Here is a 284,305-nt window from a genome sequence, read left to right on the forward strand (position 1 = left end):
TTTGGGTTGCTGGAGGTAGGCCAAGTTCTTGTGGTCTGTCCACACAAGAAACGGGTGTTTGGCCCCCTCCAGCCAATGCCGCCATTCTTCCAGGGCTAGCTTTACAGCCAAGAGTTCCTTATCACCCACATCGTAATTACGCTCGGCAGGAGACATACGGTGTGAGTAATAAGCACAAGGGTGGAGCTTAAGCGGCGTACCCGTTCTCTGGGAAAGGACGGCCCCAACCCCGTAGTCAGACGCATCGACTTCCACCACAAACGGTAGGTCGGGGTTAGGCATGCACAGAACAGGCGCCGAGGTAAACTGCTCCTTGAGCTTATCAAAAGACTTCTGGGCCGCAGGAGACCAGACAAAGGGACCCGGAGTTTTCTTGGTAAGCGCAATGAGGGGACCAGCCAGAGTGCTGTAGTTCTTTATAAAGCGACGGTAGAAATTAGCGAACCCCAAGAACCGTTGAACCAAACGAAGCGATGTGGGAATGGGCCATTCGGCGACTGCTCGGATCTTAGCAGGATCCATGGCAAGAGCGTTTTGGGCTATTCTGTAGCCCAAAAAGGCCACCTCCTGGACGTGAAACAGGGATTTTTCTAATTTAACGAACAGGTGGAGAACCCTCCTGACGTGTTTGACGTGCTCAGACCGTGAACTACTGTAAATGAGGATGTCGTCCAGATACACGAAGGCGTACCGGTCGAGAGCCTCACGCAACACCTCATTAATAAGTCTCTGGAAGACAGCCGGGGCGTTCATCAGACCAAACGGCATCACAAGGTACTCGTAGTGACCCGATGGTGTGATGAAGGCTGTCTTCCACTCATCCCCCTCTCTGACCCTCACTAGGTTGTAGGCACTCCGAAGGTCTAGCTTAGTGAAGATGGTGGCTTGTTGGAGTGCCTCAAAGGCCGTTGACATAAGTGGCAGAGGGTGACGGTCTTTGACTGTTATCTTATTGAGACCCCTGTAATCAATGCACGGCCTCAACCCACCATCTTTCTTGCCGACAAAGAAAAAGCCAGCACCGGCTGGAGACGTGGAGGGCCGTATGAACCCAGCGGCTAATGCCTCCTGGATGTACGTTTCCATGGCTCTTCGCTCGGGGGCGGCCAAAGAGAAGAGACGACCCCTAGGAGGACTAGACCCGGGAAGTAGGTCAATGGCGATGTCGTAAGACCTGTGAGGCGGAAGAAAACTGGCCTTCTTTTTGCTGAACACCGCTTGGAGGTTGTGGTACTCAGCAGGGACAGAGGACAGGTCAACGATCTCGACAGGCTTTTCAGCAGAAGAAGCAGGGAGGCTCTTACGACATGTGTTTTTGCACATAGCACCCCAAGACCCGATACTGCGCGAGAGCCAGTCTATGTCAGGGTTGTGTCGTTGTAGCCATGGAAACCCTAGTATGAGCGGCATGTGAGGGGCGCTGATGACATATAGGGTGACTAACTCAAAGTGCTCCCCGACGTGCATCTCCAGCGGTATGGTTTGGCGGTCGATACCGCCGGAGATAAGGGCGCGGCCGTCCACCGCGGCGACAGCGAGGGGTTTTTCAAGGCGAACCAGAGGGATTTGTAATTCCTGCGCTAAAGAGCTGTCGATAAAATTTGCCGCGGCACCAGAATCAACAAAAGCCATAAGGCGCTTCTCCTGTGATTTATGCCACGACAACGAAATGTGGATGGATAAACCGGTTGTGGGAGGACTTGTGTTACGACCCGCCAGAGCCTTCCCGTCTACTGGTCGGTCATGTCTTTTCCCTGCAGCTCGGGGCATTTGGTACGTTGGTGTCCCCCGCCCCCGCAGTACAGACACCGCCCCTCCTGTAAACGCGCCTGTCTTTCCTGCCGTGACAGGCGTGTATGACCGAGCTGCATGGGTTGCGGTTCACTACTGGGATTATTGGTTTCACCGGACTGCACAACGTCAGGCATGCGGGGTGTTTCGCGATGGTAATGCTTCTTGGTGTTTTTGCGCTCGCGCTGGTGGTTATCGAGCCGTACCGTCAGGCTGATCAGCGTTTCTAGATCAGACGGAGGGTCGCGGAGAGCTAGTTCGTCCTTCAACTCCTCCATTAGCCCTTCCAGAAACACGGACATGAGGGAGTCCGAACCCCAACCACTTTCGGCCGCCAACGTGCGAAACTCTATGGAGTACTCTGCTATGGACTGATTTCCCTGCTTGAGACGCAGAAGCCGCTGACCGACAACCCCGCCCGACGAGGGATGGTAGAAGGCTCCTTTCATGGCCCGGGAGAAGCTATCGTAAGTAGCACAAACTTCGTTCTGTTTTTCCCATACGGGGGTTGCCCAAGCCAGGGCTTTGTCTGTAAGTAAGGCTATCACGTATGCTATTTTTGCGCGCTCGGTAGGGAAGCGTAGAGGTTGCTGTTCGAATACAAGCGAACACTGTAGTAGAAAACCCCTACACCCTTCGGGATCCCCTGAATAGCGAGCCGGGGCGGGGAGAGTAGGCTCGAAGTGCCGCGGGGCTGCTGCGGGTTCGGCTGGGCTTGCGGGAGGCGGATCCCGATGAGCGGGAGACGGGTTACTTAAAGCCCAAATGGCAGTGGTCACGTTGTTGAGCTGATCCATGATCTGGCGGAGGACCTGGTCATGGCTGCCTAACAACTGACCCTGCTGGGAGAGGGCTGCCCTTAGTTCTGCTGCTTCGTTAGAAGCGGCTGGTTCCATGTCACGGGCTGATTCGTTCTGTAACGACGGTGGTAGGGACGCACACACCGTGTTAGAGAGAGCGAGAGAGAGGTGGAACCAAGTGCCACAATAAATAACAGAACTAAAAGGAGCGCCTGAATAAACGCGGACTGCTCAACGTGTAAAAAGAAATAAGGCAAAAACAAGGACGTCAGGGGAAGGAGCTGACTAATAGCAAAAAGGCTATTCAAACAAAAAACCCTTCCCATACAAACAGCAACGGGATAGGAAGGTAAACAGGTTGAGGAAAACTTGAGGGAGGTCAGTAAGGGACGCAGGAGAGGACTTGAAAAAAGACAGAGAAGAGAGATAAGAGAGATAGGTGGCGAGACACCTAAAGAGGCAAACGCTGCAAAACAGAGTAAGAGAGAGGCTGAGAGCGTAACGGCATAACCACAACGAATCAGCAATGATCCGTCTCCACTGGCTTCCTTAAGAAGCCATGGCAACAGGTGAGACAGATCATTGCTGATTGCGCTGCTGGAGTCTAGGACTGGCTCGGGTGCCCCTTGTGGATGTAGATGGCACGGCATCCGAGCCAGCCCTGACATACACTATATTGCCAAAAGTTTTTGCTCACCCATCCAAATTATCAGAATCAGGTGTTCCAATCATTTTCATGGCCACAGGTGTATAAAATAAAGCACCAAGCATACAGGCTGTTTTTACAAACATTTGTGAAAGAATGGGTCACTTTCAGAAGCTCAGTGAATTCCAGCGTGGAACTGGGATAGGATGCCACCTGTGCAATAAATTCAGTCGTGAAATTTCCTCGATCCTAAATCTTCCACAGTCAACTGTCAGCTGTATTATAAGATAATGGAAGTGTTTGGCAACTCAGCCACAAAGTGGTAGGCCACGTAAACTGACAGAGCAGGGTCAGCAAATGCTGAAGCTCATAGTGCGAAGAGGTTGCCAACTTTCTGCAGAGTCAATCACTACAGACATCCAAACTTTATGTGGCCTTCAGATTAGCTCAAGAACAGTGCACAGAGAGCTTCATGGAATGGGCTTCCATGGTCGAGCAGCTGCATTCAAGCTATACATCACCTAGTTCAATGCAAAAAGTCAGATACAATGGTGTAAAGCACGCACTGTGGGAGTGGTATACCTGTAGAATTGGTACACCTGTGGGAGTGGTACATCTGTGGGTTGGTACACCTATGGGAGTGGTTCACTTGTTGGAATGGTAAACCTGTGGGAGTGGTTCAGCTCCACAACTGAGATTATTTCCCATTTCTGCCATTAGGAAAGGTGTCCATTAGACAACATTTATATAGTATAGAAACTATGCATTCATTTTATTTCCATTTGCAGGGAACTTTCTGTCATGTACCATGTCATTCCCTTCATCTTTATATCTAATTAAGATACTCATCACACTTCAGCAATGGGGGGAAAACTCCGCTTCATTCCTGTAACTCTGCTCATAACTTCTTTGAGAGGACATCATCATGTGCACCACACCACTCCATTGTTCCTTGTGGGCACAAACCGGTTAGGTCTTGCTCCTGTTAAACCATCTTATCTATGGCCAGGCAGGCGTCCTGTAAGAAATTCAGCAGTGCGAAGCTGTGGGCCTTCCACCAACAGCAGTGCTTCTCTGCTGTGGCATCACCTGGTCATGTGACCCTGTCAGCATACTCCGTTCATAGCTGGGTGGGTGAAGGGAGGAAACGTACACACTGACTGCAGAAGTGTTGCTGTGGCCTTCATCCTGTGGCCTGGTTCTCCTTCCCTCTTTCTTGTTCTGCCTCCTGCCATGTTTAAATTGTCACTCTCATTCTGTTTCTCTTTGTCTTTCTGATTCGTTTTGCCTCACGTCTCTGAAGTTGCAGTTGTTCTTATTCAGGCTTCGCTGATATCTCTGAAAATTTTTGTAACGCTGTCTTTTCCCTACACCATACAGTTCTGTAATGTGTTCTCGGGTTCTCGGATGAAATCATGCTCGCTCTCTTTCCCTCTCTCATCTCTTTCAGGCTGAATTTTCAGCAGTTTGAGCAACTCAGTGTAAGATCCTCTGTACCCCCCGTTTAGTGTGGACACACAAGCGCACACACACTCCATATTTAATGTACCAATGTGTGGCAGGGCTGCTGCTGCAAGTTTAACCCCTTGGTTGATCCCCAAGCAATATCTCAGCATTAGTACTGATCTGTGTACGTTCATGTGCATCCATGAAGATCCGTGCACATCCATAAACATCTGTGTACATCAATGAACATCCATGTACACATCTCTGCACGTCTGTGTATCCAGCACCAGAGGAGCTTTTGACTATCCATTAATCATAAACAAGTATCTAATTAGGCTAACTTCATATTGCATTATGTATTATGTAGACAATTATGAACTGTTGTACACTGTGTCAAACCTTGTCATCCTGAATCAACACAGGATGTATAACACTGGCACAATTACAGTATTGGGCTTCCTAATAAGGTGCCATTATTCTTAGAATGAAAAACACCAGTAATGGGAAGTGTGTGATGTCTGTTCTGCAGAGCAGAATGACTACAGCAGCGTCTAAAGTTCCAACTTCACGCTTTTCAGTCTAAAGCCCTGAGAAAATTATCCCCAGATCATTCGAGGATAAGCCTGATCATACTTAGATAAGACTGTCTGGTGTCATGCCCAGGTTAATTAACCATGTCCTCTATGATAGAGATCCAGAAGATGATGAAGCTGTGTATTTCACCCAGGCTTCCTCCAGACATGTCTTCTCTGCGGCTGAATGGCGGGACACTTCATTCACATGTGGCATGGCTCTCGAACGTGTTGTAGCATGTATGTCACGTGGAAATGCAGTGCTTGCTTCATTTTATCTTGGGCAAGGGGGAGATTCACAGTGATTTACCAAACCAATGTCAACAGTTCTGTGTAACACATCTATGTGTGAATGTGTTCTGAAGGCTTGCATGTAGATAACCCCTAACCCTAACCCTTGTCTCTAGATAAACCCTAAATTGCTTTTAAAGCACTGAACTCTTCTGGTTCACTCTCCGTTGATAACAAACAAACACAAACATATTTACATATTCAGGAGATGTGAGGATACCCTTATGAGAATGAGAACACAGGAAGAAAGAAACAACAGAGAAAAACACACCTCCTCAACACACAAATGAAATGCTAAACGTAATAATCCTGTAGAGAGGTAGTTAGAACTATTAGCTGAAATGAATTATTAAAAGTGTTTAAACTGGTTGACCACAACTGATTAGACTGTATTAACTATTCTAAAGTTATTAGATTGTATGCACTATTCTACAGAAACCTTTTGCAGAACATTATTCACAATTTTAAAGCATCTAAAAAGGAATATATGTTATATTAATGATATTTATTTTGTTATATTTATAATATTTTTATATTAATTATTATATTTATGTAATATATTACCAATGTATTAGACAATTACAGTGTAGTAGAATAAGAAAATGGTTGTTTGTTAATTAATGAAGAATCCATAATTTACATTTATTTGAGATTAAAATGTCTAAAGATAAAATTACATGTATCTCTTTTATGGTTAGTTTATTTTCTAAAGGTTTATCAGCATAATAAAATCCCAGTGAAATACATATTATATAATACACAGGTATCTGGGCCAGAGTAGCACAAACATCCAAATTATATCAGTCATATGGTTAATGCTACACCAATTCCTTCATTCAACACTCAGTGTAGGAGCCAATCTCACATTTCCCTTGCACATATGTGGTAAAATCCTCTACTCATGCATTTCAGTCAGGGAGGCTCGGGTTCGTTTTTAGAACTGTCAGGGCCCACACACCCTACGTAGGCGACGGCAGTTGTGGGAAGGGAAGTGGAGGCCTAAACCATGTAATCTATAGTGGCTGTCATGAATTCCCTGTGAGTCAGCCTTCCTCCTGACAGCTTAACACAGCCTCCTCTCCATCCCTCTGTGACTCCTCCCCTCCACCCTCCATCTCTCCACTCCTCTATCCCTCTGTACCTCCACTCCTCCATCCTTCTATCTCTCCACTCCTCCATCCTTCCATCTCTTGACTCCTCCATTGTTCTATTCCACCACTCCTCCATCCCTCTATCTCTCCACTTCTCCATCCTTCTATCTCTCCACTCCTCTATCCCTCTATCCCTCTATTCCCCATCCCTTTATCCTTTTACTCCTCCATCCCACTATCCCTTCACTCATTCATCCCTCTATCTCTCCACTCCTCCATCCCTCTATCCCTCCACTCTTCCATCCTTCTATCTCTGCACTCCTCCTTCCTTGTATCTTTCCACTCCTCCATCCCTTATCCCACCACTCCTCCATCCCTTTATCCCTCCACTCCTCCTTCCCTTTATCCCACCACTCCTCCATCCCTCTATCTCTCCACTCCTCTCTCCCTCTATCCCTCCACTCATCCGTCCCTCTATCTCTCCACTCATCCATCCCTCTATCTATCCCCTCCTCCATCCTTTCAATCCTTCATACCCCTTCCTCCCCTCCACCCCTCCACTCCATCCATCCAGCCAGTGCAGGTGGGCATCGTGGTTTGATGGCACAAATCATAGCATTCGATGTTGAGCTGGAGACTGTTCATTTTGATTAATGAAGTGTTTTGGGACAGTGTGGATTAATGACCACACCTTCCAGAACATTCTGATTATCATTTGAATTAAAGTATTGTACTTTAGCCTGTCCAGGGAACTGCTGTCCTTCTCTAAGCTGTCACTGAATGTAAGCATTATGCAGGTAATTTGTGAGTAAAATTACTTTTACTTATACTTTTGAGTTGTTCTTCATTTATCAGAACATTACTTGATGCTACATTGTTACTCATCCTTTCTGAAATGTGTGTTTCCTGGAGGCAAGTGGCCAAAACTGATGATCTAGAGTTTAAGATGAATGTGTCAATGACTTCAAGATTATTACATAACTTATGGGGGAAATCCCTAAAGGATCCTCTTTGTTATTTTTAGATCCTTCTATTAAGATCCTGATACTACGTGATTATTAGCCTACTTTATCTTCTGTAAACTTTTACACAAACATGTTTCCTTGAAATGAAAGTTTTTATCATCCAAAATAAAGCTAATGACCAGCAAAAGATACAGTGTAAGTGTGAATATAATTAATTTTATCCATTTGCTATAACACTTTAGTAACTGTAGTTTTGGCTGAAATCATGCTGAATTCTACATGCACAGGTTTCCCACAGTGATCGCTTCCAAGAAGGGATTTATTTTCCAAGTTAATTGTAAACCCAAATAATTTGTCAGGTAATTCATGAGCAACCAGAGATAGGCTTTGTAGCATTAGAACCATAATTGCATTCTAAGAGATAAGCCAAGATTCGCATGTCTGATGGATCGGATTATGTCTAATGAATTTTTATTAAACCAGGATTCAAGCCTGCGATTCAGGTTTTATTCTGTTGCATACATCCAGCCTGGAACTTCAAAATGAGAGTGATTTTATTCTTTAAACTTGAGCATATACATACTGGATATGAAATATTTACTCCTTGTAGAGGAAATAAATCTCAGTTCTTTAACTCTGTTGGCCAAACTCACTACTGACATACTATTTTGATTCCTGCCTAGAAGATAATGCAGAATACTGAGCCTGTAATTTTCCAGGGTCACTCGTAGTTCATTACCACTGAAACAGGAATGAAACAGAGATCGAATAACTTTCTTTGTGGCCATTTTGAGCGTTCCTTTAACTGAACATTGTTTACTATATAGAAATAAAAAAACAAACCATTTTAAGGTACACTGAGTTTCAGTCCCTTATACTGCTGTGTGGAATGCACTATAAATCAGGTCAAGACCTTTACAAATCCCATTCTCCAATACTGAGGTGGTTAGATGTCTAACAATATCATTACTGAGCCAAAGTTTGGGATCACTACATTTTCAATATTTAATCATTTTTGCTGCAGTAACTGTAGTAAATATAGTAATAACTTGTATAACTTTATAACTTGCTGTTTATAGTGGTCACCTACAGCACCATAAGAATTGAACTACTAAAGAAAAGAATCTACTAAAACCCAAACAGTGTGAAATAATGACGGAGAAGGATTTCAGTGATGAGTCCAACCTCATGCTCACCTCATGTACATCATCTACATCTTTATAGAGACAGTCCGTGTATGTAGGATTGGGTGAGGGGGAAATTACCTCTGCTCTGCTCATGCACGAGCTGGTTTTGTTTCACTTCATTGTGACATTTCACTGGATGAAGCCTTGTGGTTCCAGTCAGGCACACATGTACATTATACAAGTTCTACAGCTGCTAGTATGAATAAGTTAGGGGTTAGGGGCAGGATCGTTGCAGCAAATTCTGGGCCCTGTACACTCTCAATGTCAGTGCGTCCCTATAAATGCCAGTAAACGAGGCACATGAGTAAAATAGGCCCCTATACTCAGGCCCTGAGTAGTCAGGTCCACTTTTCCCCCCACTACCAAACCCATGGTTAGGGGTTAGGGTTATGTTAGGATTAGGTTTATGGGTTAGCGTTAGGTTAGGGTTTGGTTAGGTTAGGTTTAGGTTTAGGGGTTAATGTTAGGGTTAGGTTTGGGCTTCTTCCGTTTATGACTCTCGCAAGTTCAAACACGTACGGACGCTAGCACAGATCTCAACATGGGCTCGTCTTGTTCTCACATGCTACACTCTGAGGGCTAAGAGAGTATCACCTCTTTTGTTCATCTTTTACACCTACGCAGTTCTCAGTACAATATCAGTTTGACAAGCAGCCAATAGCATCTGAGGAGGACCTACAAACTCAGGTCATTGGCTCCCTCTCTGTTACCTAACAGCAGCGAACAGAGATTAACGATGCGGCAGCCATGATAAGCTACTGCACTCAAAGCTTGAGCAGAGACTTTCTTGTTTGTTTGCCATTCAGAATGAGTGTTTAGGTTAGAAGGGTGGGATTGCCACAGCAAGTGTGTACCCCAGAGACCCCACCCACTGGTTACCCCCCCAGAGGCCCCGCCTACTGGTTATCCCCCCCAGAGGCCCACTAGTGACACCCCCCCCCCCCCCCCCCCCAGAGGCACCTCCCACTGGTGGCCCCCAGTTGCCCTTCCCACTGGTACACCACTGTTTCAGCTTCACAAGATCATGAGAACAAGAGCACTGTGTTGCTGTCAGAGAAAACCAGGTCAGCAGCAACAAGCACTCCCTGGGAGTCAGACACTAATTGCTCAATGGTTGGGTTAAAAATACTATATGAATGTTAGGATCTGTGTGTGTGTGTGGGTGTGTGTGTGTGCGCGCATGCGTGTGTGTGCGTGCGTGAGTGCGTGGCATACATCATGAGTCACTAGCTACACCTTACCTAACCGGATCTCTTTGTCCATATGCTGATTGACACAGGTTTGAGTGTGTCCTCACTTGTGTCCTCACCGTAGGTGTCTAGGTCAGTCTTTTGGGGTCTAGGTCAGTCTTTAGGTGTCTAAGTCATTCTTAATGTAGCGAGCAAAATGCTCATGTTTTTAGCTCATTCAAATTAGTTGTAATAGTGATTTAGCTATCAAATATCATCAAATTTCTCTTATCAGCTTCTATTCTTATGTATTTTTCATATTGAAATAAAATCTGACAAATATTGAAAATATTATCTCTGAAAATAACATTCCATAGAGAGTAAAGTAATTATATATTCCATAAAGAGTAGTAATCACATTGTAACGTGGCTCGCGCCACGGAGCGAGAGGACGGACACAAGTGCTGAGAAGAGCGAGATTTATTCAGGGGAATACCGTAATCATCGTCGGATAGCCAGGCAGGGTCGATAACAGGAGGGCAGTCCGTAAAACAGGCAAAGACAGGCATCACAAGACAGGGGGCACGGGAAACAGGAGAAACACGAAAACGGTCAGGCACAGAGAACAGCGGTGGGATAAACACGATCACAAATAAATTCAAAATACCGGACAAAGGACAAGGGAGACTCAGGGCTTAAATACATGGAAACTAACTACGAGCAGGTGTAGACAATGATACAGGGGCGTGGCAATAAACAAGGGAATTACGAGACAAACGAGCGGGGCGGGATGAACAGATACAGACACGAGGGGTTTGGAGTGACAGCTAACGGAGGGGGACACGGTCATATGTGACAGTACTCCCCCTCAAGGCGTGCCACTCCGGGGCACGCAAGGGTAGACAGGGCAGGGGACCACGGGACACAGGACAGACCGGAGGAACAGACCAGGACAAAACAGGACGAGGGACCTGGGGCATGGCAGGGACTGGAGACAGGGGAGCAGAGACTGGCCAGGAGCCGGGTAGGGACTGGGCAGGACAGGGGACACAATGAGACCCGACAGGGCCAGGGCGAGGAATAGGGGCAGGGCCAGACGAGACAGGACTGGGGACAGACACGGGAGCGGGGCCAGGGGACAGGGCGGAGGCAAACACAGAGGCAAAGACACCATGAACAACGGAGACAGGTACTGGCACAAGGTGGGTGACAACTTGGGGAACAGACATGGGGACAGGGACAGAGAGGACACCACGGGAAACCGACACGGGAACAGGAACACAGACCTTGGCAGACACAACCACGGGGACAGGGACCAAAACAAAACCAGGGATGGGACCAGGGAGCAAGGGGAACACTGGCAACGGAACATAGGAGGCACAGGGCGGAGCAGGGGGAACACAAAGTCCATGCCCAACAGGGGGCAGCACAGTCTCAAGGGGAACAGGCGGGGTTCGCTGGCGGGCAGCGGGGACAGGCGGGGTCCGCTGGCGGGCAGCGGGAACAGGAGCCGGCAGGCGGGCAGCGGGAACAGGAGCCGGCAGGCGGGCAGCGGGAACAGGAGCCGGCGCGGGCGACCTCTCCAGGGTCGCGGGGACAGCAGCCGGCGCGGGCGACCTCTCCAGGGTCGCGGGGACAGCAGCCGGCGCGGGCGACCTCTCCAGGGTCGCGGGGACAGCAGCCGGCGCGGGCGACCTCTCCAGGGTCGCGGGGACAGCAGCCGGTGTGGACTGCCGACGGGCAGCGGGAACGGGAACAGGCGTGGACTGCCGACGGGCAGCGGGAACGGGAACTGGCGTGGGTGACCTCCTCAGGATCGCGGGAACCGGCCGCAGAGGTGACATGACGTCCTCGGGGGGCGGAGTCGCCGCTCTGACGTCCTCGGGGGGCGGAGCCGCCGCTCTGACGTCCTCCCGGGTTTCAGCCTGCCACTCCTTAGCTGAGTGGCTTGTACGACCCCCCAAAAAATTCTTGGGGAGCCCTCGGGGTTTAGCTTCCGGGAGTAGCGGAGGGAGGTCCTCTTCCGGCAAGATGACGACCTCATGCGCTGTGGCGGCGGGGCTCTGTACTGGGGGCGTGGTCTTCCTCCTTCCCCGGTCCGGTCTGCGCCTGGAAGAACATACAGACACAACTGCTTCTCGGTGGCTTTCCTGATGACTCCGCCTCGCCGGAGGTATCGGGAGCTCACAATGACTTTTGAAAGCCAACCGAGAGCCAAGCCAACGCTCGTCTGCACATTCATTCCGTCTGCCCGACTCTCGCGCTACAGGCTGGAGTCGGGCAGACACATAGCGCTTACCAGGGAGCTCGTCGCTAAAGCTAGACGTGGGAAGTGTCTTCGCTTTGTTCTTGCAGCGACGAGACTCCCCTGTACCCACAGCGCAAGGGGATTTCCTGTCTCTGGTTCGTTCGTACTGCAATACCGGAGAGTCGAACCGGATTAATCCAGCCAACATCTCATTACAGTGTTCGAACTCACCAGAGTCTCGCTCTCTCGCTGTGTCCTTGGTTGGTCCGGTATTATGTAACGTGGCTCGCGCCACGGAGCGAGAGGACGGACACAAGTGCTGAGAAGAGCGAGATTTATTCAGGGGAATACCGTAATCATCGTCGGATAGCCAGGCAGGGTCGATAACAGGAGGGCAGTCCGTAAAACAGGCAAAGACAGGCATCACAAGACAGGGGGCACGGGAAACAGGAGAAACACGAAAACGGTCAGGCACAGAGAACAGCGGTGGGATAAACACGATCACAAATAAATTCAAAATACCGGACAAAGGACAAGGGAGACTCAGGGCTTAAATACATGGAAACTAACTACGAGCAGGTGTAGACAATGATACAGGGGCGTGGCAATAAACAAGGGAATTACGAGACAAACGAGCGGGGCGGGATGAACAGATACAGACACGAGGGGTTTGGAGTGACAGCTAACGGAGGGGGACACGGTCATATGTGACACACATATTCCAGAGAGATGATAGTTATTGCAAGATTTTCAGTCCCTATTGGCCACTTTCTTTCAAAACAGGAAGTAAATATAATCAAAATAGCGTGTGTATTTTCTGTCTGTCTATCACACACATCTCTCTCACATATTTAACTATTTAACTGTCTTGCACATTCAGTGTTACTGCGGCAGCATAGTGCAGTATAGGGGAAAGAGAGCAAGGCTGTACCTTCTAACGCCCGAATGAGTGTGTGAGTGTGTGTGCGTATATGAGTGTGTGTGTGTGTGTGTGTGTGTGTGTGTGTGTGTGTGTGTGTGTGTGTGTGTGTGTGTGTGTGTGTATGAGTGTGTGTGTGTGTGTGTGTGTATGAGTGTGTGTGTGTGTGTGTGTGTGTGTGTGTGTGTGTGTGTGTGTGTGTGTGTGTGTGTGTGTATGAGTGTGTGAGTGTATAAACGAGTGACTCACACACCTCGTGCTGGATTGCCAAGCTCAGTCCCAGCAGTGCCAGTCCCTGATGCACAGCAACAACTGTCTCTCATTCAAATCATCTGTCTTCATTCATCTCTTCTTTCAGCCAATCACTATGCTTTGTCTCACTCAACATCATAGCCACTCCCCCTTTCAGCTGCTCCACGGTCTTTTCCATTCTCGTAGGCTCGTAGTGAATGTCAAGCACTTCCAAACTGCCAAACCCACAACAGATCTCCCTCATAATACGCCATCCCCTCTTTCCCTCCCAGATGATTAGGGTGTGTATTAACATGTGTGTGTGTGCATGTGTGTGCATGTGTGTATGTGTGTGTGTGTGTGTGTGTGTGTGTGTGTGTGGGTGGGTGGGGGGGGGGGGGGGGGGTGTTGCGCTAATTAGATATGTGCTAAGTGGGTATGTGTTAACTGGGTATGCACTATGTCGGTATGCCCTAAGTGGGTATGTGTTAACTGGGTAGACACTCTGTGGGTATGCCCTAAGTGGGTATGTGTTAACTGGGTAGGCACTCTGTGGGTATGCCCTAAGTGGGTATGTGATAACTGGGTATGCACTACATGGGTATGCCCTAAGTGGGTATGTGATAAATTGGCATTTGTCGCCTTTACAAGGTTTTGAGAAGAAGTAAGTGGAAGGCTTGGGACACTGAGTACAGAAGCCTTTAATGGTTTTACAAGAGCTTTTAATGGTTTTACATGAGCTTTTAATGGTTTCCAAATGCCCATCTCACTCTAATTGTGGGTAATTGTACTGTGGCTGGGTAATTGTACTGAGCATGTATGTTACTACAGCTGAAGACCTGAGAGTAAAACAAGACTTGACAAGACTTTATGCACCTTCTCTACCACTGAATTATCATATAAAACAGTAGAAAAAATTTGAAAAATCTTGGTTTTATTTTACATTATCAAATTTTGGAAATAATGAAAGAATTTGTGTTTCAGTTTGCATGCTGATATTAATATGTCTTAGACAGCAGGCTATCAGGCTGGCTGATTCAGGCCATTATTCTAATTTTCAGAGATTATTATTCATTCATTATTATAATTGTCACGGTTCGGCGGGCCCCCTACTGGTTGCCCCTGTCCACAGCGGCAGTTGTCTTCTTGTTGTTGTGTTGTGTTCATCCCTCAGGGGGCGGGGCATATGATCCGTCTCACCTGATGGTTGTTTGTTTGTCTATATATGTCTGGTCTTTGTACCAGTTGACTGCTGGTCATTGTTTACTTAATTTGGATCGTGTCACGGGTTTTTGGTTTGCGTGCTTTCTTTATTAAAACCTCCTTTTTCTCTAAGATTGGAGTGATCGCTTACATTTTATTTAGCACGCCCTGCCCTGCACAATAATTCTCAGAGATTGTCAGAATAATGCCTGTAATCTTATGGGTGTTTGAAAACTATGGAGCCTGGCACGCACATATAAATGGACAAAAATGAAGAGATCACTGCAAAGATCAGTTTTCTAGTTTTACTATTTTCTGGTTTTAAACTCCAATCTACTGTCAACATTTCTCCCAAAGTCAAAGTAATAAATATTGTCATTTAGAGTTTTTATTTGCAGGAAATGACAAAAATAAATATGCAGAGTGTGTTCATACCTTGAATAATGCAAAGAAAACAAGCTAATATTAACTTTAAATGACACAATTCTAATATTTTAACTTTTTTTAACTATCCATCCTGTTGATCACATTCCAAGGGTTTTCAGCAGGGTTCAGGTCTGGAGTCTGGCCATGACAAGGTATTAAGATGGTGGTCCATCAGGTGATGGGCCCAGATGAACCCTGGGCTCATCAGAGATGATCAGCATACTCCACACCTCTGGGCTCCAATCCGTTTGTCCTTTTCCAAACCTCAGCATAACATTTGAATGGCAGAAGTGGTTGGGGCTGCCCTGAATGTGGCATTTGCTGTCCTCTGGCCCTCTGGACATGTTAACTATGTTATGTATGAGAGTATGTGAGTAACCTGATGCTCATTGTCTCTTTGTGCTAGCCGGAGTTAACCTTGTTTCCTTGTTTGTATTCTTTTGGACTGAGACTAATGACACCATTGCTGGGATCTGCTGGAGCCACTCCTCCAGCTTATGGGGTCACAGTCACAAGTTCCCCTGTCACCACGGGGACGACCTTGGAGTTAACCTCCACATAACCTCCACATTCTCTCTGCTTCCTCTTATAGTTCCTGCTGTTTTTTCTTCTTCTCGTATGCCTTCCTTTCCAAGCTTACATTACTTGGAATTGCCACATCATTAAGCACTTCTGTATTTTACATATACTTTTGTTTAGGATGAGGTGTATATACAACACACATACAAATGGAAATACCCCACAACGATAGCAATACAAAGTGTGTGTGTTTGTTTGTATGGGTGTGTATGTATGTGTGTGTATGGGAGTCAAGGCATATGTATTGTGTGTGTGTGTGTGTGTGTGTGTGTGTGTGTGTGTGTGTGTGTGTGTGTGTGTGTGTGTGAGAGAGAGAGAGAGAGAGAGAGACAGACAGACAGACAGACAGACAGACAGATCTGGTATGTGTGTTTGTGTGTGTGTGTGTGTGTGTGTGTGTGTGTGTGTGTGTATTGGAGGTCTGGTGTGTGTGTGTGTGTGTGTGTGTGTGTATTGGAGGTCTGGTGTGTGTGTGTGTGTGTGTGTGTGTGTGTGTGTGTGTGTGTGTGTGTGTGTGTGTGTGTGTGTGTGTGTGTATTGGAGGTCTGGTGTGTGTGTGTGTGTGTGTGTGTGTGAGTTCTGTCATATACACCATGTGAGGCTCCTACAGCCTGCGGCAGATGTTACGCAACATAGATGGTGCAATAGAGGGAAGTGGAGGAATGACTGAACCTGTAGTGGTTCCTCTCGACTAAACATCTTGATTAACAGAAATGTCACCTGAAAACTCACTTGTCACACTGCCAGAACTAAGCAGATTGTATTTTAAAGTCTTAAAGATTAAATGTACATAACGAACTGGCCACATGGCCACCTGCTTTTGCCAAGAGCTTAATATATCTCTAAAATATAATGTCCTTATAGCTGATGTGTATAATATTGTTGGTGTGCATATTATTCTGCTCTTTTCTTTTTGGCTGCTGTATTATATATAAAAAATTCTAAGATCATTCTGATGACTGATACACTATAGTTATATAGTATATAGTAGACACTATACTTGAGTCAGATCAGCATTCGTAAATGAGAACCTTCTAGAAGTCTCTAAATATTGTAACAAAGCAAAGCCAGCAAAGCAAACTAGAACTACACTAACTGGTTTTGTGTTGAAGGCTCTAAATATTGGATGGGAGGGGGAGGCTTGGGAGGGTTACGGTTTCAGAGGAGGGTTAGGGTTTCAGAGGATAGGGTAAGGGTTTCTGAGAAGTGTTAGGGTTTCAGAGGAGGGTTAGGGTTTCAGAGAAGTGTTAGGGTTTCAGAGAAGTGTTAGAGTTTCAGAGGAGGGTTAGCGTTTCAAAGAAGTGTTAGGGTTTCAGAGAAGTGTTAGGGTTTCAGAGAAGTGTTAGGGTTTCAGAGGAAGGTTAGCGTTTCAAAGAAGTGTTAGGGTTTCAGAGAAGTGTTAGGGTTTCAGAGGAGGGTTAGGGTTTCAGAGGAGGCCAAGTTTCATGTAAAGTTCCATCTGTATGATTCTGCAACTTTAGAGCAGAGCAAAGACACATGGGTCATATTCATTTCCTTTTTTAATATTACACAATAAAATGAGTCAAAATGAAACTGCTTCTGACTGCGTGGTGCAAATACTTAATGTGAGACACAATGTCAAAAGGCAGCAGTTGTAATTCACACATTTTTACAATACAAAAAATTCTTTTCACATTTTAAAGATTTTATGACATTTGAATTTGATAACTTTGCTCACACACTGGTCAGCAAATTTGTAATATTTGGAATTGACTCATGTTTTTTCACTATGCAAACATAAACCATCTGTATCACGCCAGGATTAATTATATTCCTTTGATAATTTCGTCCATCAAATCTGTCACCTATTTTGTCCAATAAAACCTATAAATTAAATTCTACCTCGTTTAAATGTACCATACATTTGTCAGGTTTTCAGGCACTTAGGACCTGAGATTACCAGCTGGAGTAACAGTGACATCTTCTGGACAATATTCAGACCATTCATTTATAAACAATGGTGCAAAATTAAAAAGTTATGTAGACATATCCTACATTTTTGTCTGTTACCTTAAAGTGTTTCAGATGGCGCACTATTAGGTGTCTTCAGAGGCATTCGTCTGGTCTGGAAGTAGTATATGCATAAAAAATGCAATGGGATTTATATTAATGTTTAATGTAGGCGTGAAGTAGGACTACTCATTTATTTAATGTAGTTATGTAGTGGGTCTACTCATTTTTAAATACTGGTATATAGTAGGACTACTCGTTTTTTTCAAGGCCTACACACACACACACACACACGTCTCCATTTCTGTAGGTGTTTTAATCACATTTAACAAACTTTACATTTGTACTTCTTACAGTAGGAGGAATCTATGATGAAAATATATACGAACACTATATAAATAACACAATATATTTCTCTAAAACATTTCTAAAAAATAGTTTCAAAGTAAAAGTTACATATCGCTGAATGTTGACCAGGATGCCGAGGGCATGTTGTGGTTTGCTTCACGTTTCATAGTGGTTCTAATTTCCCATAATTCCTTCGCCGCTTCCTTTCTTCCGGTTGTCGTGCTCTACGTGTAGCAGGTATCATATTCGCCTCTTCATTTTTGTTAAATCTAATGTCATCCTGTGTGTAAATAAAGTTCTTATAGAATTACTTTGTCTTGGTGCGTAGGGTAACATTTGATAAGTAACAATATTCCGGAATTAATATTTTTATGTTGTGCCATTGCTTAAGAAAAATATGTATTGTGCTGCTAGCTAGCTAGTATACTCGAACAGGTATAATTTGAGTGTAGATGAACCGTGTAGCGTATTAACGCCGTTGTTCCTCTACGGTTTATACTGCTCATGTTGTGTCACTACACGACCCTTTAGTATCATAACAGCATACGTTATTATTTTTTATTTTGTTAAACGCAAGTAACCTACACATTTGTTAGCTTTCTAGCTAGCAGTTAGATTCGTAAGCTAGTTAGCAGGTGTCCTTTATTTTGTTCACTGTTCATAATACTATGTGGCTAGATTGGAGCTATTTTAACGTGGTTTCCTGCAAAACCTCAATTAACAGACGTTGTGACTGAAAATGGCAAAGTCTAAGAACCACACCACGCACAATCAGTGTAAGTGGACGCGTCCAACAGCACAATTTTAAATGGTATAGCTAGCTTACTTATTCTGTGTTTCCTCACTGTTGTACTGTCTTGTGTGCCCATGCAGCCCGTAAATGGCACAGAAACGGCATTAAGAAACCTCGGTCCAACCGGTATGAGTCCCTGAAGGGGGTGAGTGACATGGATGTCTCTCTTAGCTCTACCTCATGTTCATTGTTAACGGTTTATCAGTTAAAGCTGTATTGATATTTAGCACTAAGCCATTGCCCTTGATTATATATCAGATACTCTTGCTTTGTAAATGTAAACCTGTGGACTTTGTCTTTACAGGTTGATCCAAAGTTCTTGAGGAATATGCGTTTTGCCAAGAAGCACAACAAAAAGGGGCTGAAGACTACTGCTGCAAAGCAGGTCGCCAAATAGTGATGAGCAGATATTTCAAAAAGACTTTATACCATCCACAATAAAGCCATGCTTTAAGTGAAAATGCGAATTTATTATTTATCATTGCTATGCATTGTTTTCCTAACTTCTGAGTTTTCTCTGAGGTGTATACAGATTTTCATTCCATCCATACACAGACCTCTTAATGCTCACCTAGGCTCCAGTTTGAAGTTAGTTTGTGAAATCTACAGTTGAATAGTACTGCACCAAAGGCCACTGGAATGGGATATGTTTTGTTCTGATGGGAATTTTGGTGCTTTCCGTGTGTTGGCCTCATGTTTCATAGCAGAGTATTCCCTTATTTGGCTGTCAAGTGGTTGTGGGGTATTACTGGATACGTTATCCATTAAGTGTGTTTGTACATAAATAATAACTGCATGGCAGAACTGTATCCCAGATGTGAGTTCTGTTTTTACAATCGGGTACCTACAGCCTCAGCTGAAACACTTGTGTTCCGGTTAGTCTGATTTATAGGATCAGTTAAATTACTTTTTTAGTGTTTTGTCTGCGTATATAAAACAGTTTGCATTAGTCGCCCTCTAATGTCTGATCATGAGGCCGTTGAGGTTCTGAGTAGTCATGGAGATACTCTGCTGAACTATGGAGAAGTGTTCAGTTGATACCATACAGTCTTGGTCTTCTTGACATGACTGTATTGGTGAATGTATTTTATCCAGTAAGGTTTATACTGTCATCATATTCTAGAAATAGCTGTAGCATGTTTTGACATCTGTTCTAATCCTACTGGTTAGAGGATGCAAGTGCATATTTTACCCAGTCTCCAGTGTGCTGGAATGCTAACCCTGGTTCACTGTTGGCGGTAAAAGGCTTTTAACTGGGGCTGTGTTACGGCCTGTCTAGGCGTGAGGACTGTAACAGTGGTGTAGGTGAACAGCAGTGTGAATGTAGGTGATGATGGGACAACAAGAATGGGTGGTTAAAGGTGTATTAAACAGAAATTGTATTTACAAGACATATACATACACGTAACTGGTCTTAGCTTCAGGAGTGGCCCAGGCCAACATAACAAACAGAACAGAACTATAAAATAAACCAAACTCTGAAAACAAACATACAATACTACCCTAACTCCCTAACAAAAACCATACAAACAAACCCAAAACAAAATGGCCACTCCCTACTTACCAGTACACCAACAACACAGAATATTTACAAAATTTGTCTGAGCCTCCTGTGGCTTATCAAAAGCTTAGAAATTCTGTTTCCAAAACTGAATGAAGTCATTTCAGATGTAAGACTTAGAAAATGAAAGTTGATCAAAACGTGTGCAAACTTGTGTAGATCAGTTTCTCAATAATAGTCATTACTCTACATCTTTCATGAATTCCAGGAACTCTGAAACACAAATACACACGTTAGTTTTTTTGCAGTTGTGGTTGATTAATGATGAATGATTAAAAATACTTGTGTATATTTTAGTTACATGCACACACAACCTGTCAGTAATGATTTAAACAGTATTACCATCATAATCTAATGTAGCAGCGATGATTTAAAAAGCATTACTATCATAATCTAATTAGTAATTATAGAAACAGTATTACCATCATAATCAAATTATCAGTAATTATTTAAGCAGTATTACCATCATAATCTATCTTCCCATCATTGTTCTTGTCTCCATCTTTCATAAGTTCTTCTACGTCCTCTTCAGTTATGATCTCTCCAGTAGCTGTGAGCATGGCACAAAGTTCTTCTGTGTCGATATATCCGTCTCTGTTTCTGTTAATATAATTTTGGCTTAACCGATTTTAAATACGTTATCTTTTAGTTTAGATTTTGAGCAGTGTCTCTGACAGTAAACTTGGAGGGTTTTTCAGAGTGCTTAAGTAAACACAAATAAGATGTGACAATATGTTCAACATAAACATTTGAACAGAAGGCCAGGTGACACTGCTATATTGGTAGCATAACTGAGTTGCACTCGGTGTGATATCTACTGCAGGAATGTTCTTTGTGTAAACACTCACTTATCGAACATTCTGAAGAGATCAGATAACTCCTCCTCACACTTCGCTTTGCTGTCGTCCTTCATACATCTCACCATCATCACCAAGAACTCATCAAAGTCCACTGTACCACTGCCTGTGAATAAATCACAAATCACACAGTTGGGAAAGTTTATTTGGCATAAGCAGGCTGGACCTCTATTCACCGTCCTCGTCGACTTCATCGATGATCTCCTGCAGCTCCTCGGGTGTTGGGTTCTGCCCCAGCATCCTCATCACCTTGCCCAGCTCCCTGGTGCTGATGCAGCCGTCCTCTGCGTCCTGCACAAACACTTCAAATGCGGCTTTGAACTCTGGAAGACACAAGAACCTTGACGTCACTGTTAGGATCAACACATGATACCAGCGGTGCAAAATGCTTTATTCTCAGATCACTTTGAGATCTAAACTTTTTACTTGTGTAATGGACCGAAAAATCCCTAATTATGCATTTACTTATGCATCCTAATTATGTAAATAAAGTTATTAAGTAAATATTAATATGAGAAGCCTAGATAAATAACAATTACATAGCAATACAGAATGAAACAACTCTTGAAGAGGTATATACTGTATGTGCCCTGTATCACAGCTTAGCTAAAGGAGTCATACATCCAAATTTAAGTTCCATATTTAATCATGGATACATACTGAGTCATGGAACCATACAGAGTCATATGGAATCATACAGAGTCATGTGGAATCATACAAAATCATGAAACCATACAGCATCTTATGGAAAGATACAGTCATATGGAGTCATAGGATTAATGTATGGGCTCTTAAGCCAGACAGATGTTGGTCTAGACATGGACATAATTAAATCATTGCCATGGAATATATTTATACATTTTCTTATATATTCCGATGCAGAATAAAATGAACAGGACAGTCTCCTAAGTTAGCAGCTAACTTATTTCCCCCACTCTGTGTTCCATGTAAGGAGTTTATATTTAGCTTCAGTAATGCTAATGGGTCATTCCAGTTTTCCCATTGGGAAACTTGGTGAACATATGATCAGATGATGAGTCTTGATTCAAATACAGATATAATGTGCTGTTATCTGTGCCTATAAACACCCGTATTGGAGTAAATCAAAGAAGTTTAAGGTTTTACCACTTCTTTGATCTTCAGTGAGCTGCTCCACCTGCAAACATAAAAAAATCTGTCATAAACTTTGTCAACTTTGACATTTTTAGCATGTAGGCTGCTATCTGAGCATGAGACGGCAATGTATATCAGTAAATAAACTCCATAAAAAAACTCCTTTTCAGTATGTAAACATCTCTGTTATATCTCTATAACTCTTAATCTGGCTATTCATACAGAGAGTCCAGATCCGCAGATTTGTCGATGCAGTATCACTACACATTAAAACCAACTACACTCATTCTCTCATGTCCTGGACCTTACCGCTGCCTTGTAGATGTTATCCATTTTAGGTTTCTGGGTTTGTAATGGGGTTCCCTATCTCGGTGTCCTACTGAGAGTTCTAGTCATAGCCAATGGTTTTATAGTCCTCCCTCCCAAGACAGTAATATGAATAATTCATGAACAACTGGCTCAGGCAGCAATTACATATTTAAACTTAGATCAGATATGATCCACAGAGTGTACATTGTTGCTCTTCTCTTAGATCAAATATGATCTACAGTGTGTACAGTGTTTCTCTTCTCTTAGATCAGATAAGATCTCTGATTTCTTCATTGACACAATTATTCAACCCCTTTACGACTACCACTCCTAAGAACAGAGGTTCATTCCAGTGTTTTCCATCAGGTATTGAAAACATCTGTGGATGTCAACGAGCAGCAATCAAGCATGATAAGCACCAATTAGGCAGATTTAAAAGGACTGTGATACTCAGCTCCTTCTAGACATCTACTGGTGTGTTTCCAAGCATGGCGAAGGCAAGAGAATGGTCCCAGAAGACAAGAGAAGAGGTTATTGCTCTTCACAAGAATGGCAATGGATATAAAAAGATTGCGAAGTTGTTAAATATTCCAAGAGACACTATCGGAAGTATCATTCGCAAGTTCAAGTTAAAGGGCACAGTGGAAACGTTACCTGGTCGTGGCAGAAAGAAGATCCTGACCGCGACTGCTGTGCGCTACCTGAAGTGTAATGTGGAGAAAAATCCCCGCGTGACTGCTAAGGAACTGAAAAAAGACCTGTCAGATGTGGGCACTGAAGTTTCAGCTCAGACAATAAGGCGCGCACTGCATAACGAAGACCTCCATGCCAGAACGCCCAGACGCACCCCCTTGCTGACTCCAAAGAACAAGAAAAGTCGACTGCAGTATGCCAAAAGTCATGTGGACAAGCCACAAAGGTTTTGGAACAGTGAACTGTGGTCAGATGAAACTAAATTAGAACTGTTTGGGACAATGGACCAGCGCTATGTTTGGAGAAGGAAGAACCAGGCTTATGAACAAAAGAACACCTTGCCTACTGTGAAGCATGGCGGGGGGTCAATTATGCTTTGGGGCTGTTTTGCTTCTAATGGTACAGGAAAGCTTCAACGTGTGCAGGGTACCATGAATTCCCTTCAGTACCAGGAGATCTTGGAGGAAAATGTGATGGAGTCAGTCACAAACCTGCGGCTTGGGAGACGTTGGACCTTCCAACAGGACAATGATCCGAAGCACACATCCAAGTCCACTAGAGCATGGTTGAACATGAAAGGCTGGAACATTCTAGAGTGGCCATCGCAATCACCAGACTTAAATCCAATTGAGAACCTCTGGTGGGACCTAAAGAAGGCAGTTGCAGTGCGCAAGCCTAAGAATGTGACTGAACTGGAGGCTTTTGCCCATGAAGAATGGGCTAAGATACCCATAGGTCGCTGCAAGACACTTGTGTCAAGCTATGCTTCACGCTTGAAAGCTGTCATAACTGGAAAAGGATGTTGTACTAAGTACTAAAAAATAATGTCACTAGGGGGTTGAATAAAACTGATAATGATGTGAGCACAGTAAAGACATTTGTGGTTATTCCATCATAAATATTATGTTATGTTTGTCTAATTTATAAGTGCCTCTTTGATATAATTGTAAATAAGATGACTGAAATGATCAAAATCAATGTCAAACTGGCCAAAACACTTTATTTCAGTGGGGGTTGAATAAATTTGATCACAACTGTACCTTATACTTACACTTACATTTACATTATACTTACACTTACATTTATAGTATACTTACATTTACATTTACATTTAGGGCATTTAGCAGACACTGTTATCCAGAGTAACTTACAAAGTGCTTTGCATCTGTTCCCAGAATATCCAGAATCCTAGTACCCTACTGTAGATAGATACTCTTGAACCAGACTACTACCAAACTACAGGAATCAATGTCATTACCAGTATTGCGAATTAACATAGACTCACTTAAAGAACAGGAATTAAAAACTTATACCTAGAAGTGCAAATAATCATAGACATAAATAAACGATGTAAAAAACAAGGACAACAAGAGCTGTCTGCTGAGTTAGTGCTCATTTAAGTACTCAACAAACAGGTGAATCTCCAGTCTATATTTGAAGATGGCAAGACACTCTGTAGTCTGAGCAGTTAATAGAAAATCGTTCCACCATCTCGGAGCCAGGACAGACAATAGTCTTGAGTTTTGAGCTAAATTTTAGGTCAAATGGAGCTTAAAGGAGTCCGAATATTTATAAATATTTTAGAATGTTGAAGAAGAAAATGTTTAATTTATTTCCTGGATGGCCTCCTTTACATCTTGATACTCTGCAGAGCTAGCCCATACGCTGGACCAGAGATCACACTGGGTCCGGTTTGTTTTCATGGTGAAGCTCTCAAACACGCTGCTCTGCAGCCTTCTCTTAAGCCACATGCTGTGCTGCTTTTGTCCACCAGGAGGAGACACATGCTAGCTTCAATGTAATCGAGCGACCAGCCACACTTGAACTCCTGTCTGCATAACACAGCAAAAGCGCTCAGGTACTTGGTCTTTGTTTGGTGACGTCTAGATGCTAGGCTGCTCATTTCAGCCAAGAACTGCCTCTTGGATCTCTAAAGCTTCATTTTCTCCCAACCCTCGATGTTCCTTTGTGGTTCTCTTTCTAGCATGAAAGACACTTTTAAAAGTGCATAAATACATTGTTTAAATAGTGAGTGACTCGGGTCCAGCTTGGTGTTGATTCTGCTTCTTTGGTTTATCGAGCTCCGAAACTGTTCTAAGCTTAGGTTCTAGTATCAGATTATGCTTGGTTGATCTGTGGTTTGGTTTGGCCTGGCCTGGTTGGTTTATCTGTGGTCTGGTCTGGTTTGGTTTGGCCTAGTTTGGTTTATCTGTGGTTTGGTTTGGCCTGGCCTGGTTTATCTGTGGTCTGGTCTGGTTTGGTTTGGCCTAGTTTGGTTTATCTGTGGTTTGGTTTGGCCTGGCCTGGTTTATCTGTGGTCTGGTCTGGTTTGGTTTGGCCTAGTTTGGTTTATCTGTGGTTTGGTTTGGCCTGGCCTGGTTTATCTGTGGTCTGGTCTGGTTTGGTTTGGCCTAGTTTGGTTTATCTGTGGTTTGGTTTGGCCTGGCCTGGTTTATCTGTGGTCTGTTTTTTTGCAGATCTTGGTGGCACTTTAGACTTTGCTTACCATGTCACAGCTTTTAATTTGGCTGTAGATTTGTTCCTGTTGTCATGACAGTAACATATTTTCTCATGTCCATTTGCAGCACTTTGCATGAACCCTGGTACTTGAAGATTGCTTCTGAGGAAATTTCACCAAACAAGCTTGTAGTCGTCGTCTTAAATGTGGGTTTTTTTCTGTGAAGTTGTAGTTTTGTTATAATTGTTTTAGATTTTGATATGCTTATATTCATGGAGGTACAATGTGCACTGTGTGTCAGTCAGTTTGAGTGGCACCACTGTATCAGTATTTCAATCTATTGTAAATATGTAGTAGTGAGACAACTGAAAAGCTTTCCTATCAGGTAAGATGTAATGAGACATGCAGGGACATGTACTACTTCAAAGAAATTGGGACCCATACACAGCTGTCCAAATTTGATTTATAATCAACAGATGCTGTAGCGCCGTCGAGGTACTCTCCAAATCTTGATCAAAGCTGGGACTTCTGATCAAGCGCCAGCAATTCTCTGAAAATACATAGATGCTAGTTTAATTCAGCCCTAGCATTGTAATATGATCTTTAATATAATCAGTATTAGAATATTCCCATCACTACAGCCTAGTGTACTACTGAGATACATGCATTTAATACAGATGTACCCTGAATACTTTTACTACACTATTGTAAACTGGATCCTTAATGCGTTTTCACAACTTTCAAACCATAACCAAAAACTTCCAACATCATCAAGAAAGAGTAGACAGAATGAAGACGGTATACATTTCAGTATACACTACCGGAATACTTGAGACATGCAACCAAACTGCAGCGATTTCATTATTGTCTGAAAAGATAAGACCACTGTGATGGACAAACACCTCAGTGTTCAAACTAAGACATCTGGCTTGAAATGTCTAATCATTCAACACTTTCAGTACGTCGTAAGGTTCCATGAGTCATGCTATCTGGAACAGGCTTTTCTTTCTTCACACAATTTTTGCTGCCTATCTAGGATAACCACCCCTGAACAAGGCAAAGAACAGGGTTGAAATACACTGAACTAACAAGGGAAACAACTAGAAACAGGTGGGAATCATAACCATGGGATGGGGTTACAAATGGCATGGGAGTGGCAGGAGAAACACATGGTGAACCAAAACATAGACACATGGCTAGAAAAACAAAAGGTACACTTGACAGTTGGGGGCGGGGCTAGACGTGACAGAAATCAGAATCAGAAATCACACAGATTAGTCATGCAAATCTTTTGCTGTGCATACTATGATTGTGACATGAATGTGCACCTTCTATAGCTGAGCCGTCTTTAATTAACTGATTTCAATGTAAATCTTAATTAAAAAACAGTTTACTCATTTGACTAAAGTAACATCCGTTTAATAACTCCTGTAGTGGATTAGGCTGGCAGAGTGGTCAGCCCTGCTCATTCTAACACTATATAAATAAATATATGTAAACATTTATATACATATAAATTGAGAGACTGTGTGTGTGCTTATAAGTGTGAAATACCAGCATCAGTCTAGACTGGCATCTGAACAGAGACTTAGCTTTTAGATCTTGGTCTGATTGTATTTTGTTTTATCTATTGGTCTTGTTGTGTTTTCTTGTACTGTTTATGTGTGGCCAAAAAAACCCAGCCATGCTGAAATCATTCAGTTCTAGACAGATGAATAGTGTTATCCTGAAAAAGAGAATAATGAAGACAGGTGGAATAGCTACTCCTACCACCATCAGGACACAGATGTGTTGGAGATCAAAGATCAAAATTGTGCCACCAATGAGACATGGTGATACCTGTTTTAGAGATGTCAGTGAGTGCAGCACCTGCTAAGAGAAGTGATAAGGTGACTACTCCTTACACTTGAGGCAGCCTTGTGCTTCTTTCACACACATGAAACCAGATATAAAGATTAAACTCCTGTGTTTCAGGGATGAGAGATGTTGAAGATCCCATCACATTGAAAGAAGAGTTGTAGAGTTTTTAACATCTTGCCATCTCAGAAATAAAGGCAACACTCTTCACAACATACTACCATGAAGATTGATACACCCTTCACACCATACTACCATGAAGATTGATACACCCTTCACACCATACTAACAGGAAGACTGATACACCCTTCACACCACACTACCATACCATGACTGATACACCCTTCACACCATACTACTATGCCATGACTGATACACCCTTCACACCACACTACCATACAGAAGAGGCATGTGCACGCTAACAAACGCTCAAACTACAACAAACTTTGGGAAGAATGACTTTGTCCAAAGTCCTGAATTGACCTACTTTCATTAAGCATAAAATTGATGCACTGCTGTCTTGGTGAGCTAGGTCTTGTAAGATATTTTTTGTTTACATTTCTGTGGTTGTACACAAGTCAATAAATGAAAATAAGCCATGAAAAATATTGCTTTTTCAGAGGGAAAAAATATTTTCAATATTTTCTGGACCTCATGTATATAGTGTCACCATAATAGCCAGCACGTTTTCATAAGGAATAATATACCCATTTAATGTCACGAAGATTTATGAAATATCTGTTGTTGTTGTTGTTGTTGTTATTATTACATTTTAAATGTTCTAAATAAGTATCAAACAGTAGACAATTTGAACATTTTTTTTTTACCAATTTAAGGTTTTTTTTTTATTATTATTCCATATAATCATAGTTAATGTTAGTGTATCACCTATAGGGAAGCTAATGTGAACCTCAGTATTTAATGTTAGTAGTGTGGCGAGTTTATTCAAATGGTGACATCACATTTCCTAAGGCGCGAGCAGGGTTCTGACCACGGAAACGATACTCCTAACGCACGAGCGCACGATACGGCGCTGCAAGAAAACATTTGTTAGCCGGAGCATTTAACAGCTGCGTATTTAAGCGCATGCTTTAGTTTCAGAAGCCACGCCAAATAGCCCGCTGCATTAGGTAAGCTGTTGTTTTATCTCTGTGTGAACGGCAGACTGCACAGTCTTGCAATTGCCGGATTGACTTTTTGTAATAACGGCGCTTTACATAGCATTAGCTTTTCATGAGGATGATGTGCGGGTTATTCCTTCGATATCACCGCATTACACTGTGACTTTAGGCCTGAGATTAAAGCAAATAGCCTGTATATTGCTGTAGCACTGGGCGTTTCGTTCTGAAACCCCATACTCTACAGTAGCCTATCAGAGCGAACCAAAAAGACAGCGCTTCCCTCGTTACAGGTCTTTTTCATGCTCTCGCTTGGCATTTTCGGGATGACGATTACAAAAGAACCGAACACACCTACTTGTGGTCGCTTTAATGAGCCAGCATCGTTATTGTGTGTAATAAAGCGAGGATTACTAAAAGCATTCATAACTCTCTCATGTCGAAAAAGCAGAACCTATTTTAAAACTGTTCTATTGAAACAAAAAAATGCCAAATTTAAGTGTAAACGAAATGGAATTTAGATTGGTTGCGGTTACCTTTGATCTGAGGTAGAACATCTGTGATGGACAGATGCCGATGGCACAGTCACATCTCAAACCTGACGCGCGATTTGAGTGTTTAGAGGAGACTGTATGTTGGTGGATTAAGGCGTCTGGTCTGGATTCATTGCCTGAATTGTTCGTTTTCCATTAACTGTCGTAGTGTTAATTAATTTAACACAATTTCTGAAAGCGTTGGATGTTGTAGAAGCTAAACGCACATCAGAAATCTGAGGAGACGTCGGTTCGTTTTGTGCATCAGTTGATTGGACATCGTGGAAAATGAACACATAATCCCTTCAGTGTTTGAACAATTCAGAGACCAGTTGTAGAGGGATGTTTTTGCATCCTGTCTGGTAAATAGAGTTATGCAACTTGATTACTGTCCAGTGTGGCTATTATCACTGTGTTGTAACTGGCTATTATCACTGTGTGATCCATGAACTGTCCTGCACCCAGACGCAGAATGTCTCTAAATTAGGTAGAATATACACATATGTGGGGGTACGTGATCCTGACACCATCCTATGCCAAAGGTAAAAGACCAAGCTGGGGAACAGCAAGGGTGTTGCGTCAAGTTTATATGCCATAACCTACTAGCTTTGGGAGAATAGTCACCATCATATTTTATTCAGATGCTTTAAATAATCATATTAAGAAAAAAATCTATATGGTTCTCTGTGGGGAACCTAAGCAGCGCAGTATTTTGGCAGCTGTAGCACACAAGTCCTGCAGATGTGATGATCAGCCCAGGAGCAGGAGAGACCTACCATCACAGTGAAAGCAGGAGAGACCTACCATCACAGTGGGAGCAGGAGAGACCTACCATCACAGTGGGAGCAGGAGAGACCTACCATCACAGTAGGAGCAGGAGAGACCTACCATCACAGTGGAAGCAGGAGAGACCTACCAGAACCGTTGAAATAGGAAAGACTTAACATCACAGTGGAAGTAGGAGAGACTTAACATCACAGTGGGAGCAGGAGAGACCTACCATCACAGTGTATAATGTCCTCTGCCCCGGCCAGTTATGTGTAGTGCACAGCCATTATAGCTTTGTTGTTTAGTCCAAAAATAAACTGAATTCAGCAAACTGAATTAGAATCAAATCCTCACCTGGCACCACTACCCTCCTGAACAGAGAAACGAGATCTGTCTGTTTCCAATATTGGATGTATTTATCACACAATTCTGATTATCTTGAGATGTTTAGACCATAAGTTGGAAGCTTTGTGGATATACAGAAGTTGGTCCGTTGTGCTAAAGCAGTGTAAGAGTTCCCAAAGCAGTGGTCAGGGATCTTATTATGCAATGAGGACACGGAGGTTCCACACTGAAGACAGAGGTCAACACTTCTCAAGATGATTAGAGTACAGTCTCCACATTGCAATCTCTTATAGTCAAGTTCAACATGGAGTACATGATTATTATAAATGTCCAACTACAACCCAGGACTCCTTTATCCCTTTTTGTTCACACATCTTTATATGTGTTATTATGTAAGACTGAACATCAGACTGGGGGCAGAGATGAAAGATGCTATTTATAGAAGCATTCAGTATTCAGTGAACCTTCAGTAGTATTCATCATGACCATAGTGCTGAATATGACAGCATTAGTATATTTTTTTAACATAAAAAATCTAGAGTGTTCCAGAGTGATGAAATATCAGCTTGTTTGTAGTCAGCACCAGCATCTTAATGACACTGAAAAATGACACCTCCATTTTTTCATGCCTGTACACACATCCTGTACATTGCATGTAATGTTATCAGTGCTTATTCAGTCAAAACATTCCCTTAGATTTCATTTGTCCATTATACAACAGACCTGTTCTTCCTAGGCCTGAGATCTGGAGTGTATGAAATACAAGAAGGAAGTAAAAGATGAAAAAGAGATATTTTGTCTGAGAATGGCTGTGAAATCAATGTTTTGACTGAATGATGTGTGAACCTTGACATTCCTTGACACCCTCATGATTGTGCAGTTCTGAGCTTCTACATGGGGTTGATCTTTTCCTTGCTGTAGTGAGGGTCTCATGTGTGATTGTGAGTATATATGTGGGTCTTGTGTGTGTGATTGTGTCTTTAGAATATTTGTGTGGATCTCATGTGTGATTGTGTCTAGAGAGTATATGTGTGGGTCTCATGTGTGTGTGTGTGTGTGTGTGTGTGTATGATTGTCTAGAGCAGTGGTTCCCAAAGTGGGGGGTGTGCCCCCTAGGGGGGGCGCGGAGCTTGGAAGTAAAATATGTGTCAATATGGCGGGTGTGTGTAGGGGGGGCACAAAAATATTGTCATCTACTAAAGGGGGGCACGGCAGAAAAAGTTTGGGAACCACTGGTCTAGAGTATATGTGATGGATTATTTATGGGATATGGGATAGAGGGATATGTGTGAGATTGTGTCTTTAGAGTATGGACAGGATTCAAATGTGAGTTTGTAGACACAGCAGTAGTGAAACATGTGAAATGCATCTACATGTTACACCAAAACATTTGCAACTGCTTTGTCTGGACACAATACTGAGTGGAGTGTAATGGTGTGAGTTCCAGACACAGCTCAAGTGAAGAGTGCACCACACGCTGATGAATTCAATATCCTTTATTTGAGTATTGGACAGTATCCTGTATTTGAGCATTGGACTGTAACTTGTTTTTGAGTATTGGACAGTATCCTGTATTTGAGAAGATAGTTGGCAAACAAACAAATACACACAGAAGCACAAATACATAGAGATGGTGTTTTGACGGATGTTGACGTGAATGGAAGATCGCAACACCTGGTAGGATCCACATCGTTCTCTCCTCCTGTCATCTTCTATCTTTTGTGATTCTCCATAATGTTCTCCATAATGAGACACTGATGATTCTGTGAAATACGTAAAAAAAAAAAAACATTGGAATGCCTAGCTGTGGTATTACATCACAAAATTTATTGCAAATTCATTTTTTATTCAAAGTAATGGATATCACCATAGTGAAATTAAACCACATTACTGTGCCATTTACAGGACACTAAGCTATGAAATGTGCAATGAAATCTGTGGTTTTGAATAAAATATAACATTTTAACAGCTTTCCTGTTATTCCTGTCATGACTGCATTTACTGCATAAGATGTAGCAAATTACTCTAGCTCAGTACTTCAAGAGATATGTGCTTGTTTGCTGTCTTAACCAAATAAGGAAATTGCATGAGCAGGAAAGAAGATCACATTAGAAATGTGTTCAGTTTTACATTTTACACACACTCTTGTCCAGAGCAACTTACATTCTCAATCATGTTATTGAAGCAGGTGAGTGTAGTGTTAAGAATCTTGCTCAAGGACTCTTACTGGAGTCCTTGTCCTGATGGGGTTTGGACCCACAAGTCAGCATATACCCTCCTCACTACACACACCACTGCACCGTTTAGCTAGTTTTCTGGAGTGGAGTTCCAGTCTTTTAACATTAAACATCATCATTCCTTCTCCTTTCACATCTTGCTTATGTTTTTACTTTTTGTTATAATCTGAAAAGTCTGTGATCTTAAAGAGATCCTGGGAAGTCATGCACAGGATGCAGATATGGAACGAGTCTTTGGTCTGCTAGGAAATGACATCACATAGGACTGCATCTCACTCTGAAATATCTCTTCCTGTTCGCCCCCCCCTTGTAGCTATTCTCTGATCTTGGTGAGTGACCCTCTTGTGTGCCGGAGCTGATACAGAAGTGTCATTGTGTTTGCACACGTTTCCTCCACGTCCACATGGTCAATTATTCTCAATCATGTTAGTGTGCAGTGCCTGTACACTCCAGGGACGTTTTGTTTGTCTTATTGGGCAAGACTTGGAACGTGACACACACGGAAACATGCATGTGGAGACACACATGGAAACACACATGTAGAGAAACACTTAGGCTTGTCCTCAGATTACGAGATACAGGATAACATTGAGTGATATCACAGGATTGTTATTATTACATTAATGTCTCTGTTCAGATTTTGTGAGATTTTGAGCATACATTTCTTTAAGCCATGGCATGAAAACCACATTCTTGAATTACCGATAGTAGTATTTCCTTTTATGTGCTTTATGTTCAGTCTGAACGAATGGCTCATCTCACTGAAATGTTTTAATCACTGCCCGAGCCCTTGCGAGCATCATCACGGTCCCTGCCCAATCACGCATGCCCGTAATCCCACGGGCTCAGGTGTTCCACAGATTACTGTTCAGATTATTGTTACTGCGAGGTGTAGTAAGAGCTGCTGGTTGAAGACTGGATGCTCCCTCAGTCTCTAGTATAATGTTCTTTTCTCTAACACACTCAGTCACTCTCACTGCCTTAACTGGGGTTACTGTGTTTACGCTGTAATGTAAGAGGCACAATATTCTTTCCTTTCCCTTCTCAGTCTCTCTCTTCTACCCAATACTGTGTGTGTGTGTGTGTGTGTGTGTGTGTGTGTGTGTGTGTGTGTGTGTCTTTAGGAGATTACATGAGTTCATGCAGAGATGTTTAAGAACAATTTTCTCATAGGTGTATGCATGTATGTGCATGCTGCTGATTAAAGGCTGCAGGAACAGTGTAAACACACATGCGCGCACATAAACACACGTTCACATACACACACACATACACACACACACACACACACACACACACACACACACACACACACAGATGTCCGCTGTCTGCATCTCTTCATCTTGTTGACTCTCATTTTATAGCTTTTCTCTTTATTTCTTTCTTTCACATTTCATTTCATACCATGCAGTTTCCAGAAATGTTTCATACTTAAGATCTTAGCTGGGTTGAAAGTGGCAAGTCCATAATATTAGGATAGAAAAAGGCTTTCTGCCCTTTATGAGTTATTATATTACAGTAAAGTGATATTTCCTTCACAAATTTAAATGCTTACTATTACACCCCCCCCCCCCCCCCCCCCCAAAAAAAAAAAATCTTAACGCATCTAAAGGCATCAAGTGTGGTTGGTATAGTTGGTGTTATAGTTCTGCCTGGAGACTCTCACATGAGCCTTCAAAATGCACACTGTATTATTAAAATGCGAGATGGCAAAGTCTTGATGTGTGACAACTTGACACGTGTCCATAGTGTGGTAGCAGTGTAATATAGGTCAGGGGGGCAGCTGAGACACCCCAACCTGTTCCACTGAGAGAGAGGGAGAGGGGCATGTAGTCAACTCAGCCTATTCCACTGAAAGAGAGGGAGGGGGCATGTAGTCATCTCAGCCTGTTCCACTGAGAGAGAGGGAGGGGGCATGTAGTCATCTCAGCCTGTTCCACTGAGAGAGAGGGAGGGGGGCATGTAGTCAACTCAGCCTATTCCACTGAGAGAGAGGGAGGGGGGCATGTAGTCATCTCAGCCTGTTCCACTGAGAGGGAGGGGGGGCACATGGTCACGCTTCATTGATAAAAGAGTACAAGGATGTTCCTGAAAATAAACTTTATTCAATTATATGATCCTTGGGACAGAAAGCATTGAGTATGAAGGATGAGTTACCAGAGTATCATGTAGTGTACACCCAACAAGCTTTACAAAACACATAAACACACACAAATGTGTTGTAAAACAATAACAGGCAGTATAACTATTACTTAGTTATTCCAGATAGTCTAGAGGAAGAAGTCCAGATAGTCTAGATAGTCTGGTTAGTGCAGATAGTCGAGGAAGAAGAAAACAAGCAAATGTTTGGATTGAGTTTATTTATTTATCTGTTTATTTATTTTAATGGATTGAGTGCCTTTCTTCCTTCCCGTGTGTGTAGGATGCTGACCATCTCGTCCTCCTCTGTGGACCTTGTGATGTGTTCCTGTGTGTGCGGTGAGGAGGAGTCTCCAAGCCCTGGTTCTGTGCAATGATTTCACAGAGTTGGAATCAGCGTCTGGTGTCCAGGCTTGTAGTCTGCATCTCAACATATTACAGCGCTCAACCCACAACAGCCTGAGGTGATCACAGCTGAACACACAGCAAGGTTGGTCAGCTCCCCCCTTCTCTTCTAGGTTTGTCTCATATTTGCCTCTTTTTTCCCTTGGTTGGCCAGAATGATGTACAGTAAGTGGTAACTAAGTAAGTAAAATGTATTTGTATAGTGCTTTTTACAATGACTGTAGTCACAGAGCAGCGTTTACACATGTCGAAGTCCAAGTCTTCAATGAGCAAGAACAAACTCCCTAGAGCAGGGGGGGCCAACCCGTCAGAGACCAAGAGCCACATCATACACATGGGCACACTTGAGCATCACCCATCCCTTCCTCTCGCACACACACACACACACACACACACACACACACACACACACACACACACACACACACACACACACACACACACACACAGACCTCTGCTCTGCCAGATTTATTGTAAATGTCACACACAAACATAATAAAGTAATTTTCAACAATGAACAACACACCGAACAGCACATAAAAAAACATAAACACAAACTTTCATATAAATGTAAGGATCCGGAACGGCAGGGTTGGAATATGTGAATATTCTGAACTGCGTCCAGGCGTGATATGCTTCAGGACTTTGGCACGGCAGGAGGAGGTGGAGGAGGTGGGCCACGGCACGGCAAAGTTGCTCATGCATGCGCGCATGCACACTACGAGCTCTGTTATGTACGCAACTGTTGTTTTCTAGGTAAAAAGTGGATAAACTCCGTTATCAACACTTGTGACAACACCACTGACCTGCGTTCACCTTTAGGAAGAAGAGAACAGACAGTGTCAGTAGTTTTGAAGCCTCCCTCAGTCATCTGCGTTGCCTTTGCTGGACCTCGTATGTGGTTTATTCCAAACGTGTGACAGAAGACCAACGCTAATCTCACGTTTTCTACTACGTGGGTTTTAAAAGTGTTAACCACTCGCTAGGCTTGTAAACAAACCGCACACCATGAAGATTTCTGTCGCCCTCAGAGCTGATGAAGTAAGCGGGTCACGGCACAGATCGTTTCTGCAGGTGAAAGCGCGGGCCTTCTGGGCATTCAGCCCTCTCCCCAATCGGACCTGGACACAGCACAGTTCGAATGGCCCTAGTGTGAGTGCGCGCTAAGAGCCACATGAAACCAGGCAAAGAGCCGCAGGTTGGCCACTCCTGCCCTAGAGCATGAAGGAGAAACCTTGAGGGGAACTAGAACTGAAAGTGGAGACCCATCCTCTTCTGCTTGATAACAGTAAATAGTGAAATATGTAAACAAAAAATGAAGAATGTCCGTAATAGTTTTCTCTAAGTCCTGGTCGTGGTTCGCAGGGTGTTGGTGTGTCCAAAATCCATCTGGCACATGAAGGTCTGATCAGGGTGAAGGAGAGGGGCACAGGAGAAGGACATTGGGGATGTTGGGAGGTGCCATAGCAGCTGAGACATCAGGAGTAGGATTACTTCAGCAGAAAGAGAGAAAAGATTATTAGGCATGACAAAGTACAGAGAAGTGTAAATTAGTGGACTGTAGTGTGCAAGGATGGACTCCAGCAGATCTAGCTATGGCACAGCTGTATGGGCGGAGTCAGAGGATACATGGCTGTAAGGGCGGAGTCTGAAGGCACACGGCTGTAAGGGCGTAGTCTGAAGGCACACGGCTGTAAGGGCGTAGTCTGAAGGCACACGGCTGTAAGGGCGTAGTCTGAAGGTAGCATGGGCATGAGGCACCCTGGGGCATTGTGCCACTTCAGTCAACAAACTTGAGTGACAAAAAGCAGTGAAGTGAGCATCATAATATCACTAGTTTACCATAATGGGAATAAACCCGCAGATCTACACCTTTACCCAAGATAGGAAAAAAAAAATGCTTGACTATACAAATGGGTTTTCATGAGATATGGGTTTCCATTGAATGCCTTTTAATGGAACATTAAAGCACAAATCAATGTACATTTTGATAGTGATTTTGAACAGTTGAAATTTTACTTATAACCTTTGGTTTTTTGGACCGAATTACATTATACCATTTTTCTGCAAAAGCTCAAAACCTCTTCAGAAAGCAAATCATTTATTTTATTGTGGCAAGAGTGGAAAAATGGGCCATCACTGTCTGTCATCGTTGCCATGTGTTCAAAAATAACGATCAGACTTCTCGTTTAGCTTTGAAGAATCATGTGTGGACTATGCGTATATGACGACTTGAACATCTGCGTGTGTGGAGTAGCTGCTCACTTTGACTCCCCTTCTCCCTTTATGAGGCCCACATGCTGTCTGCTCTCGGGGCTTCACACTGCAGACAACACTCATTGTTTGGCTGGCGGATCAAAGCAACATTTACTTCCTCCTACTTCTTTCTCATATAGTAAATGTATTGGTTTCATTTATCACATTTTTCCCCTGCATTGGGGGAATGATATTGCAGTTATGGCATCAGTCCGAGTATGGGAGGAAATCTCTTTTGTAAGTGGAGTGTCTAATTCCAGGGGCTAGTGGAGAGTGTAATCTTAGGGGCTGGTGTAGCGTGTTATCCTAGGGGCTAGTGGAGTGTGTAATCCTAGGGGCTAGTGGAGTGTGTTATCCTAGGGGCTAGTGGAGTGTGTAATCCTAGGGGCTAGTGGAATGTGTAATCCTAGGGGCTAGTGGAATGTGTAATCCTAGGGGCTAGTGGAGTGTGTAATCCTAGGGGCTAGTGGAGTGTGTAATCTTAGGGGCTAGTGGAGTGTGTAATCCTAGGGGCTAGTGGAGGGTGTAATCTTAGGGGCTAGTGGAGTGTGTAACATCTGATATATATTTTTGTGCCACTTTCTAATTTATACTTTATATAAACTTCACTGATTCTAAAGCCCATATGTTTAAAAACGCACACACAACGTATACACAACACAATTATAGCTTATAAGTATTTGAAACATGACAGTTTTAGTGGAAAAGTGTGGAAAAGTGGAAAATGGATCATTGGACTAATACAAGTTCATGAGCTTTGCGTGAATTTGGATATAGACACAGGCTTTGGTGTTTTGTCTCTGTACTCCAGAACAGTAACTAAGAGGATGAATTTCTGAAGCCACGTCTTTGCTGTCATATTAGGGCATGCTGCATTAACAATGCCAGAACAACTGGCCTCTTTATACACAGGACCCTCTGTTCAGGGGATCACATTTAAAATTACTAGTTATATTTATTACTAGTTGGGACTAGTTATAAATCCTAAGGATTTGGATAACCCTTACCCAAATCCTTAATGATGCTCCACCATGTCTGCAATAAAACCATTTTCAGCTTCTGCTTGTTTTCCTCTGTTTTGGACTTCAGCAAGAATTGCATGCTCAGTTGGATTCAAATCATGCGACTGACAAATCATGTGACATTGCCAGTGAAGTACATTTACAGTTTTTGACGACTGCTAACGTGCGTTTGTCCAATCTGTAGTCACATTTTCAAAACTCCAAACACAGTGAACACAACATCAGTTTTCAGTAGGGCTGAACGATTAATTGCATTTGCGATAATCTCGCGATATTTTAAAACGCGATTCTCTGATCGCACAGGCTGCGATTTAAACTGGTCACGTGACTTGGGAGCGAGCCGAGCCGAGCACGAACGGAGCAAACCCGAGCAGGAGGCAGGGAGGTGGAGAAGTGAAGTTAACACAGCGCACTTTAACTTGTTGCACAATGGCTTCAGGCTCGACAGAAGCTGACACAACTGAAAGTCTAATACCAAAGAGGGGCAGCACATCAGTTGTGTGAAATTACTTTGGCTGCTCAACGTCAGGTACTGTGTAAAACGTGCCTTGCTACTGTTACTACGACGTGAGATAACACTACAAACCTTCAGCATAAAAAACAACACCACAAAGCCTCGTATGATATTTGTAAGGCTAAATTGCCAACGTCTTCAAATACGCCAAAGTGTTTCTCTGCGCTTAAACAGCCTTAAGCCTGGTTTATACTTGACACGCCGCGAGCGGCGCGAGGGTCCGCGCGACGAAAATGACGTAATCGCTGTGGCTCCGCCCGTGCGCGAGGGCCTCGCGCGCTGTCCGTTCGCGAGGTCGTGCACCTCTCGAATTTTGTAACTTCGCGCGCGCGCCGCGCTTCAGCGCGATGGACAAAGTCATGTTTGCCATAGGGCTGAACGATTAATTGCATTTGCGATAATCTCGCGATATTTTAAAACGCGATTCTCTAATCGCACAGGATGCGATTTAAATTGGTCACGTGACTTGGGAGCGAGCCGAGCCGAGCACGAACGGAGCAAACCCGAGCAGGAGGCAGGGAGGTGGAGAAGTGAAGTTAACACAGCGCACTTTAACTTGTTGCACAATGGCTTCAGGCTCGACAGAAGCTGACACAACTGAAAGTCTAATACCAAAGAGGGGCAGCACATCAGTTGTGTGAAATTACTTTGGCTGCTCAACATCAGGTACTGTGTAAAACGTGCCTTGCTACTGTTACTACGACGCGAGATAACACTACAAACCTTCAGCATAAAAAACAACACCACAAAGCCTCGTATGATATTTGTAAGGCTAAATTGCCAACGTCTTCAAATACGCCAAAGTGTTTCTCTGCGCTTATACAGCCTTAAGCCTGGTTTATACTTGACGCGCCGCGAGTAGCGCGAGGGTCCGCGCGACGAAAATGACGTAATCGCTGTGGCGCGAGCCACGTTACAGGCCCTATGACCAAATGTCCCTTCTGCATGCAATGGATCCCGGCTTCAGAGACATTTCAGCTGAAGACTGCCAGGGGTGAATAAGGCATACCAAGCTTTTCTACCCCAGGCCCATGGCAAGGGCCAACATCAGATGTGATGTGGATGAAAACATGTGGCCAACTGCTGAAGGCCGTTTAGATTAGACCTAACAAGACTGTTCAGTTTTGTATTCTGTTTTTTTCCCTTGTGTGGCTTTTTTTGTATATGTGTATTTTTACACATATGGGACCATGGCTAATTATGTTTACAATTACGAAAATTATTTTTTGGGTTAGGCCACAATTTACAGTAATGTCCCTAATACAGTAAAATATACCCTTTACTGCAAAACTGTTACTGACTCCTTTTTTGTCTAATCTACATTCCATATAGTACCTAACAGTAAATATCACTCATTGTGTAGACAGTATGTTGCCAAAAATGCACACATTTGAAAAAAAGGTCCAAATGAAGCGGATTACATTAAAAATGAACTGACTAAGAAAACAACAGATGTTACTGTAAAATGTCTGTTGTTTGCTGGGAGAGGGTAAAATATTACATGTAATACTGTTTCTGTATTGCCATCAAATGTTAGTTTTTTTACAGTGGTTGTGCAGTGATTGACTATGTTCATCTCGAAAAGAGAATATGTGCTAGTGTTTGAAAGAATGATTGGATACTGAACCAGGTTTGCTGTGTTTTAACAAAGTTGTTTGCATTGTGAAATGCAGAGTTGTTATTTAGTTAAGAAAATGCGCTTTTGAACACGATATTAACTATTTGGCTATTTGTGTGAGGTCAATGTGTTGCTGTGTTTAGAGTTTTGACAATGTATCACAAGTATTGGGAAATGCACGTTAGCAGTCGTCAAAAACTGTAATACAATTTTGCCTTGAGCAGTTGTGTTTGAGCCCACTGACCTCATACTGCTGTGCAGTCTATTGCAGTAGATTGCACTGTGAGTAAAGGTGTTTTAATCCTTCAGGTGTTATTTGGTTTCCAGCATCGGTCTGTCTCCTGGTGCCAGGGTCTGGGTTTGGTGGGTGCCATGGGCCCAGTTCTTTTAGTCAGCCACTTGTTATCTGCAGTCAGCCATCATCACACTGTTGCATGATATTTGACACACGCTCAGAGTCTGTCTGCAATGTGTGGCCAGCTATGAAAGCCCAGCTAATTGGATAGATAGTTAACTAACTTACCTAATGCTTTGTTCCTAGACAGGTGAGAGATCCCATTAAGACAATCAGATCCCATTAAATATTAGATTAGAGTTAGTTAGTTTGTTAGGTGCTCCTTGGATGCCTAAGAATAGAATTCTGATCACTGTGTGTGTGTGTGTGTGTGTGTGTGTGTGTGTGTGTGTGTGTGTGTGTGTGTGTGTGTGTGTGTGTGCGTGTGTGTGTGTGTGTGCTGATGGCACAACATTGCCATTGTTTCATTTTAGACAAAATTATTTTAGACCAGTTATCCCACAGACACACACATTATAAACCAGCTTGGCCTGAAGTGTTACTGTAGGTTGCCCAGTGATCTAGTACCTAGTATTCTAGTATGACTCTGCTCACTCACCACAGCCTGCTTTACCATGTGGAGATAAGTTGGCCAGTCACAACACATGTTTCAGTATACAGAGAAACATGAGACTGTTGCTCACAGCCTTGAACAGCCGTTTCGCCCCACGCCAGGTGCATGAGCTCTGCCCACTTCCTGGCAACCACTTGACAGGCAGCAGTGGTGGATGTTCAGGGTGGGGTCACTCTCTGTAGCAGTGGTGGATGTTCAGGGTGGGGTCACTCTGCAGCAGTGGTGGATGTTCAGGGTGGGGTCACTCTGCAGCAGTGATGGATGTTCAGGGTGGGGTCACTCTGCAGCAGTGGTGGATGTTCAGGGTGGGGTCACTCTGCAGCAGTGGTGGATGTTCAGGGTGGGGTCACTCTCTGCAGCAGTGGTGGATGTTCAGGGTGGGGTCACTCTCTGCAGCAGTGGTGGATGTTCAGGGTGGGGTCACTCTGCAGCAGTGGTGGATGTTCAGGGTGGGGTCACTCTGCAGCAGTGGTGGATGTTCAGGGTGGGGTCACTCTCTGCAGCAGTGGTGGATGTTCAGGGTGGGGTCACTCTCTGCAGCAGTGGTGGATGTTCAGGGTGGGGTCACTCTGCAGCAGTGGTGGATGTTCAGGGTGGGGTCACTCTCTGCAGCAGTGGTGGATGTTCAGGGTGGGGTCACTCTGCAGCAGTGGTGGATGTTCAGGGTGGGGTCACTCTCTGCAGCAGTGGTGGATGCTTTCTGGCTGATTGTGAGACGGCCATGTTGGCTCTGCTCTCTGGGTGGCCAGGAGTGTGGGACAGCCATGTTGGCTCTGGTCTCCAGGTGGGGAGGTTTAGTTCCTCACTGCTGTCACTGCCAGATGCTGATACTTCAGCTCCAGTGGGAAAAGAGGACACTGTGAACATCTGATTCATTCCTCTGGAATGACAAAACTGACATAACTAATGCTAACTGCCTGACAGCAGTCTGGTCTGGGAAGGACAATTTTGTGGAATATTATCAAAACACAAAACACATGCACATACAGCTGATAAAGCAAATTCTAGAAAGAGTCCACAAAATGGGTGCTGCCCGTAATCTTTGTGAGGTCTTTGTTTCATAGTTCATCCAAAAATATTTTGACTGAGTCTACAGGTTCATTAAATTAACCTCTTCAAAGCCATGTTAAGTCATTATTATATAAATGTTTATGGATTTAACTCTGTGTTTGAGACATATTACACACATAAAATATCTCAGCATCTTTGTTTTCATTAATCCAGAGCTTTCACTTTCAGAGCTTTCACTCAGAGTGTTTCCTGCTTTCAAACAGATCAAAAGTGTCTTTGCTTTGTGTGTATAGTACACGCAAATCCAGAAAAAAACAAAACCAGTATGAAAAACATCTCACTTTTTGCACCCTTTTAAACAACCCAGTGTGCACCCCAGTTCCCATGGTTACACCACACCACATTCAGATGTGACGTATGATGTCACTCCTCTGAAGCGGGAATGTCCTGCAGCTGATTGTCCTGTGAAGCAGGAATGTCCACACACACACACACACACACACACACAGACAAAGGACTCAACAAATATGAACCTAAACAGTGTGAACTGGTCAAACCATCAGCCAACTGTTGGAGGAGTGACATCATACCAGAGCCAACATGGCTGTCCCACACTCCTGGCCACCCAGAGAGCAGAGCCAACATGGCCGTCTCACATTCCTGGCCACCCAGAGGCAGAGCCAACATGGCCGTCCCACACTCCTGGCCACCCAGAGAGCAGAGCCAACCACTTACCAGTTGCGCTGCTCAGGGGAGAATGTTCCAATAGCTTACAAAAGTGTATTATTAGTATATGTTAGAGTGTAGTCAACTTGCATAAAATTTCCTTTTGATCAAATCAATGGCAGTATATGTGATAGAAGTGTCACTGAATATTCAAGGTGTCTGCTCAAGTTCTTGACTTATGCCTTACTTTTAAGGCCTGTAGATATGATGTGTCATAACGAGGCAGTACTAAGTCCTACTTTAAACCGTCTTCAGCATTCACCTTAGACTGTACTTAGAGAAATACCGCTATGTAGACCATCATGTTCTTCAGAAGGAATGATGTATTGTCCTGGTGTCCTACAGTATGTGTTCCCCGTAGGTGTGATTAATCCTCTAGTGTGCTTTTAGCTCATGTGGGCCAGACAGTATAAATAAGACAGCTGGATTACTATGTGCCTCACAATATATAAACAACACCTTGGTGAACTTTGATGTGCTATGTTTAGAGAGCCTGCAGTATTCTAACAAATATTACATTTGAAATAAATATCATAATCATGCCATCTCTTTTGAGAACTCATTGATCACGCCATGCAAGACGTCTTTATGGATGACCAGCTTTTTTCTCAGATCACAAACCTCAGATCGTGCAGGTCTGTCCTCTCACTCTTGACAGTCATACCGTATTGTCACGGTACGGCGGGCCCCCTACTGGTCGCCTCCGTCTACAGCGGCAGCTGTCCTGTTGTTGTTGTGTTGTGTTCATCCCTCAGGTGGGCGGAGCCCGCGATCCGTCTCACCTGAGGGTCGTTTGTTTGTCTGTATGTCTTGTCTTTGTACCAGTTGACCACTGGTAATTATATCCTTCATTTGGATCAAGTCACGGGTTTTGGTTTGTGCACTTTTTCTATTAAACCATCCTTTTTCTCTGAGACTTGGCGTGATTGCTTCCATTTTATTTCGCTCACCCTGCCCGTCACAGGTTTGTCCTCTCAAACCTGACAGTCGTGCAGGTCTTAGTTCTCAAACCTGACATATGTGCAGGACTGTCCTCTCAGGAATGAGGTATGAACTGTAAAATAGAGCTGTATGATGAGCAGATTCTGTCACCAGATTGTGCTGAATATTTTATTCATTCTGCATAACGATCTCTTTTCCAAGGTTTACAAAATTAGAACACAACAAATGAGAAGAACATAATCTTCTCCACTCTGGTCATCTTATCAAATTCCTCATCCGCTCCATTTGAGCCTCAAATTATTTTTCTTTTTATTCTTCTTCCACAGTGTGTGAGAAAGTATTAATTTGCTATAGTGATTGGTTCTATGTTCATAGGGGGCTCATTGTGTTTAATGTTTTGCTGGATGTCCTCTTAGAGGAGAACATGCACTGTTTTTGAGATATCTGTATTCTTTATTATGTTGTCTTGGATATTACCCTAAGACCTCTGACCCTTAACAAGCCATCATTCCCATGTTCCCATGTGACACTGTGTTTAGGGGCTTTCTAGACATCGGCTCCTCTGTTGGCGTGTAGGTTCCTGCTCCTGGCTACGTTAGGGCACTGTTCATTTATCCAGTGGTTCAAGAGTTAATTTCCAGCAGCAACTGAGAGAGGAGGGGACTAAAGAGGAGGGGATAGAGGGGCTGGTCCACAGCTGCTGTAATGAGCCCGCTGAGACGTCTACAGGGGAGCCTGACCCCCTTCCCCTCTCCCTCTATCTCTCTCCCTCTCTCTCCCTCTTGCATGCGGAACAATGGCATACGAGCAGGTCGCGTTCCGGCGTTCTCTGCTGCTGCCCCCACATGGGCTTCTCTGGATTCTGATTGGCCAGATCAGCTTCCGTACAGCCACACATACACAGTCGCACGCAGCGGTACGTCTGCAGGGAGCGTGCTCAGTACGCAGAGCGCACACAGCGCTGGTCCTGGATTACACACGCGTATAATCCACTCCTGAATGCACATTGGTTTACCCTACAAGCCTGTGGCTCGGGGCTGCAGGACTTGATGGTTTGGAATGTTGGGCCCCATTTGGAAGACATGACTGAGATTATTACAGTGACCACAATACAGGACGCACAGACAATCCGTTTTTAGTAACGGATTTAGTGGCTGTGGATGGGGCTGTGACAAGGTAGGATTGTGTGTGTGTGTGGTGTGTATGATGTGTGTTGTGTGTATGGTGTGTGTGGTGTTTGTGGTGTGTGTGTGATATATGTATGTTTTGTGTGTGTGAGTTTGTTTGATATATATGTTGTGTGTGTGTGTGTATGTGTGTGTGTGTGTGTGTGTGTGTGTGTGTGTGTGTGTGTGTGTTTGGTATGTATGTTATGTGTGCGTGAAAGAGGCGAAATTGTATTTAAAAAACAATTTCAGGGTGTTTGTGAGCACACAGCGGTCTATGATGTTGTATTTGTTGTTGTCTGGGATTGTATTCATAAACATTTGTGTGTGGATGAAGATTGTTGCACACACGTTTACTGTTGCAGACAGCTTTCTCTGCACAGAATGTGCTTTGTGGTGTGGTATATATGTTAAAATGCAATCTCCTAGTTTCTCCTCATTTCTGTTTAGGTTACTCTATTACAATTACAATTTTATATATATATATATATAAATTGCGTGCGACTGTATATATACATCAGTTTTTATGTATATGTATTTTATATAAACATATACGTATATGTGTGTGTGTGTGTGTGTGTGTGTGTGTGTGTGTGTGTGTGTGTGTGTGTGTGTGTGTGTGTGTGTGTGTGTGTGTGTGCGCATGCATGTGATGTTCTAAAGTTCAGTTTTGGACAGTACTTTCATCTATGTGGTCTGAAAAGGCTACCCAGTAACAGCTTGCTCACAAAGACAGCATCAGTTTACTTGTGTGGGTGCATTTGAGGTAGTGGTTAGGTGACAATGTTTTTTTGAAAGGTCTTGCAATTTTCTGGTTCTGGCATGTGATCTGGGTCCCTTGTCTAAACCTATTTCCTCACAGAATTCTGGAACACTAGATCTTGTTTCCTCACAGAGTTCTGGAACACTAGATCTGGTTTCCTCATAAAGTTCTGGAACACTACATCTGGTTTCCTTATAAAGTTCTAGAACACTAGATCTGGTTTTCTCATAGAGTTCTGGAACACTAGAACTCTTTTCCTCACAGTGCTCTGAAACACTAGAACCTGTTTCCTCACAGAACTCTGGAACACTAGAACTTTTTTCCTCACAGAGCTCTGGAACACTAGAACCCATTTCCTCACAGAGCTCTGGAACACTGGTGTAGCTGTTGGCTTCTGGTGAGCCACTGAGCTCCCAGCCTGAGGCGCTGATGGCAGGTGGTAGGGGAGTTGTGGAATGCACACCATGTGGTAAGGGTGTGGTAGGAGGGTCTGTCATTTCAACATGAATGTGTCTTTGATTAATGTCTATTTAACAACCTAAAACATTCCAGACATAACACGTATAGGTTCATGATCTGCTATGTTGTAAAAGGTTTGAAAAATAATTATCACTTTCACTTTTTTCATTGTTTTTTGAGAGATTTGATATTTATTCTTGGAGTGACCTAATCTTGGAGTGTTTATGAAAAAGATGCAGGGTCTTCACATCTCACAGCTGTTCAGCTGATTTTTTTGTTACATGGAGTCCATGGTGTGTCACATATCTAGTTTGTCTTCCTTAGACATAATCTCTAAATCCCATTCCTGAGTTAATCCCAACATTGTGTGAGTCATGAACATGACCACGACCATAATGAGCATCTCACCACACCTGCTAAAGTGTGTTTTATGTGGTTTTGTGATTGGTGCATGTGGTATGAACATTCTGCTGCCTCTGATATTGGACATAGAAGGTAACACATTGAAAAACTTCTTTAGATTACTTGAAGAAGTCAATATAGTAAAATAATATTAAAAAGCTAAATTTACATGTTAATATGCAGTTTTACTTAACACTTACCCAAGTTTAACGTCTAATCTCTCAATTTATAATTTTAAAATTTTACATCATAGGTGTTATAGGACCCCATAGTGTTTCAGAATGTTAGCCTCTTTGCAAATACTGGTTTTTACCCAAATGGTTGCTAGGTAACTAAGGGTAAAAGGAAAACAGGAAATGTTAGGAATGAATGTTAGAAATAGAACAAATTCTTCCTAATGTGCTTTTACACAAGCTTATTGAAATGCTACAGTCAGTCCAAAATTTTAACAGGTTTTTTAGATACCTCTTCTCTTCCAGTGACTTGACATGGTGCTATTGGGAAGAACATAAGGGCTAAATAATGTAAGGGTTAAAGAATGTAAGGGCTGAATATACATTCGCACTCAGGTGCTTAATGCTTGTTCATATTAAAGCAATGTAATCAACACAAAACCTTTGTCACGTTTGTCCTGTTTGTTAACTTTGTCATGTTTGAACGTTTGTCGTTGGGAAATTCCATAATGAACACATCATTCACAGTTATGTTCTGACATTATTTCACAGAGGGTGAAAATGAGTGGATCTACTGGATATGTAGAGGATGGTTAAAACCCCAGAACAGGGCTGCTGCGGCCACCACACACACGGTCTTAGTCAGCATGCTCAGCTGCTCTGGGGATGCTGGGTTATTGTGCACATTTAATAAAGTAGTATTTTTACCACATTTGCCCCACTATCAGTCACACTACAGTGGTTTTAGATTAAGTGTTTAAAGACGAAAGTGTCCCAGTAGTCTGCTAATATCCACTGCACAATACATGGCTCATCAGTTGTTGTAATCTGGGTCTTTGCAATATCAATATTGCAGAAGGCTGCAATATGCAAATGAGCCTTTTAACGAATTACTTTTTTGTAATGTGCTGTGAGCACCTTAACCAATCCGCATACCCAGATGAGTGATTTAAATGTAAAAAAAATAATATTTACGCATTAAGACTAATTAACACAATTAGACATATTAGCACAATAAGACATGTTAAGATGTGTTATTAAACAGAAGACAACTGCTCGAACTTGAATAATCTTGATGTCAGAATTCAGAGTCACAAAGGGTGTCACAGCTGAGTTAAGGCTTTGGCATTGTTTTGGTCTTGAAGTGTTACTGAGTTAACCAAACAGAGTGGTCCAAGACTTCCAGAAGCTAAACTAAATTTGTTTTAAGTAGATAAGGCAGCCCTGACAGATTGGAAAATCACAGTGGTTATTCAAAATCAGTTCTTCACAGGACCGGACACCATGCAAAATATTCCACTTTGTCAGCTGGGATACATAATCCTTACCAGGGCCTCCACACCAATATAGAGCTTTATTTAGTTGAAGCTGCTCCCTTTAATGTTGTTTACAAAAAGCTGCATCAAACACAATGACACAAATCCCATGAAATTCAGAAGCAACCCTGCAGAGGCCCTTTCATTTGCCCTACAGACGGATGGATATCATGTTTAAGGGGGGGGGGGGGGGGGGGGGGGTTGTCCATCTCCGTGGTTAAGAAGACTATTCCTGGAACCCTTTAAATTGATTTCTCTTGAACTTGAGTAGTGGTGGTCCATCAATTGACATGAACAATGCATTAGTTTGCTGAAAACTGCTTCATTAATGTAGTGCATTAGAAGATGTGAGAGAGTTCAGAAGGCCAATGCTTTATGTTATATGCCATTGCTATACATTACATGTTGGTGTTTTTAACCTAATAAGTGATCAGAGCTGTCCTGGGTGTTGCGTACAGTGCAGGGTTTGTGTTCATCTGTGATCAGAGCTGTCCTGGGTGTTGGGTACAGTGCAGGGTTTGTGTTCATCTGTGATCAGAGCTGTCCTGGGTGTTGGGTACAGTGCAGGGTTTGTGTTCATCTGTGATCAGAGCTGCCGTGGGCGTTGGGTACAGTGCAGGTGCTTTAGTCAGGGCTGAGAAGAGGCTATTTTTAGTGACGGGCCTTTGAGAAACCTTGGAGAAGATTGCTGTTTTATTACCCTGAAACGTTTAAAATCAGAATCTCACTCCCTCTACTGTTTGGTATGTGTCCAGCATTGATTCAGTGTCTCTTCAGTGTGTGTCTAACACTGAATTAGTGTCTCTGCCTAAGATAGATATACATTTTCCCGTTTTTGAAATAACTCTGTTCATATCTTAATCATTGAATTGTGTGTGTTCCATCAGCCTTCTGATTAATCCTGATGATGATCTTTTCACAGTGTCTTTTTATTCTTTTTTCATGTAATAAAGAAAGAAAAATCTCAGGGCCAAAAAGTTACAAGAAAAAATCTGTAGTATTTACAAGGCAAAAATCATACAGAAACTGAGATGCATGGCACCAGTAATACTTTAGCTGGCTAATCCACAGCTGTCAGGGAAAATGAGAAAATGAGCACAACAAATCACACAAAAACCGCGTTAACTAGAAATCAGGGTGCTATATACCTATATCTATGAAATAGGTATGACTAACATGACATCAAATGACAGTCAACATGACTAAAATACATCTGTCAGTGTATATTCCTTAATCCAGCGTTAATATGTTAGTCTATGTATTGATATAATGGATTATTACTGAATACTATATTTTATAACATTATTTAATTGTTGCTCAACCTACCTGTGGGATGAGGGGTTTCCAGATTTTCTGTATTTAGACACGGGCACACATTATTACACAAACACAAACAGTCATACCCTGTTTTGGAAGAACATTATAGTAATCCATAGTAAGACCCTCTCTTAGGTCCATGTTAATATGACTGATGGATGTAGTTGGATGGTTGTAGCTCACTCTGTGGAGGTTCTGCTCAGATGCATATACAGATCTGGGGACTGAGAAGAACGATGTCATGGAAACAGCATGACTCTGATGTGCTAACATGCTAACACGTGTTGGCCAGTAATCGCTCCAGGAGACGATCAACACCAGACTGTGGACCACACATGTTTCTCTGGAAACGATGTGTACTACAGACTACAATTAGTACTACTTCTACCTGTTTTACTACAGTGCAGAGAGAGAGAGAAATGAAGAATGAGGGAGAGCATGAGAGAGAGAAAAGGAGAAAGAGAGAGAGAGAGAGAAAGTGAATGTGAGAGAAAGAAAGAGGGAGAGAAAGAGAGAGAGAGATAGAGAGGCAGTAAACACATTGACACTTGATCAAAGAAGATCCCTTACTTAGAGTGACAGAAGCTCCACCATGATGCTGTAAATGGGAGGAGTTGGGGTGTTGAAACCTAACAGGATTAACCACACCCCTAACTGGGTTAACCACGCCCCTAACAGGATTATACATGCACCCTAACAAGATTAACCACGCCCCTGCCAAAGAGTGGAGGGAGACTCAGAAGCGGAGTAAGTGAGATAAGGATGCAGGATCATGATCTAACAGATCTAAAGGGATCTGTTGGTTTTAACTGACTGGATTCTGCATTGTTAATTTATTGCTTTATTCTGCTGTGTGGCTGGGTATATCAATATTATTAGTGATGATTTTCAGGCACATTGTAGAACAGGCCCTAATTGACATGTAGTAATATCTGTCCAGTACTAAGGTCATAGTCCATAGTCATTTACCCAACAGTGAATGAAGCCACCACTGCAGTTAATACATTATGTTGTGCTATGAGCAAGTACATTCCTGATGCACAGTGGCTTCCTCAGGGCCAAAATGTACAGGACTTATCCAGTACATACCCAAACCTGTCTCCACTCTGGAATCATTCAGCCTCCCATGTTAAAGCTCCCAAACTCCTATGGGAATGTTGTCAAATGTGTGAGCAGCTGTGTAGGCAGAGTGATAATGTGTGAGCAGCCTTGTAGGGAGAGTGATCAGTGCCATAGACCTGTGTGCATGTCAAAGTGCAGGCACGGTGTGTTTGATCAGTCTAGCATTCATTAGACAAGTAATTGCAATGCTGAACTGTGATTTTTGACTGAAATTGATTTTCTTTTCTCTTGCACCGTGTCTCTTGCTCAATGTGTCTGTTTGATTGTTTTTGTGTGTTTTAGACTAATTCTGGAGCAGGAGGTGCCTGAAGGGGAGCGTTGCTAAATCTGGACGTTTCAGTGCTGTGGAACATTGGATTATAAGGCAGGTCAAGTTTACTTCTAAAGTATTAGCAATTAAATTGGACAAACTGTCAGTAGGCACAGATACTATGTCTAATTAGTAGGGGTGTGACGATACACTCAGTTCACGAGACGAGACACGATATTGGGTTCACGAGGACGAGACGAGACTTTAAGAACACTAAAATGACAAATTATATGACTGGACAACAGACTTTTATTTAACTGAGTTACACATGCATTTTGAAATGTTTTATTATAACTCTTAACATGCATGATGTAAGCAAGAACTTTTAATAAACTTCTTCCTCTACAAATTGAAATTAAAATAAAATTTCATAAAAGTTAAAATAAATAAAAAATTTTAATATTTCTCCTTTTTTCAAGCGCAAAAAATATGTGCAAAACAAAAAGTTCTTCTCTGTCAATACAGAGAGCCTGACCAAGTATGTCACTGAATTTGCTGCAACTACACTGCCAGATTAGCATATTAGCATCCCCACACTGCTCCCGATATCCTATGCTGTCTCAACTTGCCAAAGCGCCTTTCTGTCCCTGCTACCTCTGTTCAAGTGAGATATGTTGATTTGAGTACTGAGCTGTGGTGGTGCTGTAAATGTCTCTGCATCCTGCTCGTATTAGTCGCGGTGTACAGCATTATTTTCATACAATGTTTGTATATGGTCCGTGTCTTATCAGTCACTCTCTTGCCATTTATCATTTCCGCCGGGTACCCAAAATGCTGCCAAACAAACGATTTGAAAGTGGCGGGGGCATCTTCAATAGTAATACCTGTATTTTCCGACGTCATTCTGGCTGCTTGCTGGATCACAAATCCCGCTGAATTACATTTCGCGAGATCTCGTCACACCCCTACTAATTAGACAATAAACGTTTTTTTTTTGTAATGAAGAATCAGTGAGGCATACAAAATACTGAGCAAAATGTCAAGACATTTTTTTAATTTATGATTTTAGAAATCAGTCAGTCATTTTTTGCTATTTTGATATTTCTGTATTTTTTGGTTTTGTCTGATCCTCTCTTGGTTCTTTTTGATGTCAATATCTAATTCTGTATATCTTGAATCTGTATATTCTTATTGCATGTATTTGTTTTAGTCTAGCCATCCAGAGTTCTGATTGGCTCTTCATTTGGGCATATGAAGAAATGCATTTTACCACCATGCAGTAAATAACTTTTACCATTTGCCAGTTGCTTCATCAAAGGGTGAAAGAGTGGTCCTTCTCACCATCTCACCATGACCTAATAATAAAGGATTTTTATAAAACCTTTTCATAAGACAAGCAAATAACAGCAACAAAGTTACAAAGGATATTACAAGTAACAAGTATTGTGGTTGCCACTGATACACCCAGTGGTCCTGTTTTAAGACCCACAGCAATCTACTCACCATCCATGGAGGTTGAAGTGACACCATGAAATGATGTGTGGAAGTAAGATAATGTAAAGTAAGATCGTTCTTTGGCATGGATTTTGAGGGAAAGGGAAAAATAATAAGCAATGGTACAAATAATTCAGTTAATATTGTATCTTTATTGTATCATTATCGTATATTGTAATATTGTATCTATATTGTATCACTATAATATAGTTGAAAGGCAATGCAATGTTAATGCATTGTAATATTCTATATATGAAATATATGAAACATTTATTATAGACTATATGGCACTTTTATAGTGTGATAGTGTGTGTGCGTGTGTATATATATATATATATATATATATATATATATATATATATATATATATATATATATATATATATATATACATACATATATATATATATATATATATATATATATATATATATATATATATATATATATATATATATATATATATATATATGGTGTGGTTTCACTATGATGCACTTTGCACTTGACACGAGTGAAGATGAGGGGTCCTTCCGTAGTGTGTGATGCCCTACACAGCATGCGTAGTGAGTGTATGAGGCTGGCTCTATGCTGTAGCAGTTAATAAAACTGTTGATAAACAGAGGTAAAGCAGCTTAGCTATGTAAGATTGGAACGGAAATAATAACCAGGCATTGGTTAAGTGAAACAGATAAAATATTAAATTTTATTAAATTGAATAAAAATGATAAACTGAAATGAACTTCCCATCACTGTTTGTATCTGACAGAATGAAAATACTGTGCATTTTATGTAGAGAATTTATTTGTGTTGTTATGCTAATGAAAAACTTTATATATGCTGATGCAAGGGATTTTTCACTATGTAACTACCTATTATTTATAAATATTGTTTAAAATGTGTTTCACTAGGTAACAATTTAACATGGATGAACAAACCATTATAAGCTACTACAGGTTAGTGGTAGTATAAACATTTATATAAACATTATTAATGTACAGTTTGTATTGAATGTTAATAAAAATACACCAGTGGAGGACCTAAAGCAATGAGGGACAAAATGAAAAAGTTCATAAAGTTCCTAAACAGTAATGAAGTTCATAAACAGTCATAAAGTTCATAAACATTCATGAAGTTCATAAAAAGTCATTCTTTTACAAATAGAATGACAAGTGCAGGTTATGTTGCACCTTTTTTCCAGCTGAATCTCTTAACAGTATTAATGTTTGTGTGTTAATTTGACTGTGTGAGTGTGTTACCCAGAAGTGTTAATAAAAACGATAGAACACAATGTTTATGTTTCCTAGGCAGAAGCACAGGCCTGAATTTCAAGAAGACATGACAGAAAAAAGAACACAAGTGTTATTTTTAACAACAAAGTGCTGTCAGCAGTTCCAAACGGGTTGGTGGTAGTGTTCCCTGGTATTTACTGGTATTCACTGAAGGACACTGGCTTGCCATCTATTAATGGACCTTAATGGTCTTGGGGAGCCAGTGTCTGACAGTGTAGTGTGATGAGGTTGACGGACCTGGGGATGCAGTCGAGGGACCTTGACTGTATTGACCAGAAGAAACATGTAAAGTACTCATTTGATAAAGTACTCATTTGATACTGGTACTCATTTGATAAAGTACTCATTTGATACTGGTACTCATTTGCTAAAGTATTCATTTGATACTGGTACTCATTTGATAAAGTACTCATTTGATACTGGTACTAGGGATTTCATGTCATAAATAAGGATGCATGGATGCACTCTCAACCCCTTCATCTCTTCTTATGCCAAAAGAATTATATGTGTATTGTATGGTCTTGCAATGCTAGTAATAACCATGACACACTGCACAGTTCTTACGCTGCATTGTTGCACATTGCAGATTTTGGTTTCACGTAAGGAAGACAGAGTTCATCATTGATGTCAGTAAAAGGTTTTTTAACACAAATTGGCATATGTAAAGAATGGTAGCTTGCACCAATCAGTCACTTTTGGACAACATATAATATAGCCATAATAGAACTAATGAAGGTAAACTCTTTCCTGCATCACAGGTGGTGATGTCAGAGCCCAGAGACTGCGATGAGGCCTTTGAGACAGAAGAGGGGGACGGTGAGCTGTTTCTGGAGGAGGAAGAGGAGGAAGATGAAACAGAAAGCAGTAAGGAGCTCTTGGAGAGGATAAGAGAGTTAGAGGTGAGACCATACAGAGGCTTCCTACAAACTGCACTCACATGGTCCCTTTTATTGTGTAACATTGTGAATCATCCCCCAAAAGCTTTGGTTTAAACTAGTGGTGGGCCGTTAACGGCGTTCGTTAATTTGATACTCTTATCGGGCGATATAAAAATTATCGCCGTTAATCTATTCTTAAAGTTGGGTTGGGAACTGGGTCAAAATGGGTAAGCAAACTATTGACAATTTTGTCAGACATTGACAAATTCTAGACATTCTACATTGTTCTGCTCATGTTTATATAAAACACCCCAGATCACCACTTGCCAGACGGTCCTCACAGAGCTGTGACAGGTCCAGTAGGCTGTTTGTGTTGTGGCGTGTTGTTAATAAGTTAACAACAGCTTGTGTCAAAAAGTGTAAGACAAAAAACTGCATCATGTTCACACACACAAGCACAACCACACACACAATGACAATGATGTAGAGGTACTGCAGCATGAAACTGAGCAAAATAGATATTTATTCTGCCATTGTATGGGTTGTCAAATAATGAGAAAGAAAAAAGTGAAATGTGGCATGGAGACAGATGACTTTCATCAGGAGGTAGAACTGGTACAGGTGACACTATCATCTGGAGGTAGAACTGTGGTACAGGTGACACTATCATCTAGAGTTAGAACTGTGGTACAGGTGACACTATCATCAGGAGGTAGAACTGTGGTACAGGTGACACTATCATCAGGAGGTAGAACTGTGGTACAGGTGACACTATCATCTGGAGTTAGAACTGTGGTACAGGTGGCACTATCATCAGGAGGTAGAACTGTGGTACAGGTGACACTATCATCTGGAGGTAGAACTGTGGTACAGGTGACACTATCATCAGGAGGTAGAACTGTGGTACAGGTGACACCATCATCAGGAGTTAGAACTGTGGTACAGGTGGCACTATCATCTGGAGTTAGAACTGTGGTGGTACAGGTGACACTATCATCTGGAGTTAGAACTGTGGTACAGGTGACACCATCATCAGGAGGTAGAACTGTGGTACAGGTGGCACTATCATCTGGAGGTAGAACTGTGGTACAGGTGATACTATCATCTGGAGTTAGAACTGTGGTACAGGTGACACTATCATCTGGAGTTGGAACTGTGGTACAGGTGACACCATCATCAGGAGGTAGAACTGTGGTACAGGTGACACTATCATCTGGAGGTAGAACTGTGGTACAGGTGACACCATCATCAGGAGGTAGAACTGTGGTACAGGTGACACCATCATCAGGAGTTAGAACTGTGGTACAGGTGACACTATCATCAGGAGGTAGAACTGTGGTACAGGTGACACTATCATCTGGAGTTGGAACTGTGGTACAGGTGACACTATCATCTGGAGTTAGAACTGTGGTACAGGTGACACCATCATCAGGAGGTAGAACTGTGGTACAGGTGACACCATCATCAGGAGGTAGAACTGTGGTACAGGTGACACTATCATCTGGAGGTAGAACTGTGGTACAGGTGACACTATCATCAGGAGGTAGAACTGTGGTACAGGTGACACTATCATCTGGAGTTAGAACTGTGGTACAGGTGACACCATCATCAGGAGGTAGAACTGTGGTACAGGTGACACCATCATCAGGAGGTAGAACTGTGGTACAGGTGACACTATCATCTGGAGTTAGAACTGTGGTACAGGTGACACCATCATCAGGAGGTAGAACTGTGGTACAGGTGACACTATCATCTGGAGTTAGAACTGTGGTACAGGTGACACTATCATCTGGAGTTAGAACTGTGGTACAGGTGACACTATCATCAGGAGGTAGAACTGTGGTACAGGTGACACTATCATCTGGAGTTAGAACTGTGGTACAGGTGACACTATCATCTGGAGTTAGAACTGTGGTACAGGTGACACTATCATCAGGAGGTAGAACTGTGGTACAGGTGACATTATCATCTGGAGTTAGAACTGTGGTACAGGTGACACTATCATCTGGAGTTAGAACTGTGGTACAGGTGACACTATCATCTGGAGTTAGAACTGTGGTACAGGTGGCACTATCATCAGGAGGTAGAACTGTGGTACAGGTGACACTATCATCTGGAGGTAGAACTGTGGTACAGGTGACACTATCATCTGGAGTTAGAACTGTGGTGGTACAGGTGACACTATCATCAGGAGGTAGAACTGTGGTACAGGTGACACTATCATCAGGAGGTAGAACTGTGGTACAGGTGACACTATCATCTGGAGGTAGAACTGTGGTACAGGGGAAGTTGAAGTGTGGTGATTCGAAGGTGTTGGCGAAGGAAAGTACTACAGCCCACAGCAACACAGACGTAGTGCAGATGGGGCGCACCTACCCCGCCCACCTCGCTGTCAATACGAGGTGAAAAACCATTGTGGCTATCATTGGTAAAACTGTCTTGAGAGGGTTTATCCTCGACAGCAACACAGAGAGTGTAGCACCAGCAACCAGGAAGGAGCCTGGTGCAGCATAAGGGAGAGAGCGAATTGTTTTATTTTTTCAGGTAATTTAACATCTGTGGACTAAACACAGCTTTATTTAAAACATGCTGAATAACAGCATGAGACAGAATCATTCCACTTTTTGTTCTGTTTTCGGGATGTAGGTCCAGGAAATGTGCTGTGTCCACTCAGACCTTTCACTCCTCTGTGGCTCCTCAGTGAAAAATAAGCAGTTTGTGCATTAGTGACATCAAGAAGGAACTTCAGCAGATTAATACTGATTTGGAAGTACTCAGTTCCATACTAAAGGAAGTAAAGAAATAAATACTAAAATACTAACTGTGTGAGTATTTGTTATGCAAATAACCCCAAAAGGCTGGATTAACCTAAATAATTAGCTTCTGGTACAGGGTTAGTCTCCCCTACAGGTCTGAGGTCAGGGACACAGACAAGTCTTCTGAAGGTAATGCCATTCTTAATAGAGTTGTGGAGCACACCACATGCTATCACAATACAGTGCACCTGCACAAGAGGTGTGTTCCAAAGGCATGTATCATGAAATAAACAACCCTGAGTAAGGCCAGAGCTCCTTGTGTAGGAAATCATCAGTCAGGGTTTCAGGGCATAACCTCCACTGCTTGGAGCAATATGGCAATCCACAACCATTTTATACACATCAGTAAGTGAGCCAAAAGGGTTGGATCCCACCAGGCCATGTGTGTCAAAAATGACCTGTGTTATCAGACTGGTGTTCATTTGTGTTCATATATGTGAATTCTTGAAAACTGGGTTTGTGTATGCAGTCTGTCACCCCAGTTACATTTCCAACTTGCAATGGAAATACCTCATTACTGCAGTCATTTGTGCAGGTGTATCTGGTGTTTGATATAAGTGCACGTAAGGTAAGTGGTGTTATTGTGCTCAGAGCTGACTGGGAGATGCCAGACCTTACAAACACTCCTTGCACACAGCTGCGTACGGTCCTTACAAACACTCCCTGCCCACAGCTGCGTCCGGTCCTTACAAACAATCCTTGCCCACAGCTGCGTATGGTCCTTACAAACACTCCCTGCCCACAGCTGCGTACGGTCCTTACAAACAATCCTTGCCCACAGCTGTGTCCGGTCCTTACAAACACTCCTTGTCCACAGCTGCGTCCGGTCCTTACAAACCCTCCCTGCCCACAGCTGCGTACGGTCCTTACAAACCCTCCCTGCCCACAGCTGCGTATGATCCTTACAAACATGCTTCCTATGTGAAGACGCATATGGTTTTTACAAACACACTGCCTGCCCACAGTTGCATATGGTCCTCATAAACATGCTCCCTGTGCACTGCATACAGTCCTTACAACTCACTTCTTGTGTGAAGCCACATGCGTTCATTACAAACATTCTCCCTACATAAAGTAAGAAATGTCCTTACAAACACACTGCCTGTCTACAGCTGCATATGGTTCTTACACCCTGTCTGCACACAAGTCCTTATAGCCTTTACAAACACACTGCACACAACTCTGTACAGTCCTTACAAACACACTTTGTTCATAGCTCCATGTAGTCCTTACAATGGTTCTACTACAGATGTTATTTTCTGTTCTGTATATACTATCTTTATATACTATACTAATTCGCACTGCTTATAGTTCAACCTTAATCTGCTTGCTTTTACACACATACACACACACTCACCGGCCACTTTTTTTAGGTACACCTGTCCACGGACGTAATTTGGGCGGAGACGGGGGGGGACATGTCCCCCCCCCACTTTTTCAAAAGCCGGTTTTGGTCCCCCCCCCCCAGTTTTTATGGTTAAAACCAAATATTTAAATAGCGACAAATCCATGCCCCCCCCCCCCCCCCCTTTTTCAAAAGCCAGTTTTGATCCCCTGCAGTTTTAACGGTAAAAAATAAATTTAAATAGCAACAAATGAAGCGCTAGGACCATGCAGAAAATGACTGCTCCGAGTTCTCTGGCGCCACACACCATCCCCCCCCCATGCCTCCCCGTTGACGATTGGCACACACACCCCGCACCCCAGTTCTCAAGCCATTGGTGTCCCCCCCACCTATGAAATCAAAATTACGTCCATGCACCTGTCCAACAACATGAAAGCATGGCACACTTTGGGCCCATTAGTACCAAGTGAGCATTGTTTCAACACCACAGACTATATGACTATTGTTGCTGACCATGTCCATCATTTGACCACAGTGTATCCATCTTCTGATGGCTACTTCCAGCAGGATAACGCAGCATGTGATAAAGTGTGAATCATCTCAGACTGGTTTCTTGAACTCGACCATGAGTTCACTGTACTCGAATGGTCCCCACAGTCACCAGTTCTCAATCCAATGGAGCACTTTTGGGATGTGGTGGAATGGGAGATTTGCATGTAAATAATACTCTATATTGCACTTCTGGGTAGATGCTAACTGCATTTTATTGGCTCTGTGCCTGTACATGCGCAATGACAATAAAGTTGAATCTAATCTAATCTACAAACACACTCTCTGCTCACAGCTCCATACCGTCCTTACAAACATACTCCCTGCTCACAGCACCGTACGGTCCTTACAAACATACTCCCTGCTCACAGCACCGTACGGTCCTTACAAACACACTCCCTGCTCACAGCTCTGTATGGTCCTTACAAACACTCTGCACACTGCTTCATACGGTCCTTACAAACATACCACCTGCTCACAGCACCGTACGGTCCTTACAAACACACTCCCTGCTCACAGCTCTGTATGGTCCTTACAAACACTCTGCACACTGCTTCATACGGTCCTTACAAACATACCACCTGCTCACGACTGCATATTCAAGCAATGCAAGGTCAGCTATCACCACACTTAACCTTCAGACATGCACTTTGTGTGTTCTTAATTTTCTCTTTATTTGTGTCATGTGTCTGTACCTTTATGGATTTGCCAGTTATTCTGGTGATTGACAATAAATGGGAATTGGAATGAATCATGATCAGTTTACTTGACTCTACATGTTTCCACCATGAGGGGGCCCTGTGAATGCGTGGTCAGGATCAGATATAAATACACACACATTCTGACAACATTTGAATGCATATTCTATGCATAAAAACAGAACAGGGAGTGTATTTGTAATGACTGTATGTAGTTTTACACAGGTAATGTGCTTGTGCACATGCATTGTACAAATACAATAGATGGACATGCTAAACCCCAGAGCTCTTGGATATATCTACCACATCAATAGAAAAATATATTAAATTGTAGCTCATAAACATTAAGAATAAAAATCAAGACATTTTCTACTTGATTTATTTCAAAGCTCTACTTTGGTCAGAACTGTGAAAACACTGAAGATTGTGTGTTTGTGTGTCTAATCTAGATAATGAACAGTGAAAAAACAAATAGCCGGTACATATCATTTTTAACTGTGACATTCATGTTAAAGTAAACCACCAGTTTTAAATGTTTTTTGACAAACAGTTTGAGTAGCTATATATCATTATTAGTTATGTAATTTGTGTCAAGTATTTGCTTGGTTAATGAAGGAGACTGAAAGTTTTGGTTACACACCACAAGAGGGCACCCTTCTCATGTACAGTGAGGAAATTACCTTGCCAGTTGAGATTTCCCATCAATTTGTATTGAATTCACCACAATAGTCCATAATAGCCATGTTTCTTACAGCTGCATATAGCTTTGTTGTATAAAACACTGTATATGCAACATACCATAAAAATGGTAGTAAACAAAAGATGAAAAGGAGACAAAAATGTCTATTACACACATACATACAGAATTAGATAGATAGATAGATAGATAGATAGATAGATAGATAGATAGATAGATAGATAGATAGATAGATAGATAGATAGATAGATAGATAGATAGATAGATAGATAGAATAATGGCACTTAAGTCTATAGTCCACATTTTAAATGAGTGCAAATTCCTGGAAAGATGTCTTTTGTCTAGGTACTCATAACAAATGTGTCGAGCGCTACTATCTGGTCCCTGGGCTCGAGACGTCCATGTCTTCAGTACCAGCGTCTGCCGCAGCCACACTGAGGTCTTTTCTGTTTGGAGGTTTTTGTCTTCTTCATTGGCGCTGTGCACATGTTGTGTGAGATGGTGGACACAACCACAGTACTGTTTTCCTTTGATTGTTTGCCGTACCATGGTAATATATGTGAGGTCATTAAGGTCATTGTTGTGCGTAGTTCTCCCAACTCTAAAATGCATCTCTGCACTATTTGCATATTGTGTCTTTTCTGGTACTGAGACTGTTTTGTTGGAGCAGTAAGATAAAGAGAAAATAACGCAGGACAGCAGGTTCCATGGACTGAGCCTGGAAGCCAATTATACAACCAGTGAAGAGTTGATGTAGTTGTAAACTCTTTAAATGTAAAGATGCCAGATGCCATATAAATGTGCCGTTTCAATCCTGGATATATATTTTGAAGTAAAACATTATACTAGTATATAAGGCATTAGAACATACCATTTCAAACCTGTAAATGAGTGAATCTCTAATTATTACCCAGTCACACTGTGGCAGCCTGGAAAAAAATTGCCAAATACAGTCAAAATATAGTTCTGCATTCCACCAGGCTCAGTCTTGTTCACTACAAAGGGGTGTGTTGCTGTTAAACCCAGGACAACTATCTGGCCATTTGATACATGGATGTTCTGGCATTATTTGCATATTTCCTTTGTGCTAGCTGTGTTGGGCCTGTGTTTATGCATGTTTATGTGGTGCAAGCTGTGTTGGCCCTGTGTTTGCGAATGTTTACACGGTGCTAGCTGTGTTGGACCTGTGTTTGTGTATGTTTATGTGGTGCTAGCTATGTTGTGCCTGTGTTTGTGCATGTTTACATTGTGCTAGCTGTGTTGGACCTGTGTTTGTGTATGTTTATGTGGTGCTAGCTATGTTGTGCCTGTGTTTGTGCATGTTTACATTGTGCTAGCTGTGTTGGACCTGTATTTGTGCATGTTTATGTTGTGCTAGCTGTGTTGGGCCTGTGTTTGTGCATGTTTACATGGTGCTATCTGTGTTGGGCCTGTGTTTTTGCATGCCAGTCTCATTAAGATGGTTCTCACGCCGAACCGAGGTGACTGCAGCCAGTTTCAGTCTGTTGTGCTTCTTCCTTCACACTTTCTTGTGCGTGAAAGCTGCCGCTCCTCACCCTTAAGTGCCTCTGTTAAGGCTGCAGAGATCTTCACTGGCCATCTTGCGCTGCTTTAAAAACTGTCCACCACATCTTTGGCTGTTGCAACGGCATCCTTCTCTGGCCAGGCGCCGGACTGAACGAGTGCTTTCAGCACACGGCCGCTCGCTGTCTTTGATATTCATGCTGGTGAAAATTCACAGTTGCGATATAAATTCTAATTAACGGCACAATCCTGCATTATCTGCAAACTCAGTCCACTTTGAGGACGACCAATGCATCACCAACTACTTCTGGACGTCTCCTTGTCTGTTGCAAGGACACAGACCAAACTCAGTTTGCCCAACCTCACTTGTTACCTATGATTTAAAAAGCTGAATAACAACACACACACACACACACACACACACACACACACACACACACACTAACAAACTTATTTTTTCTCACATCCCAACATGTACACACATAGGCAGTATTGACATCAGATCACTGTTGATCAGTGGCCAATAACTCTAATACACACACTAGTGATTAGCACTCTAATAAACACACTAGTGATTAGCGCTCTAATACATATACTAGTGATTAGGGTGAAGTACTGTAGAAAGTGTTTGCTCCTCTCAGACTATTAACTAGTGAACACCTGCCTAACTGTATGGATTCAGCACTGTGGTCTGAAGGTGTCGACACCCACGTGTAGCCACATCTGACCTGTGACATATTCCTTATTCCACTTTGAGTGCCTGTATGGCATTAAAATGCTACTGAGGTAAAAAGTGAAATATGGAACTAGCTCTATTGACCCCTTCCTCCTGTCAACACATTATCGGACGGTCAGAATCAATATTGCCTCCAAGTTTAAACTGTGTTGGTGAATCTTCTCAGGTTAGAGCACAGTGCATTTATAATTACAGTAAATTCTTCAGCTGTTGTACTTTAATGATCTGTAGAGGTCAAGAGGAGACAGCCTCTCCCATTCTGGACCTGAGCCCTTGTTCCTCATACAGTCCACTTGGGCAAGCTTGTCTTTCCACTGCTCAATTAAGACTCGATCGCAAAGGAGAAACAGCCAACGCTTCTTTTCTGCAGAAGCAGTGGATAGTTGAGGGTATAAAGTGACCACAGAAGCTCTTATAGTTAGGCTTTTATTTTTATGAGCTGTTAATCAGAACAAGAGTTTTGATTAAATGATGTGAGCAAACAGCAAAGTTAAAATCACTCTTTTGTGGTCGTCCATCTGTTTGCCCACTGTGGTTCTTTTATATGGAGGACACAGTGCTAGGATTGTTATAGTGCTTGGCACTCTTGAGGCAAGTAGAAGTGCTCTGTCTGGGCTTTAAAATACTGCCACAGCCAAAGGGCAATTTTTCATATCACTGCAGGATAAAAAAAATGGTGATCTAATTTCAGCATATGATGTAGTATGCCCTAAATCAGTCTCATTCACCACAGTCAAACATGCTAACAATGGGATTAGCATCACAAATAAGATTTGAAATTGCAAATAATATATATGAAAAAGGGCCTCAGCCACCTGCAACATATTTAGGGTATGTTATGTATGGTGAGATATTCTTTACAAATTACGATTTTTGCTTCACATACATCTTTAAGATCTCTTAAGACAAAACAAGACTTTTTAAAATGGTGTTGCTCATTTGTGTCAGTGTCTCAGGAAATTTCATCCAAGGTTAATTATGCTAAAAGAAATCCCCATCACTTGGTGTTTAACATGAAACAAGGGCTGAGGTCCTTCATGTGCATATGATGATGAGTGTTTGCTGTGTCTCACATGGACACCTCACATAGACACCTCACATAGATACCACTCATAGACACCACACATAGACACCACACATAGACACCACACATAGACACCACTCATAGACACCACTCATAGACACCACACATAGACACCACACATTGACCCCTCACTTAGACACCTCACATAGACACCAAACATTGACACCTCACATAGACACCTCACATAGACACCACTCATAGACACCACTCATAGACACCACACATAGACACCACACATAGACACCACACATTGACCCCTCACTTAGACACCTCACATAGACACCAAACATTGACACCTCACATAGACACCTCACATAGATACCACACATAGATACCACACATTAACTCCTCACAGCCACGTTTAATTGATACCACACTTTGACACCTCGTGTTGACACCACACATAGACACCACGCATAGACACCTCATATTGACACCTCATATTGACACCACACATTGACACCACATGTTGACACCTCACGTAGACACCACACATTGACACCACATGTTGACACCTCACGTAGACACCACATGTTGACACCTCACGTAGACACCACACGTTGACACCACATATTTGACACCATACATAGAAACCACACGTTGACACCACATATTTGACACCACACATAGAAACCACACATAGAAACCACACATAGAAACCACACGTTGACACCACATATTTGACACCACACATAGACACCACATGTTGACACCACATGTTAACACCACATACATACAGGTAGACAGACACGTCACAAATTCCATGGAATCAAAGCAAGCTGTGAGAACACCTCCTGCTTTCAAAGGGTACAGGTTAAAAGATTCCCGTCAAAGGGTTCGGGTCAAAAGGTTCAGGTCATGGGGGAACCTACTGTGTGGTGATAAGATGAGTTGACTTCTAAAGTTTGACTTGCTTTGTTTGTAAAATGTCACCTCCATGTTCTCTCTGCTCCTTGTGTAGGCAGAGAACACCGCCCTGGCACAGGCTAGTGAGCAGCAGAGGGAGGTGTATGAGCGATGTCTGGACGAGGTAGGCTCACCGCTCCTGCTAGACTGTACACTGCTCCATAAAGTGGTCAAACATGGACTAATATATTTTCCCCATTTCTATGCTCTGGGGGTATTTCAGTTGAGAAATATTGCCGTTTGAGTTCTGACAGCACACTCTCCAGTGCTTGCTTTTCAAACCTCTTTGCTGTGGGTTTTTGGAACTTGGCTCTTTGGGGGAAGAAGTGCTGAATATCAACTCTTCCTGTCTCTGTTCGGGTTGTAGGTGGCCAACCACGTGGTGCAGGCACTGCTGAACCAGAAGGTACAACAATCCATTTAGACTAATGACCACTGGTGGGGTTTGTCATCATGGCTTGGAACATCAAATGTTTTCTCACTTGAATAACTTACTTTCTATTTCCACTAAGCTGTTTTGCATTTGTTAGCTACAGTGACATTTTATCAGAGAGTGGCTGTGATTATAATATAATGTTTGTAATTATGTGAAGGACCTTCGAGAAGAGTGCATCAACCTGAAGATGCGTGTGTTCGACCTGGAGAGACACAACAGGACCTTGACTGAGCTCTTCACGCAGAAACTGCACTCTTCCCCAAATACATCACACCAGGTACAATAGAAACAATAACACAAAAGATTCCCCATGATCAAGTGGAACGTAATGACATACCTACATCTGGGTTTGTACTTGGTTATGTGTGTGCTGAGTGGTCTTCTCCTAGCCTGTGGGTCCTAGAGCAATGTTAAAGAGGTATGTCAAGCTGTGTTTAAAGTCATGGAGTTTAGCTCATGGGTTTCCGCAATCAGAATGTCTCTGATGTGTTCATGTTCCTGAAGGAGGAAAGTGTCCAGACTGCAAACTGTAAGTAGATCAGTATTCAGAAACACGCGGAGCAGGTTAGTGAGGGTTACGTGTGGAAGGGCTATGAATGCAGTGAGGGCACTGGGGCTGGTGAGGCACTGAACTGTTTCAGTACAGTTCATGTTATCAGATGCTTCTTTAATAATCTGTCACATTAGATGATCTTCATGCATTTCACAGGTTTTGTTATGTGTCAACATTCCACACATAGTAAATGTGAAATAGACCCATGTACTAAACAAATAAAGAAGCTATGCAGAAGCTAGTTCAGCACTAGTTCAGTAGGTCTGGCATAAAATGTTTTAAAATAACTAGAGCACACGGACATTTAATTACAAAAAATAGAAATTAGAAACAATATCTTTCAAAGATTAATTTATCCATTTAGGTTCTCTAGGCAATATTGGCAATTTCAACCATAGAGTGGACTACACTTCAAAATGTATAAATGTGTTTATACTTGTGGCCATCGTGCTTGCTTTGATAAGCTTCTGAATTTGGTCATGCCACATAAGTTTTGTGTGTATCTAGATGTGGCCAGTGGTCACACCTCCACAGGGAATCACAGCTTAATCTGTTTCACTGCCTGCAGGGAAATAAATAAAAAAATCAGGACAACAGATTTTTTTCATCCCTGTGCACTGACTCACCAGCAGCATGCCAGCGTGGTTCAGGACTCCGCCCACAAACCTCCACCCACACACCTCCCACATACAAACATGCCTCCACCCACATTATGGAGTGGGTATGGAGTATCTGATGAAGTGCAAATAATGCTTAATGTTTAAAAGACCCTCTACTGCCCAGTCTGAGATCTTGAAGGGGGAATGATTGACACAAAATGTCAATGAGTAGCATTTCTTTTTTGTACATTTTCAGATCACCTCAGATATCTATTCTCACTTTCCCTTTCTTTCTTTCTTTCTTTCTTTCTTTCTTTCTTTCTTTTCTCTTACCTGTCACCTCAGTGCTGCCAAGAGTCAGTTCGTGGCGAGATGCACGCAGGTGTCTTCTGTGTGAGGGTCATTTACCATTCAGGATGGGCCACCGAGATTTTCCTTCCTGTTTCAGGCGTCTGCTGTGCAGTTTTTCTTACGTGTATTCTGGATTTTTAAGCGCGTATTCTGGATTTCTCAAGACAAAATGTTTTCAGCCTTGTCTGGCAGTAGCAGTTGCTCTGTATTTGAACTCAACAAATACTTTTTAAGGGTGTTTTTTAGCTTATAAATGCGTGATGTTCAGTGCACAGCTGGGCAGTTGTGTTCGGGAAGCCCCTTCTCAGTGTGTGTATCTTGTACCCAACAGCCTGCGGCTTCCGAGCAACGTCTGTGGTCTCACTGTCAGACTAGGACATTGATTTGATTGGAGAAATGTTAGGACGGGCCTACTGCTTAAGGACACCTTTCTTACAATCAGAAACGTAACATACCAGTGTCAATATCTGCATGTTTGCGAAACATGACTATAATAGCAGCAGCTTTCACTATAGAAACACAGGCATGCATATATTCTAATTCTTGTAAGACTGCACTAGATAAATGATATTATTACAGCCCTTATTTCACTGAGCCATAAGCCATAGGAATTAATATTAATATTAAGCATGCATGCGTAACAAGAAGCAAGTAGCAGCCAAGTTCAGTATTTGTCCATCAGATGGCGCTGTATCTCAGATCTCAGACTTGGTCTTTTTTCACATAGCTCTGTAAGCATTTGAGGACATGTTATGACCTGTATGTGTACATGACAGCATGACATAAGAAGACAATTTTTTACATAAGACATAAGAAGAACAACATTTTTTTTGTTGTTGTTTTTTGTTAATTTTTGGGGTTTTTTTGTGAAAACTTCAAGCACACGGATGTGTTAAAAATGCCACACATCCATTGTTCTTTGCAGAAGCAGTAGACAGCCCTGAGTGCATGGACAGAGTTCTGCATTGATCACTCAACAACCCAACAATGATCCAAACACAGGCTTTGTTTAAAGAAGACCCAGAGGGTGTGGTGCATGTGTCCAACCCAGAGGGTGTGGTGTATGTGTCCAACCCAGAGGGTGTGGTGTTTGAGTCCAACCCAGAGGGTGTGGTGTTTGTGTCCAGCCCAGAGGTTGTGGTGTTTGTGTTCAGCCCAGAGGGTGTGGTGTATGTGTCCAGCCCAGAGGTTGTGGTGTTTGTGTCCAGCCCAGAGGGTGTGGTGTTTGAGTCCAACCCAGAGGTTGTGGTGTTTGTGTCCAACCCAGAGGGTGTGGTGTTTGAGTCCAACCCAGAGGTTGTGGTGTTTGTGTCCAGCCCAGAGGGTGTGGTGTTTGTGTCCACCCCAGAGGGTGTGGTGTATGTGTCCAGCCCAGAGGTTGTGGTGTTTGAGTCCAGCCCAGAGAGTGTGGTGTATGAGTCCACCCCAGAGGGTGTGGTGTTTGTGTCCACCCCAGAGGGTGTGGTGTATGTGTCCAGCCCAGAGGGTGTGGTGTATGTGTCCACCCCAGAGGGTGTGGTGTATGTGTCCACCCCAGAGGTTGTGGTGTATGTGTCCAACCCAGAGGTTGTGGTGTTTGAGTCCACCCCAGAGGGTGTGATGTTTGAGTCCACCCCAGAGGGTGTGGTGTTTGAGTCCACCCTAGAGGTTGTGGTGTATGTGTCCACCCCAGAGGGTGTGGTGTTTGTATCCAGCCCAGAGGGTGTGGTGTATATGTCCACCCCAGAGGGTGTGGTGTTTGTATCCAGCCCAGAGGGTGTGGTGTATGTGTCCACCCCAGAGGTTGTGGTGTATGTGTCCACCCCAGAGGGTGTGGTGTGTGTCCAAACAAAAAACATTTATTCTTCTTCGTCTGGTACTTCTTTTGTTCTTTTATGTTCTAGTTGTCTAGGAAAGGATAAGATGGTGCTTGTAAGAATCCCTGAAGTGTAGCCATAACTCTTATTTCTGATTCTTCATCTCAGTCATTGTTCTTGTTGTTTGTTCTAGAAGGGCACGTTCTAGGGACCATGGCTAACTTGTTCTTTAATCATAGGGGATATCTTAAACAGCTGATTTAATGGAATTTTTTATCTTGTGGTTGTTTTTTACCAGATATACCAATTTTACTAGTGAATATAGTTTTGCTGCTGGTAAATCAAAACATCTCATTAGTTGTCCTTTATAGAATTTTCAAATATCATTACAGGACATTTGTCGTATTGATAAGTCCATGTATAGATTTGTCCATGTGTTAATAAGAAACAGCTTGTAAAATTAAAAGCAAGTGAATAGGAATCTTTGTTTAACCAATCTTATGACATTTGTACCCCTAGATTTCTCATTCTGAGGTGAATGTGTGAGTCACCTGTGCAAAACCCTCAAAATAGACACTGTTTTATAATAGATTATTACAGCATGTGGGTCTTTGATATGGTCACAATGAACTGGGTCTCTGTGCTGACATCTTTGAAGTGGGTCTCCAGGGCACTACACCTCAACCCCCCTCCTGCTGTATGGCTCAGACGTCCCTGTTTCTCACCTCTCCCTCTCTGTATGTCTCAGACACCTCTATCTCTCCCCTCCCCCTCTCTATATGGCTCAGACATCCCTGTCTCTCCCCTCCCCCTCTGCTATATGGCACATACATCTCTGTCTCTCCCCTCTCCCTCTTTGTATGGCTCAGACACCTCTATCTCTCCCCTCCTCCTCCTGCTGTAAGACTCAGACACCTCTATCTCTCCCCTCCCCCTCTCTATATGGCTCAGACGTCCCTGTCTCTCCCCTCCCCCTCTGCTATATGGCACATACATCTCTGTCTCTCCCCTCTCCCTCTTTGTATGGCTCAGACACCTCTATCTCTCCCCTCCTCCTCCTGCTGTAAGACTCAGACACCTCTATCTCTCCCCTCCCCCTCTCTATATGGCTCAGACGTCCCTGTCTCTCCCCTCCCCCTCTGCTATACAGCTCAGACGCCCCTATCTCTCCCCTCCCCCTCTGCTGTATGGCTCAGACGCCCCTATCTCTCCCCTCCCCCTCCTGCTCATGCATTTTTATCCTCTTCAGACTGGCTCAGAATTTGACAAGGCACGGAGCCAATGAGCTTCTTTTCTTTTCTTTTTCCTTTACAACTTCCCATGTTCAGATTATTTTGCCTCTTTTTCACATAATTTTTCCTGTTGCATTTTGCAATTTTCTTGATACATTATTAAGGTTAGATGAGTAGTACAAAAAAGGAACAGAGAGAGAGAGACAGAAAGAGACATAGAGAGACCAAGAGAGAGCGAGAGAAAGAGAGACAAAGAGAGACAGATAGAGTGAGAGTGAGAGATAGAACTGAAGCTGGGATGGAGCAATGAATGGGAGGTGGAGCCGCTGGGCAGTGATGTCACAGGTTTTAATGTAAACAACTCTAGGCTGTAATTGCTGCAAGAAAATTCTATGGAGATTGAAACTGTCCCAAACTCCTGTATGACCACTCATCTCTGTCACTCGTTCACTTCTGAGGGCCCATTTAAAAACTCAGGATAAAAGACTCTTTCTCTCTGGGTGAGGCTCCCCCCCCCCCCCCCCCCCCCCCCCCATAAGCTCCATCATTATGGGAAATGTAATAAGCGTAAGGAAGTCTTATGCTATCTCCCAAACAGCAATCTAATTACTTTTAGTAGAGTTTGTACTGAAAAAGACTATCATATCAGTCTAATGTGATTTTTTTTGCAAGAATTTAAGGGAGTGGGTGAACAGAATATGTAATGAGTAGGTCTGATTTGTGTATGTGTGTGAGTTGGTTGAACGTGCAAATGTTTCATAACATCTGATTAACTTTACTGCAACCAGTAACTTGCAAAGATAAATGATAACAACTGAAACATAAGTGTAAAAATTTTAATTGAATAATTGAATCAATAAAAGTGTACAATTGTTAAAGATGGTTTAATCTGATTGTCTGTTTGGGTATATCAGATGTGATGTCTTTCCGCCTTTCTGGATATTTCTAAGGTGTGGTTAATTATTTCTCATTGTTTTGTACTCTGTAGCTGCCAGCGGTCCCGTGTGTGGAGTGCAGCTGTGAACCGGGGCTTCCTGACATGGCTGTCCTGACTGGCCTGTTCTCTGAGTGGAGGGTCGAGGTGAGACGCTCTGGAGAATGTTTGGTTATTTGTTCATCTGATGAATTCAGTTATGACCAAAGAATAACTGCAGTTATATTTCACAATGGCACTGTTGTGTAAGGACTTTCAAACACAATATGGAATGTTAACAGTGAAACTGCATTGATTCTACAGTTGTCTTTGTAGATGTAAGATGCTTGTTTGAGCATCAAAAGAATTGATATTTTCCTGTATTTTCACTGTTGCATTTCCTCACATTGTGATGTCATCTTGTTCAGCACAGAAATTGAAATGAACTGCAACCCTTTTGATTTATCTAGCAGTGATTGTTATTGCAAGTGTTTCACATGTAACAGATTCAATTTGATCTAATTTAATTAAATAAACTGTTATATTTCATTGTAAGACAAGCTAATTTATATGCCCTTAATCTGGCATATTAAAATCTATAATTTTATATAACATTTTTTCTTAACTTTTTACAGTTTATTTGATTCAGAGTACAAGTGATTCAGACCATTATTAGTGTTATTGTTACAGTCCAGACAATGACACTCTTGACAGTCTTATTATGATTGGTGTTACAGGTCAGACTTCATTCTTTGTGTTTAATCTTCTGTATTGTCTGCTTGTTACCCAGTTTGGCCGCCCAGTAAATAGACAAAATAGCCCTGTGTGACCAATGACTGTAAAAACAGCCCTATAGACCAGTGACTGTAAAAACAGCCCTGTATGACCAGTTACTGTAAACACAGTCCTGTATGGCCAATCTAGGTTCCTAGATGTAAATGTGAAAATGCATGGATTTGTTTGATTTGTGGATAGTGTTTGGTGTGGTTAAAGTTTGGTGTGGTTAGTGACTGCTTCTCTTGACAGATCTACAAGTTGTACAAAGGCACAAAGTTTCATGAAGTGTGGATGTGTGGTAGATCTGAATTATGTTCTGCTAACCATCTGTGCAGTAATGAAGCATAACTAAAACTGCACTGTGCAGGTCAGGGTCCATGTCCCCTGAAAACAAACCTTGGCCTTCTTAATAGAATTCTCTGGCAGTATAGGCATAGATCTCCTCTACTGAAGGGTAACAGCCACTCCTCCACTCCTCTACTCTATTCCTCCATTCCTCTATTCCTCCATTCCTCTATTCCTCCACTCCTCCCCTCCTCTACTCTATTCCTCCATTCCTCTATTCCTCCACTCCTCTACTCTATTCCTCCAGTTCTCTACTTCTCTACTCCTATACTCCACTCCTCTACTTTATTCCTCTACTCCTCCACTCCTCTACTCTATTCCTCCACTCCTCTATTCCTCCACTCATCTACTCCACTCCTCTATTCCTCCACTCATCTACTCCAGTCCTCTATTCCTCCTCTACTCTATTCCCTCACTCCTCTACTCCTCTACTCTACTCCTCTACTCTATTCCTCCACTCCTCTATTCCTCCTCTACTCTACTCCTCTACTCTATTCCTCCACTCCTCTATTCCTCCTCTACTCTACTCCTCTACTCCTCTACTCTATTCCTCCTCTCCTCTACTCCTCTACTCTACTCCTCCACTCCTCTACTCTATTCCTCCACTCCTCTACTCCACTACTCTACTCCCCCACTCCTCTATTCCTCCACTACTCTACTCCTCCACTCCTCTACTCTCTTCCTCCACTCCTCTACTCTACTCTTCCACTCTTCCACTCCTCTACTCCTCCAATCATCCACTCTGCTACTCTAGTCCTCCACTCTTCTAGTCCTCTACTCCTCCACTACTCTACTCCTCTACTAAACTGTGATTTAAGACTGAACTGTTGATAGTCAACAGCCACTTATATCTTAATCACTTGCCTTTCTCACAGTCTTTTTTCTGTGTTGAAATTGCACTGCTCTTCAGTACCTTAAGTGTCCCCTTTGGCTGTTTGGAAGGTTCTCTCTCTCTCTCTCTCTCTCTCTCTCTCTCTCTCTCTCTCTCCTCTGTCTCTCCCTCTCTCTCCCCCTCTGTCTCTCCCTCTTTCTCTCTGTCTCTCCCTCTCTCTCTCTCCCTCTCTCTCTCTCTCTCTCTCTCTCTCTTCCTCTCTCCCTCTCTCTGCTTGCTGTCTTGCCCTGATTCTTCCGTTGTCTTCTCTGTAAGTGACCATGCCTTGTGCAGCCCTAAGGAGGTACTGTGGTGTCCTGCTGACAAATGTCCTTTAAGAGAGAGAGGAAGACACTCACCCAATCATTCCAGCCCTTAAATCCACTGATTGCTTTTTCTTGGTGAGGAGCAGGGGACAGAGGTGTCAAATTGAATATAGATTTTTTTTTTGTTTCATTCTAAACACAGACACAATGCCTCAGTTGTTTCCTCTCCCTTTACTTTCACTTCCAGCTCCAGCTCTTTAGAGCATGTTTGTTGATTTCTTACACACTCCTCACTCTGCTAGACCCTCTAGTGTGTCTAATGTCTAGTGAAGCCTCACCCAGGTGCTCGGGAGCATTTTCTGTTGACATCTGAACTACTGTACTGTTTGTCTCCACATCGCTTCCTGGTCTGTCTGCTTATCTGTGTTTCAGGAAGTACTGGCTATGCAGTTTTTGCAAACAATATTACATAACCTGTATAGTATAATAAAACATGCATAGTATAATTCATATACCTATGAATGTACTACAGCATATTAATACATCTATATATAATGTATAATATATATAATGCCACTAATAAAAATGTTTATTATCCATCTCGATGTGTCAAGCTGCAGTAAACTGACTTGCAGTCTTCTGTGAAGTCTTCTGTAGTCTACAGTCTTTTGAACAGTCTTTTGTGAAGTCTTCTGTAGTCTACAGTCTTTTGAACAGTCTTCTGTGAAGTCTTCTGTAGTCTTCAGTCATCTATGCAGTCTTCTGTACCGTCTTCTGTGCAGTGTAGTTGTCCTGTCTTACACTATGTTGTCTGTAATTGCACTGAGTCCTAGCCTAAAAGTGTTTTGTTGTGCTGTACAACCCTGTTTCAGCATAATGACAATAAAGTTGAATTGAATAGTTGTCTACAGTCTTCTGTGCAGTCTTCAGTCTTCTAGTCTTTTGTGCAGTCTTCTAGAGTCTGCAGTTTTCTGTGAAGTCTTCTAGTCTTCTGTAGTCTACAATCTTTTGTCCAGTCTTCTGTAAAGTCTTCAGTCTTCTCTCCAGTCTTCTGTAGTCTACAATCTTTTGTCCAGTCTTCTGTCATTTGTACTCTAGTATTCTGTAGTCTATAGTCTTCTGTAGTATACAGTCTTACATTTTACATTTACATTTTATGGCATTTAGCAGACGCCCTTATCCAGAGCGACTTACATTTTATCTCATTTTTATACAAGTGAGCAATTGAGGGTTAAGGGCCTTGCTCAGGGGCACCTCAGTCATGGCCTCAGGTCTGGGAATCGAACCCACGACCATCCGGACACAAGACCAGTTCTCTAACCGCCAGGCCATGACTGCCCTACAGTCTTCAGAACAGTCTTCTGTACAGTGTAGTTGTCTACAGTCTTCTGTGCAGTGTTGTTGTCTACAGTCTTCTGTACAGTCTTCTGTACCGTCTTCTGTACAGTGTAGTTGTCTACAGTCTTCTACGCAGTCTTCTGTAGTCTACAGTCCTCAGTGCAGTATATTCTGTAGTCTACAGTTTTCTGTGAAGTCTTCTGCAGTCTAGTCTTCTGTAGTCTTGTGTACAGTTTTCTGTGAAGTCCTCTGTAGTCTACAGTCTTTTGAACAGTCTTCTGTGAAGTCTTCTGTAGTCTACAGTCTTCTGTGCAGTCGTCTGTAGTGTAGTCTTCTGTGAAGTCTTCTAAAGTGTACTGTCTGTCTTCTGTGCAGTCTTAAGTAATCTACGGTCTTCTGTGAAGTCTTCTAAAGTCTGCTGTCTTCTGTGCAGTCTTTTTCATATGACAGAATAGCAGTGTTCCAACCCACATCCTCAGTGCTGTCATTATTATTCATCAGCGCGAATGTTTGAAATGAGCCTCATTTCACATGTATGCTTCTCCGACTGCCTTAAATGGGTGAATCTATCTAGCACCTACACTCCCTGCACTGCCCCAGCTCCATCACTGGTTGCATAAACATGATGCATATATATGAGCTCATCGTCAGTCTCAGGTGTAGGAAAGTCCAACTGCATCAGGAGGTCAAATTGGATCTTCAGTAAGCACTAAATCATCCAAAACGGAATTTTCAACACAGCTTGAGTCCCTTCACTCTGTGACCTCAGAGTAAGTGTCAGTCTAGTGTATCATAAAGGTAATGCAGGTTTCATTCAAGCACAGCTACATAATACTGGATAGAGTAAAGAGCTTGAAGCGTTTCAGTTCACCAGAGTTTGCTGTTTGACCTCAACATTAGTCACTAAAATATCATGTTTTTTTGTTTTTCATTCTTTTATTGTCTTTCGTTCTCTCTTTCTTTATTTTCTGCTTAGTATCTTTCTTTTGTTTCCTTCCAGCTTCTCAGCATCTGTCTTTATTTAATAATCCCCAGAGGCACCAGCCGCTCGGGGCTGAATGTGCTTCAGATTGGCTCCTTCACTCCAACGAGAAGCAGAGTGCAGGCACACTTTCTCCAGCCGATTACAAAATTAATTGCTTCTTTAATTAAAGATAAAGCTGGTGGCTCGGGGTAGGCCAGTCGTGTGAAACTAAAGTAGTTCCCTGCACATTCCACCTTATCCTCTCTTTACTCAGTCATACATTTATTCTTTCTTAAGTAGAGACATGGCACGTCTAATCTTTGACATCACTGGTGACGGTGCCTGAGTGGAGAACAGATGATTAGTTGTCCATGGGCCTCGGCGGACAACTTTATCAGCCCGAGACTCATTTGAAATGCTCCGTCAGCTCAGGCTTTGCTATGCGCTAAGGCAATGATGCATATTTAATTCTTTGCTGAAGCCACATTTCTGAAGCAAATGATCGCATGCTTTAAGCTAATGTGATCTATGCTTTTTTCACTTGATTTTATTATTTTATTTAGAAATTAAAAAGCAACAGTGTTGATTATAGTAAACCTATAACCTATGTAGTAAACTATAGAAGACAGCAGGGCATCAGCAAACAGTTATTCAACAGTTATTCTTTAGGTCATGAAGCAAAGATCCCATAAACTAAACCAAACTGGTATACATCACACACCCATTTTCTCTTACTCTTAGGACTTAAGTGGTATTTATAAGTGTATGTATATGTATGTAAATGATAAGTATGTATATAAATGATACACACATATGCATGCCAACATCTACAAAACTGAGTGAAGATCCCCATCATTATAACCCAGTGTCAGACTCAGTGAGGTGATCGCTATGGTAATACAGGGTGTGTGTTCGTTCCTGGTTGTGCAGCGTGCCTCGGTGCTGGTGCGTGTCACCTGATTTCTGCAAGCTGTGGATTCTGCACATGCACTGCTTGTATTTTCCTGTGGATTTTATGGATTTATGAGGCATTCTGCTGGGATTCAAAATCAGCATCAGTTTTATTGGCCAAGAGACATTGAATACACAAGGAGTTTGTGTCAGGATGGCATTACGCAAAATAATGCTGCATTATTGTCATAACACAATAACATAACTTCATTTACATAAATTATGACAAATATCCATATTTTAGTACAATAAATATTTACACAAATTTGTTAAAAGAGTGTGAATATGTAACAACAAAGGTGGGTGCAACAGTACCTGAGCAAAGTGATTCCAGTACCTAAGCAAACTGAATCCAGTACTCGTCAAAATACTGAACGAAGACTGAAAGTATTGCAGAGAGTGTTGCATCATCTAAAGTGTGCCGCTAAACGGTCTTGCTGTAGAGAGTGTGGTGTTGGGTGCTGAATGCCACCTGTCTTATGCCTGTGTCTGACATCATATGTTTACCAATTATTCATGCTCAGAATAACCTCTGGGTGCTAGTAAACTGTAATTCAAAAAGAGCACGATATCATTGCCCCTGCTGCCGTGGTTACCCAGGGGAGGACGGGTTCCCCTGTTGAGTCGGCTCCACTGCTTTTGCTTACGCCATCTTGAGGAACTCGTCTGGCAGTTTGGAGAGTTTCTATAAAGTTGCTTTGTGGCAATGTCTTTGATTGTCATTGCAGTACAATGCAATGTGATTTAGAAATGTATCTGTGCACTTAGCTTGTAATTTAAGAATAAAGGAATTAGGCCTGTTGCTACGGTAATAGTGCTTCGTTGCTGAGATTTGTCTTCCCTTCCAGAATAATGATGAATCCACACAGACTGGCACAGGAAACCCAAACCAGGACTCAGGCTCCTCTACTGGCCCCATGTCCCCGTTCCTGAAGAAAAAGGCCCACATCCTAGAGGTCCTGCGTAAACTGGAGGAGACAGACCCACTTAGGTTTCATCCATCCACTTGCTACTACCATCATGGACAGGCATTGTTACCCGGAGAGATGACTACCATTGGAGCTGCTTCCCCACGTCAGCCGCATTGCCGGCACTCTAGTTCAGACTCTGACATTCATGAGTATGCTAACGAGGAGGGAGACAATCCTGCAGCTTTGAGATATGGTAGCTGCCCGTCTTGTCGTGTTCTGTCACAGAGAAACAGCCTGGACAGTCTACTTAAGTGTAACCAGCATCTCAGCATCACATCACATTCTGGCAGAGAAGATGATACAAGTAGCCGAATGTGCCCAGAACAATATGGGGCTTCAGGACAAAGTACAGACGCGCAGGCAAAGCTGCTGTGTGTGGTCAAAACAAACATTCCCAACGCACACTGCACAGTTTCTCAGAGTAGAGTGAATGTTACTCACCTTTCACAACCAGTTGCAAAGGCCATAGGGCCACATCTTTCACCAGTAGTTGCTAGTTGCCCTGAACCAAACACCAAGTTAGGTGAGAAGACAAAGCATGATCGCAGAGAAAGTGACTCTGAAGAAATATCGTCTACAAAGTCAAAGAGTGTTAATGAAGACAAGGAGGATTCTGGGAGGTCACTGACAGCAGGGCAGGCTGGGGACAGACTTGAGAACTTAGTCCAAGTTTGCAGTGGAGTCTTTTCCTCCAATCAGATGTCTGTTCCCAGGAAAGTAGTTGAGTCGTATTCCCAAGTCTCCATATCTGAAACAACTGCCTCAGCACTTACACAACAGCAGGCTGCAGCAAAAAGCAAGTTGGCACAAGGTTCTACATCTTCTCCCTCCTTGTGTAGTGAATCGAAGCCTTCTCCAGTCTCATCTTCATCCACACTTCTCAAGCTTCTCAAAATGCCTTTAATGGCTGAAAATTCGACAACAGCCAATGCCCTCCACTTAAGTCCTCAACTTACACACAACTCAAAAATCCCTTGTAGAAATCACTATGAGGTATACCACTCACCTACAGTGTCTCGTAAAGCTACCACAACAGAACGAGAGAAACCATCCACTGCATCTAAAACAGTCTCTCGCCCTGCCACGCACTCTGCCCCCAACTCCCCACCACAGCCTGAGGATCTCTGTTCGTCCCTTTCTTTGAAGGAATCAGGTTTTAATAGCCACTCAACCCCTAAGGTTTCTAAATCAGCAAATGAGTCCTCTTCACAGCCACTGAAAGGTGGTACAGTGGCTCACTATGAAAACCTTGTAGATCCGTCCCATTCCAGAAATGATCTGCCCCAGATTACCTCAGAGGAGACTGACTCTAAAGAAAAACAGAAAATTAGTTCAAGAGATGAGAGGGTCCTTAGTCACCTGTCCCTCACGAGCTCAGAGTCTTCTGGAACCACAGATGAATCTGCTTCTGATAGTTCAGACCAGGACACTGACCCAGAGAGTCCTGTTTGGCAAAGACCCCAGAACCACTTCAGCCTGCCAACCTCATCTTCTGCTGCAAACAAAGCACAACGGAGCAGTTACTCCAGTATGAAAGAGAAATACCACGAAAGAAAACCTCCAGATCCACTGTCGGCGCGACAGCATGGCACATCTGTTCCAACTCAAGCCGTGGCTAAAAGAAGTGACAAGCAGCCGTCACTACCAAAAAGGACGGTCTCAAGCAAACCTCAGACCGATTCAAGTTATCACCCATTCAAAGAACGTCTGGCAGCACTTGGCAAACTGAAGGGCACAGAGGATCTGCAGCAAACCACAGCGAAACAGGAAACACAGAGTGGCCCAGGTAAAAGCCCTGCGTCCATAGGATGTAGAGTCAGTGCCAAAACCGCAGAGAGACAAAGTGGACCAATCACAGTGGAGCAGCGCCGTTTAAAAGGTACAGAACCCCTTGATGCAAAATCCTACCCTAAAACTAGTTTTGGCAATTATGGTAAGGGCCCTGGTTCAGTGAATATAAACATTTCAACAGAGAAACATTATATAGCAAAGCCAGACAGTCAAAAGATCAAAATTGGAATGTCCTCTGCAACCCCTTGTGAGACTCCTGTAGTGATGTGGAGCTATGGAAGGAATCCCAATCCTCTTGCTCACCACAGCAGAACAGTGCCGAGTCCTCAGAGTAGCCCAGTTAGAGTCCAGTCCAAGTCCCCATCCAAGGCCAGCACTGCCTCATCTTATCCCAGAGGCATGAAGCTGATTCAAGATGAGCGCTCCCATCTCCAGAGGCAGCCATCGCGCACCGATGACAAACCAAAGCTCACAGCTGGGAAGAGAAAGACCTTTTCTCATGTTGGTAACATCCCTCCTCCTCTGTCGCCAAGACCTGGATCGTCTAATTCTGGGGCTTTTAAGGAAAAAAGACTTTCCTCAACTGCACCAGCCATCCAGTCAGCCATCGAGCAGAAGGTGATGCGAGGAATTGAAGAGAACATGCTGAAGCTTCAGGGCCAGGATGGAGGCCCTGCTGCAGAAACAAAACAAAGAACATCAAATGGAATCGCCAGTTGGTTTGGTCTCAAGAAGAGCAAGCTTCCAGCTCTTAATCGCAAATCTGAAATGTCCAAACTCAAACATGGTATGTCATCATCATCATCATCACCAGGAGCCAAGGATGCCTCCGGGGCTAAAGGAGCACCCAAGAAGGTGGTGGAGAGTTTAAACATCTCTAAGCTCATGGAGAAGGCAGAAGACTTGAGAAAGGCTTTGGAGGAAGAGAGGGTCTATGTGAATGGAGTAGGGATCGCTCTTGAGCGTCCTGGGAGAGGACACTCGTGTGAGGTGGTGATGGACCAAGCACAGGGTCAGTTATCACTGATGTACAGAGGAGTGACAGCTGACAACTTCATGCAACAGCTGCTGAACAGGTAAAGGTGATTTACAGGTAAAGCTTATTTACAGGGAAATGTACAAATATGTAGCATAATTCTGTGGAACTGCTAAATGTTTTGGATCATCCAATCAGTATTTTTCCAGTCTCCATATTGTAATGCTACGACAGATTTATTAATTTGAGTAAATTGTCCAATTTGCTTTTAGTATTGCAAACATACAAGAACAGAAGTGAAAAAATAGAAGTAATTGTGTTTATAATGCTTCATGTGTCTCAAGGGTGGATGAGAGAGGAGCTGTGCATCTCGGCGTGATGCACAGGAGACTGTCCTTCGACTCCAAGAGATCGCGTCCTGTTTACAGCCACCAGAGAAACAGCATCAGTCACACAAGGAGCAGGGAGGATATAGACAAAGTAAATATTCACGGAGCGTATTTTAAGCTGATAATTCACTGATACAGTGTGCAGACTGACAGTATAATCCACCATTCCCCCCTCTCTCAGCTTCAGGGTTCAGACATGGTGAGCCGTGATGAGATCACATCTGATGAGAGTCTGGCAGAGTCTATCAGCTCACAGCACTTCACAGGTGAAATCCAAATGAAGTATTTTTCGATACCAAACCTCTTTCTTTCTCTTGTTTTTCTGCCATGGTAGCATTGCAGGACTAGAAGCTTTGCCTTAGAACTTGTCACACATGGCATTCTCCGTTAGTTTCTGACATGAATTGTAATTGAGTCTTCATCTGATTGATCTGGTCCCTGAGGGTGTAAGCTTCTCTCAAGAGACTCAGTACAAAACGTGGTTGAGCATTCATGTCTGGTAGTGGTGGGGAGCTTTGCCACTTAACTGACACCTCGTGAGGTCTTGAAGTAAACATGTACACAAACCTTCTCAAGCAAATGAGTAATAATAATAATAGTAGTAATAATAGTAGTCATAATAATTGTAATAATAATATGTTTTCACTTATATTGAGCGAGTGGGCTGAGCAGGCATGACGCAAATGCAGGATTTTGTAAATTTATTAAAATAAACAAGACAGAAAGCCAAACAGGGGGAGAATACCATATAAAGGGGAAAACACTCAACTTGGAGACACACAAACATACACACGGCTAACAGACAACACACTGTAGGTAACAGAAACACAAACTTACAATGCTGAACACACACGACTACTGGATGTAAACACAATCAAAGGGTGTAACAGGGACTTGAGTAAATGAACAAGATTGACACTCAGAAGAGGGGAAAACCACATAACAGGGGCAACTACATACACTGGTACAAGGAATCAAAATAAACTCAACACAAGTGCAATAGAGGACACGGAAAAATAGGAAACACAGAACACACGTAAAGACTACACTCGAACGACCAAAGAGACACGAATGGGGAAGGCAGAGACAACAGACAAAGAGTACCAGGGAACGACGTGAAATAACTACGACAAACCGTGACGAACAAGGGAGGTACAAAGTGACACAAACATGGAGTTACAGGGAACAGACTTACAGCTGACATAACCAAACAGGAGGAGAAAGCAAAGCATGGAAGAGGTGGAGAGAGACAGGGGCTTCGAACATACGAAGCAAGTAAAGAGAAACCATGAACGACTTGCAGACAATGACAACAAGGGAAGAGACCGTGAGGTTTAAATACACTAAAACAGAGAATCGAATGAGACACAGGTGTAACAAATGATCACAGGGACAAGGACACAAGGGAGAGGGGCATGACAGACGACTGGGAAACTACAGAAACAAGAAACAAGGCGTGCAGATGATACAAGGGAGGGCAGAGCTCTACGTGACAGGGCCGTACTTATACTCAAGACCACAGGAGACACAGTTTTTATACATTAGCTTGTAAATGTGAAATATATTGTATAAAATCTATAAAAAAAAACAATTAAAATTAATAGATTAGTCAAATTTGTAATATTTCTGTTACACGTATCTTGCACAGAACCTCTGTCCAACGTGTCCTGTTTCTCTAGAAATCTTGTGTTCTTCTACTGGATTTTTCAATTACTCTCTGTGCGCACACACACACACACACACACACACACACACACACACACACACACACACACACACACACACACACACACACACAGTATGTGGTCTCCAAGTGTTTTGTTTGTGTTTAGGTTTGTGTTTGTTGGAATTCAGTCATGAGAGGATTTGTGTATTTGTCAGCCAGTTTGCAGTCGATATTCTGTATGTCTAAATATTGTGTAGTATTAATAGCGCCCCTCTCTGGAACCAAGAGGACTAGGCCGAACCTTGAAACAGCCCCAAACCCCAAACGTCCTCCATCCTCCGCCACGCCTGATTTCTGCATACAGCCACCGAGCTTCTCTATGAGACAAATAGTGAAGTGTGATTTATCACTGCAGAGAACATGCTTCCAGTGTCATGATTTACACCGGGCAGCCCACATGGTGTACAGTGATCTCAGACTGATGATTGTGGGCGTGAACATGCAAACCAACCACAACCAGCTCCTATCTCACTGTTCTGGTGCTGATGTTTGGGAGTGTGGCCATGCAAACCCACCACATCCAGCTCCTATCTCACTGTTCTGGTGCTGATGTTTGTGGGTGTGGCCATGCAAACCCACCATAACCAGCTCCTATCTCACTGTTCTGGTGCTGATGATTGTGGGTGTGGCCATGCAAACCCACCACATCCAGCTCCTATCTCATTGTTCTGGTGCTGATGTTTGGGAGTGTGGCCATGCAAACCCACCACATCCAGCTCCTATCTCACTGTTCTGGTGCTGATGTTTGGGAGTGTAGCCATGCAAACCCACCACATCCAGCTCCTATCTCACTGTTCTGGTGCTGATGTTTGGGGGACTAGATAATTCAAATGTATTACATTTGGAGGCAGGTGGATGCAGAAGGTGTGTTCAGCACTCCTCATGCTTTTCTAAGGACTTCACAGAATCTGGAATCTTCAGGGCCTTCAGGGCCTTGTCTGCTGCCTGAGTCTTCAAGGCCTTGTCTCAATGAAGATAATGATATGATGCAGACATTGACTAAGCTTTTATACACCACTGAACATTATATGATTCATATTCTAAACATATGATATGATACTCTAAACCTTTAAAAATAACACCTGCTTGTTAGCTTCCCTTGTGGCTGTCAGACAAAATCATCCAGAAACTGAAACGTAACTCTCATGTTAATGTGTCACTGGTGAGGCAAACTCCCTGCATTCTGGGTACCACTGCAGTACTTCACAGAAGAGCAGACGAGTGTACTGTGCTGCACATATGCACATTTCCTTTGAGCACTTTAAGGAATCCTTTTGACAACAGGACAAGAATTTGCGTGATTTTTGTGGTGAATTGTGACCTTGGTTGTTTGTCAAAAGCGCTATATAAATCTCGGAAGAATAGCCTATTTATTCATTTATTTATTGGTTTTCTCCAACTGCAGGGTAAAGTGAGCTTCACTTATTCATTAAGAAAACATTTAAAGAATTTCTGTGGCACTATCGTGACACTCCAAAGACAAAAAGGGCAAAGAAACTGTACAGAATTTCCATAGTTCAAGTTTGCAAGGTGATGCTAACTTTACTTCAGGAAAATGTTGGTACTGTCTCACTCCGGTGTCATGGCATTGCCTTGGGTATTCACAGAAATTTTATAAATGCCAAAATAAAAGTCACTTCACTTATTTCACATAGAGGAATACTCTATTGAATTTGTAATGGGTATTTACCATAAACAATACATCTGACATGCACCCCTGTACAAATTATATAAGGTATTATATGGAAAACCTGGTATTATAATGAACACCTTGGGACATTGTTGTAATAAACAATTATTTGTATTTATAAATTAAGTTTCATTCTTTCAAAGAGGGGACTCATTTTTCAGAGGGAAGAATGTATGGAAATCTGTTTATGCTAGCCTGCATCCTTCAATGTAAAAGTAGTTCTGCATACATGTACATGTACCATAAACAGTAGCAACCAAAACTGCTCCAGTATTCAAAAGTTTGGGCAAAAAAAACATCACCTCATCAAACGTTGGTCCTTTCTTGGTAGGACGAATACATTTTGAATTCAAATACATATTGACAGAATTCAGTGTATACTCTTATACTTTATTTTTATATATTTCTATGGGTTCTCCTCTCTTTACCTCTCTTTACTTAATTTACTAAGTATATGAAAATGGGCTGAAATTATTGTCTATGGTAAACAATAAGATGGAATGAGCCAAATGTATAAAACAACAGAAACAACATCTGAGAACCCCGTCTGGAAGAGTGCAGTCCTGGGAACAGCTGCAGGACCTTCAGTTAGGTTAACCCTAACCCTAGCATAACTAACCCTAACACTAGCATAACTCTAACCCTAACCCTAACACTAGCATAACTCTAACCCTAACCCTAGCATAACTAACCCTAACACTAGCATAACTAACCCTAACCCTAACACTAGCATAACTCTAACCCTAACCCTAGCATAACTAACCCTAACACTAGCATAACTAACCCTAACACTAGCATAACTCTAACCCTAACCCTAACACTAGCATAACTCTAACCCTAACCCTAACACTAGCATAACTCTAACCATAACCCTACTTTTATATATGTAATGTTTTTGTTTGTTTTTGCACTACTGGCCCATACCATAACCCATAAGACCCTAGTAACACCCTGTCACTGGGTTTCCACCATGGCCTCTAATTACTTCACTACTTGATACCTTGAACGAATTTAACCTAAACTGTCAGAAATTATTCTTATGCTCTTTTTGTTTTTGTTTCTTCACACCTGCAGGCTCGGGTTCTTCGATACGCACCCTGGACAGTGGTATAGGCACATTCCCACTACCAGACTGTGGCAGCAGTAGCGCAGGGAAAAGGCTTCCACAACCCCAGGAGGACCAAAGCTCCTTCACCTCTCAGGGAAAACACGGAGCCCTGATGAAGACCCCGCGCCAAGCGCGCACACTGGAGAGAGAGCCATCATCTTTAGATGAAGTGAAGCCTTCTGTTCTTCTCACTTCACCTCTGGAGGCTCAAGGCGCCACCAAGCATCTCTCTGACACTATTCATGAAGGTGTGGAACCTTTTCAACACATTGATGCTTTATTTATTTATATTAGGTTTAGGTTTGTAAACCAAAAAAACAATAGTGAACCATGTAATTCTAGATGATGAAGAATAATGTAACGCACGTGACACCACTGACTTCACTGACACAGGCTTCACTGACACAGGCTTCACTGACACTCATCACTAGCAAATGCCAACTATACATCAAACCCTTGTGTATATATCTCTCGTTTGAAAAAAATCGATGATTGCACACAATATTAAATCAATATAACTGTTCTGCCAATTCACAAGAGCAATGTGAGCCCTTTGAAAACACTTTGACAACTGATCATTAAAAGCTCCAGATCACAGATTATTATGTCATTGCCACTGGTGGTATATAATGTACCTTGCAAATAAAACATCTTGCTGTTCCTACTTTAACTAAAGTTACTGATGAGAATCATGTGGCTCATGGCAATATGTTCATTATGTTTTATTATCAACATGTTAATATCAACACGTTTTACATGGCACAAACTCTTTTGATTTCCAGACATGGATGCCTATGGAGTCCAACTGCAAGCAGCACCTACCCAGAACTGGACCTTCCCTAATCCAAGAGGATCAGCAGGTCCTACAAACATGTACCTACAAGACATGGAGTCAGCACACCCAGAAAGCCCATCCAGACCAGTGAGCGGACTCTTCCACCTTCTTCTGTGACATAACACGAGATCAACTATCATGCTGCATACAAACACTGTTTATTAAGCTTCATTGAGATTTAGAGTATCATCAATTCAGTTTAAGTCACTATTAAATTAAATGCAGTTTTCAGATACGGCACTATTGAGTAGTGAGTAGTCAATATTCACACCATTTTGAAAGGCTCACTACGCCCACACTACTGGCTGCTGCATTCAGTGAAGGTCACTCTTGAGAAAGTGTGCTCAGCACTTCTGGACACTTGTGCGTCTTGGTCGCGCTGGAGCAGATATGCACACTCCTTCATGCACACTGAGGCTGCTGAATGTCCTGCTCAGCATACATTATTTAAAGAAGCCTTACAGTAAAAGGACACAAGGACATCGATGACTCGTGGTGGAGGAGAGCACAAGCCACATTATGACTCCTGCTCGTCCACTTCAGGCTGCCTAGGGCTCCAGACGCAGAGTTTGTCAACTGATTTGAAATGATGTTGACTTGCACAATATCACGTTCACACATATACATCCTACATGCAGTGTCACATTCACATATACATACATCCTACATGCAGTGTCACATTCACATATACATACATCATACATGCAGTGTCACATTCACATATACATACATCATACATGCACAGTGTCACGTTCACATATACGTACATCATACATGCACAGGGTCACGTTCACATATACATACATCATACATGCACAGTGTCACGTTCACATATACATACATCATACATGCACAGGGTCACGTTCACATATACATACATCATACATGCACTGTGTCACATTCACACATACATACATCATACATGCACTGTGTCATGTTCACATATACATACATCATACATGCACTGTGTCATGTTCACATATATATACATCATACATGCACAGTGTCACATTCACACATACATACATCATACATGCACAGTGTCACATTCACTCATACATACATCATATATGCACAGTGTCACGTTCACATATACATACATCATACATGCACAGGGTCATGTTCACATATACATACATCCTACATGCAGTGTCACATTCAAATATACATACATCATACATGCACAGTGTCACGTTCACACATACATACATAATACATGTACAGTGTCACATTCACACATACATACATCATACATGCACAGTGTCACGTTCACATATACATACATCATACATGCACTGTGTCATGTTCACATATACATACATCATACATGCACAGGGTCACGTTCACATATACATACATCATACATGCACTGTGTCACGTTCACATATACATACATCATACATGCACAGTGTCACATTCACATATACATACATCATACATGCACAGTGTCACGTTCACATATACATACATCATACATGCACAGGGTCACGTTCACATATACATACATCATACATGCACTGTGTCACGATCACATATACATACATCATACATGCACAGTGTCACATTCACACATACATACATCATACATGCACAGTGTCACGTTCACATATACATACATCATACATGCACAGCGTTACGTTCACATATACATACATCATACATGCACAGGGTCACATTCACACACACACATCATACATGCACAGGGTCACATTCGCACACACACATCATACATGCACAGGGTCACATTCACACACACACATCATACATGCATTGGCTTTTGTCATTTATTTTTATTTTTTGCATGGTGGATTTTCTTAATGTCAAACTGGATCCTTGTGAAAATGTTTGACAGTGATGTCAGTATGTGAGTAGCTTTAGTGTCCTGCACACAGCTGATAACACACTCGCAAGATCCTGGAAAGGTTTATGAAAAATTTAGACTAATGCTGCACAGTTGCATTTGTTAGAGCAGGTCTAGTTAACCATTGGTTTATTTAACCATGGGTCAATTTAACCATGGGTCTAGTTAACCATTGGTCTAGTTAACCATTCGTCTATTTAAAGATTATTATTATACAAATAAAAATTATTATTTACAATGGGTCTATTTAACCATGGGTTTATTTAACCATGTGTCTATTTAACCATGGATCTATTTAACCATGGGTTTATTTAACCATGGGTCTATTTAACCATGGGTCTATTTAACCATGGGTTTATTTAACCATGGATCTATTTAACCATGGGTTTATTTAACCATGGATCTATTTAACCATGGGTTTATTTAACCATGGGTTTATTTAACCATGGGTCTATTTAACCATAGAACTGCCTCACTGACTCCACATCGTCTTCTATTCCCCTTCAGCTTAGTGAGAATATTAAACCCCCAAAATTTGAGAAAGATTAAAAATAAATAAATAATAGCAGTATAAAATAGTTTTTTTCTTTCAGGAGAAACTCAAAAAGATTACTCTAAATTTGCTCCTACCAAATACTGATCAAGTACAACAGTATAATTATACATTAAGACATTTACTTTAAATTATGTGCCAAACAAGAAAATGTCAAGTGCCTTCAGTACGATGATAACAGTGTGTTCAGTATGAAGGTTTATAATAGCTTTAACCTCTGTCACCCAGTTTATAAAAGCATGGACTGGAGGCTCAAACCGTCACGTTTCTTTCACAAAGGGGACAGCAGCTTTGCAAGAGCATTTAGTATTAATGGTCTCAATTCCTCTTTGCATCTCCAACGTATCCACTCCTGTCCTAAATATTACACAGCAGGCAGAGTGTCGTCTTCCTTAGACTCCACCAGATGAGCCAATGAAGTAAGATGATTAAAATGAGAGAGAGAGAGAGCATGAAAGAGAGAGGGATGGTGAGAGAGCTGAGAGAGAAAGAGAGTGGGGGAGATAGAGAAAGATGGAATGAGTGAGTGAGTGAGTGAGTGAGTGAGTGAGTGAGTGAGTGAGTGAGTGAGTGAGTGAGTGAGTGAGTGAGAAAGAGAGAGAGAGAGGGATGATGATAGAAGGTAGAGGGAGAAAGAGAGTGGGGGAGATAGAGAAAGAGGGAATGTGAGTGAGTGAGTGAGTGAGTGAGTGAGTGAGTGAGTGAGAGAGAGAAAGAGAGAGAGACACATAAAATGCACCACTGTGAGCCCCTGAGCCTAAATGCTCTTGATTAACCTGTGCTGTTTGACGCTGCTTCTTGAGCTGGTCAGTGGTTGCCATGGGAACTGTTAGAAAGCAGGCAGATAAACCTGATGGATCATCTATAGCATCAGATAGTACCAAGCAAATGGACTCTCTTACTTGCACAAGAGGTGAAAATTTTCAACCTCTCTTCAGAACACAGTGTGACAGCTTTTAAGCTTGCTATAAATACCCCGCCTTTGAATAAATAGACAGTTTTTTTCTTTGGCAATGGGATCTTTTTAGGAGGAAACATGTCTGACGATACACAAAAGACACTGCATCTGATAATACACAGAAGGCATTGCGTCTGATGATACACAAAAGGCACTGTGTCTGATGATAGACAGACGACACTGTGTCTGATAATACACAGAAGGCACTGAGTCTGATGATACACAGAAGGCATTGCATCTGATGATGGACAGAAGGCACTGCGTCTGATTATACACAGAAGGCACTGAGTCTGATGATACACAGAAGGCACTGCGTCTGATGATAGACAGAAGGCACTGCGTCTGATAATACACAGAAGGCACTGCGTCTGATGATGGACAGAAGGCACTGCATCTGATGATACACAGAATGCACTGCATCTGATGATAGACAGAAGGCATTGCATCTGATGATAGACAGAAGGCACTGCGTCTGATAATACATAGAAGGCACTGCGGCTGAAACACAGAAGGCACAGCGTCTGATGATACACAGAAGACTAGACTATTGCTGTATATGCTGTTCTGATTCAGTACCATAACAAATGCATTAAAATGGACATTAAAGCTACCAGTGAGTGATTTCACCAGTGAAGTAATGACCAAAACAAGACCAGTTGTTCAGTTGTTATACAGGACGTCGTCTGTTCTTTTTAATGCTATTTTCTACACTATTTTCCAAACGTCTTGTTCTCTCTGCTTTCCAGAGCAAACGCCTCCAACAGAGTTCCCATGAGGCTGACCCCAGAAGCCATCCGTTCCTTCCCCAGACAGGTGCCACCCGAAGGGGCAAAGCCAGGACTCACGCGGGCCCCGAGGTGCCCAAGGCAGGAGGCCTGGAGCTGGTGAAGGAATGTCCAGATGACGCTGTGTCCCCAAGTCGTCCTCAAGCCTTGGAGACACCAGAGTCCCTGAGTGACTCTCTCTATGATAGTCTCTCCTCCTGTGGCAGCCAGGGGTGAGAAGAAACCACTTCAACCAGCACCCTGCTGATTTCAAAGGTTTCGTTTATAAATGTTGAATATTCAAATGCAGGAGCTGATCTTTGCCCAGTGTGCCAAAGCCCGTTTGACCTACTGATATGCCATGAGTTTATATTTAACATAGTAAGTATGAACTCAAACAAGATCACTAGATCTTGAACAGATCATTAGATCAGATAGATAAGATAGATCTGCTAGAGTGTAGAAATAAATGAGGTCAGAGATGGTGCTGGGAGGAGAGAAGCCACCTACATTCTGGTTGCTCAGTTTTCAGTATATTTAACACATCTGGATATGATGTCCTCTAGCAAACGTATTCCATCATTATTTACCTTAAAACCTTAATCCCTAAATACCTCTCATGAGTTTATTCATTGATCCTGAACTTTATAAAACTGAATTTCCTAATGAAAGGACCCACTTTCATTGGTCCCTCAGGATAATGGATGGACAATGACCAAAACACACATACACACACACACACACACACACACACACACACACACACACACACACAAACATCACAGTTGTGCTTGATGAAAAGGCAACTTGTGTTCTTATGTTCATTTACTTCAACAAATCTGCAGATGGCCACAGTAATTAAAGATGCAGATTAATTAATAGTTTTATTTAAAAATTGTGTACAGAGATATCATTTTTGTCATTTTTACCATCCGAGGTAGCCTCCACAGCCCCCGCCTGCCATGAGCTCGGCACTAACTTCTGGATTCACTTTCACTGCACAACTGAAAACACACAGAAAAAGAGGCAGTAAATCCCAATTCAAACATGTATCACAAACACACTCTGGTGCTCTATATGTTGGGGCTGCTTCTTCTGTAAAGTGGATACTGAGGCACACTCTGAGAGCTGAAACACGTCTATGGGAGACACGTCTATGGGAGACGACTCCTTATATGACATCTTCTTTTTTTTCATTTTCTTTCATCTTTTTGTTCTGGTTCTAAACCAATTACAGATCACAGGTTTGAACTTAACATGTTTGGTGAAAGAAACCCTTCTAGAAACTGGTTGAGTGTTGCTTTTGTATCTGAACAGAGTGCCTCTAAAGTGCTTGTAGCTATCAATAACAGTACAGAAAAACTTTCCTCTGGATTACCTGTGAGGTATGTTTAATTACATGTTTAGGTATAACATTAAAACTTGGACTGTAAGAAACTAATATGCTAAAATAATGACTAATTCAGATTTTATAACATTTAGTTAGAAGCACACAATTCATCCAGATTTAATAACACATTTACTTAGAAGTGCATAATTAATCCAGATTTACAAGTGCAGTTAGAAGCATATGATTCGTTTGCCTCTACAAAACAGGTCTTGTGCACCCTGAAAAATCTGACAAAATGCTGTTATGAGATGTTTGATTCGTAGCTTTAATCTTACTCTCCCATCTCACAAACACATAAAAGAAACTTCCAATCCCCCAGAAAGTATCAGGATTGCCTTAGTGTTGAAAATGGTGTAGTCCATCTCCTTAGTGACAGAAGTGATCTTTTCAAATATGATGTACACATTGCTATAAACATCTAAGCACAACAAGCATTTCAGAGGTATTGAGAAATACCTGAGAAATATGCAAACACGTGCAGGCAGCGTTTCATCACTGTCACCAGGCTGACACTAATAAATGTGTCATTGTCATAGGTCATCAATATTGTTCATAACTTACACTGTGACTGATTAGGACAAAGCAAAAACTGTGACACACTACATACCAAACACCAGTTTATTACTTAACTATTTATTGACCACTCACACTAAACTTGTTTCAGGCTTTAACAGTGAGCGGGATCCTGTCAGATTGGGATCCTGTCAGCCTTATGGTGGATCATCAGATTATGCCATTTTTACTATGGCGTTTGTTTTCAGGATTGCCTGAATTTAATGGATTTACTGAGATGTTATTGAATTAATTTCAATATGAATTCAACACCTAAAGCACTGCTGTGCAGTACTGAGTTTGTATGAATGAACAGTAAGTTTGATGTACAGTTTAATTGGAGCACAAAGTTAATTTCACCTGGAATTAAAGTTCAAACAGAGCAAGCTCGCAACCCTCTGAACTGAAAACTCATGCTTCTTGTCTTTATGAGATCAATATGAGTGTGTTAAAATAAGATATCACTTCCTGAATATTTCAGTTTCTTCTAAACTGCTAAAAGGCTATCCTAATTTATAAGATTTATAATCCTAATTTATAAAAGAACTCATAGCTTCCAAATGGTTGGGCACATTCACTTTGAATCTTGTACCACAACACTTGAGTTTTAGACAAACATGGGAGATCTTACATACTGGTTTCACACTAGCATGGGAGGTCTTTCATAATAGAAAAATAGGAAATAGAGCATCCACCTTTTACAGAACTTTGGAATAAAAGATAATGTCAAGTCTTCCAGTAGACTGTCCCATAGATCACTGACCATTAAAACACAACATACATGATAGGAGCTACTCACTAGACAGGAGGTCCTAATACACAAGATTCACGCCCTGTGGTTTAAGGTTTGGGTCTTTTAGAAATGGAAGGGTTTTACTACTCACTGGGGTTTTAGTCTACGGATCCAAGCACATTTTCTTTGTATTGATTTCTCTATACCCTTCCTATCTTGTATCAACCTGTGTTTTTTCTTGTTGTGATTTGTTTCTTGTTGTGATCCCAGGCACCCTCACCGAGCTCTTCTTAGCAGTTCTCTCTCCACAAGTGCCATGTTCCCTTAAGAAGTGCTTGAAGTGTCCTGTGGAAAATGAGCTAACAACTACTAAAACGCTAGCAAAACCTGCTCCAGTGCCCGTTTACGTCCAGCTGGGCAGAAACGGATGCTGAGAGAGTTAAATCAGTGCTGGAGGGTTTCCACAGTATGTAGACTCCATGGTTCCTCCAAATAGGTGTCAAGCTGTTGGCACACATGGTGGTTTTTGCTGTAAACCACAAACTGTCAATTTAAAGACAAAATAATATGTTACCTTAATTATTTCACGTTGTCGAGCTGCCAGGACTTCACGCCTCTCTCATTCGTGCATGCTGTAGTAATGAGTTATTTTTCCTTCCAAATTTAACCTAACATGATGTAGGCCTACAAGGATCTGGTCATAAAAACATTTTACTTTAACTTATCTGTTAGTTTGTTTTTTCCCCCACTACGTTAAACTGTTTATTTTTGCTGCTGTTCTGTTGTTTAGGATCATGTTATTACTGGTTTCATTTGTTTCCCCAAGTTCTTCGTACTGAACATGAGGTCGTTTCTTCTGTCGTTTTGTGGATTTCAAACAGCTACATTTGATTTGCTCTGTAAATAATATTTCAAGGTGCTGTGTATATAAAGCATTTCCACCAGAACTCAAATGAAGCCATAAAAATGTATCCTACCGAGGCAGTAATTCAGTGATGGGTATCTTAATTTATGTTTGAGGAAAAAACAAGTAATAAATCCTTTTGTCCAGTTTGCTCTTTGTGGACTTTCCGTTAATAGACGCCAGTATCAGAGTGAACTGTGTGTGTTCCTCTCGCGCACACACTCACATACATGCGCACTAAATATATGCAGACTCACAGGTAAAGGAGGGTATGCTATATTGTGATTCAAAAATGAGGGATGCAGTGAGCCTAAACTTGTTATATAATTACAGAAACATCCCTGGCGAGACCCCACCCCCACCAAAAAGGCTTAAGCGAGTTGAAATGATCGCAGCTGCTCCAGTGGGCGCGGAGCTCTGTGAGGACAGTCGTGCTTTAGGACGTTATCTTCCGCTGCAGGATTGTCCATTGCCTCTGTCTTATGAACCAATAACAAGAAGCTGTTGATGGAGTTAAACGAAAATGCGAGGGTTCGTTCTCTTCGCTTCTCTGTGTGGATGCGTCTTCGGCTCAGGTAAAGCAGCTTCAATAAAACAGTGGAATAGTGTTTTCGAACATCACTATATCATTTAAAGTGCAGCTTAATTAAGATAAGAAACTTCGCTAACTTTAACATGCTGCCTATACGTTGAAAACCGGCCTAGATCCGATCAGATTTCAAATTCACTTTAACTCATTGTAAAAGAAAACGTGGCTTCTGCGTACTTTGTGTTATATAGTCCTCGTGGTGTTTCGTGCGTAAATACGCGTGCCGTTTTCACTGCATAGGGAAAACGACTCCATTTGTCCATACTTATGTTACTGTTACTCGTGTGGTCACAGTGAATCTTAGGGTCTCGGAACTTCACATATTCGTCTCGTGTAGACTTGTCAATCAGGCAACAAGAAAAATATGGATTTGTACCGCTAAATCACAGCTGAAACACACGGATAGTGCTCTATCAGGAAAAAAACTCGCGCAGTGTAGTCTAGGTTTTTTAAACCAGGTTCTAATTACATACTCTGTGCCAAATTCCTTGTGTGGATCAGCGTCTTTGTCCAATAATCCAGCGTGTTTGTCCAGTTCTGACAAACACGCTTTTTCGATAGGTGTTAAAAAGACAATCCCCTCCCTGAGGTGTTTGAGAATGAAATAAAGGAGCATGACTGAAACTGAACCACAGAAGGAAACAGAAATAAGAAAGTTTTTATTTACAATATAGCTAAATGCAGACACTCTATGTCCTCATGACACTACACTGGAATAACATCAATTATCACTGGTATTTTAATGGCGCACAGTTAAATGTATATTTAAGGATTTTCAATCTTCCCGTTAATATCAACCGTTACGAAGTTTGCATACAGTGTGAGAATATGTGACTAACCTGGGTAAAAAGCACAGGAATGTAAACAGTAAAGTCAGTATTATAAATATGAATGTGAACGGTAAAGTTATTATTATAAACCTGAATGTAAAAGGTAAAGTTTGTATTATAAATCTGAACGTGAACGGTAAAGTTAGTGTTATAAATCTGAATGTGAATGCTAAAAGTCAGTATTATAAATCTGAATGTGAATGGTAAATTCAGTATTATTGGACAACATGCTGAGGCTTAGGCGCGTTTTTTGTTACTGTGCATGGAAGTGGGAATTGATTCCCCCTTGTGGACAGTTGCTATTTCTACAAACCACATTTTATCTCAGATGTTGGTAATTGTATATTAACTTTTTTTATACAACATTTTCCTCTAATTTCCTAACCTACAGTACATACAAGTTTCTTGCTTATTTAGATCTTGTACTGACATGGCCCATACAGTGTATATCAAGTTCTAGATATCATTGTATTCATTACAGCAAGTTAAAGTGAAAGTGTAAACAGTTCACTATAAGGCACACGACAACACCAAATACTTGTTTACCCTTCTCGTTAAATCAAAACAATCTGGCCAAACATCACAAACAACAACGCGCTCATGAATAAAGTCTCATTTCATCATAGGCTCAGCAGGAATGAGAGGAAGAGTTGAATGTTAGGAAGAGTACGCCTGTGGAGCCAATTCACATGTGCTTGATTCACATGCGCTTGATTCACATGTGCTTGATTCACATGTGGATGATTCACATGTGGATGATTCACATGTGCTTGATTCACATGTGGATGATTCACATGTGGATGATTCACATGTGCTTGATTCACATGTGGATGATTCACATGTGGATGATTCATATGTGGATGATTCATCAGAGGTAACATGGCCGGCAGGTTTAAGTGATTCTCACACGTGAACTGTGAGAAGTGTGTGGGACTTTGTGCTGTGTAGCGTGAGGAAAGGCCCACCATTCTTCTCGGCGTCACGCATGTGTGTTGGTGCTTGTGTTTAAGTCTGGCCCTTGCAGATGCAGTGCTACCACTGTGAAGAAACGCTTCTCAACAACGATTGCTCGGCTGCAAAGTTCATCGTCAACTGCACAGCCAATATTCAGGATGCCTGTCAGAAAGAAGTGATGGTGGGGGCTCATGGTAAGAGGTCTGGTTTTTTTACACTCATTCTCAGATGACAATAACTCAATCAGTGGCGAAACCATCAACAACCTTAACTATGGATTCATATTCAGAACCCTCAGAATGATTGAGGTCAGAATATAAATCACTCATGAATATCATTTCCTTGAATCAGTCTAAAGATTGTTTCCTAGAATGTCTTTAACACTCTAGTACATTTTTTGAATAAAACAAATCACTGTTAAGTGTAAGAGGATGTTTCAGTGTCAGTGTTAAAAATTAGAAACTGAACCAGGAGCGAAAACAGAAATTTCTCCACAATTTAGGGTTTTAGCTATGAAAATTTATAATGGGCCAAATTCATAAAACAATGGCAATTATAATGTTAACAGCAAATCACACCACAGTTTCATGATTTGTCCCCATTCTTAAATGTGGATAGCACCTGCAATTTACCATTTGAGTGACACCATCTGCTCTGCTCTGATTTAGACTCACGCCATTCCCGTCTTGGTGAAATTACAGCTGCATTGCATTTTTATGCAATTGGCAGCTTTCAGCGTACCACTGGTCTCAACTGGAGTTATTCAGTCTTCAGGCTCTTGGCATGGCTCATTAATATTTATAGACTCATTTACATGTTGGTTTCAGTTGGCTTTCACCTTGGACACAGGTGAATGTACCACAGTTGTAAGTGGACACTGGTACACAAATTGTTTCCATGGTGACCTTATGAATAGGTATTAAACATCATGTCGCACATTTTACTTTGTGTAGCATGGTTACCCTCACATTTTCTGAAACAGGTCCAGTGTCCTCACCATGTGTCTAGTCGGTTATGGCTATCGATTGTGTTTCAAGACAATGTTCATGGTTTCAGAAAAAGCATTAGAGAGTTTAAGATTAAGTTCAGTTCAGGCTTCATTATTTGGATTTGAAGTGGGTTGGGCGCAGCTGTATCTTGAGTTGAAGAGCAGACGTGTTTTTCCCGTGTCCAGGTGTGTCGTACCGCAAAGCCTGTGCTTCCTACACCACCTGCCTGATTGCGGCCGCTGGCTACCAGCGCTTCTGCTCACCTGGGCGCGTGGGCTCCGTGTGCATCAGCTGCTGCAACACCCCCCTGTGCAACGGCCCACGCCCCCCACGCATCTCCACGGCACACACACTTAGCCCCCATCACCTCCAGGCCCTTGCTGTTACTATAGGAAGCTTGCTCACCATCTTGCTGTAAGTGACAGCAACGCGTCACTTGGACCAACGCGTGGAGGTACGGACGATGAATGACACTTTGTGTTTACAGAGCGTGAGGATGTTGTGGTAGAGTGATCGGTGTTAATGGAGCGCTTACCCAACTTACAGGTCTGACCACACAAGCTGATCAGTCAGTATAACCTTTGGACAACTGTGCAGTAAAAGAAAGTGCTCTTCGGAAATGTTTATGTCACTAATGTTCTTCCTTTAAAATTAATAAAGGCTAAGTAAAACAGGCACTGGAAATGATTTTCTTGCCAGCAAAAGTAGAGATTTTTAAGGCATTACAGGTAATACTACAATTTAAAAGGAATACAAATTGTTTACTGTAATCTACTCAACTCAGTAAATGTGTTTTATTATTTTGTTTAAATATTTGATAGCTTGTCAGTTTTTATTTTACTATACGATTTTATGTTATCAGAGAACGGATGTAGTGAATGTGTTCTGCTGGAACTTTGCTTTATGACATCAATACACCATGAAGGTTAAACCTAATTATTATGGTAATATTGCACTTTGGTAAGTGACTTACACTCTGTGACCTAAACAGGGTGTAGCTATCAGTAATTTGTGGCACAGTTGGTAAATGTTTTATTCTAGATTCATCATTGTTTGAGGTGTCAGAAATAAAGAGTTTGATCATGGTTCAGTCTCCGCAGGAAGATTCTGCAGGCCGTTAGGAAAACACATTTGTGCGTTTGTAAAATATTACAGTTTGCTGGAGACATTTACTTACGAGTCAGTACTTTTTCAGTTGTTTTACTTTAATCCTGCATTTGACACTATAGATCACAAACCTGTAAATAATTGTATGACCTCTATATATGCAGTGATATAAAATAAAATATGGAGTACCCCAATAATCTATTTTTACTATCCTTTTCCCCTTTCTAACAAAATTATCAATCACCTTCTGCACATTCCTGAACACCTTAGGAGCTACACATGTTGGTACAAGGTGTTTCTTCCACTAACCACATGCCAGATTACAACTCCCAACATCCAGTGCATCGCTTCACAAGATCCCTATCAGGGCTTTGATTCCTCCTGCAGCCCAGTGTCTGTAGTCCTGTTTGACCATGGCTGTTGTGAAGTACTGCCATTGTCTTAATGTGAGGCGTCGTTGCTGAACTGATTTCTTATGCTCCAGTTCCCACCCCAGTCTACTCTCTGTTACTTTGTCTGCCTGTTTTGTGCCTCTGTGGTTCTGGTTTTCTCACTGTGGTTCCAGACGTTATTGTGATTTGTCATCTTAAATGCTCTGACCCTCGTTTTGTTACACACTACACCACAGATCACCCCACTGTTAAGAAAACCGCATCTTTGAATGTCTGCAAACATCAGATTTGCTCTGCCATGTCACTCTCAACAGTTTCTATTTAGTATGTTGAGTTATGTCACAGCAACACATGTTAGTGTTCATAATAAACCATGTTTTACAAAACATTCATCAGGAAAACTTCAGCGCACTTTTACATTTCACCTTCCTTCATATTTTTCTGCATTAAATTATTTTCCTCATTCTGTATATTTTTTGTAGGTTATAATTTTCGGATTATCAGAAAATCTTTCATTCAGAAGTAAATACCCATTTGTTTTTAATTAATTTAACTAAAGACGCCATGAATTGTGAAGAAGTTAGTCTTGGTAACATAAGGGTGGGGTTAGTCCTGTTCAGTGAACTCGTACAGGCTCCAAACCCAATGCAGCACACTAAGCACACTAAGGAACATGCACACTGCTGCACAGGCCTGTCTCTTTAGTGTAGAGGAGCACACTTCCGTGGACACTGCCCAGGACACGTCTTCACTGTGCCATCAACGTCCTCCCTGGGGTTTCACAAGCCTGACATGACCTGTACTCTCTCTCAGCCAGTGTCTGATGTCATGGAGACCTATGTCCAGGACACCCTCCCCATGGAAACCTATGTCCAGGACGCCCTTCAGCAGAGATGTATGTCCACCCTCGCTCCATTAGTGAAAGGTTTTTTTCTATACATTCACTACCGCTCTCTCATCAAGCTCTCTAATCAGCTCCCTCTTACACTAGTTAATCATGAACAGCTGCTCAGAGTATTGATGAAATTAGATCTGAGAAGTGCTGACATGCTCATATCTGAAGGTGAAGAGTGCAAGATGGGCTTTCTCACCACTAGAGGGCGCTATGAATCTTTTTATGCTGCCTCGTTTAACAGTCTGTTCCTGATTCTGATTGACCACAGTTTAAACCCACTGATAAGGGTGGACTGTGGACTTTCACTCAACCCTTTCTCTACTTAACAATGTAAAAATAAACCTCTCAGAGTCCTCACCATTTGTCCTGGCCGTATGTTTTAGCATGTACAGTACATTACAGTACATCATTACATTCTGTTGACTAATTTGGACTACATATGCCAAAACCAATTACAATGCTAAAAAAATCTGCACAGTTCATAATTAAATAAGTGCATAGGCATTAATGGTTTGAGTGGTGAGAACTCTGCTAAAAATGTGTTGGAAACCAGAAAGTGTTTTTTAAATAAATTAACATTTTGGAAGAGGAAGCTTACATTTGCCACTGTAGATGTGCAGGTGTGACTAACATCACAAAGATTCAGTTTGCTCTAAAGAGTAGAAAAATAAAGTTTAACAATACATACAAATATTTATTTCTAAATGGGTTTCTAAACTATTTCTATTTGCTTCTAAATGGGGTTTTGTTTCAGATTTTTGTATCGAATACAGTCTCACTCTCTTTCTCAAGGGTATAAGACCGAACTGAAGGTATTACGTTTAGAAGTATAAAATATATTGAAATGAGATTTACACTGATATTTGCTTGGACAGGTTTAGTTTTGTTTAGGAAGCTAAACACTAGATACTAAAGTTGAATACGCTGAAATAAGATTAAGTTACATTTAAAGTAAATCAATTAAAATAAAATAAGATAATTTGTAATATTAACGCAACTTGAAGACACAGTTTGAGTCTTATCGGTAAAACACTGAAACACTGCTCTAGTATGTATGGTGTATATGAACTACTGTTAGTCAAATCCAGCAGGTCTGATTTAAATTTAAATTTAATGAGATCTGACTAGTATAGTGCATGGCTGTCTAATCTGAAAAGGGGTACAGATCTATAAATAGACTTGATTATTACACCAAAAGCTTTTGTTAGCCAGTAGAAGCCCTTACTGAATATGTTTAAGCTTTGAATGTTTAAGGATATTCATACATTTTCAATGTGACAGTAGAAATTAACAGAATAATGTTTTTTTAATGTTTTAGCAAAGCATATGTTGTGAAAAATCTTACTGAAAGTAAGGTTACAGTATAATCTACAAAATAAGAAAGCCAGAGAAATTTTAAATTTGTTCATTTCCAAGGTTTGTCTCCTTCACTACTCTCTCAGAATGAAGGCATTAAGCCCTGAACAAGTTCATCATGTGTCCACCACATTGGCTCCAGATATTATGATGTCACAAAAGATGTGCTTTTACAAAACTAAATTGGTTTCGATTGACAAACGCTGGTTCGTTCTGTCTTCAGAATGAGGACACGCGTGACCTTTATAGCAACACAAGTGAAGTTAATTGCTCCATTTATGTTTGGGACACTGGACATTGCTGAAAATTGCAATCTAAAGTTGGACGATTTGCTCACCTTTTAAAACAATTTGATGTTATTATTCCATCCAGTGTTGCTGACATGGTAACCGTAGAGACTGGGATATTTCAACCCCTTTAGCTCTCCGTCTGTAAGCCTCTGGTGGGCTAGGTAACCAAGACCTGTAACTGTTCAGGTTTGGTTTCTCTAAAGCTCGGTCCGACATGGCACCCAAACACAAACAATGAACATCGCATTATCCAGTCACCACTGACCAAGAAATATTAGTTGTACCTTACTTGTTGGTTGCTGTGATCTTCACATAAGGCCAGAAAGCCAAAGTAGATAATGCGTCATTCACTATGGGCTATTTATCTATGAATGTGTGCAATTACTTCACAGCTGTTTGCTGACAGTAAATACCTGCTGCAAACAATACTAACCAATAAGTTCAATTTTGTTTCATTCAGAGAGATTGTTAAATTGTAGGCTGCAAATAGTTATCTTGAGCAAAAATATGAATACACATCAAATACATTTAAACAAATACATATAAATGAACTAATTGAAAGTCATTGACAGTCATTTCCCACTGTCTGTTTCAATTAAAATCCCAGTTTCTGCCCAGTTTGAGGCACGTTGTGAGACATAGTGCACTTTATGTGAAGAATGCACATTTATACATAATCATACACATTGATACATAATCATACACATGAGCATCGTTTCATGTCTTCCTGAGGTCAAATATCTTTTTTGAGATGTGGCAATAGGTTGAAGCAGGAGAGCTATATGAGAATAACCAGAACCAGGTTCACGCCCACATACTGGGTCTGGGGGAGTTCAGTCTACTGCTGAACGTCATGGCACATAGAGGTGAAGGACTCTATAGTCCATGTTGAGACTGCAGTGTTTGCAGTTGTCGGGGTCCTTTACCATCAGAAGGTGAGAGTCCAGTGCTCCGCCAAAACCTTGTGATCTTCGTTCATGCAAAGCACTTGGAAATTTGTGGTAAAGCTGGAAGTTCAGTGCAACGGCAGCCGAAAGGACATGCAAACCCCCCGGGGTAATCGAACACTTAACAAGGATCATGCAAACCCCGGGGGTAATAGAACATTTAACAAGTAGCATGCAAATTCTCTACTGCCCCATCACACCTGCATCATTTTGGCAGCTTCTGTAAACAGCTTAGAATAATGAACAATACAGAGAACTCTCACAGTCTTAAATGACTACAGCCAAACACAAAATCAACAAGCTGCTTCTGAACTTTTTTTAACCTTACCATTTTTGATACGTAGGATACTGAGATAAATAACCTGGAGCAGGGTCCTTATCAATGTTCAGATATTACCACAGCATCCACTACAATACTGAAGAATGATGCTTCAGGACATTGACTGGATGTGTTTTGTGATACTAGCACAGTGCCTTAAATCTGAACCATACTGCTACACTGAAAGCTTCATGTCAAACCCACAAGCAAATGTAATAAAATAAACTAGCTGCCCCCACAATGGATCATGTTTCCTCTCTTATGGATCATATTTGCAATGTTAATACTGGTCAGGAAGTGACAATGAACAAAATTGCCATATGAGGTTTTTGCTAAATTTGATATAAAGCTACAGTTTAAGGTCAGTTAATGTGTTGAAATGCCCCTTTTAGCCCCCCCCCTTCACCTGGAGATATTTAAAAGGCAAAATCCTCCTTTTGTAAATCAGCTTCAGTGAAAGAATACCTGGTGTGAGCTGAAATTTTAAAGCCTGAACATTTTCATACATGTGTGTGGAGCAAATGGCAGCTATAGATAAACCACTGATTTACATGTGAATCAAGCCCTGCATGGGGAGTCAGGAGAGCAGAGTCCATGGGGCAGACGTAGGACTCACATCACCAGCAGCTACAGGCTAGAAGGGACCAGCAAGACTTGCAAAACAGCACAAAGGTAAAGGCACTTACACAAAAGTTAGGGCTCTAGTCCATCAGGGTCTTGGCTAGTGTATCAGGGTCATGGCTAGTCTATCAGGGTCATGGCTAGTGTATCAGGGTCATGGCTAGTCCATCGGGGTTGCGACTAGTCCATTAGGGTCATGGCTAGTGTATCAGGGTCATGGCTAGTGTATCAGGGTCATGGCTAGTGTATCAGGGTCATGGCTAGTGTATCAGGGTCATGGCTAGTGTATCAGGGTCATGGCTAGTCCATCGGGGTTGCGACTAGTCCATCAGGGTCATGGCTAGTCCATCAGGGTCGCGGCTAATCCATCAGGGTCAGTATGTTTCACGTTGTTCCTTTCATTCAAATTATTTATCTTATTAATTAAATGCTATCTGTTCTCGAGTGCAGAATGAACTGTTACTGGATACTGTTGGTTCTATGCTGCTTGCTGTGGTCTGGCCATGGTGAGAATCCATCATGGTTTCAGAACATCTCAACAAGTCTCTTCAAGTCTCCAGGGGATGTGTTACTGGGAGGTCTGTTTCCCATCAACCAGCTGACCAGTAACCTGAGTGAACAACTGGAACCAGGAGATATTCACTGCAACAGGTGGATTTACCTGGAAGGAACTATTAACTATTATTGAATCTGTGAACAGTGAACTATTTACTATGAACTACGACTCACATTTCTTATACTCTAGACTTTCTAGATCTTCTGAGAAAAGACTATTTATCAGTATACATGTTTGTTCGTTTCATTATTTTTTTTTCTCAGAATCAATCCATATGGCCTTGCGTTGGCGTTAGTGATGAAGTACACTGTAGATGAGATCAACGCGATCCCCGAACTCCTTCCTGGAATCACAGTTGGCTTTGAGAACTATGACTGCTGCAATCAGCCGGGCGTGGTCATACAGCCCACCCTGCGCTTCATTACAGCCGGCACCTCACAAGAAGTGGAGGTCAAGTGTAACTACACCGAGTACACCACCCGTGTGATCGCGGTTATCGGCCCTTGCAGTTCTGAGCTGGCCACCATCACTGGCAAACTGCTGGGTTTTTTCCTGATGCCACAGGTGAGACTCATCATGCTCCAACACCAACAGAGCTATTTCTGGATGAGATAATGCACAAGTAATGCACAAATGTTTCTTTGTTTTATGTATTATTTATTTAAAATGCATTTAAATGTGATTGCCAACTTTTATTTTGACAGCTCTAGTTACTTAATGGGTAGTTTACTTCATTCTTATATTGCACTGTTTTGATCTATATATGTCACCTGGAAATCTCTTGAATAAAACATGAACATGAGGAACTTTTCCAGCACAGCACAGTCCTATGGTCTTCCCCTTCTTGTCCTCTTCCCTCCCCTCCCCGCCCCTCTCCTCCCCTCTCCTTCCCCTCTCCTTTCCCTCCCCTCTCCTCCCCTCTCCTCTCCTCCCCTCCCCTCCCCTCTCCTCCCCCTCTCCTTTCCCTCCCCTCTCCTCCCCTCTCCTCCCCTCCCCTCTCCTCCCCTCTCCTCCCCCTCTCCTTTCCCTCCCCTCTCCTCCCCTCCCCTCCCCTCCTCTCTCCTCCCCCTCTCCTTTCCCTCCCCTCTCCTCCCCTCTCCTCCCCCTCTCCTTTCCCTCCCCTCCCCTCCCCTCCCCAGGTCAGCTACAGTGCCACCAGTGAGGATCTGAGTGACAAGCTGCAGTACCCGTCCTTCCTGCGCACCACACCCAGCGACCGCTGGCAGGCCCTGGCGATAGTGCAGCTGCTGCAGGGCTTCGGCTGGAACTGGGTGGCTGTGGTGGGCAGTGACGATGAGTACGGCAAACAGGGGAACCAACAGCTGTCTGCGCTGGCCTCCAGTGGGAACATCTGCGTGGCTTACGAAGGGCTCATTCCCGTCTATGGTGACCCAAGGCCGACGATAGTGGATATCCTGGACCATGTAGAGGAGACCAAAGTAGGGGTGGTGGTGGTATTTGCATCCTATCAAGTAACCACTGCCTTCTTCAAAGAGGTCAGGGAAGATCCCTTGTGAAGTTTTTTGAAGCCGTTGTCCAAATGTGGTCTAGACGTACATCAATGCAGCTGTTGTTTAACTAAATGAAGATTGTAACATTCCCTGCCTTTTGATATGCATACATAGATGACAAGGAAAATTGAAAGATAATTAAAATGTCCCAAGACGAGAAAGATAAGAGTGATGGTATCCACACTGTGCCAGTGAATCTTTGCTTCCACGACAGGTAATTAGGCGTAATTTGACTGCAGTGTGGGTGGCCACCACCGGGTGGGCGCTGTACAGCGACCTCCTCCTGCTCCCAGGCATGAAGAGTGTGGGCACCATACTGGCCTTCTCTGACATAACACAGCCAATTGGCCTGCTGAGCTCCTACATCCACGAGCTCTTCTCCAGGATGGAGGAGGAGAGGCTGCGTCAGGACCGTCCCCAGCCAGACCCCAACACCTCTCCTCTGGACAACCCCTGCCCAGGCTGCTGGGATCTCTCTCCTGAGAACAGCAGCATGATGAACACAGTGCTGGTGCAGCGCACAGCCTTCAGTGTTTATACTGCCATCTACAGCGTGGCGTACGCATTGCACCACACGCTCGGCTGCAACGAGACCTACTGTGCCCGACATCCCAGACGTGACAAAGTCTATCCATGGCAGGTGGGGCTTGTGTTTCAGACACTCACTGAATACACTACAGCAAACTGTTGTGTAGTGGTTTGACAAGGTAGTGACTAAACAGAAATCACTCTTGTTAATCTTGTATGCAGTTGCTGGAGAAGCTACAAAATATTTCTCTAACTCTTAACGGAACACAGATAGAGTTTAATGACAAGGGGAACCCAGACATCGGCTATGATGTGTTGGTCTGGGTCTTTGGAAACCACACTGTTACCTTCAAGGACATTGGGACCTTCAACCAGAACATCACAATTAACAAACAACTCATAAAATGGCACACAGCGAATTCTACGGTACAACAAAAACCTTTGAAATCCATATCTTAATGTTCAGAGGGTAGATGCTCATAGTTCAAACCCTAAACCCTTTTGTGAAATATTACTGTTATGAAATGTGAATGTTATTATCTCACAGGTCCCTACGTCCACATGCTCCTCCGACTGTCAAGCAGGACAGGTACGTATCGTGAAAGGCTTCCACTCCTGCTGCTTCGACTGCATCGACTGCCAGGAGGGAACCTTCCAGAACAACACAGGTGTTAGTCTGAACACCATCAGCCTGTACACTATCTCTGAAAATCAAAGATCTTAGCCACAATCCAAGCAACACGTTTACGCATAACCGGCCGTAAATTGATCAGAGTCACATGACTTCCTTTAAAGATGACATCCAGTGCACGACGTGTCCGGATGGCCAGTGGTCCACCATGCGCAGTACGCGCTGCGTCCTCCCCACCTACACGTATCTGTCCTGGGGCTCCTACGAGGCCGTGGTCCTGGTGCTGGCCGGAGCTCTGATCCTATGCTGCCAGACGTGGGTTGGTGTGCTGCTGTTCAGGCACAGAGCCACGCCGCTGGTGCGTGCGATGGGGGGGCCACTCACCGCCCTCTGCCTGGGCAGCCTGGCGTGCGGCTGTTGCAGCTTCCTGCTCTTCCTGGGGGAGCCGAGCGACATGGTCTGCAACTTCCAGCTACCTCTGAATGCCTTCTTCCCCACTGTGGCACTGTCCACCATCCTGGCTATCTCCCTACAGGTGAGCTACCTCACCTCAGAAAAGAAAAACATTCACAAAGTTAATGTCATATGGAAGAGTTGGGCAGGTAGGGGCACATAGGGACAGGTAAGGGTAGGGTTGGGAAAGTAGGGACAGGTAGAGGCAGGTAGGGGCAGGGTTGGGCAGGTAGGGACAGGTCTTATCTGTCAAGGACCAATTTGGGTTTTTGCCTGAACCAAACCACCAAATCAGCTATATGGAACATGAGGCCAAATAACTAACCAAGAGGAACCAGGTGTGCTGTAGGACCGTTGCAGGTAAAATATTGTCTTCTAATGATGAGCAATATAGCCCCCTAACATAATACCATTATATCAGGACTGATGAATGATACCGGACACACCACTGTTGTCTCCCTCTGTGTTATGAGACAGCCACACCACTCTAGTAAGTGCTCGGGTCAGGAGGGCCTCCGCTCTTGAGTTTCTGTTCATGCTTCGTCTTTGGTCTTGGCAGATCGTATGTGTAACAGAGTTCCCTGAGCGAGCTCCTGCTCTTCTGGACACCCTGCGGGGCCCTGGCAGCTGGACGGTGGTCCTGGCCTGCTGTGGACTTCAGGCAGGACTCATTGGCTGGTTTGTGCAGCAGGGACCCTCGCTAACAGAGTTCGTGGCTAGCCTGCAGGTGAACTTTGTGACGCATTTCTTGTGCTGCCCAGTGCAGCCTGTGCTGAACTTTGCCCTGATGCTGGGCTTCAACGGTCTGCTGGCTTTGCTCTCCTTCATGTGCACATTCATGGCTGTGAAACCGGTGCGGCAGTACAACCTTGCTAGAGACGTCACCATTTCTGGATTAGCCTACTGTGTCACGTGGGTTATATTCATACCCATCTATGCTGGTCTTAGTGACAAGAACAAATCGATTGGTCAAGTAATTGTGACTTTTCTCAGTAACGTGGTGCTGCTAGGAGGGTATTATCTCCCAAAGTGCTACCTTGTGCTTAAGCACCCGGAGCTCAACACAGATGATTACTTCCGCACCTACCTCGAGGGGGCGCCACCAATCCCACCAGAGGAAAAATGAAAACAGACGAGCCTGCTGATTTTTTGGTTATCGTGGACTATGAGTTACATAAACGTCTAATAAAACGTTGAGATGAATATAAACACTATTTAGTTGGATCAATAAAACCATGTAACGGTTTTGTGAAGTGTAAATAAAATACATGTTAGAAGCTTTGTGTAGCAGTCTGCGTTTGTGCATGTTTGTGTGCATGAGTGCAACGTTGAAATTTGGCGCCCCCTTGGGATGTAGACATTTTTGAGCTTAGAAACAGTTGCTAACAACTTTGGGACTGGTGTGTCGGAACAGGAGAGTAATCTGCCAACATTGTTAAGGTAAGGTCGTTTTCGTTTCATGATGATGTTACATTTACAATAAAGCGATTCCGTTTTCTTGTACGGTCGTAAGTGCTTTAGTCTGTGTGTGCATTGACTGTCTATAGACTGGCTGTGTATTGACTCTGTGAACAACTACTTTGAATCCAGTTTGCATTAGCCTGAATATGTAGCGTAACGCATAACTAATGTCATTCCAGTATACAAAATCACGATGAAAGTCATACACAGTAAAAAATATATTAAAAAAGACTCTGACTGTGCAATATTAGTCGCTGTGGTTTAGCACATGATTACGTTTATACCTGTTTCTTCCTAGGACCCCCCCCCCCCCCCCCTCAGAACACCCCTCTCTCTCTCTCTCTCTCTCTCTCTCTCTCTCTCATCTCTCTGAGATGTTCAAAAGTCGCAAAATACAAGTCTAAGTCGTCAAAAGTCTTTAGGCTGGAGTCCAAGTCAGGCCATGAGTCAATACCAGGATAATTTTAAGGACAGGAGATGGAGAATGATAGTTATTTATATAACCTCAATAGCTCCTATTGTCCTCCGTCCCACATTATCGGCCACTTCCACGTACTGTATTTTGTGTCTATTGTCGCCAATACTGTAAAATGTAAGCTCCAGTCTTAGAATGACATTTAAACTTTATTTGAGCAAAAAAAATCACATCTCAAAACTATTTTAATATCACTAATTCTGCGTGCTCAAAACTGTATAGAACGCAACACTTATTTTCGTTCCTCTAGTATGCTCGCTGTAATGACGGAGTGCGACTTCGACTCTGACACACACATGCGCGCGATGATTTTCCAAGTGAATTTAAAATGTATTGTCTTTACAGTGGTTTTAGCTACCGTGTTTTTTCCTATCGACATGCCACGTGGACGATCAGCAACAAGCGTCCACACTGACAGCAGTGACATGGATTTAGATGGAATCGGTATGCACTGAGAAATATGTGATTGATATATTGTCTTTAAAAATGTGGCTACTGCACTAACACTCAAGTCTAGACCAGATGTCAATTCCAGGTTCTGAAAGTAAAAGTCCTCACCAGGATTTTGCTCAGGCTTCCTGGATTGTGTTGATTCCACTAATTTTACCTGGATTGCACTAATGAAGAATATCTAGCAATCTTGAGCAAAATCCTGGTGAGGACTTTTACTTTCTGAACCTGGAATTGACACCTCTGGTCTAGACTGAGTCAAATAAGCTTGGTGTGTGTGTGTGTGTGTGTGTGAACGCACCACAGCAGAGACAGAGATGGGTAAACTCCAGAGGCAGTTTCGCATCATGGAGGGAGATCGGCAGGCGTACAGCGTCCAGTCCCAGGAGCTCCTCCGCAAACAGCGGTGAGAGCCAAACGCTCCTCACCACCGTCCAACACCGTATCACAGAAACGTGGGGAATCACTGTGTGTGTGTGTGTGTGTGTGTGTGTGTGTGTGTGTGTCTGCGTCTGTGTATGTGCGAGTGTGTATTTTCATGTTTGTAGTCTGGAGATGGAGAAACTTCGTGAGGAGCAGGCGGAGCTGCAGAAGAGACTACGTGTGTCCCAGAGTGATGTCCACAGGCTGAGTGCTGGCCAACACACCCAGCAGCTCCGCACGCTCCTTGCCAACAGCGACCAGCTGCAGGAGGACATGCAGCAACAGCGCCTCCTACAGGCAGAGCTGGAGAAAGAGGTGAGCAGACACATTAAACACTGAACACACACATACAGCACTGAGTACACATACACACACAAAACACTGAACAAACACAAACACACACGTGAAACAGATAATCTGTTCTAGCCTTTATCTCATACTGTTATGAGACTTTTTTTCAGTCTATTTTAAGAGGGCATGTATACATGCTTGATACATATATGTGATCTATACATCCATACGAATGTACACCCTCATGTTTATTTGTTCCCCTGTATTCTCAGTCTATAGTAATTCTATCCCTCTGACCTTCTAATTCTAGTTCTAATTCTACCCCACTGACCTCCATAAAGAGAATTTTGCTATTATCTTGAATTGAAGTGAAGTGAAAAAATCTGGAATGATATGCTATTAGCAGACAGAGTTCTGTGCTGTTATGTGTGTGCATGTGGGTTGTCATTAGATACTGAATGTTGAAAAGAAACTGGCAGAGCTGAGAAAAGCAGAGGTTAACGCCTCAGATACCCAGAAGTCTCTGGTGCGGCACACCCAGAAGGCCAAGCGCACGCTGGAGAACAAACTAGACCGGGTGAGATGGAACACAGTGGCTTCTGTTTCTGCAAACTGTTATAGTCAGTGTGCTTTTCTAGGATCAGTTTTCTCTGTTTAAATTGTAAACATAAGTGTTTGTGGGATAATTCAATGCTGGTCTGAAATCAGCACCCAATGGCTGATTCTCATTAACTTCTGTGCTGCACTGGCTGGTTTGTTGCATACAAAAATTTACTGTGAATAATATTAAATTAATAATGAGTGAGCTGGTTGGGAAATCACACTGAAATCACATTGAAACACTTTTGTATTTTGTATTTTTCATGCTGAATCCAAATATTCTTTGAGTCTCTGTATCTTCTCTCATTTCTGTTGCAGTCCACTCACATCTATTAAAGACAGTATGAGATGGTGGAGTAGTGTTGACACACTACAGCCAACTGAGCCAAATATTAACAAAACTCATAGACTGTGCTAAAAAACTAAACCTTTCTCTAAACAAACTATATATTTTGGAGGTAAATGTATGCATATTTTAAGTGTGACAATTTTGTATATAAATAAATAATAATGAGCTGACCTTTCATTTAAAAACCATATTATATAGGGCCGCCTGCTGTGTGGGCTACTTGCCACTAGAGGGAGGCCATGAGCTGTCAATCAGTAATCGGCAGGCTGAACTACAGGCAACCTCCTACATGTGACCTGTTTATTTAAATGCTTAGCAAAGGATTAGGGTTAGCCTTGGGGTTAGTTATTGTCAGTGACTGTGCTACCTCAGGTATGTATCCTGTGAACTTGCTCTCTTTTTCTGTCCTGTTCTGTGAAGGTTTTCCAATTACCAGTTATCTATCTTCCAGTAATCTTCAGCTGTGACATAGAGGTTTGAGTGCATCTCTACCATTCACTCAGTCTCTGCTTTGACTTCAGTGTCTGACAATGGAACTTCTGATTCCTCTCAAACAACAGCCTTTACTGCTCTGATTCCTCTCAATCAGACTCCACTCCCTGTTCTGTGCGGGTTGCGATGGAGCTCTGTCTTCCCTCTTGGGTGCAGCACTTCCTCTGTTGTTTGGGATCAATATTCTTCTACTCAGAAGCACTTCACATGTGCGCATGATTACCTCACCACTACACTCCTGCGAAAAAGTATTATGTCCACCTATTTTAACCCCAGAGGAATCAGCATTATATGTTTGAGACCACACGAACTAATCCTCATGGTCACTTGCTATTAAAGGGGTTATGGTTTTTTTGCACCTGACCTGCGTGGGCATGTATCCTGCAGGCTCTTGTTCGCTTTAACCAGCAGCTGACCAGAAACGGGGAGCTGCGGGAGGAGCTGGAGACCCTGAGGGTGGAGCGTCTCAACTTCCAGCAACTGCAGCGCAGGCTGAACAAGGTCAGAGGCCTCAGGCGCAGTGTCAGGGTTTGGGGAGGTAGAGGAGTGGGGAGATGAAGATTAATGTACCCTCTTCTATATACGTTAAGGAGCTGCAGGACGTTCGGAAGGAAATTGGTGAGGTCATCAGCACGTCGACAGCAGCTTATGATGCCAGGTGAAAGAAATTCACTCCGTTGTGTTTGTAGGAAAAAGCCACCAAGGCCCTGTGGCAACATGCAGAACTGTGACACTGAGCACTTTAAATGTTACGGCCAGCGTATAAGAACGAGGTTAGATTATTCTTATTCTGTGTGTTCCACTTTTCAGACTTGAAGCCCAGTCGAAAATGATGATGATGAAGGAAAAGGGTGTTAAAGACCTTGTGCAGTACAGCTCTGAGGTGAAGGAACTGGAGAGGGTGATCGCCCATGAGCAGAACCTCAAAGAGTTCATGACCACCAAATGCAGCGAAAGGAGCAGTCAGGACACCCAGGAGTTCAGACGGAGACAAGGTGACCAGTGAGACAAGGTGACCAGTGTGCAGAAGCCTCTGAGTCCTTGACCATGCTTTGCCCAACAACGCTAACATGGGTGGAATCAGTGTGGGCTCTCAATGCTTCCTGTGGCTTACTAATCTCTTTAATTACAGTCACATTGGTTCATAGATCTGCTGGGAATATATAATTATAAAATGGACATGGTTGTGATGATGATGATGATGATGATGATGGCAGAAATGAAGGAGCAGCGGAGGACAGATTCTGGGGAGGTAACCGTAGAGACACTGGATGATGTTTTCCAACGTATTCAGAAGGTGACGGGCGAGGAGGATCTGGAAAAGCTGGTGACTCGATTCCTAGAGGGTGAGTTCACCCAGCACCTGGGAGTCCACACACCAGAGTTAGCATAGACACGCGCAACAGTCATGCTCATGGGTTTTAGGTTTTTATTAGATATAATAATAATAATTCTTGTTGTTGGTTATCATTGTTGTAAGTTTGTAAACAAACAAAAAATTAAGATTTTAAAAAGTTATATATTATTGAGAGGAACCTAAACTTGTGGCATAATATCTTCTCTCTTTGCAGTTGAAGATAAGAACTTTGCTCTCTTCAACTACGTCAATGAGCAGAATACGCAAGCTGAGATGATACGGGATGAAATTAACCAGGTCAGTCACTCTACACACCTGCAACCTATGACCTTCCTACAACCCCCCCCCCCCCCCCCCCCCCCCTCTCAGGGTTTCTCACCAATGTTGTGCCTGTCAATCAATGCCGAGTCAGATCAAAGAGGAGATGGAGAGGTTGCGTGTGGAGGGCCTGCGACAGGCAGAGGAGCATCACGCAGCTCGGAGGCAGGTGGAGCAGCAGCAGCGTGAGGTGGAGACTGAGGCTCTGGAGTGTGAGTCCCAGGCCAGCGCCATCAGCAAAGTCCTCGATCAGATCAAGACAGGTGTGTGCAAATGTAAACAGGATCAACAGAGCACTATGGTGCATGCTGCGTTTACCGCATGTGCTGTTGCCCCTGTAAGATCATGTCAGAGGATCAAGAACCCACATCTCACGTTCACATTGCTAATAATTAATGTAAGCTAGTAGTAATAGATTTAAATGATCTCATTTTCATGTTCCTTCTATGTGCTTTTAGTTGGCATTCATTAGTGCATTAGCATTTTGGGGTGATGTGTTCCTTTATCCTTTATACTGCAAGAATATACTCTTAATGTAGAAGTTCTAAATCTAGTCTTTGAGGAATGCCAACCAGTTCAGCAAAACACACGTCTGGTCTGACCAGACATCCCAGAGGAATGAAACAAGAACCTCTGTGTTGTAGGAGTGAGCAGAATCTTCGTTCAGATCCACTGCGAACGTGCCTTGGTGGAAGACTGGCTAGACTCTTCGTCCAGGATCAGAGATGCCGGCATCATGAGTTGCCTCAGCCTGGTGGAGCAGAAGGCCAGCCAGCTTCTGACCCTACAGGCCTTCCTCAACTCTAAGGTCCCACAGCCATGAAAACACCAGCACACTCCACACCAGTCTGCCTTCTTCACTCAGTGACTACATTAATAGAAACACCTGCCCAGTACCTGTTCTTACTGGCCGTGTACTGGTTCACCTGCCCTGTACCTGTTCTTACTGGCCGTGTACTGGTTCACCTGCCCTGTACCTGTTCTTACGCCTGCCTAAGAAGCCTTGTAGGTAAGTGTAAGAGGTAGACAGATGGCAATCCATCTGATACCTGGTACAATTTCTCAGCCACCAGCTACCCTGTTCATCAACGGACCAAGTGGCACTGACATTTGCCATGACACAGTAGTGAGTGTTGCAGGTATGACTGTATCAGACTGCAGGAGGATTTCACACGTCACATTTTCTGTAACGTGTAATTTACTGAATGTGTTTCTAAGCACAGAGATGAATCCCCCCTCACTCACTCCCAGCATGTGATACCACTCTGTCTGCACTAGGTGCTGGTTCAACTCCGTCTGTACTGGGCATTGGTGCACTGCATGCTGGTGCTACTGGGCCCCCCAGCAGTTGGCTGGTGTCAGAGAGTTTTCTGTTTATTCATTTTCAACAGTCACCACAGATATTTACATTTCCGTAATGTTTGTACCTAGCTTACATACAGATCTAGGTAGATTAAGGTTGGTAGATGATAAAGCTGTCTGTGTGATTACAGGACCTGGAGAAGGATTATGATCCAAAGATGGTGGCCCAGTTCCTGCTGGGGCAGAATCCAGATCTGCGGAGGGAGGATGTTGTCATCCAGCCTGCTGGTACTGGGTAAGAGCTCACCCACTCCACCACAGCATGACGAGAGCAAGATGTTTGTTTTCTAAAAGCCAAATTGCTGTGAATAAAATCTTCAGGATAAAGTTGTGTTGCGTGTGCATGCAATGTTCCAGGGAAGACAATGACACAGAAGAGTCACTGCTCACAGACGATGACGACCGCCCTTTGACCCAGGAAGAACTTCGGCAGCGTGTCATGAATGTTGTAAGAAACATACAGGACATAAACGCATGCTCCAATGTTGTGTTTGTGTTGCAGCTTGCAGTCTGAAGTCTGCATACATCTCTCTGCAGGTTCTGCGCAAAGAAGGAGGACTCTATACTGAGAGAGGCAGAGAGGACAAGTTTTCCAAACTCAACTCTCTCAGAAGCCAAAGACACCAGTCTCTAGAGCTATAAACTCCACACCGTTCAAAGTGCTTAATGATTGAAAATTGTAGTTCACCAACAGAGCTGAAGGGGTCAGCATATACCTTTGCCGTTTATAATATTCAGTTATATTCTTCTCACGTGTAAAAGGCAGTTCGTTTCTTGAGTCAGTTCAGTTTATCATATATTATTAAACTCCATATATTTTAAACTTCTCATGAGACAAGTTTCTCTATTCAGTAGGCTATTCGTGACATTGTAGCCCTTTATTCCTGGTATTGTTCTGTGAAATGCATTCAGTTACTCCAAACAATGTAATTTGTGTGTGTCTATTTCTGTATCACAAAATAACCGCTGATTTACAAAACGTACAAATGACTATTTTAAGCAGTGCATTCAAATAAAGTGGCTAAGTAATGTTGAGACTACAGCCTACAGCTTCCGCCAAAGGCCTCGCTGAGGTCAACGAGGGGTCCCGGCGACGCTAACCGAACGGCGCACGTGTAGGTCAGCGCCGGGAATCACACGCCCGGGGGGATGGGGGGTGAGCGCGTGCGTGAAAGTAAAAACCGCAAATTCCATGTATAGTAATAATCGTGATCACAGTAAACAAGGAAGTTTGATAAAGTAATTATGTACGTCGCAGTACAACTTATAGTAAATATGGAGTTCATTTAACACGCCGCTTCCTTCCTCGCTTTGTGCCTGTGAAAACGGATCAGCACAGATAAGACAGAATGGATGTTCGCCTGCTTTGAAATTTGACCCCTCTCTTAACCCCCCTCCACGTCTAGAGAAACGTCTTATGCACACGGCACATTGCGTTGCCTCGGCAACCCTCTCCCCGCCCCCCCTTATCACAACAGGCTCATTTCCTCCTCCTGACCGCCGCCAGGTCGCCCACACTGCGGCAACTGAGCCAATCACAAAGCGCTCGAGCCCAGAGCAACAGCTGACTCGGCCCACTACCACTTTTACCGTTTTCTGTCTAGACCCCCCCCCCCCCCCCCACACACACAAACGCCTGGTCCCCGTGTGCAAACCATACTCCATCTTTTATTCTGTGTCTTCATCCAGTTCGTCCCCCTCTCTCCGCTAGCCTACGTGCGTCGTGCCTGTCACCCGTTAACGTGACTCGCCCTCCCCAACCGGCAGCGCGTATGACGTCATGGCGTACGAGAAACTAAACCTGTAAACCGTTAATTGCGTTTTTCTGTTCGTACTTCCACAAGCACGCACTTGCACGAGGTCGCACGCTCACCGCGCGCCCGTTCACCCACGCGCCCTTATCTCAGCCACCCAAACTGCACTATATCCTGCTCGTTTGTTTCTCCCTATCTCAGCTACCTTATCCTGACACACACAGATCCTGTTGCCTTTTAATCAGGTGCTTTCTGTCATTTATTTCTCCCCAGAGTGATCCTTGACATGTAGACTTGTTTAATTAAAGCATTCAGGCACACATAGTTCACATGGTTCTTGTTTAGCGGTGTGAACTTGTCAGTCCATAAACGGAATACGTTTTTTTCCCTTTCGCTTTTGTTTTGTCCAAACGCAGCATTTTTCTTAAATGCTTCTAAGACGTCACATGTGTGTGATAGATCGAAAAGATAAAAACCTAACAATATTTCTCTGTAAGACAATTCTGGATTTCTTTGTAGGCCTTCGAGCCGGGGTCCTTCTGTGTGCAATGTCTGGACAGTGTTTTCTCTCCATACCCAGCACGCTACCGCGCGCCTGTTTATTTTAGTTGGAAGAGCGCCAACAATTTTTTATTTCTCTAAACTACACCGTGATTCCTGACCGCGGGACCTTCATTTGCAACCCTCAAGTTTAATATCTTCTGTTTTCTGTTGAAAAGTGAGGTCTGTAGAGGTTGACCACTGGCTAAATCAATCAGGGTGTTTTTCTTCTTTTTTATCTTATCTGGGTTAAACATTCATTTGCATTGGTTTTTACCACGCATGAATGATCCATTGTCACTGCACTTTGCGCGCGCCATTCGCCATCACGTGACTTACTGATATCACTCAGCGGGATTTTCGAAGACTATCGAGTTTGCGCTCAGGACATCGACTCTTTTCTGAAGGTTATGAAGTGCAGCGCCAGACTTCACTCCCTCCGCTAGATGGCAGTAATAGTAATTCAGCAAAGATTTAAAACGTAGCAGATAAGAGACCTCTGTTGCTAGGCAATCATTCGCAGGGTCTTAGTGTTATAGTAATCATTCTTGATGGTTTCAGTCTATTCCTTATTGAAATAACACATGCTAACCGGTATCATAAAGGTATAGAATGTATTTCAGACATGTGTGATGTAGTTGAAGTTTATCCTGGACAGCTCATGACTTTATACAGTTTCCCTATTTGATATGAAGTCCACAGTTCCCTGAGCGGTTCGTGATGGTCTAGTTCATTTGATGAAAAGTCCTCTTAGGTTGTAACAGTGTAGTCATATACAGACTAAATTGCATATAGACGTGGTATAGACGTTATAGACAGAAAGGTTGAAAATAGAACTACATTACCGGTACATTCTACAAGAAATCGTAGTACTTCTGTGAGAGACGAATCTTTTCAGAACTCCCTTATTAATAGAAATGGGAGGAAACCAGGATTGTTCATTGTTAAATGTTGTACTGGTGAAGTGAAGGGAATACACTAGAAAACATCCTCTACACTAGAAACAGCTTTCTCAATCACTACTGCCACCACACACACACACACACACACACACACACACACACACACACACACATACACACACACACACACACACACACACACACACATACACACACACACACACATTCACACACACACACATACACACACACACATACACACACACACACACACACACACATACACACACACACACACACATACACACACACACATACACACACACACACATACACACACACACACATACATACACACACACACACATACACACACACACACATACACACACACACACATACACACACACATACACACACACATACACACACACATACACACACACACACACACACACACACACATACACACACACACACACACACATACACACACACACACATACACACACACACACAAACACACACACACACACACACACACACACACACATACACACACACACACACACACACACACACACACATACAGCAGACCATGTCTACCCCTTTCTGCACTAAAAGAGTAAACTCATATACATTTATGCATTTTCTTTTGTAACATTTCAGTGATTTCAGAGTGATCGCTGATCTTGATGATCAAATGTCATCTTGTATTTTGAAGCTAAGAATGAACCTTGTCTTGAGTATGTCACAAATTTTCAGGATTTCTAGATTCTATCAAATATTACACCTCTAAGCGTCAATGTTTTATTTTAGAAATAACTAATCTGTATTAAGTACTTAGAGGCAAAAAGGGTCATTTGTTACTTAAAAGGTATTTCTAGATACTCAATCAGTGTGACCCCCCCCCCCCCACCTCCCTCATTTTTTCCCCTTTTTTGCCTGTTTGTTGTGTGTAACAATGTTGTATCAACTGGGATTCAAGCCCCATCTGTGCACATGCTCTATGCTACATCAGTAAGAGTCCTTGAGCCAGACTTTTATTTCCTACTTCTGTAAATTGCTTGTAACTATCAGTTTGTCCAGGAAAAGCTCTCTGAAATGAGTAAAATCGCACTGTTCTTAAAGCTATGAAGAAACTATGGAAACAATTCAGTATAATTTTTTCTTATTGTTTAAATGTATTTTTCTTACTTTTAGGACAAATAATAAAGGACAATATAATGTTACCAAAATGCTTTTAAAAGAAATAGATATATTTAATGAAATTACATGTAGTTTTAGTTTTAAACTGATTTTTTCTTGTGTTGCAGGTATAGTTCAAATATTTAGGTAGTGAATATTGGATGTTGCTTGAAAAATATACTTTTTGTATCCAAGTAAATTAATAATTGGCATTACAAAAACATTTAGCTATGACAGGCTCTCATATAAGCTTTATTAAAAAGTATTCGAATTCAATTAATAAATCCATACGACACAAAATCTAAAACTCTTGATATTTATAGACAACCCTTACAATAATGACTTTGATCTTTCAGCACCGACTCTGCTAAAGTTTGTTATGAAATGCTGAATTTCAAGAACTACGTAATTACATGTTAATAGTAGGAAGAATGCATGACCAGTAAAAAACAGAATGCATGTACCACATGTACACATGTGAAAGTGCTGTGATCAACACTGGCTAACAGTTAAGATGAAACCCTGACACTTTGAGGGTTAAATATTTTTATTGAACCATATGTAGGAAATCGACACTTCAAAATTTAACAGTACTCTATTTTACTAACCATATATAGGCCTTAATTTTGAGGACTTCATTGGTTTGCCCTTAACCACACACAGTTACCTCATCACACACTCCAAGACCTCTTAACGGACTGTGGTGTTCACTGAAAGTCCCTTCCCCCAGCACGTCCCTTGAGTCTCTCTCTCCCTCTCTCTCTCTGTCTCTCTCGCTCTCATTTTAGTGCAGTTTGCAAGGCAGATGGCTCTTTGTTGAAACCCTACAATGGAACTGAGGTCGCTATGGCCGTCTGTTGGCACACATACTTCATGTCAACTCTCTTTGTTTCATGTGATGCTTCAATATCCCCTTCAAGATGTTGATCTCTCTTGCTGTGTACAGTTGCACACAAAGAGATATACACACACATTATATATAAAGGCACAAATGCACACACACACAACATTACTGGGGATACAAAAGAGCTTGTGGGTTTATCTCCTAACACAACATAACACCTGCCCCCTTTACAATGCAAGCTCAATGCAAAAATGGAAACATCTAAATAGTGAAGCTCTAAGACTAAAACTTTTTTGTTTGGTGGTGTCTACAAGCTTCAGATGCAATGCAAAGGGAAAAGTCATCTGGTGCTCAGAGGGAAAAATGCTAATTTGCCATCTGGATTATTAGGCAATCCAGCAATTCCCTTGTGCAAGGCCTGCTGTAAACCTCCCGACAGACTGCAAACAACCAAGACTCAAGCAGTCATAAACCCCTTGCTTCTGCGTTTTGACTGGGGCTTCAAAGGTACATAGTTGCACTTCAGGCTACAAATTCCAAAGTACAGTGCAGTCATGCTATATTCTAACACTCAGGGCCTGAAACTGTAAATGCAAAGAGCTGCATGTTCAAACAGGGCCACTGGAATTGAAAGAACCCCTAATGTCAGTGCCGTGTACAAGCTGCAGCCTGCAGAGAGTAGAGCTGAGGTTTAAGCTGTTTGGAAACTCAGGCCAGTGGCCTTGGTGGTGAGTGCAGGTAAGAGAGGGACTGGTGGGCGGACTCAGCTGAGAAGTCCCGCCTCTCTCCAAACCAATGGAAATTTCCACCAGTGGGGTAAAGTGATGGTGGGGGTGGCTGAGGGTACAGTTCTCTAGGATTCTCTAGAGTTAGGCATCTGTTCTTTTACCACGGTGATTGTAAAATAACCACACATATAGATAATGCTGATATGTTGCATTTAGCTTCTACTTTTGATGCATTCTAACTATAATTTAAATCCTTGTCCTTTTATGCTAATGAATAGTTTCCAGTGCAGAGAAGAGAGAACATCCATTATTGGGGACAGGGCTATTGGGGACAGGGCTAAGGACAGGGCAACAGGGGCTAGACCTAAGTGACCACATACCACATTAGCTTAAATTTAGATGTCTGTATCTGCTTAGACAGGAAATAAGGCTGACCTGTGTTCACAAATTAAAGCATTATCAACCAAGGAGTGGCATGAAGGGGTCACAATTAAATGGAATAAATTAAATATACTCAACCACTGCTTTGATGGCATTGTATAGTTGAAGTATGTGGTGCATCAGTGTGTGGTACCTATCACATGTGTACTAAAAGGTTTCTCGTTGAGGCAGTGTTTGAACTGAATGCACTGTGGTTTTCCCAATTATTCTGACCCCTTTCCTTCTAAATCATGACCTCTGACTTCAGAACGGCCCTCCCCTTGACGCTGTAACATTCCATGGGTCAGGTTTCACCCTTTGTCTCCAGACCAAGGTGTAATTGTGAACTGCTCTCTTGTATTGCCCAAGGGGACATGGCAGACTTAATGTCGGATGAGAAAATTTCAAGGTTGTCCGGGAAATATGGCCTAACTCAGGTTTAGGTTATTGTGCACCCAGGGTGCCATTTGGTTGCCTGGACTTCATACTCTATGATCCTGAATGATACAGTCAATAAATTCCAAACATCAATTTAGGAAAACTAGCATACACATTAAATTAAGAATACAATACAAAATTTTGGTCCTGACGTACAAAAGTTTACATGGTCAAGCCCCAAGTTACATCACTGAACTATTGCATGTGTATACTCCCCCTAGGTCTATGAGGTCAGGTGATACATTTTTACTGGCCGTACCGCGCACAAGGCCGACAACTAAGGGTGATGGAGCATTTGCAACAGCATCTCCCCGTCTCTGGAACTCTATCCCCTTGCCTATAAGAACTGCAGATTTGGTGATGTCTTTTCAAAAAATGTTAAAAACGTATCTTTTTAGGCTTGTATTTGTTTAGTTTTCTTTTATATTTTTATTTTATATATACATATAGATACTGTTTTACTATTTTTCTTTTCTCTTTTATCCTGTAAAGCACCTTGTGATTTGTATCTTGAGAGGTGCTCTATAAATAAAATTTTACTTACTTACTTACATAAATAGGCACAGCATTAGACTGGACAAGATGTGTCAGAGCTGTGGATGTGCGATATCTGCTGTTGTGAGCCACAACTTTCTTTCATGATGTCGTACACAGCCAATGTGACGTTCTGTAACACAACCCTGTCCATGCTAATTCTTCCAGTAGACACAGAATCCAGAGTCCAGCTGTTTGCAGATGCTCGTAGGTAATTGTCCAGTGAAATGTCTAATCCAGGTTTTGATCTATTTCAGGGAAAACATGGACAATGGACTTTAAAAACTTGTCCTCAGGTTTTGGGCAGTTTTATGGATGTGCTGGTTTTAATGGGTAACATTTCATTCTGTGCACAGAGCAATGTAAATAAGACTACTGAGTAAATATGACTACTGAGTCAAATTTTAAATTGAGAATTTAATCATGCAGCATTTCATCGTACTGTATAATAGGCAACATTCAAGCAAAAAAATGGGATATTTGGTAGTAGAAACAATATGGATGCTCTAACTGATGTAAGCCTCTAATAGTAGATCACCTATGAATAAGGGAATTCTGTTTTCCCCTCTTAGCCCTACCTCAGCAAATACACACATTCTCAACTCCTCACTCATCATCATCATCATCATCATCATCGTCATCATAAAAAAAAAAACTCCACCACTAAAGACCAGCAGGCGATTATTTGGATGTGATCCAGTATCCATGGAAACTAATCGAGCTAGTAGACAGGCTGTGGATATACTGAAGGAAAAGCACTACAGGAAATGACCTAACAAAGCCTCCATCCTCTCAGTGTTCCATTTTCCACGGGCAGTGAGTGAGTAATACTTGGAGCTGAGTTCTGCTTTTTCTTCTCCAAACGGACTGCTACTTGTCTGGATCTGTGCGGCAAACAGGCGGCTGCCCTCATCCCGCAGACGGCTGCCTCAGTGTGCTGCGCTGCACACATGTTCTTCATTCCCTAAATGAAAGAGCCTCTCTGTGTACAGAACATGTTCCACTCGGTTTATGTCTGAGGATAAACAAGAGGCTTTATGTGATTTAATTCATCTCTTGCTACAGTCCTAAATGCCGCCCTCTTCACATGTAGATCTGTGCCCACTTACAAAGCGCAAGGCTCTGTGCTTGCCTACCAGTTCAGAATACATCTACCCCATCACAGGCTTTCATCTCTGTGTGTCATTACAACCAACACTCAACTGCCAAAATTATATTCTTTTCTTTGTAAAAAACCTGTGATCATCTTTGGCAGGTCCCTGAAAGCATTTCATTTCATGATTTTTGAGCTTTGTTAAGATGGTGGGGAAATATTTGAGTTGTAGCCACAAGTTTGAAAAGCCAAAGAGCTAGTTACCTCTTACTTTGAATGTACAAGGTTTACATTGTTAATTCCTAACATGATAAAAGCTAGTAAAATCCTCAGTAGGTGATCAAAATGAGTCCATTGATGATTCTTCAATGTTGAATGTCTCCTAACACAAAAAAGGCTCAATTCCCCTTTGTATCACTTTCCCATACTATATACTATAGATGTGTATGTATAGCATGTATACTATTTATGCATGTGTAAATATGTATGTATGAACTAATTATGCATGCAGAATCCTGAGATGTTTTCATCTCAAAACGTTTTTTGCATTGGCCAAAATACTTGTTAGTCTGTGAAATCTAAACCAAAGATTCTATATCCTGAAAAATATCCATACTGTTGAAACAAAGTGTGCTTGACCTCACAGAGATTACCATAACTACTACAACCCCACACCATCTGTGTACAGCAGAGAGGACGTGGAGTCAAATGACAGCGAGCCCAATGAAATTGTCCTTGTGCTACAAGTAGGCTGCTTTTGCTCTGGCATAGAACCAGGCGAAGGAACGGAGACATCACTGTCTCTAATAATGTTCTAGGGGAGGTGACTTTGGCATGGACTGGTTGAGGGAGGATAGCATGGACGTGTGGCGTCTCATTGGAGCAGAACAGCTGTCTGGTGTGACCCTATTTGTGTCACAATAGCCTTTACACACAACATGCTAATGAAACAGTGGCTGTAAACAAAGAGACCACAGTTGTTTGGTCTGTGCATGTAGACTCAATAGCATAAACTCATCACAGGCAGGATTGTGCAAATACTAATGCAGTTGCTTCATAAAATAAGCGGCACTTAAATCAGTTAAATATATATAGTAACAAAGAAAGAACACAAAAAGAGAGATTTTTATATTGTTTAAGTATAAGCTGTAACCTAAATGATGTTTACATGGACATTGCTTTAATCACCCGACGACCAAACAAACATGATGACAACATAATGTTACATTATACGTGACTAATATTTACCTGACTAGTCCCTGAAGGAGACAAACATGCACGGACACCAGCGCGTTTTGTAAAAGACCGGGTAAACGCCAACATGTAATATTTCACCAATGGGAAGACGACGACCAATTTTCAGGGGGAGGAGCGTTGAGGCGGGCTTTAAAGCGATGTAACGTTACCTTCTCCAATAATAGACTCTGAAATATTTTGATGCGTTCTCCTATCCAATCAACTATGAGAGCGGGCAGCGCCGTCACAGGCACGGCTCTCAGTTCTCAGGTTGAGGCGTTTTTGATTCACTCTCCTTCCTCACGTCTCCTGCATCCTACCTCATCCTGTAACACGGTGGTCATTTTCACCACAACTTTTTAATTATTTTCACTCTTATTCTCAACACATAAGCAACCATGGCCGATACTGCTGTAGATACGACCACCGCCTCAGAGATTACCGCAAAGGTAAGTTTAGGAAGAAAAAAATCAAATAATAAGAAAATGGAACTAACGTTATATTAGGTTAACCATGATATACGATGACTTTAGTTCAAACGTTTTTCTCTGTGTAGTGAAATAGTAAATTGTAAAATTAACGGTACGAAATAGAAGGATGTATCCTACGGTCAGGGACAGCAACGTTAGCTGGCATTGCGGTATGTTAACTGCTAGCTAGCTAACGTTACCTAGCTAGCTAAACCGTTTCATTATCAGCTACCTAGCTTGCAGATGTCTTAGGAAATCCTGTCAGCGTAACCGAAATCTTGCCTAGCTAACGTTAGCTCGCTAGCGAGCGTGGTATCTCTCTGGCTCACGGCATTGCCCGTTTAGACGTGTCTATGTATTCTACAATAACCCTTATATTTATCCAAATTATTAAAGGAATATTGAATGGAAACGTGTTTATATTTATTTTTATATATTTCTAAGGAATTCGAGATAATTTTTGCTTTGGCCTCAAAACGTTGAACGTCGTCAGTTAGAGATGGAAGACGAAATAAAGAGGATTTTTTTTACGGATTCTTTTGTAAAGTGCAGTGATCCCTGTTGAATGGGCGGGAATCGGTGTGTTTGAGAGCGCGCGCTCAGCGCTGTTCCCTATGGCCACGCGTCTTTTGTCTCCAACTCGGGCACGCGCCGCATGTGTGGAAGAAGAGATGCGTTTCGGTGCATATGGCCAGGCGGGTTTGATTGAATGGTGGAAAAATCGTAACGTTAGTTCACCGGTTATCGTGTACGACGAAAGATATCCGAAATGTTATATATTTTTAACAACGATTATAGTTGAATATATATGAGAAATTAGCAGTTAAAGCTATTTGTCTCGTCACCCAGGTCACTCTAAAATATTCCAAGATTTCGAACAGGACACGAAAACCTATAAATTTTTAAAGAATAATCGACCGTTTTCACGATTGGTGACCTTTTCGTAATTTTGCATGACCTTTTCTAGTTAAGATAGGTAGTTAAATAGCTAGTCGTCCTAGCTAGCACAGCTCATTTCGCTAGGCTCTGCGCCAGCGTTTGTGTGGTCTGTGGTTATGACGTTGATGCTCCTTGTGGGCGGAGAGCGAGATGGAGGAAATAAGCGTCCACTCAGTTTCTGATTCAAAGCTGAAAATAATACCACTAGCCTACAACACCCCTATAAAGGTTTAATAAACTAATACCACATGTTTGCAAGAATATGGTTTTGTTTCTTTCAAATGACCGTTGTAACTGTATTTTTAGGACCTGAAGGAAAAAAAAGATGTTGTAGAAGAGGTTGAGGTTGCTAAAGAGAACGGCAACGGGGACGCACCTGCCAATGGCAGCGAAACAGCGGTGAGTGACACGCGGGTTTCCCCAGCACCACTGCTTTTGTCCCGTCTTGCAGGTGTTGGATGGCCCCTCCCCCTCCACTGCTATACGCTCTTTGTTTAGGTTTGAGAACTGCCACAGATGTAGCTGAGGCAGAGATAGTGTTTGCCTCTGCTTCTCACTTCTTACTCAAAACACTGTGATGTCTTGTTTAATGTGGAATTTCATTAGTTATCCTCCCACAACATATGACAGTTAGTCATGTACATTATCACTTCCGAGAAAGTGACTCAGAATGAAGATACGAGTGTGGGGGGGGGGGGGACAACTTGTTATTTAATTGTATTTAGTTGTTTATACGTGTATGTGTATAAATCATTGTTGGTTGGTTGGTTTTGTATTATGACAAAATATTTTCTCCTCTTAGACCAACGGTGCTTCTCATGAAGAAACCAAGAAGGAGGAGAAGGAGGCAGAAGAGCGTGAGTCATTAACCCTTTGAGTTATTAGTGTTGTGTTGAATGTTGATTAGAGTCAAATAGATAAACAAAACATCTGTTAACCACCACCAGCAGCAGCTGCAGAGGAGGAGGGTGCCGTCGAGAAGGCCGCGGAAGAGGAGGCAGATGGACAGGCAGTGAAACGTCCGGCGGACGAGGAGGTGGGATTGCCAACGCCGTTTGTTGTTCAGTGTGTGTCCTTCCTAAAGGAGAGGCACCATGCACATGGTTCATGGTTGCTTAGCAAACCCCATCTCTTCCATCCTCAGGAGTCGGTGGAAACAAAGAAACAGAAAACGGAGATAACTGAGGAGAACGGAGAGTCCACAGAAGCTGAAGCACAAGCCTGAAGCCTCTACTGCCCAAAGCAGCTTTGTGTGGTCCGTCTGACCTAGTAGAGTGTGTGCTTCTGCGTATATTTTACAGACACTCTGGTTCCACTCACACACCCCTTCCAAAATACTTCACTGCACTGACGCTTATAACATGACTCCTCCCCTTTTGTAAGATGTTATTTATTGGTATAAGAGCAACATTTTAAGACCCTTTTATAAAATAACAGTAAAAACTTTCATATTGTGTCCAACAATTTGCAAGCACATATTCTACTTTTTGTTTGAGTAGTTTTTGTTTTGTTTTTGACCAGCAGATAACTCTTAAAAGCCGCTGTACCCATTCTCTCCATGTTCTGATGTTTTTGTGAGCGCTAGCTAATTCACTAAAGACCAAAGGTAAAGTTTTAAGCAGGGGCTAATGGACAGAGTTTAATCCTGACTGTGCTGCTAGTAGTTAATCCCTTGCTTGGTTGATCTGTTGGAGCGGCAGAAGGCATACGTGATTGAAAGGGTCTTGTTACAGCGCCTAGTTGAAAAGAAAGATGCCTTGTCCTATTTTTTGACTGGCTTCTGTCATGTTAATTAACCCCTCTTAAATCTTATTGTTTTTGGTCTTTTGTTCCATATGCATTCCAGAAAAGATTATACCTTTTCATATCCTTATGTACAGTTTGATTTATTTAGTCTGGACGGTTTGTTTTGTACGGGGATGGCAGGATCATAACAGAACAACACGCTGGCACTGATGTTCAGTCCTCTTAAGCAATTCAATTTTCTTTTTTTTTTTATGATTGTTTTGGTTGCCTTTTTGACCACTGCTTTGTATATTCTGGTTCAGGAGTATAAATAAAATCAGTCTTGTCTTTTTAAACTGGTGTTCTATCATTATCCCTAAAGACTGAAAACATTTATTTCAGTTTAACTTTTTTGGCAGTCATTTATTTTGTTTTTTTTCCCTAAAGTAAAACCATGGAATCTGTAAGCAGCTGTGGTGTTTACACCTGCACTCAGGTCATGGTTGTACTGTGACTTATTTACTCCTCTCAGGTCATAGTTATTCTGCGCTGCCATAGGTTCAAATGTTCTGTTCTGAAATTTACATTCAGATGAAGAGAATCCTTCACCCATGCACCTTTTTGCTTAGTGGAAATTTTTCAGAGTAAAATGAGTCCCACAGTGCAGTAGTTCAGTTTTGTGAAAAATATTTAATTTTTCAAGTATTTGCTGTCCCTGGTTCATCTCTACAATTATGTGTTATAATCCAGTGTAATATTTGTATTGTAGATATGGTGAAACATGCTTATACAGACTGAACAATCAGAAAGGAAAAAAATACTGCATTCATGTTTTAATTTGTTTAGGTTAACTGTTTTCTGGGGTCAGTCATTCAAATATTACTGATCCATGTTTATGGCTTAAATTGGCTTAAATTCCTGAAGCAGCCCACAGCCAACTCAATTGGCTGAATCCAGTCCAGAAGCCCAATTTAATCCATTTAACGTCTGAAAAACTGGCCCTGATGAGTATGAATGGATCGACATTTTGTGCCATTTCTAGTGAAAAAAAACCCATAGCACTCTGCCCCCTAGTGGTGAGCAACACCCCATACTCCGAGCTTGCACTTTCCACGTCAGAGTGATGTGGAGAGTCCACGTTATTCATGGTTCATAACGCGTCCTGACCTCTTGCACGCCGGCAAACCCATTAAAAAAAGGTTTGTGTCGTTTCTTCTGTACAGGGACGCCTGTTCCGTAAGGCTGAGCTGTAGTCACTCACACCCGAGTCCCAACGTCCGCTCTGCCTGACAATGACAAGAACGACAACCATCATGCCAGACCACTGCGCACCAGGCAGGTGTGCGTCTGCGACGACAGTGTAGTGGGCTGGGCTCAACAATGTGTCTGTGACCATTGCACAATGAAAGGTTCAGAAGATGAAGGTTTTGTTTAGGAAAAAGGAGCATGTCTTAACAGGCACATGCAGTTGAATCACTGCTCAGATCTTTGCAATTCTCTCAGATCAGAAGCGTGATGTGAGTAGATGAACCAGCCCATCATAAAACCACAGGGTTATGACTCTTACTCAGTTTATGATTCTTATTCTTTGTTCCAGGTGTGTCCATCAGTGTGAAGCTGTGAGATGCATTTCAAAGTGTTAAACATGCACATGGGTGTGTGTGTGTGTTTAGTTGTGTGTGAGTATAAGCCCTTTGTAAATAATTCCTTATTGGAAATGATACACATTGGTTGTAATTTATAGTCTGCTGCATAGCTCGCCTTATGTGTACGTACGGGAACTGAGACGTTGGTACACACACACACGCGTTCTCTGTTTTACTGCTGTAGTCAGAAACAGAGGCCCACAATAAGGCTGGTTCACATGCAGAGTTTCAGCTGACATCTTCACACAGTCCTCTGACTTATTCACCCAAACAGCATATTGTTGCATCCAGATATGAGAGAGTGACATTACATTTGTTCTTTTTTTGGCATTCATCTATTGTACCAATCAAAGCCATCAGACACACAGGGTCTACGCCCCATCTTTGGGTACAGAATTTGTTTTCTTGCTGCTGAACAAAAAAAACAGACAAGTATACCAAACGGAAAACCCAGCCATACAGTACACGGGCAGTGCAATCTCACACTCTAAGGGTTATAACCAAGAGTTAGTTAGCTTGTTTATAACCAAGGGTTATTTAGCTTGTTTATATAACCAAATGAGACGCAGAGATTTGACACACACTCTCGCATATCTCCAACGCTGCGTGATGATGGCTGAACAGAAGAGAGAAAGAAAATGCAGACTGATGAAGTTTTGCATGTGTGTGTGTGTAAGCCTTAATAAACTTTAATGTTTAATTTCATGAGACCATGAACAGTACACTGTAGAAAGTTAATTAAACATGCCTGAGTTTCTAGATAAATCACTGAGTGACCGAAGTTTACAAAACGCAGATAAGGCATGTCTGTGGTTAGGACTACAGAAAAGCCAGTGTGTATATAAGCCTGTATTTATGAGTGTGTGTGTGTGTGTGTGTATGTGATATAAGATGAGGGATTTAAACGTGCACCAGTAGTGGCTGCGTCTCCCTCTGTGGGCGCTCACCCTCTGGAGGTGGCAGCTGGTACACCACACAAAGCGAGGAATACAGGCAGCCTACAAACGCCATCAGGCTGGCAAAGTACATCACACCCTGGGCCCCGCCCACCAGTGAGGTCAGAGGCCCCATCGCCACAGAGACCAAAATCTGGGCCAGGAAGTACTGGCAGCTGAGCAGAGAGATGTCCACGCCCATCCCTCGTTTAGTCCCACCCTCTAACGAGCCGCAGAACTAGGGGAGAGAGCAATTACACACATGCACACACACACACACACACGCACATACCAAGTCGAGAAGTTTGAGTTGATTATGCCAGCGATATAAACACAAATTCTAGATAAATATCATACATGGATACAACATAAAAATGGACCACACATATCATTTCAGTGTGCAAATAGTTGCAGAATACTGTAATGATCTACATTTGGAGAATTTAGTGCATGATATTACTGTAGAGAATACATGATCAATAAACTGAAAACAGTCTCCTCACTGTATTTTTGTCTTTCCGTTTTAATGTGTAAGGTATCAGTAGCTACCAGCAGAGCCCTTTACAAGTTCTCTGGGTCACACACAATTATCCTTGTCCACCACAACACAGAAAAGCAATTTACAACTTCCAGTACTACCAGTAGCAACAAAGAGAGGAGAACAGTGGGAAATGCTGGTGACAGACTACAGAGTGTCACTGTGGAGTCCAGCAGTGTGTGACTGTGGGGTCTGGCAGTGTGTGACTGTGGAGTCCAGCAGTGTGTCAGTTTGGGTTCCAGCAGTGTGTCAGTGTGGATTCCAGCAATGTGTGACTGTGGAGTCCAGCAGTGTTTTGCTGTAGGGTCCAGCAGTGTGTCACTGTGGGGTCCAGCATGTGTGACTGTGGGGTCCAGCATGTGTGACTGTGGGGTCCAGCATGTGTGACTGGAGTCCAGCATGTGTGTCAGTGTGGAGTCCAGCAGTGTGACTGTGGAGTCCAGCAGTGTGTCAGTGTGGAGTCCAGCAATGTGTGACTGTGGAATCCAGCAGTGTGTCAGTGTGGAGTCCAGCAATCTGTGACTGTGGAGTCCAGCAGTGTTTCGCTGTAGGGTTCCAGCAGTGTGTCACTGTGGAGTCCAGCAGTGTGTCAGTGTGGAGTCCAGCAGTGTGTTAGTGTGGGGTCCATCAGTGTGTGAGTGTGGGGTCCATCAGTGTGTTAGTGTGGGGTCCATCAGTGTGTTAGTGTGGGGTCCATCAGTGTGTGAGTGTGGGGTCCATCAGTGTGTTAGTGTGGGGTCCATCAGTGTGTCACTGTGGGGTCCATCAGTGTGTGAGTGTGGGGTCCATCAGTGTGTTAGTGTGGGGTCCATCAGTGTGTGAGTGTGGGGTCCATCAGTGTGTGAGTGTGGGGTCCATCAGTGTGTTAGTGTGGGGTCCATCAGTGTGTGAGTGTGGGGTCCATCAGTGTGTTAGTGTGGGGTCCATCAGTGTGTGAGTGTGGGGTCCATCAGTGTGTTAGTGTGGGGTCCATCAGTGTGTGAGTGTGGGGTCCATCAGTGTGTGAGTGTGGGGTCCATCAGTGTGTGTGTGGGGTCCATCAGTGTGTTAGTGTGGGGTCCATCAGTGTGTTAGTGTGGGGCCCATCAGTGTGTTAGTGTGGGGTCCATCAGTGTGTGAGTGTGGGGTCCATCAGTGTGTTAGTGTGGGGTCCATCAGTGTGTGAGTGTGGGGTCCATCAGTGTGTGAGTGTGGGGTCCATCAGTGTGTTAGTGTGGGGTCCATCAGTGTTAGTGTGGGGTCCATCAGTGTGTGAGTGTGGGGTCCATCAGTGTGTGAGTGTGGGGTCCATCAGTGTGTTAGTGTGGGGTCCGGCAGTGTGTGAGTGTGGGGTCCATCAGTGTGTGAGTGTGGGGTCCATCAGTGTGTTAGTGTGGGGTCCATCAGTGTGTGAGTGTGGGGTCCATCAGTGTGTTAGTGTGGGGTCCATCAGTGTGGGAGTGTGGGGTCCATCAGTGTGTGAGTGTGGGGTCCATCAGTGTGTTAGTGTGGGGTCCATCAGTGTGTTAGTGTGGGGTCCATCAGTGTGTGAGTGTGGGGTCCATCAGTGTGTTAGTGTGGGGTCCATCAGTGTGTGAGTGTGGGGTCCATCAGTGTGTTAGTGTGGGGTCCGGCAGTGTGTGAGTGTGGGGTCCATCAGTGTGTGTGTGTGGGGTCCATCAGTGTGTGAGTGTGGGGTCCATCAGTGTGTTAGTGTGGGGTCCATCAGTGTGTGAGTGTGGGGTCCATCAGTGTGTGAGTGTGGGGTCCATCAGTGTGTTAGTGTGGGGTCCGGCAGTGTGTGAGTGTGGGGTCCATCAGTGTGTGAGTGTGGGGTCCATCAGTGTGTTAGTGTGGGGTCCATCAGTGTGTGAGTGTGGGGTCCATCAGTGTGTTAGTGTGGGGTCCATCAGTGTGGGAGTGTGGGGTCCATCAGTGTGTGAGTGTGGGGTCCATCAGTGTGTTAGTGTGGGGTCCATCAGTGTGTTAGTGTGGGGTCCATCAGTGTGTGAGTGTGGGGTCCATCAGTGTGTTAGTGTGGGGTCCATCAGTGTGTGAGTGTGGGGTCCATCAGTGTGTTAGTGTGGGGTCCGGCAGTGTGTGAGTGTGGGGTCCATCAGTGTGTGTGTGTGGGGTCCATCAGTGTGTGAGTGTGGGGTCCATCAGTGTGTTAGTGTGGGGTCCATCAGTGTGTGAGTGTGGGGTCTATCAGTGTGTGAGTGTGGGGTGCATCAGTGTGTGAGTGTGGGGTCCATCAGTGTGTGAGTGTGGGGTCCATCAGTGTGTTAGTGTGGGGTCCATCAGTGTGTTAGTGTGGGGTCCATCAGTGTGTGAGTGTGGGGTCCATCAGTGTGTGAGTGTGGGGTCCATCAGTGTGTTAGTGTGGGGTCCATCAGTGTGTGTGTGGGGTCCATCAGTGTGTGAGTGTGGGGTCCATCAGTGTGTTAGTGTGGGGTCCATCAGTGTGTGAGTGTGGGGTCTATCAGTGTGTGAGTGTGGGGTCCATCAGTGTGTGAGTGTGGGGTCCATCAGTGTGTGAGTGTGGGGTCCATCAGTGTGTTAGTGTGGGGTCCATCAGTGTGTGAGTGTGGGGTCCATCAGTGTGTTAGTGTGGGGTCCATCAGTGTGTGAGTGTGGGGTCCATCAGTGTGTGAGTGTGGGGTCCATCAGTGTGTTAGTGTGGGGTCCATCAGTGTGTGAGTGTGGGGTCCATCAGTGTGTGAGTGTGGGGTCCATCAGTGCAGCCTGAGGACGACCTGCTCACTGCAGTGTTCTAGTGCCTGTCCTGGACTGCACCACCAGGTTTATTTATCCAAGATACTGTGACCCAGAATCTCTGCTTCTACTGTTTTTTCACTGACCGACACTTCTATTTTTGGACATCATATTAAAACACAGAGGCATGTTGCGTTGCGGGGCGCCCCCTACCTCTGGGCTTTGGTAGTACTCGCAGAGCAGCGAGTAAGGCAGCGTACAGAGGGAGGAGAAGAGCACTCCGTAGGTGACGCAGAGGGACAGCACCACGTACAGGTTGGTGGAGAGCGTGGCGAGGCCCGTGCCCAGGCCGAACGCCAGGTAGGCGAAGACGTAGAGTGTGCGTAGCGAGAAGCGTTCCTCCAACTTCTCCAGGATGGCTGCAGGGACAGACACGGGGACACTGGTCAGCTGCGTAAGACATTTGAGTGCAGGCTTGTGTGCTCTGTGACAGATAGTGGGCATGCTGGGAATAATGGGAGTACCGGGAGTACTTGGAGCATTGAGAATACTGGGAATACTGGGATAGCTGGTAGAACTGGGAATACTGGGAGTACTGGGTATACTGGAAGTACTGGAAGCACTGGGAATACAGGGAGTACTGGGAACACTGAGAATACTGGGACCACTGGTAGAACTGGGAATACTGGGAGCACTGGGAGTACTAGGAGTGCTGACCTGAATAAAAAGCGGCGCTGAATGCATAGATGCACATGCCCCAACAGCCCATACTGACGCCGGCGTTGTAGCGCTGGTACTCTTCAGAGTCGTGAGCTGCTTTGGGGTCACCCCCAAACACCACCTCCCCCATGAAGTCTGTGTAAAACAGCAACATCCCCTCGAAGGACAGCCAGCCTGGGAAGAGCAGACGCACACCTGCAACTCACTCTGCACTGAGAGAAGCAGCGTGGAAATGATCACAGGCATTCTGGGCAATGACCTATGCAGCCTGCAGGGTCCTTACCCAGGAAGTGGTTGGTGCACAGACTACGCAGTGATGGGGGCATCCTGTAGATGGCGATGCAGAGTAGCTTCATAGACATCTGAGTGTCTATAGTGTCAGTGCTGTCACCTAGGTTACTGTCATAGCGTATCCCATTCAGGAGAATGTTTGCTACCTATAAAATTAAAAAGAAAAGGAAATAAAATATACTCACCTAAATCTTGTCAAAACTGACAGAGTTACATTTACGGCATTTGGCAGACGCCCTTATCCAGAGCGACTTACATTTTTATCTCATTTTTATACAAGTGAACAATTGAGGGCTAAGGGCCTTGCTCAGGGGTAACTCAGTCATGGCCTCACGTCTGGGAATCAAACCCACGACCCTCCGGTTACAAGACCAGTTCCCTAACCACCAGGCCATGACTGCCCTAGAGTTGTATGTTAAATGTATGTCCCTGATAGAGCTGTATGTTAAATGTATGTCCCTGATACAATTTTTATCTACCCAGCTGAAAAGACATGTTAGGTCAAACTTAAATCAAGAAGAGAAATTAAGCATTTGTGAATAGAGGAAACTGGGTCACACTGATCTCTGGAAGTTTTGGGCATTACTGCACAGAATCTCTGGTTCTGCCGTTATGCTTTTATGACTGCCATCTCTACAAAGCGTCAACAGACAGATACAATAGGTATGTCCATTATCATATTAAATTATTAATTGGATCCAATTATCCAATTATCCAATTATTGGATAATGCTCCAATAATTACCCAAATCTTTGCTCCTCTTTCAATACAGAAAAAATTCTTAAAACGCCAGAGCTGATGGCGTTAATGTCTAATTCTGCTATGGTTCAGCTCTTGTACCCATAATGCACTGGGTCTCCTTAACAATGTAAGAAAGCAGGTAACAGACTCACCTGTTGACTGAATGTTACGGTTCTCCTGCGTCCGTTCTCCAGGCTGGTGCTGGGTCCGATCAGGGGGTCGTACATTAATGCCAGACTCTGAGGGCGTTTCAGGATCCCAGAGGCTCCTGTTCGCTGTAAGCCTCCACAGCCCGTCTGAGCTGCACTGGACCCAGGCTCCTCACTCGTGCCTGGGCCCTCGGTGTCCTGAGGCCCCTGCAGGTCCCTGTTAGTTTGCAACGATTCTCCCTGCTGTGAAATGCAGGGCGGAGTGGGCGTGTCCATCGGCTGAGATGCGTGAGCCAGGGGGGTGTCTCCTGGGGGAAGGGGCGGGGCTACTGCTTCAGGCTCCAGCGGTTGAGGTGTCTGTTGCCCAGTGTAGCAGTCAATCAGAACGCTGTCGATGTAGGACGTCCCCAGTGATGAGGCGAACTCGTTCAGGCCCGTGAGTGTGTTCTCTCGGCTGATGAAGCTACCGTATTTCGGTGTTAACGGGCTGAGAGGAGAGATGGGACTGGTGAGGCCAGCACACAGTCTCGCACTGGCACTGCACGAATGTCCCATGGAATCCGGGTATCTGTGGTCCGAGAACTGATAACCATATAGGCCTTCCTCCTCCTCTTCCTCCTCTGCCAGGTGGGTGGAGGCTCCGGCTGGGGCGGGTGGAGAAGCCGGTAGCGGGAGACTCGGGCTCTTCAAGTTCCTGGAGGTTTTGCTCAGGGTCTGGTTCTGCAGAAGAGGCCGCTCAGGTATGCTGGTGAGGGTCATAGCTGTGGTGGCTATCAGGGTTATGCTGGTGAACAGATATATGACCCTGAGCTGACCTCCCATCAAAACCCCAAACTCAGTATGGTCCCAGTTTACTCCACCCACAATGTAGCCAAATCCACCGCCCAGGCCTGCATGGGGGAATATCTGATTAGACAGCACTTTTAAACATATTAATAAACATAACATGTGCTTGTATTATGTTATTTCTTGTGATAATGGTCAACTTCAGATAAGTACTTTTGTTACTGGAGCATAAATTGCACATGAAATCTCACCTGCTAGTAAAGCATGGATGTTGAGTCCTCTGTCCTGGTCTTCTGGACTACACACGTCCATCATGTAGGCATGGCTGGGGTTATCAGCAGAGTCTGCGCTGAAATCCATCAGGACCACGCCACATATCGTCAGTACAATGCCCCACTTGTGATTGACAGCAGTGTCTGCCAGTGCTGATCCAATGTCCCGCCCATTTAACACCAGGGTTAGACCAAGCAGAGCTCCTGAAGGAGACACAAGAAACAGCTTGATCAGTTTTGCAGGGCCACCAACAGCAGTATAAAGAAGCACAGGCAGGTCGTCGGAGCAAAGATGCTTCCACACGTAGAGGGACTGAAACACATTATGGCCAAAATGCTTAAAATCCTGTTATGCATCAAACGTAAACAATAATGGCCAGAAATGGAGGAAATTAACGATTCCTGTCAGAAAGGAATGTATGGCCAGGTTTTACTTTATGCTGTGGAGAATCTCAGTTAATGTGCAGGTGCAGGTGAGATTCTGAGTAGCTGGTAAACCTGCTGATTTCACGTGCAGTAAACTGCTGAGGTGTGCCAGTCTCTTCTAATCTGTCTCATAACGTGAGTTTAAACTCATAACCACATCACCATGGACGCATTTCAAAGACCTTCACCATCTTATGTAAATTACACTAGACAACCAGCCTTACATGTCTAAGCAAGCTCTTTATGTAATGCTGATTTAAGTTGAGCTATTTTGGTTTTGTATATTTGCTTGCTACAGCAGTGCTGCTACCTGTGCAAGGCATCACCTGCTCAGGGCTGCGCTTCCTTTCTGTAGCTCCACCCACCTGTGGGCAGTCATGTGACCAGATACAAAACAACATTTCCGTAATAACATGGAAAAGGACTCCTCGGCACAGGTGTGGGTGATACCGCCGGTGCTCACCGATGGCCAAGGCGAAGATGAAAGGCCTGCGTCTTCCGAACGGCGACGTGCAGCGGTCGCTCCAAGCTCCGAGGATGGGCTGAAGCAAGAACCCTTACGATGGCAGACAAAACATGAAGGTGAGGCATGTATTTTTTTGACATAACATGGTAACATGGTTGGCTAGTTACACGCTAATTCTAAATGACAATATTACTCTGAACATACAGCTTGTGGTGGTCATCTGGCGGTACCTAATATTGGACTGATGAACCACACGAGGCTGTAGAACTGATCTGGAAGGCCCATCTGCAGGAGCACGGGGGTGACGTAGGCGGTCTCCATGGCATAGCTGAACTCGATGCCGAACAGGATGCAGCCGTTGAAGAGCAACTCGGAGAAGGAGCGTCGAGGAGGGAGCCTGCTGAGGTCCAGCTGGTCCAAGGGGCAGGGCGTGTTGGGGGGCGGAGGCGGAGACGGCCGGATCAGCTTCCGCCGCTTGGGCTGTCTCTGGAAGCTGTTGGCTCTGTGGCTCAGGTGCCGTGTGGTGGACGTCGGGAAGCTTGAGGTTTTGGACATGGTTGGTCTCCATGTGCCATCTTGGGACACCCCAAACTGGTCCCCCCCAGGACTGGCTAAGAGGGGGTCACTTGGAGTACCCATTCCAGGAGATGACATCATGCTCCAGCGAGTCCACTCTGTGCACAGCAACAAATGCTAGAGGATTTTAGACACTATCTGCAGCCAAAACAGAAACCATCTCTCTATAACATCTGCACAGTGCAGCACTAACGAAACTAGCACGATGACATTGAGCTAGGACAGCTATGTCTTACAATTATTAAACATGCCTAAGAACTTCAAAAGGAAGGAAGCAAAATGAGGAAGTAGAGGAAAATAGCACGACATCAGCAACAAAACATACCAAAACGTTAGAAGTAAGGAAGACCGCCATTTCTACAAGAAGACAAGTGATACGACGCTTCTTCGCGTGCGCGTGTACACGGAGTACTGCAGCCAACGCGGTGGCTCAGCGGGGACGCGCACTGCACATGTGCTTTACTCTATAGCTGATAGCTGCAGAACATAATGTTGCTTATTGACCTCCCGAAGCAAACAGATATATTAACCTCTCACGTATGGGGACGTTATGCTCAGTAGAGGTTCAGGATATTGATTAAAAACATTCATGAAGGTCGAGCTCAGTCACGTTTCATTGTTTTTAGGTGCAAACTGCCCTTGAAAAAATATATTGAATACGAAAATATGTTCGCCGCAACTAGAATTTTATTTGAACAAAAGAATTTCTAGTATATCCTATAGCTTTGGAATAGGACGCTTTGTGGGTGAGTATTATACAATCGTATTAACTCCTCTGTTCACTAACGAGGTTTATAAATATAAAGCATACGCGATCATTACCTTCGCGGGGTTTCTGCTCATCTGTCACAGCACGCGCTCAAAGCAAACTGCCCAACCGGACTAACGGGCTTATTATCATTTTGGAAACTGATATTTAAGATTTCATCTTTTCATCCGATGTATCTGGGCTGCAATCATTTCTGAGCCTTTACCGTGCGCCGCTGGTCTTCCCTGTTCTGAGTCCCCTCCTTTCCCCGGTTCTCCGTCTCCAGGCCGACGTCAGGCCCCCCTCCCCCCGCCCTGCACCCAAACCCGCAGCCTCAGCACCATCACGATGTTTGGGGTTTTTTTCACTAAAATGAAACCAATGAGTGTCGCCTGACCATTCAAACGTTCAAATAACGTCTCCAATTAATGAGATACGATATAATATATAACAAAATACTTAATCCATACTGTATATACGCCTACCACGTAAAATTTAATTAGAAATTTAAAAATAAATTATATCAAACTACACTGTTGGCATGCTTGCACGTGGCAAACATGCTCCAAAAACACGAAATATAATGACATTAAAACACACCTTCCCTTAAGTAACAAATACATATGAAATATACTACTGACGATTTTTTTCATATAAGAATAAAGAAGAAATCCAAAACCAGAAACGAACACAGAGGTATTACTTACTGTATATAAGAATGCACAGCTGTAGAGTTTGTAGATTATTTTAGGGTATATTATATTAGCTAGATTATATTAGGCATATTGATATGATTTTTAAAAGCAAAAGACAAAGTATTGGGGCATTACAGTTTTTTATGACTGCTAACATGCGTTTCTCAATACGAGATACATTTTCAAAACTCTAAACACAGCAACACATTTACCTCATACAAATAGCCAAATAGTTAATATCCTGTTCAAAAGTGCATTTTCTTAACTAAATACCAACTCTGCATGTCACAACGCAGTTTTCTCTTTATACACCAACTTTGTTAAAACACAGCAAACCTTGTTCAGTATCCAATCATTCTTTCAAACACTAGCACAGATTCTCTAATTGAGATGAACATAGTCAATCACTGCACAACCACTGTCAAAAAACTAACATTTGATGGCAATACAGAAATAGTATTACATGTAATATTTTACTCTCCCAGCAAACAACAGACATTTTACAGTAACATCTGTTGTTTTCTTAGTCAGATAATTTTTACTGTTGTAGGTTAGACAAAAACCTACAAAAAAAATGTCAGTAACATTTTTGCAGTAAAGGTTATATTTTACTGTATTAGGAACATTACTGTAAATTGTAGCCTAACCCAAAAAATAATTACCGTAATTGTAAACATAATTAGCCATGGTTCCATATGTGTAAAAATACACATAAAAAAAGCCACACAAGGGGGAAAAAACAGAATACAAAACTAAACAGTCGTGTTATGTGTAATCTAAATGGTCTTTAGCAGTTGGCCACATGCTTTCATCCACATCACATCTGTTGTTGGCCCTTGCCATGCACCTGGTATGCCACTTAGTATGGAAAACACTAGTATGTGGAAACACTTGGTATGCCTTATTCACCCCTGGCAGTCTTCAGCTGAAATGTCTCTGCAGCCAGGATCCATTGCATCCAGGAAGGACATTTGGTCATGGGGCCGATGATCATACACCTTCCACCTCCAGACTGAAAAACGTTCCTTAGTGGGGTTGAGGAAAGGTGAGTAGGGCGGGAGGAAAAGGGACATCACTCTTGGATGGTTTATAAACCAGTTTGTGATGACATGAGAATGACAGAATGCTACATTGTCCCATTACAAATGTCCTCATGTTTCCTCCCACCTGTTCCCTTTCTGCTTCTGGAACCAGTTGCTGGTAGAGTTAATTCAAAAACTAAAGAATGAGGTCACTGTTATAGGGACCAATCTGGCATTTGTAAAGGACCAAACCAGCACTTGAGATTGCAGGACAAATTGCTCTCTGACCCGGTACATTACTGTATGTGTATTACAGTAATAGCTTTTCAGCTGCCTTTGTTTTTGAAGAACTTTGCATTTAATACAGTATTTTTGGTTTTGACATGCTGTGTGCAAGCATTTGTAAATAAGACAAAAATGATCCAGAATTTTGTTATTGGATAACCTTGTGCGTATAGAAAATGTAAGTATTACAGAAACATGCAAAATTACTGCATTTTGTGCCAAACCAGCATGAATTGTACTTTAGCCACTGAAGACTGATGTTGTGTTTATTGTGTTTAGAGATTTGAAAATGTGACTACAGATTGGACAAACGGATGTTAGCAGTCGTAAAAAACTGTAAAATGAGTCTGAGGCAAAACACAGTATGTCTGATTTGATTTCTGGGCATGACCACGTGTTTTTGTCATTCTGGAATAATGACATTTTTATGATCATGCGTAACACATGCACTGTGTAAAATGAAAGCGCATTAAGAGATCTTAAAGGTCTGTGAGGGCCTGGGCGTGTGTGTGTGTGTGTGTGTGTGTGTGTGTGTGAGGAGCAGCAGGAGGACTCCACCTTCAGCTGTGGTTGAAAAGTTCATCAGATGGTTTTATTTATGCTTAGAATTAGACAAATATTTAAATAATAATTTTTTATTATTGTATGGTTATCATTTTAAATAGGTAAAAATTTCATAGAAACACATTTCGTTTCTAAATGTAACTAAAATTTTCAAACTTGCTCATGCTGTGTAGCACATATGAATAGCTTAATAGACCAGCAGTGGCCTACCAGTCCAGCTGTGGCCTATCAGCCAGTCCAGCTGAGCTCTTATTTGCATGTCAGACGCTTGGCTCTGTGTGATGGGAGCTTAGAGTCGTGGTTTTCCTCCTGCATTTGGTTTTATGGTTCTGCTGCTGGTCTGTGCTGGACATTAGCAAGATGTGTAAGGATCTAAAAGCTAACAGGGACACAGAGGACACTGAGGACATTGAAATTAACAGGGACACACAGGACACGCAGCCCAAAGCTAACAGTGTGGCCCTCACCGGCATTGTCCCTGAGGACATTTGGCTCTAGAGAGGTCTCTTTAAGGGGTTGAGGTTATGACACGTCATGCTCAGACAACCCTGGTGGACCTTTGCCACCATATCAGTAAAAGGCTTGTGTATGCTGTGCCTGGTGTACAGGAGATCAGAGCAGTCACACTAGTAACAGCAGAGGAGCAGCTAGACTGCTGAGGAACAAACAGCGTGTGTGTCCTGCCATGGTAAGAAGATCCAGATAATTTTGGACTTACACAATGATGAAAAAAAGTGCTACAAAGACTCGGGATTCAAAGGTTTGAAAATTCAAGTACAGCTTAATCTACGCATTAAATTATCACAGAGTCCTGAATCTGTCTGCATTGTTATTTTCCCCAAACATTTGTGCTCCTGCATTAGTTAGTGTGATAGTTGTGAATTTCCACTAGGGGGCAGTGTAGCTACATTACTATATAGATGAGACAAGGCTGGTAAAAGAGTTCGAGATCTAATGGTAACAAAGTGGTTCACCCATCAAACACTTGGGTAAATGGCTGCTGTCCAATTTTATAACAACTTCTACAGGTGCATCTCAGGAAATTAGAATATCAGTTCTATTCTACTAAGGTGGTGAGAAGACCCTACTGTTCTTCAAGATACACTTGGTTACCTTGAATGTTACTTGGATCGCCAGATCTGTAAAGTTATGATTAACAAGTTTGAATAGTACATATTGTGAACATTCATGTGCTGTTACATCCAACATTTAAAAGAAGTAAATCACTCATATTAACATTTATTTAATAAATAGATTATCTTTAAATGGTCGGCTGGCATTGACAAAGCGGCTCAACATTTGGTAAGATGAAGATGGTTTGAAAAACCACTGTACATTTTAATGAGGAATTAGGACCATTACATCTCGTGGTATTTTTGCTTGATCCCCCTGAATCTAGAACTTAACGTGGACTTGATACAAGCTGACTGAACACTAGTTCACATGGACTCATTATAATAATTCCAGCATAATCAATTCAATCCATTCAATCCTCGAAACGGCAGATTTGACAGAAACAAAAACGAAGATAAATAAAACCGTAGACACAATATGGCGTTTCATCTGAATGTGTAATGAGGTAATGAGGTGTGTGGATTAAAAAAAACCTTTAAACTGTACGTCCGCTCCGCCCTCCAGCTCAATCTGGTGTCCCAGCCTTCATGCAGTCCCTTCGATATACAGCAGGTGGTGCTACTAACTTAAAATATGGACCAACAATCCACCAGCAAGACCAGAGACGAAGTTGCAAACTTTTTTACACTACACGGTAATATACACCTTTTTTGTTTTTGTTTTTAACTGAGAGAAAGGGACATTTTTTAGACAACAGACTTGTGAATATCCCAAGGGCCATACTGGAGGTAGAAACATGAAAGCCAATTACTATAGTTCATCAGTTATTAACTTGAGTTCTGTGGATGGGTTACATCGAAGAATAATTATTTTATACATCAGTGTACTGCATGACTTTGTATGTCTTTAGTTTATAATGTCAGGTGTGATGATGAAACCAAGACATTACTGAATGGGAAGAAACAGAAGGCCATGGTTAGGGTTAGGGTCAAATTCTGCCATTACATCGGAGTTTTCTTTAATACTCAACAGAATCTTCGATGATGAAATGCAACTCATGAAATGCTGTGCAACACTGCTTATTCTCTTTCTGCATAATTATGCTGACCTGGACTTCTTAAATGCATATTCTTATATTTATACTGATCACCAGTGGTGGACAGTAACTAAGTAAATGTAATTCGTTACTGTACTTAAGTAACATTTCCATGTTTACAGTGATGGCTAAGTTACCTTGAGAAAGTAATCCGATTACTGATTACTGATTACTCCTTTTAAAAGTAACTTAGTTACGTTACATATTACTTGATTTTAAAAGTAACTACGTTAGATTACAAGTTACTTTAGTAGTTACATTCAGCAGCAAAATAAAATTTTCCAATACTCACTTTATTGGAAGTGCATTTTTAACAGTAACAACGTATTGAAGCAGGTTCGGTAACCGAGGCAGAAACTGCTTAATCCAAAAATCCCGAGGAGGGAAACTTTATTGATAAAGCAACCCTGGCGCGCGCAGTGCCCCCCCCTCCAGTGTCACTTAAAGGGCAAGACTCGCCGTGGGGAGTAGTAGTGGCGGACAGTATCTCCTGACATTACGTTTGTGTAGCTGCGCGGTATTATGTGTAAATTTATCTGTAAACGTAATACAAGCGAACTGGGGTGGGTTTCCCGAAACGTTCGTAGCGCCAAGTACTTCGTAACCTCGTATGAAACGTACGAGGTTAAGAAGTACTTAGCGCTACGAACATTTCGGGAAACCCACCCCTGTTCAGTCAGACAGCTTGTGAAACGAAATACCATTACAATTTCAAGCATTTTAAAGTAGGCGACGTTAGTCAAAATTCCAGCACTTTTCAAACGTGGAACACAAAGCAACATTAAAATTCTTCAGGTAAATGTTCCTTCCCCTGTTTTTGAGGGGTGTTTCTTTATACTACCACACATCGTTACGGGAGGACACTGCAAAAAATGACTTGTAAAACGTGCTCGCGCTCTCACAGGGTCGCGCGCAGCGTGCGGAGTCGAGCGCTACGGTCAGACGCAAAAGTAGAACTGAGCCAAGAAGAAAGCAAAAATATAAATTTTTACTAGGGAAAATAAAAATAGTAACGCACAGTTATTTGGATAAGTAACTTTAATCTGATTACTGGACTGGAAATAGTAGCGCGTTATATTACTCGTTACCGAAAAAAGTGGTAAGATTAGAGTAACGCGTTACTAAGTAACGCGTTACTGACATCACTGGTACTTTACTCAAGTACTTTTATTTGGTAAGACTTTTACTTCACTACATTTCAAAGCGAAAATTTTTACTTTTCACTTCGTTACATTTACAGAAACATCTCGTTCCTTTTTCAGTTTTAAATCAACGCTTAATAAAATACCGAAAGGTTAACGTACCGTGTCACAGACTATAACCAATCAGCGCTCAGTAAGAGATTAAGATTTGTATGCTAAATGGCTGAGGATCTGACATGGCTGCAACCGATGGCTTTCCCCAACACCCCTGGCCTTATTTAGCCCAATTGTTTGAATTCCTCGAAAAGAAAAATGATTCGTATTCCTTCAAGTGTCTCCTCTGCATTCCGAAGAACATATCGCTGTCATCATTTATGAACTCGTCGTCAAACTTGAAAGAACACATCGAAGTAAGTTCGCCATTAGATGAGTATGTTTATATACCCCGGTTAATTATATCACATTGAAGTACACTACATTTACCAGATGCTTTTATCCAAAGCAGTGTGCAAATTGCAATCTGTGGAAATGCTAAACGCCAGTTTAACACAGGAGACTCCCACATCAAACGTTAAAGCCGGGGATACATACACGCGAATTTGGCCAAGCGAAGCGAACTTCGCAATTCATTCATATGAGGGAGGCGAAGGCAAGCAAATATGAGCGAAGCAATATTATTAAAATTATTATTAAAATTATTATTATCAGGGTTGGGGGGCGGGGCGGCGGCATGTGTGTAAAATGTTGGTGGGGTGGCGGCGAGTGTAAATTGTTGGACACAAATTAAGTATTATATCGCGATCGATCGATCGCCAGTGGTTGGCGCCAGAGCAAACTAGTAACTCATTGGGTTTTCCATCCACCGAGTTTTTGCGCATTTTGAAAATGCGCATGAAAAAAACTGGATGGAAAAAGACCAAAATTCGAAAAAGCCCCAAATATCGCAAAAAGATTTTTACGCTAGGAGGAGGTGGAAAAGTTAGACTATCGCATCGCCAAAATTCGGAAAAACTGGATGGAAAAGGGTTTTTCGCATAAACGATGACGTATCATGCCTCAAGTCATGTGGTTCTGTACACGATCGCGATGTAAAAATGGCAAATGCATACAAAAACAGTTCTGGAGAGAGCAAAAATGGTATTTAACTTCTCCATGTATAGAAAAGAAAAAGAAAAAAATGTTTCAAAACCTCAACGTGCAAAAATGCGTAACTGCCAGATGGACGTAAAACCACTATTGTTTGGCGTCCTCTCACGTGATCTAAAGTTTATTCGCGTAACTGTAATGAATGGAAACAAGGCTTAATTCGCATTTTTTTTTCTGCCGAAACTTGGAAATTGCGCATTATTTTTTCGAAAGGTTTGGATGGAAACCCGATGTAGATCGGAGATAAATAAGCTAGATTTTTTTTAAGTGTGAGTAATCGGATGTATGTCGTGTGAGCGAGTGAAGACGGTCTCTGGTAAAGACAGTCAATGCGTGTGTTTCACGCTCATTGTGTGAGAGTTGGAAACCCTGATTATTATTATATTAATTATTCGGCCAAGTTTAATATTATGAGTTCAGTAGCTTCTAGCTTCCCTGTCCCGCCATGTGGTGGACAACGTAGAACCTCAGAAAAAGTCCCCCAAGCTGGACTGAAGTGGCCAGTTCGAAATTATTGTTCTGTTTGGTGAATTATTAATATGGATAAAGTTTGGAAATGAATGTCGTGAGGATAATATAGGCTAGTTTTGTGTATTTTGTGTTTGCTAGGCAAATGTAAGGCACTGTTTCCTGTTCACCTGTTCATCGAGTAGGCCTAGGGGTTTTGATGTGACGCTAAGAAAAAAAAAGGTTTAGGCTACTTTTAGTACTTAAGTATTTTTGAAGGCAGATACTTTTGTACTTCTACTCAAGTAAAAAATTGAGGTGAATACTTTTACTTTTACTTGAGTAATATTCAATGCAAGGTAACTGTACTCTTTTACTTTTACTCAAGTACATAATTGGTGTACTTCGTCCACCACTGCTGATCACATGTTTAGACATTGAGAGCAGCAGTCTGAGAATGCTGGAATAAATAAGATGTGATCTGTCAGAGCTATTTCTAATTATTTAATGAATTCCTGGAACTTACACCTAACAGATTAACATATTGTTGACTGTTTAATTGCTTGTTTTAGTATTGTCAGCCAAATCCCAGTCAGTTGGAGGAATGAGAGATCCCGGAAAGGTATTTTCTGATCAAGGCAGAAACGGTCTGGGACACAGGCACAGCTGTTCCCTTAGCACCTATTTCTGGCTCATTGACTGAAATCTTTTGTAGTTGCCATGCAGTTCATCACTTCATACTGCTTTACTGATGTCAGTGGTTTCCCATCACAGACCCTAGTAACAGAGCACCATCCACCACTGGGCATACAAGCACACACACATTCATGCAGAGACATTCCAACAACTGTTTTTATTGAACATGAAGAGATACACATTCACACACTCAGGGAGAATTTTTTGTCAGGGACTGCCAATTGACCTAACCTCCATGTTTTTGGACATGGAGAGAGGCGCTGTGTGGAGCAGAATGCCACTTTGCCTTTATTTACTTATGAACGACGTCCAGCCACAGGTGCTGCTGATGCTGGATTACATTGGCTATTTCCTGATGAAATGCTTTAGACCTGCAGGGACATGCAGATGTTCCCACAACACAACAGGGGACAGGGAGCAGGAACAGACTCCCCTTACAGCATACAGACAAATACACAGTAGCTCAGCTTCCTAATGACATGCTGTATGTTTTTCAGGGCTTTTGGATGAAAGGGTTTATTTATTATTATTTCAGGATTTATTCCTCCTGTCATATCTGGGATATGAAATGGCTAATTGCCAGGCGTAAGGCTACTTAAGGCCCTCTGATGGAAACGTATGTGTATATTAATTCCTTAGTGCAGTGATTTATAAGCTGTCAGGCTGCTGTTCAGTGAAGGACCATGCAGGACCTCGTAAGACCACGTAAGACCACGCAGGACCACGCAGGACCACGCAGGACCACGTAAGACCACACAGGACCATGCGGGACCACGTAAGTCTTCTTTGGATAACATACCACTTATACAAATGGTTTTCTTCAGCATGTTCATTTAACTTGTGTTATGTGATTTTCTGACGTTTTTGGTATGGTTTTGACTTTTATTCATGTCTCATGCCAAATGTGCTCTTTTAACTGAGGTGTAATATATTTATATTGAATTAAATCATTGTGTAAAAATCTAAACATAAATTTTTGTGGTCAGCTTAACATTTTCTGCACCATTTGTCCGTAATCACCATGTAACGCATACCAGAATAAGAGTCTCAATACTGCAAATGTGATTTATATGTTTATTTTGAGGCATATACACAAATTTATCTTAAAATAACAATTAAAGTTTGTCATACAAATAATTAATAGCGGATCATTTAAATACACACAGTCAACACTATATATAATTTTTTTTTTCAATAAATCCACAGATGAGACATATTACAATAGCAATTACATCAAAAGTACATACTGAAAGGTATTTGTACACCAATCTCCACAGTGTTCATAGAATGAGATTAAATGTGAAAGCAGTATCTATGACCTGACTGGAGTATTGCAGTGGGAAATACTGGGGTACACTGGGAATACTCCACTGCAGTCATGAATCTTGTTGAACCAAATTGTGCACCTCTATGAAGTTCTTGGCATTTCAGACTGGATTTTAATGCACTTAACATGCAGGCATGACTGAATAAGCATGTGATGCTACGTGGTCAAATCTCCAGTTCATTATTAACAAGGTTTCAGAGATGCTGTAATACCACCACACACATCATTAGGGTTGGCAAGAAGCAAACAAGTGATCTGTAATATATAATAACTTCTGCCCAGAGTGTCTCTGTATTAAAAGGTCATTGAGAGCTTCACAAAGTACAAAAAGGCTTTTCCAAGCTACAGCATTACTGTGTATGTTAGCTACTGTGTTGGCTACAATTTTACTGTGTTAGCGACAGTGTTACAGTGTTAGCTACAGTGTTAGTGATCTACAGTGCTACTGTGTTAGCAGTCCATGACATAGGATGTTCCACTGTGTCTTCATGATTAGCCTTATGTAGCATCTTTGTAAGAGTCTAAAATATAAATCTGAGGGCACTCACTGAAATTGTTTGCAATTGATACTTTGTGATATGTGCATATATTCTTTTAATGTAATGCACACCAAGATGCCAGTTAACACATTTATATAGCCACAGAGTCATAGCCCAGACCTGCCCTACATATGACACACACTTAAGGCTATAACACACACAAACAAACGTGCGCACACATGCTAGAATATATTACACATATGTTATATTTCCCTGACCAAAGGTACAACACCTATACACCAGCCAGCAGCGTTCTGTACCAAAGTGCAAGAGTGGTGTGCTATGATCTTCCCACCCCACAACGGTGGTCAGCTTTCAGCAAACATCTCACTCAGCAGTGTTTCTGGACCTCCCTCCATTAAACCACAACCTAAATACAACCGGCACTCATCACCTGGAGATTGCTTCAGGCAGCTCAACACTACATGTGTGCACTCTGTCCTATGAAAGCAAGTCAAAAAAGTCCTGGATCATCTACATTGAAAGGTAACATGTTAGAAGAAAATCCGCAGTTTTGGCTTTAAGAGGAGAAGCTCAGTTCAGTCTGTCCAACCCCCTGAAAACCAGCCCTGCTTTCCCTGCACAAGGACTCTCCTACAAACAGTACGTGCCAGTGTGGTCCTGTACAGACTGGCTAGGGATAGAGTTTCAAAGGCAGATAAGAGTTTTCCATTAATCGAGACTCTCTGTGATGAGAGATAACAGTGATAATCAACAAGGCAGACAGGTTTCTTATGGTTATTGAATCAAAGTAAATTTCTTCACCGGCATCACCAGGATCCATCTCCACCCGTGCACTGCCACTCCAAAGCTTCTTTGATCTTTCAGCTTTCTGTTTTTTTAATCTCTCTTCCTGTCCATCTTGTTTAGTTCTGCTTGTCATTACTGTTTAATCAAGGTGGGAGAGACCAGGTCACGCCACTCCTCTAATGACACGCCTCTCCCACTCCAGAGTGTTGGCCTGAGAGGTGTGAGCAAGTGTGAAAATTATGCAAGTGCCTGTGCTATTATTAAGATTTAAATGTTTTGTACCAAAATACTGTGGGTCAACGAGCTGCTTATAGAGGTGTGCAACTAGGAATGTTAGTAGTGGGATAAACGCCATCAAGATGGAGGAACCATCTTTAGTATATAAACGGGAGAAAGACAGATCAGCTGTAATATAGTGGTCGTGGGGTTGGGGCAGGACACACCCTCTTTAACGACGTCTACCACACACTGCTGCTTCTCCCTGAAGAATGTACGCGCTCTGCTAGAGATGACCGTAGCTGTTCTTTACAGTGGCCACCATGTTAAACAGCTACAAAGAGAAACTTCAAGACACTTAAGGGCCTCGCGTGATCTCAGAGACCTACGCACTTACACTGTCCACACACCTGTCCAGACCATCATCTGTCTTCTCTCACCTGTTCACACACCATCATCTGTCTTCTCACACCTGTCCACACACCATCATGTGTCTTCTCACACCTGTCCACACACCATCATGTGTCTTCTCTCGCCTGTCCACACACCATCATGTGTCTTCTCTCGCCTGTCCACACACCATCATGTGTCTTCTCTCGCCTGTCCACACACCATCATCTGTCTTCTCTCGCCTGTCCACACACCATCATCTGTCTTCTCTCGCCTGTCCACACACCATCATCTGTCTTCTCTCGCCTGTCCACACACCATCATCTGTCTTCTCTCGCCTGTCCACTCAGGGAACTTCATGCAGAGTTTCACTTTACTACAGCTTGACCAAATGCCACAAATATACTGAACCCATTTTCCCATATAATTAAAAAATATATATTATAAGCACATATTTAAGATCTAAAAATTAAAGCATAATGGATTTAACAGTCTTGAAGTCTTTAAGTATTACAGCTGATGGAGGTAATACACCTTACATTTACAGGTTATATTTTGCTAAACCCTGATTTTTTTACAGCAAATATGCAAGTTTAAGATAAGGTATTTTATTCTTAAAATAAATGTTTTATCCTTTTCCGTTGTTAAGGCTCTGAGCCAGACGGAGACCTTTCAGATCTCATGTGGGCTTCGAAGCTGCCTGTTGTCAGCTGGCTGTAGGATCTCTTGAGAAGCATACATTTTTTTTAAACAATCACCACATGTAAAACCAGCAATAAGCATTTACCTATTTACATAATAATTGAAATAAACACATTTGTCAGAGTCCTAAAGGAGCAAATTCAGTTTCCTCAGTTGAAGAATGTTATACCTCAGGAGTTGGTTTTAAAACCGAGTGATAAATAACCAACTCTCATTCTCCAGCAGACAAATACACCAATATTGAAAGAAACAGTGGTTGATAGTTAAAGTGTGTGTCTCTTACACACCCCTGCCATTGAGCACACCACACTCATAGGTAATAAGGGCACACAGGTGTCTGTAGCCATGAGTGCAGACACACACAGACGTCATTCAGAACCTCTCGCCTCTTTCAACATACAGAACATAAAGGCAGCTCACGGCCCATCACAGGAAACAGAATGGTGAGGACTTTCCCACACGTTGGCACAGTGAAGAGAAGTCGTGCATGGGGCCGTGCCAGACGATCTACCAGACTCTGCACTTTTCCTCTGGGTTCATGGGGGTTCCCCTCTTGCACTGGAACGCCTCAGAAAAGGCTTCGAAGTTCTGCAGTGAACCTAGCACCCTGGTGTGATGGCACAGTAGTGTTTCTGAGTGGATAACTGATGAGCACAGTATCACGTGTATATAGAGAGTTGTTCATGGATTACACTCATTTTGAAAGGTGCATTCCCTATTCACCACTGTGGTGTGAGAGAATTGTTAGTTACCGGTAGTTACAATATGAAAGATGTATTTCCTTCTCAGTCATCCTAATTCTTCTGATACTATTATACTTAACCTCTGCACTCCTTAGGGGGAGTGGATCTGTACCCTGTCATGCTGTGAGGGTTAGGGGTTAAGGGTTAGGGGTTAGGGCTGTACCTGTACTCCAGCGGGCTGTGAGGATCTGTCTTGATGGACTGGATGGCATATTCAGGGCGACAGGCTCCACACCAGACCTGCAAAAGCCATTCGGGTTTTTTTTTATTATGTCTCTCACAGTGGACTTGCACCTAAGATGAAAATTTCAGACCCCTCCATGATTTCTAAGTGGAAGAACTTGCAAAGCCGCAGGGTGTTCAAATACTTATTTTCATCACTGTAAATTCTGTGATGTAATCTGTTTTTTTTTCTCTTTCAGTTGAGGCTTTTATGAAAGGTTAAGTGCTTTTTGTGCTTAAGTGATTGTGAGAGGGAATTTCCTGATCTCATTTCCTCCAGACAAGACTAGTGTGATGTGCTTTCCGTGGGGGTAGGTCAGGCCTCTCTCTCTCTGCAGTTGGATTACAACGCTGCAGCACGTCTTCGAACAGGAAGTCTCTTGCAGGAGCACTTCCTCCCACACCCGCTTCCCTGCACTGCCTGCATGTGTGTTTCAGAAGGAAATTCAGGGTTTTACTTTTTGTTTATAAATGCCTGAATGGCCAAGCTCCAGCCTACCTGACTGACCTTTTAACCCCTCTGTTCCTTCCACGTCACCTGACTGACCTTTTAACCCCTCTGTTCCTTCCACATCACTTAGATCTGCTGACCGTTTGTTACTGGATGCTTACACTGAAGTGTTCTTAAGTGTCATATTAAAAGCCAAAGAATAACAGCTGCTAACACTGTGAGAGCTGCTAATACTGTGAGAGCTGCTAATACTGTGATTTGAGCTTTTGATGATTGTTTTTTTTTTTTGCTTCAGTGCCTCCTATACAAACCAGAAATGTATTTTATTACGTTATTACCCAAACGGGTCCTGCTCATGTTTACAGTAAAGTGTCTCCAAGTCACTGCAAGTGAACCACAGATGGCTCTTCTTGTCCTTCTTCTTTACATTGTATGTTCATTTATGTCTGTGGTTATTTACGATTCTAGGTATCAGTTTTTAATTTCTGTTTGAGTCTATGTTTATTTGCAATACTGCTAATGACTAGTTTAGTAGTAGTCTGGCACAAGAGTATCTTGAATTCTGCCCTATCTCTGCTACTATCTAGGATGTATTTTGTGGACAGATGCAAGATGTGGTCGTCATGACTGGTCGGAAATTCATGCCTGTCAAGGGGAATAAAGACAGCAGCTCAAAAGTGTCATTGGTTCCCATCACTCACCTGAGCGAAGTTGAGGAAGAAGAGCTGTTTATGGTCCATGTCCAATCCAGGAAGACGCGGCTCCATCCCCTCTGTTTCCATCCACTTCATGTATGCCTAATGCTCCCCATACACACACACGCACGCACGCACACACACATGCGCACACACACAGACAAAAGGCAACAACATCTGTGATGAAGACTATATAATATCTGTATAAAACATATGAAAATGTGATCTGTGTTATTGTCATTGAAGCCTTTCATAAATGTACCTTATATGCTTGCCTAACTCCTCCATTGTCAGCAATGTTCTCTCCTAAAGTGGTGACCCCGCTGACCTGGACCAGGATACAACACAAACACAAGCACACAAACATTTGAGTGTCCTTAAGTGTCATCCCCCCCCCCAAAAAACAAAACAAAACAAAACTGGTATTGAAGATGAGGTACTACATCAGGGATTACTAATCCCTGTGGTATACCATTGATTAAACCATATGTTTTTATTCATGAATTTGATTCAAAACACAGTTGTCCTGTGAATTCACAGGTGTTTTGGAGGTTCATTTAGATCAGTTACGTTCTGCCCTCCTGCGAGCTGCCAGGTGAAGCTGCCGTACTGCTGCACCACACACTCCGCCCGCTGCTCGAAGCGCTCAGCGGAGGCGTTGCTCCACCAGTTCTGCATGTTCCCGTCCTTGTCAAAGTTACGACCTGCGTGAGGACGGTGGGGGCACAAGGTCAGAGACATGTGGCTGCAGTACACACGTACACATATACACACACATGCACACACACACGTCATTTAATGGGACTTGTTTTACTGATAGATGTGTCCTTCAGGAGATGGTGATGAAAGTCTCACCATGATCATCGAAGCCATGTGTGATTTCATGGCCGATTACCATCCCGATTCCACCAAAGTTCAGGGCTTGCAGCTGTTTCTCACTAAAGAACGGAGGTTGCAGGATTCCAGCAGGAAACACTGAAAGAGGGAGAGAAATAGAGAGAGAGGAGGAGGAGGAGAAAGAGATGGGGAAAGAACAAGAGGGACAGAAATAATTAAAAGGGAAATACAATAATCTGAAAATCAAGTACATCTGAATTTATGAACCCTTACTGTCATTTTTTAATTCAGAGGTGAAGAAAAACTGCTCTCTGTAAGTATCCATGACCCTGCTACAGTATAAACCCTGAACAGTATAAACCCTGTTACAGCACGAATCCTGCTACAGTATAAACCCTGCTACAGTATAAACCCTGTTAGAGCAGAAACCCTGCTATAGTATAATACCTAAACAGTATAAACCCTGCTACTGCACGAACCCTGCTACAGTATAAACCCTGCTACAGTATAAACCCTCCTACAGCAGAAACCCTGAACAGTATAAACCTGCTACAATATAAACCTGCTTCAGTATAAACCCTGCTACAGCAGAAACCCTTCTTCAGTATAAACCCTGTTTACAGCTGCCTCTCTGTTTGCAGAACACCAGTTCAGCTTGAAGTGTTTCCCAGAATGTCCAGAAACACTAAAACGTGCAATCTGAGAGTAATTATGCAGAAATGACTCCAGCTGAAAATCTGCATGATCACCCAGCTTGTGCATTAAGTGTATTAATCCAGAGTAAATAGTGCTCTCTCTCTCTCTCTGTCTCTCTCTCTGTCTCCAGGGTTGCCAACTCTCACGCATTGAGCATGAGACACACACATTTGACTGTCTTCACACGCTCTCACGCCACACATCCGATTTCTCACACTGAAAAAAAAAATCTAGTTTATTTACCTCAATGAGTTACTAGTTCGCTCTGGCGCCAACCACTGGCGATCGATCGATCGCGATAAAATACTTAATTTGCCCAGTAACAATTTACACTCGCCACCCCCTCCAGGTTAAAATCTCACTCCAATTGATCTTGAAAAGTTGGTAACCCTGATCTTTCTCTCTCTCTCTCTCTCGTGTGCATTGGAGCCTAAAATGAGCTCTAGATTATCTAAAAGGCTAAAAGCCTTGCAGGCATTACAGACTAATTCAGGGGGTTTAGAATGAGGGAACACCTCGCTGTCCAGGTAGACCTCACTGTGTGTGTGTGGCCACAGGGTGCTGTGGTACTGGGGACTAGCCCGACCCAAACATGGCAACAACTCTATTTCTTATTTACAGACAATATCTCTTTCTTATTTCGAATTGGAGTTTTGTTTAATGATTGCCTGTGGTGTAAAAATGTGCTACATATATTAAACCTGAAAGTATGTTTTCTCAGTGTCCTGCAGCCATGCCTGAATTCTGTCCTGCAGCCATGCCTGAATTCTGTCCTGCAGCCATGCCTGTTGGAGCTCACAGGTGCATCGCTGTGGACTTACCTATCTGGTTTCTGTTGTGAGAGTAAAACGCATTGACCACAGCTGCTCCAATGATCCAGCTGTCAAAACATTGTGTGAGCAGAAGGACAATAATGAGAAACACACAGAAAATACACAGTGCGTTGTCTGTGTGTGTTTAATGGATGAGTGTGTTAATTGGAGCTGTGTGTGTGTGTTGGGTGTTCAGTGTAACACACAGATCAGAGTCCACAGGTTCTCGCAGCTTCTTGTGACCCTTCTGAGCTGCAGCTTGAAGATTCTCCAGACTGTTCTCAAAGTAGCTGTCCTCACTGAAGTTCAGCTGTGGGTGAGACATGAAGGAAAAAAATAACAAAACAAATCAAATGAATAAAATTATTATTTATATCTATATCACTATTTTACATATTGATGTTACAGAAGTAATTTACAATCATATCTAATCCTCCCGCTTGATAGATTAAACTCAGAAATGGAGTCTGTCCAGCTCACATGAATGTACTCCTGATCTAGTTTCTGGTTCTCCTCTTCCAGGATGTAATCCGGGTAGCCGATTTGCTCTGAGATAGCCATAGCCTGAAACACCACCACCCTGTGATTATCTTACTACATCCACAAAATATATTCATTTCCATAACACAAATGTACTGTAGTATTTTAGTCTCTGGTTAATTTAAGATGTTCAGCGAGTCCAGTCTGATTAGTGCATGCCCAGTCTGATTAGTGTTTGCCTAGTCTGATTAGTGTTTGTCCAGTCTGATTAGTGTTTGTCCAGTCTGCTTACCTTCTCTCTTGCCTTTTCCTTGGACTGCTCGTCCATCCAGTTCAGCTCCTCCAGTGTTTCTACATAGGCTTCCTGAATCTTTTTAATCAAATCACCAACCTGCCCACATTACACCACATGTTAATTACTACTACACCATCCTGCAGTGACGAGTAAAGCCTGCAGGGGGCGCCTCTTACTCACCATGCGCTTGCTGTCTCCTGCGAAGGTCTCGCGCACATACAGCGCCCCAACGGCATTCTCCATGCTGCTCTGCACGTAGCGCACGCAGTCCCTCCAGCGGGTGTCCTCCACCGTGGTGCCGTGCAAGGCCTGTACAAACACACATGCACCACGCACGCACACAAACGGGTCCGCTCAGCTAGGGCAGGAAGCTTCTGGCACAGCTTGTGGCTGGTCTGAATGCCCTCTGACCTTTCTGTAGTGGGCTCGCACGTCTTTGAATCGACGGCTCAGGCTGCCGACCCTCTCCATGACGAGCATCCAGGCCAGGTAGTTCTGCACGGTCCTGCCTCATGCCACGTTACACATAATAACAATAACAACAATTACTCAGGACATGGTCAACAACACACTCAGGACTCAGTACATGGTAATAGACTGGCATGTCATAGATGCTGTACATGAATAATAATGCTTTAATCCAGTCAGTTATGACTGACAACAACACTCATCACGGACAGCACAGATTTAATTCAAGCTTTACCAAACAGCACTCAACGCAAACTCTTCTTAGTGCTATAATACAAGAAGACTTTGTTTCACAATTATAAGGTCTATAGGCATAAAACCACCAAGATGGAGAGTTTTGTGTTTTGAGCAGTGCTTTTTGGAAGCAAACGCAGATACAGGTACAAAATACTGATGTTGTAGTTCTGAGGAGTTTTGCTTCTAGTCAATATATAATATCACCTAAAAATCATATTGACAGTGTATCCTCAGGTCATCTAACACGGACAAGTAGTTATTAATGTGTGTGAGGTTCAAGGTCTGACCTGCGATCATATCTGGAGAGTAGACTGTGGAGCTGCTGCAGGTAAGGCGTGCAGTAGACCACGATGGGCTCGTCGGGCTGCACCGTCACGGACACACCCAGCAGAACTCCCTGGATGTAGCGTGTCCAGTTGAAACCCTGCACCGTTGGCCAAAGTACACAGAGACAGACTGCGATACGTCTCCTCCTGACTGACACTTGTCCCACAATCTCTTGCTCCACTGCTTGGCTGAATGCTGTTGTGTGAGACTCACATTCAGACCAAAGGTCTCCTGCACATCACGTAGGGTCATCTTGTTGTAGAGGATAGTGATGTCATTACGCTCCTCAGCTGCAGACGTCGCCTATGAACGCACGAGAACTAAATATGAGCTGTCAGCAAAACCACTAACACTACAGGTAATATCTACAAGGTTAAATCTCCTGAGCTGTTAGGACTTCTTCTGTTAAGAGATCTAAAGGCGGACTGAAGTTATATCCACTATATTGCCAAAAGTATTAGTTCACCCTTCCAAATTATCGAAATCAGGTGTTCAAATCACTTCCATGGCTACAGGTATATAAAATTAAGCACCTAGGCATGCTGTTTAGGCAGGCAGTTTTTACAAACATTTGTGAAAGTATGGGTCACTCTCAGGAGCTCAGTGACTTCCAGCATGGGACTGCGATAGGATGCCACCTGTGCAACAAATCCAGTTGTGAAATTTCCTTGCTCCTAAATATTCCACAGCCAACTGTCAGCTGTATTATAAGATAAATTGAAGTGTTTAGGAGCGACAGTAACTCAGCCACGAAGCGGTAGGCCACGCAAACTGACGGAGCGAGGTGATGGAGCGCATGCTGAAGCGCATAGTGCAAAGTCAGTCACTACAGACATCCAAACTTCATGTGGCCTTCAGATTAGCTCAAGAACAGTGAGCAGAGAGCTTCATAGAATGGGTTTCCATGGTCAAGCAGCTGCATCCAAACCATACATCACCAAGTGCAATGCAAAGCGTTGGAAGCAGTGGTGTAAAGCACTCTGCCACTGGACTCTAGAGCAGTGGAGGTGCGTTCTCTGCAATGGGTGGACCAACATCATATTGAACTCTATGGATTAAGCTCATATGTGTGTCAAGGAAGGTGAGTGAATTCTTTTGGCAATATGGTGTATCTTTTATTGTACTGGAATTATAGAGATCTGGCTCTGGTCTGGCACTGTGGCCATCCAGAAGTGGTGATTTTATCTAAAGGTATTTTGAAGGGTAAACTTCATGGCCCCCATGCGAAATCTGATCTGATTGACAAGTTGTCAATTTTGCATTTTCTCAGGGCTGTAGGCCCTGCTGGTTGGTGCCAATATATCTCTTGAGTCCCTGGTTACTCACGTTGGCGTTATCGCTCAAGTCCCTGGTTACTCACGTTGGCAATATATCTCTCGAGTTCTAGGACACTCACATTAGCGATAACTCTCTCGAGTCCCTGGTTACTCACATTGGCGATATCTTTCTCGAGTACCTGGTTACTCACACTGGCGATATATCTCTCGAGTTCTAGGATACTTATGTTGGCGATAACTCTCTGAAGTTCCAGGCTACTCACGTTGATGATATACATCTCAAGTACCAGGTTAGACACATTGGCAATATCTCTCTAGAGTCCCTGGTTACTCACGTTGGCGATGTCTCTCTCAAGTTCTAGGATACTCACGTTGGCGAAATCTCTCGCGACTTCCAGGTTACTCACGTTGGCAATATCTCTCTAGAGTCCCTGGTTACTCACGTTGGCAATATCTCTCTCAAGTTCCAGAGTTTGCATCATATCCTCCCACACACGCTCATCTTCCAGGGTCAGGTTCCTGTCCTCCCGTGCTATTTTCGCCATGGAAACCATGAACTGCAGGTAAGCCTCACGCACCTGCCCGTATAGGTGAACATAGACAGGCTGCTGATACCTGTAATTATAAAGCAGGTAGTGATTATGGAGAGAGTATGGGTTTACCTTTCTGTAATTACCATCGTTGAGGTAATAATCTCTTGAAGGCATTCCTAGCGATGGCTGGTCGATCTGTAAAAACAAGCAGGACATTTGAGTATTTAACGTGATCATTTTCTACATTCTTTAAGAAAACTGAGTGCTTTCGAAACATCCGATTCTGTGTCTGGTAATGTTTAATGGCAGAGGCTGTGAAGCTCGTTCCGTTGCGCTTACATGGATGATGTGTTTGCTGGAGTCTCGATCATCAGGCCACACAAACATCTCCAGCAGCACCTTCCTGTTATAACGAGTGTTCAGCATGGCTAGTGTGTCCTCCAGCCACCAGGGTTCCTCTGTCAGAAGACCGTAGAGAAGAAGTGCATGTCAGAACATTTGCTCATGAGAGCAGAGGAACACCCCAGTGGCGTGTAAAGCAGGGGTACTCAACTAAATTTTTCCGCGGTCCAATGTTGGCAGATAGCTGTGACCTGAGGTCCGGGGCGGCGAGGTTGGCGAACGTTTGTTGTTGAGCGGGGGGGGTGGCGAACATAAGTTGTTGAGCGGGGCAAACGTAACGGCACGGTGTTTTTTTTTTTTTCAATAAATTTCAATTAAATGCTCCGGTTTTAAAAAAATTCTCCCGTCATAAATTATAAATATGTTTTTTTTGTCCGTATCCAGTTAATCAGGAATTAGATTGGGTCCGGACAGGACTGCGTTCGGGTCCGGATCCGGACCGCGGTCCGCCAGTTGAGTACGTCTGGTGTAAAGAAATACTGCCAGCCTCAGATGTCATATGACAGATGATGACTAATCTTGCCAATGTACATTTAGAAGTATGACTAGCCTCTTACACTGGTGTTTGCATCGAATATATTAACTGGGTCTTTCGCTAAAAAGATTTGCATGCACAGACACACAGATTTGTGTCCGAGCACACACATATACGAGAATAATCACGATCAAGCGTTCTCTGACCATTAAGTTTAATTACAGCTTCCTCACTGAGAGATACAGGGCTATAGTTTGAACCTCAGTGCTAATCAGTAAGGGAAGAGTCTCTCTTCTCCTACATCCTCTCTCTTCTCCTACATCCTCTCTCTTCTCCTACACCCTCTCTCTCCTCCTACACCCTCTCTCTCCCCTCTCTCTCTCCCCTACAACATCTCTCTTCTTCTACACCCTCTCTCTCTCCCTCTACAACATCTCTTCTCCTTCACCCTCTCTCTCTCCCTCTACATCTCTCTTCTCCTTCACCCTCTCTTCTCCTACACCCTCTCTCTCCCCTACAACATCTCTCTTCTCCTTCACCCTCTCTCTCTCCCTTACATCTCTCTTCTCCTTCACCCTCTCTTCTTCTACACCCTTTCTCTCTCCCCTACATCTCTCTTCTCCTACATCCTCACTCTCCTCCTACACCTTCTCTCCTCCAACACCCTCTCTTCTGCTACACCTTCTCTCTCTCCCCCTACCATCTCTCTTTCTCTTCTCCTACACCCTCTCTCTTCACCCAGCTCTCCCACCTCACTGTATGCCAGTCTGGTTCAGTTTGCCATCAGCACAGCTGCAGGTTTCCTATCGCCTGGTCCTTATCAGTTCTTTGAGGTTCCAGACTCTCTACCATTGTGTTTTTCCCATTTAGATAAGACACTGCTGCCCACCATGACAGTGAATCAGGGCGTCCGGTATCTTCCTGTACCTGCTGTGCCGTTCCAGCTGTCCGACGCGACGGGCCAGTCCCCAATACTGTCAATAAGCTTGAGGAGGGGCTGTGAGTCACGCTGCTCAATCACACCTGCAGGGGGCAGAGGTACAGTCGATGTATTCAGTATATGGGGAATAAGCTACGCTTTACACATTGTTTGTAGACGCTTTCCCCTCCCGAGCAGCCTGGTGTTGGAGCTGCGCTGACACTCCTCCTCTCAACAGCAAATTTTCAAAACACTTACAGCCATTATGTGTGATGCTTGGGCTGCCTGTCCACCCCCAATGGTTTGTCGGTTTAAAAAATGCTTTATAAATAGACAATGACGGTCATCTGAAATAAGTGAAAAGGGTATTCCATGATGGCATGAGCTATGTTTGTGGTGCTGGATGGCCAGTTAGGCTACTGCTCTGATTTATGGGGGGACCTGACCCAACTGGACTGAACTTTGGATCTTTTGGAACTTTCTTTCTGAAATCTTTGGAGTATTTCAGGCCTAGCATTAGAGGTCAGGGTCCCGTAGTGTACCCAATTTTTTTTTATGGCTTTGTGTCACTGAAAGGAAGTTGTCTTCTCACTGACTAATCGTTTTTGTGGATGGACGTGAAAGCTTCTGTTCGGCGTCACTCACTCTCATTCATACAGGAGCGGTACAGGACTTTAGCTTTCCTGACAGCATCCCGGTCACGCACACTCTCAGTCTCTAGAACCCCTGTGGAGCAGCAAAAACACAGGAGCATGCAGCTGAGAATATAATCCACAATGTGTGTTCGTCCTGTTAATCCCATGTGCAGCCTTACCCTCAGCCTGCGAGGAACAGGCCAAAAGACAGTGGGGGCGACCCACTCACCCTTGAGCACGATCTCCAGCTCGTCCCTCAGGATGTTGAAGACACTGTGGAGGGAGCTGGTGTCAGGGATCACGTGTCTCTCCTGCCAGCCCCCGCAGGCGTACTGGTAGAAGTTCTGACACGGGTCCACGCTGGGGTCCATGTTCCGCAGGAGTCTCGCCGCTGTAATGACGGCAGCAGAGTGGGTGCACCTTCCTCCGCACGACCACAGTCATCCTCACTTCTTCACATGGACAGACAGCTGACACTATTTCACACACACTTGTACTCTGGACGTTCTAATTCAACATAACATCTAAAATAAAGTTATTAAAACAGCAGTAATAACTGACATGATTTTTTACATGATCCCAGGCCTCTGATCTGAAGCTCTCTGTAGGCAGCTTAGATCATGGATCCTGGATTTAAACTTTGCTGAATGACTGCTCTTTTAGCTTTAAGAGTGTGTGTGTGCACAGTGTATTCAACAGAGTCTACCTGCGGTGACACAGTCTGGGGTCGTGCAGATACCGCTGTCATTCCTGAAGTCGTACTGCAGCCCTGGATTTGAACAAAAATATAATTCAATTGCAAATGCACAGTCTGATTTGCTATAGAAACGCACGGCACAGAATTTGCAATGCTGTCCAAATAAACCTTGCCTTTTCAGTGACACATGTGCACTGACAGTATATATAGTCTAGACCACATATGTCAAAGTCAAGGCCCGCGGGCCAGATCCGGCCCGCGAATTGATTATCTATGGCCCCCTGGATGATATTTAATTACTATTAGAACCGGCCCGCAGGCCACAGCCGCCCGCTGGTGTTTTAAACGCACAAACACTACATTCCCCACAATGCAACGGTAGCCCGCGAAGTCACTGCAGCGCACACAAGCGGCAAAGGTCCGCTCGGCGAAAATGACGTAATCGCAGTGGCTCCGCCTGTGGGCGAGGGCGTCGCGCGCTGTCGATTCGCGAGGTCGTGCACCTCTCGAATTTTGTAACGTTGTGCGCACCAGCACGTTAAACTTAATTAAGTTAAATTTTTATACATATATTCGAAATGATTCGACATAATTCGCTTTTATTCACATTATTTAATGGTTGTTTATTTTCAAAACGCCCAATCTTAACGTCTTCACGTTCTCTCATGTTTCGTCCTGGAATTACAAGAGGCTCGTATTTGTTAACTGTTCAGTCAGACAGATATTTGTTGTGAAACGAAGTAGTTACAATTTCAAGCATTTTCAAGTACTTTAGCCTAAATTCCAGCACTTTTCAAACCTTTATTACTTTATTCATTTAATGTACAGGACATGTTTTCTTTGAAGGAAGTTTGTTTTTATCTGTTTGCTTGTTGAAAAATGTTTTCACTTGAAATTACTGACAGATCCATAAGAAAGTATTGCTTTATTCATTTAAGCATTAAATAATAAACACTGTGTTAGGTCTTGGTTCAATAGGCTATGTGCAATCATTTCAATGTTTTAATAAACATTGAACCAGTCCGGCCCTCGGCTTGTAGCAAATTTGGTTTTTTGGCCCTCGGTGCATTTGACTTTGACATCCCTGGTCTAGACTGTTGCCTTGCGCTGCACTTACACCATCCACCATCCATATATATATATATATATATATATATATATATATATATATATATATATATATATATATATATATATATATATATATATATATATATATATATATATATATATTCCTCTAAGATAATAACAAAAGTCTCTGATTGAATTTAGAGACCCTGATTTTATTGGGACATGGTAGTTGGGACATGGACACCCTTCTGTAAAAGACATTGTGCATTGATCATCTGGAACTGGTTTTGTCCACTGTGACATTGCTGCTGTCTGAGCCTTCAAATAACACAGAGTGTGTAGTGTATGGAGACAAGCCCATGCAGAGCTGAGAGGAACCGTGCTGGGATTTGAAAAGTGATTAGATTTTCTTTTCTTTCTTTATTTATTTATTCATTTAATGAACACAGGCTTCATCTTGGTTTTGTGAACCTTCAGAATTTCCCATTCTGTGTGAATATTCAAAAAATTACATGAAAAAGGTTTCATGTTTAAATATTTTCCAGATTATGTATACAAACATATTGAGATGAGTTTCTCTTACCTTTCAGTGTAGAAGCATAAAGAACTATCAGTCCCGCCAAAGCACTGCTTGTCAACAGTAACATGATGGACAGGCCGATCTCCACGGTGGTCCAACGGTGCTGTCTGGGGTTAGATGTTTTCTCCATTATATCCGTTTGGCTCTCTGACTTTCCCATTATGAAAACTGTAAAACATAATGAAAAGCAGAGCAGCAGACAGACAGGGTGTTAAGACCAAGCAGGTTGGTCACTATAATGTGAGTGGAATAAGTGATCAGAAGTGTTGGTTACTATAACATTTGGAATAGATGATCAGAAGTGTTGGTTACTATAACGTGTGGAATAAGTGACCAGAAGAACACATATCAAGTCTTGGAATGCTTCATGAGAAATGTTCATTATCAATCTTGTGTTTTCTTAGTCTCAAACATTGTCCACTATTCACCACAGCTCTGCTGGTTAGGAGGAGTTCGCTTTTAGAGAGACGTTAATACCATCTTCTGCTGAGAGTGAGTTTCCAAAACTATGGTCTCTCATGAAAGCTCCTTGCCTGGGAAACGATTTCTGCGCACATGCCCTAACGTGGATTTAGCCGATGTCTCACATTGTTGTTCATCGAGACAGGGTTGTGGCTGTGAATCTTGCATGATTTCCAGCAAATTATTTGCGTGTAGATTTCTAGATATTCAGATATTGTTAGCTACCTATATGCATGAAAACACTGCATAAATCTACCTCTACCTCATCTACATCTACACGTGCATCCTCAAGTTTGCTTATGACTGTTGCTTAGAACGAGATCTGGTGGCCTGGTGTTAGGATAACAATGACAAAACCAAGGAAATGATTGGTGACCCAAGGAGGAGGGAGAAACTGCTCAGACAGCTCTACATAGGCGAGACGGACGTGGAGAGGGTGAAGACCTTCAACTTCCTTGGAGAGCACATCAGCAATGACCTCACCTAGTCTTACAAAATACGGCAGATCATCAAGAAGACCCAGCAGCGACTGTACTTCCTGAGAAAGCTGAGGAAATTGGGTAAACCTGCCACGATTCTCAGCAACTTCAACAAGTGTACTGTTGCTCTATCACAGGCTGGTACGGCAACTCTACTGTTCAGGACAGGAAGGCCCTCCAGCACATGATCAAAGCTGCACACCCCAGTGCAGGATCATCCTTCCCCTCACTACAGGACATTTACCACACCAAGAACATCAGGGCAGCACTCGGCATCATCAGTGACAATACTGTGCATGTGACAATACAACTCTTGAATCATGAATCTGGCTACATTGCAATAATCAACATAATTTCATTTTGATAAAGCAGAATCTGCTAGCTAGTAGCTACGTAAGGTAAATCCATCTACTTAATAATCCTAGGTGGATGCGGCAACCGTAAAAGTCTTAAGATATTACTTTCAATTTCGTTCAATTAAGTAGATATTACGTTCAATTTCGCGCATGCGTATTCTAAAACTAAGAACTTTAGCGGCCTAAAGAAAGCCGCTGGTCATCTGCGGGCAAAGCAAATGAAGAATTAACGCAGAAGAGACAGGGAGAGTGACAGAGCTTGAGTTATGACCAAAATAAACATTTGTTTGTTTGTTTTTAGTGATTCCTGCAGCTCCATGACCCTGAAGGGATTCCGGAGTGGTCTCGTTTTAATTGATGATCAAGTAGATTAGACTGTTTCCTGCCTGTGTGTTTAGAAAAGGAACCAGAACGCGCGTTTACACAAGCAACTCATAAATATCGGAGTTCCGATTACTCCGTGTCCATATCATTTCATATCATTCCGATGAGGAAAGAGGCAACGTCGATCAGTTGCACTAACCAGGCATAACTGAAAGTACAAAAAATATCCAAAAAAGGTTTTCTTCTTACTACTTTACGTGAAGTTAGATGCAAAATTCTAAAATGTTATTTGTGTCTGCATGCATGAGGGATATGTAATTTAGGCCTATCTAATCTTTTAAAATATACTTACATCAACTTGCTCCAAAGCGACACTTTTTTCCCCAAAAATGTTCTTCCTCACGTTTCGTGCAGTTTGCTTCCTCCATCAGGGGATTCACCAATTGTACAAAGTTGCACATTGATGCTTTAATGTTACAGCCGTTACAGCGACGAACTTAGTATTTGGCTATTTTTTTTAATCAAAGAGAAGCTGTTTGTAAAAGATGCAAACGTATGAAACTTACATATGGAAGTTAAACGGTACATCAGGGATCAATGCAGTTTCGACTGTTAAATTAAATGCGGTTTATGAGGCACCTAAAGGACTGGTGATAATTTCATGTTGTATGGATGCATGGTTGATAATCCAGAAATCAAATGCTTGTTTAAATGTTTCCTGTTTACTTCTATACAGCTCCTCACGAGAATAAATACTGGAATTACCCGCTGAACGGCTGAATAGTGAGCCCTGAACATAAGGAGTCACGTTTGAGCAATTTTCTTCTAACACACAGTTTAATGATTTAAAAAGTCAGCACGTCCACTATAATATACCTTTTTTCACATATTATGAATTGATTTTCACAGTATATAATTAGTGCATCCGCAGATTAATGCAGTTCATTGTTGTCATCAAGTGAAAGTACTTCAGGTGCGGTGTTCCCTCTGTTCCGTGTAGTAAAATATGTTTAATCTATATTTGTTCCACAAGTCCACATATTTTCTCTTCGGAATGTTCCTCTCTAATACATATAGCATACTGTTCTGATATTTCCTGGCGTTAAACCCATTTTCTGCATTAAATCCTTCATCACTCTTTTAGTAGTTACTGTCTGTGTGTGTGTGTGTAATTTATTGTGTCGCTGCTGATGCTTGGAGACCCATTTTCACAGCAGATACAGGTTTTGGTCTTTTGGTTTTAAGCTTTGTCGTCTTCAGAACGCATTAATTGTCTATAATTGAAATGCTGTAAAACGTTCTCGTCGTGCATTACAGTGTTGGCCCTGGCTTATTATAATAGCTGCTTCCCTGTCAGAAAATCCCTCTATGGTTTATAGCAGATGTAAACTGCCTTTGAAGTGTTGAAGAATTATGGACTTGGTTTTAATAGGGCTGCAAATATGAACAAAATAAAAGCTCTTGAGGATTACTAGAGGACATGCTTCTGACAGTGCTAAATCAGAAGCACATTACACAGGTCAATATTGCCGTAAACATAATCCATATTAATAGCACAGTTTCTGTTGTTTCTTTTTCATATTCAAATACGATGTTTTCATGTTATTTCTAAATGTCTTTACTGTGGATATGTTTACAGAAACTTCATCAACCTGTGGAATTAGCTTTGCTTGTTTTATGTGAAATGGTTGTTTTTTCTGTTCTGCTGGGGTGTAAATCAGGTGATGTGTGTGTGGGGTGTGAGTGGGATGTAAATCAGGTGGTGTGTGTGTGGGGTGTGTGAGTGGGGTGTAAATCAGGTGGGGTGTGAGGTGTGTGTGGGATGTGTGCACTGGTTCCTGTTAACTTGTTAACACTGTTGAATACTCATGGACACGTTTGTGTGAGCAGAGGTGTGTGTGTGTGTGTGCGTGTGTGTGTGTGTGTGTGTGTGTGTGTGTGTTTGTTTGTGTGTGTGTGTGTGTGTGTGTGTGTGTGTGTGTGTGTGTGTGTGTGTGTGTTTGTTTGTGTGTGTGTGTGCGTGTGTGTGTGTGTGTGTGTGTGTGTGTGTGTGTGTGTGTGTGTGTGTGTGTGTGTGTTTGTTTGTGTGTGTGTGTGTGTGTGTGTGTGCGTGTGTGTGTGTGTGTGTGTGTGTGTGTGTGTGTGTGTGTGTGTGTGTGTGCATGCGCACACTGCCTAGAGAGGCCAGCACCAGCTGGTTAAACACTGTGGTGTTGATGGGTTGTCCTGGGGACTAACTTTGATATCTATCAGTTTGTCTGATGTGTCTCACCTGCCATGTCTATTTATGTGAACATCATGATTAAGTGATTTTATAACTGTTTTTGTCATTATTAGGTTTAACATAATCACTTCACTTTAATTACTTCATAATTCACATTAGATTAGGGATAATATTCATTATGAAATAATGAGTCAGGAGTGAAGGAATTAATTTGAGATTTGCATGAATATATATAATAGTTCTAAGGTGCAGCAATACACTTGGAGCTGATTATGTGTAAATGTGTGATTATGTGTAAATATGTGTATGTCTGATTATGTGTAAATGTGTGTATGTCTGATTATATGTAAATATGTATATGTCTGATTATGTGTAAATATATGTATGTCTGTCCGGACCAAGAACACGATGAAAGTCATTTGCACTTTTCAAGATAATGAGAGCGATTAGATGTAAAACATTCACACTAAGCACATAATTGAAACATTGTGTGATTCTTAAACTGCACACTATAGTTATATTATCATTGTACTTACTTTATCAAATGATGACTAATTCTATAAAAATTTTAAAACAATTCTATTTAAGGATATTTTTTTAAGTTACAGGTGAATGCATCTGGTTATTTCTGGTACCACGGCTACTTGGTAATAAGTTATGTCTACATTACAGTGTTCATCATATTGTATAAGAGTCTGCATCTGAAGCATTCTTACCTTTTTTGTGATGAACTGAATCCCGGAGGCCCTCTGGACGCCTTCAATTACTCAAACACCCCTTCTAGGTTTTCACCCAGAGCTGGTGTGTGCAGAAATGAGGCAGCAGGCAGACAGCTGGATGCCAGAGGGACTATCTGTTCCAATATAGCTCTGAGGGAGAGGGTAAAGAGAGGGAGGGAGGGAGAGAGAGGGAGGGAGAGAGGGAAGGACGGAGGGAGGGAGGGGGAAGAGAAAGGCAGAAGAGTGGGGCCAAACGGAGATGCTGGCAGTACCCCAGTGAAAAGATGATGGCAATAGTACAACATAAGTACATCCACTAGAGGGCAGTCGTGAGGTGCAGCTGTTATCTGTGCAAGACACATGTAATATCTAATGTGTTTTATTTTGATTGACACACATTTGTCAAAATACAACTAAATTTTGTAAATGGACTGTAAGTAAAAAAGAAAAACCAAAAAGATACATTCTTAGGGATTTTAAAGCTTATTCTAATTATGCTCTCACATTATGATAACTGAGATTCATTAACCCTAAGAACCGAGAGAAAGTCTGCTCCACCAATGGCTACATTCACCTTTCAGCAGCCACGCAGCAGCGGGGTCCGTCTGGAGCAGCAGCCGTAGGTTAATCTCCACCGCCCTCATAAACTGCACTGACAGCAGCCCGGTGGGCGACGTGGGGTGGCGCTGTTGGGAGGGTCGGCAGGACTGCGGCTTGGCAGAGATGTGAACCCGAGCCCGTGTCACACTGAGATGGCTGGATGCCGAGCCTCATTAGCGGCCTGATTAGCCCCTGTAATTAGCCGCTGTAATTAGCAGACATCAGACGGCGCGGGAGGCGCTGGTGCCTGGCGGGCGGCAGCCATGCAGAACTGCCGTTTCACAGTCCAGCTGTCCAGATCACCTAGCCCAGCGTTCCACGCCGACGGACGAGAGGGCAGTGTGGGTCAACCCCTGGTAATTGCAGTAGTCCATTAAAAATCCATGTCAATTAATCTAATCTTTGTAAATTCTTGGGCAGTTAACTTAAAAATGTGAATAAAAATGCCTCTGGAAAAAAATAAATGTTTGTAATTGATAGAATTATAACTGTTCTGCAGAAATCAACAGAATTTTCACCCATTTTTATAATGAGAATAAATTAAGATGACTGAGGTACCTTGACAGTGGAGCTTTAATGGCAACGCAGAATCCTGCAGATACTCCAATAATGACTTTAATCCTGCAGGTGGGCCAATAATGACTTTAATCCTGCAGATACTCCAATAATTACTTTAATCATGCAGGTGGGCCATAATGACTTTAATCCTGCAGATACTCCAATAATTGTGAAAATATATTGTGAAATGTGTCATATTTGGCAATTGTGAATTTACACCGCAATCGAAATTTGTCCTCCACATTTTACCCATCTGTGCAATTAGATCACACACACTAGTGATTATTAGGGGGCTGTGGTGCACATGTGCCCAGAGCAGTGGGCAGCCCTAGCCCGGCGCCCAGGGAGCAGTTGGGGTTAGATGTCTTGCTCAGTCATGACCTCAGGCCTGGGAATCAAACCCACAGGACCATGACTGCCCCTATAATGACTTTAATCCTGCAGATACTCCAATAATTACTTTCATCCTGCAGGTGGGCCAATAATTACTTTAATCCTGCACATACTCCAATAATTACTTTAAGCTTGCAGGTGGGCCAGTAATGACTTTAATCCTGCAGATACTCCAATAATTACTTTCATCCTGCAGGTGGGCCAATAATTACTTTAATCCTTCAGATACTCCAATAATGACTTTAAGCTTGCAGGTGGGCCAGTAATGACTTTAATCCTGCAGATACTCCAATAATGACTTTCTTTAATCCTGCAGGTGGGCCAATAATCTTAATTCTGCAGGTGGGAAAATAATTATTTTAATAGTGCAGACCAATAATGACTTTAATCCTTCAGGTGGGCCAGTAATGACTTTAATCCTTCAGATACTCCAATAATGACTTTAATCCTGCAGGTGGGCCAATAATGACTTTAATCCTGCAGATACTCCAGTAATGACTTTAATTCTGTAGGTATTCCAAAAATGGCTTTAATCCTTAGTCCTGGTTATATCTTTTTTTCTCATAACAAGGTACCCTGTCCTCTTTTGGACATTATTTTATATTTTAAGTATCTGTCCACCACTGGACTGTTCTCTTCCGTAAGTAGCTAATATTCTGATGTAAGTGGAAGAAGTGTGCGGTGCTCTGAGCGTTCGCTGCCTGTGCGTGCCATGGGCTCTGTGTTGTATGAATGCGTAGTCCTCACGACGGAGGCGAGATGCTCTTCTCAGATAGAACAGGAACACGTCTAATTAGTGTACTAGCGCGCAGAGAACAAATGCAGTCATTAGAGGTTTATTTGCTGCACTGTGTACAATCTGGTATGTTTGGCACATGCTCAGAACTCGAGCGTATTTTTCACTGTCTCAGTGACTGGGAGCTTAGCAAAACAAGGTCTGAAAGCTTTTTAATTAGACTACTGAGGTCGAGCTTGTTGTTAAAGGGTTAGTTAGAGGGTATTTGCTAAAAGCCCGTATTATAATTCTTGGAAATGTTTTGAAAAAGATCACTTGTGTGAAGACCCTGCTTTTGCTTCTTTTCATAGACTTCTCAAACTATCATTATTATTTGTTTGCTTTATACAATTTAATTTTTGGTCTGGTTGAGGTAAGAAAAGATATTTCACATTGACATTGTATTGTAGTATTAAAATCACCTCACACATCACCTCAACATGCACCAGTGATCATTTTAAGTATTGTACTATTAAAATCACCTCACACATCATCTCAACATGCACCAGTGATCATTTGCATATTGTAGTATTAAAATCACCTCACAGACTCACACATCATCTCAATATGCACCAGTCATCACATATTAGGCCTCCGTTACTTTCATGATATGCTTACTTTCAAACAACTGTAGTTTCAGAAAGATAAGTAAAGATGATAACAGTTCATCAATAAGTATGCCTATGAAAGGGATTCACTACAATGTTAATATATCTTTATATTATGTATGCCTTGTTATGAAATAGCTGGGACTCGCTTCAAATTGAGAGATACTGTATTGCTTCTTTCACTATTCCTCTCCTAGACACATCAGTGTAACCTCATGGCACATCCACAGGTCATGGTTGGCCTGTTCCAGATCCCTGCCAGTGAAACATCTTGTGTGCTTCCTTGATTAGATTTCCTGCTGGATTTCAGCCAATCAAGCGTGGACCCCTGGCAGATGAGGAGGAGGCAGAGAGCCCTTACTAGGTCCAGTATTGGTGCCTTTATTTGAACTCGTCTGCCTGTATTTTCTGCATAAACAGCAACCCCAGCAATGCCCTCATCATTCCCCTCACACTATCTCACACTTAACCCTATTCTAATAGAAACAGTTCGGTCACTTCAAGTGGCCACTGTGCTAGTTGTAAGTGGAGAGGACGCATCGGTGGCACCGTAGTGTGTTATTGTCTTCAGGGGACATGGTACGATTAGACATCACGCACTCCACGCCAGATTAATTCTGTATTTTCAGCACTTGATAACCTGTTATTACCGTCTTTGTTACCAAGGCAATATGGAGAAGTGTCTAGTTTGCCTTGGCAGTGAGTTGACCTCTTCCCAGTAAATGCTTATTGGGAGACCGCTTTCCCAGTAAATGCCTATTGGGTGACCGCTTTCCCAGTAAATGCCTATTGGGAGACCTCTTTCCCAGCATCAGTGTAGCATATTTATGTTATGTATTTGTTTATTTTAGCATTTGTGTTGCCATGGACAAAGTACTCTGAGCTCTCCTTACTGTCAGCAAAGTGCATGTAAAGGCTTCAACTTCAACTCTTCCCCACCTTGTGCAGTGACTAAAGGGCCCGGGTGGCTAAATCCTCCTTATCTTAATAACATCCAGACCTATCAGCCTCATAGCAGGAGTCATCGACCCAAACTGCATTTTTTGTCAGCTTGCGCACACCCAGTTCAACAGCAGGCTGCATGGTCACCCAGCAACTACCTCCTGTCAGCCCCAACCGCAGCCCCACAGGAATCAGTTTAAATATACATCAGTCTTTTTCACTATGATGATATTAACTTCTTGTATCATACAGGAAGCTCTCTTTCAGTTCAACAGAGGCAGGAGCACATGGGAATAACCTCTAGAAGAGGCACTGCACAGGGAATTATTTACAGATGTCAGGAAGGTGTAGAAATGATGACATTTGTCATTGCACTAAAACATTTAGATGCTTCTTTTTGATTGGATATATTTGATAGATTAATCTGATGTTATGATTAAGACTTCAGTGATGTTATGATAAGACTTCAGTGACTCATTGTGGTTTGTCTCGGTCTACTTGTTTGTATTGTTTATTATTGTTTTGTACGTAACCATGTTTGGCTGCTTCATTTAATTTGTTTGGTTTTAGGATAAAATTAAGGCTGCCCCATGTCGCCCTCTGCTGGATATTGAACCCACAATCAGTTCCATTGTTGACCTTACACATCGATCCTGACATCACATATTGCAAAGGAATACTTGAGCGTATTTTATATAGTTATAAGCCTCATCATAGCAGCACATTTTATTAAGAAAAACCCTGCTAACCATGGTGGTTGTGATTTGCTAGCATGCTTTGTCCTTGTGAAAATGCTGTGATCTGCTGTGATCTTCCATTAATGGACAATGAATAATTCAGACAGTGACCAGTAAATTGTTTAAAGCACAACAGCTGGGCAGTAATTATGAGGATAGGCAGGCTGCCGTGGTGACCAACCCTATCTAACGGTAATGGACCCACAGCAGTGCAGTTGTCCACTTAATCACATAGGACTTGCTTGGACACCTCGGCCTACTGCAGGCGTGCTGTGTTCTGAGTGTAGAGCGGTATGGTGCATGTGTTTCACTGTAGGCCTGACCCTCCACCCCCCATGGTGCTGTGATTAGCATCATCACAGGTGGATGGAGTTTAACTTGGTGGGTAGAGGGACCTTTCATTTTCAGAGCACTACTGTGTTTACTGTTTGCAGCAGCATAATCAATCTTACAGAAACCCATCTGACACATTGTTCAAAAAATGCACAGACCCATTTTACAAACATGTTTATAATGTAATAGATTTTCCCACTCTAGGCTAAATCAGACCAAATTATGACATAAATCAAAGGAATACAAAAAAGAAATAAAAAATTACATAACTTTTTCTTTTACCCCAAAAGTTGTCAATCAGCCAGACGTTTAGGGTCTCAAATGTGCGTCTTCGGTTTTGTAGCTGGAGGTAGGAATCTTATACCCACCCCTGAGCTTAAATCAAACTGACCGCTGACATCATGGCGCTATCAAGTAATATGCCCCCATGAGCTGTGCTGAGGACCAGAGTGTTCGGTCGCTCACAGTGCAGTCAGACTTGCTCTCTCCTCTAGACCACACAAAATATCAGTCAGCTCAACAAACTAAGAATATTGTGCATTCTAATGTGTATGTATGTGGTTAAACTAACTCTTTAAACAAATGGTCTGATTGGTTATGACTGCATTCACATTTCAAGCTGCATTGTTCAGTTGAATAGTTCACATTTTTTTACTCAGTTCAGATTTGTTCATATCTTAACTCGTCACATTCAGAACTGCAGGTGACTTGTGTCTGTAATGTGCATGCATCTGTCTTCCAAAATAATGTGCATACACAGACCAATACATTTGCATATCGGCAGAAAGCTAAACTGAAATCCAATCATCCTGTTCTCAGTGAAATCACATGCCCATGAATCAGATGCAGATGTGGTGTAGAACCACATACAAAAGTCACTCAAATCTGATTAGAAAAGATTGGATTTGTGTGTTCACACAGCCTTGAAAAATCTGGATTTGTCACTTGAACACAAAAAAAACATCTAATTTGAACCACTTCAGGTTGGTAATGTGAACGTAGACTTTGTAGCCTAGACTACATTCCTGAACTCTATAATTCTCACTTGTCACATTCCAAAGAAAAAGAAAAACTCTCTTTCAAATGAAAAGAGCTGAAACACTCAAACGCTGATTAGACTTTGTACTGCCCCGCTACTAGCTAGCTTATGTTTTGATGGTTCTATGTTCTTATGATTCTATGTTCTCATAGACCATTTTCTGATGCTACTGTTCTGATATAGGCCAGGGATAAAGGAAAGAGAGGCTCTTACTGTGTGGGGAAAGAGATTTATGACAGAAGTGTGTGTGTGTGTGTGTGTGTGTGTGTGTGTGTGTGTGTGTGTGTGTGTGTGTGTGTGTGTGTGTGTGTGTGTGTGTGTGTGTGTGTGTGTGTGTGTGTGTGTGTGTGTGTCAGAGTCAGAGAGATAAGGACAAACTTGAATGCTGACTTTTGCCACCATGTTGAGGGGTGGTGACGTACTGTGTGCTTACAGCCATATGTCTGACCCTCAACCTGACGGCGAACCTGTGAATAATTTATATGGACGGTCAAGTTAAAACCTCATTTATTCATTAAATTACATTTCATTCGTGTATGATTAATGCTTTACTATTATTGACAAGGAAGATGCAGATAGAACTGAGGATAGAATTTCTGTGAAATACTAGAATAAACCAGGTGGGCACAGGGACCAGAAAACACCTGCATAAGATTAAAGGGTATGGTTTCCACAACATACAGTATGTGAATAATGATAATAGGAGACCTTATGTCTGATAGGACACCCACTTCTGACTGACTGAATAATGACTGACTGGGCATTTGATGATGTAGTTGTCTGTTTTCTCTCTAACACTTCCTTGGGAAGGCTCACTGTCTGAGGACCTCTCAGTAACCTTCTAAGGAGAAGCAGCATCTCGGTGTTCAAAGCGGCTCAAGAAAGGTGAATCCGTTAATCTCTAAAGCCTGTTTTATCCTGTTAGTACTTTACAAAGCCAACAGTGGCGAGTGCAGACGTGAGGAGCTTTGGACCTAAAACACTTCAGTAGCTGCATGGAGTTCTGATCCAGGGCCTTGACACTGAAACACATGCCCAGATGGATGGGAAAGGTCTGACTCACAATATCTACTCATACCTCCCTGGCTTTGACTCAGTTTAAAGGTTCTGCATAGGCCAGCACTTATTTTACTGCTATACGTGAAAAACTTGTTTCTGAACCTTGAATTCTGGTTAACATAGTCACGCAAGGAAAAGACTCAGTTCTGCAGGCATTATGTGCGAACGCAGCGTGTGAAGGTATGTGGCTCTGTGCTTGTGTGTTCAGCAGAGTGACATGAGCGATGCTACCACAGTCTGGTTACAGAGTCTAGTTCAGCATATCTTAACACACGCCAGATTGTAGGTTTACCAGTCGTTTGGTCCAGTGGTTTGCAGATAACATTTTCTATGATTGACTTCAGTTTGTAGTCTAAGGAGGATGAACAAACTAGAGTTGTGGTGTGTCTGTTTTGTGTGGTGTGTCCAAATCTATTTATGTCCTGTGATTTATAGATATTATTTATCTATCTTGAGCAAAAATAAATCAGCCTGTTGTGAGTCATTTAGGGATTCTTGGTTCAGTGCTTCAAGATGACACACCCCTGTGATGTTTCTAGAGGGGCTCACAGCACCTGAAAGATGTATGCATCATGACATACATGACAGCTAAAGTGTAATAAGACAGCTCACAGAACTGACCAGGCTGATAAAAACCAGTGTAGACAGCTCAGTCTGATAAAACCACAGTGTAATGAAACAGCTCACAGCTGATCTGTCTGATCTGCAATATAAATTAATGTTTTGCTCATCATAATTGCAATATTTAAGCCTGAAATCAGTATTGCCAGATCTCACAAGAGAAACAAGCAACCAGATCAAAATAAGCGACTGGCCAATGACTGGGTGGGTCATTGGCGCTAGACTGTCCATGTTGTATTAATCTCCAGTAGCGCCACCTAGTGGAGAATTTATTGATTGCTAAGTGAGTTACAATCCAGTTCTAGCTTTGTGTCTATAATGCAGAGAGCAGGTGGCCTTAACACAGGATGTGAAAGAGAAGCTGCACGATCAGTTTATGTATGTGTAAATTCATTTTCAGATTTTTCATTTCATGAGCAAAGATAAGGAATTATTCTAAATGAAAGTGCAGAAGTACATCGGCAGGGTTGCCAACTCGCGTGAGACACGCATTTGACTGTTTTCACACGCCATTCATCCGATTTCTCACGCTCGACACGCACGCTCGACACCCCCCCCCCCCCCCCCCCCCCCCAACGTTTGACACACACCCACCACCGTTCTCAAGCTAACTCTGCGTTTGCATAACCTTTGCACTGCTGTTTTGTGCAAACATATTTGACAGGGGGATCCCACCTTGTTTCTTATTTTTCCTTGAATGCCATTCAAGTGGTGCCATTCAAATATCTCCTCAGCAAATCTGGTTTAAAACAGTCCACAGCCAATACTTCGATCCATCCATGACCTAATACGTTTGGACCCTTGCTGGACTCTACTACTACTACTACAGGGAGCTGTTTGATAAGTTTAGAGTACACGTGCTTAACTGAAGACCTTTCCCACGGTACTCTAGAGTATTCAGTCCATGTCAAAATTGTCACACTACACCCAATGTCTAGTTTCCTCACAATTCAAATGTGTTCCACATCTGTGGCACTTGTGTTCACCTCCACAATGGCAGCAGGTTCATGGGGAGTTCTTGCTCCCCACCTGGTATTTGAAAAATAGGACATAGTGCGTGTCTGTTAGGCCTAAGGGGCGAACCTATGGCGCATTTCCACTAGGGCCTGCTTGGCGCGGTACGGTTCGATTCGCGACGGTTTGTGAGTGTTTCCAGTGTTAAATAAGTTACGTAGGTGGCGTTACGAACATCCATGACAGAAAAACGTCAGTGAAGTTCGGCGTTCAGCCATCTCCTTTGTAGGATGAGAAATTCAAACAGCGACGAAATGTTTTTGTTAGTTTGTAACACAAGATACGGATAAAGAACACGTATACATGATTATAGTGTATTTAGATTGCATGTTTATATAGATTTGTAATTTGCGTTGTTGCCGTAGTTGCTGTGGCAACCACGAGAAACGTGCAGTCGGTACCTAGTTAGCCAGCTAGCCAAGCAAAGGGAGCTCGCTAAAGATGTTATCTTTTGAACGCCTGGAAACGTTGCGAAACCAGAACAAAGAGTTGCTAACGAAACTAAAAAATCAGACTGAACAATTGCAGAGCCTAACGGGAGCGACACATCAGACACGGAGCGGCTCCGCGTTAGTGACCGGTAGCGGTCCGGCCGCGGTCAGCGGCCCCGACACTGTCGTGTCTGTTCCCGGACGCCGCCCAAACAGGGCGCGAGTGGCGCTATCGGGACTGGCAACGCGGGTAAAAACGACTAAACCGACAGGTAGCCGGTACCCGTTCCTCCGTTATGAGTGTAAGGTGGAGAGAAAGTCGGTAACGTTAGCTTAGGTGGCTAACGTTAGCGCCACTACTGCCCTGCTTACATCAACACTGATCTGATGGGCTCAGTGACGGGGGTATAACTGGTAAACGGGCCCTTAACGTTCGGGTTCGGTTCGCCCCCCAAAATAAAGCTACTTGGAAGACTACTGCTTAGTTTCTGTTTGATTAGTTTGGGTTATTAGAGATAGCTAGCTGGCAGACATCTAGAACAAATCACATTTAAACCATTTCACCAGTTTTGCTAACTGCATTCATAACGTTACACGTCTTTCTAAGCTAGTCAGAGATGGTTTATATGTGTATTAATTATACAGCAAAGAAGGTGTACGTTAGTCTTACACGGCATGGCTTTTAATAAACTGTAATTGCCCTCAGAAACCAGTTTGGTTTTGCCACTGAAGTTTGTAATGCTTCTAAACCATCCAAGCACTTAGCCACACAACACTGTCCTTCAGAAGACACAACACACAGCAGCCTCCTGCAAGAGGAAGGGAGTCGTCCACATGAGCACCTAATCGATAGGGATCAGATCCCATCCACACCTACCGCTGTCTCGCTGGACAGCGATCGAGTGAGTAGGAGTTCAGTCTACATTTCTTATCCAGAGCCACTTGCAAAGTGCTTTGCATCTGCAGTCTATAGTGCATTCTGGGATTGGTGCATCCTCTAGTCTGTGGCCCCAAGCATGTCTTCTTTTAAAGGATAACTGCAGACATTTGAGGATTTAATAGATATATAAAAATCATTTTTATATATCACAAGAATGTACAAAAGTGGGCTGTATAGTTCTATACGTGGTTAGAGTGTTTGCATGTCTTGTTACAGAGGGTCACATTTCTGTCTCCTGATCAGGAGCTGGAGACCACATATGAGAGAGAGCGTGTGCAGCCTTTACTAGGCTATGACTGGATAGCTGGTAAGTTTGGGAGGAAAAATAATCAATTATTTTGCTGCTTTTTAATTGAAAACCCAACAGAGAAGGAAAAACAGTGATAAGCTATATTACAAAATGCTTGCAATGTATTTTCATTTAGGCCTCCTCGATGCTGAGAGCTCGCTGACTGAGCGTTCAGAACAGTTCTTCAGAGATCTGCGCAGTTTTCGCCAAGTCAACAAAGACGAATGTATCCACTCTGGGTCAGAAAGCTTGTCATCAAACTACATGCATAAAACCTGAATTACATCATTTAAATGTAGTCAATTAGTAATCAATTAGTAATAGTCAGATAGTCATGAGCAATGTGTTTGGTCACCTCCTCTGTGCAGCTGGTGTATCTCTCTGTAAGGCTTGAACTTGCTATAGTTAGCAGCTTCGGGTTCTGCACGTCGCCACAGTGGGGTGGTCTTAGTGGTTTTTTTAGTGGTCTTAGTTATTTTTAAACTTGAGAGCAACTTTTTAAAGCTTTTCAGAACTGCAGTTTAACAACAGTGTTCACGGTTAAAGGGAAAACATTGTTTTCAGGCCATGGATGTTTGGTGATTAACTGCCTTACACAAAGCACTTTGTTAGTCTTTTCAAACTGCCTTTGCTACTTTTAATGTAGACATTGTCGAAGGCTGAGAACATTTCAGGATTCAGAGTTGTTCATACACAGTGTTTTCTTTTTGCAGGCTTCCTATTTCTGTAGATGCTTTCTCATCTCCAGAAGAGAAAGGTCCAAATGAGCCAGAGAGCGCGTCAGACTCTCATCAGTGTACGTCCCTTGTGTGTTCACACGTGGCAGCCAGCAATTCTACGGGTTTTCTGCAGTTCTACGTTTTGCTAGATCTGCAGTGCGCACAGCTCGATGGCGCCTGTCCATTTAAACACCAGTTTATTGTTTTCATTCTTAGGCACATTCTGCTATAGAATCAACAACCGTCTGTTTGCCGAACCTCTGGATCCGCAGGCAGCTTGTCCCATATGCAAGATGCCCAGAGCGGAGCAGCCCCACACGGAGAGACAGCCTGCCTTTGTGAGGTGACACCGCCACCCGAGAAGCTACATGAACGACATGTTTGCCTGAACATATGTGCGGCAGTACTTAACAGTGTCTGTGCGCAGGGTCAGCATTCCCCGTCTCACACTTCTGCCCACGTATCGCCACAAAGCCCGACAACGCTGCAGCTCTGACCCAGTGGACAGCCTCGCTTTGCCCTCGGTAAGTTCCCACAAGTCAGTTCAAGACCACTTGGAACTTGCATTAGCATGCAGGATATTCATACAGGGAAGTGCTTGTGATGAGGGGCGGGATGTCCCCTCGTTCGTATACAAAACTAATAACAGTAGATAACACACGTTCACTACATGTACACAAAATGTACAAACGGGAAGCAGTCAATAAATGAAGCATAAACAAATATAACGGCAGGAGAGTCCTCAGTATGAACTTCCTGCTATTCAGCATTAGACGTGAAGATCTGCGAATAACTTTCCATTAATAGTGACTGTGGAAATGCTCAAATGTGCTGCAAATTATTAATGGTGCTTTTATGAACAGAGAGTGGTGAAGCCACGACAGGTCAAAGTAAAATAATGTGACATTTTTCAAAGCAAGGTGTAGCATTCCAGAACAGACAGGAGCTGGTGCTGTTGGTTGAAATGTCCTCTTTCAAATACTCATGGCTGTAATCCTCATTTTAGCATTGTTTGTCTGGATGGTCAAACTCCACCATCACGCCAAGTTCCCAGATGTGTAGACTGGACCTCCGAAGCTGTGTGGAACCTAGACCCACTACAATGGCAGCCACATCTGCCTTGCTTGGGAATCAGCAGGTGAGAAGACATGACAGTTTAAAGGTTTAAACTGTGGTCCTCCATGACGTTCATCCAACATGGTTTTATTTCCTTTATCAGTTATCCATTTACCATATGTTCATCTCTCTATTTTTACTTTATGTAAAATGCTCTCCAGTTGGGTAATTCTCAAAACACAGTTTTGGTGTTGTTGCAGGGTATAAGGGAACATGTAGCAGTGTTAATTTTGACAGCAATTTTGGATTTAGTTTTAGTCTTAGTCTTTTGACTAAAATGTAATTTAGTTTTAGTCATAATTTAGTCATTGATTTGTTTTTAGTCTTAGTCTAGTTTTAGTCGACTAATTATCATTGGAATTTAGTCGAATAATATCAAAATAATTTAGTTGACTAAAATATAAATGGTGTAGTAGTCATTATATACACTTGCACAAAATGAAACATTTATTAACCAGTTACAGAATATTATTTTTTGTATGTGCAATATATACAAAAACAAATTTCCAAACAACTCTATTGACCTGAACTTATAGTTATTGAGCATAACAATAACAAAACATTGATGACCAGTAGGTCCGCTCTACCTGAAAACATATGGAGTTTATGAACAATGCATATTACATTCTATATAAAACTGGGCGCCGTAAAACAATGCCATAGCCCGCAGATGTCGTTTCATTTGTCGTATTTGTCCCGACATCATCATTCCTCATGGTTTACACAGCATCTTGTTTTTCTCAAAGTCAAAGGAGAAATGTGTCCATATATCGCCGCTCATCTTTCTCCCTGCTGACATTGTCGAGTTAACTTCGAGTTTAATTTCATGAGTGACCACAGTTCACGCGCTGGTTTTGTCCTAACGGCAGTGTTGCCAGGTCCTACAAAAATATCCAGCCCAAAGTCAGTATAAAATCCGCCCCTCAGAAGCCAAAACTAGCCCAAAGGCCAAAGTTGTTGAGCGGGGGGGGGGGGGGGGGGGGGGTGGCGAGTGTAAGTTGTTGAGCGGAGGGGGGGGGGTGGCGAGTGTAAGTTGTTGAGTGGAAGGGGGATGTAAATTGTCGACTGGGGAAGCAGAGACAAATTAAGTATTATATCGCCATCGATTCTTAGTGTTGACTTGTAACTCCCGCAGTGGCCCAACTCAAAAGTAGCCCAAAAAACCGCACCCCGCGACCCCAGAATTTTTACCCGCGGAAGGAGTTTCAAACAAGCCCAATTTGGCGTGAAAACCGCGAACCTGGCAACACTGCCTAACGGGTTCTGCGCGATGTGAAGACGTTAGTTCTGATTGGATGGTTACCCGGTTTGTCCCGCCTCTCCGTGTACGCTAAAGTAGTTACGGTTGGATCTCTTCTTAACTTATCCCTACCTTTCACAAAACTAAATCAGGTCTGATTGAATGTCGTCGCTGGACAATATTTTCGTCTCGTTTTTATTCGTTGACGAAAATGTCCTTTAATTTCGTCATCGTTTTTATCCCTTCGTATAGTTTTAATTTAGTTATCGTCTCGTTTTCGTCATGAAAAAAGGTTCGTTGACGAAAACTATGACGAAAATTATTCGTCAACGAAATTAACACTGACATGTAGGGTTAGAAAACACTGAGGCAGGGTTGTCATGTGACCTCCAGGGTTGTTATGTGACCTCCACCATTTTTTACTGTAGGTGGGTGTTTGATTTTCATCATTGGCTGCTCGTCTTCGTTATATACCCATGGTTATAAGCCCGGCCTGATTGCTATTTTCTCTACATGTTGGCATGCTGTTTGTATGCAACTACAGCATGTAAACAAACCAAAGTGATGGAAATGACTTGGGTCATAGGTCAGACACTCACGCACGCTCGTGACCGCAACCTCTGCCATCATCTCTGATTTATTGTGCTCAGGGAACTTAGGATAAACGGATTGAAAACCTTTGCATATCCAAAACATAAAACGAGCATTTCCTGGCTGGCTAAGGAGTGAGTTCTGAAGACGAGAACCTCATCTTCAGACATGGCAGCCTCTACCAAACTGGTTTTGTCTTTCCCTCTTGTAAGTTCATATATCAGACTCCGGTGACCACACCTAGTGGCCTCCTCATCATTAAGACAAAATGACCAGCATTGCAAATGAAGACCTGTAGACAAGCACTTTTTTGTGCCATCCAGGAAGAGCCTGATGCAACTCCGAACCCTGTTTGTGCTATGACGTCCTGTGTATTTGCATGTTGACATTTTCAGTTTTATTCCATTACCACACTGACATTTTGCTGCAGGGATTTCCTTATGTTTATCTCTTTGTAGGAATCAGTCCAAGGCAATTGCAGCAGGTCGCAGCAGAACATTTAAAAACCCCTAAATGTCTGTGAACTTTCCTGTGTGGTTTTCTGCCAGCACCTGATGGATGGTGATGGGTAGATAGGCATAGAGAATTCGTCATTATAATACTAATGTATAGTATCAGTAGATTTGTTCTGGTTATTGCTGGTCACTTTAATAGTCTTTGTTTTGCAGGGTTTGTCTGTGTCCAGAGCATCAGGAAGTGGGGTTTCTGACCAGCTGTTGAACGTGTCTCGTCTGGCCCACTACCGTCTCCTTAGCCCTGCAAACACAAACCCCCCCTAACAGATTACACCAAATTTTCTGAAGGCTGTGTGCATATACCGCTCCCTGAGAGATCCATCACAGCCCTACTGGATGGACTTGAATATGTTGGAGCTTGCTTGTTTTATGTGCATTTTGTAAATTAATTTAACTAAATCATGGTTGTAACTAGCTGTCGTCTCATGTTTACAGTTTGCAGGTCAGTCTTTCTGTGTCACTTACTGACCTCAGTTTTTAAAAAGTAGTTTCTTTTGAGTGAATGTTCACTTTTTCAAAAGCATTAAAAAGCCGTTTGTCTTACATTTATCAGAATTATTTTAATAGTTAAACGTAAATCTTGTTTTATTATTATTATTATTATTATTATTATTATTATTATTATTATTATTATTATTATTATTATTACTCAACTCACCATACGGGCAATATTGCCACGTTAGACATTTGTGCTATACTTTGGCGTTGAACCGATTATAAAAATGTAGATCAACTGTAGGTGTCTTACGGTAAGAAAGCTGCTTGTGAAATTATAACGCGACTGTTTTTGCGACTGTCCTGCTGATTCCACTACTGTAATACACAGCGTCTTCTTACAAACCGGCCTGTTTTCACATTAAGGTCTGGGTCAACGCAACGGTACAGTGTTAATAATCGTTATTTTTTATTCTTAAAACAAGTATTCCGGATTATATGAACACGTGACTTGGACGGCTTATAAAAGGCGGCAACTTCGAAAGTTACGGCTCATTTTTTCAGCACTGTTATACTGACGCCCGTGATTAAAGGTCTGGCCCCGGGATCACAATATAACAACATGAAAACTACATCTTGGTTGGGTTATCTTGTTTTATTCTGTTTGGTAAGTCCCAAACCCACCACATCTCTATTAATTGTGTTTTACTAATACCTTATAGAACTACATTGAAATACAATGAAACTATACACTGTAACGGAGCTGTTTTATAGCGCTGTGCTCCAACGTTGAGTTTCAGTTCTTATGAATGAATTACCGCATGATGTGGGTCTCGTATCAGCGGAGTGAGCAAGACCACATAAAAAATTGCTGTTCTTTTATTTCACCCACTCCAAACCACAGGGACATTATACATTGTTCGCATTAATAATAATAATATTTTAGGATAATAAGTATTGCCTGGGACCTTGTAATGTACGCATGCCTCAGGATTCACAATTCAAACATTTTAGTCAATAATTAGAATAAATTATAGTTCGCATTTTTACTTTCTTTTGTGTTCTACTGCCAGAAATTGAATACCAAGTTGTTAAAACGGATCAAAATGGTTGTGTTTGTGGCCTCTTACACCGCACTCGTAGTAATAGAGAGGATAAACCTGCCCGTTGGTTGTGACCGGTCCGCACGACATTTTTATTTGTGTATTTATTCCGTGCGTTATTGCCGCAATATTTTTGTTCTTCTTCTATATCATAAGAGCTCGGCTCTTGTGCACTAAACGTGATGACACACGTTTGTTGGTTTATTTGTATGTTGGTCATCCCATGTAAGGAAAAGCTTCTCAGAAGATCTTCTGTCAGATGTGTACATAAATGTGCAAGTCAGTGTATTTTTTTCATCACTGGTTACGCACACATCAATTTATGTGTGTGCAAGGTGTTTCAACAGTATCACCGCAGGTTAAACAAGTTCAAAGCAGGACATCATCGACACCTTAATCGTACAAAGGCAGATGCAACTTTTTATATGAGCAAGGAAACAGAAAGCCCAACTGAACCACTGAAGAATGCATGACACTGGGTGGGGGTGTGATAGAAACATACAGTTGTTAAGCACATAGCTATTTACAGTATGGCCCAAAGCTAGTCTAAATAAATTTCATGTGGATTCCCAGAACTCACTTTAAAAGATTTGGTGGGTGTTTTTAGTGGTTTGCTGCTCTACTAACCACAGACTGCTGAACATGTTGGTCATAAGAACCAAATGCAGAGTCAGAAAATGTATGAATATTCAGTAAATGTGTACAGTTATCTAGAAGTCCCTGCTGACTCTGGTGTTGTGTGCTTTTCTAGCAAATTGCAGCAGATTCTTGCTTAACACAGTGCCCATACGGTAAGTAACTCTTCTATTCTAACTAATGCAGAATCAAAAGTTCAGAATGTTCTGGATACTCATTTAGTTACGTTGCTATATTGTCAATTGGGGGCAGTCATGGTCATGTGGTAGGGAACTGGTCTTGTGACCGGAGGGTCGTGGGTTCAATTCCCAGGCCATGGGGTTCGAGGCCATGACTGAGGTACCCTTGAGCAAGGCACCTAACCCCAACTGCTCCCCGGGCTAGGGCTAGGGCTGCCCACCGCTCTGGGCATGTGTGTACCACAGCCCCCTAGTAATCACTAGTGTGTGTGTGTTCTAATTGCACAGATGGGTAAATGTGGAGGACAAATTTCGATTGTGGTGAAAAAATCACATTTGACAAATATGGCACTTTTTTTTTATTGTCAATCAAACCCACAACCCTCTGGTCACAAGACCAGGTCCCTAACCACCAGACCAGGTAGCAGGCCTGTTTGTGTTTGCTAGTTCTGCTAATGATGTAGTCACAGTCATAATTACAGTCACATTCTGTCATAGTCACATTCACAGTCCCTGTCATGGTACTGTCAGAACTTTCCAGAAGGTATTTTTACTTCCCATGTTTTACTTGTTACACTATTCCTGCCTGCATGCAAAATTCTACATTTTCCACATTCCAATGTTAAACTTTCATCACAGCGCAGTTCACCTGTCTCTCCCAGCAGATGTATACGTGTGTTGTCTACATGTTTTGTGTATGTGTTGTGTACGTGTTGTGTATGTGTTATGTACGTATTGTGTATATGTTGTGTACGTGTCATGTATGTGTTGTGTACGTGTAGTGTACATGTTGTGTGTGTTGTGTACGTGTTGTGTACGTGTAGTATACATGTTGTGTGTGTTGTGTATGTGCTGTGTATGTGTTGTGTACGTGTTGTGTACTTGTTGTGTGTGTGCTGTGTACATGGAGGAAATGTCATCATGCGTCCTTGTACTGTGGAGCTTCAGTGTGGAAGCTGCATGACGTCGTCTGATATTAAAATACTGACATTAAAATACCACTTCAACCTCATATTCAGAACTTCAGCTTTGACAGTCATCATAGAGATAATCTGATCATGGGTAAATTTGGTCTGTAACCATCTCAGCATTCGAGGAGGGTTTTGCAACCGTTGCATTAAGAGGAAGAAGAAGATGTGTTAAGGAAAATACCACAGCTGATCGGTCTGTTCTTGTGACCCATCATGCAACACAAAATGAAAATCTTTCCTTTTGACTGAGGGGAGTCCATAGATTACCACCTTCTGAGTCAGGATGTTTTTTTCTTCTCCTAACCTGCTATTTGTTGTCATTTTCTGCAACTGCCCACTTGTTTTTCACTGTCCCTCTATTTTTTTGTTCACTGCACTATTGTGCCTTTGAGCTGGCCGTTTTCAAGTTGTTTAAGAAAGAAAGCGAGGCTAGTCATTTGTAGACTGGCTGATGAGTGTGCAGTCATTGCATGTTGCAGGTGGTTGGCTCATGGCTAGTTCTGTTATGAAAAAAAGAACCGGTCTCAGCCACTCTGGGGATGATAAGAACGGCGGTTATGAAGTTTCAGGCTATGCTGCTTTGTCCTTCCACGCAGGCTTGGTGCTGTCTGGCTGCAGGTGCCAGCCCTGCCCCTCCGAGCACTACTTCTACGTTAGAGGTGACGACCGCAGGTGTGATAAGTGCACCAGTCCCTGCTCCGGTAAGTTGATATTAGAGCAAGGCATTACAGCGCGCTGCAAATGACTGTTTATCATTTACAATCAAGCATGTGCTTGAATCTCTACTGGTTTCTGTGAGCACACTGTGTGTGTGTGTGTGTGTGTGTGTGTGTGTGTGTGTGTGTGTGTATGTGTAGGAACAGAAAACAAGGTGGAGGTGTCTCCGTGCACAAACACGACTAACCGGGTATGCCATTGCAAGCAAGGCCACCGCTGCCCAAGCCCATCAAAGCTGGACTGCAGGAGGGAATGTTCACCATGCAGCGATGGTTCCTTCTCCAACACACCATCTCTAGCCACACACTGCAAGCCCTATAAAGAGTGAGTACCACTCAGCCCAGACGGTTTCTACTGACTGACATGAATCAGGCAGCAGACTCTGAAGACACACCATGCTTAAAAAAATGTTACATTCAGATGAATGAGATACATCTTTTAGCACAAAGTCTTAATTCAGTCATCTTTCACATTAAAATGCATAAGGGTGGAGATCATGTAATACTAATTATTCATACAGTGGCATCTTCCATTGCTTCATGGTTATTACAGTCTGCCATAAGGAACCCTGGAGCCAAATTAGAATTGTAGCCAATAACGCTGCATACAGCTCAGACTTCATGGGATTGAATCACAGCTGTACCACGTGACCTGTGCAGACAGGACTCAGGATTAAAATCAGCAGCCTGTTAGATCGGAGAAGAGTTTGGAGTGCTCTGGCAATTCTGCCAGTTCACCCTCGTGATGAGAACACTCCAGTGCTTGAGCTGAAAAACATCAGGGTATCAGCTCCCTACTGGATCCATTAAACTGATCACTGTGAACAATGTAAACTGAACACTGTTCCTCATGGTCCCCGTTTTTCTGCCCCTTTTAGCTGTCGCACGTTGATGTTGCACGTAATTGCAGAAGGATCATCCACTCGCGACCGGATTTGCGGATCGCCAACTACCGCACATCCTAACAACCACACATCTGGAGGTCCTGACCTGCCGGCCGCTGGAGCTCAGAATAGGAGCCCCAATCTCATCAGCACCCAGACGGAGCTGTTCAAAACCTCTCAGACTGGAAACCTCTCAGGTTAGAAACCTCTCAGGCTGGAAACCTACAAGTCCATCTGTGAGGAGTTTCCTCAGTGAGCTTCAAGCTGTAGTACATTAAAGGTTTGAACCGTAGCAGCAGGTAGAACATGCGTGCTCCTCCACTCCAGAGTTCAGATCCACTCCAACCCAGCAGCCTTGGCGCAGATGTTTAGATGCTACTGAAGGACTTAATGTTTTGGCTCAAGCATGTTTATAAAGAGTGTGAACTAAATTCTGCAGGGTGGTAGACCAACAGGACCAGTCCTCTGCACCCCTGAGGTAGAATTACAAAGGGTATATCACAGATTTGTCTTATTCCTAATTTTTGTGGTCAGATATTGTATTGATATTGGATATATATTGGATTGAAATTGGATAGATTGCTTTCTTGCATGTCACCAACTGTTGAAATAAATTTTGCATAAAAATATATAGAGTCTGCTTTGTTCCTTTATCTCCCCATTAGAGGGCAGTACAGAACTTGAAGTGCAGGATCAGTCCGCTGGGCTGTCCACATGGGTCTGTCTGCTGCTCCTGGCGCTGCTTTTCGTCCTGGTTCTGATGTGTCTTCCAGTGTGGGGCAAGCGGAATGCCCTGAAGGACAAACTGGACTGGCCAAGTATGTAGTAGCCTGCACTGGGCCAAATGACACCACTGGGTCTATGCCATGGGCTTGTTTATGTTTTATAAACATGTTTGTGTATGTTTTATGATTATGATTTCATGAAATGTAACATAGAAAGAACCGTGGTCACAGTATTTCCAGGCTTGATTTTGGGCCCGTTCAGAAAGGGCAGCCAAGGTCAGAGTGCACACAGAAGAGGTGTAAAGTGTTTGCTTCATTGAACCTTAACGCTCAACACTGTTTGATGCTTATACAGGAATCGAGCCTGTGCATCACTTAACTGTAAACCACACTGTGTCTGATCTCACGTGCACTCATTCCCCTAACGCTGGGCTAAAAGCAGATAATTTGCAGGGTTTCATAATGACAGTATAACGTCTGGAGAAAACCTGAGAAACCACAGGAATGGTCCTGATTGTGTGTTTAACAGTGAGCTGTTTGCATTACAGTGAACTGGCACATTATGACAATGCAATGTTTAAATCAGTCATCAAGCATTTATGAGAAAGGACATGATGATAAGTAGCTCTTTTTTCTGTTCTCTTTGTAGGTCTCACATTTGGGAAATATGTAAGTAATGGTCATTGGATTAAATGGAAGAGACTTTTGATGTAAAGGCAAATTGAGTGAGGTCAGGGGTCATTGCAGCATCTGCTCTTTATACCTGTTTTCTTGTTTTGTCTTATTTGCTTACAGCACTTGTCATCTGTGCCAGTCAGTGCCCACCCTAAGTTGGAAACTTTGGTACCTGTGTGCAATGAGATGGACAATGAGAGAAGTCAGGGCACAGGGTCAGGATCAGGGTCAGGGTCGTGCCCCCAGAAGCACCAGCAGGTCACCCTGGACAGTGTGACGGGAGTCCACAACACAGTGGGTGAGGGAAGGCTCTCTGTAGTGCATTATGGGTAATTATTACACATTAGTCAATCATATTATTTCATTCAACAACTACATTATGAACAAGAACACCCAAGTTGGATGCTGACTGAGCAGGAAGCCTTGGCCTTGGGACATGATATACCGTGTTCCTGCACAATCCCTGTTCCTGCATAATCCCTGTTCCTGCATAATCCCTGTTCCTGCATAATCCCTGTTCCTGCACAATCCCTGTTCCTGCATAATCCCTGTTCCTGCACAATCCCTGTTCCTGCACAATCCCTGTTCCTGCATAATCTCTGTTCCTGCACAATCCCTGTTCCTGCATAATCTCTGTTCCTGCACAATCCCTGTTCCTGCATAATCTCTGTTCCTGCATAATTCCTGTTCCTGCATAATCCTCGGACCACAGTGCAAACAGACTCAACCACTCACTGCTCTTTTGGTTCTTTACAGGATCCATTTTCATCTACTCCCCTGGCATGGTGGTCCTGGGCTCCAACTCCAATGAGAGGAAGGGGGAGGGTGAAGAAGAGCCCCTCCTCATGCCCACGCCACAGATGGAGTCCAGCTGCCTACCCCAGGAAGACTCCATGGGCGTGGCCATGCAGGACTCCATGGGCGTGGCCATGCAGGAGGAGTTTGTCAAGGAGCTGAGCTTCCCTGTCCCTGCCACTGGCAAATGAGCTCATGAGAGCAGGACAGCATGGTGTGGCCCCATCAGGACGAGCACCAGGGGCCAGGTTTCTTACAGACCACCTGCTCCATGAAAAACTCAGAGAGCTGAGTGTGTTCAAGGCCCTTCGCACTGTTAGGAAGGGTCAAACATGGCTATGAAAAGTGATGTGTTCGGTAATACTGTATGTCACATACTGACGAGTTCTGATATAACCACAACAGTGACTGAACTTAGTGCTTAGCCTTTGTCAAAGGGAGCTTTGACTTCCAGCGCTGTTTTTTTTGTGTGTGACTTTGTGGGGGAGGGCGTGAAACAGTAAAAGTGAGAAAACAATTCCTGGTCATGAAAAAGTAGAAGTTGTAAATTATAAAAGTATTTGAAGAGATAGAGTGCTCAGTATTGATGTGAGTTAGTCAAATGACAGAGACTGACGGCATTTTACTGCAAATGTGTAGGTGTGTACCAGCGCGCATGCGAAGCTAAAGACACAAACAATGGAAAAAAAGGCCACAGATTTACATGAAGAGGGGTGTGTGATCAGGGCCCTTAATGTGGGCTCTCCCTAAATAGCCTCACAAACTCTACTGGTGTGTTGTTCCCTGGAAGGGGGAATTAACAAATTATATGAATTGTAACAAATTATATGAGTAGTGTCAGCTACAAGAATTATTGTGGGGACAGACACCCTGACCCCCCCCCCCCAAACAAAAAAAAAGGATGCAGAGACATTTCATTTCAGAAACTTAAAATTTCTCCATTATGTGTTTAGTCTTTAGGACTTTAGGTAGTAGGTTAAGCATCTAGAAGGCTAGAAGACAAACAAATGTCTCTGTGTTTATTTCCACGTTAGTGAGTATAAACAACCCTCTGATATCGTTCTCTAGTCCAAACCCGAGTGTGCGACAAATACTGAGAAAGATCATTTCGTTTGCAGGATGCTCCGTGGTAGGTATAAGATGTGATAGCTTCATAATAGTGCACAGCTAAAACAAAGATGGCTCGCCAAAGAGGGTTGCTCTGGTAACTTGCATTTGGGGTAAGGGAAAGACTGGTTTGTTGTTTTTATTCGTTTGTTGTTGTTTTTGTTTATCTGATTGTTTGTTTACCACTTTTCTTTTTATACTAGACTCTGCTACCTTGTATAAGGCATTATTTACTTTTTAGGGTTACAAAGTAACACAAAGTAAAATAAGGTTCAGTTACGTTTATAATAAACGATAAAGATGAAGAAGGGTGTAGTACACTGTTCCTCTACTCTTAACATATATGAGTATAATATCTCATTCTATAAATTGTTTTGAAGCTTGCTATATTAGTAGCGCGTATTGGTCTACAGACTCACGTAATGGGGAAGTACCGGTAAGGTGGCTACTTAATTAAAAGCGGTGCAACAAAACGTAGACCTTTCGTAAGTCCGCCGACAAGGACTGCTGCTAGACTTTAAAGACTAACCAGGGCGCTCTCTGATCGCAGCCAGTTCCTCTGCTGCACCGCGCAGAAACCTTCAGTGTTTTGTAGGTTAACCGTTTCCTGATTCTGACAGAGCCAAACACGTTTCCGGCGGCTCGCGTGTTCGCGATAGGGGGATGGTGGTCAGCGCCAGCTCTCTCACGTCTCGGGCCAGAAAGATCTAAAGATGATTTTTGGGCTTCATTGCTTAGTTCTTGGTGTCGTTGCGCATCTTACGAAAGGAAAGGTAGGGAAAATTTTTTATCTGTACTGAGCTTATTTTGCTGACTAATGTTTCTGGGGAATGGATGAATCATTGCAATAGTAATTTCGTTTTTACACTTGCTCCTCGTTATTGGGTACTCAGAAGCAAGGTGTTCTCAATACAATATTCTGCTTAGATGTTAATAATAAAAATATCCTTATTTACATTTTGTGTTGATGTATTTCTTATTGTTATTTAAGGTGTTTGCGCTTTGATTGCCTTTCTCTGAAAATCGTGTTAGCCACAGTGGTTTTCACTTTACGACATGTGTACACACAAGACTCACTTTTCCTTGTTTGTACCTTATGTCGGATGGCTGTTAAACCTGGAAACCTGAAAAAACAGCTCAAGTGGGATGATTGCCCGAAACTTAGCTCAGAACAAGTAGGCGGTTGTGATTAAACATTTTGTGCCAGCACAAAAATGGTTACGCATTGATTCATTACTAATTATTACAACGAATTAAATGAAACGCAGACAACCTAATGTGTTTTAAGACAGGCTATAGACTTCATGGTCCTGTGAATATATTCGGAAGTCTGTCACGTATTGTAAGCTAAGTGACGTGAGTTGTCCAGGTAATACTCCAGGTAATATTACTAAGAGTTTCTGTAATTGCCGGTGGAAATTCTAAGAGTTTCTAGAATTGCCGTCGGCCAATTTCATATCCCCAAATCAGTGTTTGATACAGATGCATTTAACACTAGGATAGCCTAGCTACTTTGGAATGGTATGTAACTAAACTTCCGTTTACTACGTTTATTCAGCGCTGATTGGAATTCATGTACCGAGATGGTTGGTAAGATTGCTGGTCACTTGAAGGTACAAGGGTACAGACCTCACGCGCTGCTGTGTTCCGGAAGTGTCTGCTGGTCTAACGCCGCAGGTTGTTTCCCGGTATCGCGCGCGCCTCAGTACTTTCCCTTCAGCGCGTGTCACTTCTCGTCTTTGTCGGGGGGAGTGAAGCAGGCAAGGTGATGCTAAGATTGATTTAGACAGTTCTCCTGTCTTAGGTTTCTTAGAGTTAATTGTTTACGTTATATATATACGTTATATACGAACAACGAAACGACAACGAAAGTTGTTGACGGGGGGGGGGGGGGGGTGGATTATATCTCATCGATTTATCGATTTGGCGCCCCCTCTAGTGCAGCGCCCCTATGCGTCGCATACGCTGCATACCCCCTTTTTGCGCCACTGTTTATATATATATATATATATATATATATATATATATATATATATAGAGAGAGAGAGAGAGAGAGAAAGAGTTAAATACATTGAAACGTAAGCAATTAAACTCAATTAACTCTCTCTCTCTCATATATATATATGTGTGTGTGTGTGTGTGTGTGTGTGTGTGTGTGTCCTGTTAACATAGTGAATAACTTCCTTTTACTTAGTTCTTAAATTGGCCTCATCAGCTGCCATGCTGACAGTCATGCACAGATCCAAGTTGCTCAATCCTCACATGAGGGATGATGTCGTCAAACCCGCTTTAGCTTTAACACTGTGTTGAAATGCAGTTGCTGGGGAAATGGAGAGCTCAGCCCTCTGTACACAGCCGGCTCGGTGGTTTCAGTTCCCATAGTGGAGCCAGTGGTTTCCAGTGTTCACGTGCTCTTCCCCCTCTGCAGGCAAACTCCATCCCATATGCATCGCATGGGTCATGCAGAGACAACGTCACAGAATACTTCCAAGACAATCTGTGCTGTAGCAAATGTATGCCAGGTAGGAGGTTTGCACCAGTACAACAGGCTCTCTCGGTTCTGGACTGATCCACGTGGCTCCATCTCCTCAGATGTTCTGATGCTGGGCAGAACATCTGGTGGCATGACAGAGATAACAAAAGTATCTTTATTTTTCATGTATATATCGTTACAGGAAGTCGATGGGTTGCTCATTGCAGTGATGTTGTCGATACGATCTGCGAGCCATGCCAGGATGGAACATACTCGGAAAATTATAATTATTATCCTAACTGCTTCAAATGCTCCAAGTGTCAAGACAGTAGGAGTCCAGTTTTTTTCTCACCAGTAGTATCCACTATGTTTGTTCAGATCACATGACTGAAGTCACATGACTGCTTGCATGTCTTGGCATGTAAAGGACTGATGTATGACAAGCACTGCACCAGTGTCAGCGATGCGGTGTGTAGATGTAAACCTGGGATGACCTGTCTGAGGGAGAGAGCAACAGGCTGCGTACAGTGTCAGAAGAGCAAGATTTGTCCCCCTGGCCAAGGTAACCTGCAGAAATCCAGTTTAGTCCTGTTTCCTAGTTCATTATTTCTTTACCCTTTGTAAAGTACATGTATTTATGTGCAGGACCGTCAGGAAATAAGTGCTCCCCTTGTCCTGCAGGAAAGTTCTCTGGTGAAAACAGCACCCAGCCATGTCGACGCCACACACGGTACTAACATACTGCTACTAATAGGAACCCTGTGTATACCAACAATGACTAGGCATTGCTCTGGCAGTGCTCTGATTATGTTCTGCTTTATAGACATCGTACTTGAGCAGTTAAGTAAAGTTACATGATGATCTAAAAGGATGTGAACTCCATGAGAACAAGAAGCCGCTAAGTCACTTGTACCATTGTTGAAATGCTCTAGAATATGTCTGCTGGATAACCTTAATTCATAAATCGGAACATATAATGCATTAGAGCAGCCTTGAAAAGTTCAACCACTCAAAGCTCAGCTCCAAATACAGTACACACTGTCTGTGAAACGAGGTGAGCTGTCGCTCTGCGCAAGACTCCTTCTCCCTGGTGCCGGTTAAAGGCCTTTTGCGTTGTGCACCATATGCAGTCTGCGCATCTCGTCTTGGTGACAGCCCTTTTAGCATCATTTCCTTTTGCATGACTGGGTGTGCCTCAAAGGAAACAAAGCATTAGTTACATCGCTGACATGAGTGACAGATATCACCTAGGCTCCGCCCTTCAGACTTTATACACAGGAAGGACCCAATCATTTACCTCCGTAAACCTCAAGTAAGGAGTTTTAAGACATTATGGTTCATCCAGTCTGCACTGCTGCTAAATTAAGTTTATCAGGTTTTTTTGGAGCATTGTGGGTTTTTTATGCACACATTAACTGAACCCATGTGTTTAAAAGTTTGTTACTTTTTTTGTTGTTTAGGTGTGACCTGCAGGGCAGAAAAGTTTTGGTCAATGGCACTTCAGTAATGGATGTGGTGTGTGATGGTGCCACTATCCCTGGCCCTCGCACTATGACCCACACCACCACTCCTGGCCCTTCATCATCATCAGAGCCTTCCAACACGCTCCCACTCCCCACTCAAAAACCCACAACGGACATCCCCACAATCTCTCTCTCCATTTCACCTAATGATTCTCCGGGAAAATTGGCTGCCTACTGCATTGGTAAGAATGGCAGGAAACTGGTGTCTTATCTGACGAAGAGCAGCCAGTGTTTACACTGTATTGTGTGAGCCTTCCGAAATGAGACTGCAGGCCCACTCTGGGGAGTCTTACAGAGGGATCAGGGTTAGAGTTGGGGTTGGTGTTGGGGTATGGGTTAGGTTAGGTTAGGTCAGCATTTCTCAAAGTGTGAGGTAGGGATGCAAATGATTAATCGACTTTCGATTAATTGTCGATTAAGACGTTACTCGATCAAAATGTATTAATCACGATTAATCATTAGAGAGCGCTCCTGTAATGGAACAGACAACAGGTAGAAATGAGAGATTTTCAACTGATTTCAAAGATTTTTATTAATTGAGATCTAGGATGTGTTATTTTAGTGTTCCCTTAATTTTTTTGAGCAGTATATTTAGCTGATATTTTTTAAAGCCCTATTGAAACACTGAAATTCAGGTGAAAAACCCCGCTTATCGATTAATCGAAAGTCGATCGATAAGATCAGTCAACTAACGATTAATGAATTAATCGATAATTTGCATCCCTAGTGTGAGGTGTATGGGTATTGCAGGTGGGGCGCAAGCAATTGGAAGAAATGAACCTTTTTAAGCCTGTCGTTTTAATGCCTGTTCGTTTTGCATAAGCCCGGGATGTTTAAAATGTCTGCGGAACAGTGTGAACCTGGGCTAGATTCGGCCCTTTAATGAATTGGTACCGGCCCGCCCGGTCAACAAATTACGTTCGCCACCCCCCCAGTCAACAAATTACGATCGCCACCCCCATTTGTATTTTATTACCATTTTGTTTGGGTGATATGGGACAGGTGGGGCATGGAATTTCCCCTTCTTCTGAGGTGGGGAATGATAGAAAAAGTTTGAGAACCACTGGGTTAGGTTAAGGTTAGGAGTACGGAGTTGGGGTTGGGGTTAGGTTAGGTTGGTTAGGTTTAGGGCTTAGGGTTGTATTGATAGTAAAACTGTTTTCTGTGTTACCACTGAAGCACTAACCCTAACCCTGTCTCTAACCCTAAACCTTACCCCTAACTCCTAAATCTACCCCAATCCTAACCCCTAACTCTAACCCTGTCTCTAACCCTAAACCCTACCCTTAACACCTAAATCTACTCCAACCCTAACCCCTAACCCTAACCCTGTCTCTAACCCTAAACCCTACCCTTAACACCTAAATCTACCCCAACCCTAACCCTGTCCCTCTGCACTGCTATGGCAGGTGCTGTCACTGCTGTTGTGCTGCTGGTTTTGCTGACATTGGCTTTCATAATCCGTCACAGGAAAGGTAACACATGCAAGTTTTTTTCTCATCTGTCAGAATTTCACACTGTATCCAGATTAAAATCTGGAGTAGTACATAGATAAGAATGTTTTTAATAACTTTTTAATGTGTTTAATCTTGACTCACCCTGAACGTCTTAGTCATTTCTCACTGTACCTCAGAACCCATCCTTATGTATTAACACTGTGTATTGTGTGTGCTGGGTAGATGAATAAATAGGATCATATGTTTTTGATGCAGATTTACAAAAACCTCCTGTTGATGAGGCACCTCAGGTAAGTTTCCAGATGTGTGTATATGATATGACTGTAGACCATAGGTGTCAAACTCAAGGCCCGTGGGCCATATCCAGCCCGTTGTACAGTTATATCCGGCCCGCAAGATCATTTTACATTGATCTATTATTATTGTTATTATTGCCTTGCCGAATGATACATTTATGATACTGGGAACATTTCCGCATCATTCAAGTCAAACGTCTGTTACTGTCTGCAACACTATGGTAACGTCAAAGCCCCTTAACAATTGCGAAAAGAAACGTTGATTCTGAAAAAAGTGTTTGAAAACCGATGGGTGGCTGAGTATATTGTGGCATTGTGTTCAGTTGGTAATTAGGGGGCGGAGCATTGCTTGGAATGCTTCCGGGTTCCAACCGGGTTACCGTTATGGAGATCTCTTCTGATTCTGTGGTTCTGTTTAAAATAGCTGGTGTTGGGTGGGTTCAATAAAAAGTTAAGATGATCAATTTCCCTGCCTCTGGCTTCTTCACTTCACCACAATGTGTTTATTGACATTTCCAGTAAATTTGAGGAACTAATGTAGCTGTAATTAAGGAATTTAATCTAAGACGGCACTTCGAGAAAAACATCAGGACAAGCTGAAAAACCTGAACGCGGACCAGAAGCTACAGAGTGTAGAAGAATTAAAATAGAAGTTCAGCTCGTGATCTAAAGTGTGCTTTGAGTTTTGGCCCCCGGTGCAATTGGGTTTGACACCCCTGCTGTAATAAAATACACACACATATATATATTTTAAATACATATATACATTTATTTATTTGTGTGTGTGTGTGTGTCCCCTTTTTGGGTGGGGCAGGTTTCAGATGTTGCAATCCACCACAGCCACACCGATTGCCAGCATCTGCTAGGGGACAATAAGACTGAGCCGTCCACATCATCATCTGACAGCCACAGCCAGATGGAGCATAGTCATGGTGTCCAACCCGAGCTGCCCAGTCCCTGCGTCAACCTCAGCATCACGGCCACCTTCAGCTGCCAGCTGAACCCCAGCACTGGATCCTGCTCCCTCCCCACTGGTCCTCCTGCACAGCCGTCCCGCCCTCCAGACTCACCCGGGCCTCCAATCCCAGATCTTCCTCTCTCCCAGGAGGAGGAGCTCTGCAGTCCCTGCCAACCAGAGGAGAGCAAAGTGCCTTTGTGTTTGGCACAAGAGAGCGGGAAGGCCATGTGTTGAACACGAAGGGAGGGGTCTGCCACCAATTTTTGTTTCATGTCAGCTGTGAATGCTTGACTATGCTGCCTATGTGTGAGTGTGTGTGTGAGTGTGTGTGTGTGTGTGTGTGTGTGTGTGTGTGTTACCACTGATGCACTCACATTTCTACACCTACACATCCCCGTCAGTGTGGTGCTGTCTCACAGCCTGATACTCATTGGCACTTTCTGTTCTGTCTGCTTTAGACCTCATTGAGCCTGATAGCTACTTTATCAGAGTTCAGGCAGATGTCAGAAACCTGCTTCTGTCTTGCAGTATTTTGTCCCAGTGTTTGGTTTAAGGCAATACATCAGACTGTTGCACTCTGAATCACCCAGACAGGAGTAACAGGGCTAAAAGCTTCAGGTGAGAATCCTGCTCCTGTCCAAACGCAGTGCTCCATAGTCCTACGAGACAGTATGAGACTGCTGGTGCTAGATCAGTTGGACATTATCATCATCAACATCATCATCGTCCAAGCAAAACTAAATACTTTGTTAGCTTATTCATTTACAGGTAATGAGGACATTGAGGGGTTAGATACACCTTCCTGTGCTCATTTCCGAGTACAACACTCACACAGTCAAAATGAACTTAACCCTTGACATACATAGTGCAAAGCAGATTACTACAAGCAAGAATCAAGAGCATACTCACTGGCTAGTCTCTGCAGGAGAGGACCCAGTGCACTTTACCTATACATATGCTCAGCCCCGTCGACAGGGGGGGACAACCGGGTCTGTTGTCCCGGGCCCTAGGGCCAGGGGGGCCCATCAAAGAGCCCAGCAATTTATTTTTTATTTAAAGTCTATAATTTTTAAATAATCTTGAAATCTTTCATTAATATAAAATTATGTACTCATAATAAGCTCAATGGCTCAAATATATATGTTTTTTACCTATCTGCATATTTTCCATTAAGTGTATACACCCCCGCCTCCCACTGGAAAATGGTTTGATCCAGCACCGACTGTAGCCCCAACAGCGGGAAAATCGTGGTGGATAGTTAAAGTAAATACAGAAATTTGGAGCGCAGAAAAGAAAGGAAAAACATTTACCTGACGAATTTTAAAGTTGCATTGTGTTCCAGGTTTGAAAAGTGCTGGAATTTAGGGTAAAGTACTTGAAAATGCTTGAAATTGTAACTACTTCGTTTCACAACAAATAGCTGTCTGACTGAACAGTTCTCGTGAAGACGTTATGATTGGGCGTTTTGAAAATAAACAACCATTAAATAATGTGATAAAAAGCGAATTATTTCGAATCATTTCGAGTATATGTATAAATATTTAACTTAATTAAGTTTAACGTGCTGGAAAATATTGAAATGGACCTTTAAAGTGACGTTTAATTCCACCTTATAAAGGTATATGAACCCTACAAACATGACTTTGTTCATTGCGCTGAAGCGCGGCGCGCGCGAAGTTACAAAATTCGAGAGGTGTACGACCTCGCGAACCGACAGCGCGCGAGACCCTCGCGCACGGGCGGAGCCACTGCGATTACGTCATTTTCGCGCGAACCCTCGCGCTGGGGGGGGGGGGGTGGGGTACATGAATCTTTCTTGTCCCGGGCCCCAGCAAGACTGTCAACGGGCCTGCATATGCTCTTTGGAAATCATTTTGGTCTTTGTTACAAGTACAAATAGTTACAAGTATCTGCGATGACGAGCAGCTGGCTCCCCCCTGTGGTGGTTAGCCATGATGCACATTTGGAATGGTCAAATGTAAAATAGACAAATGTAAATTTAAATACGCTTAAATGTTTTAAATAACAGAAAAATATTGTTTGTTGGTGTTTTGTATTTTGTGCAACTGAATTTAAAATACTATGTGTAACATTTTAAAGGCATTTGTGTTTTAACTGATATTGCTGTGTATAGCTTAAGTCTGAATGTATGTACAGATTAAAATCTATTATTTTTAAAAAGTTTTCAGGTTCTTTCAAACCGAAGAGTGAGTAGAGTTGTTGAGCTACCACTCTGCCCATTTACATCAGGTCTCCTTTATAAAAGCTTAATGTTAAAAGATTAAAGGGTCACACGGTTAATATTAAAGGGTTAAGGTTAAAGGGCTTCACATTCAGCACTGACCTGAACATGACGAACCTCAGCAGTGAATGAAGTTGTTCAGACTTATTTCAGATTTAAGGAGGGTGTCTGGTGTCTCCAGAAATGGCAGTGTGAACAAAAACACAAAGGCTCAAAGAACATTCTCCATCTTGGATCAATACAGTTGTTTACAGAGTTTTAAAAAACATAGAAACTTCTTACTGATGTAATACTGAGTATATCTTCAAAGGCATTTTGCTTATTAGAATGAGCGCGTGGCTATTTCCTTCAGCTGTAAAACACACTGTATGGACACTAACAGTCTTCCACAAGACAAGGTCTGAGGAAGACTAAATTTAGCATTTAGTCTGGGATTACAATGTTCAGCAGGCTCACAAAGTCATGAGGTTTAGAAACACTTATGTGTCACTCTGTGAATTGACTGACCCTTCCCTGAAGAGCTACCATGAGTGCTTTGAAATGAACGTGTGAGTCAGAAAACACAACCCAGCCTTCACTTGGGAGGAAATGGTTTGCTTGCACTGGTAACCTGGTACCAAACAACAGGAAACTGTAACCAAGATCACTGAGCTGTTGAGTGAGAAACTGAGAATCAGACCACAACACACAGCCTGTTATCCTCACCTGTAACTAATATCATCTCCTGTAACTGCTATCACCACCTAACTGTTATCACCACCTGTAACTGTTTTTCGCCACCTGTAACTGCTATCACCACCTGTAACTGTTATCACCACCTGTAACTGTTTTCGCCACCTGTAACTGCTATCACCACCTGTAACTGCTATCATCACCTTTTTGACTTATACTGGCTGACACTGGTCACCATGACAACAATAATTGGACAGATACATAAAGAAAGGAGTTATGTGTCTCTATGTATCTCATTCTTAAGAGTCCTAGACTTCTTGATTGTCAGTAATAGCAGGGAAGTCCAGGTGATGACTGAAGATACAGTCATAGCAGGGGAGAATTTGGGGTGGTGAGAGTGGCCACCTATAACTGTTATTACTGCCTATAACTGTTATTACCACCTGTAACGGTTATTACCGCCTATAACTGTTATTACCATCTATAACTGTTATTACCCTATATAACTGTTATTACCACCTGTAACTGTTATTACCGCCTATAACTGTTATTACCACCTGTAACTGTTATTACGACCTGTAATGGTTATTACCGCCTATAACTGTTATTGCCATCTATAACTGTTATTACCCTATATAACTGTTATTACCATCTATAACTGTTATTACCCTATATAACTGTTATTACCACCTGTAACTGTTATTACCGCCTATAACTGTTATTACCACCTGTAACGGTTATTTCCGCCTATAACTGTTATTACCACCTGTAACTGCTATTACTGCCTATAACTGTTATTACCACCTATAACTGTTATAACTGCCTATAACTGTTATTACCACCTGTAACTGTTATAACTGCCTATATCTGTTATTACGACCTGTAATGGTTATTACCGCCTATAACTGTTATCACCACATGTAACAGCTATAACTGCCTATATCTTTTACTACGACCTGTAATGGTTATTACCGCCTATAACTGTTATCATCACAAGTTACTGTTATGTTATGAATCTGTAACATTTTGACTGAAAGGTCCTACATTATTGTCCCATTGCTCTGTCATTATGAGCATTCTATGATTTGGTATGACTCAATTAAGCTTTAGTTCTTTTCAGATTTACTAGAGTCCTGTGGTACCTGTCACTCCATGAATGACACCAACATCGATGTCTGTGCATACGAGTATTATGAAAGTAGAAAACATTTGCTTTTTGTAGTCTGCAAACTCAGCTACTTAATCTGTTTGCTTCAGTCATCTGAATATAATGATAAGAGTGGAGTCTGTCCAATGAAAAACAGCTACGTAAAAAAAAGTTACCTAATACTGCATTTCATTTGAAATATATTATTTCGGGGTTATGATTAATCCCAGATATTTGGGGATAGGATAAATCCCAGATATTCAGGGGTATGATTAATCCCAGATATTTGGGGATTGGATTAATCCCAGATATTCGGGGATAGGATTAATCCCAGATATTCGGGGATAGGATTAATCCCAGATATTCGGGGATAGGAGTAATCCCAGATATTTGAGGATAGGATGAATCCCAGATATTTGGGATTGCACTAATCGTATTTATAGGAGAAATTATTACTAGCATGGAAATACTATTTTAAAAGATTACATTTAATTTACCCATCTGTGCAGTTAGAACACACACACACACACACACACACACACACTAGTGACCACTAGGGGTGTGTGTTTACACAAGTGTCCAGAGCGGTGGCCAGCCCTAGCAGCGTCCGAGGAGTAGTTGGTGTTAAGTGCCTTTCTCAAGGGCACTTCAGTCACAGCCTAGGACCTGGGAATCAACCCTCCGGTCACAAGACCAGCTCCCTAACAAGACCATGACTGTGTAATGACCTGTGCTTACTGGACTCTTAGATACTGGAAAGAGTCTCGAACTTGTGGAAGAAATAGAGAAAATGTGGAAGAAACGATGGAGATACTTGCGATAGGTTTTTGGGGAGGTTGAGCTAGGAACAACCCACAAAGCACAACGGCACACCCTTAGCAGATATAGGCTATATAGGGATTACTGATAATATTAAGTATTGATACATGTGTAATGATCACAATGTAATATTGCCCTTTACATCACTAAACCCAAGACACTACCTCGTTCACGCTTCAGTATTTTAACGGCAGTGTTTAATTTGCTTCGTTTTATTTCTTGCCTTTTTTAGTGTTTGTTTTGTTTTCATGGTTTGTATAGCCTACAGAAAATTGAATACACACTTTAGTTATAATAAAAAGAAAAGAATATAAAGAAAGAACAAAAGTGGACCCTTCCCATACGCAATACCGTCAACGATGGATAAAATCAAATGTTAAATGGGGTAAAGCGCAGATCTAATAATCATCCGCTCGGATTACTCGACACAAATAAAACCAAAGCCGATCCAATAACCAAGACCACGTCCAAAGATCCTGACACCTGCGCACATTAATATATGCATGTGGACATCCCCTTTTCATGAAGCGCAATATTGTCTATCAATAATACCTATGGACTTGTGGATATCCATCTATAGATGTAGGTGCCTTTACATGCTTAAGCATGTCTATGGGAAAACTACCAGTGACTTCATTTAAAACCCCCGCATTCCTGCACGCACCATGATAAGGACTGTAACCACAAGATTTACGCCGAAAATGAGGAAACATGAGCTATACCATTAACGCACCGGAGGGAATTAATTTCGCCGCGTTAAAATTGTTCTTAATAAATCCAACGAGTAGACTGGCATAAATAGACGAAATGTTAGATGATTCATATATCGCAGTGATATTTCAAGAATGTTTACTGACTGTACTGTCAAAAATAAACGCCGACGATTTATTTTCCCTTGCGACCTCTCCATCTGGTGAGTTGGTTTGCTCCGTTGCCGTGCTCCGCTCCTTCCTGGACAGTCGCGCGCATTGGGGATGTGAGGAGCTGCGCGCGGGAGGGAAGGTGAGCGATCGAGGAGGTAATGAAATAAACGGAGACGAGAGCGTCGCGTGTGAATACACGGAAGAGAGCGTCTCCCGAGTCCTCGCCGTGTCAGGACTACTCAAAGTACGCGAACTGTTAATGTTTCTTATTTTAACCACCGCGGCTGGTATCTCACCTAGCTGACGCTTGGACGGCTGTGTTTACACATTAGCGAGCCAGCAAGTCAACTAGCTCACCTGCTAATTAGTTAGCCAGCAAGCTAGACAGCCATCAAAACACCCCGGTACGTGTAGAAAACACAACGGACGTTTAACACACATATTCTTGTGCCAACTTTTGCACAGTTAGTTATTAGTTGAGTTCATCCTTAATATTAAGCAAGGTAGCTAAATATTAGCGGTATTGGTTGTATTGTGCATGGGCGAACAGGTCGAGTCGCCGGTCCGGCTGCGGAAGGCTCGTCTGCTCCAGCCGTGTGGTGATGTGTCGTTATAACAGTTTCATTAGTCGTTCGTCAAGTGGTCATTGCGTTAAAACTCTTGGGTTAAACTCTTAGGATTCATTTATGGCCAGGTTTTGTCTACCTTTTGTAAAAGTCAAAAACTTTCTTTTCTATGCTTTTTTAACAGAACATCTGGAGGATCAGGCACCATCACCCTGAAGACCTTGAATATCCAGACTGAAGAAGCACTTCTACATTTCGTGGAGTCCATCGGTTCCTCTGTTAAGTCTGCTCTATCTGAACGTTGCTTCAGATACGCAGGAATCCAGACAGTGCAGCTGCAATTTGTTCAGCTATAACCATTTTGGTGCAGCCTCTTCCGTACATGCAGATGGCTTGTTGTCTGAAGGACGAGCTCTTGTGTTCCATTTGCCTGAGCATCTACCAAGACCCGGTTAGTTTTGGCTGTGAGCACTACTTCTGCCGCAAGTGCATCACGGAACACTGGAGCCGGCAGGAGCCCCACGGGACGCGGGATTGTCCCGAGTGCCGGCGCACCTTCACGGACCCGCTCCTCTCTCCCAGCCTGAAGCTGTCCAACATAGTGGAGCGCTACTCCGCCTTCCCACTCGACGCCATCCTCAACGCTCAGAGGAGCTCCTACCCGTGCAAAGACCACGAGAAGGTCAAGCTGTTTTGCCTCAGTGACAAGAGCCTGGTGTGCTTCTTCTGTGACGAGCCCGCTCTGCACGAGCAGCACCAGGTGACCACCATCGACGAGGCTTTTGAGGAGATACAGGTGAGTTGGCCTCCCTACACTTTGAGCATTATTGGAAACACATCAACTCGTTATGCCACTAAGGGGGCTGTTTAGAAAGGGTTGTGCAACAGTGGAGGTGTGACATCTCCACAGGAGAATCACAGCCAAGTCGCATACAGCAAGATTAAAGCTGAAGATAACTATAATAATAGTTTTTATTGTAGCCTGTGGAGAACAGAGTGCAGCTAAATTAAGTACGTCTTGGCCTTCAGTCTGCAGAAGAACATATTCCAATATGGAAAGCTTAATTAGCTGTAATGATCTAGAGTGGCTAATGTTTGTTGCCAGTGTAGCAGTAATTGGATCTCAACAGGACAGGTCTGATTCCTAAACCATCTGTCTGGAAATTCAGATGTCCTTCACTCCATTAGACAGACAGGGAGGAGCCATACAGAGGCTAGTGATCACTATCTTTAATGAGGAGCTTCATGTTCCTCTGATGTGGAGGTCAGTAACATCACACCATTAATCACACTATGAACAGTCATTGTTCTGCAGGTCTGACAGTTATTTTGTTGTTGATGTGATATAGATTTGGTCTTCTTCCTTTTTTTTAAACAAATTTTTGGGGCCTATTGTATTTATGCCTAATGAGCCATATTACATATATATTTTTTTACTCTGCATATGCTGTCTTTTTTTTAAACAAATATGTTATCAACATTAAGTCGTTTACAAATGTTTAGTGTGGTTTTTGTAAAATCTTGGTTCCAGACTTACAGGTGGGTCCATAACCTCCTTTTGACTTTCCTAGCAAAATATTATAACTCTGGGATCAAACATCATCCTTTGAGTGTTCCTTTAAATGTGAGTGAGTGAACTTGTGCAGGTCTACACACTAAATGGTCATCCTGTTTACTTCAGCTTTTAGTACTCCAACTACAACGTTGTTGAGCAGCTGAAACATTGAGCAGACCTACAGACCTGCTCTTTGACCTGAGCTGTTTTATCTGTGTTATTTGCTACGGCTTGAAGTGGATTTGATGATAAATGTCAGGGCAGACCTTGTTTCGAACGCCATGCTCTTATGTAATGTGCAGCACTTTAAGTGTTTTCTCTTGTTTAGCACATGACCATCTAAAAAAGAGATCCGGTGCTTCTCAGAAGCGTGGGTTACAGTGGAAGCTACACGTGCTTAAGCGTGCAGACTCTCGTGTGTGTAGACAGAGCTGAGGATTGTTTATGGGCTTCATGCCTCTGCTGCTGGTGACTTTACTGCCAACTGATGACGATCTCTCCTTTGGGCTTAGGTGAAAGACAAGTCAAGAAGAGCCCAGCGTAATTTAGTCATGTCCTATTTGACCTATACATCCTAGCCATGTCCCGTTTGTCCTGTACATCCTAGCCATGTCCAGTTTGTCCCGTACATCCTAGCCATGTCCCGTTTGTCCCGTACATCCTAACCATGTCCCGTTTGTCCCGTACATCCTAGCCATGTCCCGTTTGTCCCGTACATCCTAGCCATGTCCCGTTTGTCCCGTACATCCTAGCCATGTCCAGTTTGTCCTGTACATCCTAACCATGTCCAGTTTGTCCCGTACATCCTAGCCATGTCCCGTTTGTCCCGTACATCCTAACTATGTCCCGTTTGTCCTGTACATCCGTCCCGCAGTGGTTGAAGGCAGAGACTGTGCTTTGGTGACAGCAGCTGAGTGGCTGGGCTGATGCGGCATTGCGCTACACTACAGCTGCACCACCTCAGTTCCAACAACCTGCAGCCTTTCATGGGGGTTCAACATGGCAGTATATACACATCAGTGTTAATTTCGTTGACGAATAATTTTCGTCAACGAACCTTTTTTCATGACGAAAACGAGATGATAACTAAATTAAAACTATACGAAGGGATAAAAACGATGACGAAATTAAAGGACATTTTCGTCAACGAATAAAAACGAGACGAAAATATTGTCCAGCGACGACATTCAATCAGACCTGATTTAGTTTTGTGAAAGGTAGGGATAAGTTAAGAAGAGATCCAACCGTAACTACTTTAGCGTACACGGAGAGGCGGGACAAGCCGGGTAACCATCCAATCAGAACTAACGTCTTCACATCGCGCAGAACCCGTTAGGACAAAACCAGCGCGTGAACTGTGGTCACTCATGAAATTAAACTCGAAGTTAACTCGACAATGTCAGCAGGGAGAAAGATGAGCGGCGATATATGGACACATTTCTCCTTTGACTTTGAGAAAAACAAGATGCTGTGTAAACCATGAGGAATGATGATGTCGGGACAAATACGACAAATGAAACGACATCTGCGGGCTATGGCATTGTTTTACGGCGCCCAGTTTTATATAGAATGTAATATGCATTGTTCATAAACTCCATATGTTTTCAGGTAGAGCGGACCTACTGGTCATCAATGTTTTGTTATTGTTATGCTCAATAACTATAAGTTCAGGTCAATAGAGTTGTTTGGAAATTTGTTTTTGTATATATTGCACATACAAAAAATAATATTCTGTAACTGGTTAATAAATGTTTCATTTTGTGCAAGTGTATATAATGACTACTACACCATTTATATTTTAGTCAACTAAATTATTTTGATATTATTCGACTAAATTCCAATGATAATTAGTCGACTAAAACTAGACTAAGACTAAAAACAAATCAATGACTAAATTATGACTAAAACTAAATTACATTTTAGTCAAAAGACTAAGACTAAAACTAAATCCAAAATTGCTGTCAAAATTAACACTGATACACATGTGCTGTGTTATTTTCTGTAATTGCTGCGACTCGAGCTGGAAGTCAAAGGGAGTGAACACTGAACATTTTACTGAAATGAAACTGAACATTTTACTGAAATAAAATGTGATACTGTAGGATAACGGAGCAGGTGTACCAGAAAAGTGTGGTCAGTTCACCTTAGTGATTCCCTACATAAACACACCTACAGGGGTGGACAATGATTCCCTACGTAAACACACCTACAGGGGTGGACAATGATTCCCTATTTAAATGTGGCTAAAGGGGTGGAAAATGATTCCCTATGTAAATGTGCCTATAGAGGTGGACAATGATTCCCTATGTAAATGTGCCTATAGAGGTGGACAATGATTCCCTATGTAAATGTGCCTATAGAGGTGGACAATGATTCCCTATGTAAATGTGCCTATAGAGGTGGACAATGATTCCCTATGTAAATGTGCCTATAGAGGTGGACAGACCAAGTGTTCTTAAAAGAATAATCCTCTTGTTTTCTTTATCTTTTTTCTGTACACAGTAACTAAACATTTCTTTGATTTTGTTGTAAGTGTGACTGCTCTGTCATTTCCCCCGGCAACACTCAGCAGCAGGTGTGTAGTATTTGTTTAGTGTGTGTGTGTTTAATAAGTCTACAGTGTTTGTGTAACACTCCATGCGTGTCCCCATGTGTTCTCTAAATGATAGAGAGGTGATGCATGTGTTGGACTACACGCATGGTGCTGAGGTACTCTGCTTCTTCAGGCGATAATGTGACTTACTGGGTGTCAGTTTGGTCTGGACCAGTAGGATTTAAGCAAAAATTAAGTAAATAATTTATTTTTAAAAATTGAGCGTTTGAGAGTTTATTCAGATGAGCAAGGATTGGTATTTTGCATTGTGCTAATTGGTGATCTAAAGGTTTGGCTACAATCTGCCAATGTTAGGCTGTGTTAGCGTGGAACTGAAGAACTGAAGAATCCCTCTGATGTTCTCTTGGCACTCTGCAGTGTGCCCTTTAGACACTGAACAACACCGCCTTACAGACTGTCTGTGTGTCGTTAACACACACACAGTCAGAAGTGTGAAATATATGTTTGAACGTGTGTAACCTTAATGGAGAATTAATTGGAGCAACATGCCAGACTTGTGGGACACTTTGTGGCAGTATGTTTGGAAACCTTCCCTGAAGGGGGATTTATGAAGGGCCTGTTTCCTTTGTGGCAGTACGTTTGGAGACCCTCCCTGAAGGGGGATTTATGAAGGGCCTGTTTCCTTTGCTTTTGAAAGACTCGTGTCGAACCAATGGGCTCCCACAGCACGTCAGAGTCTTCAGAGGTTGGTGTAGAGGGCCCTCCTCAAAGACCCCCACCCCCCCACCACGGGAACAGGCTCTATCTAATGCCCCCCAGGCTCTCTCTAATGCCCCTTGTGCACTTTAAACCCACAAAGAGCAAATTGCCAGGGAATTCCTGAGCAGATCTTGGCTGCTAACAAGGCTGTTTATTCTGAGCAGAAGTGCTCCTGCCAGGGAGGGCATGTTGAGGTCCGAGAGCCGCAGCTCTGGATGCGGTGGCTGAAGAATTTCAGCAGGTCGCTGTGAATCTCAAGCACGGTCTCCTTACAGCAAGCACATCTTTGCTGTCTGATTTGAATTCCCTCGATGAATTAATATGCATAAATGTTTTGAAGGTTTTTCTTTGGGAGTCAGTTGGGTCACTGAGCATGTGTGTTTTTACTTCTCTTTTTGTAATGTATTGTGAGTCAGCCTCCATATTACATGTTGAGTGGGTATGTGCAAAACCACTTACGTAATGACTCAAAATTACGCTGCCCCACACAGCCAATGGTGCGTTCAATAATTCACTAAAGCATGGCAGGCAGAAAGACAGGGCAGCCTTCATGTTTTGTTTGTGGAAGAACATACAGGATTATTTTAGTTCCATGTTGGTTCGGTATCATTTGTTGTCCCTGCAGGCCCTGTACAAAGTTTCGAGGAAAACCCAGTCTTTGTAGGTCCAGTTATTCCAGCACTGTCCCTACTGCTCATGCCCCAGTCAGATGGTGACCGTAGCATATAACAGATTTGCTGTGGATTTGTTTGAACCAGCAGACTTGTCAGTTCACAACAGAAGTCAGCAAATTCCATTTTTCTAATCTTAAAAAACAAACAACCATCCTGATATTCTTAGGTGCTGCCCCAACACACCTGTCTGCCTGTCTCAGTCTGCTTGGTCTGTCTGCCTGTGACTGTAATGGCCATAGAATCAGGCACCTCTGTGAATTCAGGAACTAATTCCAAGACCAGGGAGTGTCTCGTGGCTGTCGGGAGGAACAGGACACCAGGACAGCAGGGCCTGCTCCCTGTTTCTGTCAGCCAGCCAATAGGCCCACAGCCAGCCCATCGCCACTGTAGTCTGTCAGCACTAATACATATATGAGGAGTTTATCCTGGTGAGTGTTCAAGTGTCCTGCCGAACAGACTGGAACAGATTATCGTTAAACGGTAGAGTTTCAGACTAAATATTCACTTTCTCTTAAGATGAGTTTTAACACTACGATGCTTTCAGCGGGCATTCCCCAGAGTGTTTGATTTTTATGCTTTCTAAGAACCTTTTCTTTTGGGAAAGCTGCTGTTTGTAACTTATTGTTGTCATTTTTGTTTTCATTTGTATACCAAGAAGAGAGTCCCCTCCCAATAGACTGATCCAGGGTCTCTGACGAGAGTCCCCTCCCAGTAGACTGATCCAGTGTCTGTCTGATGAGAGTCCCCTCCCAGTAGACTGATCCAGTGTCTGTCTGACGAGAGTCCCCTCCCAATAGACTGATCCAGGGTCTCTGACGAGAGTCCCGTCCCAATAGACTGATCCAGGGTCTCTGACGAGAGTCCCCTCCCAGTAGACTGATCCAGTGTCTGTCTGACGAGAGTCCCCTCCCAATAGACTGATCCAGGGTCTGTCTGAAGGTGGCTTTACTGTGTGATTGTGCTGTTTCAGACAACAGTCACCAATTGTGAATGGGGTCATGAATTTAACCTTCTTAAGACCTTGGACCTGCAATGTTGTATTCCATTGTGGCCGATTCAGTGCCTCTGTAACCAAACACAACAATAGCTACAATAACTGTTCAGCAACTGTGTTCAGTAGCGCTGTTCTTACACTGTCAGACATTTTGCCCTAAAATGTAGCAGTCTGACCACTGCCATGATATGTCTAAGTACAACCAATAGGCAGTGTCCTGGAACTGCACAACCTTGCATATCACAGCTGAGACCTTTATCCTATATTCTTTGTGGAAAGAAATTGTTGAATCACAACTTTGAGAACTTGCATACGAATGACAAAACAGTGTTTTCATTTTCTAGCATTCTGAACTTATGCCCAGAAAATCTGTATCTTATATCTCATAGTCATATACATATACTGTTTATCCAATAGTCTGACGTTCACCACACCTAAGACCGGAAAGTCTTGCAAACTTGCAAGTTAGCTGTAATAAGACGGTGTGAAGCCGGCCATATGTGAGTGCTTAATGTGAGCTGTGGGCTGTCTGTTTGTCTGTCTGCATAGCTCGGCCAACAGCAACTCGCTCCAGATCTTGCTTGTTGTGCTAGTGTAATCTCCATATCTTCGCACCCTCAGTGGTGTACTAGTGTAATCTCCATATCTGTACACACCCTCAGTGGTGTACTAGTGTAATCTCCATATCTGTACACACCCTCAGTGGTGTACTAGTGTAATCTCCATATCTACACTCCCTCAGTGGTGTTCTAGTGTAATCTCCATATCTACACTCCCTCAGTAGTGTACTAGTGTAATCTCCATATCTGTACACTCCCTCAGTGGTGTACTAGTGTAATCTCCATATCTGTACACACCCTCAGTGGTGTTCTAGTGTAATCTCCATATCTACACTCCCTCAGTGGTGTACTAGTGTAATCTCCATATCTACACTCCCTCAGTGGTGTTCTAGTGTAATCTCCATATCTACACTCCCTCAGTGGTGTTCTAGTGTAATCTCCATATCTACACTCCCTCAGTGGTGTACTAGTGTAATCTCCATATCTGTGCACACCCTCAGTGGTGTACTAGTGTAATCTCCATATCTGTGCACACCCTCAGTGGTGTACTAGTGTAATCTCCATATCTGTGCACACCCTCAGTGGTGTACTAGTGTAATCTCCATATCTACACTCCCTCAGTGGTGTACTAGTGTAATCTCCATATCTACACTCCCTCAGTGGTGTACTAGTGTAATCTCCATATCTACACTCCCTCAGTGGTGTACTAGTGTAATCTCCATATCTGTGCACACCCTCAGTGGTGTACTAGTGTAATCTCCATATCTGTGCACACCCTCAGTGGTGTACTAGTGTAATCTCCATATCTGTGCACACCCTCAGTGGTGTACTAGTGTAATCTCCATATCTGTGCACACCCTCAGTGGTGTACTAGTGTAATCTCCATATCTGTGCACACCCTCAGTGGTGCACTACTGTAATCTCCACAGTTGTGTGTGTCATGTCACATTACAGAGGCCTTTTTTCCGTTCTTTTGCCCCTCTCTCCTCCCCCCACTCTCCTCTTCCTCCCTCTCGAACAACAAGCCATTCTATACCTGTGTGTGTGTGTGAGGACCACATGAGTGTTGCAGGTCATAGCCAGCACCTCCCTTCACTTGAAGAGCCCGAGGGTGTCTCTCCGCTTCAGCTGTCATTACATCATGCTTAAAGAGCTCAAAGAGAAGCATTCAGCCCTTACTGGGTCTCTCCCAGCATTGAGCTCCGTTTCAGCTCAAGTAAATCCCAAGAGATTCTTTCGTGAGACATTTGCTAAAATAATTGCAGGCTATCTCTTTAAGCCTTGTGTCGGAGAACTGTCTTGTAGGTTGAATTCTCACCCAACTGAGTCACCCCCAGCCCATTTATCTAAATACGAGGACAAAAAAGAAGGAAAATATTCATACAATATTCATACAATTGTTCCAAACATTCCATGGCAAGATGTGGTATTTATAATCCTTTCATCATTTCTTTTTCATCTTTTTTCCCCCACAGAGATATAATTGTATATTATATTATATTATTTATTTATTTGATATTATTTTAACAAGACAACTTGCCAGCTTACAACTCAACATGCTAGCAGCTTACAACTCAACATTCCTGCCTAGTTTGGCCATTTTGAAAGTTGTTGGCTTCCATTTTGTTGTTGTCTGTGGGCTGGTGTGGCTGCCCTATACTACCTGGGCAGCTGGAGTTCGTGTTTCTTACAGAATGTGGGTATGAGGGCTGTGAGTAAACACTGGAACATTCTTTCTTAGCATTCACCTACTGTTCATACTTTGGCTTCATGTTATTTTAAGCCAACTGCTGTCAGAAATTTGTCAAGATACTGCTTGGTCCTCATAAAAATGCACAGGAGAAAGTACTAAGGCTGGCTGCAGAAATTTAATGCACTACTTCTGTACTTTGCAGTTAGTTAAAGACACCAGACAGTAAGATTTCATTTAAGGCTGTTGTCATTGGAAACGAATGGACCATTTGACAGGTGAAGATGTGTAACTTGCTTCCCTCCTCTGTGCTTCCAGTACCTGCCACGCTACACACAACGTGGCATTTTTGGAGCTCCGCTCCTCCGCCTGGCGTTACTGGAGTGGTTCTGGCATGGATGGAGAGGCTCCGCCCCTTTTGCTCTCCTTCCCCTCTGGCCCCACCCTTTTACTCTCACTGCACTCCAGCTCTGCCCCCTTGCTCTCCCCCTGTCCCCCAGGTGGAGCGTTGTATGCTAACAGATGAGGTGTAGGTGCACAGCTGGAGGTGTTGTGGTGCTGCTCACACCAGGGGCAGCTGCAGGAGGAGGCAGAACGTTCGCATTATACTACACGCAGTGCAAGCGTTGTGTGCTTGGCTGGGTGCCTAATGCTGGGTGGTGAAGCATGTGGTGAACACTTTCACATGCAGCCTGGTGTTAAATGAGGCAGTGAGCGAAACCTCTCCAGCAGTGAGAGTGAACTCATGGGCCAGACACAGACCTGTCCGTTACGGAGCAGGTGGCTGTGCTACAGCACCACCTGTGTCTTTGGGTGGCTGTGCTACAACACCACCTGTGGGAGGGAGCAAGGTTTAGGATTAGGGTTGGTAGGTTTATGGTTAGGGTTAAGGTTGGTAGGGTTAGGTTTAGGGTTATTGGTAGGGTTTATAGGGTTAGGATTAGGGTTGATAGGGTTAGGATTAGGGTTGGTAGGGTCTTTATTTTTGTTGTAATGAGTTCTTCCATCTGATTTTGGTGCTTAGTCTAAGTTTGGGCTCAGTGTATTTATGAAGCAGGAGCTTTGTCTTGAGTGTAGCAGACAGAAGTCTCCCTTTATGCTGCTTTAGGGCAGTCATGGCCTGGTGGTAGGGAACTGGTCTTGTGACTGGAGGGTCGTGGGTTCGATTCCCAGGCCTGAGGCCATGACTGAGGTGCCCTTGAGCAAGGCACCTAACTAGGGCTGAACGATTAATTGTATTTGCGATAATCTCGCGATATTTTAAAACGCAATTCTCTAATCGCACAGGCTGCGATTTAAACTGGTCACGTGACTTGGGAGCGAGCCGAGCCGAGCACGAACGGAGCAAACCCGAGCAGGAGGCAGAAAGGTGGAGAAGTGAAGTTAACACAGCGCACTTTAACTTGTTGCACAATGGCTTCAGGCTCGACAGAAGCTGACACAACTGAAAGTCTAATACCAAAGGGGCAGCACATAAGTTGTGTGAAATTACTTTGGCTTTAAAAAAGATGCTGCTCAACGTCAGGTACCCTGCAAAACGTGTCTTGCTACTGTTGCTATGACGCGAGGAAACACTACAAACCTTCTTCAGCATTTAAAAAACACCACAAAGCCTCGTATGATATTTGTAAGGCTAAAATGCCAACGACCAGTGCTGCATCTTCAAATACGCCAAAGTGTTTCTCTGCGCTTATACAGCCTTAGTATGCGGTGAGCAGCGAAATACCGTAAAATCAAGCATATAGGCGCAATAAGATTTAAAGCACGGATGAATTGCAAAAGCGCGGATAGCTTGACCGCGGTCCAGCAGACAGGGTTCACTGACCGAACCGTTTGAAAGTGTAACTCCTTATTGATATGATTCGAAGCGGCACGCTGAAATAACTCGGGCAGTAACGGAGTTCATAGTGAAAGACATGATGCCCGTTAATATAGTGAACAAGCCCGGCTTCATGGCTTTGTTAAACACACTGGATATGCGCTACCAAATGCCCTCACGCACATATTTTAGCCAAGTTGCTATACCTGCAGGGTTGCCATTTGCCAACTCTCACGCATTGAGCGTTAGACTGAAAAGTTACTAGTTCGCTCTGGCGCCAACCACAGGCGATCGATCGATTACGTTCGCCACCCACTCCAGGTTCAAGTCTCACTCCAAGCGATCTTGAAACGTTGACAACCCTGTATCTGAGCTGTATAAAAAAATGCCGAAACAGAGTTTCCTGAAAACAGTGGAAAAAATCGCATTTTAAATCGCAATTGCGATTTATAGATAAAAAATTGCAATTAGATTATTTTCCAAAATCGTTCAGCCCTACACCTAACCCCAACTGCTCCCCGGGCACCGGGCTAGGGCTGCCCACCGCTCTGGGCACGTGTGATCCACAGCCCCCTAGTAATCACTAGTGTGTGTGTGTGTGTGTGTGTGTGTTCTAACTGCACAGATGGGTTTAAAGCGGAGGACAAATTTCGATTGCGGTGTAAAAATCACAATTGACAAAATATGGCACATTTACATTTGACAGTAAACAGAGACACAGATTCCTGTGGCTCACTGGAGACTGAAGTGGAGGAGCATCACATTATTAGTTATTAGTTAAGTGTGCCGATGATGGACCTTACTGGGGGCATCTCATGCATCTTATGAAATAAACACCTTGCACAGGTTGTGCTAGTTTGGTGTTGTCAAGAATTCTTCATGTACGGCTAAGTTAGTAAAGAACCTAATGGAGAAAAGTGACCATCCCAAGAGTTTGTACTGATGTCTTAGTGACGTCACTTGAGTGCTGTGTTGCGCTCAATGCATTCACCATTTTGATATCTTTGCTTATGCACGTAATCTTCCTCACTGTGGATTTGAATTAACCTGATGGTATCTTCACACCCAAGCCTATAGCTGTCAGTACTAGGGATAAATGACTTCCAAGTCACTGTGGATAAGAACCCCTGCAAAATGTTCTAAATGTTAATGCAGATGTCAGAACAACGGGAGAGCTGTACTCGTCCTGAGATTGTGCTTGACACGCCGTTTCCCAGGTGTGTCTGCTTGAGAACTGACAGACTCGTGTGAGATCTACAATTATCAGGCACAAAAACAGACACGTGATAAACTTCATCCTGCAATTCTGTATCCAAATGTATCAAATAGGTCTTGATTTTCAAATATGAGTAGATACCAGCTGGATAGGACTCAAAACTATTTAATTCTAAAAAAAGAATCTAATTTACGAACACAGCAGAACCGACAACCTCCAACTTGTTCTGCGAGGTCACACTGTGATTTGTGGTTGGTTATTTTAAGAGGGAAGTGAAGTGTTCTCCTCCCTGCTCACGGCAGGTGAACAGACTTCGTCCTCGTCGGTCATGTCCGCACTCTTCTAAGTCCCTGCTCTGGTCCACGAGCGAGGAGGAGCTCTCTAACCTGGCTCAACCTGGAGGGGTTTGGCCCAACTCTTCGTTTTACCCCAGCTGATGGCCATGGGTCTGGCCTTGTTTCTTCATCTAATCACCTGCGATTGGTCTGCTATGAATTACTGAGCTAAGAGCTCTGACGCTTCATTGGACACACGCCCACCAGGAGCTTGTGCTCACACAGAGCCTAATCTAGTCACTTGAATCTAGAATCTAGTCACTTGTCTGTTGTTCTGAAGAGTTGCAGCAATACTGATCAGTTTGTGTCCTTGCAGCCATAATTATAATAATATAATAATAATAATAATAATAATATAATAATAATAGTGGTGGGCCGTTATCGGCGTTAACGGCGTTCGATAATGTGATACTCTTATCGGGCGATATAAAAATTATCGCCATTAATCTATTCTTAAAGTTGGGTCGGGAGCTGGGTCAAAATAATGTACAGTATGTAGGCTTACAAATTCATGTTTGACTGAATATGCCCTCTTAAAGTATGTAGGCATACAGTACTATTTTCATGTTTAACTGAATAAACCATTGAACACGTAGCCTACATTTTATTGAGCATGTTTTTTTTCTTCAAGTATTAAAGTAGAACAGCTTCCTCAAACAGTCATTGATGCATTTTGGAAACAGGAGATGAGCCCCTGGTCTAATGCACCCTCCAGGGCCTGAAATTCATTTTTCAAAATGAGTGGGAATTCCCCCCTTAAATGTGTCACATAAGGGGGATTTCTACATTTTTTGGGGGGGGGGGGTACTTCTGGTGAACCTAAATACAGGTCTTGCTGTGCTTCAACAAGATATATATATATATATATATATATATATATATATATATACATACACACACACACACACATATATGTATTTAATATATATACATTGTAACTTGTCTCTTGGTTCTTCTCTGCCCTGATCTGTCCTCTACTTGGTCTTTCTTTAAAAAAAAAAAAAAAAAAAAAAAACATTCCAACTGCTCTCTTGGGGGGCCAAGCTGAAATTAGCATACATTGGTTAGGCTTGTTATAACTTAATTTTACATCTGTTTTGTGTGCTGAAATGTGTCATCACATCACAATCAGCTGACTGGGCATCAGGCAGAATTTTATGCATTGCAGTAATCCAGGGTTGCCAACTTTCACGCAATGAGCGTGAGACACGCATTTGACCGTCTTCACACGCACAAACGCCATACATCCGATTTCTCACGCTGAAAAAATCTAGTTTATTTACCTCTGATCTACATCTATGATTCAATGAGTTACAAGTTCGCTTATATCGCTCTGATATAATACTTAAATGTGTCCATTTTACACCCCCCAACAATTTACACACGCACACCCCGCCCCCGGCCAATATTTTACACACACGCCGCCACCCCCCTCCCTCCCTCCCTCCTAAAATCAAATCTCACTCAGTGATAAAGTTGGCAACCCTAGTAATCTGTTTTTCTGCCCTTCTCCTCCGTTATTGACCACCTCTTTCAGATCAGCCTCGCGCTTTCTTTCAGTGCTGCTGTATGAGAGACACTAGCCGAGTGGCGACTTAAAGTCGATGTTTTGTAGCATCGGCTGGTAAAAGGCACAGCACCGTACATTTTACAAATCGAGCAGCTCATTTCACCGCTATTAAGTTCGAGCCAAGGATATATTCTTGACCAGTTGGACTGAAACATATCTTTGGACTGCTGCTTTAGTTTACTACCGTCACCTGTGTGTGAATCCTGAGGATTAGTTTGGTCAACGTCGCCGCCGCTGCGGTGCTAGGAAAAGTGAGAGCGCCGAGTGTAGCGTCCAGTACGGACGTCGGTCTGTCCGACTATCTGTCCGTCTCACAATACAAACAGAGCTATTGTTTTGCTGAACGTTTTCGCTGTAATTGTGTGCGGGAGTTTCCCGCATTATTATGGATAAAATTGCGGGAATCGAAGAAATAGTGCGCAATTCCCGCAATCCCGCACTGAAATTCAGGCCCTGCCCTCTGTATTAAGAAACCCTATCTCAAAAACTGACTTTTAGTCATCACTTGGGTAGCACGCATATTCTGAATGAGCCATTTTAATCTAGATTATTCTAGATTAATTTCAAGATTTCAGTGAGATTAATCAAAAAATTAATCTATGCCCACCCCTAAATAATAATAAAATAATAATATTGAAACAGTGCTGCTGATGATGCCGATGGGCAGTCTGGAGTTTCTTATTAACTGAAGACAGTTGGTTAATTTTCAGTAATGTGCTTTCTGAATTCCAGTGAGTTCAGCTTTCAAATGCAGCCATTATAATAAATTCTCATGATGAAGAATTTTCACAGAGTTTTGACTTTTGAAGGTTTGACTTTAGACTTGGAAGGCTGTGTTCAGTCTGAGATCTTTCTTGTGCTGAATGTTTCCAGCTCCTCCCTCCTCCCTGGTCCCGCCTAGTTTTCCCCGTTTCCTTGGTTTCCCTTCTGTCTGCCACGCCCCTGTCCTCAGTGTTCCCACCTGCGTCTCATTTCACCTCCATGTTTCAGTGCATTCAAGCCCCTCTGTTCTACCCCTTGTTGTCGGTCATTGTACGTGAGTCCCCCCTTGCTCTCCTGCTCGCTATATTTCCTGATTGTCTTTAAGGCCTGTTCTTGTTCTTTGTTTCATTTATAGTCGCCTTTGTTAAATTATGTGTCTCTCCCCGATACCCTTTTCTTCGCTCCACGTATGTGTGTTGATGTTGGTCTCCCTTTCACGTAGGTTTATCGATGGTTGTATTCTCATGTTGTCTGCCTAGTAGTTAGTAGCCTAGTTGTTCATGCTCCGCTGCCCCGTAGTCATTACTCCCCTTGTTGTATGGTCCTCCACTGTACTTTTGTGTTGCGTGTGTTATTGTCATGCTCTCATGCACGTTACCTTGTTGTAGTTATCTTGTAGCCCTGTTCCTTTGCACTAGCCCTTTGTTGTGTAGTTTTGTCCCCGCCTGCATTCTGTGTTTCAGTTTCGTGTTTTGTTATTTAATATTCACTCACTTGCGTTTGCGTCACCCCTGCCTCTGACAAACGTTACAGAACTGTACCAATTGTGTTTTGCGTGGCCCTGCAGTGTTGCACGGTAGGCTCTACTGGCTTTTCTTAAACACTATTGCAGTGTTGCTATAGTTCCTCTCATTTGACTTCATTAGTGGGGGAAATCCTACCCTGGGTCCAGCACCAGCCCAACACACACCACAACCCTGAGGTTTCAAAGTAGATATTTTTAGAGCTATATTTATAAACAATGTGGGGGAAAATATAGAAATAATCCTTTGGTGGCAGTGTAAGGTATATACCCAGCAGTGTAAGATATATACCCGGCAGTGTGAGGTATATACCCAGCACTCTGCTTTGAAGACTGCCTGTTCTGTGAGTGTTGGCCCCTCACCCAGTGTGTGTCAGCAGACAACCTGTCTAGACTAATGTGGACTTCACCTGATGTTTTTTGCTTTGTATATCTGTGCTTTCAGGGGGTCATTACATTTTCAAATGGAATTGTGAACGTGTCAGTATGTAAACATAACTATATCAGTATGTCAGAATTTCCTCTGAAACTTTCACTTTGCATCTGAAATATCAGTTCTGAGCCCCCACACAGCCCACAAGTGTGAAACCTGCTATTTAAGGTGCGTGTGTGTTTTCCCACACGAAGCCCACGTCAGCTAAACGTGGCACACGACAGACCCCTTTATGACTGCATGCCAGCTCCTGACTGCACACTTGGTAGCAGCTCACCTCCCTCTCACCGCCCTCCTGGCCTGTGGGTTTGACCAACATCTCTGCCTCGCACGTGATGTACGAAGGAATCCAGCTGCGTTGTTCAGCACGGCACATCTGTGGGACACCAGAGCATTCTCTGTTTTACAGTGTGTACATTGCAGATCTGTTCATAACTGTTTGGCAGCTCTGTTGGTGTGTGGCAGACACTGGTGGAGATGGTGGCAGCTCTGTTTGGTGTGTGGCAGACACTGGTGGAGATGGTGGCAGCTCTGTTTGGTGTGTGGCAGACACTGGTGGAGATGGTGGCAGCTCTGTTTGGTGTGTGGCAGACACTGGTGGAGATGGTGGCAGCTCTGTTTGGTGTGTGGCTTGTCCATTTCCCCTGTCTGTAGCTCGAAGTGTGTTGCGTTCGACCGGCGCTCCTGCTGTCTGCTGAGCCCTTTTCAGAGAGAGTGTGTACTGTGTCCTAGATAACGCGAGGCTGAGCTGAGCCCATGAATTCACAGGGGACGCTGAAAAGCAGCTGCATGACACTGTGATGATGACTGTGACTCCATGGTGAGTGTCTGCCTGCCGTTACACTAAAATTATAGTGCGTAATGGACTATGCAGTGCACTGCACAACGTCATTCTACAGGCATAAAGCTTAGCGTCAACATCTTTAACTCCTCTCACCTGGACATTTGAAGATGTTCTTTTATTTTTTTAAGTAGTAATGTTTTTCTGACTGGTGATGGAGCACCCAGGCAAGGTGACGTGGAGACATGTAGTGGGCATGGGGATTCTGGTCTTTCATCCCCAGGACGCCATCTCTGCTCTCTGCAGAGGGGACGTCCTCCTGTGGGGACATCCTCGTGTTGTCTCTGAAAAGCCACTTGCACGCCACTCGCAGGCCACTTTTCATGTTGAAAAGAAGCTTCTCTTTTCACCCCGCCTCTTCAAACCTCAAGGACGGTTGGAAATTTGCTGCTTGTCTGGACAGCTCACGTGCTGTGGCTGTTGGCGATTGGTGGTGGAACTCGGGGCACCACCTCCACTGCCCGCCTTCGGGCTGCAGAGAAATGAGCCTGGTTTGTTCCACCGAGTTGCCTCACACATGCTGAGAGAACGATGTTGGGACATGGTCCCGCAGCTCAGGCGGAAGTGATCGCGCATGCCTGACTGACCTTTGGGTCGTGTGGAGGCCGTCCTGCAGAGAGCACCAAAGCTCTTTATGTGTGTGTTCTGGGAGTGTGTGTGACGCTCCTCTTTGGCAGGAGTGTGTATTAGCAGCAGGCTGTCCACGCAGCGTCTGTCAGTGTCCCAGAACGCACCCTCTTTTGCCAAGGATACGAGATTCCTCTCATGTGGAATTTCTTAGCTAAACAACTTGAGTTGTGGAATTGTTGATATTGAAGTTAACAGCGAGTCTACGTCCGGTATGTTTTTGAGTTATAATAAATAACACTGAGTTCTAACAACGCTTTGAGTCTTTGCCCAGTTTTTATTTCTTTATTTATTTTTATTCCATCACATCCTTCCAAAGTCTCTGGAAAAATAAGTATTTATTTTTATCGCTTTACATCAGGGTGTACTCTTAATCATGTCCAAATACAAGCAGATTGCGGTTGGGTGGAGTTGGGGTTGGGTGGAGTATCTTTTGTGTACCCTGTGTTCCTGCAGCAGGTCTTGGAAGACATCACAGTTTTCTGTGTTCTTCATGTACATGACTATTTACACGACTTCAACTGAATTCTGTCCTCTGCAGCATGCCCTGCCTACAAAAGCATTTAGTCACTCCAGTCCTCGTAGAATGACTAATGACTGTCTAACCCGTCTGTTCAGGACAGTTCCTGGGTGTCCTGAGTGTCCTGTAGCAATACGGCAGTAACGTGAGACTGTTCCACCCATCACCTCATCTGTTACCATCAAAGAGTGTTACACAGCCAAAGGAACGCACAGCCTAGCTAATTATTTTTTACCTACATGATATTTATTGTCTGCAGTTTGGCTATGGACAGTTGTTATTGATGTGGACAGTAATTATTCATAGCTCTTTTAGTAAAAGTTTATTTTCTAGTCCTGCTTTGTACCAGTCCAGGTTGGAGAAGCAGTAACACACAGTGGTGAGCCCACACTCACGTGTCTTTGCCGACTGCAGCTGGGATGTTGCCATCAGTAATAAGCTTTCTTCACTCGGCTCTTCTGTCCTCTGGGTTTGGGGCGGATGCAGTGATTTGTGCTGATCTGTGCAGCCAACCTGACGGAAGCTGCCTGCTCCACTCTCAGCTGCCACTCAACTCGGGTGGGGGCGGCACCTTCACAGAGGTAGTTGTCATGCTGTGGGTGGTGCTACAGAGATGTGGGGCAGCGGGAGGCTAATGACTCCCTTCATAAGTGAGCCAGACGCGAGCGCCTTGTCGCATTCGGTGTTGTGGGACTCAGGCGGCCCTCTCAAACGTGGTGGAGTTGTCCTGTTTCCCAGTTTGCTGGCACTCTAGATTCACGCACACAAGTGCCGCAAAACTGGAGTTTTCATATATCTTCTTTAAGCCAGCAGTGTTGAGAAACATAAATCACCAGTCTATAAGTGAAGAGGCAGACGGGGCCGCGTGTATCACGTGTGCCGCGTGTGCCGCGTGTGCCAGGGCAGGTGAACGCAGGGCCATGCAGCACTGCAACCGCATTAACAGTCATGCACTGCTCAGCGCAGACACCTGAATAGGGCTTTTAAACCACTGGACATAGTCCATATTTTAGAACTCCTTGCATTTATTAAAATTTTATATTCTGTGGCTGATCAATTTGTGTGCTGTATATACATGTATCAACAGGATGACAGTTTGGACTCTCTGTTTCTATTGAAATATCTGGGATATTTCTAGCTGGCTTGGTTGTGCTGTTCCCTGTGGCTGTTCCTCTGATCTCTGCACTGACATCTATCAGTTAGGAAGCAGGCTGTGTCGTCTTCTTGTCAGAGGGCGGTCAGGGCTGGCAGACCAGTACACTGGCTCTGTCAGCGAGAGGCCTGAAGCTCTGTTCATTATAGCGCTCACAACATGGAGCACAATCTGTCTCAGTCTCAGCATCGTGACAGTGATTGGCACCACCCGCGCTGTCCCGCTGTCCCGCTGTCCCGCTGTCCTGGCCTCCCACAGTCTGGCCATGAGTGCTGCCTTCCTCACCACTCCAGGGGCCTGGATGCTGTTACTCCGCCCCGCACTTCTCAGTCATCAGGCGTGCTGGAGGATACCATATGGCTTCGGCATAGAATGCAGCATTCCCACCTGATCCCGATCCGACTGGACTACGCAGGTGTTTCTTCTTGTGAGGGAGAGCGAGAGTGTAACAGACAGTATGAGGGAAAGTGAGGGAGCCACGTGGTAGTTGATATGCTCTTCAGAATCCAGCCGACTAGTGGTGCATGTCTGGCTAAGCTTTGACTCTAGAGCAGCTCTGACTCTGCTGTGTTCACGAGCCGCGTCTCGGGTCTAGAGCGGCTCTGACTCTGCTGTGTTCACGAGCCGCGTCTCGGGTCTAGAGCGGCTCTGACTCTGCTGTGTTCAGGAGCCGCGTCTCGGGTCTAGAGCGGCTGTGACTGCTGTGTTCAGGAGCCGCATCTCTGGTCTGGCGTGGGTGACGTGCTACGACTGCAGCCTGCCAGACCTTCCCTCCCACGGGAGGCACCACTGAAGCGGAGAAGAGGCTGTCAGTGCTGGAGGCGTGACTCAAACGCCTTATGATGGTTTTGAAAGGGAACCAAATAGCTGTGAGACTTCACAGCTTGACTCAGCACTTCTGTGGATATGTGTGTCATTTCTCTCCCGTGTCCTCTGCATTCTGGATTTTCTGCCACTGCTTTAAAATGAATTGCACATTAAAGGAGGCACAAGCAGAAAAGTTGGATGGTCTCATTTCTCTTCCCATGACTTGTGTCTTTCTCTACCAGGTTTTGGTGGCTTGTATGAGGAGGTGAGGTTTCAAACCATTGAATACACCATATGGGTTCCTTTCACATGAATAACCTCCAGGTGTTTCAGGGAACAGCTTTGAGCACTCTCTATACTCTCTACACTCTCTACACTATACTCTCTATACACTCTACACTCTACTCTCTACACACTCTACTCTCTACACACTACATTCTACTCTCTACACACTCTACACTTTACTCTCTACACACTCTACACTACTCTCTACCAGTGATGTCAGTAACGCGTTACTTAATCTTACCACTTTTTTCGGTAACGAGTAATATAACGTGCTACTATTTCCAGCCCAGTAATCAGATTAAAGTTACTTATCCAAATAACTGTGCGTTACTATTTTTATTTTCCCTAGTAAAAAAATATATTTTGCTTTCTTCTTGGTCAGTTCTACTTTTGTGTCTGAACGTAGCGCTCGACTCCGCACGCTGCGCGCGACCCTGTGAAAGCGCGAGCACGTTTTACAAGTCATTTTTTGCAGTGTCCTCCCGAAACGATATGTGGTAGTATAAAGAAATACCCCTCAAAAACAGGGGAAGGGACATTTAGCTGAAAAATTTTAATGTTGCTTTGTGTTCCACGTTTGAAAAGTGCTGGAATTTTGACTAACGTCGCCTACTTTAAAATGCTTGAAATTGTATTGGTATTTCGTTTCACAAGCTGTCTGACTGAACAGTTCGCTTGTATTACGTTTACAAATAATACCACGCAGCTACACAAACGTAATGTCAGGAGATATTGTAGCGAGTACTACTCCTCACGGTGAGTCTTGCCCTTTAAGTGACACTGGGGGGCGGAGCCTGCGCGCGCCAAGTTTCCCTCCTCTCGATTTTTGGATTAAGCAGTTTCTGCCTCGGTTACCGAACCTGCTTCAATACATTGTTACTGTTAAAAATGCACTTCCAATAAAGTGAGTATTGGAAAAATTTATTTTGCTGCTGAATGTAACTATTAAAGTAACTTGTAATCTAACGAAGTTACTTTTAAAAGGAGTAATCAGTAATCGGATTACTTTTTCAAGGTAACTTGGCCATCACTGCTCTCTACACACTCTACTCCCTACACACTCTACATTCTACTCCCTACACACTCTACATTCTACTCCCTACACACTCTAATCTCTACACACAATCATCTGATATTAATGGAGCCTCTTTTCACACTTTTCTCACTCTTGACATCTCAGATGAGCCCAGAAATGTCTCCCCGCGTCTCCTCACATGGACCCGTGGCGAGGGATGAGTGCCTCGTGCCACCCCTGATTTGGCCCCTGACCGTGTCTTCGTCAGACTCGTGAGCGCTGAGGACGCAGGCTGTAGACCATGGCCCTACAGCTCCTCCTGCTGCGATTTACATGACAAAATGGGACACGCTGAAGACCGCGTCCATGGGCTGCCTGTTCAGCTACCACGCTGTCTTCCTGCCTGGTGACAGAATTCTGACTCTGACAAGGTCCTTTCAGTGTGTCCACACAAGAACATGTCTCCTAGCCCTGCTAATAAACAACAACATGTGTCCTAGCCCTGCTAATAAACAACAACATGTGTCCTAGCCCTGCTAATAAACAACAACATGTGTCCTAGCCCTGCTAATAAACAACAACATGTGTCCTAGCCCTGCTAATAAACAACAACATGTGTCCTAGCCCTGCTAATAAACAACAACATGTGTCCTAGCCCTGCTAATAAACGACAACATGTGTCCTAGCCCTGCTAATAAACGACAACATGTGTCCTAGCCCTGCTAATAAACGACAACATGTGTCCTAGCCCTGCTAATAAACGACAACATGTGTCCTAGCCCTGCTAATAAACGAGAACATGCGTCCTAGCCCTGCTAATAATGAGGTTCATGCAGTCGTGTGCTGAGCCTGGTGGTTACATTTCTGCCTTAGCAATATTATGTTGTGAAGGGTTATTGTTTAAGTCAATATATTTCACATTTTGGGAGTTATTGTTGGTGGTGAGACAGGAATTGCATTTCGTCATTGTATAGGTATCCTTTTGAAACTCCATTACCTTCCTTAGTGTGAGTGACAGGTGTCTCCCAGATTTTGTGTTTACTGAGCAGAGCTGAAACCTGACCAGCGCTGTGAAATCCAGAGCCCAGGTCCTTTTGCGCAACCCATTTATTTTTGATCTCGTCTTTCCTCTGAGATGCTCCATGGAGCGACTGTTCGAGCAGAGGCTCGACCACCGGGGTGAAATTACTTTCTGGATGTAGAATTGCCCTGTAGTGGCCCCTTTCTGCCCCGTGCCATGGGGGATGGGGAGCCAGCTTCGCCTGTGCACATGCCCACACTCTGCTGCTCATGCTACATACCCGGATCGCTACAGCTCATCATGCTGCATCACTGCAGATGCTCACGGAGCGCCCGTCATCACTGCAGATGCTCACGGAGCGCCCGTCATCACTGCAGATGCTCACGGAGCGCCTCGCGTCACTGCACACACTCACGGAGCACCCCATGTCACTGCAGATGCTCACGGAGCGCCCCGCATCACTACAGATGCTCACGGAGCGCCCTTGTTACTGCACACGTTCACGGAGCGTCCCATGTCACTGCAGATGCTCACGGAGCGCCCCGCATCACTGCACACGCTCACGGAGCGCCCCCGCGTCACTGCACACGCTCACGGAGCGCCCCCGCGTCACTGCACACGCTCACGGAGCGCCCCGCGTCACTGCACACGCTCACGGAGCGCCCCGCGTCACTGCACACGCTCACGGAGCGCCCGGCGTCACTGCACACGCTCACGGAGCGCCCCCGCGTCACTGCACACGCTCACGGAGCGCCCCGCGTCACTGCACACACTCACTGAGTGCCCGGCGTCACTGCAGATGCTCACGGATTACCCCGTGTCACTGCACACGCTCACAGACTATCCCGTGTCACTGCACACGCTCACGGAGCACCTGGCGTCACTGCACACGCTCACGGAGCGCCTGGCGTCACTGCACACGCTCACGGAGCGCCTGGCGTCACCGCACACGGAGCGTCCCGCATCACTGCACATGCTCACGGAGCACCTGGCGTCACTGCACACGCTCACGGAGCGTCCCGCATCACTGCAGATCTGTAACCATGGCCACAGCTGGGAGGAAGGATATAGTTTGTTGACAAAAAGTAATTTAAAAAATGTCATGATGTTTAGTGACCAACATTTTAGTTTTTATCGAGTTGTGGAGATTAGACCCCCCCACAGGTGTGGAGACAGCAGGCACACTCCGTGACAGACACCCCCTCACTCATCCTGCCAGATCCCCACACGCCTGGCAACAACTGATCCCTCCTCCTCATTAAAATGTATAGCCATGTTCCCTGAGAGGAATGTGGAATGCAGCATTTTTTCTGTCTCTTGTCCTTGGAAGACCTAGTGTTGCATGCTAGGTAAAGGCACAACCTGAGTTAGATGGAGCCGCTCTTGCAGAAGATGTTTGGGGCTGTTGGGTCCTGTGATGTTCTGTGATGCCAGTACCTTTTCCATCTAGTTCTCCAAAGTTCTGTAATGATACTGCACAATGATGAGTTGCTATGTACTGGACATGGTTTCTTCACACAGATACTTTGCCCACACCTAACCAGTACATTTTTAGGCCCCTTAGGCATGGGGCCAATCACAACATTGTCAGATGTTTGCAAGTCTACTGTAGGGGTGGGATGTACCCTACCCTCCACTAGCACTACACTGTTCTCCCCCCACACGGCCTAGCCCTCTCCCCACACACGGCCTAGCCCTCACCCCACACACAGCCTAGCCCTCACCCCACACACAGCCTAGCCCTCACCCCACACACAGCCTAGCCCTCACCCCACACACGGCCTAGCCCTCACCCCCCACACGGCCTAGCCATCACCAAACACACGTCCTAGCCCTCACCCCCCACACGGCCTAGCCCTCACCCCCCACACGGCCTAGCCCTCACCCCCCACACACGGCCTAGCCCTCACCCCCCACACACGGCCTAGCCATCACCCCCACACACGGCCTAGCCATCACCCCCCACACGGCCTAGCCCTCACCCCCCACACGGCCTAGCCCTCACCCCCACACGGCCTAGCCATCACCCCCCACACACGGCCTAGCCATCACCTCCCACACGGCCTAGCCATCACCCCACACACGGCCTAGCCCTCACCCCCTACACGGCCTAGCCCTCACCCCACACACGGCCTAGCCCTCACCCCACACACGGCCTAGCCCTCACCCCACACACGGCCTAGCCCTCACCCCCCACACGGCCTAGCCATCACCAAACACACACGGCCTAGCCCTCACCCCCCACACACGGCCTAGCCCTCACCCCCCACACACGGCCTAGCCATCACCCCCCACACACGGCCTAGCCATCACCCCCACACACGGCCTAGCCATCACCCCCACACACGGCCTAGCCCTCACCCCCCACACGGCCTAGCCCTCACCCCCCACACGGCCTAGCCATCACCCCCCACACACGGCCTAGCCATCACCCCCCACACACGGCCTAGCCATCACCCCCCACACGGCCTAGCCATCACCCCACACACGGCCTAGCCCTCACCCCCTACACGGCCTAGCCCTCACCCCACACACGGCCTAGCCCTCACCCCGCACACGGCCTAGCCCTCACCCCACGCACACGGCCTAGCCCTCACCCCACGCACACGGCCTAGCCCTCACCCCACGCACACGGCCTAGCCATCACCCCCCCCCCCCCACACGGCCTAGCCATCACCCCCCCCACACGGCCTAGCCATCACCCCCCACACGGCCTAGCCATCACCCACCACACGGCCTAGCCATCACCCACCACACGGCCTAGCCTTCACCCACCACACAGGCTAGCCTTCACCTTTCGCATAGGCTAGCTCTCACCCCCCACACAACCTAGCCTTCACCCCCCACATGGCCTAGCCTTCACAAACCCTAACCCCCACACATATTAGAGGGCCTTGTGTGCCCGTGTCACTGGTGTTCTGTGGGCCACTTTGTGTAGGCACTAACCACTGCATCCTGGGAGCACTCAAGCTGTTCTATCAGTAAGATGCTTTTACTCAGTCTTAACATTCTGGCCCTGGTCAAAGCTGAACTGACTGTTCACTTGCTGCCTAATATATTCCACCTGATGACCATATCTACCCATATCTACACATATCTACACATACCTTCCCATATCTACACGTATCTACCCATATCTACACATACCTTCCCATATCTACCCATATCTACACGTATCTACCCATATCTACTCATATCTACACGTATCTACCAATATCTACACATACCTTCCCATGTCTACCCATATTTACCCGAATCTACACGTATCTACCCATATCTACACATACCTACCCATATCTACACGTATCTACCAATATCTACACATACCTTCCCATATCTACCCGTATCGACCCGTATCTACACGTATCTACCCGTATCTACACACACCTTCCCATATCTACCCGTAGCTACACATATCTACCCACCCATATCTACCTGTATCTACACATACCTTCCCATATCTACCCGTAGCTACACATGTCTACCCACCCATATCTACACGTATCTACACATACCTTCCCATATCTACCTGTATCTACACATATCTACACATCTACCCGTATCTACCTGTATCTACACATATCTACCCATAGCTACTAGGGGTGGGTATCACCACTGATTTCCCAATTCGATTCTGATTCACAAGGTCCCGATTCAATTCGATATTTGATTCAATCCGATTCAATATCGATCCTTGCAGGGAAATTTCAGTTACAATAAAAAGTGTAGTTTGAATGTGAAATGTTGTAATCATACAAGGATCACTCAAACTTTATTAAAATGTATTAAGATATTAGTGTTTATACTGTGGTATTAGTGTTTTTATATCAGTTAATGCACACACTTCCACATAGCTCCTTTACCAGAAAAGGCATTGAAATCGGTTTTGAACAGCCCTTTAAAGTGCAAACTAAGTATGTAAAAAAAAAACATTTATGAACATAGTTCTGAATATTGTAAACATTAAGGTCCAAAAACTAAGATTTATTCATGACTCCTTTCTGACATCTTGGAGATTGTCAAACTTTTCTGCAAGAAAATGAGCTGATCAACATGTTGAGGAATGAGACAGCTCCTTTGTGCAGTAACAATATTGCCAGCTATTGAGAAAACTTCACAGCTTTATACTTGACGCCTCGCGACCGCCGTGAGGGTCCGCGCACCGAAAACGACGTAATCGCGGTGGCTCCGCTCGTGCCCTGTCGCTTCGCGAGGTCGTGCACCTCTCGAATTCAGCGCAACGAACAAAGTCATGTTTGCAGGGTTCATACACCTTTACAAGGTGGAATTAATGCACGTCACGCAAAATAAAACGTGAGACGTTAAAACGGTACGCATATGCGGGGAAAATTAGCCAATTCTAAAGATCGATCTCAGGTTTAATAAATCGATATCGAATAATTCAAATGAAGATCGATTTGAATTGAAAAATCGATTTTTTAAACACACCCCTAGTAGCTACCCATATCTACACGTATCTACCCATATCTACCCGTATCTACCCATATCTACCCGCATCTACACATACCTTCCCGTATCTACCTGTAGCTACACATACCTTCCCGTATCTACCCGTAGCTACACGTATCTACCCATATCTACACGTATCTACCCATATCTACCTCCAGTGCTATGTCAGTTACTTAACATCAGTGTGTTCTGCACTTAGATATCAGTCAAACGTGAGTCCGTGGATACCCCACAGCTGAATTGTGCATTAACCAACAAAAAAGAGACTTTGTTATTGTTAGTTATAGTCAGAGCTGACAATAAATCTCAAAGTACAAGTATTTTGCTATACTACACAGTATATTAATACCTGTTTATATTGTTAGCTGTTCAGGGCTCTTCATTAGGACATAGAAGAGCACTCTGTTTCCTTCTGAGATGACCAGCAATCGTGTTGTTGACACACGCGTGTGTTCATTGCAGTAAATGGTGGTCTGGCGGGATGAAACGACATCTAGGCAGGTCTGGTCCTGTTTGTATGTATTCAATGATTACTGGACTGTGGTGATAAATTTGCCTCAACATGAGCGTGAGCACTGCGCTCTCATCCATGCTGAGCATTTCTGACTGTGCTGGAACTCAAACATGAACCTAAACTACATCTGGTGACTTACATCTGGTGATCAAAGATGAGGGTTGAAAAAGATGAAGCTGGCAAATCATAGATCAGACATTTTATAGGGTGGTATCTACAGGGAACATGGTTCAAAAACCCCTAATGAGAAGAACTGATGGAGAAAGATGTTAACTGAGACTGGACGAAAGAATGGAGAAGAAGCTGATCTCTCTGAACTGTATTCAGCCAATCGTGGCCAGAAGATTGAGGGAGGCACCCCTGTGTGTCCCAGCATTGATGTTTCTCTGGTAGGTTCATGATGGTCCTGTGTGTCCCAGCATTGATGTTTCTCTGGTAGGTTCATGATGGTCTTGTGTGTCCCAGCATTGATGTTTCTCTGGTAGGTTCATGATGGTCCTGTGTGTCCCAGCATTGATGTTTCTCTGGTAGGTTCATGATGGTCCTGTGTGTCCCAGCACTGATGTTTCTCTGGTAGGTTCATGATGGTCCTGTGTGTCCCAGCATTGATGTTTCTCTGGTAGGTTCATGATGGTCCTGTGTGTCCCAACATTGATGTTTCTCTGGTAGGTTTATGATGGTCCTGTGTGTCCCAGCATTGATGTTTCTCTGGTAGGTTCATGATGGTCCTGTGTGTCCCAGCATTGATGTTTCTCTGGTAGGTTCATGATGGTCCTGTGTGTCCCAACATTGATGTTTCTCTGGTAGGTTCATGATGGTCCTGTGTGTCCCAGCATTGATGTTTCTCTGGTAGGTTCATGATGGTCCTGTGTGTCCCAACATTGATGTTTCTCTGGTGGGATCATGATGGTCCTGTGTGTCCCAGCATTGATGTTTCTCTGGTGGGATCATGATGGTCCTGTGTGTCCCAGCATTGATGTTTCTCTGGTAGGTTCATGATGGTCCTGTGTGTCCCAGCATTGATGTTTCTCTGGTAGGTTCATGATGGTCATGTGTGTCCCAGCATTGATGTTTCTCTGGTAGGTTCATGATGGTCCTGTGTGTCCCAACATTGACGTTTCTCTGGTGGGATCATAATGGTCCTGTGTGTCCCAAAATTGACATTTCTCTGGTGGGTTCATGATGGTCCTGTGTGTCCCAGCATTGACGTTTCTCTGGTGGGTTCATGATGGTCCTGTGTGTCCCAACATTGACATTTCTCTGGTGGGTTCATGATGGTCCTGTGTGTCCCAAAATTGACATTTCTCTGGTGGGTTCATGATGGTCCTGTGTGTCCCAGCATTGACGTTTCTCTGGTGGGTTCATGATGGTCCTGTGTGTCCCAACATTGACGTTTCTCTGGTGGGTTCATGATGGTCCTGTGTGTCCCAACATTGACATTTCTCTGGTGGGTTCATGATGGTCCTGTGTGTCCCAGCATTGACGTTTCTCTGGTGGGTTCATGATGGGTCTGTGTGTTTGTAGAGGGAGATGAAGGAGCAGCTCACAGCCCTGCAGGACAGTGAGAGGGGCCACACAGAGGCCCTGCAGCTGCTGCAGAGACAGCTCACCGAGACCAAGGTACGTACACACACACGTACGCACGCACACACATCTAGTGATCCTAGCAGATTGCTTTAGAGTTTTCCTGACATCTTCTTGTAGTTCATAAAATCTATATAACCCGTTTTGAGGGTTCAGATGGACTAACCACATTTATCTAAGGGTTAAGGGTTAGGGTTAAGAGTTAAGGCAGCTTTGGATAAGGAAGCCTAGGCTAAGGCAGCCTGCATATAACAACCCTTTGAAAATGCTTGTTCAGTTCAGTGGGTCCCATCCTGGAGTCTGATTAGGAATTCCTGCACTATGTTAATGTTGAATCGACATCTACTTTTCACTTTTAATTGACTTCTTTAAGCCCGGAACCATGTGGGAGCTGAGATGGAGAGCTTCCAGCAACAGCTGACAAATGACCACTCATTACCTGTTCACAGCAAGTCTCTCCAGCGTCCTAACACTGGCTGTCTACAAGTCAGTCTCTTTGTCTGTCTGTCTCTCTCTCTCTCTGTCTCACCTGCTCAGTCACTCAGTAAAGTTCCAGACAGATTGTTTATCAAGTAGCTGTTTAGTGTAAACACCTTGTTTTAATCAGCAGAGTGATTTCTCCAGGGACGGTGTGCGACACATCACTGGCCCGTTCTGTGTGTTCTTCGCTTTTGAGCTTCAACTGATTAAACATGTCTGCTCTCTCGCTCATCCATATCCACATCATCCAGCTATACACACCGTAGCACTACCCTAAGAGAGTAAGCCTGCTGAACAACCCGTGAGAATTTGAATTTCGACCTCGAGCACGCCAGAGCCGATTCCAGCGCTCCTTCTCTGATCGTGAGTCTCCGTAGGGAGCTGGTCTTGATTAGCAGGTGCTGTGGAGAATGATCTGCTGGAAGCCTCCTCCATGGGCCAGGGTCACTTTAAATAGCCTATCTGCAGCGGTGGCAGTCCTTAGGGAGTCTGGCATCTCAGCAGCGTACCTCCGTCCTGCTCATCCATCAGGCCTCAGCAGGTGGGACAGCCCTGCCCCCTGGAACAGCTTCCCCTGTGGGAGATAAATGCTCTTAATAGGATTTCAGCTTCCTGGTGGCCAAGAAGAACTGGGTCCCTTTTAGCATTGGTTGCTTTGAAGCGGAGGAGGAGCAGACATTGGGTTTTCACAAGGCTACTGAACCAAGAGCACATGCAGGGCTCGGTTACTGCATATTTCAAACTCGATTAACTGTGGCTAACATGGCAGTGGTAAACGATCCAGTGTGAGTGTGTAAGGAAACTCACCTTTCCTGCTTCTGTTTCACTCTAACTGTTTCACGTTAATTGGAACTTGGAAAACTTAAAGCAAAATATCATATGCACACAGGCTACTACCATGCAATACAAACTGTATAGGATACTTAACACATGTGATACTGTGTGTTAATGGCCTCCACCTCACACTTCAGTGTTATGGGGTTTTGTAATACGCGTTTTGTGCATGTCTCCTGCAGTGTTGTGTATTCATGTTGTTTCTACTACATGGACCATGTGCTTTGTGTTGGTGGTGTCCTTTTTGCCATAGTAGTACAGTGGTAACTGGCCTCTGTGAGACAGGAAGCATGACTGGGTAGATGTGTGTGTGCACCCTGCGTGGCGGCTGCAGCGTGGGGGACGTGTGTGTGCTGGGGAGTGGCTGCTACAGGTCCATGATGCTCCGGGCCGTGTTCAGCCCTCATGTTGTTCATCCTTGTGATGTACTCGATGCTCTAATGGACATGATTCATTTTCTCGGCCAACGGCCCGGATGTCTGTCCTTCACACCCTTGTTCCCGGAGCTCGGTGGCGTTTCCCCTATGCAGCATTGTGGCTCTTTGCCTGGCTCTTTAGTATTCAGCACTTTTCTGCCTTTCTGAATGTCCAGGCTGTCCTCTTCTGACCCCGTGGAGGACGAGGCAGAGTCCCCAGTCAGCAGCTCCACCTTCAACCTGGTTTATCAGGGCTATCTTATTATTATTCCGTCATGTAACTGCTCATGTGACTCTGCTCCACAGTCTTCAGCGAAGAGTCTGCGCGCCACTATCGGCGAGGCCTTCGAGCGTTTGCACCGGTTCCTGCGGGAGCGGCAGAAGAGCATGCTGGAGGAGCTGGAGACCGACACGGCCCGCGCACTCGCCGACATCCAGCACAAGATCCAGCGCTACAGCCAGCAGCTGCGGGACGTCAAGGAGGGCATCCAGATCCTGCAGGACAAGCTGGGCGAGACGGGACGCCACGAGTTCCTGGAGGGCGTGGCCCTCACGTCCGAGAGGTGGGTGGAGGCAGGGATGGGCGAAGCTGGGGGGGCGGAGCCACAGGACCGGGGGCTGTGGGAGATTTGAGATTTGGTGACTGGTCTGTAACGTCTTGTCTCCTTCTCTTGTAAACGCTGATCAGAGAACATCTGATTCGTGGAGGGTTTTGCTGGTGGAAGCTACCAAGGCAAGTCAGGATGTTTGAAATTAAAATTCACAATCCAGTGTTATCATAGCATGCGAGCACTGATGATGAGGATGAGAAGAGCAGGATGAAGGATTTAAACTCATAACAAGGATCAGGTGGGCCTTTATAGGCTGAGGGTTAATGAAGGGTAAATATTGGTTGAGCTAAAGCTATTAAGCTTCACCGACAGAAGGGCTAACAGCTGTGGGATTGTTCTCACAGCTGGAGAGGAAGACCTCATGCGTTAATGAACACAGTAATGTAGGTGTTGATGTTCTGACAGTCACCTGCACCAGCACGTATGCTAACATCGCTAACCCATGTCTGTGTGTGTGAACTTGAGCTCTTTGACTTTGCAGGGAGGCACAGCTCGCTAAGACATGCCTGTTTAGCAGTGGAGATTTTTCTTTCCTATTGCACTATGAGTACAAGAACTGTTTGTAGTTAACTTGACAGAGGAAATATTTTCTTGTGTCTCTGCAGAATTAAAGGGAAAATACACGAAACCACCCTAACCTATGAAGATTTCCCAACATCCAAATACATGGGGCCCCTGCAGTACACAATCTGGAAGTCTTTGTTCCAGGATATCTCTCCAGGTAATGTCACGGACCCACGCTGTACAGCCTCAGGGGGTCCGATGTGGTTAGCCACAGCTCTCACGAGTTCTCATGGACTCCTGTGCTGCTCTCAGACTGTAGGAACACTAAAACTGGGCCCAGGTGTGCATTAATCATTTTTAAATGTCACGGTGTTTCATCAGCATAGTGATATTTCAGCTTCATCACACTGCAAATGCAGAGGGGTGGGGATTGTTACAGTATAAATTCTTGGAAAGAAAGATGCCTGCATGTTCTGGAATTCTTCTGGGTTCCTAACACTTAGAAATGATGAGAGACACGTGGTTCCTGGTTGGACAGGGAATCTGGTCAATTTCGGAAAAAAAATCCCAAGGCTCGAAATTGTTTGATCCCACACAAATTATTATGTCACCTAAATATGAAAACTGGGATGCAAATCGTGATCTCCTGACCCATTTCCATCAAAGTTTCTGTAGCCCGTATTCATTATTCCTCCCCAATAGTCTTTCGTTAGCATCACAAGTCTTTGTACTAGCTTTTTGGTTTAGTTGAGCAGTGTTTCAAGAACCTTCCATGGCTGCACTGCTGGTTTGAATCTCAGTGCCCACTGACATCCACCACACTCCCTGTAAATGTGCATGTTCTATAGTCTGATGCAGGATTATGTGGTTACATACATACATCATGCTTCAAGGCACTCATTCAGTCTGTCATGTGAAGTCGGCATAGATCGGTGCAAGGAATAAAACACGCAGAATGGGAGTGTGTGATTGGCAGGCCAAATCTCACATTGTCCAATCGGCTCTTCCTTTCAGCATCATCTGTGGTAGCTGAAATAAGCCAGGGCCTCCCCCACCGCCCCTGACTACATGCCAAATGGAACAGTGGGTTTAGCTCCGTCTCTGCAGACCTCAGTAATGACAGTCCCTCCCTCCCACACTGGGAGGGTTTTTTAAGGTTATTAACTCACAGGCTCTCACTCTCTCTCCGCCTCCCTCTCTCTTTCTGTCTCTTCCCCTCTCTCTCCTTCCCTTTCTCTCTCCCTCCCTTCCTCCATCTCTTTCTTCAGCTGCTTCTGTGCATGGCTATGTGGATCTGAATGCTGTAACTTGCTTTCCCTGTATTTAGGGGAGAGAGATGGAACAGGGAGGGAGAGAGAGAGAGAGAGAGAGAGAGAGAGAGAGAGAGAGACTACAATATTTATGGGCTACCTGGTGGCACAAACTGCCAATGACATGGAGTAGAAGCGACAGCGTGCTCTGCTCTGCCTGGCTCCAGGCTCTCGGCTTGTGGCAGTGGTTATAAATAGTGAGGATGGAAATGTTTTGCAAATTTTTCCCTTCCCATGTGCCTCTGGCAGGCATGACTTCCTGTCGTGCTCCAGGAAAGCAAGCCACTGTTGTTTTGCTCCAAATACTCTCTGAGTGTCAGCGCAGGGCAAAGTAGTGGACAGAGAGAGGTTAAGGTAGTGGACAGAGAGAGTGTAAAGTAGTGGACCGAGAGAGTGTAAAGTAGTGGACCGAGAGAGTGTAAAGTAGTGGACAGAGAGAGGTTAAGGTAGTGGACAGAGAGAGTGTAAAGTAGTGGACCGAGAGAGGGTGGAATTAGTGGACCGAGATAGTGTAAAGTAGTGGACAGAGAGAGGGTGGAATTAGTGGACTGAGATAGTGTAAAGTAGCTGACCATGTGGGGGGCCAATTTGAGGGTGAAGTAGGGGACTGAGTCAGGGTGAAGTGGGGGACTGAGTCAGGGTGAAGTGGGGGACTGAGTCAGGGTGAAGTAGGGGACTGAGTCAGGGTGAAGTAGGGGACTGAGTCAGGGTGAAGTAGGGGACTAGGTCAGGGTGAAGTAGGGGACTGAGTCAGGGTGAAGTAGGGGACTGAGTCAGGGTGAAGTAGGGGACTAGGTCAGGGTGAAGTAGGGGACTGAGTCAGGGTGAAGTAGGGGACTGAGTCAGGGTGAAGTGGGGGACTGAGTCAGGGTGAAGTGGGGGACTAGGTCAGGGTGAAGTAGGGGACTAGGTCAGGGTGAAGTAGGGGACTAGGTCAGGGTGAAGTGGGGGACTGAGTGAGGGTGAAGTGGGGGACTGAGTCAGGGTGAAGTAGGGGACTGGGTCAGGGTGAAGTAGGGGACTGAGTGAGGGTGAAGTGGGGGACTGAGTGAGGGTGAAGTGGGGGACTGAGTCAGGGTGAAGTAGGGGACTGAGTCAGGGTGAAGTAGGGGACTGAGTGAGGGTGAAGTGGGGGACTGAGTGAGGGTGAAGTGGGGGACTGAGTGAGGGTGAAGTGGGGGACTGAGTCAGGGTGAAGTAGGGGACTAGGTCAGGGTGAAGTAGGGGACTGAGTGAGGGTGAAGTAGGGGACTAGGTCAGGGTGAAGTAGGGGACTAGGTCAGGGTGAAGTGGGGGACTAGGTCAGGGTGAAGTAGGGGACTGAGTGAGGGTGAAGTAGGGGACTAGGTCAGGGTGAAGTGGGGGACTGAGTCAGGGTGAAGTAGGGGACTGAGTCAGGGTGAAGTAGGGGACTGAGTCAGGGTGAAGTAGGGGACTAGGTCAGGGTGAAGTAGGGGACTGAGTGATTGTCCTTAAGTCATATGAAATTAGCTGCATTTTTCCAGCTAGGGTTAGGGTTTTCCAGATTTTCTCACATCAACTATGTTGTTCCCCGGTTGTCATTATTCATGGCAGAGAAATTCACCTAATATGTGAATTAGCCAGGAATTACTGAAATATTTTGTATGAATCGGTGTGGTGTGGCTTCACATTGCGAGGCATTGCTTGGGAAATATGGCGTGTTGTTTCTGAAGCTCATGCTGTTTGGACCGGAGATTGGTGTAGTCCCCTGCACAGCACCCCCAGATACCACCCCCCCTCCCCCTCCACACACACACACACACACACACACACGGCCTTCGCCAGGTGCCCAGTGGCTGATGGATGAGGGGTTTGTTTATCATTCCTCAGTCAGTACCAGGCTGCACGGTGCAGCTCGGTGTGGCCCGACCCTGGCGGGGAGAGAGCGCTACTGGGGACGCCGCTGCTGTTTCCTGCCACATTAAAGGTGGCCGTCTGAACAGAAATGCATGGGAAGGATCCACGAGGACGAGGACCGGCACTGGCAGGACTGAACTGGCACTTATGGCCTTATGAGGGTTACTCAGCCTCAGCCATGCTTACACAAGCACCAACACAAGGTCGAGATTTTTTACATTCCGTGCACTCTAGCCACCACATCACCGGCGAGCATCGTTGTAAAGACGCTGGCATACAAAGTAGCACGCTCCCTCCTGGCTCCGAGTTTGAAGGGAGCCAAAGATGGAATGAGAGGGAGTGTGTGTCTATCTGCGAGTGATTATCGCTCTGCCTGGGTCTCCAGAGCCACAGGCAGAGGTGTACACCATCAGCTACATTGTTTCTGCTTGGCAGCGTGGGCTGGGGAGCTGTGTCGGCACTTTTGATTGGCAGCAAGGAGCTCCAACCCCCATCTGTATGTGGGTGAAGCTGAAGTAAAGATGCTCAGCGGGACTAACCACTCACACTAACCCCTCACACTGACCCCTCACACTGACCCCTCACACTAACCCCTCACACTAACCCCTCACACTAACTCCTCACACTAACTCCTCACACTGACCCCTCACACTGACCCCTCACACTAACTCCTCACACTGACCCCTCACACTGACCCCTCACACTGACCCCTCACACTAACCCCTCACACTAACCCCTCACACTAACCCCTCACACTATCCCTTCACACTGACCCCTCACACTGACCCCTCACACTGACCCCTCACACTAACCCCTCACACTAACCCCTCACACTGACCCCTCACACTGACCCCTCACACTAACCCCAACATTAACCCCTCACACTGACCCCTCACACTGACCCCTCACACTAACCCCAACATTAACCCCTCACACTGACCCCTCACACTGACCCCTCACACTAACCCCAACATTAACCCCTCGCACTAACCCCAACACTGACCCCTCACACTAACCCCAACATTAACCCCTCACACTAACCCCTCACACTAACCCCTCACACTGACCCCTCACACTAACCCCAACATTAACCCCTCACACTAACCCCAACACTGACCCCTCACACTAACCCCAACATTAACCCCTCGCACTAACCCCAACACTGACCCCTCACACTGACCCCTCACACTAACCCCAACATTAACCCCAACACTAACCCCAACATTAACCCCAACACTAACCCCTCACACTAACCCCTCACACTAACCCCAACACTAACCCCTCACACTAACCCCTCACACTAACCCCAACATTAACCCCAACACTAACCCCAACACTAACCCCTCACATTAACCCCAACACTAACCCCAACATTAACCCCAACACTAACCCCAACACTGACCCCTCACACTGACCCCTCACACTAACCCCAACATTAACCCCAACACTAACCCCAACACTGACCCCTCACACTGACCCCTCACACTAACCCCAACATTAACCCCTCACACTAACCCCAACACTGACCCCTCACACTAACCCCAACATTAACCCCTCACACTAACCCCTCACACTAACCCCTCACACTGACCCCTCACACTGACCCCTCACACTAACCCCAACATTAACCCCTCACACTAACCCCTCACACTAACCCCTCACACTGACCCCTCACACTGACCCCTCACACTAACCCCAACATTAACCCCTCGCACTAACCCCAACATTAACCCCTCACACTGACCCCTCACACTGACCCCTCACACTAACCCCAACACTAACCCCAACACTAACCCCAACATTAACCCCTCGCACTAACCCCAACACTAACCCCAACATTAACCCCTCACATTAACCCCAACACTAACCCCAACACTAACCCCTCACATTAACCCCAACACTAACCCCAACATTAACCCCAACATTAACCCCAACACTAACCCCTCACATTAACCCCAACACTAACCCCTCACATTAACCCCAACACTAACCCCTCACACTAACCCCAACATTAACCCCAACACTAACCCCAACATTAACCCCAACACTAACCCCTCACATTAACCCCAACACTAACCCCAACACTGACCCCTCACACTGACCCCTCACACTAACCCCAACATTAACCCCTCACACTAACCCCAACACTGACCCCTCACACTAACCCCAACATTAACCCCTCACACTAACCCCTCACACTAACCCCTCACACTGACCCCTCACACTGACCCCTCACACTAACCCCAACATTAACCCCTCACACTAACCCCTCACACTAACCCCTCACACTGACCCCTCACACTGACCCCTCACACTAACCCCAACATTAACCCCTCGCACTAACCCCAACATTAACCCCTCACACTGACCCCTCACACTGACCCCTCACACTAACCCCAACACTAACCCCAACACTAACCCCAACATTAACCCCTCGCACTAACCCCAACACTAACCCCAACACTAACCCCTCACATTAACCCCTCACATTAACCCCAACACTAACCCCAACACTAACCCCTCACATTAACCCCTCACATTAACCCCAACACTAACCCCAACACTAACCCCAACATTAACCCCAACACTAACCCCTCACATTAACCCCAACACTAACCCCTCACATTAACCCCAACACTAACCCCAACATTAACCCCAACACTAACCCCAACACTAACCCCCACCCGTCTCTCTGCGGGTGAAGCTGAAGTAATGGTGCCCAGCAGGACTGCAGAAAGCTGCTTCTGCCTGGAATCATGTAGCAGACTGATTGGTGCTGACACACTGGTAATAGTGTGTAGATGAGCAGCAGGGTCTCCAGGTGTAGATCCTAACGGTGCTTCTGTCTCCACTGTGCCCACAGTGCCTGCCGCCTTGACGCTGGACCCCATGACTGCCCACCAGCGGCTGATACTGTCCGACGACTGCACCATCGTCGCCTATGGCAACCTGCACCCGCAGCCGCTGCAGGAGTCTCCGCGGCGCTTCGACGTGGAGGTGTCGGTGCTGGGGGCGGAGGGCTTCTGCTCCGGCGTGCACTACTGGGAGGTGATGGTGTCGGAGAAGACGCAGTGGATGATGGGCGTGGCCAACGAGACCGTGAGCCGCAAGGGGAGCATTCAGATCCAGCCCAGCCGCGGCTTCTACTGCATCGTCATGCACGACGGCAACCAGTACAGCGCCTGCACCGAGCCCTGGACCCGCCTCAACGTGCGCACCAAGCTGGAGAAGGTCGGCGTCTACCTGGACTACGCCAAAGGCCTGCTGGTGTTCTACAACGCCGACGACATGTCCTGGCTCTACACTTTCCGCGAGAAGTTCCCCGCCAAGCTCTTCCCCTACTTCAGCCCTGGCCAGAGTCACGCCAACGGCAAGAACGTGCAGCCCCTGCGTATCAACACCGTCCGCCTCTAGACTCCTGTGGCTCCGCCCTTCAACTTTTGCTTTTGGTTTTCTGTTTTTAAAGGAAAGGCAAAAAAAAAAAAGAAAAAGAAATTTGTTTGGATTTGTTTGCTCTACAGCACTCACAGCTGCGAGCGGTTCTACCGGAGACACGAGGCTCTCGTGGTTAGCGGCGGCGGGTTCGTCTCTCCAGCAGGGGGAGCCGCTCCCCGGAGGAGGCTGCTTGTGTGCTCCGTGCATGGCGCCGGTCATTTGCATTCCTGTGGAGCCACCGTCACACTCCGAGCGTGCACAGCTGCTCCGCACAAAGCCTCGACTCGCACACGCTGCCACCTGATCTGCCCCGCCGCCCTCCTGCCCCGTTCTCAAGCCCCGGCCAGGGGGGAGAGCTCCTCTGTTCTGTAGCCTGATACACGAAGACGGCTGTCAATCGTTGTGCAATTGGCTTTGCAGTCCAGCACTGTACCGCTGTTCTTCTTTTTGATGTATTAATATAGAATTATCATTGTTTTTTGCACAGATTGCATCTTGTGCTTTACTGGTGACTCCTCAGATCTGGTCTGGTGCTCAGATCTGGTCATGTCTGTGATAACCATGGCATGGAGACTCTCCTGCACCTCAGGTGGTCGGTATCAGTATCAACGACTGAACAGCAGTTGAACAGCAAGGACTACAGCCCAAGCGTCTAAATGAAATTCACCTGGAGAGGTGTATGTGGGTGTGTGTGTGTGGGGCGGAGGGGGGGGGGGGTGTTCTTATGTGTAGGATGAGTCTCACCTGGATAGGTGTGTGTGTGTGGGTAGGAGTGTATGTGTAGGATGTTTATGATACCTGTTTAGGATGCGTTCGTACCCTCTCTGTAGTTTCTCTTCCTGTTTGAGATTCAGGACGCTGCCCCAGGGGCTGCTGGGTAGTGTTTTTACACACAGTCGTCAGCCTCACTGGGTCAGCCTGACCTCACTCTCTCTGCCTCCAGGGTTGTGTGTGTGTATTTATTTTTCATTCATTCATCCAGTCTCTGCTTCTCCACATTTCTGTCTCCACATCCCTCTCCGTTTTCACAGGATGTCCCATTAGGACGGCTGTTGGTAGAGTGTGTGAGATTACTGCTGCAGGCTACATGTCACCTTTAACACATCCAGTGAGGCAGAAACTGTGTGAAGTTCCCTGGGTTTGCAGCTACCAAAGCTTGCAACAATACGTGTGTGTGTCTGAGTGTGTGTGTATGTGTGTCCTTAAATAGAGTTGCTTCCAAATGTTTTTGTGCAGTTTTCCTTCATTCTTCTGTGTCGTGTGCGGTGAGGAGCAGAATGCCTTAAGGGCTTTGCTCTAGTCCTGAAGGTCCTGCACAGACTGTTCAGGAACGCTCACCCTGGTTGGCAGGCACTTCTCAGAAGTTCCTCCTTCAGAAGTTCCTGCGCATACACTTCTCCTCCTGTGGGGCAAACGTTTGGTACACACAGTCTCCAAGGCCCTATTATATAGGAACACTTCTGTTTTAACTTTTTGGGGAGCTTTTACCCTTCTAGTCATGACATCTCTCCCTTGTAAAAAAATAACTGCTCTTCTATGCCCTTCTAGTATTGCATAGCAGTGGTGCCCTAACAGAACTGCTTCCTGGACAAAGGCACTCCTTTATTATTTAATGCTCATGTAACTATAATTTAGCAAAGAAAATGTCAAAATTCAGAAAACACAACATAAACCTTAAAACCACAAAAAAGGGAAAATCAGATGTTGTTGTTCTATTTTCAGATGTACTTTGTATGTGTGTGTGTGTGTGTGTGTGTGTGTGTGTGTGTGTGTGTGTGTGTGTGTGTGTGTGTGTGAGCGAGCGTGTGCTGAATTGTTTTTTCCTTCCACTGTCCAGTCACGGCCAGGTGTCTCAGGGTTCTCCATAACCTCAGATGGCTCCATGGGCAGGGTGGGTGGGTGGGTGAGTGGACCCGATGATACTCTGGGCAGGGTGGGTGGGTGGGTGGTCCTGATGATACTCTGGGCAGGGTGGGTGGGTGGGTGAGTGGACCCGATGATACTCTGGGCAGGGTGGGTGGGTGGACCCGATGATACTCTGGGCAGGGTGGGTGGGTGGGTGAGTGGACCCGATGATACTCTGGGCAGGGTGGGTGTGTGAGTGGACCTGATGATACTCTGGGCAGGGTGGGTGGGTGGGTGGACCTGATGATACTCTGGGCAGGGTAGGTGTGTGAGTGGACCCGATGATACTCTGGGCAGGGTGGTTGTGTGAGTGGACCCGATGATACTCTGGGCAGGGTGGGTGGGTGAGTGGACCCGATGATACTCTGGGCAGGGTGGGTGGGTGAGTGGACCCGATGATACTCTGGGCAGGGTGGGTGGGTGAGTGGACCCGATGATACTCTGGGCAGGGTGGGTGGGTGAGTGGACCCGATGATACTCTGGGGTTGGTGGGTGGGTGAGTGGACCCGATGATACTCTGGGCAGGGTGGGTGGGTGAGTGGACCCGATGATACTCTGGGCAGGGTGGGTGGGTGAGTGGACCCGATGATACTCTGGGCAGAGACGCTCGCTGGGGACACAGTGCGGTGTGCTTCCTGTCTTCCCGTGCGGCATTTTGAGCTTTTCTACAAAAGCCCCATCAGGGCCTTATATCAGAATCCAGCGTGTCTCTCAAACAGTGCCTTAGAGGGAGGAGAGGAGGGGAGCCCTGTGGAACTTCTAGAGTTGAATTCATTTCTATAAAGACGTCAGCTTGTGACCATCAGTCCACTGAAGGGTCCATTGGGCCGGTCACCAAGCCCCGGAAGCTGAATACTTCATTATAAAGAATTACTGGCTTAGGTGGAGAAATTCTTTAACACAGCACTGCTTATAAGAAAGGAGACCCTTAGTAGCAGAGCTAGTAGAGAGCATGTTTTTCATCCAGTCTTGTTTTATATTTTATATGCTTAAATGCATTCCTCTCCACACTTGATGGGTTATATTTTGCTGTGTGCTGTGTGTCGTGGTGGTGTTTAAAGTTTAGGGTGCCGCCCGGTGTTGTGGGATGTGTAGTTCTGCACACCTGTAACAGGGACCTCTGTGTAACGCTGCATTCAACAGAGACAGTCCCGCCTTTTTATTGGATGGTGGTGGGATACTTGAGAAATATAGTTTAAGATTGTACGATGTGTATTATAATGACTATAAGAGTGATGAATAATGCTGTGTTGGAGTGATGGATGCTATCCTCCTGTGTCCCTGTCCAGGCACTCTGGTGTGTGTTCACTGCTAAAGGTACATGAATAATGTTTTAATGTACAATTAAAGGACAAAGAACCCAGTGTTGTGTTGTCTCTTCAGTGTGCTTGAGGACCATCGACAGGAGATGCTCCTGCTGCTCCTGTGGTGCTCAGACTACAGGGGTTGCTGGGAAATCTGTGCTCACACACAGGGTCTATGTCCACTTTCATATTACACTAGCCGTCTTAACTTCTCGCTTCAGGTGTTTTTGGTTTTTTGCGGTTTTTTTGTTTGTTTTTGTTTTAGCAAACGAGGAGGAAGAAGGCAGGTTGTCTTTGCAGCCTCTTCAATGAAGGACAAGGGCCACAGTGCTAGAAGAACTAATCCGTCTCGCATTTGTAATGAAATCCTCCTACTATGATGTAGCAAGAAACCGTTAGCAACCTCACCCCCACCCCCAGATCTCACCCCTGGATGATGGTCATGGAGCAGGTAGGATTTCATCTTGTTTTGTTTTGAGTATCTTGGCTTTGTTGTGTAAGTAATACTAGTGTTTGCACATGGGCATCAGCCTGCATAGGTTTCTCTCTCCGGGCAGGATATCCACAGCCATCTTTCTAATCTTGTACCTCATCCTCAGAACCAGAGACGGGTCACTCATCTCGGGGCTGATCCAGTCAGGTCGGCTCCGGTCTGTTCTGTTTGCAGCTGCCTCTGAACTGACCGGCACAGCGGCTGCAGGTGCAACACCTGTGTGCACGTGGAGGCAAGACGGAGACGACGGAAATGAAGGCAGAGAAACTTGTACTCGTCGAAACCACAAACAGTGAATCACAGTGCAGCTTTCCTGTTAAAATGCTTAATCATGAATGTTCTGTGATCCTCAGAGATAACGTGTTTTCAAAACCTTACTTCTCACGTATAAAATCCCACTGCCATGACATGGAAAGACCTTTGATGGAATGTTTACTTATAATAAACCTATTCTGATTTTTCTGAATATTCTTTTCAATGGTACATGCCTCTACTGTACAATATCCAGTGTCCACCACCTTTGAATTTGGAGATTCGGCCTGTGTTTACAGACAGCGGCATCCAACCTCATAATGTTCCTAAGGCTGGTTGGGACATGGAAGACAGTCCAGTGCCATGATTTCCAGCTCTGGAATATCTTCCCTGTATCTGGCACTTCCTGTCAGAGACCTCTCTGTCTCTAAATGAGCTGTATGGTCCTCTGCCTTTTTGGCATCATTTCATTTGACGTATTTGACATTCTGTTGTCTCTCATGGCTAAGACATGAAGTGTCCATGGTATTTATAATGCACACACCCATAGACGTGGGGTGTTATTCTGAGTGTAACTCTTGAGCTGCATGGGCACCTGACTCAGTGCAGAACTGAAAGGCCCTTATACACACTCTGTAATTCATAGCAGGAAATATTGCCATGACATTGATATGAACAGAGACTTCAGCTACGCATTGTTCAGACTGGAGATGTGCCCTGGTTTCCAGAATTTTCCCATGCATTCAAAATAGCAGTCTTAACTGTATCTGATTACATTACTGGAATTGTGGCTTCCACTTGCTACTGTAAGTGTCATGACCTGTTTTCTCATCGTTGGTAAGAGGTTTCTCCTTTAGGGTAGTGACCCTGCGGTCATAGCCCATACCATTGCGATACTTCAAGAAGTTTGAATGAACAGTCACAAACACAAAATTTTACCCCACATTTAGTTTTAGTTTTTTTCAAAATGAACCTTACATGTTTCCAATCTGTGATGAGAAAATGTTTGTGGGCCTACTGGGATTATCTTGATTTCTGGAGAAACGCTTAAATCTGGATTACTGAGAATGGCACACATTAGATACTGATCTCCTGATTCTCTCAAGGACCATGAGAGAAAAAGTCTAAATCTTTAAATTTAGTAATGCACGCAATCTCTTTACTTCTCTTTATTTGGTAATAACTATAAATGTGTGTTGTAGCTGCTGGTACTAATCTGGGTTACAAGGTATTTTGACGCATGTTTTCTAGTTGCCCCAAACCTGTCCAACTCATGTATGTTTCTGTTATGTTTATTCATCCACCCTGTTCCAGGTGCTGCCAGGACTTTTCTCCTAACACTATATTCAGAGAAATGGTGAAATATAACCAGAAAAGTTACACCATGGCTGTAGTCAGTGGCAACCCTGACCCACCCCACACATTTGTCTGTACAGGCCTGAATTCTTTGGCTGAGAAGCAGCTGTGAACTCAACGTTTGACCTGCGGCTCCTCCAAAGAGCCTGAGCAGCAGCGGCACAGATGAACGAGTCTCTCCCCAGACCTCCTTTCACCATAGCAGGGGAAGTTGGACAGGGACTCTGCTGCCCTCTGCTGGGGAAAGATGAGACTTCACTACTGGATGCATGACTTTGATGCCAGTGAAAGTTTAAGCACATTAACGTAAACTCAACATGCAGATATTAATTTTGTTTCATTCAGCCATCGGTTTGTCCTTCTGTTTATTTCCTGTCTACAGACCATTTCCTGAACACACACATTCTCCAGCTGGAGAGGACACAGGTGTTAAGAGCTCAGCGCTGTAAGCACACACGTGCTCAGTGTCTTACAGCATTAGCAGGGATATAGATATAGGTCATGTACATACAGTAATCTGTTCTGTATTGTGTGTCACCCTTGTTCTGCTGTTCAGCCTCCCACCTTTCAGAGAGGTTCCTGAGGGGACAAACCCTGCCTGTAAAATGAACCCGTCAGTCCAGTCCTAGCCAATCACCTCAACACAGGAGGGAAACTTTGGTGAACGTGTGCATGATTCGTCTTTCTCAGCGTGGTTCTCCTGCACCTCAGGCAGCCGTGGCCCTCAGGGGTTAACCCGAGTACACAGGAGGAGGATGTGTGCGCACATACAGCGCCGAGCTGCTGCATAGTGACCACTTCCCTTTGGCTTACTGCACCTCTCAAATCCTTGTGCGTTTCCACTGAATGGATGTCACTCACCTCGTCTCGAAATGCTGACTCAGTTCATGAACTGCCAGAGAGCATTAACATTTCCTGAGAAGAGCTCTAATCCTGCAATCGGTTCATCTGCATCTCGTGGTATTTTATGCCTTGCATCATTATGAATATGATTATGAATGGTTGCGTAGACCAGTAAAAAGGCAGACCCAGGAAACCGAGAGATCTTCACTCGGATTTAATAAGACACCTGCCACTGACCGTGTGTATTTGTGAACACACATCTGTGATCAGGAACTGCATACTTGTTATTGTGCTTCAGTCCTGAGTTTCAGGCGGCTACAAAAAATAATTTTATCCACATACTGTACTGTACCATACTGCACTGTACTATAGTGTTTCTTCAAGTAGTTGCATTATTGAGTTATTCCTTTTCATGCAGCAGTAGACTACAGATTGCACACTCACCGGCCACTTTATTTGGTACACCTGTCAACTGCTCATTAACGCAAATGTTGAATCAGCCAATCACACGGCAGCAACTGGCCAAGACGATCTGCTGCAGTTCAAACCGAGCATTAGAACCATAATCAGAACCCCACCAGCGGTGCGGTGAGACCCGAGCTGCCGACCTCCTCCACACTCACCCTCTCCTCTCTGCACCACAGCTGACGTGTCAGCACCTCCACGGCAACAAGGGGCGGGGTTAACAGTAGCACCGCCCCGTAGGTGTTGCCGAGAAACAGCCCAAAACGCAAGGCGATGACGTCGGATGACGGCTGAAACAACATCAGTGTGGGGGCGCCGCACCAGAGGGAGGTCAGGAACACTAGACAAACACAGACGGCAGAGTTGGAACACAACCACAGAGAGTGAGACCCTTCTGAGAGTGAGACCGTTCTGAGAGTGAGACATTTTCGAGAGTGGGGAGTGGAGACACAACAAGGGTTGTGACTAAATTGGGAAGAAAGGTGATTTAAGTGACACAATTTGGGCCCATTAGTACCAACTGAGCATCCTGTCAACACCACAGCTTACCTGAGTATTGTTGCTGACCATGTCCATCCCTTTATGACCAGTTTACCCATCTTCTGATGGCCACTTCCAGCAGGATAACACGCAATGTCATAAAGTGCGATTCGTCTCAGACAAGTAATCACAGTCATGCTAAAACTTCCAATTAAAATAGACACCATTTATTTCACTATACAAATAGGGATAGCTTCCAGTCCAGGGCTAAATTAATGTTTGCATGACATGATGAATGAGTAACGGAAGCACCTTCGGGTGTAGGGCTGTTCATTAAGGTTGGCCAAACCTTCACATTATAACAGCAGAGCTGTAATACAGACACTGTTAAAAATCCATGTTGGAGTTCAGGAGGTCATTTTCCTCCAACGAGTCATGCTGAAACGAGTGGTGTTGAATCAGACAGGGTGGTAAAGCTGTTCTCTGTTACGGGGAGGCGTCAGCAGCTGTTGGATGATGTACACGGCCAAAGTGTCCAGGCTGCTAATGAGCGCGATGTTGGTACTGAGGACCGTAGGGCAGATGCACACCAGAAAAACACATGCCAGCCCTGTCATCACACCTACCCCGGGGCAGGGACTGTCCCTCTCAGGTGGCCAAACCTGCTTCTCGCGAGGGGGTGTGGCTTGCTCGGCACCGCCCACTGTGTCCGCCCCCTCCACGGGGAGCTGGCACTGCACGTGTGGGGGAAGGGAGACGCTCTCGCTGTTTAATTTACAACCATCACCGGTAGCCGTTTGTCCAGGTGTTAGGACGGCGTTTCCGGCGGGCCGTAGTGGGTTATTGTGAGCAGGGTGTGAGCTGCAGGTGGTGCTGCTGCTGTCGACGGTCCTCTCCATGTCAGCAGCCCGGAGGCTGTCACCAGCACGGCCAGGGCGCGGGGGCCTTGTGAGCACCGCCGTCTCCGCTCGCCCCAGCCGTAGCCATCCACTCTCCTCCGACCGACCTGGGCGTTCGGTGCGCGTGCGGGCCAGCCTTGCTCCGAGCAGGCCCAGACCCTGGGCCAGACCCAGCAGCAGAGCGGCAGAAGGCAACGCCCAGGCCAGCTCCCGCGCGACCGGAGAGGACGTGGAGAGGAGGCAGGGCAGGCAGGCGGACAGGGAGCCGCCTCCCTCCAGACAGGCCCTGACCGCCGGCTGCTCCTGCCTCCAGTTGGACCCCACGCACGTCCCGCACATCCCCCACAGGAGCAGGCAGCCCAGGAAGCCCACGGCTCTCAAGCCCCACCCACTGTCCACTTCAGCCACTCCCTTTTCCCAGGGTTCTCCATCCACGTCCACCAGCGGTGCGGCGGGACCCGAGTGACCGTCGACCTTCTCCGCGCTGGCCGTCTCCTCTCTGGGCCACAGCAGACGTGTCAGCACCTCCACGGCAACAAGGGGCGGGGTTAACAGTAGCACCGCCCCGTAGGTGTTGCCGAGAAACAGCCCAAAACGCAAGGCGATGACGTCGGATGACGGCTGAAACGACATCAGTGTGGGGGCGCCGCACCAGAGGGAGGTCAGGAACACTAGACAAACACAGATGGCAGAGTTGGAACACAACCACAGAGAGTGAGACCCTTCTGAGAGTGAGACCGTTCTGAGAGTGAGACCGTTCTGAGAGTGAGACATTTTCGAGAGTGGGGGGGTGGAAACACACACAGGAGTTGTGACTATGATCTTTCAGGCAGATGCCTACCAGTGATGGAGAGGTCTGTGAAAAGCAGCAGGCAGCTACAGCAGAGAGTGACGGAGGAGACAGATCCTCTGAAGGACGGCAGACACACAAGGCCACACAGGACTTTACACGCCAGCAGGCTGATCGTGGTCTCCAGAACTCCGTCCATCCTCACAACTGAACGTATCTCTGTGCTACAACAGTTAGCCACAAACATAAAATGGGTGGATACACAGTCATGTCACCATATAAACATACATACATATATAGATAGATTCATCTCAGGGGGAAATTGACAAACATGACTACATGAAACATGCTCTTAAAGGCGTGCAAATCCACCGCATCCCTTTAATGTAACTTGCAAAATTAAATTAAATTGTAAATTTACAATTAATTTAATTTGTAAACATAATTTACAATTTATTTGTACTAAAAGTGCATATATTTGCAGTTCATAGTTTTCTCTGATAGTATGTGGTAGATTGTAATGAAAAGTACTGTTTCCTGTGTTGTTTCTCACTGCGAATGTTGCCTTGTACCTGGAAACTCTGGATCAAACTTCTCATCATTTTCTCATGTTAAGACTGACCCCATGTTTACTGGCTTCCTAAATTCTAGACTGTGCAGTAATAAAGGACAGTGTGCAGTAATAAATGACTGTGGGACATTGTGCAGTAATAAAGGACAGTGTGGGACAGTGTGCAGTAATAAAGGACAGTGGGACTGTGCAGTAATAAAGGACAGTGTGCAGTAATAAAGGACTGTGGGACATTGTGCAGTAATAAAGGACAGTGCAGTAATGAAGGACTGGGACACTGTGTAGTAATAAAGGACTGTGGGACATTGTGCAGTAATAAAAGACATTGTGTAGTAATAAAGGAGTGTGGAACATTGTGCAGTAATAAAGGACAGCGTGCAGTAATAAAGGAGTGTGTGCAGTAATTGTTCAGTAATAACAAGGAATTGTTCAGTAATAAAGGAGTGTGGGACAGTGCTGTAATAAAGGACAGAGTGCAGTAATAAAGGACAGTGCATTAATAAAGGACAGTGGGACTGTGCAGTAATAAAGGACATTGTGCAGTAATAAAGGACAGTGTGCAGTAATAAAGGACTGTGGGGCATTGTGCAGTAATAAAGGACAGTGTGCAGTAATAAAGGACTGTGGGACATTGTGCAGTAATAAAGGACAGTGTGCAGTAATAAAGGACTGTGGGACATTGTGCAGTAATAAAGGACAGTGTGCAGTAATAAAGGACTGTGGGACATTGTGCAGTAATAAAGGACAGTGTGCAGTAATAAAGGACTGTGGGACATTGTGCAGTAATAAAGGACAGTGTGCAGTAATAAAGGACTGTGGGACAGTGCAGTAATAAAGGACAGTGTGCAGCTGCCTATCTGGTTTTCCAGCAAAATCATTGCATTCTCCAGATACATAAACTCACAGAAGCAGTTCAGTTTATGCAGCTTCTAATTCCATTTAAACCAATATGCAAAACCAACCAGGCAGGTGGAGCAAATGTTCACACAACTGTGTCACCATGCAAACACCTTCATGTCTGCACCTGGGAAGCAGACATGTGGTTAAGGCGTCTATGATAACCAAGGTCCATTATCAATGTTGACACCAGTTTGTAGTATCCTAATTGGTCAATGGAGGATTGGAAAAACTTGGTCGTCTGGAATTAATCCAGGTTTGTACTGTGTGAAATGGATGGACGCCGGTGTATGTTACCAAACACGCGAGCCCCACCTCCAGCAGACACCTGCGTGGAGAATGTTCTCCTGGTGTGGTGTTGGACCACTAATATGAAAGCATGAGTCTCCAAATGCCAAACTGTGCACTCCTAGCAGATCTTGTGCATCCGTATGTGTTGATAGATCTCCCTGTTGATGCTGGTACCACCAAGTTCATTGTGTGATCCAAATGGACTGAGGGACCTCAGTGGTCTGCTCATTACCAGAAATTGCATGTCAAACAGCAATGTTTTCATCTGAAGCAAATTTTAGAGAGCTTGGGCACAGCTGAAGAAAATGTCATTCATTGCCCTCAAAAGAAGCCGTTTAAAAAGTCAGAACCTTCAGAACTCACAATGTGTACAGCAAGAGCTTCATTCTCAAACACAAACTCCTCAAATTCACAGATTCCCAATCCTGGTCTTAAATCTAACCAATAATACTAGACCTACTAGCTGCTAATCATGGCAGCAGGGCAGGGAAACCCTCACTACCACAGCTCAAACGTGCTGGTGCTTCGGCACACATGATCCTATTTGAATTAGCAATCATTATTGTGACAGTAAACCACAACAAAGAGCAACTTTCCCAGAATAGGGGAGAGTGGGGACAGTTGCAACACTTTATGTATTTCCTTCAGTATCTCAGAGACCATTTACAAAAGAAAGACAAATTTTAAAATACATTAAACCCACATCTGTCACCTATCTAGCCACACTGATGCAACATGTCTAAATATGATTTTATTGTAGTAAATTACATTATAATGGAGAAAGTGAAATGTTGCAACCGTCCCCATATAAAGGGACGGTTGCAACAGTCCCGAAGGACAGTTGTAACACTTATAAAAAAGTAATTCTTGAGAATCATTATTCATGTTGTTTTGTTTAATTGTGATCTGACAGTGTTCAATGAGTTTACTGACTTGATAAAAAGTGGGGAAGGCAAAACAGCCTTGTTAACCTATTGCAAAAACTGTTGTACCATGAGCGTAAGTAACATCCTTACCAAAAACACAAAGATAGACTTGTGAAAAACACAACACAGCCATGTTTGGTTCTTTTAATACAATAAACTATTGATATACTTGATGTATTCATGATTAGGCCAATAAAATTGTTCAATTTATATTTTATCTAATTTTCATTATTATTGTCATGAGGGACAGTTGCAATAGGCTACAGTATGTCCCCATACTGGCAGCCATCTTAAAACTAGCTATAATAGCTTAGCACATTAGCGTTGACAAATGGTAGCTGTGTCTTTTAAAAGTTAAGAAACTGCAGATTAAAATGACACAACTTTCCAATACTTGATGCAAACAGATTAGACACTATGAGAAAAATTCTGTTCACAATTTTTTTTACTTTTTTACCTTGTTTTTTTGTTTACCCAGAAGAGATGTTCAAAAGTGGCTGCAATCTTGCAGAAAGGAGGGTCCAACTGAGCATGTGCAGTATGACTGTCAACACTCTAGGTTGTTTCTGATTTGATAAATCTGCAGTGTTGCAACTGCCACACGTTGCAACTGTCCCCACTTTCCCCTACATATTTCCACAAAAGACATCAGTGGTGAAACCGGATTGATGGCATCTGATGCAGATCTTCACATATTCTTACTACCGCACCTTATCAAAATGATTAATGTTAAAATATAAAACATAATGAAATACTCATTTAGCAGGGGGAGTGTTGCATATGTGTCCTGACAGGTCAAAACATTTACCAGTGCTTGATGACATGACTGCACGCAAGAGATGTTGACTGAAAACATTGAACTGGATTTGTTCTAACAAAATGAAATTAGGCTTTCTATCTCTAACCACTTATGTGATTAGTTTAACATTAACTGCTGAAACCTTTATTTGAAACACATTTGGCAGAACAGAAATGGGACGTAATTGTACAGAGGTTTGGACCTAGCAACATAATTACACTTGGCAAAGAGGTGAGATACGTAAACCTCGCACAAGAAGTCTTGTGGAAGCCTTGAGTTTACTTACTCTCAAATCCTAATGACAGGGTCCGGGTGCTGACTCACAGGATCGGAGCTGTGTCTGGCACACAGGACCCACTCTGCGCACCGGCATCCCTGGACATCCCAGCTTGCAGACTCTGACCGAAAGGCACCAGGTGTGAGCGATGACTCACTGTGCAGCAGTCAACACGCTAGGGAGATGTCCTAGCAAATATTAAACACTCACCTTTTTAGTGCGTGTAGGCTACACTTCACCCTTGTGCGTGTATCCTCTCTCTGTCGTCCCTCTTCGGAACGAGTCTACACAAGTCCGCCTCCCCCTCTGCAGTACCTGAGCTGTGTGAGCACGTGGTCATGGGTGTGTCTGTGTTTGCCTGGGTTTAAATGCAAAAACTGGTTCAACTGCTTTATTAGGGGGGAAAGAATGTGTGCCGGTGTTTGTGGTCTGTGTATTGTTACAGCTACTATATGACTGAGGCTGTTGTTTGTATATGGATAGAGCTGCCTTAGTTACACACAGAGCAGTCAGGGTGTACACCTGGGTGACTCAGTGTATCCCACCAGCCATTCATTTAATGCAGCGTATAAGAACAATTTGGGAAGTGTTTGCGCATTCTGCCCCCTACTGGTGAAAGAGGAACAATGGCGGTGAAAAGGCTCATAACCTGAGCCTGTTCTTTAGGTTTAGACCAGAACGCTTCAATAAGTGCAGCCGAAATTAATTTGGGGCATAACGGAAGATGCTGTTATTAAAACCATCGTTAGACTTAAGTGAAGACAACTTCACCTGGTAAAGGTGACGTCCGTACAACCTGACCCAACAATTAAAATGCAGTGCAATAGTAACACGTTTACTGACGCTTTGATTTTATGCAACCGTTAGGAAGTAGATACATTTCCTAAAAAAATCTAATTTGCTCATTTTAGATAGCATACCCACCTATCATAACAATTACAATATCACAGAATGCCAGTATAATGGCCATATTGGGGCGATCATGTTTTGTGTTGAAGCAAAATAATAATTACTATAGAAGCTTATAGTATCGTAGACGGTATCTGTGTGTTATTAAGTGTTTTACCTTATGGCGTTGTGCTGGTGTTAATGTTTTTGGGCAGATCATAAATGATCGTGGCTGGATAACGCAGCCTGCAGCACCCAGAAGTGAACGGGAAGCGACCCGGAAGGTCTGAACTCCGACAGAAGGCAAGCTGAAAGAACATCTTAACCTTTTATTAAAAAATACATTTAATCAAGAGCCGAGGGGTCTGGGTATGTATAAGAGTCCTTGGTAATTGTTAAGTTTGTTATTTTTTATCATTTCAAGCGCCTCATTATAATTTTGTGGAGTTATCGCAGTCATTTGAGTGGGCAAAAAGTTCAAATTAAAAAAAAAAATCTAAAGCAGTCGAATGTTTAAGAGAGCGTAACGTCTAGATGTGTGCACGTTTGTAACGCACTAAATAGGCTTTCCTACTGCTGTGTGCGATATGATGATAGTTGTGGGCGAAATAAACATTGCTAGATAGTCTGCTGCTCCAAACGCATCGCAATTTGTACGGCATGATTGTTGTAGGAAGTCTCGGGTTTTTTTTTCTGTCTTTTTTTTTCTTCCAGCCGGGTTATTCAAACCTGCAGATCTAAGTAAACAATCAGTCGAGCTCTTAATGCAAATACGCCGATGTCATATTTACATGTTGTCCGCCCGATCTAGTTTAGCGTTAATTTTTGTGTGCAAATTTGGGATCTGCAGAATATGGCGTCTTGTCCTTATAAAAATAAGACAGGCTGCCATTTTTGTTTTCCTTTTGTCTGAAATTTTTAATAAAACTGTCTGAGAATGTGGGAGAGGCAGGCGAGAGGCGGCGGGGCACTTTCACGCCTCCTCACATGCGTTTGGAATAATAGTGTTAACGTTTATAACCCTGCCGCCTTTATTGGGGAAAGACTTCAAGAATACCGATAGATTAAAAGGAAAAAAAGTTGAGTAGGGGAACTTTTATTTCGGGTTTGGTCGGGGGTTTTAAGGGACGTGGCGAGCATCGCAAGCAATGTTTGTACGCCTTTTGTGCTCCGCTGAAAACATATAAGCGGAGTATTTGCTTTTAGAGAGTAATTGTGAGTTGTGTTAGATTGGTGGGCTAATGATGCGGCTCACACGTCCTGGCTCCGTGCATCGGCGTTGATGGATCATACACACTGTAACCCTGCTGTCCGACCGTGAGACGTTGTCTAAAAAGCAGTCTGGGACTAAGTGTTACTCGAGCAGACCAGAATACAGTCGGAGAGCCTTCCAGATATAGACGATGACCTGTTTGGAGTTTAAACAAGCCTATACACTTGGAATGCAGTGCATTAGAAAAGGTCCATATAGTGCGTTTAAAAGCCCGTAGGAAGAGGGTGTAAACGTGAAGATCCCGTGGAGGTTCATGTCTATGTACAACTTTTAATCCGTTATGGTCTACGCCTCGTAATAATATAGTAATTACGTCAATTAACTTCTCTTAGGATACATAATTGCTCGTAAAATCCCTCACTGATGGATGTTTGATTTGCGACTTTTCCATAGTGTATGAAAGAAGTAGCTATGTTTGTGTTGTACAGTTCTAAAATACATTAGCGTCTACAAATCTAATGGGCACTAAAGCGGGAACAGAAAAAGGGTGAAATGAACGAATCAAGTCCCACACGCTGGAATGGTTACCTAACATTTTTTATGGTCTAATGTAACTTGGAATTTGAATCTTAAGTCCTGTTATGCGCAGACAGACCCTGCGATCCTGCCCCAGTTACCGTCCACACAGCCTGGCCTACACGTCTGTCCACTGTGCGCGTACGCGAGGCGTATCGTGCTCGTGCGTCACGGTCCCCCTTTCCCATGTATGACACTGTGCGTATTTTGGCACTGTTAACTGGCATGGATTCTGTTTCTCGAGGGGTCTGCACACAGCAGTTCATTTACACCGGCCAAAAATAACGATATGAACCCGTGCTTTGTAGAATATTTCCTTAATCGTGGTTATGGGTGTCTGTTTCACTTCCTGCAGGCACTTATGGGTGAGATTTGCCTTTGTGCATATGAAGTTATGTATGAACTGTTGGTTTGTTTAGATATGTAGCCTATAATTCTCTGAAAATGTTAATTGGCTTTCTTTTAGTTTTAGTTATACTTCTCCAGACTTTGTTATTTTGATACCACAGTAATTAAACTATGCACAAAAGTGTCAATGTATGTTGGCTGTTTTGTTTTGAAGGTAATAATCTAACTGTAAGACCCCTGTTTGACTAGTGTCAATTCTATAATTGCAACCCTCCCCAAAAAACCCAATATTAATAACAAATAAGGAACAGTTACAATCACACTACTACAGTGAAAGTGTATCTGTTTTCCCAGAGCCTAATTGTGCCCGATCTCCTACGTTGCTGCCATCTCTTCAGAACTGCTCCTCAGTAGCACTGTTCCTTTGTGCTCGCTGTGTTGCCTCCACACCAACACTGCTGTTTGTAGCTTTTACCAACTAGCAACGCTTCTTTAGAGAAGTGGTGATCTCCCCACTTCCTCTTTTAAACCGCAGCTGTACCGCTCCCTCCCTATAACTACACTGGTTAGCTGCCTTGAGTGGAGACAAAATTGTTAAGTGTGTAATTCTTATATTTGCAAGAACATTTCACGTTTTTCTAATCGCAGTAGAAACCGAAACTCTTCACTCAGGAGTTTCTAGATCTTTTAACTGGCTGTCATGCTGAGAGGAGACAGCTCCAGGCTCAGGTGTCTGCCCAGGGGAATAGGTACTGTCTCTCAGGGTTCTCCAGCTCATTTACATGGTCTAACTCAGAAGAAGCTTGTCTTTGACATATGACTACATCAGGTCTAAACACTCTGAACTAACTTTGCTCTGAGTCTGGTGAGAGGAATTCTCAGAGTGTAAATGCACAGACTGACATCACAGTGAAGGAGACAGAGAACTAGCTATCCACAACCAACTCACTCAAGGGGACTGCAGTGTAAGACACTCCGCAATTGTGCTAGTCCATGTTTTTCTTTTAATAAAATCAGGTAGATGTATAATTACAAGAATGGATAAGATATTTTTTTAAATATTAACATTTGTTTTAATATGTTGGGGGATTCTATGTGTATCAATACTTTGAAGAGCTCAAACTATGGGCATACTGCCCTCTCCAGCATGAGCTAACAGGGTCCGGGTAGCAGGAACGGCACCCAGACAGTGCTGGTCACGTGATGTGTTGGTGTTTTGGTTGCAGCATGGCTGAGCCCAGGTTCAACAGCCCCTACTTCTGGCCCCCACCCCCCGCCATGCCTGCTCAGGTAAGAGCTTCTTTTCGCATGCAATGTGTCATTGTTGTAGCAAAAAGCATTAAGGTGTCAAGCTGATAACACTTTCACATTAGCAGCAGCCAGAAACAAAGATCTAGACATGGTGTTTATTGTTTATCATGAAATTCAGGGGTCAGAGGAGCTTATGGTGTTACGGTGTTGAGATGGTAGATCTCCCTTTGTTGTTCATCCTCTTCATTCTTTATTGTTTTAAAAGACATGATCTGAGGCAAGAAAAATATCCAGTTTAACTGATCAGTTCCATTTGAGTATGTCAACACTCCAGTAGTGTTAGTTATAGCTAGTTAAATCAGAATTACAACAAGGTATTCTGGAGAATTCTAATACCAACTCAGTTCTCAGAGAAGCATTACATTTTTATTTTTATTTCTTTTTTACTTTGGTGTTTAGCTTTAATTGCAACAACGAGCCAGTAGAGGACACAGACAGGACACCAGAGTCTCAGGTCAAATGTCGGACTCAACTGTCTGCTCTCTGTTTTCAGCTGGACAACCTCGTCCTAATCAACAAAATCAAAGAGCAGTTGATGGCAGAGAAAATCAGACCCCCACACCTGCCCCCCACATCCGTGGCATCCCAACAGCCCCTGCTGGTGCCCCCCACACCCACGGAAGGCGGGCAGCACAGCATGGGTGTGGCCAAGCTTCAGCAGGTGCCAGGGCTCCACGCCCATAGCCCAACCCAGCCTGACATCGCCCTACACGCCAGACCTGCCTCCAGCACCGTAGCAGGTACTGAAGTGCACAGGCTCAATCACCACAGATATCTCTATCTCAGCTCCAATGCCAAGATGAGGGCTGAGGGCAACTGTGAATTGATTGATTTTGTCCAAGCGCATGGAGCCAAGAACACATGGTAGCAATAATCACTAATAAATCTTTGTCTGGACTTCCTGGAATTCCTAACTTATTTATTTCTAATTATTAGAAAGCTGATTCCATGTAGCGGAAATTGTGAAGTGAAGAACAGTACATATCACTAACCCGCTATTAAGTATGGTGGCCGAGAAAACCCATCACACTGCAAAAAGACAAAATGTAAATGTGCCATATTTTGTTAATTGTGATTTTTCACTGCAATCGAAATTTGTCCTCCGCTTTTTACCCATCTGTGCAGTTAGAACACACACACACACACACACACACACACACACACACACACACACACTAGTTATCACTAGGGGGCTGTGGATCACACATGCCCAGAGTGGTGGGCAGCCCTAGCCCGGCGCCCGGGGAGCGTTAGGTGCCTTGCTCAAGGGCACCTCAGTCATGGCCTCACGTCTGGGAATCGAACCCATGACCCTCCGATCACAAGAAGAGTTCCCTACCACCAGGCCATGACTGCCCCACAAAGTAAATTCATCAAAATGACAACACGTACCCTACATTTTGTGAACGCACTGCAAATTCAGAAACGCTGCAAATCCAGTCACAACACAACAGAAATGTTTCTGGACAAATTATTTTAAGCAGCCTAATGAGATACTGTATAACACAACTATTACTTCTGTCTGAAAACCTACAGAGTCCCTGCGTAAAATAATTAGTCCAGAAACACTTCTGTTGTGTTGTGACTGTGTAACCCAATAATAAAATATAGGGGATGATACTATAAGGAAATTAATCTACAGGGTCTGGGATATTGGTAGTTGGTATAATTTAAATTATATTTGGGGCAGCTCAGAGACAACTCTAGCACACACTCAACTTAAGCACACAAATCGCTTTCAACAGCAGTCCACTGATAAAGAAAAATGTGTTCCCTCAGACACAATATGTGAGTGTATATGCGGTATAGCCAGCAAATATTATTTTTGCGCTGGATGCTGGAGTTCCTACAAGCAGCCACCAGACCTTTCACATCTCACGGCGCTAAAACAGCACACTCCCGTGATCTAGAGGGGGTGCTGCATTACCTCTCTTAGACCCACAAATACAGGTAATTATTCGAGAAACGTGCCAGAAATGCCAAACTTAAAGACTTTTGAATAAAACAAATAGCAACAAGAAATAAATAATTAAACAAACCACTTTGTGGGTGGGTTACTACGGAGACCGTAAGGTGACATCATGTAAAAAATTTAATCACACGTGGTCACGCCTTATTAACGCGTGCAAACGGCTTATTAACACATGCAAACGCCTTATTAATGCGTGCGAACGACTTATTAACGCGTGCGAACAAGATATTTAAGTATTACTTTATAAAAAGCCAGGTTTCCCTTCCTTGGCCAGTCAGTTAGTGCACATCCCTGGGAGCTGCTTGCTTTGCTGTGAAAATAAAAACTTTGTTGCCGCGTGTGAAAGGTGACATTAATATCTCGTTCCCACGCCTTAAATATCTCGTTCCTGCATTAATAAGTCGTGACCATGCGTTATTTTTTTTACATGATGTCACCTTACGGGCTCCGTAGGGTTACATCTGGATTTGCAGCGTTTCTGAATTTGCAGCGTTTCTGAAACGTATCGTACACGTTGTCATTTGGACGAATTTGCTTTGTGTATTTGGAGCGTAATTGGTTTTCTCGGCCACCGCAATCAAGTCCTTACAGAACAAGCTGACTGCTTTTAGGTCGTGTTTAAACCGATCTGTTTTCCCTGGGGGATTTGTGGTTAAAGCAAGTATCCAAGTCCTCGGTCACTAATAAAAGGAATTTAATCGCTGTTTAATGTGATTTCATAGCTGTCTACGTAGTCGGCCCGCTAGCTGTTAGCTTACCACCTAAGTTATTTAATTAATTGAGTCATTTTGGTGTCATGTAGGAGTATGTAACAATGTCATAATTTTGTGATTGGTATATTGAACGAAAATCAATATTGAAGTAAATGTTAAACTGTGAAGTCGAGCCGGGGTTTTATCTTCAATGTTGTCTTGTGGCCTTTCAACGGTCCCGCGTTTTTAGTCCGTTAGTGATCAGAGAGCTAACCTAGCTTAGCATGTCGATAAGCTAGCTCTCCACTCACTCTTAATTCACATTAAATGCACCGGGCATTTATTCATTAAATTATATCACTCAGTGATCCACATGCAGGAATATTTGTAATGAAATAAGAAATACTAATACTAGAATATTTGACCAAACCTAAGAAAGAGTCATTAAGTATCTTTGCCAGAGTGTGTTAGCTAGCTAGTCAGCTACGTCTGTGGGGCTGAGGGAGAAAAGAGGGTGACATGAATAAAGTAGTTAGCCAGACACATTTCCTTCACATTTCTCCCAGGACGAATTCTTGGTGATGTAAACTTGAATCTGGACGATAAGACGGCCATAAAGGCTAGAGGACTGTGGGAGGACTGGCATTTACGACAGATTATAGACCAACCGTCTAGAGCGAACCACCTATCAGGTAACGGCATTATTATTAAAGCAGACGTGTGTGTCCGGCTACCCTGGCCAGACAGAAAAGCGACCTTAAAGATGTGATGCCAGAATGAAGTTACTTTACAGCTAATCGCATTTGTTGTCTTTTTGTTCTTTTTGCTTCTGCATTTAAAAAAATGTTCCTTCTTACAAATGGTCCTTGCAGTATTGACTAACAATTTCTAAGGATTCTCAATTAAACCATCAGTTGGCTATAAAGTAAGCTTTCTATGTCAAATATCTTAAGTACAATGTGGCAATGTTCACGCACTGCACGACTTTACCTGAGGTGCTTTGTCTGTCGTTGTTAGGTATAGCGCTCTCCTCTCGTACCGGAAGCCACAACACATCAGAGGCCAACACACCTGCGACTCCCACATCCAGCAGCAGTCAAGCACGCCAGGGTGGGGCTCCCTCCCCAAACCTCATCTCGGGACTGGCCAGCGGTCCAGGGATGGAGGCAATCAAACATAGTGGTGGGCTGGCCGGGCTGCTGGGACCAACCCCGAAAACCGTAGGACGGGGCCGCAAGAAGATCAAGGCTGAGAACTCTGCTGGACCATTGCTGGTTGTGCCCTACCCCATTCTGGCCTCAGGAGCTGACCAATCACCCGTCACAATCACTACCAAAGAGGGCAAAACATACAGGTATCACGAGGAAATCAGAAAGTGATTTTAGGAGTTGCATGCAGAAAAACAGCTTTCACGTGTATAGTATTTCATACAACGCATCAGACATGCCAGCCCTGCTGTGTGTCATGTGGTAATGGTCATACGTGGTCATTAACATTTGTTTTACAATCGGCATACCTGTGACTGTTCGGCTTGTTTTCGGCAGGTGTAAAGTTTGCCCGCTGACTTTCTTCTCCAAGTCGGACATGCAGATTCACTCAAAGTCACACACAGAAGCCAAGCCACACAAATGCCCCCACTGCACCAAGTCATTCGCTAACGCCTCCTACCTGGCGCAACATTTACGCATCCACCTGGGCGTGAAGCCTTATCACTGCTCTTACTGTGAGAAATCCTTCCGCCAGCTCTCACACTTACAACAACACACTAGGTAAGTTAGTATATATATATAGTGTGTAATCCAGTAAGACATTTTCTTTTCTTGGTGATTGGGAAGCAATTAAATTAATTACATTTCATTAATTATTAAATTAATTAATTAGTAATTGACTAATTGATTTGGTTTTTACCCTCACTTGTGCAGAATTCATACTGGTGATCGGCCATATAAATGTATTCAACCAGGATGTGATAAAGCCTTCACACAACTCTCAAATCTGCAGGTGAGGCCATGCACGGCAGTCCCTGTGTTCAACACCATTTCATGGAATGCTAAAGCAGTACATCTGTGCTTGCCCTTCCTGTTAGTGTGTGTTTACTTTAGAAGAAAGTTGACTGTGAATTCATGTTTTATGGTTTAGCTGTCACTGTATTTGCTTCATGCTGTGTCTTTGCTTCACTGCCTTGCAGTCCCACCAGAGGTCGCACAACAAAGACAAACCGTACAAGTGCTCCAACTGTTATCGCGCGTACTCCGACTCCGCCTCCCTGCAGATCCACCTAGCGGCACACGCCATCAAGAACGCCAAGGCCTACTGCTGCAGCATGTGTGGCAGGGCCTACACCTCAGTAAGGACTCTTCTCACCTGCGCACCTCAGCGCTATCGGTTAGGGCGTTCCACCATGCCTGTTTACACGGGTATTACCTGCAGTGTTGGATCGAGGTTCCAAGTTCACACACGTCTAAGATGTAACATTTGTGTGCACTAGAGCTGTGACAATTAGCCATAATTGTTAAGTGTTCAAAAATGGATTTCTGAAGTTGCCTCGGGTGAATTAATTAATGTCACTCGATAACAGTTGGGTGTGCAGGAGCAGTGACCCCCCCCCCCCCCCCCCCCCCTTACCTGTGTCCCTGAACTGTGTGTGTGTTCCTCCCTCCCCTCCAGGAGACCTACCTGATGAAGCACATGTCCAAACACACCGTAGTCGAGCACCTGGTGAGCCAACACACTCCACCCCGGACCGAGTCTCCTAGCATTCCCATACGGATCTCCCTGATCTGAGCGGAACACCTACTCAGCCCACTTAGAATAATCAAACAGAATAATCGAACCAAATCACCTTTTCTTGGTGCTCACTTCTTTTCTTAATCATTTGTTGCTGTAGAGTTTTTTTCTGGGATGCATTCCAAACTATAATAGACTGTATTCATGAGGTCTCTCACAGAAGGAGGCCTAGCTGTTTTAGAAGTCCTGTATTCATATGTTCTCTCACTTTAACTCAGCGTGGAGTTGGAGGGAAGACAGAAGAGTTGGGATATCCAAAGGCAGTTCTGCAGCACTTTCAGGCCATGTAGTACTGGCTAAAACACACATACACACACACACACACACACACACACGTTCAGGCTGTGTGGACGGTCAAGACATTGCTCGGCAGCTAAACTGTTTTGGACGTTAAGTGTTGTGCAGAAAAAAAAACGACTGTCTTGTTTACACTCTGTTATGTCCTGTTAATATTCAGTATCATAAAATCATGCTAATGCGTGATTTGTTTAGAGCATGGACCAAGTCCAACCTTTTTTTGATCAGAAATTTATCTCTTGGTTAAGAAATAAATGGTCAATAGTTTTTTCTATACTTTGAAGTACTTCTCTCTTTTGGTGGTACTTTCTGAATGTTTGTTGAGCATTTACACATCACAGTGCACTGTTGCAGAGGACATCGACAGGACCTGAGGGTTTGGAGGCTTCATATTAGTCTTTTAAATTGTACTTTTTAGTGCCAAACACAGAACACAGAATAGCATAAGATGCTGGTATCTCTCAAGTCTGATGTACATAACCACATTTCCACACTGCCACAGATGTCGAAAGATCTCACTGTCTGCCTGACACGTTGTGGGCTGCAGTGTGTTTGTATGCTCATCTGCATTTCATGTATGAGGTCAGTTACTGTGTCGAGTTTCCTATGTGTATATATTTTTTATAACGCCTCTGGTCTTAACACACATGTACTGTCATGCCTTTGTATTAAAAATGCCATTATGCTACATTATTTTCTATACTGTCAAGCCTTAACTATTTTATCACTAATTGTTTATCATATTTTATATTCAAGTTTACCATATTGGTGTTCTCATCGTACTCAGTACTGTATGCCTTTTTTTATTTTCCTAGCATGGATATTCTGTAAATAAACTCTAAAATACTTATGTGTTAACCCGTTTATATAAAATGTCTAGTTATTATTAACGAATGTTTTTTTATTTGTGTTGCATTGTGGTACTCTATAAAGGTTGCCTTGGCTGCTATATACAAAGTCAAGACTTAGAATGGACTTTGTATAAATAAGAGGAGAAATAAATCCAAATCTCTGGGACGTCTTGTGGTCGTGTTTCCTAGTGCAAAACCAAGACATTTAGATCAGCATATTTTGTACAGAGCGTGGGAGTGAGGGAGTTAAAGCGGATCGTATGAATTATAAAATAACTGTAAAATGGAGTAATGTGATATAGCTAGACCAATCAGATTACAGCAGCATCAGAAATATAAAAAATACTTCAATACAAACACAGCATGCAAACTCAATAAATGTTTATTAAAAACCATTACATTTCAACCAAGTCTTATAATTAATAAAATACATTTTTACAAACACTGTTGACATGAAAGCTTCAAGCTAAAAGTAGGATTGTGGCTTCAAAGAATTTAACATCATTTCTGACAGAAGACAAAAGAAAAATGTGCTTTGTGGACTCATGGTGTACTGACTGAATAAGATTAAGATTCACTGCATTAAGTGAATAAGATTCACTGCATTCAGAAGGCATTTTTAAATAAAGTGCAAGTACATAAGTGCGTGTTTCTTCATGGAAGGTGAAGCCATGATCGTGGTGCAGCTAGCACACTACCTACTCCACCAGCTGATCTGTAGGGGCAAAAGGGCAGTTTTAATGTTTTGCTGATATTTTTACTGCTGTACACAAATAAGCATTTGAGTTCTAATCACTTACAGCGTAACTGAAATACAGAAATACACGAGTTCAATTATGTTTATTCAAATAATTTAAATATCGGTAAGTCTCAACATCATGTGATTTTTGGAAACATTTCCATTACTGCAGTAACATCCTAGCCTTAAATAAATACATACAGTTTTGAAAGCAAATAAAATGTATGTATGGTTTGCATTGTTTGAAAAACAGTACGCCTGTCCTTGCAGTCTTTCCTTAAAGTCACAAATGCCTTTAGCTGATATTTTTATCTGGTGTTTTTTTGCTAGATGCTTTGGGTTTCGTCTTTGTATCCCACTGCTATAATGAATCACCAACTTATTTCCATGTCATAAATATGTATGGAGTCCTTCCATGCGACACTACACATATAACAGCCCATAATCACAGGTAAAGTCATGCAGGCATTCCTCTCAAACACCCCAAGCTTTGTGATGCAGTGTGCATACAAAAATCTTATGCAAATTTAACAATGCCCTATTCTATAACGTTCTAGTTTTTAAATTAAGAATTACAAAATAATATAGCAACCAACGACATGTTATTCAAGGATTAATAGGAATGGGAAAACAGAGTCTTACCTGGAGTCTGTTGACACAGTGTCCTCACTGATCTGGGTTTTTAACAATATCAGCCTCTTCAGGTCCTGTACAAAAGCAGAAGTGAATCAGGCCCGGTGAATCAGGCCCGGTGAATCAGGCCCGGTGAATCAGGCCCGGTGAATCAGGCCCGGTGAATGAGGCCCGGTGAATCAGGCCCGGTGAATCAGGCCCGGTGAATCAGGCCCGGTGAATCAGGCCCGGTGAATGAGGCCCGGTGAATCAGGCCCGGTGAATCAGGCCCGGTGAATCAGGCCAGGTGTCTCCTGGGAGAATCGCCCCAGGGGCATCACAGTTACACAGGGCTGCTGGCAGTACACTTAGGTCTCTCTCAGGAGGAGGAGTTGATAAGAAATGTACTCAAGTTGTTATTCAACCTTCCAGCAGCATTTCACAGTGTTCTCGGTAATTAAAGGGCATTAATTTAAAACACGAACCTCAGAAGCTGTGGGCGACTGGCAGTTGTGCAGCTCTCTAATGCGTTTGTCAAGCTCTGTGTACTTTATCAGCTTTTCATCACTCTGCCGAGGCTTCTCTTTCTTAAGAAGATCCAGTCCGGATGAGAAAAAGTGCATGTTTATCAGTAAAAAAACCTCACTAGATGGGAAGATGATGACATCACCATCTTTAGGAGTATTAAGAAAACAGGAAACAGTTTCAGTGTTGTAACCTTTGCTGCATGGACGTTGCTGTGGCAACAGCATCTGCTCTGGCCTCCTCCTCTTCATTCAACCGACAGAGCAGCTCCTTCTTGTTGAGGAGCAGAGCCTCGTTCTCCATCTGCACCATCTTCACCATGTCACTCTCCTGGAGAGAAACACCCTCAACCTCAGTATCTTCACCACGTCACTCTCCTGGAGAGAGACCCCCCTGAATATCAATATCTCAGTATCTTCACCACGTCACTCTCCTGGAGAGAAACACTCCTGAACCTCAGTATCTGAGTATCCTCAGATGCCCTTTACCTTCTGAAGACGCTTGGTGAGGATCTTCAGCTCCCTCTGCTGTTTTCTTTGGCCTTGCAGTCTCTCCCTGTGCCGTAGCTCCCTGTCGTACTGCTTGCTAGAAACACCTTGAATCAGTTTAGAAATGGAGAAGGAATAAGTACTTTTCTACGCATTTTTAAAATGGCAGCATGAAATCAGCAAGCGTACTGATTTCAACTGGAGAACGCGTACATATGATGGTTATGCGTCTGTCTACCTTATCTGAAAGGACAAGTTAACATTGGCTTCCTGGAGCTGCGTGTGGACTTTCTCATAGTCCTGCTGGCTGAGGATCAGTTTCTCCTTCTGATTAGTAATGAAATGAATTTTGATTTGAAAGTAATGAATTTTACTAAAAATGAAACAGAGTGCTTTCTTAGAACAGCCTTCATGCTTTGTCTTGTGTATGACACGACTGTAAGATGTGGTTTTATGTGGTGGGTTAGTGGTCATGTGGTGGGTTAGTGGTCATGTATGGAGACTGCAGGGTTAGGGTTAGACTAACCTAACCCTGGCCCTAATCATGCAGGGGGCCTGTGTGAGAGAATCACCTCGGTTATCTCTTTGTTCTCCAGGTCTTGGACCTGTTGAGCAAGCTCCGCCTTGGCCTGACTCAGCTGAGCGTTATTGGTCAGCAGTGACTCCACCTTCATCCGCAGCTCCTCCTCCCTCACTGCTAAGCGCTTCCTGTATGACATGAAGAAGCAAAAAAAAGCCTTCAGAGAGGGTGGAGCCTATCACACATCACCTTGCTAATATTGTAGAGCCTAGTCACTTTGATCTGAACCGCAGTAACAAATTCCTTATGTTTCTTACAACTATATCATAAATCATATTTCTCTACTGTAATTGTCCGTGGAGTGCACTAGTCTGTGGAGTGCACTAGTCGAGTGGCTAGCAGCTTTCAGTACCACTGCTGTTGGGAGTTCTCCACTTGACTCTTCAAGGTGGACATCTCAGCCACCATGTCCCTAAGCTCCTGCTCCAGGTTGCTACTCTGGGTGCTGCGAGTTTCCTCTGCATTTAGCTGCTGGGTGCTGCTCTACAGCAGCTGCTCAACGGGTTGATTCTGTAGCACAACCAAAAGACACAGCCAGGTGTAAAGGTCAGGTGTAAAGGTCAGGTGTAAGGCTCTCTCACCACAGAGTCCACCTGCTTGTGCTGGAACAGGTACTGGTCCTGCTCCTGAGGCTGGCACGTCTGCAGGTCTTGCTGGGAGAACTGGAGCCCTGCAGACTGGGAGCCTTCATTCTCCACCTGCTGCTTCACTGTGGTCTGGCCCTCCGCAGGCTCAGCAGACACCTGCGACAGTGCTGGAGTGAGCTTCGGCTACAGGGGGCCCAGGTGTTTCCATGGCCCGTGCTCACCTGTATCAGGGCCTTGGCCTGGTCCGCCTTGGCCTGCTCGGCCAGGTGCTGTTTGGCCTACTCTTTCTCTTGGTGAAGTGTGGTTTTGACCCAGTCCAGTTTAGTGGTCAGAGACTCCAGCTAAGGATGTCACAAGGCCAGAGGATTAGTCGAAGAGCGTAGCTAAGAGTCAAAGAGTTCCACAAACATCAGAGCGACTCGTCTCCCCTCCATACCAGCTGCAGGTGCTGTGCACACTTCCTGTCCTGTCTCTGAGAATTCTCAACACTGACTTCATCAATTTTTTCCAGGAGATCGATCTGTGAATGCACAGAAGACAGCATGTTGCTTTGATCATCTGGTAGACCTATACTACCCTCACCAGGATTACAACCATCTAACCCTCACCCTAACCCTCTGGTGACTCTCACCTGCTCCTGAAGGTGCTGGGTTTCAGCCTCATGGTCGCTATCTTTTTGCTCCCGCAGTTCCTGCAGCTGCAGGGTAAGGTCTTCCACCACTTCCCTCCTCTTCACACTCCTCCACTGCTTTCTTCCTCTGCAGCGTCTCCTGCTCAAACCGAGCCTGAAGATTCAGAACAAGCCGTCTCAGGTCCTGCAGGCCACCGAGCTTCTCCTACATCTCCTCGCGGCACCTACAGAATCAGTCGCACACATCACTGTTTAACCAACCGATTCGTCAGTTATTACAACCACTGACAACACTGAAAGTGAGTAAAAATCAAGTGCCCACCTCTTATGGTGCTTTCTTCCTCTTAACTTTCGATGAAGAAGTCGTGCTGAGGACCTGATTCTAAAAGATTTTCGAATTTGTGTTGAGGACCTAGAGATTCCAGGACTGTGAGGGCGGTTTGTTTAACCTTTGACAGTTTCTGAGTAAATGCCTCGGTAACTTCATCTCTGTCACTGTCTTCAATCTAATGATTCAATGAAGATTGAAAAACTTTGTATTATGATGTTATGAATAATATTAATAATAATTTAATTGCATATAATGTATTGCATGAAAACATAATTCCATAATTTTTTCTTCCACAAGATCATTCAATGTCCATTTATTAAACTTTTATGAAATTACTTCCTCAAAGTTCCACACATTTTTATAACACTAGATGTTTAACTCATCTCTTCATAGCAGCTCAAGGAACTGCAAGCAATCTGTGTTCATTCTGTGAACAGTGGTCTTCAGCCTCCAGAGACCCCCTCATCACCTGCTGCGCCTTGATGTGTTCAGCCACATCTGTAGGAAGAACAGTTTCTCTCTTTGTCTGAAATACTGAGCAACTGTTTCTAATTACAAACCAATTAATCATGTACATTTAATTTGGCTGAGGATAGAAAAAATGTGAGAGTGCATTACCACGGCGTTTCCTGTCCTTCATTTCCTGTCTAAGCTGCTCAAATTCTAGCTGAGCAGCCTGGAGCTCTGACTCTGAAAAACATAGAAACACAGACGTTATGAAAGGACACACCTACGTTAGACATGTACGCATGGATGCTCTCTCTCTCTCTCTCTCTCTCTCTCTCTCTCTCTCTCTCTCTCACACACACACACACACACACTACATTGGGCCAGTATAATTTCATTTCCTCCCATCCCTGCTCCTTATTTGCAGAGGAGGAAGTGGACAGCACCTCCAACCGTTTGTGGATGAGATCAGGCCATCCCTGCCCAGACACCCAGACACCCACCGTAGGCTCTGAGGGCCGAGCTCCTCAGTGAGGCGGTGGATCTCCCCGTGGGCCATGTCCAGCCTGGAGGTCGCCCCAGCCACATCCTTCTCCAGACACTTCCATTTCCATTGAGATTCTCCTCAACCGACCGCCTGCTCGCCTTACACAGGGCAGAAGAAGGCATGTTCAGAGGCAGCTCAGGGCAGTGCCAGAGCACAACTGACTCGTGAACCTAACAGCAACACGCACGCTGTAGCCGTTTCAATCCCACGTGAGCATGCATGCTGCATCATCCGTCGGGCTGCTGTGCTCAGAGGGTTAGAAGGTTAGTTAGTCAGAAGGAAGAGCAGGCCAGGTTGCTGGTGAAATACAGAAAGGTTGCTGGTTTTCTCAGCCAGGAAGGGGGAAACAGGCACACATCGGCATTTCTTCCTATCAAACTATAATAAAGCATTAGCAGTGTAGGTCTGCGGCACTGCTCTGAGCCCCAGGAGTCTCTTCTACAGACTCTGCCTTTGTGGGTTTCTCTGGGCCAAACTGCATTTTAACATCAAATAAAGAACCATAACAAAATCAAACCACACTGTGTGCCCTTACTTGGTCTGGGTTTTCTTCAGAACTCTGCAGTATGGTCTTCTGAAAACCGTTTGGCTGCAGTGTCTTCGTGGTGCCATCATTGAAGTCCTGAAGTTTCTTCTGGAGAGAAGACCTCTCTAGCAGCAGGTAAGTAACCTGCTCGCTCAGGCTGCAGGAGACGACATCCGCCAGGTGCGCCTGGAGCAACATCTCTGCTATCTCACTTTCTTGGGCCTTTGTGCACACAGAGAGAGCTGATGAGAAGATGGAGTCTGGACTTCATTGGAAGAGAAGTCATGCAGAATGTCACATGTGTCATTGTGAAGAGCTTGGAGACCTTGCAGCAGTTTGAACTGGTTCAGTCTGTTGAGGACACTTCATTATCCTGTTGCAAGTCTAGAGACGCTTAGTCCGGAGTCTCGAATAGACTCTGAATGTTTTCAACATACTGTGCTATCTGTGAGAAACACATAAAACGTGCATTGGATACAGAAATCTGTTCCCACGTGATCTTAAAAAATTACCACATCCTCATTACTCATTTCGCTAATTCAGGGTCGCTCGAAACCACACTCACGTTTCCAGGGGCGGTTTGTTCATTAGGGCGATTGGGCGACGCACCACGAAAGAATGAAAAGGAAGTTTTTTTCTCTCACATTCTATCACGTATCTAATTAGCTACGTCTGTTCTGGACAGCGTCTCTTGCCTCTGAATGCCATTGTCCAATCAGCGTTGAGGTGCATTCCCTGTAGTACCGCCCCTTTTGGGGCGATTTAGGGGGAAGTGCCATTCTGTCGTCGTAATAATCAAGATAAACTATGCTGTCCTTTATTAATTTTATTAAACTTTATTTAATTAATGGTAAATCTGGCCTCTCTCCATGTTTAAAGTTGTTTGTGAGGGCAAATTGAGAGATGACAATCTCAGTTAAATGTTCAGTCATTGTAGAGTTTTAACCAAGATTATATTTACAAGATATATTGGTGCACAAATACTGTACAGTATATAATGTAAGGAGAAATATATATTTATGATTATATTTTCAATGGTTAAGTCACTTTTTTATTTACCCACTGAAATGGTCACCTTGGATGTCATCATATCAATTGCCCCCCTGAGATATTTGTCAGAGGCCGCCACTGTCTGCGCCGCGTGATGAACGCGCAGGTCCAGTATGTTCCGAGTGAGCGCTCTCGCGCGTGTGTCCTTCCAAGCCCAGACGCCCAGAGCTGGAGCGTCCACAGACCCTCACCAAGCGCTGCTCCATCTCACCCAACCACTCCATCGCCTGAAGATATACAGGCGCAGCTTAGGTAGAGACCTTCATCCCTGATTTTGTAACTACCTTGCGTGCTAGATTCCGTTTAAATTAGGTAAAACAATGAGTGTAATATATAAATAACTAAGTTACCAAAACCGCTAACGTACAGTTTTAAACAGGTACCAAAGTTCAGAGACGCTCTTACGAAGACTCGCCTTTTGACAGCATGTTAAACAAACGGGACACGAGCGAGAGGGACGGACGGCATGAGGACCACGCGGACAGCTGTTCAGCGATCTAGCCTGTCAACCAGGATTTCATAATCAATCCACTCTGACTTCAGAAGTAGACAAAACCGCTAAACCGCATAGCGATCGTCAATCAAACAAAAACAAACTAGCATATAGGGCTAGCTTTGAAGTGAATAAATAAAATCCATCGTATCCTGACCATATCGATCGTCTTCGTTAAGCTTAGTGACCTCTGTAGTCTGTACCGTTTACCTCTGTACCGTTAATATTCAACAAAAATAACTCAATTTTCTTTAACTTATCACATTTTATTATAATTGAGTATGAATTCACAGCCGGTCCTTTGCATGCTGGGTGGTCTGTAATTTTATCTAACAGATCTCACACTAAGCATTAGTGTAATTGCTCACGTCTGACCACTTAAATGCACAGCAGACCTGTGCAAATTCTATTTCTATCACCATTTTGCATTCACTGATTTTAAATTAGTTAAAGGAAACGGATGCAAAAGTTCAAAAACACTATCACAACACCTCACAACTATTTAACTATTCTCCTCTGAAGTTTTTTTTGTCCTTCAGCTTTTAAAAATTCCATTTCAAAGTCTTAACATCCGATGCTGACCGCGTGTGGTTCTCTGGTTTTAGGCAATCCTGTCACTGACATATTTTCAGTTTTTTTAAATCAAGCCTAAAGTGTAGTGGAAGGCAGTTTGACGTAAATGGGCGTTTGGGGCTCTCCATACAAGCCAAGCCTCCATGTCTGTCCCTGACCCCTCCCAAGAGGGAGTGGAGAGAACTGGCAAAACGGAGAGGGCGAGCAGACCGAGGACTGGGGGGAGTGAGACCAAGACTGTTGTTTTCTGGAACTTCGTACTACTCACAAGGTAAAGTATTGCTTGTCTCTTTGTGTCATAATCTTACCCTAATACTAAACACAGCAAAACACCACACAACAAAACACTCTCGGTTTGAGATGGGTGCCTTCATGGGTCTGAGCACAAGTGTACGTCTGTTTCACACTGGTGAACACACTAGACCAGCAGTGAAAACACAAGAGAGGTTCCTGTGCCCAGCGTCCTGACACAGAACCCACATCTGAGGAGTGTTTCAGCTCCCAACAGGAAGAAGTGTAATCTGAAGTTTAGGTCTGCATGAATTAACTGGACTTTATTTATAATTCATTTACAATAGCAGTGACTTCATTATGTTTCATTATGTTCACAACATTTTCTTGAATGTTGCTGTAGTTGAGCATGTAAAATGTGTGGATTTGGCAACAACACGGTCCATTCACACTGGTCAATGCAAACGTGGTTCTGCTGTGTGAATATGAAGACCAGTCTGCTTTCAAATTACAGAATTAACACAGGATTGAAAGAAACGCCACTGAGCAGAGCAGTGCCTTCCATCCTGGAGCAGGTTGTGGGTATACAGGACTGATCCTGGAAAATATTAGTGCAGATACACTTCCACACAACTGTGGACGCTGCAAGCATCTCCTCACTGGTGACACAGTACGTGTGGAATTTGAGGGCTGGGTTCCTGGACACACACCGAACTTCCCCACTTCAGAGCCGCCTTCTGCAGCCAAGATCAACAGGACCAAGTGCCACTCTGAATGGGGTTTATTGTAAAGTCTTAGGGATATAGGATGCTACTGTTCTTTGGTTCCATTAAAAATATTTTCATCTTTCCACATGTAGCTAACCAAGATGGGTTCCCAGATTACCCAGCAGCCCACTCTTGCATCTTTTGGGTTGCTAAGATAGAGAATCTTTTGTTTGGATGATGTTTTGTATCTAGTCAGATGAAACAGCTAAAACCGAGGAAGTGAAACTTTATAGATATGATGACAGTGTAACAGTATTCTAGTGCAGATCGTTACTGGATTTGTCATACACAAAAGAGATGGAAGTGAAACTGGGAAATGACTGAAGTATTTTAATGGCAGTTGAAGCCTTCTGTGTCTCTAGTGCTGGATTCAGTTTGAGTGCATGAACAAAGTGGATAATGCCTGGTATGTAATTACTGCACATGGCCCTAGCTGGAGATCAAAGGGGCAGACAACATGTTGTTTATACAGTTTTCTGTTTGCCTCAGAGGCAGTTTCAAGCAGACCGTGGTGCTCCCCTCTTCCTCCCCCCACTCCTCTCTTCCTCCCCCACTCCCCTCTTCCTCCCACCCACTCCCCTCTTCCTCCACCCACTCCCCTCTTCCCCCCCCCACTCCCCTCTTCCTCCCCCTCACTCCCCTCTTCCTCCCCCCACTCCCCTCTTCCTTCCCTCACTCCTCTCTTCCTCCCCCACTCCCCTCTTCCTCCCACCCACTCCCCTCTTCCTCCCCCCACTCCCCTCTTCCTCCCCCTCACTCCCCTCTTCCTCCCCCCACTCCCCTCTTCCTCCCCCCCACTCCTCTCTTCCTCCCCCCCACTCCCCTCTCCCTCCCCCCACTCCCCTCTTCCTCCCCCACTCCCCTCTCCCCCCCCACTCCCCTCTTCCTCCCCCCCACTCCCCTCTTCCTCCCCCCACTCCCCTCTCCCTCCCCCCCACTCCCCTCTCCCTCCCCCTCACTCCCCTCTCCCTCCCCCCCACTCCCCTCTTCCTCCCCCCCACTCCCCTCTCCCTCCCCCTCACCCCCCTCTTCCTCCCCCCACTCCCTTCTCCCTCCCCCCCACTCCCCTCTTCCTCCCCCCCACTCCCCTCTCCCTCCCCCTCACTCCCCTCTTCCTCCCCCTCACTCCCCTCTCCCTCCCCCCCACTCCCCTCTCCCTCCCCCCCACTCCCCTCTCCCTCCCCCTCACTCCCCTCTTCCTCCCCCCCACTCCCCTCTCCCTCCCTCACTCCCCTCTTCCTCTCCTCTGGGAGTCAATAAGAGAAGGAACAGGGATGAAGATGTGGAGGGTCGACCTGCTCAGAGGCCCCTTTTACCTGCAGGACGATGTTAAGTCTAGTTAACGGCATCTAACACTGTGGTATTTTCTGCCCACAGGACGGAGTCGGATGGCTTTCACTGGGGTGTTTACAATGGCTTTCATGCTGATGTTAGCAACACTTCTGCATTTGGTAGCCCTGGCCATGCTGTTCATTGCCACCATGGAGAAGGTGTGACAGTCTTGGTCCGTGACGTCTGGTGTCAGCACTTATCCTGGAGGTGTGCAGTGTCAGATACGTAATACAGATCTGTCTGTGTTTCAGTCGTGGTGGATGTGGGGTGAGGTGGAGAACACAGACCTCTGGCATAAATGCATGTACGACAACACCACAGACACATGGCTGTGCACCTCTGCCACAGAGAACGGTAAAAACCTTTTAATCCACCCACTTTAATGCACTCTACACTCCTGTGAGCTCACACCTACAGGTGAACTGCACTTACAGGTAACTGGCACGAACGAGTGAGTGTGCCTGAGGCTGGCCCATGTGTGTGTGTGTGTGTGTGTGTGTGTGTACACCTGAGGCTGGCCCGTGAGTGTGTGTGTGTGTACCTGAGGCTGGCCCGTGAGTGTGTGTGTACCTGAGGCTGGCCCGTGAGTGTGTGTGTACCTGAGGCTGGCCCGTGAGTGTGTGTGTGTGTACCTGAGGCTGGCCCGTGAGTGTGTGTGTGTGTGTGTACCTGAGGCTGGCCTGTGTGTGTGTGTGTGTGTGTGTGTGTGTGTGTGTACCTGAGGCTGGCCCGTGTGTGTGTGTGTGTGTGTGTGTGTGTGTGTACCTGAGGCTGGCCCGTGTGTGTGTGTGTGTGTGTGTACCTGAGGCTGGCCCGTGTGTGTGTGTGTGTGTGTGTACCTGAGGCTGGCCCATGTGTGTGTGTGTGTGTGTGTGTGTACCTGAGGCTGGCCCGTGTGTGTGTGCGCCTGAGGCTGGCCCGTAAGTGAGTGTATGTGTATATGTGTGTACCTGAGGCTGGCCCGTGAATGAGTGAATGTGTGTGTGTGTACGTATCTGAGGCTGGCCCGTGTGTGTGTTTCTGTGTGTGTGTGTTTGTACCCGAGACTGGCCCGTGTGTGTGTGTGTGTGCGCGTGCGTGCGTGCTTGTACCTGAGGCTGGCCCGTGTGTGTGTGAGTGAGTGTGTGTGTGTGTGTACCTGAGGCTGGCCCGTGTGTGATGGAGTGCTTGTGTCTCCTACAGAGTGGCTGCATTCGGTCCAGGCGTTCATGGTGGTGGCTGTGATCCTCTCCACCATCTCCTTGCTCGTGTTCCTCTGTGAGCTCTTCACCATGTCCAATAAAGGTCTCTTCTGCTTCACGGGCCTCTGCCAGATCTTCGCAGGTATAAATAGTCTTCCCACACCCTTTTCTTCTCCAATCCAGACTGAATACTTTCTCTCAAAACTAGGCACGATTAATGTTCTCATAAACCAGCTGAATAAATTAGAATGTAATTGGATGTCAGGTCTATGAGGATGTGTTTTCATTGACTATACAGTGCTTTACTGTTTATTGTGCTGTGAATAATATTTTGAGTTGGCATTCAGAATGCGTTCGATTATCAATCCAGATCTAATCTCACTATACTTTGCTGAATGATAAAACAAATGGAAAACGATCACCAGTGTACCACAGTGCCTCCATGTGGCCATCGGGGCTATAGCCTTTGTCTCAGCTTCACTCTCGTCTCTCAGGTCTGGCCGTGTTTGCAGCTGTGCTCATATACAGCTTCCAGAGGAAGGAGATCCTTCAGGACCCCCGTGAGCTCTCCTTGGGCCGCTTCGGATACTGCTTCGTCCTGGCCTGGGTGTGTGTGCCGCTGCTGCTCAGCCTCGGGGTGTTCCACGTCCACCTGCGCAAGAGGGCGTAGCCCACACCTGCAATCATGTTCAGGGCCCTATTGGCAGTTCCCTCACCAAACCATAAAGCTTAATTAATCATAGCTTTGTATGGGTGCTAATCTAATCCTAATTTCTGGTTTTTGACAAGGCGCACCAATGGCAGAATGTTTGCAGATGTTATTATTACCAGAGGTGGACGTTCCAGGTTCAGAAAGTCCTCACCAAGATTTTGCTCAGGCTTCCTGGATTGTGTTGATCACTAATTTTACCTGGATTGCACTAATTAGAAAATCCAGCAAGCTTGAGTAAAATCCTGGTGAGGACTTTTACTTTCTGAACCTGGAATGCCCACCTCTTATTATTACAGAGCAATACAGAGTATTGCTTCAGTCAGTTAACCAGTCCCTGTTTCCAAGCTGCTTACTGCCCCCTGATGGTCAGGGGCTGAATTGCTGTCTCTCTGAGATAAAAGAGCCTGTTGTTCAGGCTGAGGGTTGTGTTCACTTCTTTTTGATTTGCTACTACTAAACTTTTTTAGATGTTAAACATACGAGAAGCATAAAGCAGAAATAGCTGTTTCCTGTAAAGTAGAAAAGAGAATCCTTCATCAATTTCTTTTGTTTCATTTTCTCTTAAATGTATAAAAAACAGCATACAGTCCTGAAGCAGTAGGACACTCACACTGGGCTTATGGCTCAATATGGCTTAGTTTATGTACACAGCATACAGTTGATATATGGAAATAATACAGAATTACCATAAACAAGAATTTAGTAGAAAATGTATTGTACAATAACTATTGTACATTGTGTACCTGTTATTTTGCTATTCCTATTTTTTGGATAAAAAGTTTGTTGCATGAACAGGCATGGGAAACGATGTGAATCTTTCTTAAATGCCTTATGTGAATCTATAATTGCTCCACCATGCCAGGTACACAGTGATTGTGCATAGGCAGTGTAAAGGAAAGCCTCTAATGACAGTCATTCAGCCACAAGCCCGAAGGCAGGGTGCCCTCGTTGGAAATGCCAGTCAGTCCTGATTTGTACAATCCTGCAAACACACAGCAAGTGTTGTATCATGACTCAGACAGAGAGGGGTGTTCAGGACACTGAGAGACAGCTGCTCAGAATGCACTACCGCACTTGTTATTTACACAATAACAAATACATTTTAACGTTAGTCAAGGTTTTCGAAGACAAAACTGCAGGCGAGGCCTGAATGACGAGCTCCACTGTCAGTATAATCTAGTCCAGCAAACATCATCTCTCTCGCTCTCTAAAGAGCTAGCTCTTCAAATCAGAATAAATCTGGTTCATTCATGGGAAAATGTGGGGTTGCTTCTGTGACTGACAGACAGCGGTGCCTGTGTGAGACCTGCCCTTCTGGTAGAACCAGTCACTGTGTGTATGACAGTGAAGTGGGAACGCAGACAGAAAGAGGCACATTGTATCGGCTGGAGGGAGAATGGAGAGAACACAGACGGAAATCTAATACCGGTACCGCCTCAAACACAACCGTGGAAAAAGGGGACGCAATCAACGGGGACGTCCGGGCTTCCTGCTTCTAAGGCGGGCTGGGAGGCCTGATGCTGACGGGTCACGCTGAGCATGAACTTCCACGAACACTGAAAACGCAAGTTTACGACGGGTGCTGGGAGCCAGACGGCCTGTAGCAGACGACGCAAAGAACATGTAGAAGGGGTTAAGAGGACGTTCTGAAGAGGAGGAAAGATCTGAGGGAGAAACGTGAGAAGGCTCAGTGTGGTGGAAGCCTGTCGTGATCTTTGAAGCAGACAAGGTGTTTCTGCAGCTCCTCCGTGCTCCTGCGCCGTATCTGACGTCTGCCTCTTCTCGTTGCCGTCACGCTCCTTTTCAGTGTTATTTCAAAAGTGAGCTTTGTGTCAACATATGACGTGTCATGTTTGACCAAGGCAGGGAACATTCTTAAAGTGAAACTGCTTTTGTCGCCTCTGGACCCAGACAAACCGCAGCTGACTGGCTGCGCGCGTTGTGGGACTGTGGAGCTTGTGCGGAGAGCATTTCTGTGCAGAAGCTGTAGGTGGTGGATGTTCTCCCATCCATCCTGCCTCGCTCACCACTCAGCCTTCATACATGGACCACATCAGCAGCGCTTTGCCCATGTTCCGCCTCCACGCTCACGCTCCGGCCATGATCTCCAGATCTCAGGAGAAGAGTCTGGACGAGGACGCCGTCTTCCAGCCTCTGAGCGAGTCCAGCCCTGAGCTCGTGCACTGTGAGGTGGAGCGTCAGGCTCTGGAGGGGCTGCTGAGCGCGGGGCCCGGGGCCTTCTACGCCCGGGCGTGTGGGGGCCGCCTCGGCCCATTCCTCTCGCCCGAGGAGGTGAGGCAGGTGTCCGGCTGGGTGGAGGACTACTGCAGCAGCGAGGAGACCCAGGAGGACGGCGATGGCGCGGACCAGAGCGGCTCGGCCACCCAGCCGTTCTCCGTGCGGTACTTCCCCGTGCACTCGGACATGCCGGCGCCGGAGCTGGAGTTGGGCTGGCCGGAGAAGCTCACGTGGGACGGGTCTGATCAGGCAGTGGTCTACACCAACCCCCCGGGGGAGCAGGCGCCCCACATACGAGAGGTGGTCAGGAGGATTTTGCAGGGCGCGAACACGGTAGGTGTGACTTCTGTACATGGTGAAAGTGCGAGGAATAGTGTTAGACTAAACTGAGAGGGTTATCAGCCTGCCGTTCACCTGTGTCGTGTCTGTAGTACAATGGTGTGAGAATACATCAGATTTACCACGACACCTGTGGGCTAAGACAACACTCTTTACGTTTGGGTGGAGTAGCTGATCGCTATAGTAACGGACAGACTTACGGACACCATGGTGATCAGGGACCTCCAGTGCGCTGCGTCTCGAGGTGTTCCTGTCTACATCATCCTGAACCGAAGATCTGCGCCGGATAGCTTCACCACAGACAGACTCAGACACCCGGTGAGTCACCAGCCAATCGGCCGCCGTCATTCACAAGATGTGTTCATTAAACAATTAGCTTTTTGTAAAGCTTTTCTGTTGTCCAGAATCCACATTTTCCTTTTTTTTTTTTTTTTTTTTTTTTTTTTTTTACAATTTTTGTCATAACAAGCAGTGTGCTCAATGATGCTACTGATAACATGCTTAAAGCATCAACAATGTGCTGCCCATTTATGTACAGTCAACACTTATGTACGGTCAACAATGAGGACAAAAGGATTGATCAAAGCTTTTTCAAACATTTGCCGCTGTGTTTAACTCCCGTGGCCAAGTGTAGCGAGCGTTCTTTGACTCATAGTGAAGAATTTCAGCAAAGTTAAAGTTCAGCAGGTTATGCAGCATTCATCACTATGGTCAGGACCTGCTTTGCACAGCTGAAAAGAAATGTTCTGTTCATGAACACATCAGAGTTAAGTGCTTTGGACTATAAATATCCTGAGTGCCTGAAAGAAATGACAAGCGGTTGTGAAATCTTAAAGAAGATTATACACTCTTAATTAGCCCTGATTTAACTGGTTATTCTAACTTCACTATCTCACTGCATCTACTTTTCACAGAACATAGAAGTTCGGACAGTGGGTGGGAAAGTGTTCCTCTCTCGTAGTGGGAAGATGGTGACTGGAGATCTGAAGGAGAATTTCATCCTGGTGGACCTGGAGACCGTGGTCCTGGGGAGCTACAGGTATGATTCAGTGAAAGGTCATGAGTGTGTCGGGATAAAGCCGGTGCTGACCCATAGACCTTGGTTCTCTGCTCCTGTTTCTCCAGTCTCACCTGGACGGACGCTCACCTCCACCGCCAACTCATTACCGTCCTGCGCGGCCCATCGCTGCAGGCGTTCGACCGGGAGTTCCGCATTCTTTACGCCACCTCGATGCCCGTCCCAGACGTGTGGAAGCCTGACGATGCCACAGGCATGCACCAGTTAGAAGGAGGCCACGCCCTCTACCACTCAGAGCATGTGGAACCCAACACTCACATGTCGGTGCTCTTGCAGAGCCCCCCGAGCCCCCCTGCGCCCCCTACTGACAGCCCTATAGACTGGGACACTCTGGGGGTCACCCAGTGGAACCTCGGCTTCTCAGAAGACCCTCCTCATCTGCCTGGGCTCTCTGAAGAACTGCCCATGCTCCACAGAGCAGGAGTGGAGAGGTGGATGGAGGGTGCTGGGGAGGGAGGGGACATTGGTAAACTAGGATGGAGAGAGGTGAACCGGTAAGTGATGTCATCGTGCTTGGAGTATTTATTTGCCCGTGTTTTACATGTGCTTTTAATCTGTTGGTTATGAGGAGATAAGTGAAGAATTTACAGTGGTGTGGAAAAGTGTTTGCCCCTTCTGATTTCCATTTTTGTGAATGTTTGTCACACTTGCAAAACACTTGCACAAGTGTTTTGGAACATCAAACCAACTTAAATATTACAAACACAATACAAGTAAACACAATATACAGTTTTAAATGAAGGTGTTTTTTTTAGGGAGAATAAAAAATTCAGACCTATATGGCCCTGTGTGAAAGAGTAATTGTCTCCTAAGCTGGTTGGGTCACCCTTAGCAGATACAACTGCAGCCAAGCGTTTGCGATAACTTGCAATGAGTTTGGAGGGTTTTCGAGCACGAAAAGCCTTTTTAAGGTCATGCCACAGCATCTCATTAGGACTCAGGTCAGCAGAATTCATATTTTTATTTATCCTCCAGGTCATGAAGCAGCAAAACAGCCCAGACCATCACACTAGCACAATTAATAATCCAGTCATTCTGATTATATTTTACTGTTGGTGTAATGTTCTTTTTCTGAAATGCGGTGTTACTTTTACACACATCTTCCAAAGAGTTCAACTTTTGTTTTGTCGGTCCACAGAATGTTTTTACCAAAGGTCTTGATGATCATCAAGATGTGTTCTGGAAAAATTGAGCTTTTTGGTGTACTTCACTCTTTCAGACAGGTCCTATTTAAGTGATATCTTGATTGAGAACAGGTGTGGTGATAATGTGGCCTGGGTGTGGCTAGAGACAGGTGTGATCAACTACAGTTGTTATGTTTTAACACAGGGGCAATTATTTTTTCACACAGGGGCATGTAGGTCTGGATTTTCTTCTCCTTTAATTATAAACCTCAATTTACAAACTGCATTTTGTGTTTACTTGCATTGTCTTTGACTAATATTTAAATTGGTTTGATGTTCTGAAACACTTAAGTGTGACAAACATGCGAAAAAAAAAAGGAAATCAGGAAGGAGCAAACACACTTTCACATCACTGTATGTTATTTGTCACTGTAACATCGTTTTTCTGCCACGCACACCTGAAACTGGGCCAGACTGCTTCACCATTGTGCCATTGGATTCTGATTCCTAAGACCTACACAGTCTTTTAGAAAGGGAGCCCTGTGACCACAGTACTACGCTGCTGTGTTAAACTTTGGTGTTGGTGTGCAATACATCACCATGAAGGTGACTACACAAAACATCTGGGACCCTTTTATCACACTGGTTTCCAAGTAACCTTCTGTCATGGTTCTGTTCTGATCTAGGGTTTTTCCTAGTGTGGCAGCTGAGGCCAGCCATGTGACTGATTATCAGACAATGTCGAGCCATGTGACTGATTATCAGACAATGTCCAGCCATGTGACTGATTATCAAACAATATTTACATGATCTATGGAACTCAAGTTTTCTATTAGTTTCTCTAAGTGTGGTTTAATATTTAAAAAATCTGCAAACCAAACCAATAGAAATGTAGATTCTCAAATGAAGAAAACCCAGACATAGGGACATAGACAGGCAGAGACTCAGATATGCAATAATACTGAGCAAAATACTGAGGCATGTGGGTAGATACATATGGAGATATTAAAAATAAAAATGAAATGAAGGGGAGGGTGTACATGCATGGGCCTAATAACGTTTTTTTTTTACAGAAATGTGATAAATCCAGAGAGAGCCCTGTACAAGCATCTGAGTGGAGGGACGCCGGCTGAGTGGGACGACAGGACATCCATGTTCATGAGCCGTGACCTCAGAATGGGCATGAAGCTTAGAGAGGGATCTGATCTGTTTACATACCCCCTTAGACGAGATAATCCACTGAGGATGGACACAGGTCTGGAGGACAACACGATGTCACAAAGGGAGATGCCATGGAGATATAGATCACTGAGGATGGACACAGGTCTGGAGGACAACCAGATGTCACAAAGGGAGATGCCATGGCGACATAGATCACTTAGGATGGACACAGGTTTGGAGGACAATACGATGTCACAAGGGGCGATGTCATGGCGACATAGATCACTGAGGATGGACACAGGTCTGGATGACAACACAATGTCACAAGGGGCGATGTCATGGCGACATAGATCACTGAGGATGGACACAGGTCTGGAGGACAATACGATGTCACAAGGGGCGATATCATGGCAATACAGATCACTGAGGATGGACACAGGTATGGAGGACAACACGATGTCACAAGGGGCGATGTCATGGGAACACAGATCACAGAGGATGGACACAGGTCTGGAGAACAATGCCATGTCGCATGGGGCAGTGCCATGGTTGGCCACAGCTGCAGACAACCACCAGGTCCTAAATGCATTAATGTTCTCACAACACTTTGCTTAAATGAAATGAAACATCTGGCCAAAAAGGGATGACTACATCATCATCTCTCTCTCTCTCTCTCTCTCTCTCACACACACACACACACGACACACACACACAAACACAAAATCTCTTGTCTTTACTTCCAGAAGCCCCTTGAAGATGGCTTCAGAACCTTCGGTGATATTCTGGAAAAACCCAGAACACGTGAGAGTTCCAGTGGTGTGTGGACACAGGAGGATTCAGCCATGGTCAGCAGATCCCTGCAGGACCTGCGTGACCAGAGTGATGATGCGTCACAGATGACACAGCTCACAGTACGGCAGACATGGCTTCCCCTTTGATAGCATATAGCATATATTTTATATATATTTATATATATATATATATATATATATATATATATATATATATATATATATATATATATATATATATATATATATATATATAAAATGATAGACTCATGTAAGTTTTGTAAACAAAATACAGTTCGTGCGTCGGTCACGTGCCGCTAGTTGGCGTTATTTGGCGTTGTTCAATGGGTTTTAAATAGGGGTGGGCATAGATTAATTTTTTTAATCTAGATTAATCTCACTGAAATTTTGAAATTAATCTAGATTAATCTATATTAAAATGGCTCATATGCGTGCTACCCAAGTAATGACTAAAAGTCAGTTTTTGAGATAGGTGCATTAGACCAGGGGCTCA

At 43.9% G+C, this 284,305-nt stretch overlaps 18 protein-coding genes and 1 long non-coding RNA gene across 57 annotated transcripts in view; 14 read left to right on the plus strand and 5 right to left on the minus strand.

Annotated features, from left to right (window-relative positions):
- The first annotated feature begins 18,017 nt into the window (after positions 1-18,017).
- Positions 18,018-19,137, plus strand: rpl29 (ribosomal protein L29). 2 transcript variants are annotated; one of them, XM_077005490.1, is made up of 4 exons: positions 18,018-18,120; positions 18,608-18,659; positions 18,757-18,821; positions 18,981-19,137. In XM_077005490.1, exons 2-4 carry the CDS (start codon positions 18,623-18,625, stop codon positions 19,071-19,073), a joined length of 195 nt encoding a protein of 64 aa, XP_076861605.1. In that variant the 5' UTR covers positions 18,018-18,120; positions 18,608-18,622; the 3' UTR covers positions 19,074-19,137. The 2 variants fall into 2 exon arrangements, with proteins under 2 accessions (XP_076861605.1, XP_076861615.1); XM_077005500.1 differs by having other exon boundaries at positions 18,061-18,120; positions 18,562-18,659.
- Positions 19,138-20,089: 952 nt separating this feature from the next.
- On the minus strand, positions 20,090-29,582 carry LOC143514380 (troponin C, slow skeletal and cardiac muscles-like). Its single transcript, XM_077005478.1, has 6 exons — positions 29,179-29,582; positions 22,220-22,250; positions 21,271-21,417; positions 21,086-21,200; positions 20,701-20,837; positions 20,090-20,450 (listed from the first exon to the last, which is right to left on the minus strand). The coding sequence occupies exons 1-6, from the start codon at positions 29,197-29,199 to the stop codon at positions 20,419-20,421; spliced, it is 483 nt and encodes a 160-aa protein (XP_076861593.1). The 5' UTR covers positions 29,200-29,582; the 3' UTR covers positions 20,090-20,418.
- LOC143514364 (nck-associated protein 5-like) lies at positions 28,497-93,787 on the plus strand. Of its 4 annotated transcripts, XM_077005442.1 has the most exons (14): positions 28,497-28,654; positions 34,948-35,154; positions 51,067-51,148; positions 54,576-54,716; positions 65,106-65,174; positions 65,418-65,456; positions 65,644-65,763; positions 71,006-71,098; positions 77,291-80,280; positions 80,525-80,660; positions 80,751-80,835; positions 85,060-85,341; positions 85,876-86,015; positions 90,047-93,787. In XM_077005442.1, the coding sequence occupies exons 4-14, from the start codon at positions 54,582-54,584 to the stop codon at positions 90,299-90,301; spliced, it is 4,344 nt and encodes a 1,447-aa protein (XP_076861557.1). In that variant the 5' UTR covers positions 28,497-28,654; positions 34,948-35,154; positions 51,067-51,148; positions 54,576-54,581; the 3' UTR covers positions 90,302-93,787. The 4 variants fall into 4 exon arrangements, with proteins under 4 accessions (XP_076861557.1, XP_076861583.1, XP_076861573.1 ...); XM_077005468.1 differs by lacking the exon at positions 51,067-51,148; XM_077005458.1 differs by lacking the exons at positions 28,497-28,654; positions 34,948-35,154 and adding an exon at positions 35,164-35,182.
- Positions 93,788-94,030: 243 nt separating this feature from the next.
- LOC143514395 (ly6/PLAUR domain-containing protein 1-like) lies at positions 94,031-98,309 on the plus strand. Of its 2 annotated transcripts, none has more exons than XM_077005514.1 (3): positions 94,031-94,218; positions 96,073-96,210; positions 97,170-98,309. In XM_077005514.1, the coding sequence occupies exons 1-3, from the start codon at positions 94,167-94,169 to the stop codon at positions 97,421-97,423; spliced, it is 444 nt and encodes a 147-aa protein (XP_076861629.1). In that variant the 5' UTR covers positions 94,031-94,166; the 3' UTR covers positions 97,424-98,309. The 2 variants fall into 2 exon arrangements, with proteins under 2 accessions (XP_076861629.1, XP_076861638.1); XM_077005523.1 differs by having other exon boundaries at positions 97,191-98,309.
- Positions 98,310-103,383: 5,074 nt separating this feature from the next.
- Positions 103,384-107,792, plus strand: tas1r3 (taste receptor, type 1, member 3). The gene is made up of 8 exons (XM_077005535.1): positions 103,384-103,583; positions 103,752-104,052; positions 104,628-104,984; positions 105,214-105,639; positions 105,750-105,953; positions 106,075-106,195; positions 106,323-106,693; positions 107,171-107,792. The coding sequence occupies exons 1-8, from the start codon at positions 103,384-103,386 to the stop codon at positions 107,735-107,737; spliced, it is 2,547 nt and encodes an 848-aa protein (XP_076861650.1). The 3' UTR covers positions 107,738-107,792.
- Positions 107,793-107,979: 187 nt separating this feature from the next.
- Positions 107,980-115,224, plus strand: odad1 (outer dynein arm docking complex subunit 1). Of its 2 annotated transcripts, XM_077005559.1 has the most exons (15): positions 107,980-108,051; positions 108,893-108,991; positions 109,304-109,403; positions 109,546-109,735; positions 110,163-110,288; positions 111,540-111,653; positions 111,743-111,810; positions 111,963-112,147; positions 112,370-112,498; positions 112,724-112,806; positions 112,922-113,090; positions 113,472-113,635; positions 114,321-114,424; positions 114,547-114,637; positions 114,727-115,224. In XM_077005559.1, exons 2-15 carry the CDS (start codon positions 108,925-108,927, stop codon positions 114,829-114,831), a joined length of 1,695 nt encoding a protein of 564 aa, XP_076861674.1. In that variant the 5' UTR covers positions 107,980-108,051; positions 108,893-108,924; the 3' UTR covers positions 114,832-115,224. The 2 variants fall into 2 exon arrangements, with proteins under 2 accessions (XP_076861674.1, XP_076861663.1); XM_077005548.1 differs by lacking the exon at positions 107,980-108,051 and having other exon boundaries at positions 108,944-108,991; positions 109,304-109,735.
- An 8,894-nt stretch (positions 115,225-124,118) lies between these two features.
- LOC143514443 (uncharacterized) lies at positions 124,119-127,356 on the plus strand. Of its 3 annotated transcripts, none has more exons than XM_077005660.1 (5): positions 124,119-124,315; positions 125,582-125,674; positions 126,078-126,132; positions 126,229-126,311; positions 126,420-127,356. In XM_077005660.1, exons 1-5 carry the CDS (start codon positions 124,265-124,267, stop codon positions 126,498-126,500), a joined length of 363 nt encoding a protein of 120 aa, XP_076861775.1. In that variant the 5' UTR covers positions 124,119-124,264; the 3' UTR covers positions 126,501-127,356. The 3 variants fall into 3 exon arrangements, with proteins under 3 accessions (XP_076861775.1, XP_076861757.1, XP_076861767.1); XM_077005642.1 differs by having other exon boundaries at positions 124,120-124,315; positions 126,223-126,311; XM_077005652.1 differs by having other exon boundaries at positions 124,123-124,315; positions 126,226-126,311.
- Positions 127,357-127,670: 314 nt separating this feature from the next.
- On the minus strand, positions 127,671-138,279 carry slc45a1 (solute carrier family 45 member 1). 5 transcript variants are annotated; one of them, XM_077005607.1, is made up of 10 exons: positions 138,063-138,261; positions 136,895-137,338; positions 136,662-136,754; positions 135,752-135,976; positions 134,718-135,604; positions 133,817-133,970; positions 133,531-133,707; positions 133,027-133,232; positions 129,594-129,819; positions 127,671-128,282 (listed from the first exon to the last, which is right to left on the minus strand). In XM_077005607.1, the coding sequence occupies exons 2-10, from the start codon at positions 137,319-137,321 to the stop codon at positions 128,254-128,256; spliced, it is 2,424 nt and encodes an 807-aa protein (XP_076861722.1). In that variant the 5' UTR covers positions 137,322-137,338; positions 138,063-138,261; the 3' UTR covers positions 127,671-128,253. The 5 variants fall into 5 exon arrangements, with proteins under 5 accessions (XP_076861722.1, XP_076861713.1, XP_076861696.1 ...); XM_077005598.1 differs by having other exon boundaries at positions 127,671-128,286; XM_077005581.1 differs by having other exon boundaries at positions 127,671-129,819; positions 138,215-138,279.
- Positions 137,624-152,924, plus strand: LOC143514456 (uncharacterized). 3 transcript variants are annotated; one of them, XR_013130881.1, is made up of 4 exons: positions 137,624-137,986; positions 146,795-146,930; positions 152,083-152,286; positions 152,731-152,924. It is a non-coding gene; the product is annotated as an uncharacterized LOC143514456 (long non-coding RNA). The 3 variants fall into 3 exon arrangements; XR_013130880.1 differs by lacking the exon at positions 152,731-152,924 and having other exon boundaries at positions 152,083-152,430; XR_013130882.1 differs by lacking the exons at positions 137,624-137,986; positions 152,731-152,924 and adding an exon at positions 144,012-144,276 and having other exon boundaries at positions 152,083-152,430.
- On the minus strand, positions 147,216-167,708 carry mmel1 (membrane metallo-endopeptidase-like 1). Of its 2 annotated transcripts, none has more exons than XM_077005620.1 (23): positions 167,493-167,708; positions 162,935-163,099; positions 161,290-161,352; positions 160,813-160,974; positions 160,594-160,674; positions 159,957-160,052; positions 158,492-158,610; positions 158,282-158,347; positions 158,063-158,197; positions 156,556-156,645; positions 156,303-156,439; positions 155,722-155,815; positions 155,491-155,619; positions 155,308-155,406; positions 155,016-155,099; positions 154,742-154,845; positions 154,545-154,603; positions 153,046-153,165; positions 152,761-152,894; positions 152,453-152,518; positions 152,197-152,292; positions 150,986-151,062; positions 147,216-150,686 (listed from the first exon to the last, which is right to left on the minus strand). In XM_077005620.1, exons 2-23 carry the CDS (start codon positions 163,089-163,091, stop codon positions 150,587-150,589), a joined length of 2,268 nt encoding a protein of 755 aa, XP_076861735.1. In that variant the 5' UTR covers positions 163,092-163,099; positions 167,493-167,708; the 3' UTR covers positions 147,216-150,586. The 2 variants fall into 2 exon arrangements, with proteins under 2 accessions (XP_076861735.1, XP_076861745.1); XM_077005630.1 differs by lacking the exon at positions 167,493-167,708 and adding an exon at positions 164,905-164,970.
- An 8,632-nt stretch (positions 167,709-176,340) lies between these two features.
- Positions 176,341-182,558, plus strand: miip (migration and invasion inhibitory protein). 4 transcript variants are annotated; one of them, XM_077005699.1, is made up of 9 exons: positions 176,341-176,877; positions 177,395-177,507; positions 177,762-177,852; positions 177,971-178,073; positions 178,548-178,630; positions 178,770-178,896; positions 178,981-179,077; positions 179,560-179,691; positions 182,169-182,558. In XM_077005699.1, exons 1-9 carry the CDS (start codon positions 176,616-176,618, stop codon positions 182,277-182,279), a joined length of 1,119 nt encoding a protein of 372 aa, XP_076861814.1. In that variant the 5' UTR covers positions 176,341-176,615; the 3' UTR covers positions 182,280-182,558. The 4 variants fall into 4 exon arrangements, with proteins under 4 accessions (XP_076861814.1, XP_076861833.1, XP_076861806.1 ...); XM_077005718.1 differs by having other exon boundaries at positions 176,342-176,877; positions 177,789-177,852; XM_077005691.1 differs by having other exon boundaries at positions 176,343-176,877; positions 177,392-177,507.
- A 118-nt stretch (positions 182,559-182,676) lies between these two features.
- Positions 182,677-190,444, plus strand: LOC143514493 (uncharacterized). The gene is made up of 9 exons (XM_077005753.1): positions 182,677-183,117; positions 184,305-184,344; positions 185,936-186,040; positions 186,197-186,380; positions 186,934-187,136; positions 187,605-187,757; positions 188,314-188,333; positions 188,460-188,637; positions 189,096-190,444. Exons 1-9 carry the CDS (start codon positions 183,073-183,075, stop codon positions 189,323-189,325), a joined length of 1,158 nt encoding a protein of 385 aa, XP_076861868.1. The 5' UTR covers positions 182,677-183,072; the 3' UTR covers positions 189,326-190,444.
- Positions 190,445-190,875: 431 nt separating this feature from the next.
- On the plus strand, positions 190,876-198,729 carry tnfrsf1b (tumor necrosis factor receptor superfamily, member 1B). Of its 2 annotated transcripts, none has more exons than XM_077005730.1 (9): positions 190,876-191,014; positions 192,670-192,763; positions 192,917-193,042; positions 193,142-193,276; positions 193,360-193,444; positions 194,175-194,419; positions 195,647-195,712; positions 195,950-195,984; positions 196,805-198,729. In XM_077005730.1, exons 1-9 carry the CDS (start codon positions 190,955-190,957, stop codon positions 197,180-197,182), a joined length of 1,224 nt encoding a protein of 407 aa, XP_076861845.1. In that variant the 5' UTR covers positions 190,876-190,954; the 3' UTR covers positions 197,183-198,729. The 2 variants fall into 2 exon arrangements, with proteins under 2 accessions (XP_076861845.1, XP_076861855.1); XM_077005740.1 differs by having other exon boundaries at positions 193,396-193,444.
- A 4,011-nt stretch (positions 198,730-202,740) lies between these two features.
- Positions 202,741-242,452, plus strand: trim62.1 (tripartite motif containing 62, tandem duplicate 1). Of its 5 annotated transcripts, none has more exons than XM_077005792.1 (7): positions 202,741-202,830; positions 203,442-204,053; positions 231,698-231,793; positions 233,794-234,050; positions 234,176-234,220; positions 234,704-234,819; positions 240,654-242,452. In XM_077005792.1, the coding sequence occupies exons 2-7, from the start codon at positions 203,640-203,642 to the stop codon at positions 241,202-241,204; spliced, it is 1,479 nt and encodes a 492-aa protein (XP_076861907.1). In that variant the 5' UTR covers positions 202,741-202,830; positions 203,442-203,639; the 3' UTR covers positions 241,205-242,452. The 5 variants fall into 5 exon arrangements, with proteins under 5 accessions (XP_076861907.1, XP_076861880.1, XP_076861916.1 ...); XM_077005765.1 differs by having other exon boundaries at positions 202,792-202,935; XM_077005782.1 differs by having other exon boundaries at positions 202,806-202,846.
- A 6,082-nt stretch (positions 242,453-248,534) lies between these two features.
- LOC143514527 (uncharacterized) lies at positions 248,535-254,949 on the minus strand. 2 transcript variants are annotated; one of them, XM_077005847.1, is made up of 5 exons: positions 254,840-254,949; positions 253,984-254,131; positions 253,783-253,894; positions 250,064-250,236; positions 248,535-249,893 (listed from the first exon to the last, which is right to left on the minus strand). In XM_077005847.1, the coding sequence occupies exons 4-5, from the start codon at positions 250,209-250,211 to the stop codon at positions 248,782-248,784; spliced, it is 1,260 nt and encodes a 419-aa protein (XP_076861962.1). In that variant the 5' UTR covers positions 250,212-250,236; positions 253,783-253,894; positions 253,984-254,131; positions 254,840-254,949; the 3' UTR covers positions 248,535-248,781. The 2 variants fall into 2 exon arrangements, with proteins under 2 accessions (XP_076861962.1, XP_076861968.1); XM_077005853.1 differs by having other exon boundaries at positions 253,984-254,093; positions 254,840-254,902.
- znf362a (zinc finger protein 362a) lies at positions 254,900-264,874 on the plus strand. 3 transcript variants are annotated; one of them, XM_077005822.1, is made up of 10 exons: positions 254,900-254,964; positions 258,025-258,088; positions 258,603-258,849; positions 261,340-261,465; positions 261,791-262,127; positions 262,318-262,542; positions 262,696-262,774; positions 262,962-263,120; positions 263,441-263,491; positions 263,779-264,874. In XM_077005822.1, the coding sequence occupies exons 2-10, from the start codon at positions 258,026-258,028 to the stop codon at positions 263,848-263,850; spliced, it is 1,359 nt and encodes a 452-aa protein (XP_076861937.1). In that variant the 5' UTR covers positions 254,900-254,964; position 258,025; the 3' UTR covers positions 263,851-264,874. The 3 variants fall into 3 exon arrangements, with proteins under 3 accessions (XP_076861937.1, XP_076861928.1, XP_076861948.1); XM_077005813.1 differs by having other exon boundaries at positions 254,919-255,030; XM_077005833.1 differs by having other exon boundaries at positions 254,919-255,030; positions 263,441-264,874.
- A 200-nt stretch (positions 264,875-265,074) lies between these two features.
- On the minus strand, positions 265,075-276,416 carry LOC143514559 (uncharacterized). Of its 13 annotated transcripts, none has more exons than XM_077005996.1 (16): positions 271,287-271,440; positions 271,047-271,166; positions 270,731-270,943; positions 270,152-270,293; positions 269,820-269,891; positions 269,556-269,699; positions 269,320-269,376; positions 268,871-269,024; positions 268,676-268,759; positions 268,005-268,580; positions 267,645-267,780; positions 267,073-267,179; positions 266,778-266,914; positions 266,545-266,646; positions 266,090-266,154; positions 265,075-265,423 (listed from the first exon to the last, which is right to left on the minus strand). In XM_077005996.1, exons 3-6 carry the CDS (start codon positions 270,917-270,919, stop codon positions 269,599-269,601), a joined length of 504 nt encoding a protein of 167 aa, XP_076862111.1. In that variant the 5' UTR covers positions 270,920-270,943; positions 271,047-271,166; positions 271,287-271,440; the 3' UTR covers positions 265,075-265,423; positions 266,090-266,154; positions 266,545-266,646; positions 266,778-266,914; positions 267,073-267,179; positions 267,645-267,780; positions 268,005-268,580; positions 268,676-268,759; positions 268,871-269,024; positions 269,320-269,376; positions 269,556-269,598. The 13 variants fall into 13 exon arrangements, with proteins under 13 accessions (XP_076862111.1, XP_076862055.1, XP_076862064.1 ...); XM_077005940.1 differs by having other exon boundaries at positions 268,871-269,094; positions 269,193-269,376; XM_077005949.1 differs by having other exon boundaries at positions 268,005-268,162; positions 268,461-268,580; positions 268,871-269,094; positions 269,193-269,699; positions 271,287-271,439.
- emp3a (epithelial membrane protein 3a (MAM blood group)) lies at positions 272,954-277,852 on the plus strand. The gene is made up of 5 exons (XM_077005875.1): positions 272,954-273,108; positions 275,213-275,325; positions 275,419-275,521; positions 276,350-276,490; positions 276,843-277,852. Exons 2-5 carry the CDS (start codon positions 275,224-275,226, stop codon positions 277,016-277,018), a joined length of 522 nt encoding a protein of 173 aa, XP_076861990.1. The 5' UTR covers positions 272,954-273,108; positions 275,213-275,223; the 3' UTR covers positions 277,019-277,852.
- A 41-nt stretch (positions 277,853-277,893) lies between these two features.
- Positions 277,894-284,305, plus strand: part of fam83e (family with sequence similarity 83 member E) — a 9,254-nt gene continuing 2,842 nt past the window's right edge. The window contains exons 1-6 of the mRNA XM_077005864.1: positions 277,894-279,631; positions 279,809-279,955; positions 280,552-280,676; positions 280,763-281,209; positions 282,913-283,576; positions 283,744-283,911. Coding sequence (XP_076861979.1) covers positions 279,104-279,631; positions 279,809-279,955; positions 280,552-280,676; positions 280,763-281,209; positions 282,913-283,576; positions 283,744-283,911 — 2,079 coding nt within the window. The 5' untranslated portion in view covers positions 277,894-279,103. The remainder of the gene's footprint in view (positions 279,632-279,808; positions 279,956-280,551; positions 280,677-280,762; positions 281,210-282,912; positions 283,577-283,743; positions 283,912-284,305) is intronic.

The sequence above is a fragment of the Brachyhypopomus gauderio genome, chromosome 1, assembly GCF_052324685.1.
Source record: "Brachyhypopomus gauderio isolate BG-103 chromosome 1, BGAUD_0.2, whole genome shotgun sequence".
In the NCBI taxonomy this organism is placed as follows: domain Eukaryota; kingdom Metazoa; phylum Chordata; class Actinopteri; order Gymnotiformes; family Hypopomidae; genus Brachyhypopomus; species Brachyhypopomus gauderio.

Bases quoted from the DNA above. Each gene is read 5' to 3' on its own strand.
- miip (XM_077005691.1), top strand. From the start codon at position 176,616: ATGTTATCTTTTGAACGCCTGGAAACGTTGCGAAACCAGAACAAAGAG. The intron at 178,631-178,769 runs GTACGTCCCTTG...TTTCATTCTTAG, and splicing joins CGCGTCAGACTCTCATCAGT to GCACATTCTGCTATAGAATC. The intron at 179,078-179,559 runs GTAAGTTCCCAC...TCCTCATTTTAG, and splicing joins ACAGCCTCGCTTTGCCCTCG to CATTGTTTGTCTGGATGGTC.
- LOC143514559 (XM_077005904.1), bottom strand. From the start codon at position 270,919: ATGTTGCTCCAGGCGCACCTGGCGGATGTCGTCTCCTGCAGCCTGAGC. The intron at 269,892-270,151 runs GTGGGTGTCTGG...TATGTTTTTCAG, and splicing joins CTCGGCCCTCAGAGCCTACG to AGTCAGAGCTCCAGGCTGCT. The intron at 269,700-269,819 runs GTAATGCACTCT...TTCTTCCTACAG, and splicing joins GAAGGACAGGAAACGCCGTG to ATGTGGCTGAACACATCAAG.
- rpl29 (XM_077005490.1), top strand. From the start codon at position 18,623: ATGGCAAAGTCTAAGAACCACACCACGCACAATCAGT. The intron at 18,660-18,756 runs GTAAGTGGACGC...GTGCCCATGCAG, and splicing joins CCACACCACGCACAATCAGT to CCCGTAAATGGCACAGAAAC. The intron at 18,822-18,980 runs GTGAGTGACATG...TTGTCTTTACAG, and splicing joins GGTATGAGTCCCTGAAGGGG to GTTGATCCAAAGTTCTTGAG.
- emp3a (XM_077005875.1), top strand. From the start codon at position 275,224: ATGGCTTTCACTGGGGTGTTTACAATGGCTTTCATGCTGATGTTAGCA. The intron at 275,522-276,349 runs GTAAAAACCTTT...TGTCTCCTACAG, and splicing joins CACCTCTGCCACAGAGAACG to AGTGGCTGCATTCGGTCCAG. The intron at 276,491-276,842 runs GTATAAATAGTC...CTCGTCTCTCAG, and splicing joins CCTCTGCCAGATCTTCGCAG to GTCTGGCCGTGTTTGCAGCT.
- trim62.1 (XM_077005792.1), top strand. From the start codon at position 203,640: ATGCAGATGGCTTGTTGTCTGAAGGACGAGCTCTTGTGTTCCATTTGC. The intron at 234,221-234,703 runs GCAAGTCAGGAT...GTGTCTCTGCAG, and splicing joins TGCTGGTGGAAGCTACCAAG to AATTAAAGGGAAAATACACG. The intron at 234,820-240,653 runs GTAATGTCACGG...CTGTGCCCACAG, and splicing joins GTTCCAGGATATCTCTCCAG to TGCCTGCCGCCTTGACGCTG.
- tas1r3 (XM_077005535.1), top strand. From the start codon at position 103,384: ATGAACTGTTACTGGATACTGTTGGTTCTATGCTGCTTGCTGTGGTCT. The intron at 103,584-103,751 runs GTGGATTTACCT...TTTTTTTCTCAG, and splicing joins GGAGATATTCACTGCAACAG to AATCAATCCATATGGCCTTG. The intron at 106,196-106,322 runs GTGTTAGTCTGA...CTTCCTTTAAAG, and splicing joins AACCTTCCAGAACAACACAG to ATGACATCCAGTGCACGACG.
- slc45a1 (XM_077005581.1), bottom strand. From the start codon at position 137,321: ATGATGTCATCTCCTGGAATGGGTACTCCAAGTGACCCCCTCTTAGCC. The intron at 135,605-135,751 runs GTGAGATTTCAT...TCCCCCATGCAG, and splicing joins CATCCATGCTTTACTAGCAG to GCCTGGGCGGTGGATTTGGC. The intron at 133,971-134,717 runs GTGAGTCTGTTA...TTAATTTTATAG, and splicing joins CCGTAACATTCAGTCAACAG to GTAGCAAACATTCTCCTGAA.
- LOC143514380 (XM_077005478.1), bottom strand. From the start codon at position 29,199: ATGTTCTACCTCAGATCAAAG. The intron at 21,418-22,219 runs GTAAAACCTTAA...TGTGTCTTCCAG, and splicing joins CACTGAAGATCAAAGAAGTG to AGTTCAAAGCCGCATTTGAA. The intron at 20,451-20,700 runs GTAATACTGCTT...TTTGTGTTTCAG, and splicing joins TGGGAAGATAGATTATGATG to AGTTCCTGGAATTCATGAAA.
- odad1 (XM_077005548.1), top strand. The intron at 110,289-111,539 runs GTGAGATGGAAC...TGTATCCTGCAG, and splicing joins TGGAGAACAAACTAGACCGG to GCTCTTGTTCGCTTTAACCA. The intron at 114,638-114,726 runs GTAAGAAACATA...ATCTCTCTGCAG, and splicing joins GGCAGCGTGTCATGAATGTT to GTTCTGCGCAAAGAAGGAGG.
- tnfrsf1b (XM_077005730.1), top strand. From the start codon at position 190,955: ATGATTTTTGGGCTTCATTGCTTAGTTCTTGGTGTCGTTGCGCATCTT. The intron at 193,043-193,141 runs GTAGGAGTCCAG...TGGCATGTAAAG, and splicing joins ATGCTCCAAGTGTCAAGACA to GACTGATGTATGACAAGCAC. The intron at 193,445-194,174 runs GTACTAACATAC...TTTGTTGTTTAG, and splicing joins CCATGTCGACGCCACACACG to GTGTGACCTGCAGGGCAGAA.
- znf362a (XM_077005822.1), top strand. From the start codon at position 258,026: ATGGCTGAGCCCAGGTTCAACAGCCCCTACTTCTGGCCCCCACCCCCC. The intron at 258,089-258,602 runs GTAAGAGCTTCT...CTCTGTTTTCAG, and splicing joins CCCCCGCCATGCCTGCTCAG to CTGGACAACCTCGTCCTAAT. The intron at 262,775-262,961 runs GTGAGGCCATGC...ACTGCCTTGCAG, and splicing joins CACAACTCTCAAATCTGCAG to TCCCACCAGAGGTCGCACAA.
- LOC143514493 (XM_077005753.1), top strand. From the start codon at position 183,073: ATGAAAACTACATCTTGGTTGGGTTATCTTGTTTTATTCTGTTTG. The intron at 186,041-186,196 runs GTAAGTTGATAT...GTGTATGTGTAG, and splicing joins GTGCACCAGTCCCTGCTCCG to GAACAGAAAACAAGGTGGAG. The intron at 188,334-188,459 runs GTAAGTAATGGT...ATTTGCTTACAG, and splicing joins GTCTCACATTTGGGAAATAT to CACTTGTCATCTGTGCCAGT.
- LOC143514364 (XM_077005442.1), top strand. From the start codon at position 54,582: ATGTCAGAGCCCAGAGACTGCGATGAGGCCTTTGAGACAGAAGAGGGG. The intron at 54,717-65,105 runs GTGAGACCATAC...CTCCTTGTGTAG, and splicing joins AGAGGATAAGAGAGTTAGAG to GCAGAGAACACCGCCCTGGC. The intron at 80,836-85,059 runs GTGAAATCCAAA...TCACACCTGCAG, and splicing joins CAGCTCACAGCACTTCACAG to GCTCGGGTTCTTCGATACGC.
- LOC143514443 (XM_077005642.1), top strand. From the start codon at position 124,265: ATGGCCGATACTGCTGTAGATACGACCACCGCCTCAGAGATTACCGCA. The intron at 125,675-126,077 runs GTGAGTGACACG...TTCTCCTCTTAG, and splicing joins CCAATGGCAGCGAAACAGCG to ACCAACGGTGCTTCTCATGA. The intron at 126,133-126,222 runs GTGAGTCATTAA...AACCACCACCAG, and splicing joins GGAGAAGGAGGCAGAAGAGC to CAGCAGCTGCAGAGGAGGAG.
- LOC143514395 (XM_077005514.1), top strand. From the start codon at position 94,167: ATGCGAGGGTTCGTTCTCTTCGCTTCTCTGTGTGGATGCGTCTTCGGC. The intron at 94,219-96,072 runs GTAAAGCAGCTT...CTTGTGTTTAAG, and splicing joins TGGATGCGTCTTCGGCTCAG to TCTGGCCCTTGCAGATGCAG. The intron at 96,211-97,169 runs GTAAGAGGTCTG...GTTGAAGAGCAG, and splicing joins AGTGATGGTGGGGGCTCATG to ACGTGTTTTTCCCGTGTCCA.
- mmel1 (XM_077005620.1), bottom strand. From the start codon at position 163,091: ATGGGAAAGTCAGAGAGCCAAACGGATATAATGGAGAAAACATCTAAC. The intron at 155,407-155,490 runs GTGAGTAAGAGG...TAATGTGGGCAG, and splicing joins CAGGAGACAGCAAGCGCATG to GTTGGTGATTTGATTAAAAA. The intron at 152,895-153,045 runs GTGAGACTTTCA...GTCCTCACGCAG, and splicing joins ACATGGCTTCGATGATCATG to GTCGTAACTTTGACAAGGAC.
- LOC143514527 (XM_077005847.1), bottom strand. From the start codon at position 250,211: ATGGACGGAGTTCTGGAGACCACGATCAGCCTGCTGGCGTGTAAAGTC. The intron at 249,894-250,063 runs GTAGGCATCTGC...GTGTTTGTCTAG, and splicing joins CACAGACCTCTCCATCACTG to TGTTCCTGACCTCCCTCTGG.